The sequence below is a fragment of the Rhineura floridana genome, chromosome 7, assembly GCF_030035675.1.
Source record: "Rhineura floridana isolate rRhiFlo1 chromosome 7, rRhiFlo1.hap2, whole genome shotgun sequence".
Lineage (NCBI taxonomy): Eukaryota > Metazoa > Chordata > Lepidosauria > Squamata > Rhineuridae > Rhineura > Rhineura floridana.
Genome location: NC_084486.1, coordinates 65,543,863 through 65,832,220, shown reverse-complemented (window position 1 = coordinate 65,832,220; position 288,358 = coordinate 65,543,863). Strand labels below are relative to the sequence as shown.

The 288,358-nt window shown below is 40.4% G+C and overlaps 1 protein-coding gene across 10 annotated transcripts; it reads right to left on the bottom strand.

Annotated features, from left to right (window-relative positions):
- Positions 1 to 75,966: 75,966 nt before the first annotated feature.
- Positions 75,967 to 274,669, bottom strand: FGFR2 (fibroblast growth factor receptor 2). Of its 10 annotated transcripts, none has more exons than XM_061635811.1 (18): positions 274,586 to 274,669; positions 222,954 to 223,214; positions 195,967 to 196,233; positions 194,266 to 194,340; positions 182,916 to 183,085; positions 158,855 to 158,978; positions 124,040 to 124,230; positions 120,081 to 120,225; positions 117,015 to 117,217; positions 103,810 to 103,961; positions 98,271 to 98,392; positions 96,364 to 96,474; positions 94,488 to 94,678; positions 86,180 to 86,302; positions 84,779 to 84,849; positions 83,246 to 83,383; positions 80,483 to 80,588; positions 75,967 to 77,901 (listed from the first exon to the last, which is right to left on the bottom strand). In XM_061635811.1, exons 2-18 carry the CDS (start codon positions 223,126 to 223,128, stop codon positions 77,737 to 77,739), a joined length of 2,529 nt encoding a protein of 842 aa, XP_061491795.1. In that variant the 5' UTR covers positions 223,129 to 223,214; positions 274,586 to 274,669; the 3' UTR covers positions 75,967 to 77,736. The 10 variants fall into 10 exon arrangements, with proteins under 10 accessions (XP_061491795.1, XP_061491792.1, XP_061491797.1 ...); XM_061635808.1 differs by lacking the exons at positions 120,081 to 120,225; positions 274,586 to 274,669 and adding exons at positions 122,943 to 123,087; positions 230,979 to 231,571; XM_061635813.1 differs by lacking the exons at positions 120,081 to 120,225; positions 274,586 to 274,669 and adding exons at positions 122,943 to 123,087; positions 230,979 to 231,571 and having other exon boundaries at positions 117,021 to 117,217.
- Between the last annotated feature and the right edge of the window lie 13,689 nt (positions 274,670 to 288,358).

Here is a 288,358-nt window from a genome sequence, read left to right as displayed (position 1 = left end):
CATGTTCAGGGCGGGGATGTTTCAGCTCCATTATACTCTGGGGCTAGGCATGCTGCTTCAGAAAATAGCCAAATCAGTCTGAATCCATTTGTTTGAGGTCTCATATTCAAAGATGCCCACAAGGCAAGCCGTGGCCATTTTGCATGCTCTTCACGAAGCCAAGATGACCACTTACAAGCTAGCTAAAAGCTCAGCAGCCTTCTATTAGTTTGTCTTTGGTTTGAAATTGAAAGCAAACCGAAGTCAACTCACTGCTGAGTGAAGGCCAAGGCCAGCCAAGACATTTTGCTGCCTAATGCAGAGGACAAGGTGACATATCACCCACTCCAAGCCTGTCAGATTGAAATTTCAAACTTACTTCAGTACTGGCAACAGGACCTGAAGGGGCAGCAGGCTCACTGAAAGGATGGAGATTGGGTTGCCTGGCAACTGTTCTCCAGCAGCGGGAATGGTTGTGGGGCTGAGAAGGGAAGCCTCAAGAGAAATGGTAAAGGGGCTGCTTATAATATAAACACAGACACAACATAAGCTGCCTGCCTGAGAGTTGCCTCACTCTGCATAGGGTCCTGGTGAAGGCTCATGCTGGTCGAAGGAAGTAATTGAATTAGTTACTCTGTATATGGCCCAGGCCACTGCATTTGTCAGTCAGTGAATTTACCCTGTCTTCCTATGGAATTATTATTTGTGGATACAGCAGGGATGGGGAACGACTTTCGGTCAGTGGGCTGGTTTCAAACCTGGCCAAACTTTAGGGAGCTGCATTGCAATGGTGGGCAGGCGACAGGCAAAAAGGGGCAGGCAAAAGTGGGTGGGGTTAAAGGCTACCAAAGCAAAAAACACACAATACAGCTAAGCAAATAAACTAAGCTAAGCTAAGCAGAAAAAAGAAGAGGATTTTTATTTATTTATTTATTTATTTAATTTAAAAATTTCTATCCCGCTCTCTCTCCAAAGGATTCAGAGCGGCATTTACAAAACAGTCATAAAACAATTACTATTAAACAACAAAATAAAACAGTATCTCACAATTTAAAAGCAGAACAAAACAAAAAGGTTTTCAGCTGCCGACGAAAAATTAAAAGGGAAGAAGAAAGGCGTATTTCTTGAGGTAAATTATTCCATAAAGTAGGGGCAATCACAGAAAACGTCTTATTTCTAACATTGGACAGATGAATTCGGGAAAAAGGAGGAATGGTGAGGTTCGAGTCTAGGGCCGATCTCAAGAGCCGAGGGGGTTCATAAGAAGAGATCCGGTTAGCTAAATAAGAGGGCCCCAAACCATGTAGCGCTTTAAAAGTTAAAGTTAATATTTTAAATTGTATCCAGTAAGAAACAGGCAGCCAATGAAGTTGTTGAAGGAGCAGTGTAATGTGGGCTTGCCAGTTAGCTCCTGTTGTCATTAAAACTGATGCTCTTTGCACAATTCTAAGTTGTTGCAGTATTCTTTGGGGGAGCCCAATATAAAGAGAATTGCAATAATCTAGACGAGAAGTGATCAATGCATGGGTCACTTTAGCTAGATCAGCAGTCTCCAGAAATGGGTGAAGTTGACGAACTAATTTTAATTGGATAAAGGCACTTCTAGAGACTGCCGAGACCTGTGCCTCCAAAGTCAAGGCAGAGTCCAGGGGGACGCCCAAGCTCCGGACTTGTGACTTTAGTGGCAAAGTAATTCCATCCAGTATTGGGTGGTTTTCAATTGCTAAATCCAAACTACGACTGACCAAAAGTACTTCAATTTTAGTTGGATTTAATTTCAATTTATTAAGACACATCCAAGACATCACTGCGGACAAACATAGATTTAAAGGTTGGATAGCCTCTTTGGCATTGGGGGGAAAAGAAAAATAAAGTTGTGTATCGTCCGCATATTGATGAAAGCGAACTCCAAACTTACGTATAATCTCTCCAAGCGGTTTCATGTATATATTGAATAAAAGAGGTGATAGTACTGAACCCTGAGGGACTCCATATTGCAAAGGCAAGGGGTCGGAATAAAAGTTTCCGAGGCGAACTCTCTGAGATCTGCCTTCCAGGAAGGAGCGCAGCCATTGCAACGCAGTGCCTCGTATTCCCATCCCTGAGAGGCGGTCAAGGAGAATAGTATGGTCAATAGTGTCGAAGGCCGCCGATAAATCGAGAAGAATCAGTAGAGAAACATTCCCTTTATCTAATTCTATTCTGAGGTCATCGACTAATGCAACTAGGACTGTTTCAGTCCCATATCCCGGTCTAAAACCGGATTGTAGAGGGTCAAAAAGGTTGTTATCATTTACGAAACATTGAAGTTGATTAAAAATAGCTCGTTCAATTATTTTGCTTAAGAACAGTAAGTTGGAGACTGGACGGAAATTATCAAAATTGGAAGGGTTTAAAAGAGGAACAACCGTGGCTTCTTTTAGACAGTTGGGGAGAGAACCTTGTTTTATGGAGGCATTAATTATCAAACAGATCCAATTGGCCAGGTCCTTCCTAGATTGTTTTATAAGTCAGGAAGGGCAAGGGTCAAGAGGGCAGGACGTAGGTCTCATCCCACTCAGTAGTTTGTCAATATCATCTGGAGAAGTAAATCAGAAAGAATCCAACATAATGGGGTCAGTGGTATCAGGACGAACAGTCTGCAGATCTGCAACAGGATTAGTGCCCAATGAGGAACGAATCTGTGCGACCTTATTATGGAAAAAGGTAGCAAACTCTTGACATCGAATCTGGGAATGATCAACAGTGTTCTCGCGGCGCTTCGGGTTTAAAAGAGACTTAACAATCCGATAAAGTTCTTTAGGTTGATTGTCAGCGGAAGTAATAGCAGCAGAATAAAAAGTTCTTTGAGCTGATCGTCTCGCTGCTATATAAGTCTTTAAGTAATTTTTCGCACAAATCTGGTCAGTTAAAGCCCGGGATTTTCGCCATCGGCATTCCAATCCCCTAAAAGTGTGTTTCATTGTTAACAATTCTTTAGTGAACCAGGGAGATGATTTAGCTCGAGAGCACATAAAAGGGCGAAGGGGAGCGATAGCATCAATTGTTTGGGTCATTGAATCATTCCAAGAGTTAACTAAGGTTTCAATTGAGTCCTCACTTTTCGGGACAGGAAACTCTTTAAGTTTAGCTACAAAAGTAGTTGGTTCTAAGAGCCTTTTTGGGCGAATCAGTTTGGTGATTTTCTCATTAACAGATAGAGAACAGGAGATTACTAGATTAAATTTAAGCAAATAGTCATCGGTCCAGAATAAAGGGGTAGTTGCAAGTTTATTAATTCCCGAACTTTTAGTATTATCAGCATAAAAAATAAGATCTAAGGTGTGACCTGCCACATGGGTAGGGGTTGAAATCCATTGGTGTAGGCCCAGAGTAGTCATGCTCGTTAAAAAATTCTGAGCTGCTCCAGAAGAAGGCAATTCAGCATGAATATTGAAGTCACCTAGTACTAAAAGTCGAGGTGACTCCAGTATCATTTCTGAAATCAGATTGGATAACTCAGGTAAGGAAATTGAAATAGAATGGGGGGCACAATAAATTAAAAGAATGGTTACATTTTTCTTAGGTCCCACTTTTAAACAGATGGATTCAAAACCTATGGATTGCTGGAGGGGGTGTCTAAATAAAGGAATATTTTCTCAATAAACTATAGCCACTCCTCCTCCTCGGTTATTAAGCCTGGCTTGATGGAGTGAAGCAAATCCGGGGGGGCTAAGGTTGGTAAGATTTGTCCCCCCATGTTCGTCTAGCCACATCTCAGTAATGCAAGCAAGGTCAACTTTTTTGTCTAATATGAGATCCTGGATGATAGCCGACTTGTTATTAACTGATCTAGCATTCAGGAGTAAAATCAAAAAGTCAGAAGAAATATTATTTAAATAGATTTGGTCATTCTGTACAGGAAAACAAGTAGGGGTAAGCAGGTATCGGTTTGCCATAGATTTCTTAGGATAAAGGGAAAAACGATTTTTGTAGTGTCTTGCCCTGCTTACAATAACTGGGATTGGACAATTTAAAGTAATTCCAAGTAAATTATCATTTGGAGAAACTACATTCAGGGGTAGAGTGGGGGGTGTTAACTCAGATTTAGATAAAGGTCAGATAGAAAAATCACCCTTAGACTGTTCAGGGAAGGAAGCAGAGGAAGAGCAAAGATTATTACTAGGGTTTCGAACAATCTCTGTATTTGGTGGATAAGAAGATTTCGCATTCAGTAAGGTCTTGAGAAGGGTATGTAAGTCCCCGATAATATCTTGTTGAGTGTCTTTAGAGAAATTAGGGAAATTAGTCACTAATTCATGAACCTTACCCCCAGAACGTGGAGATAACAAGGTTTGTAATTCTTCTGAATTGGAAATTTTTAATGATGATTGAGTTGTTATCAATGCAGTAACAGACGATTGTGACAAATCAAAATTAGTAAGCGCAGTATTAGGGGGACTAGATAAATCTTTTGACATTTTTAAATCCGCTAATTGAGGGGAAGATAGAGGTAGAGAAAGATGCTCTTGGGTAGACCCACTTGAGGTTGGCCTTAAAGCATCATCTCTAAGGCAAGGAAGAGAACATTTGGGGACTAGGGGGAGTGGGTTTGTCATATTACGAAAGTATCTATGTATCGAGACACTTTTTTCAATTAAAAAAGCCCTCTTAGATAGCAAAAGATTCACTAATTCACAGGATTTGAATGTTATCAACAGTGACAGATTTAAAGAAGTTTTAGACAAAATTTCAAAATTAATTATGTCCCATGGTTTAATAAAGTGTATGTTCCAAGATTGTAAGAGTTTCACAATATATATCTTCAAATTCGAAGGGGATCTGTTTGAGGGGCATGAATTAGAATTGGGAAAAAGTGGGACATGCGATAGAACAATTGCGTTCTGGTTAAGTTGTAAACTCCAACGCATGGGAGTTTCACTATTATTTGCATTTTGAGTTTGATGGATAGGTTGACTATTAGAGAATGGCAATAGATCAGTATCATGGTTGGTCTTTAGTGAGGACAATGAAGAGTTAACAGACGGAGCTTTAGTAGTCTCTGATGCTAACTGTTCAGATTGAAAGTTTCTCTTGATCTGTTCGATGGAAAGAAAATCTTCTAATAATTTTATGTGACATTATGTATTTTATATACATTTATGTATATGTATATTTAACATATTTTGTGTTAAATGTCCCCTTAGTCTTAGGGGCAATTGTACATAAAATTTTGAATTATTATTATTATTATTATTATTACTCTTTATTTTTACCCCGCCCTTTTCCCAAAACTGGAACTCAGGGCGGCTTACAAATAAAAACTACACATAGGTAAAAAACATACAAAAATATACAATTAAAATAGAATTAAACTATTCGTAACATTAAAACCATGAAACATATACTTAAAATACTAAGACAATTTAAAACATTAAGAATAGGACCATAGAAGACTTCCCGGAAGTGAGTGCTCAGCTGGTGACTGTCTCTGAGAGATCTCTGCCTCAGAGGAAGCTTTTTTCAGTTTAAAAGCCAGCCAAGAGGAAACTTTGACTGGCTTAAATGTTCTCCAAGGTATAGGAGAACCGATCAGATTTTCCACAGGACTTCGTTGAGCTGTCGGCTGCTGGAATTGATCAGGAAATCCCTGAGATAAGAAGGCATGCCGATCGGCTGAAGATGGAGTCAGGACTTCCAGCAAGCTGTACTGGAAAAAAGCGAAGCGTTTTTTTTTCTTCTTAAAAAAACGTCCTTAACCAGCGAGCCTACTTCTGTCTAAATCTTATCATTTGGCTTAAATTACTACAATAAAAGGGATTTGTTTACGAATCAGCAACTGAGAAATCTGGGTGAGTCATACTTTTTCTCTTTTAAATATAATTAAGGAAGAAAGAACATGTAAACAACTTATATTTTTTTTGTACGACAAAAAGCTGGCCTGAATTTGGAGTTTTAAAGTTTAAAAACGGATGAGAGGTAATTATTATTTGATGGAAATATATTTTGGACTATTTTTCTCCTTGGACTATTTCTTTTTGGACGAATCTGCTGTTCGTATATGTTACTAATCGCTTGGTGTTGTGAACCAGAATTGTTTTGCATTCCTGGACGTAGATAAGAACTGTGCTGTGCTGGCTGGACTATAATAACAGACCTGGAATATTAACTCTTTTGTTGGTGGAGGAAAAAAAAAAGAAATAGATTGCCTCTAGGTTTTGGAACAGTGGTTAATATCAGAAATTAAAGGCTTCTTTCGAGAATGACAACTAAAAAAGCAACTAAGGCCCAGGAGCGAAGAGGTTCAATTGACCCACAGGAAGGGGCTATACCCCCAGATATGTTTCAAAAAATAATGGAAGGGATTAATGATATAAAACAGGAAATGAAAACTGAATTGATAGATATAAAAGACTATATTAAAACACAAGTGGATGAGATTAAAGGGACAATTGGGCAAATAAAGGAGGATGCAAAAAATACTAAAGAAAAGGTACAAATCTTGGAGAATAGAACAGATATATTAAATCTGGAATTAGAAAAAAACTTGGACTATATGGCTATGAGAGAAATGAGAAATAAAGAACATTGTTTGAGATTCCGTGCAATCCCTGAGGAAACAGGTGAAGATATCAGAGATAAAATTGTTAATGCTTTAGTAAAATTTCTGGATTTGAATGAAGATCGGATGAAATTTGAAATAGACAAAGTTTATAGAATTAATTCCAGATATGCAACAATGAAAAAAATTCCAAGAGATGTGCTTGTTCACTTTATAAAGAAGACGACCAGAGATATGGTATTACAGCAACACTTTAAAAATACCTTTAAAATTGATGGTAAGGAAATACTGGTGCTGAAAGAAATTCCTATTAGACTTTTACGTAAGAGAAAAGAATATGCTTTCTTTACAGAAAAACTTAAGCAATGCAAAATTCAATTTAGATGGAATGTTCCAGAAGGAGTGATCTTTACATTCAGACAACAGAAGTATAGATTGAATACTGTTCAAAAAGCAAGGGACTTCTTGAGAAAAGCTTCAAAAGACATGGAAGAAGATAAACTCAAAGATATGGATATAATTCCTGGGAAACAAAGTCAACAAGAACATGCAGAGGAGGGGAAGGAAGATGATGGATTAAAAGGAGCATCAGGCACATTTTAAAATACACGCTTAAAGATGGATTACAAATATCTAACTTGGAATATAAATGGAGCCAACACGGCGCAGAAGAGAAAGAAAGTGTTTCATTATTTGAAAAAATTAAAATTGGATATAATTTGTTTACAAGAAACTCATATTAAGAAGAAAGATTCCAAATATTTGATTTGTAAAAATTTGGGTGAAGAATTTATTTCGGCTGGACCAAAAAAAAAAAATGGAGTTGTTCTTTACATTAACCCACAATTGCTTCCTAAATTGGTATTACTGGATGATAGTGGTAGATTTGTGGGGGTTGAAATTACTTTACAGGGTACAAACATTTTGATAGTGGGTATTTATGCCCCCAATGAAGATAAAACAAGGTTTTACACGGGACTTATGGAAAAATTGTCAGAGTTTTCATATGATCATTGGTGCGTCATGGGTGATTGGAATGGGGTAATCTCACCACAAATTGATAGACTTTCTGAAAAAAAATTAAAGAGACACAGGGTAAATTACCGAAGATTTGCTTTGAACTGATGGAACATTTAGAATTGGTGGATACCTGGAGATATATAAATGATAACGCAAAGGAATTTACTTATTTTTCAGAAAGACACAAAACATTCTCGAGGATTGATATGATTTGGATGTCTAAAATTCTAGCGAAGGATATTTTTAAAATGGATATATTACCAAAAACTTTTTCGGACCACAATCCTGTGATATTAACTTTAAAAAAAAAAAATCTTGGATTTAGATGGAGACTAAATGAATCTTTATTACAGAATGACAAAGTAGTACAAGAATGTAAGAAGAAATTAAAAGAGTTTTTTGAACATAATTTACATAAAGGAACAAATGAAAATATCGTTTGGGATACAAGTAAGGCATTTATGAGGGGATATTTTATTAAATGTAACTCTGAATTAAAAAAAAGAAACAACAGAAAATGCAATTAATTTTGGAAGAAATAAAACAAAAAGAGGAAGAATTGAAAAAGAATCCAACTAAAGTTTCTATTGTAAATCAAATTAAAATGTTACAGAAGCAAGTATCAATGCTGACAGTTAGAGAAATTGAAAGGAAACTAAATTTTGCTAAACAAAGGACTTTTGAATTTGCAAATAAACCAGGGAAATGGTTAGCATATAAATTAAGAAAAGAACGTCAAAAAATATTATTTTAAAGATACAAGAAGGAGATGAGACGCTGACAGATAATGTAAAAATCAAAAAGATTTTTCATCAATATTATTCAACATTGTACAAGTGTCAGGAAATTCCATCTGAAAAAATAGAAGAGTATATATCTAAACAGAATTTGCCTAAAATTACAGACTTTCAGAGACAAGCTATTAATGGCCCTATTACGTCAAGAGAGATATCTGAAGCTATAAACAAAATTAAATTAGGAAAGGCGCCAGGACCAGATGGGTTATCTGCAATGTATTATAAATGTTTGGAGGAAGAACTCTTGCTACCTTTACAGTCTACAATGAATTTTATTCTGCAAGAGGGAAAGATACCGGATAGTTGGAAAAATGCTAATATAACATTAATACCTAAAGAGGAGCAAGATTTAACTAAAACAAAAAATTATCGACCAATATCTCTATTGAATAATGACTATAAAATTTTTACAATGATCTTGGCAGAAAGATTGAAAATAATATTGCAACAATTTATCCAGGAAGATCAATCAGGGTTTTTACCTAAAAGACAATTACGTGACAACGTCAGGAATGTCTTGAATGTCTTGGAATATTTAGAACAACGAAATGATAAACAAGCAGCTTTGATTTTTTTAGATGCTGAAAAAGCATTTGATAATTTGAATTGGAAATTTATGTTTCAGGTTTTGGAGCAAATGGATTTTGGAGACAATTTTATAAAATGGATTAGATCGATTTATACATCTCAGAAGGCTCAGATAATTGTTAACGGAGATTTAACGGATTCATGTGAAATACAAAAGGGTACAAGACAGGGATGCCCATTATCTCCCCTTTTATTTATTCTGGTCTTAGAAGTGCTGCTTAGAGATATAAGGCAAGATAAAAGGATTTCGGGATTAAAGATAAAAAAAGAAGAATATAAATTGAGAGCATTTGCTGATGATTTGATAATTGTACTAGAAAACCCTTTGGAAGGAATTAATGTATTGATGGATAAATTAAAAGAATTTGGACCGTTAGCAGGATTTAAGATCAACAATCAAAAAACAAAGATGTTGGTGAAAAATTTAACTTTAAGGGAACAGAAAGAGTTAATGGACAAGACAGATTTTACAATAGAGAAAAAGTTGAAATATTTAGGTATCATTCTGACAAATAAAAATTCAAAGTTGTTTCATAATAATTATGAAAAATTATGGACAGAGATTAAGAAAGATTTGCTAAAATGGGATAAACTACAATTGTCATTAATGGGTAGAATATCTGTGATAAAAATGAATGTATTACCGAGAATGATGTTTTTGTTTCAAACAATACCTGTAATATCCTCTGATTTACCTTTTAAACAATGGCAAAAAGATATCTCTAAATTTGTATGGCAAGGAAAAAAACCAAGAGTTAAATTTAAACTACTACAAGATGCCAAAGAAAGAGGAGGACTGGGATTACCAAATCTGAGACTTTATTTTGCTGCCTGCTGTCTAGTCTGGATAAAGGAATGGATCTTATTGAGGAATAAAAGACTATTGGATTTGGAGGGCCATAATTTGAAGTGGGGATGGCATGGATATCTATGGTATGACAAAGTAAAAGTAAATGTAGACTTTAACAATCATTTTATAAGACGTCCTCTGTTGAAAATATGGAATAGATATAAACCAAGGTTGACGATTAACTAAGACAGCCTATGGAGAAAAGTGATCCTGTATGTATACATTAAGGGACAGGTTTGATGTATATTATATACTTATAGCTGATCTGCGACAAATCGGAAGTCAACTATTTTATTTTTATTTATTTTTGTTGTATTGTTATGTTTTTTGACTTTGTTTTGTTTGTCTTTTGAAAAATTTGAATAAAAATTATTAAAAAAAAAAAAAAAGAATAGGACCATAGAACAATACAACAGACCTTATGAGGTCCTATCTTAAACAGCTTCTAGTCCAAAAGCCTGTCGGAATAAAAAAGTCTTTGCCTGCTGACGGAAGGATAGCAAGGAAGGGGCCATTCGTGCTTCCCTAGGAAGAGAGTTCCAGAACCTGGGGGCAGCCACCGAGAAGGCCCTATCTCGCGTCCCCACCAATCACGCTTGCGAAGGTGTTGGGACTGAGAGAAGGTCCTCTCCTGAGGATCTCAACACCTGGGCAGGCTCATATGGGGAGATACGGTCTGACAAATAGCCTGGACCTAGGCCGTATAGAGCTTTATAGGTCAAAACCAGCACTTTGAATTGTGACCGGAAACAAACTGGCAGCCAGTGGAGAAAGAGACAGAAAGAGGCAGGGCAGATACAAATGACTGACAGGTTGTGTCAAATGATGTCACATGATTGGCAGGTGGGCAGAGTGTGCTAGCCTGGTGAGCTGAATTAAGCCCATCAATCAGAGGTTCCCCGCCACTGGGATAGAGGGAGCTTGAAACTATGAAAAGCAAGCCACAGAAGAGGAGAAGAATTGGGGCAATTGGGAGTGCCACTTTTTTTTTCTTGCTGTGCTGCTCTGTTTTATCAAGAGCTTGAGACACAAATTTAGCAAGTGAAACTTCCCAACCATTCATCTCCATGTCAAGAAAGGTTTCATCTGTCTGTCAGGCATCTGATAAGGGTAGAGTGCTATAAAAGGGGTTTTGGGGGGAGGGGATTGCAAAAACAACAGTTACTTGGTCAATACATAATTTTACCTTTAGTGTAGACTTTTAATGTTTCTGAGCTGTTCTAATAAACAACTTTGGTTCACAACCAGTCCAAACCAGCCAAACTGAAACACAAATTAGGAAAACAGGAAATTATACCACCAGACTACTGTTGCATCTTGCTCCATAACAACACTGACTGGAATTGGCTCTCCAGGGTTTCAGACAAAGATCTTTCCCAGACTTACCCAGACTTGCCAGGGATTGAACCTGGGACCTTCTGCACGCAAAGCATGTGCTCTATCACTGAGTCATTAAAAATTAACAGTAACTGCACAGCCATAACACCTGAAACCCAAATGACATAATATTGCCCTAAGCCTTTGACTGTCAGATATTATTATTATTATTTATTGGATTTCTTAGTCGCCCACCTGGCTGGCTAACCAGTCACTCTGGGCGATGTACAAAATAAGCAAAATAGCACAAAATGACACATCAATACAATAACATTAAAATCTAAAAGCAATGATGTTAAAATCTAGCCCACCCCAAAGGTCTGCCTGAAGAGCCAGGTCTTCATGGTCCAGGCGAAACTCATTGTAGAGGGGGCCTGGCGAAGATCATTTGGAAGGTAGTTCCATAGGGTGGGGGCCACAATTGAAAAAGCCCTTTCTCTAGTCCTCACCAGTCTAGCTGTTTTGACTGGTGGGACAGAGAGAAGGTCTTTTGAGGCCGGTCTTGTTAGGTGGCATAGCTGATGATGCTGGAGGCGCTCCTTTAGATAGGCTGGGCCGAAACCGTGTAGGGATTTAAAGGTCAAAACCAACACCTTGAATTGGGGCTGGCAAGCAACTGGTAGCCAGTGCAACTCTTTCAGCACTGGAGCTACGTGATCTCACCGGCAGCTGCCTTTAATCAGGCACAGCTTCTGTACCAGTTGCAGCTTCCGGACTGTTTTCAAGGGTAGCCCTACATAGAGCGCATTACAGTAGTCAAGGCGAGAGGAGACCAGGCTATGTACCACCGATGGGAGCAGATGATTGGGAAGGTAGGGGCGTAGCCTCCGTATCAGATGGAGTTGATACAGTGCTGGCAGGCATAGTATTATGGAGATGTCTAAATGATGATCAAGCATTCAGCTGTGTGTCAGGAGAACCTTGTAACCAGAACTTGACTATCAATGGAAGTTAGGGCCAATGATAGGAAATAAATTGAGGTGGAATTAACAAGTGCTTCCTGAATAAAGCTAAAATGTAATTGATGAACCCTTGAAGCCTGCATAATACTACTGTGTAATAAACCTAATACACAGGAGCATTATTTATACCTGCTGTCTCTGATTTAATTGTCAACTTATACAGTCAGAGCCAAGATAGCAGACTCCACAGATAATTGGTCAGGTAGGCCCTAAGTAACACTTTTCATATTCTAGACTAGTGGCAAGAATTCTCCTGAATCTGCAAATTAGTCCTTATTTTTATAAGGGATATAAAATGAATGCCATCCAAATAAAATGTTTTTTGTGGGGAGAGGATTCCAATTCATTCCCACAGGCCAATTTGTAGAATTTCTTATTAAAATAATGTGTGTTAGGATAAAATACACAGCTAGGCAGCAAAATGTAGAGACAATATTTCAGGCCAGAGCAAGAACCTATGGCCCTTCAGATGCTGTTCAACTCCAACTTCCATCAGCCATGACCATTGGCCATACTGGTGAGGGCTGATGGGAGCTATAGTTCAGCAACATCTGAAGGGCCACAGGTTAGCCATTCCTGGGCTAGAGGGAAGATGGTTACTGCAGAAAGAAAACTGAAGTAAATATCTGGTTAAAATGAATTCAGAATAATTCAGTGTATTGGTGTGGGGGGGGGACACAACTATTTTTCTTCTGCTGCTCAGAACAGTAGGAGCTAAAAGCCTTTCATAAGGAAAAGTATACAGAATGACAACAGCAGAGGCCAGCTCTCAAGCCTATGTATAAACATAATTGCTTGATTTGGGGTTTTGGAATGTTTGGTCCTCCATACTTTCTTCTCTTTTATTTTCAAATAGCATGCCCCCTGCCAAGAAGTTACATTTTTTCCTCTCTTTAAAGTAAGCACCAAGGGTAGCGGCATGATGAACAAATTTCATTTCTTCTGTTCCATTTTTTCCCCATCTTTAATACAGCCTCCAGCAGGCCAAATGGCACCAGTGCAATTGCTAGTAAGTCAATACATCTGGCTACATTCCTGAAATGACAAATCTGACGGATAGAACTCTAGTGCCCACAAAGCCTCTTTTCAGAATGCTCTCCTTGGTGCTTGTTGGCTTGAAACAAAACCTAATGTGTGAAAACAAAATAAAAATCAAGCTCTTTCACTACCCTGTGCTAGTGTTTCATTTTTAGTGGGTGGTATTATTATTGTTGTTGTTGCTGTTGTTGTTAGCACAGCTCTCTCATGCCACCCAGTTTCTGCACCTCAGTCTGGTTATGATGACAGGTTTCAATTTGGCACCAAAGAGACAGGTGTTGTTCTGAGGGCTCCGTGCTTGCTACAAAAGCATGACACAGAGAGCTGCTAAGCATCCAAAACTGGCCATTATTAGAAGAGCTTCTGCTCTCCTCACTCAAAACAGGGTGATTTTGTAGGAAACTGCCTGTGTAAACCGCAGCTATGAGGAATGTAAGCTTGCAGGGAGGCATCTTTAGGGTTGCCAGACCAGAAGCATCCCAAACCCTGAGATTTCAGGGGCAGGTCCTAGTGATGTCAGGAGGGTTGACCCTAGTGGGGTGGGCTGAGTGATGTCACAAGGGCGGGCCCAAGTGATGTCACAGGGGCAGGTCCGAACAATATCATTAAGCATGATACATTAAGCATCAACCACAGTTGCTTGGAACATACCACTCAAACAAAACATTTCTCTGATTAGAAATTAAGGTAGAAATCTTAGCTAAAAGATGGAGCCTGGGTAGGGAACATTAATCTAGCCTACTTGTTTCTGGCAAGAAGGGTTTAAGTGCCCTCAGGCCAGGCCAGTCACCAGAAGGCCATTGTAGAAAGGAGCCTAGTGTTGTGGAGATGTTAAATGGGAGCACTCAGGAGTAAAGATGGATGCCCCTGAAGGCTGCAATTCTAAACACACTTACTAAGAGACTAAGTCCATAGAACTCAATAGAACTTACTTCTGAGTAGATATAGTTTGGATTGTGCTGTTGGTAAAGTTTGACTAGGGATCCTCTGCAAAGTTATCCATATCCAAGCAGGGTAGACAACCCCGTGCCTGCAATGCCTTGCCCCTACCTTTTAACATGGCTGCTCCAAACGTCTTTACAGATTTGACCCTTAAATACTGAACTAGCGGTGACCGACCAGGAGAGAGACCTCGGAGTTGTAGTGGACAGCACGATGAAAATGTCAACCCAGTGTGTGGCAGCTGTGAAAAAGGCAAATTCCATGCTAGGGATAATTAGGAAAGGTATTGAAAATAAAACAGCCAATATCATAATGCCGTTGTATAAATCTATAGTGCGGCCACATTTGGAATACTGTGTACAGTTCTGGACACCTCATCTCAAAAAGGATATTATAGAGTTGGAAAAGGTTCAGAAGAGGGCAACCAGAATGATCAAGGGGATGGAGCGACTCCCTTACGAGGAAAGGTTGCAGCATTTGGGGCTTTTTAGTTTAGAGAAAAGGCGGGTCAGAGGAGACATGATAGAAGTGTATAAAATTATGCATGGCATTGAGAAAGTGAATAGAGAAAAGTTTTTCTCCCTCTCTCATAATACTAGAACTCATGGACATTCAAAAAAGCTGAATGTCGGAAGATTCAGGACAGACAAAAGGAAGTACTTCTTTGCTCAGTGCATAGTTAAACTATGGCATTTGCTCCCACAGGATGCAGTAATGGCCACCAGCTTGGATGGCTTTAAAAGAAGATTAGACAAATTCATGGAGGACAGGGCTATCAATGGCTACTAGCCATGATGGCTGTGCTCTGCCACCCTAGTCAGAGGCAGCATGCTTCTGAAAACCAGTTGCTGGAAGCCTCAGGAGGGGAGAGTGTTCTTGCACTCGGGTCCTGCTTGCGGGCTTCCCCCAGGCACCTGGTTGGCCACTGTGAGAACAGGATGCTGGACTAGATGGGCCACTGGCCTGATCCAGCAGGCTCTTCTTATGTTCTTATGTTCAGAAAGAGGTCTAAGAAATGAGTACGAGTAAGAAGATTCTCTACCCTTTTCTGTCTACCTTCTGGGCTGCTGTAAACTCACTTTGACAGCCAACCCAATTCCAGTGAGTAATAATTGACAAGAGAGAAAACACAGATGGTTTGGTCTACCTTCACAGGCAGCAGCTTGGGAACAACAACAATTGCAGCCACAATTCCCAGTATGTGAATTCTCTTATCACTATTGAGCAAGAAACTAACCATCATGCAGCCAACAAGGTGCATCATCAGTGGATTTAAGGGGGTTGAGCTGACCACATGGAACCACTGTTGTTGCTTCTATGGATGAAAGGGAGTGAGGTTAAAGGTAAATGAAATGCAAATAGAAAAAGAAAAAGAAAAGGCAGTGATGATTTCCTAAATGCAATACCATACCAACCACAACAATATTCCTATGAGTAGGGTGAAAAACTCAGCATCCCACAACCAATCAGGATTCCTAACCCAAGACAAACAAAAAAAGTCCTAGCAGCCAGTCAGCCAAGGTTACAGAAGTCCCCATGCAGCACAACCTGACCTGGGGGCTGCAGTTAGTGCAGAATGCTGTGGCACAATTGCTGACATAAGTGGGACCCTATCAGCACTTAATACCTCTGCTCTGAAATCTGCACTGGTTGCTGATTTGCTACCAGGTCAGGTCAGAGGTTGAATCTGAAAGGTTCAAAAATTACCAGATGTCTACAAAGCCTGGGTCTCTCTATAGGAAACATTCTCTCAATACAAACTGAGACTGATTATGACTTAATTTGTAGTTCTTGTGCATGCAGTTTTAGCATGATTAAGCAAAAATCATGGCCATCTTTGTGCATGCTCAGATGTTGAATGCCATAACCTGTGACCCCTTACTTGCTGAAGGAACTGTGAACCTCCTGTTTGCAATGCACATGTGCATGGCATGGTTTTCCTTTAAGCTTTTATTTGAGTGACAAGTCATTAAGTTTTATAATTTGGAAATCCTGTGCATGCTTACTCAGAAGTAAGCCACATTGACTTAAGTGAAACTTACTTCTAGGTGACTGTATAGGAAGGATTGTTCTATTACAACACTTACTGCACAACAAATTTCTTCTACTGTGCTGGCCCTCACCTCCATCACCAATAGATTCAGCCACTCCCTTCGGCTCTATCCCATGGTTTATTGTTGTTGTTTTAAAAAGGTTGCACCAGGATGTGAGCATAGGTACAAGTGAAATAAGAATGGAATGTAGTGATGCATGACAATTGCACCATGAGACAGAATACACACAACATGTTTTTAATGTGCATGCAAAAAAAAAATCAAATATATTTATGGGACCTTGGAAAAATAGATACTGTGGATTTTGGAAAATACAAGGACAATTACAGTTTCTAACAGGACACATTCTCCCATGCCCCATTATAGTTTCTTTTCAGTAAGACAAATGAGATTTATGGTGTCCTTATTTTGCTTTATTAAATAAATATACAAGTAGGGGCACCATCCTATGGTCCCTGGGAGCCATAAAGCCATGGGTGCAGCAAGTAGTCTGCCTTTGGAGACCTCTTCATTGAGGCTGTGGATAGCCACCCCTTCCACCACCACCAGTGCTTTGAGGGTGCAAGAGAAGAAAAAGGAGTGTGATGGTGGTGGATTCAGGAAGAAGTTTTATCTTCAGGATCCTCAAGATTCTGCATGTCAGCAGAATGGCAAACAGAACAAAGCTAGAAGCTAGAGTAGCAAATTTTGTTCCCATATGAAATAGGAAAGAAATTGAAGAAGAAAATGTGAAGAAATTCATGGGAGCACCAGAATTATCCGGTTAGTAGCTGCCGCCACCACACACATCTTCTGCCCTTGCCAGCTTGAGCCTAGCAGGGCTTGGATATAGTGTTTCCTCCACTTTCAATCCTCCCTCCCTCCCTCAGCCCCGTTGGATTGCTCTGTAAAAGCATATTGGAAACAAAAAGGCATTCCTTCATTAGGCAGTGAATCCAGTAATACTACATTAGATCCTCTCTACAAAGAGCAACTTATGCAGCTCATGAACCTCAAGACTGTATTACACTCTCTGTTAACTCCACCAGAAACTTTTCAGTCTGTGTACTTTCAAACTACAAAGTGGCTTTTTGTTGTTGCCCTGCCCCTATCATCAGATGAAGAGATGCCACCTTCTCCAGGGTCTGGTAGATAGCACATTCCAAGAGCTGGAGAAAGATTCCTGACTTTCACAAGACCATATCCTGCCATTTGTTCCTAATGGTGAAACATCAGGTGATTATTCTTTTATTAGTATATGTCATCAACCACAACCCCATAGTTACGTATGGTGGTTGGTTATAGGAGAAGAAAAAAGGAGGGGTGAGAGAGAGAGAGAGAGAGAGAGAGAGAGAGAGAGAAATACTTAAGAGGCATTTTGGATGCTCCTTCTGCAACTCCGGTCCATTAGAGCAGAAAAAGGTCTGATGCTTGTTAAATGATGCATCCTTCTAGCATTTTTCTACTATTATTTTAAACTGTTTAGTGGAGAAGAATAGGCTTCCCAAGGCATGTTTCTGAACTGTTTAAGGATAAAAAAATCATTCTTATCCAAATATTAGTGTTTTGCATTTTTTTCTTGTTTTCACCAGCTGCTCCTATGGAATAAATAATGTCTCCATTTTTCATGACGTACAAATTGCTAGGTTTTACTGAGTGTGTATCAAATTCTAGGCTTATCTGCTAACTGTACTAATTGGGCTGACCAGTATCACTTCCATAACCAAGTTAAAAGTGCTGAATATTTTAAACCAGATCTGTACAACTTAAGATCCACCAAGCCAAACCTAACCATGTAATTTGGTCTGTTTATATATGTAGGTATGTATGTATATATTTAAATATATAAATTTAAAATATAAATTTAACAAAGAAGAAAAAAGGGGGAAAGGAGAGGAAAGGAAGAAAAAGGGGGAAAGTGAAGAAAAAGGGGAGGGGAACCTTGTCAGCTCACATTAAAAAAGACATTTTATTTGTAGATATATTTGTACACTGCTATTTCATTTTAAAAAAAATTAAGTGGTTTCCAACAAATAAAAAGATATGCAGTAAAAACCACTAAAATACAGTAAAAAAAATACTATTACAGAAAGACATCTTAACTGCATGCAGAAACCTGGTGGAACAGAAAGGTTTTCAGCAGGCATTTAAAGGTTAAAACAAAAGGCGCCTGCTGAATCTCTGTTGGCAGAGCATTCCAGAGAACTAGGCTGATAACACAGAAGGCTCAATTTCGTGTCAATGTTGAATGAGCCTTGGCAACTCGACGGGCAATAACCATCAATACATCCATTTTATTTTAAACAGATAAGTCAATATAAGTTATCCAAATGTCCAGACAGTTATCTACTCAAGGCTGATGTTTGTGCAAAATATGTTCAAATGTAGCAAGTGCGGTGAGGTCTGTCAGGTGTTTGACAATCCTGACTACAGGCCATGCTGGTTGGGACTACCTGCAAACAGACTTCAAAGGATCTCACTGTAACCAGACAGTGGTACAGAGAGCCCCTTTTAACATCGACAGCTGGGCATCCTCACTCAGCTGTCAAAGGTGGCCTGCAGGAAATAGGTGAATTAAAGATCCAGCCACCAGCCAGATCCAGTTGCCTACCTCTGCTATGGGCATTGCTTTTTGAGATAAAACAAATGAAAGAAAGTAAAGCTTGAATTCAGAATTGCCCATTTGAATGCCACAAATTAAGATGTTAATTTTAAAAAATAGCATTCTCAAAATTTGATATTTCAATATGAAATATTAGAAATTAGAAAAGCTAGATAGCCAAGCAAAATGTACAGCTTATAATTTTTAGAGCTATTTCACTGGATTCTTCTCAAATGTGGATAAGTTTTTGTTTTGTTTTTTTAAAAAACAGTTTGTTCCTTGATCCCCATTCATCCAGGAAATCCCTTACAAATGGTGTAGCTTCTTCCACCAAGACACCATTTCGTTGTATTTCTTGGCCCCATAGAGTAGGGAGATGCTGGGAGACTATAAAAAAGCAGAACCACTATACTATTTCTGTATCATTAACATTGTCCCATGATACACAGATTTTACCTGTCCATTATACATAGTAAATACTGAAAACAGTGGCAAGAAATAACAAGCATGGTTCTGTACAGACAGGAGCATTAAAAAGACTAACATTAGATCCTTTCACTCATGGTCAAGTTAAATGTGATAGCAGCAGATCTGTGTGTTTAAGCCCAAATCTGTTGCAGAAGGTCAGCGGCATCGCTAGCAGGAGTGCGGGGGGGTGCAGACCTCCGGCGTGCATCCTCCCAGGGGCATGGTCAGGGGTGGCTGGTCTCTCTCGCGTGCGCTGCAGGCTAACAGTGGAAGGCCCGTCCAGGCTTCACCACCAGCGAGCGGGCGCCTGCTTTCAGCGTGCACCGGACCGGGTGCCAGGGGGCCCTTGGCGAGCCCCCAAATCTTGTGCTGAGCATACACATGCGCGCAAGGCCAGCCACCCCCGTCCATGCCCCTGGGAGAGCATGCACCAGAGGGACACCCAGCAGGAGAAGCAGGCCTGGGAATGCCAGCGTGCCTCCCTCGCCCTCCCGATGCTGCTCCCGGTCTTGCCTGCCCTCCTGTGTGCCTCCAAGAAGGACCCGGAGCGCTTCTCGGCTGCCGGGCAACAGCGCCTGGCCGGGCGGCTCTGGGTGTCACCCCCTCATGGTGTCACCCGGGTGCGATCTGCACCCCCCAAACCCCAGTAGTGACACCCATGCAGAAGGTATAGTGAGGTGGGAGGGAGGGCCTTTGCCTAAAGAATCAAAGGGGGCACTTGTCTGAAGGAGCTTCTGGTACAAGAAGTGAGCCAAAAAGTGAAAAACCAATAAGATAAGGAACAAAACCACTGGGGAAGTAAGCAGCAGGTGTAAGGAATTTTTTGTCTCCTTTGCCCATGCACTCTTTTCCTCTTAAAATCTCTCTCACACACACCTACCTTTCTTCATGACTGCAACTGAACTGTGACTATTATGTCTAGTTTGGCCCTGAGGCCTTTATCATGAGTTTCTCATTCTAGATGACCCAGATATCAGCCATAATGAACCTCCATTTTAGATAAGGGGGTAAATGTACATCAAGGTATCTAGGTTGACAAAGAACCACACAGAACCTGTCAATTGTTCTGCCATGGCATATATCAGGGAACCACTGGAGAGCTATACCCCATTGTTCCACAACCAGACAGGTGTTCACAGGATTGTTCATACAATACACTGAACGCAAGGACAAGCTGTCTCTACCCATGCACAAATATTTGTGTGAAATTGCATACACTTGTTGATTCATACAGCTCACCTGTTAGGTACACAGACTGTACACTTGTTGAATATTACTTGTGAATGAGTGTACAAGTGGACAGCTCAACTGTTTGTATACACAGGTACAACCAGAGCTTGGAAAAGTTACTTTTTTGAACTACAACTCCCATCAGCCCAATCCAGTGGCCATGCTGGCTGGGGCTGATGGGAGTTGTAGTTTTAAAAAAGTAACTTTTCCAAGCTCTGGGTACAACTGATTCTATTCATAGAATGTAATGTGTGAACACCACTCACATGTTACATTCAACAAATATACAGTCTGTGTACACAATAGCTGAGCTGTAGAAATCAAAAAGTGTACACTCTTTCCTTATGCATGTGTAGGAACAGCTTATACCTGTGTGAACAAGTCTTTCAAGAGGAAAAATGCATACAACTCCATTCACAGAAGAATGTTGTGTGTTTGGGGGGGCGGGAGGTGTAGCTTGTATGTAGTGCAGCTCCTAAATTTGCACCCTATCATGATGACTATCAAGACAAAATAGAAAACTGGAGGTTGTTATCTAGACAACAGCAAACTGTGGCTGCAATAAAGATGCTTTTCAAGGTTCATTAAGTCCTAATCAATGCCTAGATTAAGAATAAGGAACAAGAAGTCTCAGGCTACTTGAAAGGGTGTGTTTCATGCTGTTAAGAAATTCAAGACCCAGACAAGGCAGTCCCACAGTCTACTTAATTTAACAGATAGTCATCTATTATACATTTCTTAGACGACTGAGAGCATACTGTATGTCTTTCTCAAAACTTTAGTGCACACTGCGCACACAGTAAAAAGAGTAAGAAAGAAAACAATCTGAGTGAAAGAAACACAATTTTGGAAAAGGACCAGTTTTCTTCTGTTTCCCCCCCCCTCCACCACCACCAGCAATTAAAGAGACATTTCTACAGAACTGTACTGTAGTTTGGATCCAGTCAAGCACTTCACAGACTGATGGAAAGAACTGTTCATACCACATACATTTAACAGTTAATTGACCTCATCCATGAACACAGACTTTTGCCAACAACAACAAAATAAAGACAGTATTCTTATTTATTTCATATGCTTGTTTGGTGTTTGCTCAGTGAGATATGCATCAGATTTGCATTCCAGTGCCGGAAGGAATCTGAGCAAGATTGGTCAATATATATGTTATGTAGCTCCTTTGTTTCTATTCCATAATAGGAAAACTCTATGGCAGCCATTATTATTATTTCCATCCTGACGGTAACTAGTACTAGCCAGGATCCAGGGCTAGCAGTGTAATACCTGTTGCTAAGATGTGTGGAAGAGAGAAATACCTGTCCCTAAATTTTGGTTTCTCTCCATTTCTCATTTTTGCAGTCTTAAGTTCAGTTTTCCGCATTTCTACATCACTTTGTAATTATTTTTTTTAAAGTCAGCATGAAAATTCATCAGCATTTTAGTGCAAATTTCTACTCATATACACATTTTTGCAAGCAATTTTCCCTTATACAATGCATTTTTGTATGTTATGTGTATATATGCATTTTATGCACACTTTCCCTTAATACACACATTTTGTGCACATTATTTAGTTGCAGAACTGCATCATAAAAGTTTGAGTAGCAAACACAGGATAGCAGTGTTTCAGTCCATATAATGCTTCTGAAACATTAAAATTCAAACCAAACCGAATTTCTGCCTATTCCTGTCTGCCACTATGTAATAGAAAGGTTACTACTCTCTGTGGTTGTAGTGGGGGTTGCCTATTCATTTTGAACCTTCTGGCATAACTTCTCTAAAACATAAGGCCTCTACTGGAACTCTTTTCAGATTTGTGTGTTCACTTAATTTTATAGTTGCAAACTATGTCCTGAATATTTTGTCAGGTATCATTTTCCACCTAGCCTAGCAGCAGTTATGTTTCTTACTAGCCACCCTCCCCTGCTCCCCCAGTGAGAAATTTGTGAAGCAATTTATAGTGCTTGGTTATAACAACATTATATAAATGCAACTTTAAAAAAACACTCAATAAAACTTTAAAGTGTGTGCACGCACACATGTGTGTTGAGTAACAATATACTCAGTGTTTTACACCAGTCATCTCAAGTTTATCTTCCTGTGGAAGCTAACCCTCTTCTCCTCCCCCAGCCCTGCAACACAGCACCGCTATGTCTGATAGCGTAATCCTATGCATGTTTACTCAAAAAAGTAAGTCTCGTTGTGTTCAATGGGACTTGCTACCTGATCAGTATATTTAGAATTGGACCCTAACAGTGCAAACCTATACATATCTCCTCAGAGGTAAGCCCCACTGAGTTGAATGGGGCTTACTCCCAGGTAACTGGGTACAGGATCATATGGATAAGGCACTGCTTGAATGTGCTTGGAAGCTCCCTTCAGACTTTTCTGCTCAACATGGAATGTCAGGGTGGTACATGCAGGGGGCAGTGCACACAAGGATATGGGATGTGAAGGCAGTGTGCCCCCCTGCACCCCATAGTCATGTATACAAGCCCCATTCAGGCATAATGCCTGTACAGGGCTAAGCCATGCAAAAATAGTGAAGAGAGAGCTTTGTGATGTGTGGGAGGAGGGGGAGCTTTGGTGACCGTAGGCAGGGTTGGCAAGAGAAGCGAGCAGGGGTGGCAGTCCCTAGTACATGAACAGAATTTATTTAATACAGGGCCAGTTTATATAATCTACTTCTGCCCTGCCCTTCGTTTTGAATTAAGTGCACCTCTGCACATTTTCTGGACGCTTCAGTTAGGGACTTTACAGAGGACAGTCCTCTATTTGAAATGCTATCTTAGTTTAAAGATAAAGAACCTAAGAAGAGAAAGAACATCTGGGAGAAGATGAGTGGCCCATCAACAATTAGCACGTGGGCAGCAGGATGAGGAGACACACAGGTCACAGTTTCCCTTGCTATGGTGGGATGTACTGTATTGTATTTCTGTTTAAACTATAGTAATCATTTCTAAATTTTCATCCAAAAAATGTAAAACAACTATGCATATTTTATGCAGATCTGTGTCTTCTTTAATCTTCTTTTTGGTGATGTCTTGCCTCTTTTTCTTTTTTTTTCTTTTTTCTTTTTTGCAATTCATATGTGGCTAGCTTAACGTAAGAAAATCAGGATTGCCTGCAGTAGGCCTTAAAAGATGAGTCTCATAAAGGAGGAATATTGAGCAGGGCAAGGGAAATAAGGAGAATGAGTTTCTTGTGAGGCCGGAATGGGGATGTGGGCTGCGATGCCACCAATGACGCACAGTTTTCTATTTCCTTTTCATCTAATCCAGGTGAAGCAGTGGTGTTTTGTATCAATTCTTGGGTTTTGTAATAGAATGGATGAAGGCCAATAAGTTCAGACTCAATCCAGAGAAGATGGAAGTACTGTTGGATGGGGTTATATCTGTCCAGTTGGGTAGTATTCAACCTGCTTTGAATGGGGGGACAGTTATCCATGTTCTGGCAACTTTCTGGTTTGATTGCTTCAATGTGGGGCTGCCTTTGAAAACAGTCTGGAAACTATATTTGGTCCAAAATAGGCAGCAGGGTTATTGATGGGGACTGGTAAATGTGACCATATTGCCTCATTGCTCCATCATCTGCATGGGCTTCTATTCCATTACTTGGCCCATTCAAATAGCTGCTTTTGAACTGGAGCCAGGTTATTTGAAAAACCACTTTCTTCCATGCATACATGCCTGGACCTTAAGAGCTTCCTCAGAGGACCTTCTCCAGGTTCCCTTGCATAGTGAAGTGACTCTACTAGGGAAAGGTCCTCTTCAGTGGTGGTGCCCCACTTATGAAATGCCCTTCCAGAAGAGGCTTGTCTGGCACCAACAATGCTATAGCCTTCTTTCAGTTCTCCCAGGCTTTTTCATTACAATCTGGTGGGTGCTTCAGTTTTTGCACCGCACTCCCACTTGCTGTGTTTTATGCTGGTTTTAGCAGTTGTTTTTGCTGGGCTTTCTATTTTAGGACTTTTTGTTGTAGTTTTACAGGTTTTGTTCTGAACAGTATTTTATATTTTATTTTTATGTCCTTTATTTATTTGACACATTTATATACTGCTCACCCAACCAAGTTTTCTGGACATAAAAATAAAATATAAAATACTGTTTGTTGTAAACATAAAATCATGCTAACAAAGAAGTTACCATCAAATAAGCATCTTACACACATTCAAGGGACTTATCAATATCTAATGGGTTTTTGTAGTCTTCCTCCTGACAGTTCTCCTTTTCCCTGTCCAACCCCCCCCCATTCTCAGAACAAGTGAGTTTTTAATCTTCCCCAAGTTTAAAAAGTGATGTTTTTATTGCTCTTTTGGGGAAAAAAAGACAAAGCTGCTCGTGTCTATTAGCCCAGTGTATTTTTTTTCTGATTCTGGGCCACCAGAGTCCCTCATTCACAGCTACAGAGATATATTTACAGCATTTACTTGCTGGTGATATTTTAAATGGCTCCATTTATTTGTAATAAGGTGTGCCCACCCTTAGAAAGACATCCATCAAATAAAGACAACACATAACTTTCCCATTACCTAGGTGCGGCCCAAGACTGCCACTATACAATTCGGAATAACAAAAAAGCTATAACTCAGCTTGCAATCTGGCTCCCATGCCCATTAAAGCTCAGTCTAAATATAATTTTGACTGCCACCCCCAGCATTCATAATATACTGTTCAGTTTTACACATAAACTCGTAAATGCTCTGTAGCTCACTGTACTGGTGGCTACCCAGAAAAACCTGAAAAGGGTAGGCGTGTTGCCTTAAGATAGTATTGTGTTTCAAGATAAGCCAAGCAGCAAACAAAGCACACTTTATAACCAGCTGGCATAGCTGCTGTCTGAGATTTTGAGCATTTGAATGAGAAAACAGCTCTGGTTATTTATGACAAATGTCTTCTTTCCTGATTTATATTAGTACCATGCTGAGCTCGAGCCGATTTTGGTCAGAGAATGGAGCTAATAGACTAGCAATTCTTTGCAACTAATTAAATGTGAATTGCACTGGACAGAGAAAGCCTGACTGAGAAGAAAGTCAGTGATGTTCAAAGACCAAGTAAGGATGTTGGTAAGGGAAAGCAAGAGAAGAATCTAAAGTTAAAGCACTTTCAAAAATCAAGAGTGACCACTAGGATGGAGCACCTGACTATGAGCCAAAAAATCTTTTCACATTTTCCAGTCCTAGAATCAGATGTTTAGCTTCCATACCTCAGAGTCATAATGTGTCAATGCATTGCATGTGAGTTCTCTATAAAATTCAGTTTGTAGGACTATAGGAAAAAAAGAAATGAGCAATACAAAATCATGGGTTACAGTTCCTTAAGTACGTAAGACATCTTGAACCAATCACTTTAGGATCAAGCCTGGCATAGATTTTGTCCTGCAAAGCTGGACATATGGCCATCAAAAGTCTATGAGCTAGCCCAAAGTTGAGGTTTACAGGGTTCTTCCTCTCCCACACCTCCCATTGTATCATCTCAAGAGTACTGTGTGATAGGATTATGTTTCCTTCTGCAATTAAGCATGCTGTTGCTTCTCCCATTCTCCAAAATCCTGCACTTGATTCTTTTCCTATCTCTAATTACCGCCCTGTTTCTTTGTTGTCTTTTGTTTCAAAAGTCCTGGAATGTGATGTTTATTCACGTTGCCTTGACTTTCTTTCTCAAACCTCTGCTCTAGATCCCTTTCAATCCAGATTTCATCCCTTGCATGCCACTGAGAAGGCTCTTCTAAAGATCACAGATGACCTCCTTACTGCCAAGTCTAAAGGTCTCTATTCCGTATTTTACTCTTTCTGCAGTCTTTGACACAGTTGATCATGATCTCTTGTGGGACTCTCTTCATGATCTGGGGTATTGCGATTCTGTTCTTAGTTGGTTTGTTTCTTATTTATTGGGCCGTTCCTTTAATATGTTGGCTAGAGGTTTATTTTATTTATTTATTTATTTATTATGTATTTATTAAATTTATATCCCACCCTTCCTCTGAGTAGGCACCCATTATCCTCTTTTCACCTCTCAGTTGGGGTACCACAGGGCTCAGTTTTAGGACCCTTGTTGTTTTCCCTTTATGTGCTCCCCTAGGCAAACGTATTCAATATCATGGCCTGCAGTATCATTTGCATGCTGATGACACACAGTTATCTTTTTCAACCCCAGAACTCTCTTCGGATGTCCAACATCATATCATGGCATGCCTTTTGAACACTTCAGCCTGGATGCTTTATTGGCACCTGAAATTTAACATGGTGAAGACAGAATTGCTCATCTTTCCTCCTAAGTGCCTTTGCAATAGGAATTTTCCATCACTATTAACAATGTCACTCTCTATCCTGTGGAGAAAGCATGTAGTCTTGGTTTTATTTTGACTCTTTTCTTTCTTTTGTTTCCCACATTAAGGCTGTAGCTAAGTCCTGTCATTTTTTTCTCCTTATAACATTGCTAGAATCAAACCTTTTTTGTCTGTCTCTTCTGCAAAGATGTTAGTTCATGCTTTAGTTATTTCTCACCTTGACTATTGCAATCTGCTTTTGACTGGTTTTCCACAAACTCATATCAATCGTTGGTTTCTCTTCTCTACACTCCACTGCCAAGGTAATTTGGCTCATTGTTTAGGCCATGTTATTCCTCTTTTGAAGTCCCTTCATTGGTTCCCAATTTATTTCAAGATTCAGTATAAGCGTCTTGTTTTAACTTTAAAAGCTTTATGCAGTCTGGCTCCTCCTTATCTCTCATTTCTCATTTCTCATCATAGCTCTGCTTGGGATAGCTGCTCCTCAAATTCTGTGCTTCTTATCCATCCCAGGTAATAACAGATGATAAGAAGAAAAACACAGTGACTGGCCCAAGGTCATCCAGCTTAATGGATGAATGGGAATTTGCACCTGGGTCTCCTATGCTAGTCCAACACTTTATATATTTGTTTCTCTATGTTTATATCCAATCTGCCTTCTATCACAGAACCTAAGGAAGCATACATGTGGTTTACAGGTGATCGCCCATCCAAGCACTGACCAGACCAAGACCTGCTTAGTCAGCAAGGTGATGGCCTTATGTACATTCAGAACTATTAATTACTACATCTTATTGCTTTTCAGGCATGGCAGCAAGTAAACTCCTCCAGTTCCAATATACTGAGTTTTTCCAACAGGGCCATTCTATACTATCTAACTGATTTTGTGTAAGCTATTGGGCCCGTAATATTTCTCTCCTCTGTGTCTAATAGCAGCTTCAAAAGGAGGAAAAACTGGATCAGAGCTCTGGTACTAGGGAAGGAGGATAACCTTTTCTTTCCATGCCATATTTCCAGTAGAAAGCACACCCTCACATTTGGATGTATTATCCAAGGAGAGGAAGAAAAACAGGGACAATAGCTTATCTTAAACCAATTAGGCAGCATAGAATGCCATTTGGCCATGTTGGATACTAAGTTTTAGGTTCTCCCTCTCCCCCAGCAAATGCAGATCTATTTTTTAAAGTAATAGACAAACATGATCATGCATCAAAGGACTTGATGGTCATTCAGTGTAACCACCGGAACTGGAGCAGCACCTTCTATATTTAAAGACATAAATCACATCAGGTCAGCCCATATCTAGAGAAGAAGCAGTCAACTTATAGCCAGCAAGAGTTGCCCACCAACTGCAGCTCACATGAAAGGGGGAGGTACTAGATCAAATTGTAAATTGATGTGATATGTCCTGAAGACCATAAATCTCCAATTCCTGATCCTCTAGATTTCAGTTCATCACAAGGAAATAGCAACAGCAAACCAAGTATATCAATCTGAACAAGAAGCACAAATCATAAAGCAAAATGACTTCTTAATGTATTTTTAAAATCTTGGCTTGCTAGCATTCTTCTTTCGAGGATCTGAAAGGTAGTAAGTTCCTCCATGCAAGAAACAGTACCAATTCTACAGTAAAAGTGTAAAATTAAGCTCTTGAAGAATGTGGCCACAAGTATCCATGAAGTTACAAACCCAGATAATTGCTTTAGAGCAAGGGTGGCTAATCTCACCTGGGCCAATGGCCACATTGCCCCATGGTCAACCCTCCAGGGGCTGAATAGCAAAGTAAATGTGACTGAAGTGTAAAAGTGGGGGTGGCAAGAACTATTTAACAATTAAAGTCATAAGCAGACGTCCAGCAGTTTGGTCTTCACAAGCATTCCAGTGAACATTTGGAAAGAATTTAGAGGTAGCTCTAATGCAGACTTCCATTTAGGAACAAGGTCCTCCTGTACAGAGAAGAGATACCTGGAGAATGAGAAAGAAATCCATTTCAAACGTGATGAAAGGATATGCTGGAAAAGAAAGACAGTTAGATTTCCATTAGTTGTAGGATAAATGTATTTGGGACTATTTTAAGGGATGAAATGAGAGAGCCTACTTTATTTATTTATTATTATTTATTATTTCAATTTATATACCGCCCTTAGCAGAATAGCTCTCAGGGCGGTGAACAAACAAGGTAAAATACAATATATCATGGTAAAAAATCACAAAAACATGTACAAACAAACAACAGAAAGCACAACAAAAACAAATACAACACAAATTAAGAAGGATACATATTAAAAATAGAAAGATTAAGAAAATTAAAAGATTAAAATGCCTGGGAGCTTGATTAGAAGCTTGATTAGAGAAACCCAGAAGGATTAATTAAAAGGGAAGTGTCAGGTTCACTAGGCTACTGGAATTTGTCAAAGATTTCCAGCAGCTATGGCAAAGGGCACGGATATCATACACCAGCTATAGTTTTTGGCCATATCAGACAGCATTTCTCCACATTTAACTTTCATAAGCATATGGAAAGGATGAGTAGATGACCCAAGAACAACTTCACAAACCATCTGAAATGAAATGCTCTTGAGTCTTTTGGCTTCAACCTTAATAACGAGGTCAGGATTGTCCAAATGCAACCCTGACTCACAGGGCTAATTACATCTGTAACTATCATCATTCAGATGGTGACAGAGGATCCTGAGTCAATGAAAAGGCATTTCCATGAATTCAGCATTGGAAGCAGGTGGCAAAGGGTCCAGTAAAGACCCTATTTCCATTGAGGTGTTTTTTCTCCGTGCAACTGAAATCCACTCACCCCGCCCCTATCACACCCCATGCGCGTCCCTCTCCAGTGTTATACATGAGCTGGAAAAAGGTCTGCAAACGAGAAGCCTGTCCCTGGGAGCAGGGCTCCAGCTCATGGGGATAGCCTATGTGTCTTCTGCAGGTCCTCTCCCTTACTTCAGACCTTGCGTCAGTGCATCTATTAGGGTGATAACAGCAACTGATAAAGATGTCATAGAGAAGGTCAGAGGGACTAAGGAAAGAAATGGACAGGGGATTATATTCAATTCATAGTAAAGAAAATATGTCAAGAAAGGGGGTGTTGGCTCCCAGTGTTTATAATCCCATCCTACAATATTTATTTTCCCTAATTATATCTCACATGTCATTTTGAAAGAAAAGCCCAATAAGAAGTATAAACTACAAATTGACTTAGCAGGCCCATAGGCTTCTTCTCCTTGCTGCAACCTAGCTTGCACTAGAATCCATGCTAACACTCAAAATACATCTGCTCAAATACAGCCATGGCCAGAATGGTTGAGAGACTGATACTACCAAACTGCTTGCAACAAGGAGACAATCATTTTTGCATGGCAACGTGGCCATGCTGAAGAAATGTTAGCTATGCCAAACAGGCAGCCACACTGGATTCCAAAGGGCAAGATGGCTTGTTGTTGAGATGTCCACAAATACAAACAAGGGCACACGCATAGGTGGCTACTCATGCAATGGAATCTTATGCATTGCTCGGGGAAGTTAGTTCCATCAAGTTTAGCTGGGCTTACTTCCCAGCAGGGATGGAAAGACCTGTCGATTTCAGTTCTTTCAGTTTCTCATTTTTCCAATCTTAAATTCAGTTCTGTAGCAATTTGCATTTTTTTTAAAAAAAATCTCATGAAAATCCTTCAGCATTTCTGTGCAAATGTCGCCTACTAAACACATTTTTGTATGAAGTTTTGATCATTTCTCCCAATAAAATCTATTTTGTATGTTATTTGCATTACTACATTCATTTTATGCACATTTTTGCTTTATATGTGTATTTTTGTAAACATTGGTTGGTTGGAGAACTGCACTGCAAAATTCAGACAGATGTGAGTGATGAAGGATGGCTATGTTTTGGTTCTCATATTGCTTTGGAAAGTGCAGTTTTGATCAATTCAGCTTTAAATGCAAACCAAAACTAATTTCTCCAAGTAAGTATGTACAGAATTGCAGAAACATTTTACTAACCATAGAAACTTTCTCCTTACCCATCATAATGAACGCATCTGAGGCCCCAAATAATAGTTCAGCTTAAATATTGACACAGTAGACATTTTGCCAGGTCCTGTTTTGTTCACAATTAAGTGTTAAATAACAGAACGCACATACCCAGCTGGATACAGAAAGCCAGAATTACTGAACAATGTCCCAGCTTCAGGAGTAGGCATGGAGTCAAAATGACCTCTCTCTTGCCAGTGCTAACAAATTTAGATTAAATATACAGATACAGAATTCCTTGCCTGATTTATTGCCTATACAATGTTAATATTTGCGCCCACAGGATCTGACATTTTTTGGGTACTGAATGAAATAACATGTCAACCATTTGACAGTGCTGGGCTGAAAAGAGAATGGGAATTTGCCTCCAGAATGACCTGTAAAATAATGTAACAATTGGAAAGGTTTATATTTTAGGGTTGAAAATCAGGAAGGCCCAGGAAATAAAGTTTTGAAAGAAGAGTTTAAAAAATGTATCAAAGCATAGGCCAAGGATGAAACAGTGATCCATCAGATATTGCTGGACTGTGATTCTCACTATCCCTGACCATTGGACATGCTGGCTAAAGCTCTTGGGATTTGGGATCAAATAATATCTGGCCCAACCCAGGTGCAGATCTTTCACATACTTAAGATGCTACCCCAACCCATTTTCTTGTGGGACTATAGGAAATTACTGCAAACTAACTGTGTTAAGGATCAGGCTGACAGCTCAATTCTAAACTGAGGGTTTTGTATCTTGATTTCTTTTTGTCATATAAAAATTGGTGTTTTTTTAAAAAAAGTGACATTAAATTTGTATATTTGTTTTATTTGTATATAATTGTTGTAAACCGCCCAGAGAGCTTCGGCTATGAGGCGGTATACAAATGTAATTAATAATAATAATAATAATAATATAACCTTAGGCAGTGGGCTGTACACAAGACACCTTCCCTGTGTTGAATGTACACAAAGAGGGGCTGTGGCGTCATGCAGGCAGTGGTGTAGTTGACCAGGGTCCTGGGGGTGTCTTAGACCCCTCACTTTTTTGGGATCCAGATCCCAGCAGGGTCCCTATGTCTCCAGCATCCTGCATGCCAATCACCATAAAAGGGGAGTGTGTTAGCCACTGAGAAGAGTCAAAAAGAGTCCCAATGAGTGTCAATTGCAAGCAAGCCTTTACTACAGCCTTTCCCAACCAGTGTGCCTCCAGATGTTGTTGGACCACAACTCCCATCAGCCTCAGCCAGCATTGCCAATGGTCAGGAAAGATGGGGATTGTGGTCCAACAACATCTGGAGGCACACTGGTTGGGAAAGGCTGCTTTACTAGTTCTTACTTCAAAAAGCCAAGAAACGTTGTGCAGAAGAAGAGACAGTTAATCCTAACGACATCATATCTACACCATCAAGCAGTTTGGTAGCAGCAGGAGAGACATGTGTAGACACTGAATTCAGTAACTAAAGCAATATGTCTGACAGAGAGAAAGGGCAGTCAAATGGTGACTGTGATACAGAAAGCAGTATTCAAGTCTGGCCAGATCATTCAATAATCTTAGGAGGTTGTATAATCTCAGAAGGGGTGGGGCTGTGACTATCCTAAAGGGACCTTGCATTTCTGAATTTGCCGCTACACTGCTGCATGTAGGTTATTCCTGCACACTGCCACCACACTCCTCAACAAACATTTATTTGATGTCCATCAGAAAGAATTATCCCCAGATACAGAGGTATGTACAGAGGGGCTGTGTTAGTTCTCTCCATGTATATCTGTATATGGGAATAATTCTTTCCCACAAACAAATGGCTGTTGTTGGGGGAGCATGGTGACAGAAGGCAGTAAAGACAATGTGTGGGGCTAGCTCATGTGTGCCCACAACCCCCTGCATGCATATCTTCAATACATGGTGGGTTCTGGGTATAACCTCTTCTAGAAATGAACCATAACACTATTTGTCCCAGAGGCAGGGAATGATGCAGAGTAACTACTATGCTATGGTCATTAAGATCAGTCCTGGAGTACCTTTAAAGGCATAAGAATATAAAAAGAGCCCTGCTACATCAGAGCAAAAGCCTATTTTATTCAGCTTTTTGTTCTCAAAGTGACCATATGGGAAGCCCACGAACAGATCACTAGTTTAGTGGCACTCTCCCACTCGTGAACTCCACCAATAGGTATTCAAAGGCATATTCCCCCCTTATACTAAAGGTAATAGGCAAAAAAACTTTGGACTTTAAGTAGGTACCTATAGCCAACAGATATTTCTATCAAACTTTAAAAAGCAGGGAAATTGGGCAGCTCTAATGAATGCACCAGGGGAGCAGAATATCTGACCCCCTCTCTGAGATATTGGACTGCCCTACAAATTTGTAAAACTGCAAACACAATTTGTGTTGGTCTTTCACAGTCCAATCCACTTCCCGTGTAGCTTGGAAGGATTTGGTAACATGTGCCTCTGGGCATACGGTAAGTGGTGGCAATTGGTGAATTTCTCTGCTTTTTAATCTGGGAGGTAAGAAATGTGATCCTGTGTAAGTTTGCTGAGAATGACCACAGCAGAGGGGGAGGGGAGGAGAAGGACAGGTTTGATCATTTGCAAGCTTATTGAGTACAGTTGGATTTATTCCCATGCAATCGTGCTTAGGATAGGTAAAGCTGACCATGGGAGGAAAAGAAGAGGGAGGGGGCTGGAGTGGGTAGGAAGAAGAAGGAAGAGAGGAGGGGAGAGAGAAGAGGAAGGAGGTGGAGGAGAGGGGATGGAGAAAAGGAAGGACAGGAGAGAGGGGAAAGGCAGGTCTGATAATTTGCATGCTTACTGAGTTTAATGGGATTTACTCCCATGCAGTCGTTATTAGGATAGGTCAGTGACCATTTTGGGGGAGAAGGGGGGAGGAGAGAGGAGAGGGAAGGAGGAAGGGAGAGGAGGTGGAAGGGAAGGAAAGGGGAGGGGATTGGAAGGGGAGAAGGGTGGGACAGGCAAAGAAAGGTGGAGGGAAGGAGCAAGTGGGAGGGGATTGGAGGGAGGAGAAGGGGAAGGACCTTTGATCATTTTCATGTTTGTTGAGTTCAGTGGGATTTACTCCTGTACAATCATTCTTAGGATAGGTGAAACTGACTTGGGGGAGGGGCAGGGAGGGGGAGAAGGGAGAAAGGAGGAGGAGATTGGGTGGGCAGGCACTGGGCAAAGCCCCTTTCCTTTCTCAAAGGAAAGCATTGTGAACAATATCATTGTTTTTCAGGGTTTCCTCAACTTTTTTTTTCTACAGAGGCACATGTAGTCTCCCACCCAAATTTAAACCAAAGCTGTGCCTGGCCACATCCAGTCCCCAGAAGAGGGGATGACTGTTAAACCACTCTGGCCACTGGAGCTCTGTCAGGGGAATAGGAGTCTCCTAACAATTCTCAGCACCCTTCACAAACTACACTTCCCAGGATTCTTTTGGGGAAGCCATGCCTGTCTAAAGTGAAATTAAGGTCTGGTGTGGGTGTGGCCCCTGATTAGCCAAGCCAAACAACTGTGCATCTGGCTTTTAGAACACTGACAGCTGGTTGTTACTGAGCATGCCTGTATTTATCATTGACTTCAATGTTAAATTTCTTAAATTAAGTAAAAATCAGCCAGGCATTTTTTAACTTTTAAACTGCAGAAGATGAAGGTCAGAGTATAGGGCAAGGTCAGTAATAGGATTACAGGTACTCTGTGAACATGGGTGATTTTTAATTAATTTCACTACATTATTAGACCACTGACAGAAAAAAGTCCAGCAGTGGTCTGGATTTTTTTCTCTTGTTTTACACTTTGAATTCTCTATTGTCTCTGTTTTGTGATTGCCATGAAAGAGGGTTGTTAAGCAAGTGATTCTGAGTTCAGGACTATAATTTTGTAAAGTTTTGTTTTGAAATGTGCTTTTGGGTAGCATCAGAATGGCATGGGTGGTATTTTCAATTTAACATTGTAGAATGCAAAAAATCCATGCTGGCTATAGTATATGGCCACTCTTGTGGCTGTATAAATCACCCAACTATACAGAGACACATACCCACACAAACACAGAGAGACAGTATAGATCCTACTCCAATTTTCTTTTCTACCCATTGCTGTCACTCATTGCTGTTAACAATAAGGGCAAGGGTGAAGTGAGGGAGCAACGGAGGGGCAGATTATGCATGAGTGACCAATGTAGTGCCCACAGGAGCTTGTCTGTTCACAGAGACTTTTCCTGGTGCCTGGAGGATCCTGCTGCCCTTCTCCCCTGAAATTACATTGAAAGAAGACTTCTTTAATAAATAGAAGGCTTTTTTTCAAGCCTAAATGCGGTGTGGGGGGTGACTGGAGGGTTTATAACTGGTGAGGGGAGAGTTGTGTTGATAGTATGGTGCCCATGACAGTTTTTCCATTTTGCAAATGTGCCCACAGTCCCAAAACAGTTGATGACCACTGAGGTAATGGAACAGGGCATATGAGCAGAAGCTCAGTTGGTAAGGGGTTAGCCAGTTTAGGACAGGGGGCAGCTCCAGGGCCATCCTGCTGCTTTTGTGGGACAATTGGATAGAATCCTGCTTGTGAGTCTTACATGTCTTATACATCTCTTGTATGTCCCCACAGGGCTTTTAGAACACCAACAGTTGGTTCTTCCTGAGCATGACCGACACTATAATAGACTTCAATGTTAAATTTCCTAAATTAATTAAATATCAGTGACACATTTTTAAAATTTTTAAACTGCAGAATATAAAGGTTAGAGTATGTGGCAAGATCAGTAATTAAATTACAGGTACTCTGTGAATATGGCTGATTTTTAATTAATTTCAGCAAATCATGAGACCACTGACAGAAGAAAGTCCAACAGGGGACTGGATTGTTTTTCTCTTGTTTTACATTTTGAACTCTCGATTCTCTCTGAGTGTTTTATGTATTACCATGAAAACTTAGAGGGTTGTTAAGCAAGAGTTTCTGAGTTCAGCACTATAGGATTTGTAAGGTTTTGAAATGAGGTTATGGGAAGCATCAGAATGGCATGGGGTATTTTCAATTTAACATTGAGGAATGTGAAAAATCCATACTGGCTATAGTACACAGCCACTCTCATGGCTGTATAATACAGCCAACATGACTAGTAACTATTGATGTCTTCTCCTGCATAAATCCATCTAATCCTGCTGCCCAAATTGGTGGCCATCACTGCATTTTATTTCACATATGACTAGAATAAAGCAACAAAGTCTTAACTAGCCCTTGAAAAAGGTTTCTCCATTCCACCATTGTAACACATATTTAACCATAGGTATTTAGAGATAACCATTGTTAGGAGATACAATTAGAAAGTAGCTATTCCATAATTAGTAAGTCATATTTCCATATATTTGCCTTACAAAATGCAGAGTGCATATGAATCTGTAACATATCCTTCCAGATGACTCAAGCCAACAAGCCAAACCACAGCTTTCCCCGGTCTAGTGCTCTCCAGATGTTTGGAACTACAACTTCCATCAGCCTGAGCCAGCATGGTAACTCGTCAGGGATTATGGGAGTTGTAGTCCAAAACATCAAGAGTGAAACATGCTGGGGAAAGCTGCTATAGGAGAAGGGAGAAAAACAAACAAAGCACATGGTATGTAGCATAGTGTGTGAGTGTTGGTACAGATAACTCCTTCCCAGCCCCAAACAATCTGATCCTGAGCAAGAAAACAAACCATTTAGTATGACACCCCACAAACCCAATTTGTTTATAGATGTTGCTGGCAGCCTGGGGAGTTGTTGCAAAACCTCGCAGAGACTGTTCAGGTACCACTAGTGCACTGGTATCCGAAAGTGCGGCAATTAGCCCTTTTAAAGAAACATACCCAGAAACTATGGCTGGCACAGGGCCAAAAGAAAAAAAAAGAAACCTTTGCATCAAGGTATGAGTTTATTAATTTTGTCAGCAAAGCAGAGCATGGCTGTTTCCCTCCAATAGCATATGCTCATCTTTGGGCATCATAATTAGACTTGCCTTTTGATATCCTGATGTTCCTCTCCTTTCTGCTGACCATGATCTTTGAGGAGTTGTGTCTGCAAGTAAACTGAGTGTTTTTCAGAGCTTTTCTATTTGGATGCAATGTACTTTTCTGTTTTGTTGTACATGTCCCACCGGTTTCTGTAGATTTGGGGGTGAAAAGGAGGGTCTTGTTGTTTTTTCTCTTTCTACTGTTTGGGAAATTTTATATGTGTTCCTTGTGTTTTTTTTAATCCAATAAAAAGTAGATACAAAAAAAATCACAACACCTTCCAGCTGAATTTCTGGTTTTTAAAAGAAAAAGAGAAAAAAAACCTGCCACGAAACTGCACAGGCTTCTGGATTTCTTCTACTTTGGCCCAAAATTTGGAAGTAGAATTTCAAAAAACTGTTCAAAGACTTCTGGATTTCTTCTACTTTGGCCCACAGTTAGGAAGTAGATTTTCAAAGAACTCTGGTTTGATTCACTAGCACTAGGTCAGCTTCACACACTAAACATTTATGGCATAGAATATTTATGATCAGGGCCGGCTCCAGGCATCCAGGGGCCCTTGGGCATCAGCTTGCCCTGGCCCCCCAGTGTGTGTGTGTGTGTGTGTGCAAGCACTCATATGCATGCGAGGGGCCCCTCCCACCCCCCACGGCCCCCCTACCTGTCTAGTCTTTACCATTGCCCTTAATGAAGATGGCGGCCGCAGTTTCCCTAAGGGGAATGAAGCCTCCGCTGCCATCTTTGTTGATGGCACACATGCGTGCTACGTGCGCACATCTCTGCCATCAACTAAGATGGCGACAGCTTCTTCAGTACCTTAGGGAAGCTGTGGCCGCCATCTTCATTAAGGGCAATGCTAAAAAGCCAGCTGACAGGTAAGTGGGGGGCATGGGGGGCGGATTGTGGAAGGGGAGCAGAGGGCCCCTCAGGGGTCCCTCAGGCCAGTGCCCAACCTGGCTGCCCTTTAGAACCAGCCCTGTTTATGCTCAAAGATCATCAGCCCAGCAATAGTTGAAAGTATAGCACATATTATTTTTAAACGAAGGGGATTTTTTTCACACAGTCTTCTGGTCTAGTCAAAATAAAATATATTTTGAAGGTTCAAAAAGATTCATTCACTCTGTTTTTTGCAGGATATCAATCGCCATCTCAAACACAGTGCATTTACTCTATATGACCACTGTTTCTGCACAGAATAATTTCTTTTAAGATCCTCTGAATGCATATTTGTATGAAAGAAATCATTGATAGATACCATTTATGCAATGCAGCTGTGAAGTCAACAATTTAGTCTTCTTTTTCATTGCAGTCTGAATTGTATACTATATTACGGAAAGATCTACACAAACAGAGTGGACATGCCTTGGAATTAACAACTGCTCCTTCTAGGAGGAAGGGTGGGATATAAATATAAATAATAAGTAAATAAATAAATAATGCTGAGCACTATGGTGGAAAAGTGACACATAACACTTCAAAACAATCCACCTCCAAAACCATCTTACATATAAATAAAAACAACTATGCAACAGAAGATTTATGTAACTTTAAAGTTGACGAGGACATTGAACTTGTCAAGGATTATCAATACCTCGGCACAGTTATTAAGCAAAATGGAGACAATAGTCAAGAAATCGGAAAAAGGCTAGGACTGGGGAAAGCAGCTGTGAGAGAACTAGAAAAGATCCTCAAATGCAAAGATGTATCACTGAACACTAAAGTCAGGATCATTCAGACCATGGTATTCCCAATCTCTGTGTATGGATGTGAAAGTTGAACAGTGGAAAACGGATAAGGGAAAAATCAATTCATTTGAAATGTGCTTTGCGCATACCATGGCCTGCAAAAAAGACAAATAATTTGGTGTTAGAACAAATTAAACCAAAACTATCACTAGAACCTAAAATGATGAAACTGAGGTTATCATACTTTGGACACATAATGAGAAGACATGATTCACTAGAAAAGACAAATAATGCTGGGAAAAACAGAAGGGAGTGGAAAAAGAGGAAGACCAAACAAGAGATGGATTGATTCCATAAAGGAAGCCACAGACCTGAACTTACAAGATCTGAGCAGGGTGGTTCATGACAAGATGCTGTTGGAGGTTGCTGATTCATGAGGTTGCCGTAAGTCGTGATCGACTTGAAGGCACATAACAACAACAAATGCTATAATCAGCATAGCGACACATTTACAGCATAAACCTAATAACAACATTTAAATTTAAAAGCTATTCAGATTATTTACACATACGCTTGACTTAATCATGTGAACATTCAACGCCATGGAGAAATATTGGGTTGACCATTTTAAGCCATCTTGAAAAGTAAGAACCTTCTACTGCGTAGTCATGGCACACTAAACCCACTATCCATCAAACACTGCTTTGGTATAAACTCAATTAATCTGGGTTTAGTTCCAGTGGAATTGCATTCCAATAGAATGCTTCTTAAGCTTATTGAAGCAGGCCCAGGTCTACCACGAGATTTCCTGAGTCTCCCCTGGGCCATTCTTCTTTATTAGATCAAAAGCCCATCTAATCCAGCATTCCCACAGAAGCCTGCAAGCAGCATTTGAGCATAACATGAACCCTCTTGTTCATCAGCATCTGGTTTTTAGAAGCATACTGTCTCTGATACTGGGGGTAGTGCACTGTCTTTATGACTGGTAGTCATTGATAGATTCATCCTCATACCATGCTGGAGGACAGAGCTATGTGTGCTACATGGCCTGCCCTGTGTTCCCTAAGTTAGCTTGCTGCCCTCAGGTATGGTGGGGTGCCAGAGCCAACCACAGCAAAGTCACCCCCTGGCCTGGTTGAAAGAAGGCAGGTAGGCAGGTGGAGACTGGCTGAGGGCAGACTGAGGTTGGTGGAGCAAATGCCCCATGAGCCCTTAGGGACCAGCCTCCATTGGCTATTATCATATTCAAATTTAGTTAGGAATAAATACCTCTTCACTCAGTAGGTCTTCTTAGTAAACATGTATAGCATCAGACTGTTAGGTGAATACTACATTGTACATTTTCTTTGTAGATCTGCTTACACTAAAACTTACCAGATGAGTGCAGAAAATTAAGCCAGAACTAGTGCTTCGACTGGGCATTTTTTAAATGGGGTAAGCACCAGGTTACTTTTGTTCTGGGAGTAAAATTTAAACCAGCTCTAGGCATGCAGAATGAAAAGGTGAGTGATAACTTGCATCTGGATCTGCTCTTATTGTCCTGTTCTTGGACCTGTAAATTTAATCAACACAGAGCTCATTAACTCCTTCTACCTCCTATTCCATATCCACCCAGGCACCACTCACCATATGCTCAGAGGCACATGTTACCAAATTCTTCCAAGCTACACACTTGGAGGAAACGGATTATTTAGATCCATACCAATCGGGTTTTAGGACTGGTCATGGTACGGAAACAGCCTTGGTCGCTCTGGTAGATGATATGCGGAGGGCATTGGATAGGGGTGAATACACCTTCCTTGTCCTCCTGGACCTCTCAGCGGCTTTCGATACCGTTGACCACGGTATCCTTTTAAACCGCCTAGAGGGATTAGGAATAGGAGGCACTGTCTTGCAGTGGCTCCGTTCCTATCTCTCGGATAGGCAGCAACGGGTGGCATTGAGAGATGAGGTTTCAGACCCTTGGCCTCTTCATTGTGGAGTGCCACAGGGTTCTATCCTCTCTCCCATGCTATTCAACATCTATGTGAAACCGCTGGGAGCAATCATCAGGAGTTTTGGGTTGCAGTGCCATCAGTATGCAGATGACACTCAGCTCTATCTCTCCTTTAAGTCCTCACCGGAGTTGGCTGTGAATACCATGTCCAAGTGCCTAGAATCCGTAAGTGGATGGATGGGAGAGAATAGGCTGAAGCTGAACCCCGACAAGACTGAGGTATTACTTGTGGGAGATAAAAGGAGGTTAGGAATTACTGACCTGATGCTTGATGGGGTAAGTTTACCCCTGAAGGACCAGGTCCGCAGTCTTGGGGTCATACTTGACTCCCAGCTGTCCATGGAGGCTCAGATTACAGCAGTGAGCCGGGCAGCTTGGTATCAATTACATCTGATACGGAGATTGCGTCCCTATCTTCCTGTTCACCTGCTCCCTCAGGTGATACATGCCCTGGTCTCCTCTCGCTTAGACTACTGCAATGCGGTCTACGTGGGGTTACCCTTGAAAATGGTCCGGAAATTACAGCTGGTACAGAATGCGGCGGCACGCTTGATTACGCATAGCCGTCGCTGGGATCATATCACCCCAGTGTTATTAGATCTTCACTGGCTACCAGTTGTCTACCGGGCCCAATTCAAGGTGTTGGTGTTGACCTTTAAAACCCTATACAGTTTCTGCCCAGTATATCTGAAGGAACGCCTCCAGAATCACCGATTGTGCCGCCTGACGAGATCAGCCTCGCAAGACCTTCTCTCGGTCCCACCGGTGAGAACAGCTAGGCTGGTACGGACCAGAGAGAGGGCATTCTCTGTTGTGGCCCCCACCCTCTGGAACTCTCTCCCTTTCGATCTCAGACATGCTTCCTCCCTGTCCAGCTATCGCCGAGCCTTGAAGACCTGGCTGTTCAGGATTGTTCAAGATTGGGACAGATTAATTTATGTTCTGAATTAATGAATGGTTTTTTAGCTTAAAATTTGATTATGTTGATCTATATGTATTGTTTTTATTCTTGTTGTTCGTCGCCTAGAGTGTCCCTAACCTGGACAGATAGGCGGCTGAAAAATAAAATTTATTATTATTATTATTATTACACAGGAAATGGATTGGACTGTGAAAGACCAACCCAAATTGTGTTTGCATTTTGACAAATTTGTAGGGCAGTACAATATCTCAGAGAGGAGGTCAGGTGTCCTGCTCCCCTGGTGCACTATAGCTGCCCAATTTCCCTGCTTTTTAAAGTATGATAGAAATATCTGTTGGCTATATGTTCATTCTTAAACCTCAAGGTTTTTTGCCTATTAGTGAATATATTTAAGTGGCAGAGAGAGGAAGAAATGTTGCATTTTGTGTGTTGCTTCTCAGCTGTATACTATAAAAGCTTGCAGAAAACTAGTCTTTAACAATAATTTTGAGCTGATTTATGCCTTTGGATTTCTTAAACTCAGAAAATAGAAAAGTAGTCCCCCCCCCTTACTCTCACACACACCATGAGTAGGACACAGTTTCAGGTATAAACTTATAAAAACTTCAAGCCCTAATGAAAAAAAGGTGAAATTTGCAGGCAGCAAGGCAATTTGTTCAAGGGAATTCTAGAGAGGAGTAGATTGGTGCTTGCTTAATATTTAATAGTTTTTTTAAAAAAATAATTAAATGCATATTTGAAAACTTTAGGATTTATTGCCTTACTCTGAAAAACAAATGGGACATATAAACTTTTCTAAAATTTTAGCCGATGCCAGGCACTGGAAGGAATCTTAGTCATATTAGGCTGCAACACTGAAAATATGTTTGCTTGCAGCACTTATATTGCTTAGTTTAAAAATCTATAGACACCACAGCTAGGGACTGCTGCTGGTTTCCAGATTTGTAACACAAACTAAAAACACTTGAAGGGGCATTGGAAAAGGGCAAACCAATCCGAACTGAACATAAATATTTTTTGCCAAGTCACAAGCATGAGTAAGTTATTACTCAGCTTTGTGTCTACATTGATGTATTGAACAGAGAAAAGGTACAACTCTGAGCAAAATTGCTGAATAAGACAGTAGCATTTATCTTAAATTCAGTTTTCAGAAATGCTGACATCTTGGTCTTAATCATGTTTGCTCATATACGTAAGCACATTATGGCTCATGCCTGAAGCAAATAAACATAAAGCACATAAGTAAGAGCCACTGACTTGAATTAGATTTACTTCCAGGTGAGTGTGCTTAGGGTCATAGCCTTAGGCTACAGTGCCTACTTACTTGAAAAAAATTCCCATATAGTTTAGTGACATTTATATCTGATAGACGTGCATAATATCAGGTTGCTCACCCAAAACCTTAAGCAAACTATGAATCAATGCAAATGTTCCAAAACCATCTTGTTTTCTACACCCAGGCCCTCACCAACAGAATTGAATGTCTGTTACTACCTGAAGCACTATCTGTGTTTGTGTGTGTAACATTCTCTGCTGTTTGAGTCATTGCTAACTTTTGTTCAGTGTACTAAAGACTTGTTAAGACACTGTCCACCCAAGGTGACTGAAATATGTGAACCGCAAATGAACTTGGCATAAATGGTAAAATAAACTGCTGTTACTCCATTTTAATTTTAAATTGTCATTTTGGCTTGATGCAATGCATTATGGAACTCAAAATGAGAATTCCATTTCACTACCAGGAGTACTAGAACATATTGATCATTTCCTGATATCAACAACAGTACCAAATCTATCAGATGTCTAAAAATTGTCTAGATCAGCCTTTCCCAACCAGTGTGCCTCCAGATGTTGTTGGACCACAACTCCCATCAGCCTCAGCCAGCATTGCCAATGGTCAGGAAAGATGGGAATTGTGGTCCAACAACATCTGGAGGCACACTGGTTGGGAAAGGCTGGTCTAGATAATATATCAATTTATTTAAATATCTGATTAAAGAAAGAACATACTGAGTAATAAAATTGTCTTGTAAATAGGATTGCCATGTCAGAAGAATCCCAATCCCTGAGCTTGCAGGGGTGGGCCCTAGTGCTACCACAGGGGTGGGCCCTAGTGATATCATTAAGCATGATACATTAAGCAGCGCTTGGAAGTAACTAGTTACAAGTAACAAATTACTTGTAATTCATTACTTTTTTGTAACGAGTGGGTAATTCCTTTACATTTTGATTGTAATAGAACTAGGAGTAATTTTACTACTTTTGTGGAGTAATTGTAACGTTTCCAGAATTACTTTTGGGCATTACTGGGGGGGAGCAGGGGAAGTCTTCTGCTCCTCTGATTTGTGGATGAAAATCATGTGCCTCAAACTGGGCTTCTGTGCAGCGTTGCTCTTTCCTCATGCTCTGTGGATGGGCAGGAGGTGACGAGGGAGGAGGCAGAGAGTGAGACGGGGTGGAGTGGAGAAAACAATTATTTTTAAAAATGGATAGTGGTGGTGAAGAATGGAGTGGAGGGGAAAAGGATCTGGAGGTCAAGAACATGGATAAAGGAGGAGAAGGAGGCAGCAGCAGAATGGAGATAAAGAACTGTGGAGGTGAAAGATGATGTGTGTGTGTGTGTGTGTGTGAGAGAGAGAGAGAGAGAGAGAGAGAGAGAGAGAGAGAGAGAGAGAGAGAGAGAGGGAGGGAGGGAGGGAGGGAGAGAGGGAGGGAGAGAGAGAGGGAGGGAGGGAGAGAATACTGTGTTTGCGCTTGGCACACAAAGTGGCCTCCACTACCCTTTCTGGCTACTGTGCTGCATTTGCAGTATTTTAATTTTTTTGCATCTCAGGGGGAAATGTTCGCTTGAGTGAGTGGCAGGGCAGGGTCTGGGAGGTGGTTAAGTGAGAGAAATTATGCTGGCTGGCTGAGTGGGGGGGTTGCACTTGGTTTGACGTGCAAAGATCTGAGTAGTGGCCTCAGCCTCCCTCCCCACCACCCTTACCAGCGGAGAGACCACCATTGCTATCTTATGAATAAAAATAATTATTCTACTACCTCTGTATGTGTTTGTTTATTTTTAATGTTGTTTTAGGCTACTTAGATGTGCAGCAGCCAAGGCCAGCACCTTGTAGGCTTTTTTAAAAAAGTAACTGAAATGTAATTGTAGTGATTACTTTGGAGGAAAAGTAAAGTAATCAGTTACTTTCAGAGCAATTGTAATTGTAACAGTAATTACTACTTGTTTGGGCCATGTAACTGTAACTGTAATTTATTACTTTTTAAAAGTAATCTTCCAAGCTCTGACATTAAGTATCAACCACAGTTGCTTGGAGCATACCACTCTTTGCTACAAAAGCATGACACAGAGAGCTGCTAAGCATCCAAAAGTGGCCATTATCAGAAGAGGGTCTGCTCTCCTTACTCAAAACAGGGTGATTGTGTAGGAAACTGCCTGTGTAAACCGCAGCTATGAGGAATGCAAGCTTGCAAGGAGACGCCTTTAGGGTTGCCAGGTCAGAACCATCCCAAACCCTGAGATTTCAGGTGATGTCTGGTGGGTGGTCTGAATGATGTCACAAGGGCGGGCCGCAGTAATGCCATTAAGCATGATACATCTATTTATTTATTATTTGATTTATATCCCACTCTTCCTCCCAGCAGAAGCCCAGGGCAAAAGCACTAAAAACACTTTAAAACATCATAAAAACAGACTGTAAAATACATTTAAAAATATTTTAAAACTTTTGTAAAAAAGCTTTCAAGACATCTTTTTTAAAAAGGTTAAGAATATATTGGTGTTGTTTGTGTGTGTGATTTAAAGGAAGGCTTAAAAACATATTAAAAAGTAATTCCAACACAGAAGCAGACGAGGATAAGGTCTCAACTTAAAAGGCTTGTTGAAAGAAGAAGGTCTTCAATAGGCACCCAAAAGATAACAGAGATGGTGCCTGTCCAATATGTAAGGGGAGGGAATTCCACAGGGAAGGTGCCGCCACACTAAGGTCTGTTTCCTATGTTGTGCAGAATGGACCTCCTGATAAGATGGTATCTGCAGGAGGCCCTCACCTGCAGAGCACAGTGATCGACTGGGTATATAAGGGATAAGATGGTCTTTCAGGTATCCTGGTCCCAAACTGTATAGGGCTTTGTACACCAAAACTAGAACCTTGAACTTGGTGCAGTAGCAAATGGGCAGCCAGTGCAATTCTTTCAGCAGCGGGGTGACATATTGGCGATACCCTGCCCCAGTGAGCAGTATCTCAGTGACATTTTGCACCAGCTGCAGCTTCCAGACCAACCTCAAGGGCAGCCCCACATAGAAAGCATTACAGTAATCCAGCCTGGAGGTTACCAGTGCATGGACAACAGTGGTCAGGCTATCCCAGTCTAGAAATGGTTACAGCTGTCTTACCAGCCAAAGCTGGTAAAAGGCACTCCTCCTAGCCATGGAGGTCACCTGGATCCAGGAGCACCCCCAGACTACGGACCTGCTCTTTCAGAGGGAGTACAACCCCATCCAAAGCAAGCAACTGACATCTGAACTTGGGAACCACCAACCCACAGTGCCTCCATCTTGCTAGGATTAAAACTTAGTTTATTGGCCCTCATCCAACCCACCATCGAGTCCAGGCAGTGGTCCAGGACTTGCATGTCCTCTCCTGATTCAGATGTTACAGAGAAATAGAGCTGGGCATCATCAGCGTACTGCTGGCACGTTGCCCCAAAACTCCTGACGACAGCCCCTAAGGGCTTCATATAGATGTTAAACAGCATGGGGGACAAGATGGTACCCTGTGGCACCCCACAGCACAACTGCCAGGGGGGCAAAAGACAATCACCCAATGCTATTCTCTGAAAACAACATTGGAGATAGGATCGGAACCACTGTAAAACAGTGCCTCCAATAGCCATTTTACCATGTTGGCCCAGAAGGATTCCATGGTCAATGGGATCAAAAGCCACCACCAAGAGATCAAGTAAGAATAACAAAGTCACACTCCCCCTGTCCTTCTCCCAATAAAGGTCATCCATCAGGGTGATCAAGGCCAATTGAGTCCCATAACGGGGCCTGAACCCAGACTGGAATGGGTCAAGATAATCTGTTTCATCCAGGAGTACTTGCAATTGCTGCACCAGAACCATCTCAATCACCTTCCCTAAAAAGTGAACATCAACCACAGTTGATCCAGAAACCTTTCTCTGATTGAAAATTAAGATAGTTAGAGCAGCCAGCTCTGAGATCATTAGCAAAAGTTGCAAGGGGTGGCTGACATTCTGGTGTATGTCTCTTGAACCAGACCACCTAGAAACTTTAAAAAAAAATGAAAGATGAGAGTCCAGAGATTGAGGTGACTCACCTGGAGACCCGGAGAAGACCCCAAAAATCTGGAGTCTCCCAGCAAAAAACAGACATCCAGCAACCCTACTTGTAAGCCATTTCAATAATCAAGATTAGTGATGTGTGTTTATTCACATTTGTTTTTAATGTACTGCTTGGGTTGTATCCAACTAAGTCACTGCATGAGTGGAATGACTTCTTCATGTACAACAGACCTTCTCCTCCTTCCCCTGCACACCATATGCACAGAGTTGGGGTGGTGCAGATTTTGGAGCACTGCAGCTTATGCACAGGGGGAGAAGAAGAAATCCACCACTAATGCAATATTATCGTCAAGAGTATGTTGCAGAATATAGCCGCAATAAAACACCACTCTGGAGGGACCCACAGTCAAAAAGTTTCATGCACACTAACAATCCTAAACCATTTTCAACATGAGTACAAATAGATCCAGCAGGGAAATCCAAATAATATGTGTCAATTAATTCTTGCTGCTTTTGGATGGCAGACTAGGTCATTCTTTATTTGTGCTACCTGTGATGTTCCCTGATCAGGATTGGGACCATGGTACAGGAGGGGGGAACTTAATCCTTTCCTTTATGTCCTGTTCTCAATGCAAACCACCCCCTATGTGCCATAGAAGGCAAGCTGTCATTAGCGTGGAGTATGTAGAAGCCACTGTCTTCTTTTTGGGTGGCTCCATTTTTCTTCCAAATTTATGAACATCTGATCATACAAGTTCTCTTTTCACAGAATGGTGATAATCTTCTTCATCAAATGGAAAGTTCTAGAATCAGATGCAGTGCTTTAAAAAAGAGAATATCAGGATGGAACCATATTTAGGGACAGAGAAAAGGGAAGCCTTGTTGCCTAAAATTGCATAAAATGAATCATGAAAAAATATATAGATTATTATGCCTGGCTATGTAACCACATTTTTTTTTTTAAAAAATGGAAATGGACTGCCTTCAAGTCAATCCCAACTTATGGCGACCCTATGAATAGGGTTTTCATGGTAAGTGGTATTCAGAGGGGGTTACCATTGCCTCCCTCTGAGGCTAGTCCTCCCCAGCTGGCTAGGGCCTGCTCAGCTTGCCACAGCTGCACAAGCCAGCCCCTTCCTTGTCCGCAACTGCCAGCTGGGGGGCAATTGGGCTCCTTGGGACTATGCAGCTTGCCCATGGCTGCACAGGTGGCAGGGCACGTAACCCCTGAGCCACTCACTGTGGGGGTGATCTTTAGCTGGCCCTTTATACCCAGGAGACACGAGCAGGGATTTGAACACACAGACTCTGGACTCCCAGCCAGGTTCTCCTCCCCGCTGTGCTATATCCATATTATAAGTATACCAAATGAGTATGGCTTACATCCACTTCAAGCCTTGGAATCATGTTATAATAATAAATAAATTTTATTTAGTTAGTCGCCTATCTGTCCGAGTTAACGGACACTCTAGGCGACTTACAACAACCAGGATAAAATACAATATACAATCAAAAAGTACAAAAATAATCCAAACATCAATTAATACATTATAAAAGCTCCTCCACCCCACGGATTCTGTAAGCCTGCCTGAATAGCCAGGTTTTTAAGGCTCGGCGAAAACCCATCAGGGAGGAGGCATGTTGGAGACCGAAAGGGAGAGAGTTCCAGAGAGTGGGGGCCACAACCGAGAATGCCCTGTCTCTGGTCCTCACCAGCCTAGCTGTTCTGACTGGTGGGACCGAGAGAAGGTCCTGTGTGGCTGATCTTGTTAGGCGGCATAGTTGATGATGCTGGAGGCGTTCCTTCAGATAAACTGGGCCGGAACCGTATAGGGTTTTAAAGGTCAAAACCAACACCTTGAATTGGGCCCGGTAAACAACTGTTAAAGCTCATGACTCCATTCACCTAGGAAATATGCCTATTCTTGATCATTGATAGTTGTGAGGAATTCAGGCCACCAATTTGACATTAACTGGCATGAAGCTGCTACACTGACTGAAGTGGCTGTCCAGGCTCCGGGGAAGTCCACTGCAGGGTAAGGCAGAGAGCATACGGCAATTGGCAGTAACAGCAGAGTGCCCTGGCTGCTCGGACTAGTGAACAAGGCTCACCCATAAGCCACTGTTACATCACCTAACATATTTTAGCCTGTTGCCAAAGTTAGAAGGATTACTTGCAGGTAAGATGAATCTCCATGCAATTGACTCATCCCTATGGGTCATAGTTCACAGGCTGAATCCTCACCTGATATCTGTCACATTACCAGCTCAAGACCCACTCATACCTGAGTCTAACAACAGAGGTGTGTGTGTGTGTGTGTTTGTGCATTCAGTAAGCATGATCATTTGAAATGGATGCATAACGAACGAGATTCCTGGGTCCAAGCCAGGATTCGAAAACTTTTACAACACATGAAGATAGAGATTTCACCATGCATTTGTGGTATGTCTAAAGACAGCCACCCCCAACTTGGGGCCTTCCAGATGTTTTGGACTACAACTTCCATCATCCCTGACCATTGACCATGCTGGCTGGGACTGATGGGAGTTGCAGTCCAACAGGTAGTAACCTCTCCTACTTTACAATGTCATTTATCTCTGGTAATCTGAAATCACCCACAACAAACAGGCCTTACAAACAAGGTAGATTTTTTCATTTACAAACTAGAATAAAGTATTCACTAATAGGAAAAAAACTTTGTGGTTTAAGAAGGCACCTATAGTCAACAGATATTTCTATCAAACTTTAAAAAGCAGGGAAATTGGGCAGCTATAGTGAATGAATGCACCAGGGGAGCAGAATATCTGACCCCCTCTCTGAGATATTGGACTGCCCTACAAATTTGTCAAAATGAAAACACAATTTGGGTTGGTCTTTCACAGTCCAATCCACTTCCTGTGTAGCTTGGAAGAATTTGGTAACATGTGCCTCTGAGCATACAGTGAGTGGTGGCAACACCTGCAATCAGGACTATATCTCCAAAGGTGAATTACATTTTTTGTATTTTGTTGGTGTTCTACTTTCCTTCTTTTCTGTGTTACTACTGTTTCTACAGAGAATCTAACCTAGAAAATTATATTTCTCTCATTATTCATCCTAGAAATCTGTGACAAATTTATTTTTATTAATTTCAAAGCCTTTTTATTGGTCAATGCCATATGATGGTGAAGACACCCTTTTGTGTTTCCAACTGAAGGTTATGCTCTATTTCTATTTTGGGCACATTAACAGTTGAATCTGAAAGTGCAGTCTGATGTAAAATCAGACTGATTACAATATGTTGCTACTTAAGCAATGACTCTAGCTGTTGGAAAAAACAAACTTGGCCTTCCCAAGATGCATGTTTTCAGCCTGCTGTGCTTAAACCACTCCACTTAAGGAAAGGTGGGCATCATCAATTAAAAATATAGAGCACACCTAGAATTTTGCTAGAATATATTTCACCTCCCACTGTTTTACCTTGGGCAACTGAGACACTCCTCATGTCCATTGCAAATTATTCTGCAGAACAGTCAGGGCATTATTCCACAATTGTTTTTGGAGCTTTTCTTTAGTGTTGTAAAGTGTTGCTGTACTTCACATGTTCACAGAAACAGAAGCAAAAGAAAATGATTTACTATAGGAAACTTCACTAAAATTGCAAAGTAAATCAAACATACTTAAAGTGACTATCTGAACTATATCAACTGTTTTAATATTGTTGCTTCCTCCCTGCTAAAACAAGATCAGCACAGCACATGTCTTGTTTCTGTTCTTTGGGCTGATTGCAGGTGTTGCCACCACTCACCATATGCTCAGAGGCACAAGTTACCAAATTCTTCCAAGCTACACAGCAAGTGGATTGGACTGTGAAAGACCAACCCAAATTGTGTTTACATTTTGACAAATTTCTAGGGCAGTCCAATATCTCAGAGAGGAGGTCAAGTCTCCTGCTCCCCTGGTGCATTCATTCACTATAGCTGCCCAATTTCCCTGCTTTTTAAAGTTTGATAGAAATATCTATTGGCTATAGGTATGTTCTTTAACAGCAAGGTTTTTTGCCTATTAGTGAATTTCTCTGCTTTTTAATCCAGGAGGTAAAAAATGGGATCCTGTGCAAGTATGCTGAGAATGGATTTATTAAATTCAGTGGGATTTACTCGCTCAAGGTCGTATTTGAGAATGCCCTTAGATTACCACAGATTGGTCCACCTCAGAGCTTACATTAGACTGGATGGATAAGGAGGGTTCTAGAAGGAAGTATAAGAATATCATAGCTGTAGGCAGGGGACCTCTGCATCTATTAAACCTATTCTGTATCCCAATCCCTATTTCTAAGAGTTCCATGCCCTCTGACTACAATACCCATCAGCCCCAACTCATCATTAAATAGGTTGGTGGCTAGGAAAGAACTAGCTCACCTTCCTTCTGTCCCTTTCACCTAGAGATGCCACAGAAGTTTCTATCAACGTTTTCGGCTTGATCCACATCTGGGTTAGAAGTCACTGCTTCCCTTTATCCTGCCCCACATTGCTGCCAGCCCCCAAAGCACCTTATCCATGAGGAATTGAATTCTTCCAATGGACTATAACCAGACTTAAGAAGACTTAAGTTCCCAACACCACTTCTCTTTCAGTTTTGATTCTTCCAATTTTTAAAAAATCCGTATGAAAATTCTTTTGCTTTTATGTGTGAATTTCTCCTAATAAATACATTTTTGCAAAACAATTTCCCCTAATGTAGTGTCTTTGTATGTTATTTTCATGAATATATTAATTTTTAGGCATGCTTTCCTCTAATATATGCATTTTTGCAAACAATACTTGGTTGGAGAACTGCATTGCAAAATTTGGGTAAGAGCGAATTTCAAAGAATGGTTGTGTTTCAGTTCCCATATTGTTTCGAAAAGTGTGGATGTGTTCAGTTTGGCTTTAAATGCAAACTGAATTGGATTTCTCCCCCATTCATACTTCTAATGCACTGTGGAGAACATCAGGACTATGGAGAATCTTCCTTCACCCCACTCTCTAGGACGTGCCAGGTAAGGGGAACGCGGTCCAGACTTGTTGTGGCTGTGCCTTGTTCCGGTCCTTCCCACACCCGCAAGGTCGTTGGTAGTCCTATCAGCCAACTCTCAGATCTCCAGTTGCTGTTATTAAATGCCAGATCGGTATATAATAAAACGTCCCTCGTCCACGATTTGATTGTGGATGAGACAGCCGATCTGGCATGTATAACCGAGACCTGGGTGGGTGAGCAGGGAGGAGTTGGTCTCTCTCAGCTCTGCCCACCGGGGTACTTGGTTCAGCATCATGGTAGATCTGAGGGTCGGGGAGGTGGGGTTGCTGTCGTCTATAAGAGTTCCATCTCACTCACCAAGCACCATGTTCATTCAGTTACTGGCCTGGAGTGTTTGCACCTTGTGTTGGGCCAGAGGGACAGGCTGGGAATCCTTTTGGTGTACCGCCCACCTTGCTGCCCAATGGCTTCCCTAACTGAGCTGGCGGAAGTGGTCTCGGATATATTGTTGAGGTCCCCCAGACTAATAGTACTGGGGGATTTCAACATTCATGCCGAGACCACTTTGTCTGGCGCGGCTCAGGACTTCATGGCTTCCATGACAGCCATGGGGCTATCTCAATATGTTAGTGGTCCAACACATGTATCGGGGCACACTCTAGACCTTGTTTTTGCTACTGAGCATGGGGAAAGTGATCTGGATGTGGGGAGTTTTACAACACTCCCTTTGTCATGGACAGACCACTGCTTGCTGAAGTTTAGACTTTCAGTAACCTCTTCCCTCTGCAAGGGTGGGGGACCTATTAAAATGGTCCACCCCCGGAGACTAATGGATCCTGAAGGTTTTCAAAGGGCTCTGGGGGATTTTCCAGCTGATAGGACTGGCGCTCCTGCTGAAGCCCTGGTCACTCTGTGGAATACGGAGATGACCCGGGCTGTAAACACAATCGCTCCTGCACGCCCTCTCCTGTGTAGAGCTCATACAGCTCCATGGTATACTCCGGAGCTGAGAGCGATGAAGCAAGATAGGAGGCGGCTTGAGCGGAAATGGAGACGAACTCCCGACGGATACAATTATGCGCTGGTTAGTGCTTCGACTAAGCTCTATGTAGGAGCAGTGAAGGCAGCTAAAAAACATCATTTTGCTGCCACTATTAAATCATCTCTTTGCCGCCCAGCGGAGCTCTTTCGAGTTGTCCGGGGGCTTCTCCATTCAAACCCTCCGGACACGGTGGAATCATTGGAGGCCCGCTGTAATCAGTTTGCCGATCACTTCCAGAATAAGATCTCATGTATCCGCCAGGACCTAGACTCTCAAGTTATAGCAGTAGATCCTAGTGAGATGTCCGGAGCACAGTCTTGTCCTGTTTCGTTGGATGAGCTTCAGTTGGTTCAACTCGAGGCCGTGGACAAGGTGCTTGGACAGGTACGTGCAACCACTTCGGTACTGGATCCTTGCCCCTCCTGGCTGATAAAAACTAGCAGGAATGGAACAGGTAGCTGGGCCAAGGAAGTGATAAATGCCTCTTTACGAGAGGGAGTGGTCCCGGACTGTCTGAAAGAGGCAGTGGTGAGACCACTCCTGAAAAAGCCTTCCTTGGACCCAGACAATTTTAACAGCTACAGGCCAGTGGCGAATGTTCCATTCCTGGGCAAGGTCTTGGAACGGGTGGTTGCTGGCCAGCTCCAGGCGCTATTGGATGAAACTGATTATCTAGATCCATTTCAATCGGGTTTTAGGCCCGGTTTTGGCACTGAGACAGCCTTGGTCGCCCTGTACGATGACCTATGTCGGGAAAGAGACAGAGGGAGTGTAACTCTGTTGATTCTCCTTGATCTCTCAGCGGCTTTTGATACCATCGACCATGGTATCCTTCTGGAGAGGCTCGCGGAGTTGGGAGTTGGAGGTACTGCTTGGCAGTGGTTCCGCTCCTACTTGGCGGGTCGTCTCCAGAAGGTAGTGCTTGGGGAACATTGCTCGACACCGCAGGCTCTCCAATATGGGGTCCTGCAGGGGTCAGTTTTGTCCCCCCTGCTTTTTAATATCTATATGGAGCCGTTGGGAGAGGTCATCAGGAGTTTTGGAGTGCGTTGTCATCAGTATGCTGATGACACGCAGCTCCACTTCTCCTTTTCATCTTCTTCAGGTGAGGCTGTCGATTTGCTGAACCGTTGCCTGGCCGCGACAATGGACTGGATGAGAGTTAACAAACTGAAGCTCAATCCAGACAAGACTGAGATGCTGTTGGTGGACGGGTTCTCTGATCGGATGGTGGATATATACCCTGTCCTGGACGGGGTTACACTCCCCCTAAAGGACCGGGTTCGTAGTCTGGGAGTCTTTTTAGACTCTTCCCTCTCACTTGAGGCTCAAGTAGCCTCGGTGGTTAGGAATGCATTTTACCAACTTCGGTTGGTAGCCCAGCTACATCCCTATTTGAGTAAAGAGGACCTTACATCAGTGGTACACGCTCTGGTAACCTCACGTTTGGATTACTGTAATGCGCTTTACGTAGGGCTACCTTTGAAGACAGTTCGGAAGCTACAACTAGTGGAAAATGCGGCGGCCAGATTGCTGACAAGGACCAAGCAGTCCGAGCATATAACACCTGTTCTGGCCAGCTTGCACTGGTTGCCAATATGTTTCCGGGCTAGATTCAAAGTGTTGGTATTAACCTATAAAGCCTTATACGGTGCGGGACCACGATACCTTGCGGAACGCCTCTTCCGATATGAACCGGCCCGTGCACTACGTTCTGCTACGAAGGCCCTCCTCTGGGTTCCAACTCACAGGGAGGCCTGGAGGGTGATGACAAGATCTAGGGCCTTCTCAGTGGTGGCCCCCGAACTATGGAACAGTCTCCCCGAGGAAGTACACCTGGCGCCGACTCTGCTCTCCTTCCGGCGCCAGGTCAAAACCTTCCTATTCTCTGAAGCATTTTAAGTTACACTGATTTACTTTTTAAAATGTTTATTGTATTGGATTGATGATTGTATTTTAGTATTATTTTGTTTTTCATTGTATTTTTATGCTATTTTATGTTCACCGCCCAGAGAGCTATTGCTAGTCGGGCGGTATATAAATTTAATAAATAAATTAAATAAATAAATAATGCTTCTGGCATCACCTTCTGCTTGCTCGTAAGTAAATGGAAAGATGGATAAATTGCTTGGGGGACTGGAAGGCTGTTGGGGGGTCATTTCCTGAGCCCCTCAGAGTGGCTCAGGAAAGGCACTAAGTTGTTTCTGATTTTGGTGGGGGAGAGGGAACAAATTGGTTCATTGCCAAGTCACTGAGAAAAGCCAGCAGCAGTTTCCCCAACCCTGCTCAGCAAGATGGCACCACAACCACCAGACTCTGAAACCTTAATGCAAGATACACTTTGAGACTGTCCCATGAAAGTTTTCCAGGTCCTGCAGTTGTGACTTTCCTAGCTCAACACTTAGTGAAGCGGTCCTGAAAATTAATGTAAAATGTAATATGAGCAGTGGGGTACTACAATTGCCCATACTGATCTCTAGAGCAAAAAAATCACTGACCAAGATCCAAGTATGACAACCAGGCCCAGAATGAAAACCGGGCAGTAAGCAGCTAGCACTTTAGAACTGAAACTGCAGTGGCCACCATCTAATCAACAACCCTGCCCAAAGGATATGTTGGAGATAAGGCAGTAACTAAAAGCTAAACATGTGTGGCGGTTTCTTGAGAGATGACCAAAGGGGTGCAATTTTTAGGTCACACAACACTCTGGCAAAAACAGATCTGCTTAGGCAGCACTTACATACAGTAGCAGTGGAAATTAAATGTTTCTTCAGTGGTATTTCCACTGTAGCAGAGCAAAAAGTTGACTTGCATTGCAAGTCCCAAGGAGTCCCTTCCATTGACATTTTTATAGTGTCATTAGCCTACTTCTCTGCAATTGATTTGGTTCTTTATTGGATTATAAACCCATTAATTGGGTAGGCACCATGGTTTATATTCTGTGTTGTGTCTGCTTAAATGTTTGAAAATAAAAAACCAAGAAAAAGAATTTGATCTCCAGCAGTTTATCATTCCATATTTGCCTCAGTTAATATAGCAAACAGTGCTATGATATAACAAATCTGATCCATTTTAATGATGCAAAAACTGTAGCTTAGAAAACGTTTCGCTTTATCTCATCTGAACACGCACCAGTATGACAGATAAAAAGTGCATGGAACTACCACTTCCATCTGCTTAAACCAGACCAATTCAATCATGTGACAAATGAGTCCCGTTTGAGAGAAATGATTAACATGGAAAGTTATACATAACCAATTAAACTTGTAAGCTAAACTTAAAGCCCCATGATTCCCAAGGGACATAAGTGCAAATGACGTGACTGCAGGATCCCGGCTGCATGTAAACAGTGAAGAAAGTGAACTTAAAATACTGCATGTGGGGTCTCAGCTTTCCCCCGTCTCACAACAGCTACTTTGTCTCCAAAATAACATTTTATCTGTAAGTTTATATGCTTGCTTTAGGAATGATAAAAAGTCTTGATTGGTTAAAAGTGAAAACAATTCCATCAGCGGTGTATGTAGTCAAATATACTCGATTTCCAACTCCTGGGACAAATAGTAATAGTATGCAATCTCCCTTGATGTCCTTTGTGTTTGTAATAATTCTATACACTTTTGAGAATCACAAATTCTGCTGTCTGATTACAAAGAAAAGGTTGTGAGGTGTTTGCCCAGAGTATAGATTTGGTTGTTATGAATAAGAGTAATGGTCGTGATAGTAATAGATAGGTTTTGCATGTTACTTCTTGAGTATGCAAAGTATTTCATGTCCTCTGTCTCGGTAATCCTTACAACAGTCCTTTAAGGTGGGTCTATTGCAGATAGTGGAGGCTGAAGGCAAGAAAATATATGGCTTGCTAAAGCCACATAGGATTAAGGGCTAGTGGTTGAACTGCTGACCATCTGGCTCACTCTCTGAAGGAGCACTCTAATGCTTCCTGGGAGGGTGGCTGAGGTGCCATAGGATGCTGAGGACCTCCCTTACTTACTGCTGATGGAGAGGGATGTCCACTGCCAGAGAAGGGTGTCTGCAGCTGGAAGCCTCCACGGTGTGGTAGCAGAGAGTTCTGGCGGCGGTGCTATGATGGCAGAGGGACCAGGAACAGGAGGTATGGCAAGGGAGGCCATGGAGGCTAGCCAAAAGCATCATATAAAACACACTCTGTTCTTAATTGAAAAGAGAGTGGTGAGTGATGGAAACAAAATTAGGCAAAATATGTGCTTCTTTTCCCAGAGTCTTTGGCAATAACAACCCTGGAACTAGAGTCAAAATGCTTGAGCCCAGAGGACGTATTATATGATCTGTGATGTTGTACTCTGTTAAGTGGATGAACTTAATGCATATACAAATTGGCATAGAAAACATCTTCACAATACCAGATTATTTGGACATGATTGCAACCACTGAAAAGACAGCCACTAATAAAGACTGTATATACAGGGTGGTCTAAGTCACATGCTGTGGGGGCAAATTACAATAAGTGTTCATACTGTTGGCCATCAACTTGGAAACAATTCTCAGTTTGTGGTACATGTTATTTGTGAACATTTTAAAAACAAACAGATTCTGATCTTGTATCTTATTTCTGGAATGTTCAACGTGCACAAACATTTTATGATGTTTCCACATAAATATGTCAAGAGCTGCAAAGCCTTGCTATTCCATAGGACACTTACAACTAAGCCACTTGATGGAAATGACAGATGTTAAAAGTCATGAACTGGGACCACAAATTTTACAGTGAACCAGTCTACCAAAACTAGAGATCTGCCCTTTTGTCAATGAATGTAATCTAGAATAGGCATTAGGAATATCTACAGCATACACAGATATGTTTCATCAGTTACATTGCCACAGGATAAATTAAAGTAACCTCATAGCCCCAACTACTATAAACACAGCCATTCATTTTGCACTTGAATAATCTCAATCCACTGTGGGGGAGGGGAGATTTCGGTATGATAACATGCATTGTGACTGTTGACATTGCATCTAAAAAAACTATGAAACATGACATTTGGATTATCCATACCATTCTTCAGCTGAATGCTTTGCCACTTCAAGAAAGGGTAATGAATTAATATGAAATCATCTCCCTTGTATAAAACATTGGTTCTGCCTCTTTCTTTCATCTTTCTTTTTTTTTTTTTTTTTTCAATAATTTTTATTCAGATTTTCATAAAACATACAAGACGAAATCATAAAACATTCAAAGACAAAAAACAAAATCAAAAATAGTTAAACAAAAAGAAAAAAAGAAAAAAAAACAAAAATAAAAAATAAAGAGTAAAATATTGACTTCCCATTTGTCAAAGATCAAATCAGTTATAAGTCTATAATATATAACAATCCTGTCTCTTAAGTCATATTATAAAATCACTTTCCTCCAGTAGTTATCTTACTTAATCATCAAATCTCATAAACATTACTTTATTCTTTCCACAAAAAGTCAAAGAGAGGTTTCAATTCTTTAAGAAATATATCTATCAATTTTTTTTCCAGATAAGCATATCGATTAATCCATCTCATTACTAATTATGATAATCTTATTGTCATAACCATAGTCAAAATAAACATTTCAATTAATCCATCACATCAGAATCTGTTAGGTTCAGTAATTTCAGTAGCCATTGTTCTATTATCCCTATTAGTTCCATTTTCCATCTTCCATCTTCAGTAGTCTTGTTAAGTCCAGTAATTTCAGTATCCAATCTTCCATTATCAGTATTCCATAATAATCTTGCTGTCAAAGCCATAGTCATATAGTAAGAGTCTGATGGGAATTACCTCTATCCCAAATATTTTCTTGCCATCCATTCTGAATAGGTTGCTGAAATACTGCTGTAAAATCATATCTCTGTTCTTTTTTTCAAAATACACTGGGTCATCTCTTGAAAGTTTTTCCATTGTCACATGGCTGCAGTTAATTCCATAGATTTTCTCTATATTGGGCTCCATCACATCATTCCAGTCCAGAAGATTATCCATGCCATTGATAACTTTATCTCTAGAATCTTCATTAATTTCTTCAGAGATAACATTGAGTTCCAAACAATTGATTTTATTTCTAAAGTCCATAGACTCCAAATCTTGTTCCTGTTCCACGTTTGTTCCAATCTCCGGGATCTCCTCTCTCACAGGGACCCCTGTTCCAGTCTCCAGGGTCTCCTCTCTCACAGGGACCCCTGTTCCAGTCTCCAGGGTCTCCTCTCTCACAAGGACCCCTATGTCTTTAATCTCCTGTGTCTCCAAACAATAGATTTTGTTTCTAAAGTCCATAGACTCCAAATCTTTTTCCTGTTCCACGTTTGTTCCAATCTCCGGGGTCTCCTCTCTCACAGGGACCCCTTCCAGGGTCACCTCTCTCACAGGGACCCCTATATCTTTAATCTCCTGCTTCATTTTACTCAATTCAATTTTCAGCTCCTTACAACCCTGTCGCAGGTTTTGTTTCGTTATCTCAATCTCATCCATTATTTTCTGAAACATAGTTATTTCCAGATTCTCAGCCACTTTCTTAATTGCCATTTTAAAAGAAAAATATAGGAAAACCACTTCTTATTTCAGCAACAATTGGGTTAATACTCCAAACTTGGTGACATCACAGTATAAACAGAGCAGACAGCCTTATCTCTCCATGCTTAAGTAAACAAAATGCAGTTCCCAGGATCGAAACAATTAATGGCGGTCGTCAGGAAACAGATTCGTCAAAATAAAATAGACCAAAAAGAGAGTAGTCTCAGACAATATAATATTCTTCAAAATAAAAATCTGGAATAGAAATCCCTCTTCTGTGTATATCTTTAGAATGCAAATCCAGGACAGCTTTTTGCAACAAAAACAGAGATAAGCTATTAATTAGTGAGTAGCAGAGAGAAGTTATGGCTCCCCAGTGAGATGTCAAAAACCGATCAATCTGGCAAATCTCTTTTAAACAGCAACAATTTAAGTCAAGTAAAAGAAAAATATAGAAAGAAGGGTGCTTGCCTGTTAGTGCGTTCTCTCTTAGAAGATAAGATGAACGTTCGCTTTATCAGATAGAGCTTGTTGTTGAAAATCCGTCCCACCTTCGTCGGCTGGACCTCGTCCCATAAATTAATGAGATCTGGTCGTCCCAACAAAAATAGGCTTTGAGGTTAATCTCTTCGTTTCTCCCTACCCGGGAGAAGTTTAATCAGTCAAAAAAAAAAAAAATCTGACTGATATATCTGAATAAGCTTCTTTTGAGGCAGGAGCCCGTCTCAAAAGCAGGCACAGGCTAAGTCACCCTTCCCGGAAGTCCTCTTTCATCTTTCTTTTAAGAGAAATAATTAATGGCTTCAAACACTGCATTTAAAATGAAAACCATTTAGATTAAAATCATATCCACAAAAATTAAGTTTGTGTTTTCATGGTTATGTGAAGTTACTAATTTCTGCACATACATTTGCAGGATTTCAATGCTTTGTTCCATCCACAGTGTTTGGAGAGAAAGGAATGTAGAAATTTGGAAGTGTTTTTGAATGTAGCAGCATTTTGAATGTAGCTCACAGCAGCGGTGAGGCTTTTAGAACACTGACGGTTGGTTTTTACTGAGCATCCCCGATGTTATCATAGGGTTCCAGTCAAAATTTGTTAAATTGATTAAAAATCAGCCAGGCATTTTTTTAACTTTTAAACTGCAGTAGATGAAGGTCAGAGTATGGGGCAAGGTCAGTAACAGGATTACAGGTACTCTGTGAACATGGCTGATGTTTAATGAATTTCAACAGATTATGAGAACTCACAGAAAAAAGTCCAAAAGGGCTCTGGGTTTTTCTCTTTCTTTTTAGACATTGAACTCTCGATTCTCTCTGACTGTTTTGTGTATCGCCATGAAAATTGACAGAATTGTTAAGCAAGCGTTTCTGAGTTGAGGACTATAAGTTTTGTAAGGTTTTTTTTGAAATGAGCTTATGGGAAGCATCAGAATGGCATGGGGAGATATTTTCCATTTAACACTGCGGAATGTGAAAAATCCACGCTGGCTATAGTATACAGCCACAAGAGTGGCTGTATAATAAATTAGAGCAGATCACACAGTACATAATAATAATGAGACAGTATAGAAGACTGCTTCGTTATAGACCTTAACAGATTTTACCAAGTAAGTTAAATAGATGTCTTGGCAAAGAGCAGTAGCGATGTTTACTGACTGGTAAAGCGAAATAATTAGGCCCAAGAAAACAGCTGGTTCATGGCAGAGTTGGCAAGATCAAAGTTGGCATGGTGAGGAGCTCAACTGGAGCAGAAAGAGGATCCAGAGCAATGCATGATGTGCAAACAAAAGTGATGCAACAGAGAGAGAGAGATTTATAGTCTGAGCCTCGTCAAAAACAAATGACGAATTGGAGAGGCAAAGCAGCAAGCAAAGCTGGAGTTTAGTTCACAGAATCAAAATCAGAAAATCAGTCTTCTAGACTGATGGGTAATGGGCTGCATGTTCAGAAGTGAAACCAGAAAGCAGCTGATATGTGGAGCTTATTTATTTATTAAATTTGAACAACCACCCATAACAAGTTCTCTGGGTGGCTTACAAATGAAATACCATTATTAAAATGCAGTATCAGTCTATAAAAACTATTTAAAAACTATTCAAAACTAAATTAAAACACAGGTAAGAGGTAAGGCTGGAGCTGGAAGTAATGGTTAGATGCATTTTGGGGACAACAGGGCAGATCCAGGATTGGCACAGCTATTGGAGTAGATTTCATCTCATAGCTAGCTGGAATGACCAAGTAAATGTTTAAAAGGCATGTTTTTCTTTTTAAAAAGTATCACTACTTTTTGAATTCCCTTTATTTTATTTTTTATTATTTCAGAACTTGTGTTTCCAAATATAATGAAGGTTGAAATCTTCCTAGAAAGAAAGAAAGAAAGAAAGAAAGAAAGAAAGAAAGAAAGAAAGAAAGAAAGAAAGAAAGAAAGAAAGAAAGAAAGAAAGAAAGAAAGAAAGAAAGAAAGAAAGAATAAGCAAACTGTAAATTTCTTGTAATTATTAGCAGGAGTCCCTCAGCCAATTTCAGTTCCTTCTGCAGCCAGATGTTGCATATCGCTGTGTTTCTTCAGATGTCAGTTATCTATTCCTTTTGCCTAACACAGACAAACACATATATAAACACATACATTTCCATGGAGGGAATGGGGGAAATGCTCCTGCAATCAAAATAACAAAAGATGTGCTTTTCTAAATATAATAAATAAATAAATAATAGAGAGTGCACAAAATTGTTTACTTGTATAGCCATGTGGCTTTGCCGAGTTTGCAAAATATTTTCTTGGAATGAATTAACAAAAATCTGTCTTCTCCCACAACAGAATATTGTATTAATTGCTGCTTCATTCAAATTGAAAAGACAGCATCAAATCCACTCATATTGCTGCAGAGCTGGAGAAATTGCTCTGCATCATTTCGTACTTCTTGATACCCATGGAAACAAAACTATAGATGAAAAAGCTCCATAGGGATTATCCTCATTATCTTGAAACAATCTTTGCTTTCCATCTGGAATAACTGAAAGTTAAAGCCCTCTGCAAAGCCATCTCCTGTAGACCCAACTTTGTTCAAACCACCCTGAAATGGATCCAAGAGGATCTGGAAACTATAGTCAAGCCAACTGATGGCACTTAATTGCATTATGTGTCTCATAAATGCTATACCATAAAGCTACTGATCGTGGCACAGAACAGGGTGATTAATAGGAGCCATGGCTGTGTGCAATCAGTTACCAAAAAATCTTGAAGATATGGAAGTCTTTGAGGACACATATTTTCAAACAACCGATGCTTTCAAATGACTTGCTGTGCTGGGGCAAGCAGGTTTGGGAGGAGGAAGAGCTTTGAGAGGAAATACAATACAACTGAAAGACATTATTCCTTTCTCTCCATGTACTGCAGAAAGTCATTAAGAGTATTCAGTGGCCTGGTTTATACATAACACTAACCAATGGTTCTTAACCATAGTTTATGCACGTGAATGGAAAGATCAGCAATGTATTAATGTTAACAGTTTGTTTTCTATGTGGATGGTTCTTAACCCTTTCCTAAATCACTGTGATTGGAGTGCCCTGAAACACAGTTCACTGTGATTAAAAGCTAGATCTGTCCATCATAATGAAAGTTTATCTCCCCATCCCAAAGTCTCCACCTCCTCCCCTCCCAAGCTCAGGGCATTGTCCTATGTGATGTTCCTGTATTAGTGTAAATAGGGTAAGTGCTGTTTGTATAGGAGATACATGGTAAGTAGAATGAAAGAGGAAGGGGGAGTGAATGGGCAGTAGAATGCTGGATGATTGGCTGAGTGTTTTAAAATGGCTGAGAGTATAAAAGGAAGTATGACAGGTAAATCTGGGTGGATGTGAAGTGGATGGGTGGTGAACGTTGGAGTGGATGTTGATAGGTTGTTTTGGTGGGTTTGAGAGAGTTGTTTGTAAGGAGAGCGTGGAGAAGGAGGGGGGTAGAGTTCGGATTAGTATTAGATAAAACCATATGCTTATGTGCCTTATGAAGTAATCTTGTTATCTTTGTTATCTGTGTTATTTAATAAATACTTAATTTGGTTTACCAAAGGCCTGATCCTTGGCTGGGGTTTCACAGACCAGAAGGGAGGGTGAGGTAAATAACCAAGGCTGAAGGGAAACTATAACAAATGGTGGCAGCGGGGAAGGGAAGAATAACACCACAAGTATTCAGAGCAAACCAGAATTATAAGCAGTCTGAGTAAATCAAAGGGATTGCGACAGCTTAAGCATGCAGTCACAGAGGTAACCTAATTGAGGGAGACTCAGGCAGAGTCTCTGGGACTACTGGTTATAGGACGTGACTGGTGGTGCTGCCTAGCAGGGGGATCTGTTGAGATCTGTGCTAGAGCGGGGAGAGAAACCATAAGAGAGGACAGTCCGGACTGGTGGAGTCCCTGGTGGTGCCTAGTGACAGGCAGTAACCACGAGCAGGTAGGAACCTGACAGGGAGAGCCAGGGAAGGACGCCTCACATCCTAGCCAGCTTGACTTCATTTCTTGTGGTGAAAGGAAGTACAGCTGTGCTTTGTTGTTGTTGTTGACAGCTGAGGCCACAGATCCACTCAGAGTTTAGGGAGTCCACCTTGTCATGCCTTGTTAATGGCTGAATTCAAGTTGGAAAGGTGAGAATCTTCCTCGAATTACTCAGTTTTGGATGTAATCCAGGGTACACAGAGCTCACCCCTAGGATATACTAGGGCAGAAGAACCTAACCTGTGGCCTTCAAGATGTTGCCAGATTACAACTTGCACCATCTCTAATCATTGACCATGCTGGCTGTGGTTGATGGAATTGGACTCCAGAAACATCACGGTGTGATGTTACCTGTGTACTAAGGCTTTAGGATATGAAGCCAGAAAAAGACACGTCTTGAGTTCAGGCTTCCATGTTTTAAGCTCATTGTAAAGCCTATCCTGTGGCACTGATGGCAGCAAACATTTCACCCATTGCATCCATTTTGTGTTAGCCAGTGGAACTTTTTTGTGGCTAAAGAGTTGTTGCATCCACCTGCACCAGAGGGGAAATTTCCCTCTGAAACCTGCTGTGACCAGTTCATGGGACATTTTGCACAGTACAGGCTTTCTCAAGATGTCACCATCCCAGTGCTCTTCAACTCTAGATACAGTGGCTGTGAGAAATCATCCAAATTTGGAGTGTGATGCTGTTAGTATGCCAACAACACTCAGTTCTGTTTTTCATTTTCATCATGTCCAAGAGCAGAGTCCAATGTCTGAATAGATACTTGAACACTGTTATAGACAGGATGTTGGATAATACGTAAAACTGAGAGTCTGCCTAAGACTGGAGAGCTTTTAGTTTTCTCTGTCTGGATGAACATATTGTAGCCTGAGGGTTCTCTTAAACCATGCATTGCTGCTGGATTCTCAGGTGATGGCAATAGCTAAGAATGCCTTTCACCATATGTGATTTGTGAGTTAGCTACACCTGCTGTTCTCAAAGGACTTGGCTTCCATTAACCAAAAATTGATAACCTCTCTTACTGACTACTGTATGAGACAGCCTTTGAAGATAGGTTGAATTGAATTGAATTGAATTGAAACTTTATTTTTACCCCTCCCTTTTTCCAAACTGGAACTCAAGGCGGCTTACAAATAGAACTACATGTAGTTAAAAACATACAATTAAAATACAATTAAACTATGCACAACCTTAAAACCATGAAAGGCACTTAAAAATCTAAAAACAATTTAAAATAATACAAATAATAATATAAAACAATAAAACAAGCCTTGTAAAGGTTCAAAAGCTTAAGCTAGTGAAGAACCCCATAGCTTGCTTCCTGACAGCAGTGCACCACACATAAAGTATGTTCTTCCAATTCTGACGTTGGATTATTTACTTTTGGACCAATCCAAAATGCTGGTGGTTACCAGAAAAGGTATAAATAGTCTGGGTGGGGCCTTGTGCTTTACTTATGGAGCTACCTCCCTGTCCCCCTAAGAAGCAGCAGAGCAGTGTTTAAACTGATTGCTGGGGAAAAGCTGACAGGAGCTAAAGAGGGTTCAGTCTGGGATAAATCTTCCCTAATGGATGAGGGTGAAAATGTTTATAGTTGTCCAGATGGAAGAAGAGGTAGAACTAGGCATTGAAAGTGCAGAGGCACATGATAGCAAGCAATTAAAAGAGGTCAGATCACCATAGGGTAAAACATGCCAGGAGAGAGACACTGTGTATTAGTATTTATAGGCTAATGCTAGAGGCGTCCGAGCTAAAATAGATGATTTTATTGTATCTCTTGTGTTCACCACCCAGAGAGCTATTGCTAGTCGGGCGGTATAAAAGTCTAATAAATAAATAAATAAAATTGAAGTGCTTGGCTTTAAAAGAGAGCATAGAGATAGTTAGGAGAACCAGTGGGACATAGTTCTGGATACAAACTCTATACAAACTCTATAAAAAAGACTGGGAAGGGCGTGCTGGAAGTGGTGTTGCTCTGTACTTCAAAGATTACATAAAGTCCAACAAGCTAGAAACCCCCCAAATGATCAGATTCACTGGAATACTAGACCCCAAAAGTAACTTTGTATGGGGATGTATTATTGCCTCACAACCAAAATGACCAGGCATGATGATCTTGAAATGGAGAATAAAACCAAGGAGGCAGCCAAAGAAGAAAGTGCTGACTTCAGGTGGGTGACTTCAAATGCCCTCACATAGATTGAGTACATGTATGTTCTAGTCACAACAAAAAGGTAACATTCTAGTTACCCTAAACGACTGTATCCTAGAGCAGTTGATCATGAAAACAACCAGAAGGGAGGCAATCCTGGACTGAATAAAATATGGAGCCCCCAGACTAGGTATGAGATGTAAGTATTCCGTATATGTGCAAGTGAATAATTGCCATGAAAGTCCAACACATTTAAATTTGACTTCATAAGAGGAACTTGCCAAAAATGATTGGTAAAAAGGAAGTTGAAAGGGAAAATCAAAAAGGTCAAATCTCTCCAGAATGCTGGGGTGGTGGTAATTAAAACCACACTAAAGCCAGAAGGAACATGACAGATATGTATAAAATTATGCATGGTGTGGAGAAAGTGGATAGAGAAGATTATCTCCCTTTCTCATAATACTGGAATCTGGGGCCATCCAATGAAGCTGAATATTGGAAGATTCAGGACAGACAAAAGGAAGTAATTCTTTACACAGCACATAGTTAAACTATGGAATTCGCTCCCACAAGGTGCAGTGATGGTGCTGGTTGAAAGCAATTGTTTCTAGTTCTTTTATACTGTTGGAATTCTCATGAAGATCTTTGTAGCTAATCTGTTAATATAAACTGATGAATTAGGCTTTGTATTCAGTTGGTTCTGAACTGGTTTTATTTTGATTTATAATTCCTTATTAATATTGTACCCCATAGTTGGCAGAAAACTGCAATATGTAGACTGGAAGCAAACAAAATATGAATGTGGGGTATAAAAATTTGTTAAAAACCTATAGAAAAGTATTATTTAAAGATGTTATAAACTATGTTAGACTTAGGACCATATGTACGTAGCTCAATTTTGCCCACTACAAGCATAAAAATTACCTCCCCCCCAAAAAACACTTTTTTAAAAGTGAGCCCTGGGCTCCTACTGGGAGAATGGCAGGATATACTGTAAATCAAATAAATAAATAGTGTATCACAAATTTTAAGTGGAAGTTTACTCCAGGATCAACTCTACCATTATGAAGGACAATGTGGCATGCCTTAGGTACAGATTTTGGGATACCATTAAAGAGCTGTAAATTGTCAATAATGTATTATATTTTTACCAACATGGTAAAAATATAATGGTGGGAGGGATACTGTTTAGATTTTCTGTCATAAGGATTGCAGTATCTTAGACCATTGTTGGAACAGGTCTATGCTGAAAGACGGAACTAGAGGAAAACTCCCAATCTCCTTGTTTCAAAATTATTTCTTAGAGGAAATATCTCTTACCTATAGTATCCCCGCTCCTTCCTTCATCTTGCATCATAACAAGGGATTGGGGAGAAATTCAGTTCAGTTCACATTTATCAAATTAGCACTTTCTAAAACAATATGAAAACTGAAACACAGCCATCCTTCAAGATTCACATTTATCTAAATTTAGCAATGCAGTTCTCCAGCCAAACAACAAAAATGCATATATTAGGGGAAGTTTATATCAAAGTGAATATATTAGTTAAAATAATATAAAAGGATGCTTTATGTACTGGTGAAGGGTGGGCAATAAATAAGTAAATAAATAAATAATAGAAATTGCTTGTAAAATGTGACATTTGTCAAAACTGCAGACAAAAATGTGTTTAAAAGGAAAAATTAGCTCTAAATTGAAGAATTCTCAAGACTTTTTTTTAAAAACCCTAAACTTGCTGCAGAGTGAATTTAAGATTGGAAAAAATGAGAAACTGAGAGAACGAAAATGGACAGATTGTTCCATCCACAGGCATAGATGCTATAACAGCAATAAACCACTATCACACTGAAAATTCTTTCCCTTTACATAGCTCACAAAGTAGCTATGAAACCAAGTAAAATGGCATTTTCTGACTTCCCTTTCAGTTGTAACTGAGTCATACCATATTTTCCCCTGGATTTTTAAATAGGTTATTGAAATGGCTTCGAATCTTGAACCCATAAGCCTCCCTCTGTAATGCCTTGGCACCATTCAGTGAAGGGCAGGCGATAAATAAATAATACTTTCCCAATATGGTAAAATATATAATGATGCTAAACCAAATGTCTTTAGTCCAGGTGAATTTTTTTGGCTAATTTCAGAGTGATTTGGCCTGAAATTTGTTTGGTGCATTGCTTTTTAAATAAACTCTTCCAAGACACACAGTAGATTTCATTAGGTTCACAAGAAGCTACTCTTCTGCATCATTATGTAGGGCTATTTTAATCAGGCAAGTGTTGGAAAGCTTCATATCTGGGATATAATGTATTGTGTGTGAGCATGTGTGGGTGAGAACTAAGTTTATTGACTTTTAAGGAGGCATTGGAATGTATGATGTCACCATCCCTTGGTGTGGCTGTGAATGATATGCAAAGAGGTTATCGCAGAGAACACTCAAAATGAAACTGACTACTGTGACTTTTAAACGCTACAATCCTATTCCCGCTTATGTAGGAGTTAGTCCCACAGAACTCAGTGAAACTTATTTCTGAGTAAACATTCATAGCATGACTTGTCAGAAGTAGATTTGGACTTGGCTACAAAGACAACTTTCTGATCTTTCTGCCAAAGCCCAAATAAACAATGTATTCCAGGATGCTGGCAGGACAAAACAAAACTCTGACAAATATTGTGTCTGTGTGTGTGTTTTTAAGTCTAATTTCCAAATAAAACCACTCCACTTTGGATTTTCTCCTTTTGCAACCATTAGTGCCGTTAATATATAGCTGTTAATGCTGAATAAATTTTACTATTCAGGTGTCAAATTACATTAAGTAATTTGTAGAATAATTTGTAGAGTGCACTGTATTTAAATTTTTATATTGCTTACTCCAGTAGGTTCAGTGTTGCATACATGGCACTCTATAATATTATAAAAAGCTGCCTTACACAGAGTCAAACTACTTGTTCATCTAGCTCAATATTGTCTATGTCTACTCTGACCGGCAGCAGCTCTCTAGCATTTCAGGCTGGAGTCCATACCAGTCCCACCTGGAAATGTTGGGCATTGAACCTGGAACCTAGCTTCACTCTTATCTTCACTACAACTCTGTGACATATGTCAGACTGATAGTGAGTAACCCAGTTACCCAGCAAATTTGATAGCTGAGTATAGATATTTGAATCTAGGTCAGTTAATTGGATACCTTGGGCAGTGATAGTATCTTCATGTAAGACAACAGCAACACTTTGAAAGCTTTAACTCTCTCTCTCTCTCTAGTGTGTGTATGTATGTATCGTGTGTGTGTGTGTGTGTGTGTGTGTGTGTGTGTGTGTGTGTGTGTGTGTGTGTGTGTGTGTGTGAGAGAGAGAGAGAGAGAGAGAGAGAGAGAGAGAGAGAACATTTTCATGTTATTTTATAGATCCCAGTGGCAGACCTTTTGTGTGAATTAATCATATTTGTTTAAAAAGCGACATGCCAGATTCATTCCCAACATGATGCTATTCTGATCACTTCAAGTTTCTTTGAGCACCCTGATTCTGGGGCCAGTGTGACAGTCTAATGGATGGCAAAACAATAGCATCAATGCCACATTCCCAAGTGTCTACAATGCAATATTTAGTTTCCAGTTTCTAAATTTCTGTGGCAACAATCTGGGGGAAAAGAGATACTATATTCTGCTGAATCTAGACCTAAAAAAAAGAGAAAAGATTTAACTGTGCCAGAGCGAAATGTCTAGACCAGTGTTTCCCAACTAGTGGACCACCAGATGTTGTTGGACCACAACTCCCATCAGCCTCAGCCAGCATTGCCAATGGTCAGGAAAGATGGGAATTGTGGTCCAACAACATCTGGTGGCCCACTAGTTGGGAAAGGCTGGTCTAGACGAAATATTGTACCTTGGCCACCACTTTCTCTGAAACTGAAGTGTGGTTAACTCTCCAAAATGGAGGCATAGGCATGTAAACGTTGTGCTGCTCTTGGGCACTCTTCTAGCCACTTCATGACCCTATCAAGACAAAGACCCCATCCTTTTCTGCTAAAGCATTCCAGTGTGAAATATTCCATCACAGAGTCCTTGGTACTATGTGGCATTATCTCCTTTTTGTATGGGACAAATTTTGTCCTATCCTTTTGCTTACTACTAACTTTTTTTTTTACACCATACTGCCCTTTTCCATCACTAGGTAATTCTATTCCTATACAAAAGTCACCATAAAATGCATCTCATTGACCACAATCTGTATATTGCGGCATGCTTATACATTTTCCTAAAGTTCAAAACATTAGGTAAAATTGTCCAGCACAGACCACTGCTGAGTCAGATGGAAAAAGCCAGTATCTTTCAAGGAGATGATAAAATACGCTTTCTCCATAAGCACATTTTCTTAACATACATACTGTTTCTAGATCATTCATTGGCGATCACTTGTGGCTGAGTAAGATTGTCTTCCAGGGTAAGGTCTTTAACAGTGGGTCCGTAAGTGACTGTGGAGGCCAATTCTGGATCCACACAGCCTCCCACAGTGAGAACATAGGTTTCCAGATGGAAGATGGTCACGATGAGGATTAGCTCGTTTGTCCCTTTCACCCTGTACTCGTGCTTCTTCAAAGTCCCTAGCACCTTTGATAATGCCTGACCTCCAACTGGGACGCTCATGGGCCAAGTCTTCCCAGTTCTCGATGCTCATGTTACATTTTTTTAGATTAGCTTTGAGAACATCTTTAAACCTCTTTTGCTGTCCACCGATATTCCGTTTTCCATCCTTAAGTTGGGAGTAAAGTAGCTGTGTTGGAAGACGGTGATCAGGCATTCAAATAACATGGCCGGTCCAGCGAAGTCGTTGTTGGAGGATCATTGTTTCAACACTGGTGGTCTTTGCTTCTTTAGTCCGCCTGTCTTCCCAAGTAATTTGCAGAATTTTCCGGAGGCAGCGTTGGTGGAGTCTTTCAAGAAGTTGGGAGTGGCATTTATAGATGGTCCATGTTTCACAGTCATACAGTAAGGTTGGTAGTACAATGGCTTTGTAAATAAGCATTTTGGTCTCCCTGCGAATATCCCAATCCTCGAACACTCTACGCTTCATTTGGGAGAATGCGGCAATCGCAGAGCTCAGACGATGCTGAATTTCAGCATCGATGTCAGTTTTTACAGAGAGATGGCTGCCAAGATAAGAAAAGTGATCGACATTCTCCAGCGTTGCACTATTAAGCTGGATTGATGGTGCTACAGAGGGATTGGTTCGCACTTGCTGATGAAGCACTTTGGGTTTTTTTGATGTTAAGCGAGAGGCCAAGCTTTTCATATGCTTCTGCAAAGACATTTAGGATAGTTTGAAGATCTTCCTCTGAATGTGCGGAGACTACATTATCTTCGGCATATTGAAGTTCTACGACAGAGGTTGTAATTACCTTACTTTTTGCTTTCAGCCTACCGAGATTAAAAAGCTTTCCATCTGTTCGATATGTGATTTCCACACCAGTGGGATGCTTCCCCTCAACAAGGTTTAGAATCATGGCGATGAAAGTAGCAAATAAGCTTGGAGCAATGACACATCCCTGTTTGATGCCTGATCCCACTTTGAATGGATCACTTTGAGAGCCATTGTTATCCAAAATTGTTGCTGTCATGTTGTCATGGAGGAGTCGCAAAATATTCACAAATTTATCAGGGCATCCAATTTTCAGAAGGATGGTCCAGAGAGCAGTTCGATTTACAGTATGAAAGGCCTTAGTCAGATCAATAAACGCCATATACAGAGGTCGGTTTTGCTCCCTGCATTTTTCTTGAAGCTGTCATGCAGTGAAGATCATCTCCACTGTCCCCCTGGATGGGTGGAAACCATTTTGGGATTCAGGGAGGATGTCTTCGGAGATAGGTAGGAGGCGATTTGCAAGGATCCTTGTAAGGATTTTACCTGCGGTAGCTAGAAGAAAGATGCCTCGGTAGTTCCCACAATCTGTTCTATCACCCTTCTTGAAAAGAGTGATAATTATGGCATCCCTAAAGTCTTCCGGGATCTCCTCCCTCATCCAGATTTTTTCAATGAGCTTATGAAGTTGTTGTGTAAATTCAGGCCCACCTTCTTTAAAGACCTCAGCAGGAATGCCATCAGGTCCACTAGCTTTGTTATTCTTCATTTGATTAATGGCTTTACTGACTTCATCCAAATTAGGGGATACTGCAAGCTCATCTCTAATTTGTTGTTGCGGGATTTGCAAGAAGACCTCATCAGCCACAATAGAGTTACAATTGTCATGGTAATGCTCTTTCCAACGCAGTGCAATAGACTCGTTGTCCTTTAGAAGTTTGGTACCATCTATTGAACGTAAGGGATTTGTACCATAATTTGTTGGTCCATAGATGGCCTTTGTGGCATTAAAAAAGCCCCATGCATCATGAGCATCTGCAAAATGCTGGATTTCTTGAGCTTTCTTTATCTACCAGGAGTTCTTAAGTTCTCTAGTTCTTCTTTGGACCTCAGCCTTAGCACTGGCATAGATTTTTTTCTTAATAGCACAGTTAATGTCTTTTTGCCATATCTGGAAGGCTTTCCTTTTCTTGTCAATGATATGTTCAATCTCACTATCATTCTCATCAAACCAATCCTGATGTTTCTTAGTTTAGTATCCAATAGTTTGTTCACATGCTGCAATAATGGAAGTCTTCAGTTTAATCCAGTGTTCCTCAATGTTTTCATTGATGTTTCTTGAGAGTTGTTTGAAAGCAAGCTCGCTTAATAGGATCTTGAAGGGCATGGATGTTCATTTTACACCTTGGTTTTCTTCCTTGGGGCCTAAGTTGAGGCACAATATTAATGGCCATAGTGGATCAAATTAATCAATGATCTGTCCAGCAGTCATCGGCACTCGTCATGGCCATGGTGAGGAGTACATCACGATGATCTCTAGCACGGACAATTACGTAATCCAGGAGATGCCAGTGCTTCGACTGCAGGTGCTTCCATGATGTTTTAAATTTATCTTTCTGGTGAAAGAGTGTGTTTGTAATAACAAGATTATGCTCTGTACATTTAGTCAGAAGTAGAATGCCATTCAGGTTGCTATTGCCAACTCCTTCTTTCCCAATGGTTTCTGGCCATAAATCAAAATCATGCCCAACTCTTGCATTGAAATCGCCCAGGAGGATAATTTTATCTTCCTTAGGTATCTCTGATAAGATGGTGTCAAGCTGGGTATAAAAATTTTCCTTGATGTCTTCATCAGCATCTAATGTTGGTGCATAAGCACTTAGAATAGTTGCCTGCTGGTTTTTGGCGAGTTTTAATCAGAGAGTTGAGAGTCGTTCATTAATGCCAGTAGGAACTTCTGACAAGAGCTTCACAAGATCATTTTTAATAGCAAAGCCTACTCCATGTATTTGTCGTTCTTGTTCAGGCAGTCCTTTCCAGAAGAAGGTGTAACCTCCTTTTTCTTCCTTCAATTGTCCCTCTCCTGCTCTTTGAGTTTCTTGGAGTGCTGCTATGTCAATATTAAAATGTCTCAACTCCCTCACGATGATGGCAGTACTGTGTTTAGGACGTTCACTATCTGTATTGTCCAGCAATGTCCGTATATTCCACATTCCAAAGTTCATTTGTCTTTTGCGACCGCTAAGTGGTGACCCTACTGGACGCGGTGATCCAGTTAGGGAGAGAGATGGGGCAGACTATGTTTAGGGCACCTTTTCTAGCCCCCTCCCCATATGGGTTGAGCAGAGTGGATCCTGAATAGGACTGCTCAGTCATGAATACAGCTGCCGAACTACTCAACTGCCTCGGTCTTTGAGCCAGGACGACTGAGTCTGTATCCACGGCCCATGTGCCGGTCCATGACTAGGGGCTTCCGGATTTCACAGTCCTGCCCCCGTTGCCATTCGCTGATCGCCATGGGACTTTTGGTTTGGTTTGGTTGGAAGATGCCTCTGAGTGAATTTGTTTTATGTGGGGAGATTGGTGCACGACGATCAACACAATCTTGACAGAAAAGGGCTTTGATCCAATGGCATGGATACCATGACGATTGGAAGTCTTTTATCTGCTGCAGCCTTCATCCGCCTTCACAGCCCTTGCTGGATCATCACCTTGCAGTGGTGCGTGGGCTCGCGTGTTCCAATGAACCCTGTGAGCAATGCCATCGGGAGTCATGTACTCCCAGCAGGGTCACCCATGCCGGTAAGATCAAGGGAGAGGAACCAGACAAAGAACGATCCAAGAAAGTCCTCAATGGCAGAACAGGCGGAGGATAACAATGTTTCTAGATACACCCTTTGTAACACATTCCCAAGTAGCTATCCTTAAGACAGGTAACAAAATTTCATAGTACATTAAACTATATCTTCATTATTTTACAAGAGCAGATGTATTTCAGAAAGGACAATATTCTTCACTGTAAACTCAAATACACTGGGGCTGCGTAAACACCACACATTTAAAGCAAGTGACTTTTCCCAAAGAATCCTGGGAATTGTAGTTTGTTAAGGATGCTGGGAATTATAGCTCTGTGAGGAGTAAACCACAGTTCACAGGATTCTTTGGGGGAAGCAATGTACTTTAAATGTATGTGTGTACACTGCTTGGTGTCATCACCAAAAAGGTGTACACAGAATGAGGTTTTTTTTAAAAGTCTCTTCGAACAACAGTCAATCCTCTTACATACAGAACTTTCAAGAAGGATCATGTTGAAAAGTTACTTTGGGCAAAGAAACCTGTTGTTGTTTATTGGGTTTTGATGGTTTTATGTGTATCATGAACTGCTTTGAGATTTATAAATTCATAAAAGAAAAGCAGTATGCAGCATAAGTTCTTTTAAAAACAATGAACTAATAAATAAGAAATCTATGCTCTGAGGTTGGACACTAAGCTTGTAAAAAAAAAGAATGCCGAAGAGTGAATAGCACTGTGGTTTGTAAACTTGCACAAAAAAGGGTTACAAATATTAAAGGAGTCTAGTTTTACAGTGTCATCCATAGAATAACTGTGGCAGCAAGTATCTCCTTGTCCTAAAAGTGAAAAAATTAAAGGGTATAGTGCGGCTTTGCTAAGTTATTAGTCTACCAGTGCACCACTCCACATGCATCTAACACATATATAAGAGATCTACATCTGTGTTGGAATTGCTTTTTTAATATGTTTTTAAATCTTTTTTTAAAAAAGATGTTTTTAAATATGTTTTGTTTTAATATGTTTTTAAGGATGTTTTGTTTTAATATATTTTTAAGTCTGTTTTTATATTTTAAAGTGGTTTTAGTGCTTTTGTTTGCCACACTGGGCTCCTACTGGGATGGGCGGGATATCAATCAATCAATCAAATAAATAAATAAATAGAGATGCAGAAATGCTACCTTTCTTGTAATTTATCAAAGCTTCCCTCCCTGGCAGAGATTCTTACTTGCCACAAGCAACCAGGCAAGCAGTTCTTTAAAATAGCTGGTATTGTGACAGGATGTGATGAAAAGAAAGAAATCTTTAAGGCTACCATTCCCAGTGAGTTTCAGAGAAAACAGAGCTGTGGATGTGGGAAGGAACATCCCTTCAGAATCAAAGAACAGGAGAAACAAAATTCCAGGAGTGGATTGCAAACTGTGTTACAATTACTGATCTATAGAAGAATGAGAAATTGCAGACAGAGAATGACAAAAAATTAGGAAAACAAAAGGACATGCAGGACAGCTAAGCATTGTTAATCTCATAGATGCGTTTTACACATTTGAGTAAAATCATAGTAATACAATGACCCGATAAGAGACACCCACATGGAGCAGTAGGCTGCCTTTGTGCTGCTGCACATGGGTAGCTGGGCGTTCCTAGTCACTTAACATATGACTGGTACTGTACCTTTCATATGCATGGTTCTAGTGCTGGGAGCTGACCTTCCAGCCTTGCTGTATAAATATAGCATTGAGTGCAACACATACTCCCTATTTTGTGTGCAACGTTCTCTATCCAGCACAGGAGCTTTCAAGCACTAGGTGAATAAAAGCAGCCCCTCAATTGCTCCTCTCACTCAGACCACCACTGAAATAAATTGGAATTGCATAGAAAGAGTATTTAATGGATTTTGCTGAATATAAACAACTGTAAATTATTTCTGCCTCTATTACGTAGAAGTCCTGAAACCATTCCGTAAGACACAAATGATTTAAAAAAATAAGATGCATGACATTTATTTTGTAATGTTAACATTAATATCTGTAGAAAGATTTTATTGTCAGTACAAAAATTAACAGATTTTAATACTTTTTATCCCCTCCCCCCTTTTTGTGAAAATATGTAAAGTTAGTATGAATTGCATTCATGTTGCATGGCTACACCAGCATGAAAGGTGCTTTGAATGTGAAAAAATGCTTTCAATGCTGAAAGGCAAGTTATAGAAGTGCAGTAATATTTTTGGCCAGACACCGGTGTTTATGCCTGGCATAGTGGGATGGTTTAGAAAGCTGTAATGGAGCAAGAATTAAATAACCCCTCAGAAAGATGGCCAGGTTCCAACATGAATTTTTATATTGCTGCTATGATAACCTTGGTTCTCTCATTAATAGTGTAGCCATACAAGAAGGGTCTCGAAAGCTAGTATTTGACCAAAAGATCAAAAAAGCATTATTGGAAGTTTAGCAAACACAGTTGCTAATCTGATGCATGTACAGAAAACTAATAATTGGTGTTTAGAGAATTTAAAAATTATAGCACAATTTAGGCAAATTAGAATATTTCCATATTTCAGGAGACTATGAAATATTTTCTGTTGTCTTAGAATTTCATCCAACTGAGCAAGTTAATCAAGATGAACAGGAATAGCCCAGGAAGAATCCTTTCTGGATTGTTATATTACTGTTTTACCCTTGAGGAATTTAAGGTGTGACAACCAAAACTGCTATACAACCGGTGATACAGACAGGAAAATACTTTCTCATTAAAGGACACATTTTTTTGAACAAATATTCTGGGAGTTTTGGTTTGTTAGAGCAATAACCTCTCATTTAACTTTAGGCTGCAATCCTATAACCACTTACCTCAAAGTAAGTCCCACTGAACTCAAAGGGACTTACTTCTGGTAGACATGTACAGCATGTCACTGTTAACATCAGCCCTAAATTAATTAAAATCTTAATTCCCAAAATTAGTTATATACCGTAAATATTTCTCTCTTTAAAAAAAATCTGACAACTAGTAAAGTTTGAGAAATATATCTACTAGTTCTCTGTGCTGTCTGCATAGAAATGCCATTTAAATTACAAAATAACACAACCCTATAAAAGATTAATTGTTTTGTACATTACCAATTAATTAATAAATTAATGAGATACCATTTTCCCTGAAAGCAAAGTATTTTTCACCTTTAGATGGTGAATTTTTTAAAAAGAAAAGTTTTATGTATGAACAGCAATTACAAGTAGCTGTTTCTTTTTTAAAAAAGGAGGCTAATTTGCTTGGTGAAATGAAACATCCATTTTTAAATCAATACAAAAAATAATTCATTGTAAATATATAATATATATTTATACATATTTGATTATATTTACATACATCCAGCACCTATATACTGCATTTGTGCTCTGTAAGTGTGTGTCAACATATATTTTCTCCAAATATTACAAAATAAACAAGGAAGGCCGACCCAGTGTTTGCCTCAAGTCCAACTGTACCACTGAATGTAGAAAGCTTCTGGGCCCAAGAACTGACCTGGCAACTTGCATCCAAATGTGGCCCATACAATTCTTCTTCTGAAAACTGTTTGGCATTCCAAAGTACATTTTGTTCAGAACACATTTTGCCAATTTTTGCTTTTGTTTTGGTCCTTACATTGCATATGTACAAACAAAATCCCGTTGTGTCTGACAAAAGGCTCCCTTTTCACATAGTAGGTAGACATTCTTGTTTTATTCCTTTGTGGAATAAAATAGGTTTTTTTCATGTTTTCACACTGCCATTTATGTGTTGGTACTTTGGGAGGCAAGGTTCATAAGGCATTGGATCAGGAGAAAAGACAGAGTCATCACCCGAAGAACAGGAGCTCCTTGTGTCTTGATAGCTTGGTGAATACTGCTCCAGTGGTCCACTGAGGTCTAGATATTCCTGCAAGACAAGCCAAAAAGAACCAGTTGCACAAATATTTCCTTTAGGATTTTACACACTTACATACATGATATATGTTGCATATATATTTAGGTCATAAATATACAATAGATATACACGCACAAATAGGTTGAAGCCATTCTGTGTTAAGAAAGATGAGTTGCTTCCACTACTGCCTGTTTTTTACATTGATTCAGTTCACACATTGCAGTAAACAATAGTTAATAGTTTACTCTAAACATGCATAAGAGGGCTTTTTGCTTCTCCCTGCTCAGATTGGTGATATGTCCCAAGGCTTGTTCTTGGCTTACAACAAATTGTGATTTGTTGGGAGCGAAACAAACCATGATACCTTGTTCAGATGTAATTTGAACCCAGTGACTGTGATCTGTTGCCTCTGTGTGCAAGCATAAAAGACCCCTCTGAAGAGCAATAATGGGGCAAACTCTGGTTTATCTGTGATGTCCAAACAGGGCCAGAATCAGACCTAAGACTGTAGAAAATCCAGTTCAAATCTCTACACAGCCATGATGTTTTCTCAACAACTTTGGGCCAGTCACTATCTCTCAGCTTAATTTACCTTATAAGATTGGTGTGAGGATAACATTGGAAGAAAAGAAGACCTTGTGCATTACTTAAGCTCTTTAAAGAAAGAGGACAAATAAAAAGTAGTATCTACTCATAACACTAGAAGTCATCAGAGGAGCGTAAAAAGAAAAAAGAAACCAACAACAGCAAAAAAGGACTTTTGAGGCAGATGTGTTAGCTCCAACAACATCAACTTTAACCACACCAGTTGAGACATATACTTTAGCCACATCAAAAGCAAACATTTTGCTTACGAAGATAAAAATGAAATTTCACCCTACACAGAACTATTTTTGTCCAGCACATGGAAACGATTTGCAAAGAGAAAGATCCTTTCTTTCCAATATCCATTTGGTTAGGCTGACTATTTTATAATATTGTATTTTAGTTTTCATGTGGACAAGCAACTTTTTCAACTGAGCATCTCAAATTTTACCTAAATCATTGTACTACACTATATTTTTCTGCCCACTGTAGCTACTACTACCAATATTTATGAAACACAATCAACTTAGTAGCATTTTTAAGCAACCCACACTGAAATCAATGGGAGCATGACAGAGTTGAGAGCTTACATTCATTTCAATGGGTCTAACTCAGAAAAAAAACCTTCCTGGTAACTTATGCAATTACACTTTCATGGAACTATGAAAAAAGAGCTATAGTATCAACAGAATCCAAAGCCAGGGCTAAAGAAGTTCTAGAAACCATTTTGGCAGGAGAATAAAGTTATTCTTCTCCTTGAAATGCTTCTTCTCTTTCAACTTCTGCAGAGCAGCTGTATTCATTTAAACACAATCTCTTCATTTGCTAAACCATGTTATGATTCTAAGAAGTGAAAAATCATTTTTTAAAAGCTAGGTTGTTTTTTTAAACAAATTTATTCACTACCTTTTTATAAAATTAACATGGTGAATGTTTTCCTATGAAGACAGTGATGATGAATTCAATGTAAAACAAACAGGAGCTCAACACACACAAAAATAGTTCATAGTCCACTTTTGATCTAACATTACTTCCATATCTCATAAGTACTCTTTCATGTCTGGTCTCTGTGATCTCTGCGTCAATCCAGAGACAATATGAATCTATCTGTAAAATACGGTAAAATTGTGGCACCTCCACCATCAATGGCAAATCTCCCATTCACTTCAAAAGAAGTTATCATTTCCTCAATATAAATTAGCATGACAACTTTTAGAAACAACATGGAGCAGGAAATTTCTTATACAAATGGAAGGACGAAGCTATTACAACACCCAGAGAAAAAAACCTATTCATGTGATTCACACAGATTCAACAGATCCACATATTCAAGAAAGGGTCATTCAGATCCCCAGTTAGGTGATCCTTATTTCGTTGTCTCCTAAAAGATAAAGCTACAGTTTGACTGCTAGATTGGGAGAGCCATTACCAGGGGTCACATAGCTATTTCCTGTCACATTCCGCTGTGTTTTTCCCTTATTGGGTACAATATATCATGGAAAGACAATCCATGTAAGCTAGTAAACACCAGTCAGAGACCATTTGGAAGAAATCCCATTTCAAATTAAAATGCAAGTATTAGAAATTTGATAATTTATAGATCCAACAGATTCCTAAATAGCTTTTCCTGTCTACAGTACTTAACGAATCTTGTTGCTGTGTCTGAAAGCTTATGAACCTACATATATCAAAATCAGTATCAAATTGCAATGCACTTTAGCATGACCAAGAAAAAGAGCCCAGGACAGAATGAGGTATATTTGATTCTCAGTGGTTGGGATTACTAGGGAACAGGTCACTGAGTGCACCCTTTTAGTTTATCCACAGAAGTGAATGGCTGCTATTTATATATATACTTACGGACTCAGTTCTAGTGTGGGCAAAACCTGCCCTCAATGCTTTACACACTGTGGCTTGGCCCTTATGAACAGGGATCGTGCCATTCATTATATTTTCCCCATGAGCCATTCAACCTAATCCCTGTTTAAAGAGCAAGTGCTTTACTCACCTCGTTAGTTGTGAGAGTGAGGATTCGATCCAAGTCCTCCACAAGCTGCTTAAAAGTAGGTCTCTGTGAAGGCACTGCATGCCAACAATCTCTCATCATCATGTAGCTGTGGAAGCCAGCATTTCACTGTGTTAATTAACTTAGTGTGTCTATGTTATACAACTTCCATATTCACAGTACTCCAGTGCTGTTTAGCTAAAAGTCAGGGCATGTTCACATGTTACAGTCTGGAGTACAGTGCTCTTTATTTAAGGAAACATGCAAGATAAACAATGGTAACTCCTGTCTTCTACTTTCATTTGTATTCAATACATGTTGTTGTTATTATTATTTAATGAACAGTCTATCTTTTGAAATGAAGGCTCAAAGCAACTTGGAGGGGAGAATGTACACAACAATTAGGTGAAGCACAAATTAGTAGGAACATATACCTTACACTAGACAAACACAACAATGTTCCTTACAGAAAGTCCTTCGCTATTTGTAAAGACACAAGTTATTTGTTTGACTATGTCAGTGCTCTCAGCTGTTTTACTGTTTTCTTAATCAATTTATTGTATGATTTTATTGCATTTTTTTGGTATTGAACCTCATGTTTAGAATTAATTGAGAATGAAAAGAAGGTGTGTATGTATGCATAAATATATAAACAAATCATTTGCCTAAAAATAAATGTTTTGTTTTGGTATCTACAAACCTGCAAGTTTGGCCAAGGTGTGTCTTACTGAGTGTCATTAAGCGACACAACTCCTTCCTACCCCCACAACATACCTACACACTTTTGTTAATTTGTATTTTAACCAGGGCTGTGGAGTTGGTACGCCAAACCTTCGACTCCGACCCCGACTCCTCTATTTTTCTACTGTCCAACTCCTCCACCCAAAATTGCTTCCAACTCCACAGCCCTGGAAAGGGCTGTAAATGTCTTTTTAAATTGGAAGCTCTCATAGGAGCATTTTTATCGCTGCCTGAATATGCGCTGATCTTGGCATCACAGCATTTGTCTTCATCTGGGTCCTGTGTCATACACTGACACACAAAATATTTTCCATCTTGAGTTATGGTGAAATGCTCAACTACAGCTGACTTCATGGGAAGCTTCTTTGACATTTTGAATTTATATTTTAAAAAAATTGTCAATCAAAATATATTTTGAAGCCGGAGTCGGTACCTTTCTACCGACTCCGACTCCACCCGAAATTGCTTCCGACTCCGACTCCATGACTCTGACTCCGACTCCACAGCCCTGATTTTAACCACAGTGCTGGAGGATTCATATAGGACTACATTTTTTAAAAAGCAGCAAGGCTACCCCATACTTTTCTCTCTTACAGTTTGTGTACTCTAGCACTGAGCAAAGCCACTGGAACTTGTGTGTGTGCATGCGTGTGTGTGAGAGAGAGAGGGAGGGAGGAAGGGAGAGAAGGAACTCAACTGCCCCCATCAAATCTGAAAATTCCAGGATCGCTATCTACACCCTTTCAAATATATTATATGGGGAAGAGAGATCACATTACTGGCATTAAATTAGGGCTATTACAAATACAGCACTAAAGATAAGACACATTCTTTTAATTGTCTGGATGCCTCACATATTATTTTATCATTTGTTTATTTGATTTATATCCCACCCTTTCTCCCAGTAGGAGCCCAGGGCAGCAAACAAAAGCACTAAAAACACTTTAAAACATCATAAAAATAGACTTTAAAACACAACCATTAAAAACATATTAAAACAAAACATCTTTAAAAACATTTTTTAAAGCTTTAAAAACATTAAAAAACATTTTAAAAAAATAGGTCACATATTGTGACATAGATGTACTATAGATGTGAGCATAAGCCCTGAGTTCCACTGCTGGTTACATAGTGAATCTGTGAAACATATGCTGTGCTTTAAGGAGGTGGTCAAAGAAAGCAACTCTTGGGTGTATGCCACAGGAGTTATGTAAATACTTTGGGCAGGGAAAGCCCTGTAAGATTTTCAGGCACTGGGACTATTCTTTTAACAAGATATACTCTTGCATGATTCAAGGCAGATAAGGAATAAAGGCCTGCTGTTGATGGTTCTCTGGCTAGAAGTGGGTGAAAAGGATCACCAGGTGAGGAGTTCCAACTTTGGAAAGCACAAACATGTACTTAACTGTAAAGTGCTACAGAAATGTGATGGAATACATTTTTCATGAATGAGGTTGGGCAAAATATCAATTGAAGACTCCATGTGCCTGTGCATAGGGCAATGTCGAAGCTAAGCCCAGGGCCAGCAGTCAACCAGCCACGCACTGGCCAAGCAACTTAGAAGGGCCTCTCACTGGTCCAACCAATCCATAGATATATAGCCAAGGGCATTACAATTTGGGTAAATTGAGAAGGCAGATGGCTGCTGTGAATTGGAGCCACGTTTGGCTCCCATTCAAAAGCAGCACTGCCCTCTACCCACTGCTGAAAAGCTGGCTGGGAGCCCAGCAAGAAGGGCAGCAAAAGAAAAAATGTGTGGCTGCATTGGGGGTGTGGAATATGTATGCTGTGGGAGCAGCACTGTGCCTAGGGCCCCCTTAAGTCTACTGTTGGATCTTATCTAAGTGCAACGAAAACCAAATAAAACTTAACTGAGGCTTACTTTCAGCAGATCCACAAATCACAGCACAATTAGAACTTTTCCAATCATACACACATTATAATGCTTCCACCATATCATATAAATATTACCATTTGTATTAATACATCCATCTCTAGCCCATGGCCCCAAAAGGGAGTTCTTACAGTTCATTGGTGCAGTTAGCAGGTTTGTCCATTCTGTGGCCTTCTTTAAGCAGCTTAAAGAGCTCTTCCACTGGAATTCCCGGATACGGTGATCCTCCTAAAGTGAAGATCTCCCACATTAACACACCAAATGACCATCTAAAAAAGAAAGGTGATAAAAAATGGACTCATGAAGTACCACATGATGAAAAAAAAACTACAGGGAAAGGTTTGGGTGACTCAGTTCTAATGCTGAAAATTAAGCAGATCTGCCCTTGTAAACTGCCTGGATAGGAGACTTGCTGAGAATCATACATAAACTGCTCTAGGTTCCTTGGATGAAGAGTACAGCAAGAGTAGACAAAATGGTGCCTTCCAGATGTTGTTGAACTACAATTCCCATCAGCCCCAACCAATATGACCAATGGTCAGGAACAATAGGAGTAGGATTCCAACATTTGCTGGGCACCATGTAGACTACCCCTGCAGTAGGGTGCAGCAGTAATAAAAAAATACATGACACAACCAGAACTGTGGGAACAGATAAAAGTAAGGGCTGGCAGAATTTAATCCAAATATAAACAAGGTGTTCAAATGTTACAATCCTGATTATAGTTGCTTGCAGATAAGTTTTTCTAGTCCAGTCAACTATCCATAAAGGCAGGACTGTATAAGGCTCTCAGAGGCCTCAGAAGCTGATGTGGGACAATTATATAAGTCTGATCGGCCCAGAGATAAATGAACATGAAGATGGCAAATATGTGTACTAGACATTTTCATGGGATACTAGAAGGGAGAGAGGATGCCATGTAACAGACTATTATGACTATTGTTTTGTCTTCTCCAAAGATACTTGCAATCCTGATGACAATCCTGACAGTCACAAATTTCCAAACAAATAACAGCCTTTTAGGCCTCACAACTCAAGCCTTGGAGACACCAGTACTCTTTGGTTCAGAAAATGCTCCAACCAAACCATTTAAAATAATGCTTTGGAACCGCACATCTGTAAAGAAGGTTCAGGGGAAGAAAACTTCCACATGGACAAGAGGAAGCTAGTGTTTTCTACCTTTCATGTGCTTTGAAGCTAGCCAGATTAGTAACAGAGCACTGGTTTGCAGTCTTCCAGAAAATCCTCAATTTCTAAGGCAATCTCTTATTGGAAAGTAAAACAGCAACCACAAGTTTCAGAAAGGAAAGGAGGGGAAAAATAAGATAAAATCTACTAAAGTGAGGACAATATTGCTGAAAAAAATGAGTGCATGAGGAAGAAATGGAGTTGAAGCTACCCTTTGTTTTCTTTGGTTCTCAGGGTAAAAATGTTTTAAAAAATCTTTTCTCTTTTTTTTAAAGGGTGACAAATAAAACACAAGAAAACTTTTCCCCAGCTTTGAACAGCCAGAATAAAGGTGTACTCAATTAACCTTGGTGGATCAAAGGTTGAAATACATATTTTAATCTGGTGTGTGTGTGTGACATGTAATTCAGTTACCCTGGAAGAAGTTATAAATTAATAAAAAGATAAAAAGTAAAGTTCTAAGTAAAGTTACTTACACATCACTTTGATGTGTATAAACTCTGTCAAATAGAGCTTCTGGTGCCATCCACTTTACAGGCAGCCGACCCTGGATATAAAATAGAAACACAGTAACTGGTTATCTACTGATCATTAGTCAATTTCAACAATGGCTCTGGCAAAGATCAATTCAAGCTATAATTGCAAAAGTATGATGTTAAAGCAAATTAACAGTTCTATGTAAAATGAGAATATAAAATCTCTTTCCCTAGTCTCTTGGCTTATTAATACAGTTGTGATTCTCATTAACCTCTACAGAATGAGAATTTAATAACCTAGTATTCAGGACTGAAAGGATCAGAAGGTCAAGCTCAACCGCTTCCACCCAAGGCACCATTTCCCAATCATCAGTCCTCCACAGAATACAGAACGTGCTTTATTTTGGTATACTCAAGTATACTCAGGGGTAAGAAGATCAAAATGTGGAAAGTGGTTCTCTGTGATAATGCAAGGAAGAAATGCTTTTGTATAGCAATTCCCTTCCCCAACCACAGTCAAAAAATCCACATCAGTATCAAATACCCACAGACTAAAACATGGCCTTTACATATATTCTCCTTGCTGAAGCTAAACAGGTCTGGGTGTGGTCTGGGTCTGGATGAGAGACCACTGGGGGATGTGATGTACAGCACACGTGATGGGGGTGGATGGGTGGGACAGGGGAGTGGGATATAAATGTACTAAATAAAAAAATGGATGTTTTCAGCTCAGCAAAAGGTAGCACACACAAAAATATGATTTTTGTGAATGACTACCTAGGGACTTCTAGAATGATGTATTAGAGAAGCCCCCTTTCTTAGGCCTTATGAATATAGATTTAATCACTACTTTGTATGCTAAAAAGATACTGTTTTTTTGACCAGTATAAGCAGCTGTCTGTAGTGAGGACATGCAATATAAATGGGGAGTGCTTGTTCTTTGCCAAGTGGATTGCCAAGTGTTTCACCAAGCTTCTACTGAAATGTGGGAAATAAAAGACCTCTGCAAAACTAAAACCAAATGTTAGCAATTTCATAATGGATACATTCCACAAAATCATTCATTGATTACAAAAAGGCAAATTTATATTCGTATTCAGTATCTAGGTAACCGTCAAAGAATGTGCTGCAAGTTTCATGGAGACCATAAATAGCAAAGGCTAAATCTTATCCTTTAGAAAGCATCATGTAACAAGTACTCTCCCAGGCTGTGTAAGCAGATAACCTTCCTTTCCTAGTAAAAAGGGGTTAGGAATCCTTACACACTTGCCTATTATTTTCATTTCTTTGATTAAAAGTTAGGCTGCTGTACAAGAAGTCCATTAGGAATACATTTGCAATACTTAAACGCACCACTGAAAAAAGATACCGGATCAAGAGATAAGACTGCCATCCACTTACATTAGTAGTCTTCTTATAATAATCTATATTGTTGATGTCTCTGGCCAACCCAAAGTCAGCTATTTTCATGACGTTATTTTCAGTTACCAAAACATTCCTCGCTGCTAAATCTCGATGGATGCACTGGAAAAGAAAATTTAAAATATGAATTCACATAACTGAGTGCACACAATCCATCTGTAATCTGATTCCTAGTTTATTAAATCTCCTAGACATCAAAATTCACATTTCTTCACTCAGGTGCACACTTGCCAGTGTAACTCAATGTAAAAAAACCCAAAACACTTATGTTTGCATATTTAAAATGTCCTCTGGACAATCAAAATATGGGAGGTTTGCCAAGATGAAAGGGTTTAAGGACCCCCATTATGTGCAAGCACAAAAGTTTGCTTGCTGAGGAAGAACAGCTCAGGAAGTCCTAGAGATCTAGACCAAAGCCATCATCTATACATCAGGCTGAACAGACACAACTACTGAGCATGCTATAGCTAAAAGAAAACCAGCTAAATATTGTATTTTTGCCTATTCCAGCTCAAGGTCAGCTGGTTGTATGAACTAGAAGTGGGCCAAATTGCCCTCGCATTTTGATAGCATTATTACTCCCCTCATGAAAACAGGGAGGAAATTACTACTGCTTTCAGCCTGGTGATTTCCCCCAAAGTTTTTTGAATGACTTAGTTAATTTTCATGCAACAACCACTGCACATTCACAGTATCTCTTAGCTTCCTGCTGGGTTTCCTAAAATAAAAAAATCCACATGTGGTTGCCCCACGACTTTTTGTGTAGCCTTCCCCTTGTTTCTTTCCAGGACCAGCTGGGAGAGCGCAGAAAAGGATGAAGGGTGAGTACGCAAGGCTTAAAATGCAGGGAAAAAGAGGATGGACTATCAAAGCCATGACAGTCTTACTCTCCGGCCTGGTTTTCATTTCATGGTAAGCCGTGCTTCTGTTTAAGGAGGAGACAATTTAAATATGATCCCAAGTTCAGACAACACGCTAAACCAAACCTTGGTTTACGATGAGTTAAAATGACTGGGGAGGAGCAAAGCAGATGCACTCTTGTCTCTGGGATCCTGTATGTTCACGCTAAGTCATGGTTTAGCTTAGTGTTATATGCAAACACAGCCAGTCTCTCTCTCTCTTGTGCCTCCCTGTATTTCCTTCTGGGGTGCAGAGACTACAGAGAGAGCAACTGACCATGCAATGCTTTGATTTCCCTCTATTTTCTTACACCTTAAACCTCATGTGCCTCCTCACATTTATCTTTGCAGCCTCTCAGCTGTGTTTCTGCTTCTGGAAAGAAATGTAACTAGAAGGCTTCAGAGAAGGACATAAGGTGATCACAAAACTTTCTTTTCATAGATGTTGTATTTCTTACAAACAAAAACAAAGTAGTCAATCCCCTTGGCCACCTTGTCACCTGAAAATTAGCTAAGCCATCCCAAAAACTTCAGAAGAAATTGCCACTTTGCTAGTCTAAACCCAATTTTCTCAGGGTTCCAGATTGCCCTCCTTCTAACAAATAGCCAAAAACCTGGGCTAATAGGTTTGCCCAGCATTAGTAAATCATGTGCTACACTTAGTTTTCCACACACATCACCAAATAAAGTAATGTTTCTATAATGCACCAAAAGCTAAATTCTGCAACGATAACAGATGCATTCACCTAGCTGTGGTGAGAACTGGTGTGGTGTAGTGCTTAGACTATTGCACTAGGGCCTGGGAGAGAAGGGTTCAAACCTCCATTCAGCCATGAAGTTTCCTAAGTGACTGTAGCTCATTCACCATCTCTCAGCCAACGTATTTCACGCTACTTTGAGCTCATTTGAGGAAAAATTGATATAAATGTAATAAATGAATGAATGAATGAATGAATGAATGAATGAATGAATAAATAAATAAATAAATAAAGCTGGCCAGAGGCTGGGAGCCAACATGCACAGAATTTCCAAGCATCTGCAACAGGGCTAACCTGTAGCCCTCCAGATGTTGCTACAATGTGTCAATGGAATGTGAACTGGCCCACAGTCATGAACAATATATGACAAGATTATCTCTCATGTCAATAAAGAGGTAGTTGGCATTCAAGTGTAGTTACAGAAACATGCAGTTACAGAAATATACATTGGGAAGGGAAGGGATCACAATGATTATCTGGTCTAACCCTTAGAGCAGCTTTTCCCAACCTTTGGGCCCCCAGATGTTGTTGGACTACAACTTCCATCAGCCCCAGCCAGCATAGCCAATGGTCAGGAATGATAGGAACTGGACTGCAGCAACTTCTGGGGACCCAAAGGTTGGGAAAGGCTGCCTTAGAGCCTAAGGCACAACTATCTACATTTAAACTATATTCACCAGAAGACAATTCAGTCATGTTAAGGCTTTCTAGGAAGATCGTTTCAATATACCCTAAAAGTAGTCAATCAATATGAAATTCTATCATTTCTCCTAAGAACCAATGTAGAAAGAAAAAGAAAATGTAATGCCTTCAAGTCGATTCCGACTTATGGTGAACCTAGGGTTTTCATGGTAAGCGGTATTCAGAGGTGGTTTACCATTGCCTTCCTCTGAGGCTAAGAGGCAGTGACTGGCCCAAAGTCACCCAGTGAGCTTCATGGCTGTGTGGGGATTTGAACCCTGGTCTCCCAGGTCGTAATCCAACACTCTAATCACTACACCACATTGGCTCTGTAGATCAGCCTTTCCCAACCAGTGTGCCTACAGATGTTGTTGGACCACAACTCCCATCTTCCTGACCATTGGCAATGCCGGCTGAGGCTGATGGGAGTTGTGGTCCAACAACATCTGGAGGCACACTGGTTGGGGAAGGCTGCTGCAGATGTTTAAAAAATCATAAGATAACTATCAAATCTTTCCCCTAGCAACTACCAGAAAAATCTCTTGAACAATGCAACCATTTTATGCTGCAAAAGGAGACCATCCTTTAACTGAATCAAATGTTCAAAACTGTGCATTAAATTGCATCAAAGACTGCTTCTGAAATAGGTTCTCAATTTTTTCAGGGTTTTATGTACTTAATGACTTTTAAGTTACACTAACTAACAAGATTTCAAGCTAACATGATGACTCAAGGTGACACTTTTTCATAGAAATAAGCAAAAGTAAAAACAGCTGTATTTTCTACAGTTAAAACAATATTTTTAAAAGGCTGGAATGTAGCATATCTATGCCCCTCTTAGACATCTACCATGCTTGTTTACTGGTATTTTGAATCAATGTTTTGTTTATGTATGTGTGTGTGGGGGGGATTTCTTGCTTTTGGATAATGTTTTTAATGAAATTTCAAAGTCGTCTCCTACCCATAACCTTCTTTTCCCCTTCACCTCAGCACCTTTTTGAAAATGTGCAATTGACCTTTCTGCACTCAGAAAGGAAGTCCCAACTGCTGATGGAAACCATAGCTTGGTTAAAGCAATTCTGTCATTAGTAATAAAAGGCAGCAGGAGAAACATGGTGTCCAATGCACAAGGCTCAGATCTGGCTTTAATCCATTTTTAAAACAAACCATAGAATAAAACATGTAATAAAATCTCAGCAAGAACAAAATTGATAGGTTGTGAATGAGAATCAGAAAGTAGTGGAAGAGTAGATAAACTAGATTTGAAGTGTGTTTGTTAAGGATGAACACCCTGGCTTCAAGGAGGACAAGGTCTTGTTTTTTTAAGTGAAACCTCCTGAGAACAAATGGCCAATTCAAAGCCATGTTCACATATGCAATGAATAAATTTCAGAGTTTTCTAAAAGCATTTCAAAATAGCCTGCTTCTAAGAGTCAGCTTAAATGCCATGGCTTCCATGTGAAGATCACTGAAGAGTGATTACTTATGATGGTTCTTCATATGAAATAAAAGGTTCTTACCCTATCTGCCATTCTGATCCCACACATGCATAGAGCATGCACATCAATGTTGTATAGGGCAGATTTTCATCACACAAGCTTGCAGGTTCAGCATGTTACATGGCTTGACTCTCAGAAGGGATAAGGCTCTTTTAAAACAACAGTGTAATGAAGTCACCTACCACCAGAATTGTCAAGTCAAGGAAGCATTTTTTCCAGTGATTTCCAAGTAAGAGTTATGAAGTTTAAATTGGCCCTCTATCCCCAGTAACCAAGCCAAGGGGGCATTATCACCACTGGCACAAAGCCAAGAAAGATGCATACCCCCCTGCCCCCAAAAGGCTGCATAGCGATATCTCATCTAATACAGAGGAATAAACAATATTTTATTACAAAGCTTAACTGTCTGGTAAAATCTGTTATATTTACTTTTTTCATTATATTTTATTTCATGTTATTTGTTATAAAGAAAACAACTAGGCACACTGGACTTCTTGTTATATTTCTGTTCCTGGATGGTAAGAACACCCTGAAAATGTCAACTCTCTTGTTATTTTTGCCCTGAGGGGCAAAAAAAGAACATCTAGTGAAATATCAATATTGAGCTATTTGAAGAACCAGACTGCACAGTCCTACTACTACAACCCTTTTTTGTTTAGCTTTTCAGTTGTGACTACCATCTGCCTTGTGTAATGCCATGCCTTCTCTCAAACCTTCCATCCTACTGGTTCAGTTCTTTGGGGGACTCGCATTCATTGAAGGATGCAGTTATTCCTTCTTGAGATGAGAATATGTGTACATTGTTAGCAACTGCATTTTTATATTTAAGTAGTTGAAGATGGCATGCATGCCAAAAAGCAATGGTTGAGTTCCCACTTAATCCTAAACCATAGTTTAGCACTATGTGCACAAGCAGAAAGAAGCCACTGTTAGTCTCAGGCTTGCACATTCCCTCTTTCTCTCTCTATCACTATTTTCACTATCCCTAAATGTTGCATTGTTGTGTCACCACCTTAGACTAACTCTGGTCAGCCTACAACAAGACATCTTCAAAGCATGGTTTCTGAAGCTAGTTTCTTAAATTAACTGGAGTTTCCTTTAAACCAGAATCCCTGCTTCAGGCAACACAACAGGATGATGTTCACAGAAAGTGAAATTAAACTTTGACAGAGTCCTTCTCTTGGCCATCTGGGAGGAGGAGAGAGGAGAGCACACAAGCCTGAGTGCTCCTTCCTGCTCTTGAATGTGACACTAAACTATGGTTCAGTGGTATGTGCAAACAAAGTCAGTATAATCCAGACGTTTGCTGTGCTTTCTCAAGGCAGATTTCCTTAATTTCACTGCAAACCAAATGCTATCATTCGCAATTCTCATTAACCTGGAAAATGGTTGTCTAATTCTACATACACTGGCCTGGTTTGCATGTCCTGCTAAGACAAGCCATTACTTAGTCCAAACGTGGAGCCTCCCAGAGAGGCGTTTGCAGTTGCTTTGCTCCTCCCCAGTCCTTTTTGCTACCATGCTACGCTGACCTAAGCCAACATTTCACTTAGCTTGTCATCCAAACTGGGCTCATGGTTAAGCTCTCTTCAGACTAATCATGAGCTGTAAGCAAGATTTCATTTGAGCATATGGGTGCAGACAACCCATCAGTTGCCTGCACCATCAGTTGCCATCAGCACTAGCTGCCCCCTACATCCGGTACAGTCCAAGCAATGGCAGCCAATAAAGATGCAGGCTTTCTCTCTCTTTTGGTCAATTTAAGTGTGTACAACCTTCAGCCCCTCAGCCGACATATATACTGCTACTGGTGGATGCATACTCATCTATCATGGTCCTGGCTGAGTAGATCTAGGTGGCCTCTGCAGATCCAGAGATTACATTCTCAGGATATGAACACCCACAGCAACCTTGAACACCCATTCCAAGAACACCCAAGGTTTCTTCAACCTTGAAAAAACTTATTTGGTTGCACCCATTACCCCTCGCTAGATTGGTACAGAACCATTTCAGAGCCTCTGAAAATCCCAAAACTTTGGGTTGATGCTCATTATTTTAGGATTCTAATTTAAAAAGCAAAGCATCCAAAATTGGCAAGTCTTTTTTTTTGTCTGCCTGCAAATTCAAATAGAGTCCATAATACTGAGAAATCATTGCTTCTAATGTAATGAACATGTACATTGGAATGCTGACTACAATCAGAGCCTGGAAAAGTTACTTTTTTGAACTACAACTCCCATCAGCCCCAGCCAGCACGGCCACTGGATTGGGCTGATGGGAGTTGTAGTTCAAAAAAGTAACTTTTCCAAGCTCTGACTACAATATACCATGTGATTTGTGATTATGAGCTACTTGGTAGCAGATTTACTCCTCTACTGTCTCGTTTCTTTTCTTACAGTACGGTAGTCAACTGCAAAGTCAATTATGTTGGGCCTGACTCAGTGCGAGGAAAGCTGGCCTTGCACATCCACCATCACCCTTATTCAATCTATTAAGCAAAAGGCTGAGCTATGTTTACAGGCCTGGTTACAGAGGAAACTAAGGTTTACTTAATTATAACTTAAGACAATCTGTAGCTATGTAGGAATCTGGCAAATACGGGTCTCCAAGGAGTGAATATCAAAAATCATGTTGTTACAGTTAGTTTTCTCAGCGGGAAAGTATTTTAAGCGAAGACAAATGACTAATTTGCTCACAGGATTTTTCTGCTTCTTCTTTTCACCAATTATCCAATATTGGCAGATGCAATTCCCTTGAAACCTCTTGGGAAATGAACGGCTCTCTCTTTCATATTCAGTAAGTTAGCAAAGTGTTTTGGCTTTAGTTTAATAAGGCAAATCTCAAGGTTATTTTTGTTGCCTGCCTGGCTAAGCAGCTCAGTTTGTCCACATCAATATTGGAATTCATGAATCCCTAAGTTCATTTTGTGATATTATTTGCTGGAGTATGGTTTCTTCATTCCATCTTTAAAAGATGCTTGATTACTTATGCATATATTTGGTTCCATATTAAATGCAGTGCTTTGATGGACCTGTTTTAAACAATTCTACTAGTAAAAATACTTAATTATATAAAAGTAGCTAACACTGCCAATTGGATGGAATAAGCTGGAAAACTTCAAAGCAGGGGTGGACAAGTTATTTAGCAGTAAGGGCCACTTGCATTTATTTATTTTTGTAGCCCTGATTTTCTTAATTTACAAAATATTCTATGATTGTTGCCAGCCGCATCTGGAAATGCTCTGGATTCTATGTGAGCAAAGAAAGATTGATTCTGGCCCTTGCTTAGTGTTTTTAAATGTGTGAAAGTATCCTTCTCCCCTGCTAAGACTTTCTAACAAATTAGGCTGATCAATAGTCCTCTTATTACCATTCTCAAAATGTTCCGATACCATGACACAAGCACTTAAAAACAAGAGGCAGGAAGATCGGAAACCCTAACACATTTTTCATATACCCTGTCGCCCGACAGTCAAGTAATAAAATGTTACCCTGCAACTATGAAGACCACCCATTTACTTTATTATTACCATTATCATTCAGAATGTTTGTGTTACTGGGCTGATATACATACTGGCCTGGGGATTCCAATCCAGAGAGGCTTTTGCTTGTGGAAGGATGGGAAGACAATTTGCATTTATTCCCCTGCAGTCCCCAGTGCTACCTCAGCCTCTAATCCTCTGGAGCAGGATTTTTCCTGGATTTTCAGGGAGGCATGGAGGAAATTGCTAAAATTTCCTCGCCTTCCACTGGTGGGAATATCCAGGAGCAAAATTTCACTCCTGGGAACTTAGGATCCAAGACAATGTAGAGTAGGAGAATGTGATATGCCTATTTACCCAAATAGCTAAGAACACCATTGCTACCTCTGGGTGAGACAAATGCCCATAATGTAGGCTGATGTGCATAAAACTCAATGTGTGTAGGCCCAATCTGCACATTATTTAACCTTTATTTTTGTGTAAAAACTTACTTACATTACATACTATGAAAGTATCCCATATTGGACCAATAAAAAGCATAAACATAAGGCAGGTCCAGAGGTAGGATGAGGAGGATCCCACTCTCTCATTGCATGTAAGCTCTATATTGGCCAACTTTTCAGTGAAAAATGCACTTCAGTTCTTCATTCCAATTCAATTCAGTTCAACTGCAGTAGTTTTCATGTGTAGCAATGGCTCCTCCATTCACCTCAAGGCAGAGAGTATTCCTTTGCATGCTTCCAGTGAAGTAAATAAGGCAGCCTACATATGCAAGAGCTACTGATACACACTACATAGCAGAGATAGCTTTGTATCGGGATGCCAATCTCATTCTTCAAATTTAAAAAAATGCAATTCTTAGATGCAAAAGGAGCCCCATGGCAACAGCAAACAGCTTTGGCCATCTTTTATGGCTCAAGTTATACCTTGCATTAAAAAGCAAAAAAAGTTTTAATAGCATTGGCTTACTTTTTGTGATGCTAAATATTCCATGCCTCTTGCCAACTGGTATGTACATGAGACTAAATCTTTGAATGTCATCTGTTCCTCTGGCACCCGGTTAATATCAAATGAATATTCCATTCCTGGTGGCCGCCGTGCTCGCAGGTACTCTCGCAAATTCCCTTTCGAAGCATATTCAACAAGCACATATAGTGGCCCTTCAAAGTGAGCAGACAGTATTTGAATGAAAAGGACCAAAAAAAATGATTCCTGCCATTGACCCATATAAGTAACTCATATTTTCCAATTTCACTACAGATTTTTTTTAAAAAAATGTTACTATCATGTATTTATTCAGGGTACAGTATAAGCTCACTCCTTCTGTAGTACAAGTAGCACAGTTCTTTATTTATGTATTTATTTATTTATTTGATTTCTTACCCGTCCTTCACTATACGATCTCAGGGCAGGTTACAACAATTTAACATACAATTATAAAAACAGGGGGAAATTACAATTATAAAAGAATTAGAACCATTCCAAATGGAATACAGCATAAATTCAACAAAACAAATAAAACAGTATAGAAATCTCTCAGCCCTTTAACATGCTCACATCCAATCAGCTGTCTTCATACATACATACATATTTTTCTTTTCTCCCTAAATCTCTAAACCTAACAAATCACCTACTCAGGAACAAAAAGCAAATATGAGTCTCTTGTCACATTTTAGCTTCATCATCAGAATTCCCTTCCAAACTTACCAAAAAGAGGAGGGGGAGGGGGAGTAGTAGTATATCCATATCCACAGAGTAGCCCTATTCAGATGCTGCCCCTTCCCCCACGAAAGGGAGAAAGAGAACTGAACCCTTGGCCTTAGGGTTGGCCTTACCCTCTCCAGTATATCCCCATCAGCGTTCCTACAGCACCACATGTACCAGGGGCTGAACTTCTGCAGCAGGGAGCTTTTTCTGCTCAAGCAGGCTCCATGCTTGATCAAGAAATCTTGAAGATAGGGTTTCTATATCATGCAGGGAGTACAGCAGGCTTCCCACTGCAGATGTTCAGCCCCCAAAATGTGGGGTCTGCAGCAATGTTGACAGAAATGGGGCAAAGACGTTCATCTTCCTCTATCCCTGATATGATGATAATCACTTTTTGGGGGTGGGGGAGAAGACGAACACATGAACTGGGCTAGTGAGCGTGGCATTAGGTGTTAAGATAATACAAAAGAGGCAGGAAGAAAAAGAGCCTTTTGCTTTCTATTTCTCTCTATTTCTGCTCGCATTAAATTCATCTTCTGCATCTCACACATCAAGGAAATGTGCAAGCTCCACTGAAGAAGTAACTTATGCTTATGTCCAATCCAGAGCTTCACTGAAGGTTCAGACTAACAGTTCACTAGCCTCCTCCTTTTCAAATGATTCCCCTCCACTTTCTCTGTTTTCAGCAGTACTGTGCCGAACCCTTCCTTTTTCCGGAAAACATCTGAGAAAAAGAGATACTCTATTTTTCTGCCTCTTCCATGGGGCCAAAGAAAACTTTGCGCAACCCCACCCCTCTTCATACTGTGGGTGCGTGGACTGCATTCACCTTATCACATTAATGAGGTGGCGGAAGGATGTGGTAGGTCTTTCTTTCTACTTAAATGCTTTAAAGAAAGACCCATGCTCACTCACAGTGATTCAGGGTACTTTCCAGACAGTCTTTCAACCGGGAACCTCTTCTTACTATGATTATATGATCATGTGATATCATTTGCTCAAAATTGTGTGATATTGCATGGTCCCCTTGGCTACAAGATAAATGGAATTCCCCTGCTCTCAACTTTATTTTATCACGAAGTTCTGTCCACCCACTCCCTCTCTCCTGTTTAATCTACTAGAACAAAATGACACTCACCATCCTGAGTGCAAGCCCCAAGAAGATTGATGATATTTTTGTGCTTCCCAATCATTTTCATCATCTCCATCTCTGACACCAGGTCCGAGAGATCTTTTTCTGTAGCATCATCTGCGCAAAACAAAACAGTTTTAACTAGTGTACTAATGTACCAGCTCAAATAATTTTTTTCAGCATCATTAACTGCTACAATTTTTCCTTATAGATTATCCAACTGGTCTGATGTAGTTTAAAAACTGTTCCATTACAGAAATAAATACAGCTTTTTGGTCCTAGTGGCACTTGGTTCCCAAGGCCAGTTCCAGACTAAAACACTGATATTTTGTCATTTAAGTTCTGTACCCTGCTTCTCTTTGAGTTAAGCTCCCTGAAAAGAAAAGACAATCCAACAAAAAATTAAGTAAAACATATATACTGTATGAAGGGAAACTATATCACACAAATAATTTATAAAAATTAATATATAGTCAAAAAGGTTCTCCTGCAAGATGTAGGACACAGTTCCAGTTCCAATGTGATGCCTATCAATCTCTTGTCTTGGAAGCTTAATTCAAGTAACTTCAAGATCCATACAATATGTAGAACAATGTGTAAAACAGCCCAACCCTAGAAAACTTTAATTTCCTATTGTGGTTTTGGAGTTTCCTGGTTTTGATTCCTGACCAGACTTATCCTTTCAAGCCCTGATCCAGCTATACTGTTTATATTTTGGTAAACCCATGACACACCTCCAACTCCATAAAACTCAAACAGTTTCTATAAGGAGACAGAAACTGCTTGTATCAAGTCAGACTATTAAAACACAGTGACTCTTAAGACATTTAATTTCTTCAGTGTTATTCCCCATCTCTGTGCCTTTAATGTAAACGTTCCAGATGAGAACAATGTATCAGAGAACAATTAGCATGACATCCTCTTCAATCATCTTTAGTTTTGTCATTATTCAATGATTTGTTAAAGATACTTACATTATTATAAACACAATTTGTATGAATTATATAGTTTTTCTGATATCACTCTATATAACAGGCTAGCTAACATCTAATGGTACGCGTGTGTGTCTGGATAGATAGATAGATAGATAGATAGATAGATAGATAGATAGATAGATAGATAGATAGATAGATAGATAGATAGATAGATAGATAGATAGATAGATAGATAGATAGATAGATAGATAAGACAGTTTTGAAAGCAACAAACAGAACTTCACTCATATATATATATATATATAAACGTAATTGTGATTAACCAGAGGTTTTTATTATATTAACAAAATGTTTCAGCTTCCGCCTTCATCAGCTGCTAACATACAAATGCTGTTGATATATATATATCACTCAGAAGTCATTTTCTTTATTTATAAACATTCCCTATCATGATGGAGGCCTTTGTCTGGGCAAAAGCGAATGGAAGAATGATCTTTTTTTGTTTATAATGGCTCCATTATTCAGCTAAAATTGTAAGTATGTCTTTTTAAAATTAAGGTCCCAGGATTAATCTCATCTCATATTTTTATATATTGTCTTTTGTAAATGTTTGGTCTCTCTCTTTCTCGCTTTTAAAATGTGGTAGAAGAGACTGGGTCAGGTCCCATCATTTATTTCCTGCTACAAATGCCTTTCAGTCACTTTTAACTAACCAAAAGAGAGCATGTAGACTCCCCTGTGAATCAAATCAAGAGATGAGGAATAAACAATCGTACCAAGACTTTGACTTGCTTGTAAATACCTGCTGCTAAAGATAAATATGCTGTCAAAGGCACTGATTTATACTGAAAACTGCTGGAGCCTGAGGTGAACAAAATGAACTTTGGCCTTCTACAGTTAGAGAGTTTGGGCGCCACAAAAGAAACATTCTTCACAGAACCTGCCACATCACTCAGTCCTCCCTTTTCCCCATATTACCTTTCAACATTTTCACTGCAACAGTAACGGCTTCTTTTGGCCTGTCTTTGTCAATTCCCACTGCTTCTGCCATGACAACTTGACCAAAGCATCCTTCCCCAAGGGGCTTCCCTAGCGTCAACCTAGGGATGTAAACAGAGGATTAGCACACAGCTTCTGATGAGGAGAAGAAGTTGGTGAAACTCAAGACCAAAAAATAAAAGAATCCTTCAGCAAACAATTCTTAGTGAGGGCATTTGTCATAAAGGTCTAACAAGGGTATTAGTAGATTTCAGGGTTTGTGCATACTCCTCCAGTCAGTCTTCTGAAGAACGAATTCTGTGTGCAGTTAATATACTTCATATACTTGCAGGAGCAGGAACTGGATTTTATGCCTAGCTGGGTAAGATACAGAGTCCTCTCCAAATGCAATGTGTAGTTCTAACAAATGAAACATGTACCTTAAAGGTACCTTGAACTTGTAATACCTTGCTCTGACACTTGTTTAATCTTACCCCTTCCTTTTCCAGCTAGGCCACAAAGTGACCACAAAGCTTCCTTATAGTGCCTTGCAAAAGTAATCAGTCCCCTGACCAATGCTCTCATATTACAGCATTACAAATGGTACATTGTAATTTCATTCGGTATGATCTTTTCTTTTGAAACACTGCAACTCAAAATCAATTATTATAAGGTGATATTGGTTTTATGTTGGGAAATATTTGTAAGAAACATAAAAAACTGAAACAGGTTGCTTGCGTAAGTATTCAACCCCCACACATTAATATTTGGTAGAGCCACCTTTTGCTCCAATAAGAGCTTTAAGTCTTTTGGGATAGGTATGTACTAGCTTTGCATACAGTGTCAGAGGGATTTTGGCCCATTCGCTCCAGGTCATTCAGGTTGGTTGGATGTCACTTGTGGACTGCAATTTTCAAAGAGCGCAACAGATTCTCAATGGGATTGAGATCAGGACTTTGACTGGGCCACTGTAGGACATTCACCTTTTTGTTCTTGAGCCACCCCAATGATGCTTTGGCCTTGTGCTTGAGATCATTGTCCTGCTGAAAGGTGAATTTCCTCCCAAGCTTCAGTTTTTTAGTGGACTGAAGCAGCTTCTCTTACAGTATTTCCCTGTAGTTTGCTCCATCCGTTCTTCCTTCAATTTTAACAAGATGCCCAGTCCCTGCTGATGAGAAGCACCCCCACAGCATGATGCTGCCACCACCATACTTCATTGGAGGGATGGTGTGTCTTGAGGCATGGGCAGTGTGAGGTTTGCATCACACATAGTGCTTTCAAGTTTGGGCCCAAAACCTCTATCATGATCTATTTTTTTTCACATCGCAGCTGGGGCACTCTCATGCTTTCTGGCAAACTCCAGAAATGCTTTCAGATGGTACTTTTTGAGTAACTGTTTCTTTCTTGCCACCCTCCCATACAGCCCAGTGTTATGCAGAGCTCTTTATATGATTGACTGGTGCACCATTACTCCACTCCCAGCCACTGAACTCTGTAGCTCCTTCAAAGTGATTGTTGACATCTCTGTGGCTTCTCTCACAAGTCTCCTTCTTGTTCAAATGCTGTGTTCTGAAGGACGGCCTTTTCTTGGCAGTGCCTGGGTGGTGTGATGCGGCTTCCACTTCCTGATTATTGATCCAACTGTGCTCACTGGGATATTCTAACACTTGGATATTATTTTGTACCCTTTTCCTAATCTATGCATTTGTATTACATTATCTCTCACTCTTTGGTCTTCATTTTCCTTCAGATCCACAGCCTGACCAATAGCCCTTCAACAGTGGGGTTTGTATCCTGACAACGTGAGGTTAATGATCCTTCAATAGTGGGGGTTTTACCCTAACAATGTGACAGCAACTTTAATGGTTCACAGGTGGAGGCCAATGGTAAGGAAATTGTGTCTTTGATAGGGCAGTTTCTTTCATCTGTGTAAACTGGGAGCTTCCACCGCACAGGGGCTGAATGCTTATGCAAGCAACATATTTCAGTTTTTTATGTTTCTTACAAGCATTTCCCAACATAAAACCAATGTCACCTTATAATAATTGATTTTGAGTTTCAGTGTTTCAAAATAAAATATAAAGAACAAAATTACAATGTACCATTTGTAATTCAGTAATATGAGAACATTGGTCAGGGGTCTGATTACTTTTGCAAGGCACTGTATTTGTATATGTTTGGCTTTAATTCTTTTTTTAGGAAGTTAGCTTTAAAGGGTGACAGCAATGCTCAAAGGATTGTTTAAGTATCTGCAGGCCATGGAGAATACACATAACCTATAGGATATAAGAAGGTATGACAGGAGTTATTGTTACCCACTCTGGTATCATGAAAATAATGGAAGGGCAGAATATACATTTAAATAATAAAATAATAAATAAAAACAGACAGAATTGTTAAAAGGGTTTCAACAAGAAGGTTGGGTCCAATTGTTTCAGAAAAGACCACAGGGATAGTATTGTTGATGGCTAAATCGATCTACAGAATAATATGGCAGAATATATTCAGCATCAAATTAGCATGTAATTTTGTTTGCCTATCATTTTTTGACTTGTTAACCTTTTAAAATAATTATACAAATACTAAGGATATCTAGACCCAAAATGCTAGATGAGAGAAATGAACAGACAGAGCTTCACATGTAAACACACTTCTTTTTTCCTATCACTTTTGGGGAACGTTCCATGTGAGATCAATACAGAGCATGTGAAGAGTATCTTCTTCTTCACTGCTAAGTAACTGCAACCACTCCTGTATTTGCATCTGCAATCAAATAGGAGGGCTTCCACAGCTGTGTTAAAAAAATACAGCACATTCATTATTCCCAACACTTTCCAAATGTATTGTAAAACTGTCTTTACAATAAAGGTACTAGGATCTGCTTTCACGTTAATGATATTGATAGCCTTAAACTCCGTTTATCAATGTCTCTGGCACCAAGGCAGGAAACCTTTTCTGATACAGTGAACTATCGTTTTTGAAGAGGGTTTGTGATATACATTTTACTACTCTGACTTTATTTCAGAAGGGATGTCTTTGGCCATCAGTATTGCAAAGGTGATCTAACTGCCTTATTTAATTGTGAAAGGCACCCTCCTTGGAGCAAGAATTTATCTCAAAATGAATCAAAATGTTTTTCATATGCAGTTTTGTTGGTCTTGTCCTTGTTTATTTGTTTTTCATATTTTACTATTGTTGTTTCAATCTTCCACAGCAGACACACAGGCATTATTGTTAGTAAAAAACTCAAATTAGAAATTAAGCACAGACCATATGCTGAACAAAGCCTACTGCCTATATTATCCAATAGCTCTATTAAAGTGCATGATGAGTGCACTGTATTCTTTTCTGGAGAAAATTAAGTGGAATTGGCAACATGCCATGATTAAAAATCCAATGGGATGAGTTTAAATAGAGTCTTTTAATTGAAAAAGCTTTCAGTTTAATCATGCTAATGTGAAAGTATACATTGGGTTATATCTGTTATGAAAATCGCATGCTACTTTGATAACCATAAAGACTAAAGGGTCATATGTTTTGTGCTGAGATCATTTATTTATTTATATTTATTAATTATGTTTCTATACCGCCCAATAGCCGAAGCTCTCTGGGCGGTTTACAGCATAAAAACACCCAGTATACAATTAAAAACATATATCAAACACATTGAAACAATATAACAAAATAACTAAACATAGTTAAACTTGAAGGCACATTACAACAACAAAGCATGTCCATAACTTTAAGCAGTTTCAAGCCCTCAAGATAATGAAACATGCCCTAAGATGCAACTGCTTTCTTAGGTCTTATCACTGTATTTACTTATTTAGACATTGTATAAATAGCTCAATAAAAAAGTTCTCTGCAAGGACCTTGTTAAGTTACTTTTTTGTTCCTTTGTTGCAATTCAATACACTAGTGTTTATCCACAGTTTTGTTTTTATATCATCCAAATTGTAGGCATCACATTCCCTTTCTTTGCTTAGGGAACACTGTGCTACACTGACTTTTATGGAAGTCTTCATAAAACACTTATTCAGGTGAATCGAAGAAGGCTATCAAGAAAATTGGCAGTCTGGAAGAGGTTATAGACTGAAATTAGTCTCTTCTCTATGTAAACTGCATACAGTCCTAATATCCTGGCTCTATCCAACACTGTATATATGTACCTATTTCACTTTAAAAACAAAAAAGAAAAGTTTCATATCATGCTGCATTTTCTCTGAAACTAAAACTGAATTTAGGATCTTGGCAGAAAGCAAACATTTGCATTGGAAAATTGTCCATTTATGTGTTCTTCTGCATCTAGTATGAGCATAACAATCCTGTCATTGTGTGCCTGCAGCCCCCAATCTAATAAACTACTCTTAAAGAGCCTTCTTTCATTACAAACCCTCTCCACCCTCATTTATACCGAATGTTGTTTTTAAATATTTAATGCTCTAAGATTTTCTGCATTAATGATACCCCTAAGGGAACGGGCTGACTGAATTAACTATACAGACCGCCACTGTTGACTAGAATCCTGCAGGTGGCAAATGAAATGTATGGCATCATCTTTCATTCACATAATTAAGAATAATTCCATATATACACATAAAAAGCTTTTTTTGTATTTTTTTTTAACCCACAGGTAAAATTTCAAAAAAAGTGGTTTGAAGGTTTCAAAAAGCAGAGCAGTTTCTAAAATATGTATTTTTCCTGTAAATTCAATACTGATTAATATTAACTCTGGTTTTAATGTGTGCCCTGTTTTATTGAAGGAATATTACAAGGTTAACACATACCATGCATTCAAGATCACGAGTTGCATCCAACAGTTTCGCTTAGTTGATGGTAAGGCTCTTGTTCATAGAATGGAGAGAGAATCAGTTTTCAGCTATTCCCTCTCTCCCCTGCGTCCTCCTCCACATCTGCTCTGGAGGCTTCCCAACCCCTGCCCTGTGCAGCAAATTTAGAGGGAGCTGCAAGGGGAAGGAGGAATTTCTGAAAATGGCTTCCCACCCCATTCAACTGACAGTAGCTTTACTGTCAGCTGAGCGACACCTTTGGATACAACTTCATATTAGCACAGTGGAAAAAGCCTTGCTTGGGTTGTCTGAATGCTCCTTCAGGACATTGTAAGTTACTCCTATTGATGCACCACCATAGGCTCTTTGTAGCTTTTGTAGTGGCATTCCAGAAGATAAACGTAGCACGTGGTACATAGGATAATCAACAAAATATCAATTGTTATTATTAAACTGAAAGAGTCTCTCATGGCTGCTGAAAATAACAGTCTAGAAAACTGTGAAGTCAATATGATAAACTGAAAATTGTGTTGATTAATTTCTGGAAATGCAATTTAATCTTTCTTCATCCTGCTTTTCAAATGAACAAAGATTGTTCTTCTTTTAAAACTGATGTCTTTTGTTGAACAATAAATAAAGAAGATATAATACAAACTAGAAGGAAAACATATACTGGAAAGGATAAGCCAAGGTTTGTTCCATAGTTAAGAGAGCTATTAAAATGCCATTAATGGCAAGATCTCACTTACTTATCTCTTGGGAACTCCCATTTTGGATCTTCTGGTAGTTCATATTCTGAGACTCCTGCCAACATTGGAGCATCAGCATTGGAGGAGAGACGGGTAGTTATTCTCACCAAAGGTGTGTTGGAGTTCATGGAGGAGCTAGAGTCCGCAGACACCTGTTATTAGAATGCAAAATGCAAAAAGAAGATGTAATCTTGGCCCATTTACTGTAAACTGATAATAGATAGCAACCAAGCCAGCTCATAAATGGTACTCAGCTACTGAAAACTCACTACTGTACTGTATGTGGACATGAATGCAAGGTTCTGATAAGTTTCCGTTTACTTCTGTTAATTAACTACATATTAAGATTAATTATGCCTACAGATTCCAGCTTCTAATATTCAGATCTAATAGGGTAACTATTACTATGTAACAACCTCACTCGAGTGATAATTTTTTAAAGAGAACTCTCTCGCTCTCTCTGGTTACTTTCCTTTTTTTAAAAAAATTAAACACAACACAACTAGAATTTGTTTTCCATCAATCCATATGTGTTTTAGAATCTCAGTAAAACTCATTACGCTCATTGGTAGGACATTTCTCAAGACTTTGCTTACAGCACCAAGAGGTTCAACCACAACGGTGTTGTTACTGTGTCACTATGAAGCACTTGCATCATCACAAGTGTCCAAAAATTGTCTTCCTATTCTATAGCAAACAAAATATCTGTTCAGATCTTGATGTACCTGCCAGTAAGATTTTAATCCAGAAGGTCAGGAAAACTTATAACACCTCTCTAATACTGTATGTATAATAAAGTCTGCCAACGTCTAACAAAATTAAAATCTCCACTATGCTACTTATCAAAATGACAACAGGTCAAAACAAACAGGACATTCTTATAGAACTTTTGGAAGTTCCTTAGGAATTGGTGGATTCTCTAAGGATGGTAACTGACAAGTATGAAGCACAAACCAAGATTTCTTTTTACTGAGTGAATACTGAGAGTGTTTTAAATCAATCTTAGAGATGCTTGCATTTGTAGTTAGTAAACAATGGCCAGTTTTGGATGATTACAGCTCAGTATAAAGAGCAAAGATGTTCCTGAGCTTCATGCACTCACGCTTTATGCTCCCCACTTTGTATGAGCAAACAAGCAAGCCAAGAAGCAGCAGTTAATCTTACTTCCTTTTACACCCAAACTGGGAACTATGGTTAATAGAATTTAAACAAGCCAGGAAGTCAACTTCAAATCATGGTTTCATATTAGCTCAGGCTTCCTGCCTTGTTTCATCGCTTGTGTGATGAGTGCAGTGAAGCAAGAACAAAGTGGCTGTGTACAAGTGCATGAAGCTCATGCATATCTCAGTTAGTTTATTAAGCTGAGATGTAATCATCAGAATATGGTCATTGTTTAACAAGTATGAGAACAGAAGGAAAATTTCTCTAGTAACTAGCATCTAAGCAGTTTAGAGCTTTATAAATAAATAAATAATAAAACCTCCATTATGAATTGTGATTAGAAGGCTACAAGAAGATGTTATATTGCTAAAGACTTCTCAAGCCCAATTCAAACACTGCAGCAGCAAGGTGTTTGCAGGAAAAAAACTCCATGGGGTCAAGTTTTCAGGATGCTGTTGTAACAGTCTTTCTCCAAGGATTAGCAGGATTGCTCAGTAAGTGTCCAACCTCAGCCCTAGATGTGGAGGCAGATGAGGAGGGGACTTCCCATGCAATTCCATCAACACTCATAGGGTGTTGATAGCCTTGTGGCACATCGACTATTTGAAAGCCTTTGGAGCAACAACCACTCAATCATATAACATTTGGATTTAGCCACAATGATCCATACCAGAAAGATGTACGCCATTATGTTCTGTACCAGTAGTAGCCTAAAAAAGTGTTCAAGAACAGGGCACATGTACACTGTAAGAGGCAGAAACAACAGTCACCGTGCCTGAACCCATAAGGTCACCATAACCTTCTCATTACATAGAAAAAGATGAAACATTTTCCTCTTCATTGTTGCAGCATGAAATTCTCTATGCAATGCATTCAGGAACACCTCAGGTCTGAAACCAGAAAGGACCCAAAGAGCCTGAACTCCTGTTACGATGGTGTCTCTATTGCCCACATACATACATTTGCTGATCACTGGTTCAGTTTTGTTTGGATGCAGCTTCAGCTGGGTCACCCACTCCTACTGTGGCCATATTAATAAAACAACCTAAAATGTGCAATACATCTCAGAAACGGAACTTGCTTAGTAATACTTACCACTCAACAAAACTGGACAAAGGAACTTTGTTTTCATAAACAGTGTTGGAATAAGACTATGCAATGGTGCCACTTAATACATGGAAGTGCCATTCTATGTAACTCAGTCTTGTGATGGATAATTCTGAAATGAATAGCCCCCCATCTACTTTTTTCTTCCAGATGTATGCTGAAATGTTTTGCAACCCATAACCTAATAACTTGCTAAAAGGATAGATGGAGTTCTCATGGCACCCTGGGTTTCTACTGGGAGGAAGGGCAGGATAGAAATCTAATAAATAAATAAGAAAGAAAATAAATGCCAAATATTTCCTTTATCACTTGACAAGAAGTACTTGAAGAGGAGATGCTTATAATATTCCAACCCACAAGCTAGAAATTGCACTTCTTTTAACATAAGCACCTAACATTAATCATGATGATATAACATTATTTGGGACTTTGTATGCAAGCTATTTTCCCATTCTGTATTTGTTTTAAAAGCATCTTGAATGGTTTCAAGCTTGCTCTGATCTCTGTAATAATAGATGAAGATATTTTCAATAAAACTCTGATACAACCCCAAAAGGAAAATATTGCCCTATAGATACTTTTGAAATCCTCTATTAATTGTGACCTGGTACAGCATAGTTTTCTAAGAGGACGCAATGACATATCAAAAACCAATCTAGCCTGAATTCAAACATTTGTTTATTTATTACATTTATACCCCACCTTTCTTTAATCATAGAAAACCAATAAAGAATGCATGTGGTTCCCAGGCAGTGACCAGACCAAGACCTTAATTTCAGCAAGGTGGTGGCTTTGCGTACCTTCAGACCATAGGCTGGAACCAACAGCTTAAGAAAACTACAATGGATATCATGACAGCATCTGAAAACATTTGCTCCTTGGTAACCACAGTGTGACTAATACATGATTAGCTCCAAGCAGTAACTCTACATTTTTCATTAAAAAAAAAAAATTTAAATTTTAATAAATTTCTTGCTGTTTTAAACTGTGCTGAATAATTCACCATGAAATAGCAGATTGAAAGAAATAGATTATGATGGAAATTGTTGGTAAGATACGAAAGAAGCATAGCCTCAAGAACCCTTGTGAGTAAGGAGAGCACTGAACATGATGGAAAGGCCTGGTTTGCATGCCATGTTAAACCATGCTTTAAAACAAATTACCATTTAATGTGAACAAGCCACAAGCAGTAACCAAGGTTTGTTCTTGGCTTACTGCATGTGATTTGTTTGCAGGAAATAAGCCATGAACCCAGGTTTGGACAATACAACAAGCCACACAATTGAATGTTTTGTCTGCAGTGTGGTGGCAGCAGGAGTGGAGATCCACAGGAACTTTTGAGCAGAATAAGAAGGGCACTGTTGGATCTGGCCAAAGGCCAATCTAGTCCAATATCCTATTTTCACAGTGGCTGACAAGATACCTATGGGAGACCATAAGAGTACAACAGCACTCTTCTCACTCATGCTCCCTAGCAACTGATATTCAGAGGCATACTGCCTCCAACAGTGAAGGTAGAACATGGACATCATGGCTAGTAGCCATTGATATCCTTACCCTCCATAATCCTCTTTTAAAGCCATCCAAGTTGGTGGCCCTCACTTCCATAATTTAGCTATTCACATATAACTATTATCAGCACACTACTCGTTCATATTAAACCAGAGTTTGTTTTATACTTTGTGGCATGCAAACTTGGCTAATCGGTAGTTTGTTGTCATTCCTACGACACAACTCTAAAAAATTCAGTAGTGCTCTACCTCAGGCAAAATCAGTACAACCCAGGACTACTACAGAATGATATTACACAGCCTGCCCAAAGCCAGATATGGTTTTTAAGAGTACTGAACTATGACCGTTTCAAAGTAAAGATAGACTCAATAATAGGCAAAAGAAAAACACTTTGCGGTTTAAGAATGTACCTATAATCAACAGATATTTCTATCAAACTTTAAAAAGCAGGGAAATTGAGCAGCTATAGTGAATGCACCAGGGGAGTAGGAGACCTGACCTCCTCTCTGAGATATTGTTCTGCCCTATAAATTTGTCAAAATGCAAACACAATTTTGGGTTGGTCTTTCACAGTCAAATCCACTTGCTGTGTAGCTTGGAAGAATTTGGTAACATGTGCCTCGGAGCAAATGGTGAGTGGTGGCAATACCTGCCATATCCAAAGATGGAGAATTACATTTTTATATGTTTGTTGGTGTTCTTCTTATTTTGCTTCTTTCCTGTGTTACTAACTGTTTCTACAGAGATCTAACCTAGAAAATTGTATTTCTCTCATTACCCATCCTAGAAATCTGTGTCAAATTTATTTTTATTAATTTCAAAGCCTTTTTATTGGTCAATGTCATATGATGGTGAAGACGGCCTTTTGTGTTTGAAATGGGAGGTTATGCTCTATTTCTATTTTGGGTGCATTAACAGTTGAATCTGAAACTGCAGTTTGATGTAAAATCAGACTGATTTACATTATGTTGCTACTTGAGCGATGACTCTAGCTGTTGGAAAAAAAGAAACTTGGCCTGCCCAAGATGCATGTTTTCAGCCTGCAATCCTTAAACTACAGCACTTCAGGAAAGGTGGGCGTGGTCAGTTAAAAATGTAGAGCACACCTAGAATTTTGCTAGAATATACAATGCCTTGTAAAAGTAATCACACCCCTGACCAATGTTCTCATATTATTGAATAACAAATGGTACATTGTAATTTCGTTCTGTATGATATTTTCCTTTGAAACACTGAAACTCAAAATCAATTATTGTAAGGTGACATTGGTTTTATGTTGGGAAATATTTGTAAGCAACATAAAAAATGAAACATGTTGCTTGCATAGGCATTCAGCCCCTGTGTGGTGGAAGCTCCCAGTTTACACAGATGAAAGAAACTGCCCTATTAAAGACACAATTTCCTTACCATTGGCCTCCACCTGTGAATCATTAAAGTTGCTGTCACATTGTTAGGGTAAAACCCCCACTAATGAAGGATCATTAACCTCATGTTGTCAGGATACAAACCCCACTGTTGAAGGGCTATTGGTCAGGCTGTGGATCTGAAGGAAAATGAAAACCAAAGAGCATTCTATAGAAGTGAGAGATAATGCAATACAAATGCATTTCAGTTTTTTATGTTATGGTTCTTACAAATATTTTCCAACACTAAACCAATGTCATCTTATAATAATTGAGTTTCAGTGTTTCAAAATAAAATACCATACAGAATGAAATTACAATGTATCATTTGTAGCTCAGTAATATGAGAGCATTGGTCAGAGGCCTGATTACTATTGCAAGGCAATGTATTTCACCTCCCACTGTTTTATCTTGTGCAAACTGAGACACTCCTCAGTGTCACTGGAAACTATTCTGCAGAATAGTCAGTGCCATTGTTCCACAATTATTTCTGGAGTTTTTTTAGTGTTGCAAAGTGTTGCTGTACTTCACATATTTACAGAAACAGAAGCAAAAGAAAATGATTTATTATAGGAAACTTCACTAAAATTGCAAAGTAAATCAAACATCTAAAATGACTATCTGAACTATATCAACTGTCTTAATATTGTTGCTTCCTCCTTGCTAAAAAAAGGTCAGCACAGCACATGTCTTGTTTCTGTTATTTGGGCTGATGGCAGGTGTTGCCACCACTCACCATATGTTCAGAGGCACATGTTACCAAATTCTTCCAAGCTACACAGCAAGTGGATTGGACTGTGAAAGACCAACCCAAATGGTGTTTGCATTTTGACCAATTTGTAGGGCAGTACAATATCTCAGAGAGGAGGTCAGGTGTCCTGCTCCCCTGGTGCATTCACTATAGCTGCCCAATTTCCCTGCTTTTTAAAGTTTGACAGAAATATCTGTTAGCTATAGGTACGTTCTTAAACTGCAACTTTTTTGCCTATTAGTGAATTTCTCTGCTTTTTAATCTGGGAGGTAAGAAATGGGATCCTGTGCAAGATTGCTGAGAATGGTTTGATCATTTGCATGCTTATTGAGTTCAGTGGGATTTACTCCTGTGCAATCATGTTTAGGATAAGTGAAACTGACCACAGGGGATGGGGAAGGGAGGAGGAGGAAGGGTAAGGGAGGAGAAGGGAGGAAGGGCAGAGGGGAGGATGAGATGGAAGCAGGCAGGAGGGGGAGGGCAGATTTGATCATTTGCATGGTTATTGAGTTCAGTGGGATTTACTCCCGTGCAATCATGCTTAGGATAGGTAAAACTGACCATGGGGGGAGGATAAGAAGAGGGACAGAGGGCTGGAGTGGGCAAGGGAGGAGGAAGAAGGAAGAGGAGAGAGGGAGGGGAAAGGAAGGTCTGATCATTTGCATGCTTATTTAATTCTATGGGATTTACTCCCACACAATCATGGTTAGGATATGTAATACTTACCATGGGGGAGGAGGAGGAGGAGGAGGGGAGAGGGAAGGAGGAAGGGAGGGGAGGGGAAAGAGGGAATTGGGAGAGGGAGGGACAAAGGAATGGGGAGAAAGGGACAAATGGGAAGTAATGGAAGGGAGGAGGAGGGGAGGGCAGGTTTGATCATTTGCATGCTTATGTGTTCAGTGGGATTTACTCCCATACAATCATGCTTAAGATGGGTAAAACTGATCATGGGGGAGGAGGAGGGGAAGAGGGTAGGGGAAGGAGGAGGAGGGGCAAAGGAAGGGGGAGTGAAGAGGTAAGAGGGAGGGGATAGGAGGGAGGAGGGAGGGAGGGCAAGTTTTATCATTTACATGCTTATTGAGTTCAATGGGATTTATTACTGTGCATGCTTAGGGATCATGCTTAGGATAGGTGAAACTGACCTGGGGCAGGGGCAGGGAGGGGGTGGGGAAAGGGGCAGGGGGGACAAAGGGAGGAAGGGTAGGGGTAGGGAGGAAGGTGGAGGTGAGAGGGAGGGGAGGAGATTGGGTGGGCACTGGGCAGAGGGAAAGCCCCTTTCTTTTCCAAAAGGAAAGCATGGTGAACAGTATCATTGTTTTTCAAGGTTTCCCCCACCTTTTTATTCTACAGCAGGCACATGTATTCTCTCACACAAATTTAAACCAAAGCTGTCCCTGGCCACATCTACACCAGACCTTTATTTCACTTTAGACTGTCATGGTTTCTCCCAAAGTGTCCTAGGAAGTGTAGTTAGTGAAGGGTGCTGCGCATTGCTAGGAGATGCCCTGTTCCCCTCACAAAGCTTCAATCAGAGTGGCTGACTGTTAAACCACTCTGGCCACTGGAGCTCTGTCAGGGGAATAGGAGTCTCCTCTCAGCACCCTTCACAAACTACACTTCCCAGGATTCTTTGGGGGAAGCCATGACTGTCTCAAGTGAAATAAAGGTCTGGCGTAGGTGTGGCCCCCAGATTAGCCAAGCCAAGCAGCTGTGAGTCTGTCTTTTAGAACACTGACAGCTGGTTGTTATTGAGCATGCCCAGGCTTATCATTGACTTCAATGCTAAATTTCTTAAATTAATATTTAAATTAAATTAAATTAATATTGGCCAGGCATTTTTTTTAACTTTTCAACTGCAGAAGGTCAGAGTATGGGGCCAGGTCAATAATAGGATTACTGGTACTCTGTGAACATGGCTGATTTTTAATTAATTTCAACAAATTATGAGAACACTGACAGAAAAAAGACCAACAAGGGTCTGGATTTTTCTCTCTCTTTTTACACTTTGAACTCTCGATTCTCTCTGACTGTTTTGTGTATCGCCATGAAAATTGAGAGGATTGTTAAGCAAGCGTTTATGAGTTCAGGACTATAGGTTTTGTAAGGTTTTGTTTTGATATGATCTTATGGGAAGCAACAGAATGTCATGGGATGTTATTTTCAATTTAACAATGCGGGAAGCGAAAAATCCATGCTGGCTATAGTATACAGCCACTCTTGTGGCTGTGTAATTCCTTATGTCATACTTCATACATATAACGCCCTGCTTGCCACGTAGCTGGCAGGCTGGGCACAATTGCAGGTTGGGATGAAGCTGCTGCCTCCATCTTGAATGAAGGCAAAGTCGCACGTCACGTCTATGACGCAAGCGCGACGCAGCAGACCTTGGGGCGGAGCTGCTGGGCTTATTTAAGCCCAGCTGCCCCTCCTACCTTCCTCTTGCAGCTGCAACGCCCACCCTGCCCTCCCTCTTTTATGGTGTGCCTAGGGGTCGCTTCGGGGCTGAGTAGGAATTTTTATACTGCCCACCCTTGTTGGCAGGCAGGTTTTTTGCCTGCTCCACACTATGGGAGGAGGAAGGAATCAGGTTATGGGGCGTTGTTATTAATAGGTGGTTTTGGCTAATTGGCTACTTGACATTAAGATAATGCCCTCTCAGGGCAGTTCGTTATAGCACTGGTAGCGGAAAGGTGCGGGAAGGGAATAGTTAAGGACAGCTAGGTGGCCCCCTTAGGCATCTTTGGAGGTGAATGGTGGTTCCGGAGGCCTGTCTGTCATGGCTTTACAGCTCTAGGACAGGATATGGGCTGCCTTTGGGGCCAACTCATCTCATCTACCCAGGGGTTATTCGGCCCCGGGTGGGGATGACGTGGGAAGGCCCCCCTACTCACCTACAAGATGTGGTCAGGGTAAGGGGTAAGCAGATGGGCTTGCCCTTACCCCAACAGGGGCTGGTCACCCGAGAGCTGTTTGGCAAGCTACTTGCTCATAGACAGTTCCCGCACCTAGGCTTCCCTCTGCAGGTCACTTTAAATTGGGTTTTTTCTTGCTGTAATTTAATAAAGTGTCACTTGTTCAACCCAAGCTGATGTCTCTGTGTTTTATTTTGTCCCTTAACTGCAAATTAGAAAATGATCTGAAAGTTGTTCATTTCATCACTCAGATACCAATTTACCAACATTTATCTCAAAAGTCCTATCATTTCTTTTCCCTGACAGAGAAGGCTGTTTTGCAGTTTTGTTGGGGAAAGCCTGTTTAAACTTAAAATCTATAACTGCACTATGTTACATGCAATAACGTTATAGGGAAAGTTGAAAGAAACACTTTGCCTATTATTTTTATGTGTGCTGGGGAAGCAAACACACTAGTAACTATATCATCAACCAAGTCCTTAGTGTAAATAACAAGATTATATACAAAAGATGTACTCATTCTAGAGGAAGTATCCAGCATTAACTCTGTGTGTATGTGTTTGTGTGTGTCTCTGTGTGTGTACACACACACATATATATGTGGCAAGTCTCAAAGGTAATGCATTCTTGATTGATTCACTGGAGCAGAGCACAGTATTATGGAAGTGGAAGGACTATAAAAAGCTCTCCATCAGAAAAAAGATGGAATAGCAGTACAAGTTGGCCCAGAGTCCAGGGAGGCCTTCCGAGGCCAGTCCACACTTTTAAAAAGTCTTTTTCGTCCACTGAGAAATAGAAAAGAAAAATAATTCAGAACATCTTTGATATTTTTATTTTCTACAGGTTATTTCATTTCACATAGGTTGCTTCTTATTTTCTAAGAGTACTTCGCCTACCAACAAAAATTAGGGTCACACTCCCTTCAAGCCAACCTTCTGGGGGCCTCATGCCAGTAGGGTGGGTGGAGCCAGAGTGAAAAGTGGGCACAGCAATGGTTGCTTTCTTTGCACGGAAAGGCTGCATACACAAGCAACAAGTAAGAGGCATGATCACATTTGAAGATTCCAGCCAGGTAAAAGGACTCAAAGAAAGCATGGAATAAGGTTGCGGAAGGATATGGCCTAGGAAGAAGGGTCATGGACTGGGGACTGGGGAGGGTCCTGAGAGCCTGACAGAGAGGCCACAGACTCCATACTCCTGTCCCGCATTAAAATAATTAGTGATGACAATATATATAAAAAGAAGGGGGAGAAGTCAGGAGACATAATTAATTCATAGGCCAGCAGCTTACATCTGCTGAATCAAGACCAAACTGGTCTCCAGAAACAGCCAACAGCAGAGATCTGGAGAATTTCTGTCGGAAGGGAATTCCACGAGCTGCGGCTTACCAGAGAAAAGGTAACTGTGGTAGAACCTGTAGTAGGATCTACAAACCGGATCTCAATTTCAGTGTGTTTTGGGGTGGGTGGGTGGGTGTCATATGGTTGAAGATGTTCCCTCAAATAATTTTAGACCTCTGACTTAAAATAATAATGTTTAAAGGATAAAATACATGTCCAGAGCACCAAACTGAATATCAATTTTTTATATCAGAATTCAGTATGGGATTTTCCTTCCAGATTCCTCCATTATTTCACTCTCTCCGCACTAGAGTGCATAGCAACAGGGATGTTGGAGGAAGGGGTGTGTGAAAATAAAGATTAAGTGAAAATACAGGGTAAAACATACAGGGTATATGTCCAACCTTGTACACTCAAAGCCTGCTAGAACATATTCAGAACATTAGCCATTCAAATTAAAGTAACAATCCTTGGAGTTCTTAAAATGAACCACCATGCTTTGGAGATTTTAACCTCAGATTTTTAGGAGTTTTCCCAACAAATGCCATTTTGTGAACTTGGGGGTGTTGGTTTTATGTTGCAATTACACAAAATTTTCAGGTAAAATTGCTTATGTTTATAATTCTAAAGAAGTCTCAGAAACACAACTAAGCGGGGGGGAGGGGGGCTTAGTGTATCTCAACAAAAAAAGGCCTATTCAGCTAATCCAGAAACACATGCCAGTTAAACAAAACACCCTCTGTTTTTCTAACTCCTTCAGATTTACAGCAGAAGTATGAAACTCTAACCCTTAATGTACAGAAACTAAACAGTTACTTTTAAGAGCGGGGTGGACTCAAAATGTAAGTAATCTTTGCCTATGGAAACCATGGTTTGTTTGACTGCTGCTGTTGGCAGGAAATGTTACTTGAGCACAAAAAAACTATGAAAATAGGAACACATTTCCTTATAATGCTCTCAGCAGATATTTTCACAAATATTTAGCAGTGGCAACACCTGAAAACATGGAACGGAATAAACATAAAACAACATGCAGAAGCATTTCAAAGTCTATCAGATGATACCAGAAAATTATTCTGTTGGGTAGTATATTAATAAAAAGGTAAGAAAACTGAAATGCCAGCTGCTTAGCAAATCCAGAACATGAACAACTGTGCATCAACTTTAACATAAGCTTGCAGAACACACTGTTTAAAGCCTTCTTTAAAACACTGTCTATAGAGGAGTTCAACTATGCAACTATATGACAAATGATGAAAGTGAACCCTGCTATTGGCAAAGGAAGAGACAATTTATGAAAGAGTATTTAACAAACCAACAGAATGTGATAACTGCCCTTTGGAAAATGTTGAGGTTATGATGATCCATGGTCTGACTACTGACAGATGTATTATATATCAATGGTATTTTCTCTGTCATCATCACATGATCAGGTCATCTTGATGCTTTCATTCCAGTCACAGCCCAATAATCTCCTTTTATTCAAGTACTGATACAAATCGCCTTTTCTAGGTGGGCTTAGACTTAATGCTCTCTTTAGTATAGAACAACATAACTTTCAAATTTTCCTGATGTATATGTGCACATGCAAATGCATGCACATGTTTATTACACATACACGTTTTAGTACTCCATATGTGGAACACTAAATAAATAAATAAAATTTGTCAGTGATAAGGGCCTCTCATACAATTGCTTCAAACATCTTAATACTATCAGGTATCATGCAAGACAGTCACTCTGTGTGTGGCAACTTGCAAAACACCCTCCTTTCCAGAATGCCACTTTGATTAAAAACAACTCCATTCTACTTGTTTTCCATTCTCTCCCTCCCTCTCTGACACTATTCAATATATAACATATAAACAAAGGCACATCCTTTGCCTATCATTATGGAAGTGATAGGAAAGGTGAGTTCATATAAATATAAATATAATAAAATAAAATATATTCTTCAACCAAATGTTTAGCTCAGTTGCACTGATGTCCAAATTTACAACACTGCAGAATCAGAATACTTGTGACCCATCTACTGTTTTTGAAAATTATGATTCATCTCTAGAAACAAACATGTATTATAAAAATATATTGTCCCAAATGTCTCCAAATTATCCATACAATAATACCTGAATGGCAGGAAAGGAGAAAATTCTGACGGGGAAAAACTCAGCTCTCTCCTTGTGGTATGTATTGCTGTGTTTAGATCCTTTAGCTAAACAGATTTTTTCCTATTAAGGTGAAGAATATATGCGTCTTCCTCCACTCCTATACATGTGGCACCAGCTAATCTTTAAGTATGTAACTGAAATGGAAGGCACCTGTACATATACTATTTTATTTCTTCTCTTTCTTAAGTGTTCACATTTACTACATCCTCAAAACGTCTTTCATTTCACACTGGAAATTTAATCACTCTACCTCAACCCTGCTCCTGCATTAAATAATTTACAGCAGCCCTGAAGCTAGCGCTTTCTTTGACCTGAGGGTTCACTGGTGTCAGAACCCAGTCAGAGCCTCAGGAATATACACCAGGTTCTGGAACAACACAACCCAAATCCCCTTTGTTCAACATTAAATGCTCTCTCTCTCTCCAGCTGCACACTGGTGGAAGAGCAGGGTGCCTCTGAGCTTATGCAGACAGCCCTTCCATTTCCACTAAAGCACTACAGGATTCTTCTTCTTGGTGATTCTTCTTCACCAAACCTACATGGACCATCTAATTCTTCTAGAATTCTTCTAGAAGATACTTTTAGATTCTTCTAGAATCTTCTAGAATCTAAAGATTCTCAATTCTTCTTCTAGAATCTAGAGAATCTTCTAGATTCTTCTGTGCCTTTGTTCTAGGCACAAAGTTCAAGATTTCTGAGAATGGAGTTATGGATTTAAAGCAAACTTGAGTTCTATAGCCTCTCTTCTTAGCACTCAAACGCCACTTCAATCCATGTGTTTTATGCAAAAAAAATCTGCTGGCTTGTTTTTGTTTAGGGTAATAGGTTTTTTAAACTCTTTATCTACTTTCTGTTACCTGTCTGCGCAGAGGTATGCGCTTAGTCAACTTGTGCACGGCAGGTTGGCTACTGAAGTCCGGCTTCTTGGTGGTGGATCTCATGTGGCATAGGATGACTGTCACCACCATGCAGACAATTAGGAAGACCCCTACGCAGTATATGGCTATCTCCAGGTAGTCTGGGGATGTCGGATATGGTTTGTCTTCTATAGGTGCTACAGAGCAAGTTTGAAGGAGGAAAGAGTCATGAGGAAGAATTAACACGTGGCAAAAAAAACACACAACCCAACAACAAATCAGTAGCACAATATCAAAAAGTGGTCCCGCATCATGTTTGAAACAAACTACACAAGATACAGAATGCTGACAATTTCAACTGTCAATAGTTGCCTTAAGAAGCATTTTCAAGCCATCTCAATGCAACCATTTTTCAAAGTGCTGGCTAAAGCTGACTGTTACCTCACCAAGTGAGGCTTTTGAGATACTTCTGCACAAAATCACTGTGGTGTGAATAGCTGATCCTAATTAACTTCAAAATTAAAGACTACATGTTTAAATTATGCCTGTGATCACCTTTTCTTCTCATTCTATTTTCTTTTTGGCCAAGCAGCTTGAGACAGGAAAATGGGCACATAATTCACTCCAGATGAATCAATATTTATCCCAATCTCCCAATCTTTGGCCTGAAGCAAATGACAGGTTTAGTAAAATAATTTTTCAAGAGCATTGTATTTAACTCTGTGGGCCACCTGAACACACAATGAAAGGCAAACAAGCATTGAATTAGCTAGCTGAAAAGCAAGGCTTATGGGATACCAAAGCATAACAAAGCTGAGGCATGAATTAGCCTGGTTTAGGCATCCAAATACTTCTACTGAAAATCAGGCTGAAAGACTCGGCAAGTATTCGCCTTCATTGAGAACAGGATTCACAAAGCGTGTTAAAATGTATTGGGTGCCAAACTTTTATCAACAGCTCCTCTGTATGCAAACTTACTTAGGAGTAAGCCCACTGAAGATGGTGGAATTTACTTCTGAATAAATAGACATAGGATTTGGGCTGTAAAAATCAGTAGGAATTGAGTGCCTAATTAACCTTCAGATCCTTTGAAAATAACAGACTGATGGTAGATCCCCGTGTTCACTTTCACCCTGCCTCATACTGATGTTTGCAACTGCATTTTGGTGACTCTTAACAGGGTATGCTGTAGTCTTCAGGCTACTAAAGAATGGCAAGGTTGCTTTTTTGTTTACAGAGTCCATGTGCATCATTGCCCAGGGGCAGGGAAACAGAATTGGATCTAGAGAGGTGAGCAAATCTCTCTCCCCTCCTTGAAAAATGTTGCCACTCTCAACTCCTACAGCTTTCTTTAAAATTGTTCAAGGTGGATTTGGATGTTCCAGCACCAATCTGAACCTCACTCTGGGCAGAAACTCACTCTGGGCAGAAATATGAAGAACATGTCTGAGGAACTACTTTAATTTTGTTTAATATTCCTCTGCTTTTGCCCAAGCAAAATATTTTGCTTTAGGCACAATTTACTGGCAGGCCTAGTTGACTTTTTTCAGAAAACTAAATTGCACAAGAATCACATCTAAACTGCAAAGTAACTGTACAGTAAGATTGTGTCTGTGAATCCACCCTCATATTCACATATATGGGTAAAGAGGCACATAGATGTCTACTCATGGAATACCATGTTCATATCAGATCTTGAACAGCACCTAGTCCATAAATGACACCAAATAATGGCAATGCTATTTTATAATTATTTTCTTCCAATGTTAATTATTCATAATTGCACAAATTTGTTATTTTCCACTTAAGATTTAAATAATTTTTAAAAAGCCACTGACAAAACATTACTTTTTATATACTACAATAACGACACTTTAATCTATACTGTGGGTTTTGATATCAAGTAAGTTACAATTGTAACATTTAAGATCATATGTTAATGTAAACTGTCCCAAACTCTTTTACCTCACTATTCCAAATTATCATCGTAATCAGCATTCTGCAGCAACATCTGCTCATTATGCAAGCAATGCAAATTGCAATTTGTTCTTACATCTCATCTTGTGTTAATATAAGCTTTCATTCAAACAAATTGATTAAGAAGTGGTGCTTAAGCACTTGCAAATATGGAAAGAACACTGCAAGCAGAAGCAACTGCAACATTAAACACTGGCTACCTGTTTAGTGATAAATGCACTTTGGAAGCCTCAAAAGTGAATAGTTAAGATAGTAATGTGAGTTATGTCTTACATAGAGAGAAGAAATAATCTAGAAATCTTGAGAACAATTTATATAGCAGCATAATACTTATTGAACACATGCAGGTACCAAACCTTTATTTTAAAAAAATTATGGCTTAATATATACTGACCATCAAATTACAAATTGTGCAAATAATAATTAGGCAGTTGCTCTGTACTGAACAGTTATAAAGCAAGAAAGTTTCATTAGTGCATACATCTAAAACTATATTTTCTGACGGACAACCAATTTCAAGCAATGAAGCACATTAATGTGTGTTTCTGCTAAAAACAGAAATATCATCAATCCAAGCATGAGAAGACATGCTTTGCAGAAAAAGCAAATTAGCTCATTTGCTTAGAACATGCAATATTTAAAGATACATCAAGTTGATCCCAAAGATATATAAAACACTGCTTCTGTATTCACAGTTCAGCACAGCCAATTCTCATAGAAACATGTGTAAACCCAGGCAATTTGACTGAGTTAAGGTATTTCATAAAATGCTACTTTAAAATCCCCCTTAATAAACTTTCCCGAGGGATTGCGAATTTGTCTCATGGAGAAGCTTATGATTGTTGACTTTAAGTTATTTCATGAAGCATCACAGAAAGCCTTTTGTTTCAAATTTATAACAAATATTAAGACATTGAAAAAATCAGTTCATCTTTGTAAGCTGAAGTGCAGCATTTTGCTGAAAAAAGTTTTTTAAAGTAAATTTAAAGCCATTTCTGAGACAGAAGCTGTGCTAATTTGGCAGCAATCAACAATGAAGTGGGGCAGGGCGGGGAGAACCACTGAAAGATAGCAGTAATATACCTGGCAGAACTGTCAACCATGCAGAGTGAAAGGATATCCCAATAGAATTACCCGCCAAGCATGTATACTCCCCCGCATCCTCAAAAGTTACATTCCGTAAATAGAGAACCTCAATCTCTTTGTCCGTGGTGTTAACACCGGCAGCCTAGAAAAAAAAGGGAAGCAAGAGAAAAGCTAGACATTTTAGGAATTCTTGTGGATGGGAAGTGGAACCACGGGGAGCTTGGCACTTCAGAAGAAACAACGCTGCACAGCCGTGGGGAGATCCCATCCACAAAGCCCTCAACCAAAAAGCAATTACCAACAGATCCCAGCTCACCTTAGAGAGGAATGAATCATCAACACCCTTCACCAAACCTACACACACCACCTAAATATGCATGCAATCAAAGAACATGGAAAAAATTGTCCACAAAAATGTTTGGGGGGGAAAACACAAAGAAAGATGAAATAGAGAGAACAACATGAAAGAGGCAGATTGTAACGTGACTTAAGATGTCCTTCAAATTAAGAAAGAGGAATTTTAGAAACATACAGAGAAAAGATGAAAACTAAGAAACAACACCTTCATAAAGGAAGTATGTTAATTACATCCTGGACTAAATACAGCCCCAAGAGTCTACTGCCATATTATTTAATGACTGAGGATGAGAACACAGTCTGCCAGTGCCTCAAATAGTCCCATAAATCAAAGTTGAGGTTTAAATATAAAGTAGCAGCTAATACATCCATCATGGAACTAAATGCAGGTTTGTTGTAGCTAGACACACCCAGACAATCAGTTGGCCCAAAAAGTAAACAGGCTACCAGTGCTTTAAGTGATCGTGGAAATAAAAGCTCAGGATAACCGATTGTCTAGGTGTGCTTACTTGTGATATAGTTACACTTGGGTCCACTATGACAACCAAAAGTGTGGAAACTTTGCTGAGTGATGAGAAGTTGGTCCGAACCAGAGTTTGGAAGTAATTCGTTACTTCTAATTCATTACTTTTTTGGGGAACGAGTGGATAATTCCTTTACATTTTGATTGCAATAGAACTAGGAGTAATTTTATTACTTTTGTGGAGTAATTGTAATGTTTCCAGCATTACTTTTGGGCATTACTTGCAGGGAGGAAGCAGGGGAAGTCTTCTGCTCCTCTGATCTGTGGATGAAAATCATGTGCCTCAAACTGGGCTTCTGTGCAGTGTCACTCTTCCCTCATGCTCTGTGGGTGGGTAGGAGGTGACGAAGGAGGAGCTGGAGAGTGAGATGGAGTGGAATGGAGAAAACAATTATTTAAAAAAATGGATGGTAGTTGTGAAGAATGGAGTAGAGGGGGAAAGGAGCCAGAGGGCAAGGAGGAGAAGGGAGCAGCAGCAGAATGGAGATAAAAAACGGTGGAGGTGAAAGATGAGAGAGAGAGAGAGAGAGAGAGAGAGAGAGAGAGAGAGAGAGAGAGAGAGAGAGAGAGAGTTTGCTTGCACTTGGTACACAAAGTGGCTTCCACCACCCTCTCTGGCTACTATGTTACATTTGCAGTATTTTAACTTTTTTGCATCTCAGGGGAAAATGTTTCCTTGGAGCAGTGTCCCTTAGTTGGTGGCAGGGCAGGGTTCAGGAGGTGGTTAAGTGAGAGAGATTATGCTTGATGGCTGAGTGGTGGGGGGTTGCACTTGGTTTGACATGAAAAGATCTGAGTAGTGGCCTCTGCCTCCCTCCCCACCTCCTTACCAGCAGAAATACCACCATTGCTATCTTAGGGATAAACAGAATTATTCTACTACCTCTGTATGTGTGTGTTTATTTTTAATGTTATTTTAAGCTACTTAGATATGCAGCAGCCAAGGCCTTGTAGGCATTTTTTTTTAAAAAAAGTAACAAATGTAATTGTAGTGATTACTTTTGAGAAAAAGGAAAGTGATCAGTTACTTTCAGAGCAATTGTAACGGTAATTACTACTTTTTTTGGCCATACAATTGTAACTGTAATTTATTGCTTTTTAAAAGTAATCTTCCAAGGTCTGGTCTGAACATTTAACTTTGTCCAGAAAAAGTAAGGCATATAATAAGTATTTAAAGCCCAAGTAAAGGAATGCAAGTCCCTGCTTAGAATACAGTAGCTTTCATGCTGCATTGTGACTTGAGGTAAACGAAAGGAATCAAGATCTATAGAGGATGAATGCCTAATGACCATGAGAAAGATGGGGACATAGTTCTGTTTCAAATACTAAGATTTTACATGTTTTGGTTTGAATTTTATAAGATCATTTACTATTAATTGTTTTCACAAAGCTACAGTGTCTTCCACATTATGAATAAGGTCCTTGTGGGACCCACAGTATGAACATACAGTGCTTGTGTAAAGATGAGAATGATGATATTTAATGCTGTATCCTCAAGTGGATGGGTCTCCATGAATTCATATTCATTCTGCTTACCAGAATGGAGGATATGAGAATCTGATATATGTTACTCTTCACTACTTGATCCAACCTCAATTAGTAGCTGTGGCTTCCAGAGAGCGATCAACACATTGTACACATAGATAAAGAATGATATGTCAACAGTGCAAAACTAAGGTAGACTCAGAGTGGTCAGATCAGAATCCTTTAAATTATGCTGAGAACAAATATATATGAAGACAAATGATAAGTCAAAGTAAAACATAGAATACAAGAGGTTTTAGAAAAGATTGTTAAGAATACACACACAGTATTTGTGGTAATTTTTCCATGGCTACTGGAGTAATACCAGTTGCATCTCCAAAAGAGGATTATAAATACACCAAGGTCATGGAGTTATCCTACAAGCTGCCTGCAGAGTCCCAAAGCACCAATTTTTCCAGCTTCTACATCCAGCTTTCTTTAACAGACGCTGTTACCTTTATCTTGCAGAACAGTAAGCCAGGCAGACTGGTTGGCCTCCCCTATATAATTGGAGACCTTACAAATATATTCTCCAGCATCCGCCTCTGTCACATTGTACAGTTTCAGCACTTCAGCATTGGAACTATTTATCCCCGAATGCTGGAACAGACCAACAACACAGGAGAACAATGTAACTGATGCCCCAAATGTAGACACCACCACGGATCCACCACCAAAACACTAAAAAATGTCTTCTAGTCACCATAAACACTAATACTGAAATATTGTACTTACTTTATTTTAAAAGAACAAAGATTTCTTACAAAGTAGTGACAGGGAAGCTTCTGAACTGTTAAAAACTAACAACTGTTTATTCAGTATGCCAATTCATTTGATGTTTGGCTCCACTGCTAAGCTTCATAGGAAAACGCTACTATAAAATGAGCTGTTGCTTGACAACAAAATCAGGCAAAAAGGACATATTCTTAAAATGGCTGCTACCCCTAAAACCATTGCCCTGTGGACATTTCACAATATTGTAATGAAAAACTGACATCTTGACATCTTTAACATACAGAAAATTAGCACCACAATTATTTGGCAGCAAATATAGGCATCACAGAAGGACCTTAATGTTCTCCCAGGCTATTAGTATCAAGGACAGAGGATATTTCCTTTGGTTTATTTTGAATATTTTTGCCAGTGAATAAATCTCAAGTGATATCAAAATAGTGGCATTGCAGTTCTTTTTAATAATGGCTATGATGTCTGAAAAGCAAGCAACAATCACGCTTATGGATACACACACTTGATCTTAGCCAAAAGGCCTAGAAGCGATTATGTATTTATACAATTGTATATTCTTTAATGGTTGGTTGACCGCAATAAAAATGTTGTTGCTGTTGCTTATGAATAAAAGACCTTCTGGAAAGTAAAACATGGAACAAACTTTTGCCTTTGTTTAGACCAACAACTCTATATTCCAGCATACTTATGTGTTGGCAAGGATAAAAGTTAATTAAAACAAAATCTATCCCTTGATCTTGTTCAACAATCTTTATAACATTGTGAAAATAATTATTTATTGTCTCAAAAAAATAAAAAGGCTCACCTTTAAAACTTTCAGATATGGCAAGCCATCTGGCCCATATTTACTTCCATTCTTTTCTGTGTGTTTTATCCACTGGATGTGCGGCTGAGCATCACTGTAGACTTTGCAGACAAACTCTGCATCACCCCCAACAATTGCAGAAGTGTTTGCTGGTAGGCCAGCTTGTAGGATAGGCCTGTGAGGCGATCGTTCTGTCAGGAAGCAGAGATTGGGGTGGGGGAGAGGGAGGGAGAGAGAGAGAGAGAGAAGTCTATAAAGATGCAAAACTAAGCAGCACTGCCAAAAAAAACTGTTAGTGAACATGAGTCAAAAAGCCCTGTAAGCCTGTTGGCTGACTCCACTGAAATAACGCTATAACCAAAACGTAGAACAAAAACGGCACTTCAAAGGAGGTGCTTGAATATTCCAGTTGGAGTGTTGTCTAAAGAATATTCTTTAAGAAGAAAAAGAAAAATATGATACAGAGCACAAGATCATATGAAGGAAAAAAAATAAGTGGAAATTCACTAAGCATACTTTTTTTTTAATAACATAATCTTTACCTTCTGTGACACTAAACGTGACAGCACCATTCAATGGGTTTGTTACTTACGAAATGGGGGAATCCAGCATTTTTACCATTCAGTTGTACTGTAATTTATTATAACTAATGCCAAACCAGGAAACAAAACTACAACAATTCGCCAAGTTTATATATATTTAAAAAAGCATGTTCTATTTTGAGGTGAAATTGCTAATGCCATCTATTGTCAAATCCTTTGGGTAAGGATGAGATATACAGATGAGTTATTAATGCATACATATGGAAATTGTATAATTAGACAACAATATAAAAGAAAAGTAAAAGCAAAGACAAAAGAATGAACAAGAATGCCATCAAAAACAAATATTTTAAAATAAACAAAAAACCCATAAGAATCAAAGGCTAAAATCAGCATCGATTATTAATATATATAATAAATAGAGTCTGATAGTCACCATTGCTCTTAAGAACAGGATAGAAAAATATGGCATCTTCACATATACACATTGGCTAAATAATAACAGTCTAGGAACCATTATAGACTTTCCCAATTAGGCCTATTGAGTCTGATCCAAAAAGCGCCATAATTGCATAAAAACATTACTGTACATGAACCAGAGTCCCTCTGATTGTCTGCCAACAACCACTCCTGCCTCAGATCCTCACTCTAGTTTGTAAGTAGTTCTTGAAATTCCCAAATGTAGGGAGCTGCTTTCAGAAGAGAAGCTGCAGAAACCACACTGCATGTGGCCTTCTGGGTCATGCCCATAATTGGCAACTACTATTCCAAGAAACAGCTCCTATTATTTTTTATAATATCAAGCCAAAACATAGGGCTTTTCAAAGCTTAAAACTCATGAGACCATTCTGTGGTTTGGGCCTTTAAAAGACCTGGTACCAAAAATAAAAAGATCAGATTATTCAATTCCATTGTCCATCATCATAAAATGATGCATGCTGGTCTTCTTCCAAGATGTGAAGAAAATAATCCTTGACCAAAAACCAAATAAAGTCAAGGTCTAATCAGACATGATATGATTCTAAAAAATATATAGAAATGAATAGTAGAAAATATAGTCTTGGCTGATAGCTAACAGAATACACAATAATGCCCAGTTTCAAATGTGCATGCACTTTACTACACAGAGTGTGATGTGAGTAGTTAGCTCTATAGACAAAATATACATACACTCCCAATGACAATGTGGCAATAAAATGCAGAGGTGTACAAATACAGAAATATAAAATGCAAAGATAAAATGAACAACAAATCTAAAATAATATGCCAAATATGCCAAATGCATTTCGACTTAAATCAAGTCTTCATCAGCGGCATCTGTTTGGAGAGCTTCTCTTTGTGCGTGGATTCAGATTATACAATGCTAAAAATATATATAAAACAAAGATATATGAAATTGCTTTTTATTAACCTAAAAATACCAATTCATATTAAAAATATATACTAAAAGTTAAAAATCAGGCTTACCATATGAACTATGTTGCTGCTACTAATATCATTTAGAAAACTTACTTTGCAATTCTTGTGTAAAGCAGCATGACATAAGCCTGTGTGAACATAACCACTAAGGATTATATTCCAATTCGGGAAAGAATTTAACTCAATAATCCATGAAAAATAAACTCACCCAATTGTAATAACTTCTTATTCTTATATTCACTCTTATACAGCCTGCATATACTTCCTGTGCAAAGTCCACGCTCAAAAATAAGCTGGTTAATATATATTTTATATAATGATGCAGCATCCAGTATAGGGATGATGCAATGTTGAGTTTTCCAGAGCTGATGCAATACTAACACATCTGTAAATGGGCTGCATTCTGTCAGTACTTAACATGTTTAGTACAATGAACTGAATTTGCAGAACTTGGCATGTAATGCAATATATAAAAAATCATGATTCATTTAAGCAGAGCCAAAAACTCTCACAGACAATAGCTAGGAATAACCAATAAATGAATCTATGAACAGAAACATATAATTCTACACAATAGGCATCCAATCTAGTTCTTAATTTAAACCATTTGGCATTAAAGTGTCCAACTTGTATATCCAAAATATTTCCCTCCTTAACTGTTTACACAATTCTTTACCTGAAGTTTAATTTTTTCTACACACCAAAATAGATGAGATTTCTCATCATGTTTAAATTCCAAAAAGTGTTTTACTAACATTTTACTAATGTTCACAAATGCATATTTTGATTTTCCTTGTGGTCATACCCACATACAAAAGTGGGCATGGACACTACACAATATATATAATTCCTTTAGTATTGCACGTAAATAAGTCTTTGATATGAAATAACCTCTGATCTCTAGGATTGGTAAATGATTTTATTTTATTACAGTTGGTACACACACTACAATTGCCACATGGGAACTGATCTACAATATTGGTATTGTCTATAGTCCTATTGAGCAACTTTTGTGCTTTCAGTCTCGAATGTATTGACAAATCCCTTAGATTAGGTGCATGTTTATATGCAAACATCGGATAGTTCTTACAACGTGAAATATCCTCTCCAGGAGGTGCCAGTGTCTCCTTTATGGATGCTGCATATGTGTCATATGTGACTGGTATAGTCATCCTATGCCCAGGAGTATGCCTATTCTTGGATGCAAGTAAGGTTGTACGGCTTTATATAATGCCTGTTTTAGGATCCTACGGGAATGCCCTTCATGTTGTAGTTGTCTCATCAACACATTAGCTTGGGTAAGAAAATCCTTCATATGACTACAATTCCTCCTTAGTCTCAACATCTGAGAATATGGGAGATTACGTCTGAGGTACATGGGATGGTAGCTGCCATACTGAAGATATTAATTAACATCCGTAGGTTTCCTACAAATATTAGTAACTAAATCCCATTATTGTTTTTGATCTCCACATCTGAAAAATGGATACACTTGGCATCATAAATAGTTTCAAACTTAATAGTGGGGTGCACAGTATTAACGAATTTGTCAAAATCCTTAAGTCTACCTTCAGTACCTGTCCAAATCATAAAAATGTCATCTAAGTATCTCTTGTACACCAATATATCATTTCTATAAGGATTCCTGTCATGTAAAATATACCTTTTTCAAATTTATTCATAAAGATATTTGCCAATCCTGGAGCAAAGCATCACTCCATAGCTGTACCAGAAATTAGCTTCTTGGTGAAATCTGTAAGTTCTTATTCATCAGCTTGTTTCTTTCATAACAATCTTGAAGTATTAAGACTCATAGTAGCTTTTAGCCATTGAAAATAGACAAGCATTAAGGGATTAGAAGCTAATGATTTTCCTTGTCAATGCTGAGAACTAAGGAGGATCTCACATATTAAGAACTGTAATATTTTTGTTCTTGTTCTGTCTCATTACATGTTTATTTATTTATTTATTTGAGGTTAATTTACCCTCCCTCTGGAGATTTCAGGGCAAGCTACAATAATTAAAACAGGAAAATAAATCTAAAATAAAAAAACTAAAAATATATTCTGTGCTTTTTTGTGTAAAATTACACAAATCATACACAATCTTTTTGGATTGTTCACTTCTTTTGGGGAACCCCACTGGGGAGTCCTGGGGTGGATAGCCTGTGATGCTCCAGATGTTGTGGACTACATCTTCTAACAATGCCAGCCAGTACAGACAATGGCTGGAGTTGTAGCCCAGAAACATTTGGAGGGAGGGTCACAAGGTTTTCACCACTGGGACTTTCCCTCAAAAGGATAAGAGAAGGTATTTATATGAGGAACACTTCCTCACCAATCAACACATTATTCTGAGAAGAACAAGCTGGCAACTGATCCTGTATGGGAGATATCTATAACTGAAAAAAGATATCCCATAAAGATTCAATTAAGAACCGTAGTTCATTTCATACTAGCTGCTACCCAGTTATAAGATGCCAAGTGTGTAATTTAATATTGACCTAGGTCCTGATAATTGATTGTTAAAGAGCCCTGCCTAGCTGCTGTAAATATTTTATTGATAAAAAAAAGGTTCCATGCATGGAGACCTAAACCTTAATTATTAAAATTAAATTATAGTGACTTAAGGAAAACTTTTAAACCATCCATTTTCCAAATGACATACTGTACAGTTTGTCATGCAGTGCAGTCCTATATATGCTCAGACGTAAGGCTCACCGAGTACAATGGGATTTACTTCCAGGTAAATTTGTACAGGATTGCAGCCTTAGCTTGTTAGTTTCAGTCTGAAACACTGAGTTGTAATAGCAAATGATAGCAAATAGCAGCAAATAATGCTGCTCACAACAACAGAATCTTTCATAAAGTATAGCATATTTAGCATGCTACAAATGCCTACGAATAATTTATTCACTGAGGCAACACTGGCAACATATTAAAAAGCAGCAACCTTATTTAAGTTGTAGCTCTTGCAGTGCTGTTTTAAAATTATCTCATGGCTATTTGCTGGACTGTGTGAATGCCTTAAATTAATCCAACATAAACTATCTCATACAGTTGAGGCCAGGAAAAATGAAAAAGGTCTTTACCTGGTGACAAAAATACATCAATTTAGGCACCAGGCAAGCTTCCTTGGAAGATAATTTCATAAACAGGGTGCCACGATGGAGAAGGCCTCCTTCTCACCTCACTCATGATGCCAGGGGCACCAACAGGATGTATGGGCAGGTCAATACGGTAGGAAATGGAACTTCAGGTTCCAAGCCATACAGAGCTTTAGAAAGGTAAGCACCAACTTTGATTTGTGTTCAGATATAGGCCAGAGGCCAGTGCAGCTATTTTAGCACTGGCAAATTGTGTTTCCAATGACCAGTCTCAGTTAGTATTCTAGCAGCAGCATTTTGGACTAACTGCAGTTTCAGAGCAATCTTCAATGGCAGCTCCACATACAGTACACTCACTACAGTAGCCTAACCAGGAATCAGTGAAGAGAATATGTGAGGCAGTTTCACCTTCTGTATCAATGTGTGAAGTTTGAAAAATCTAAAGGTCACAGTATTGCCAATTTGCCTAAATACTTCTTGTATCTGTCTGTTTGCTTAAAAGCTTAAAGCTCGCATTTTGAAATAAGCATGGTCAGTGGACTGTGACCCACTGATTAACATATGCTTGCAAAAGTAAGGATTAACCATTTGACCTTAGGAAAGAGTAACTATACTATTGATTAAGCAGAGCATAATAAACGATGGGTGTAAAATTAACCAGCTTGTTTCGTAAAGGGTATAAAAATCCCTGTTTTGGGGGCTCGGGGCTCTCTCTCATGCCTCACCCTTTGTGTGAAGTGTATGGTTTGCCTTTACTGCAGTAAATAAATAAGGAGTCTTAAACTCTATTTTACCCGCGCGTGTGTTATTATTCTCCATCTGGGAGAACTTGTAGCATTTTTCCTACAACAGTTTATGGTGCCCAACGCGGGACTCCCAGGTCGTACTGGGGAGCCTTTTTCTCCGCCTCTTGCCCTGTGATCACGAGCTCACCTCCCAGTTTTGGTGGGATCCTGGACCGAGCGGGGACTGGTGGCTCCCCGGGCGATAAAGGAGCCTGTAGAAGAAACGGGTAAGTTGACTTCAACACCAAACGCCAGTGCTGGTGAATATGTCCTGGGACTGAGAGATAGAGAAAAGCGCTTGGGAAGAAGGTAGGGATAGGTTGGGATGTGTCTGGGAAACGGAACCTGTGTGTTTGGTTGGTGAATTTGTGTATGTGGCTGGAAGATGACTCTCGTGCCTGGCGAGTGGGAAACCACGTTATAACCCTCGCATGGTGAAGCACACCCGGCTTGATTGAACCCATCCTTTGCAAATGTGGGTAGCATAGCCCCTCAACGGCAAACTGCTCCCAGAACTGTGGGACATGGAAGTGTGAGAAGTGTGGTTGGCTGTTGGTAAAGGTTCCACATAGAGGATAGCGCTCCCTGATAAGTCCTTGCACAGCAAGGCAGGTATAGGCTTGCGCACCCACACACAACGAAATACCACCTAGGTAGAACATGGGAAGTACATTTAGTAAAGTAAAAGCAAACACTCCCCTGGCTCGAGTTCTGGAAAATTGGTTGAAGCCAGGAGGAGGTGTCGGCTTATCAAAAACAATAGTTGTAAAATTATGCCAGTACGTCTGGCCAAATTATACCACCCTATGGTCCCCAGAGGATCAATGGCCAAAAGATGGTACCTTTGAGGACCAAAGATTAAAAGCTCTTAGGCTTTTTCTAGAGTATCAACATCCTGGGCAAATGGTGTATTTGTACTTGTTTTATGAGTTTGTGGAAAAAAGGACTCCCCTATTGGCTGCAGCCATTCCCCCACCGTATTCCGAGGTTGAGGAGACGGATACCTTGGATGATCCCTCTCTCCAATCGGTAGGACAGTATCCCCAATTGCTTCCTGTTTTAGTGCCTCAACATGTTGAACGGAAAATCCCTAAACTGACTATCAGACATAAACCTGCACCTAACTGGACTCCATCTGAGATTCCAAAGTGATATGATTTAAGAAGTACTGCTGGAATAACGCCATCAGAACCTAACAAGAAATCCCAATGGGAAGTCTTGAGCTGCCCCTTGCCAAAACCGACAGTGGCAGAGTTGGTTCCACCAGTAAACCCCTCAGCACCAACACCATTGGAGCAAGATCCCAATGGAATGTTTCCACTCCGAGTTGTTCCAGTACAAGGGCCAAATCAAATAGAAACCCGAGTGATTTATGTCCCATTTTCTACATCAGACTTGATGAATTGGAAAAGCCAGACTCCTAGGTTCAGAGATGATTCAGAAGGAGCATGTAGGACATTTGAAACTATCTTTATGACCCATAAACCTTCATGGGAAGATATTCACGCTTTAGTGAAAGCTCTTTTAACCGATGCTGAAGCAGAAGAAATTGTGAGTAAAGCAGGACCTATACTAGCACGAATTCAGGTCAGAAATCAAGGAGACCCAAGCCTGGCAGACGTCCCAGAACTGAACGCCAGACATTCGTACGAAATCCTAATTGAGAAACTAATGACAGGAATCACAAATGGGCCCTTGACAAGTACAGACAAGCCTTTTTAGAAGGAGTGAAAGAAGCGGGCAAAAGACAAATCAGTTGGCAAAAAGTAGGAGAAATAAAGCAAAAACCCAATGAACATCCAGGAGATTATTATCAGAGACTAAAAGAGGCAGTATGGGTGTGGGGTGGCATGGATCCTGAAGATCCTATAAATTTAGCCTTAATGAGGGGCCTTTTCAAGGTGGGCATCACGGACCCTCACATTAGAAGAATGTTAAATAGCAAGGATAGTTATGACCATTCTGAGATGTCTCAGATCCTTACATGGGCCACTATAGCCCATAATAATAAAGAGTGCCAGAGTAAGCAAGAAAAGAAAAAGGAAGAGAAGGCCATTCACATGTTCGCAGTGGCTTTGAGCCAGATAAACGAAAAGCCCAATAGAGGAAGAGGGATCCAGATGACAGATAGGATACATACATGCTTTTCCTGCGGGGAAAAAGGACATTTTCGGAGAGATTGTCCCACAGAGAAGGCCAGAGGAGGTCTTAGAGGGAGAGCAAGAGGAAGAGGACAGGGAAGAGGAAGATCCCCAGGACATGGAGGAGCTCAGTTTGTTTCAGATACAGTGGAACAAGCCTTGATTGATTTTGCATCCAATGATGTTTTAGAAGATTGACTACTATTTGGAGAGGGTCCCTGTTTTTCAGCAGCCTCCTGGCTACTGCCACAAAAGAAACCAGTAATAGACATGAATTGGAAATCATCAATACCAATGTCTCATAGACACAGGGGCAACCCTCTCGTCTATACCCACTAAAGCAGCTCCCAGAAGTGAAGTAAAAAGGACTATTGTAGGCCTCATGTTTCATTTATCCTCATCAGAGTTTGATTTCCTTTGCAACCTTACTTCTTGCCCTTAAATAAGCAAAAAAAAAAAGACAGTCCCCAATACCACAGGAAAAAAATCACTACTAGCATTAACACACAATGTGTTTTGGTTATTTCACTGAAAACTATTTAACTTTTAGCCACATATGCTAACTTGCCTGAAATATACCTCTAGTCTCAATTACTGTAATGTGCTCTATGTTGGGCTGCCCCTGAGGTTGGTCCGGAAGCTGCAGCTGGTGCAAAATGCAGCAGTGAGACTGCTCACTGGGGCAGAATATTGCCAACATGTCACCCCGCTGCTGAAATAATTGCACTGGCTGCCCATTTGCTACTGGGCCAAGTTCAAGGTTCTAGTCTTGGTCTACAAAGCCCTATACAGCTTGGAACCAGGATACCTGAAAGACCGTCTTATCCCTTATATACCCAGTCGATCACTGCGCTCTGCAGGTGAGGGCTTCCTGCAGATACCATCTTATCAGGAGATCCGTTCTGCACAACATAGGAAACGGACCTTTAGTGTGACGGCATCTACCCTGTGGAATTCCCTCCCCTTAAATATTAGACAGGTGCCATCTTTTTGGCACCTATTGAAGACCTTCCTCTTTCAACAAGCCTTTTAAGTTGAGACCTTATCCCAGTCTGTGTCTGTGTTAGAATTGCTGTTTAGTATGTTTAAACCTTTTTCTAAAACAATATGTTTTTAATTTTTTTAAAGTTGTCTTGAAATCTTTTAAACAATGTTTTTAAAGATGTTTTATTTTAATGTATTTTAAAGTCTGTTTTTATGATGTTTTAAAGTGTTTTAGTGCTTTTAGTTTGCTGCCCTGGGCTCCTGCTGGGAGGAAGGGTGGGATATAAATAAATAAATAAATAAATAAATATGCAGCCATCTGATATTGGATTCTTAGGTTTTAACGTTTTAAAGGGAGTATGTAAAGTGTTTGAATGTCTATGTTCATGTAAGGTAATGGTTGTAGATGATTACAAGTTGAAAATGTTACTAAAATGTTAGGTGTTTTAGAAAATAACTTCATAGAAGCAACTGTCTTTTTCAGGTAGTTCATCTAACAATAAGTGACTTTCATTGGCTGTAACATTAAATCTTGAACTAGGCTGCTGCCCATTGCAGTCCACCTGTTGTTGTTATGTGCCTCCAAGTCGACTATGACTTATGGCGACCCTATGAATCAGTGACCTCCAAGAGCAGCTGTCATGAGCAGTCCACCTAAGATACAGCAAATACCACCAAAAGAATCAGGTATTTGCATACAGCTGCCATATATAGGGTGGTATTCAATGCTAGTCCTATTCACAGTAGATCCACTAAAATTAATACACATGAGGCTAACTTAGCTTCATTAATTTCAAAGTATCCCAATTTCACAGATGACAACAGCTGCACATGACAAAGCATAAAGCCAATCTACAGTCATCATCTGTGCTTGCAACAGCATACAAGAATATAAGAGGAGCCTGCTGAATCAGGCCAATGGTCCATCTAGTCCAACATCCTGTTCTCTCAGTGGCCAACCAGATGCATATGGAAAGTCCGCCAGCAGGACCTGTGCAACAGCACTATCCCCTCCTGTGGTTTCCAGCAACTGGAATTCAGAATGTCTGGGATGTCTCATCTATCATTCTGCTGTTAACATACAGAGGACCTCATCTCACCATTCTTCCAGTGTGTGGAGAGTTCCACAACACTACCATATATTGTTGGCAAAAGGATTGTCTTAGAGCTATGCTATTGCCAATAAGCTACACTATATGCTAACACTACTGGCATAGTGAAGGATGCTGTTTCACGTTAACAAACTGAACATGTAGCCTAGCCTGAGTTACAGTATGTACAATTCAGGAAGAGATGAGGAAAAAAATGGGAAAGCTCCAGGCACCTACAGTAGTTGCCACAGAAACTGATGAAATTTCAGTGCTTATGATTTTTTTTAATTCTTTCAGGTATTTGCAAGCCTAGTGGCCTCAGATTGTGATCCTGCCCCCAGTAATATGAAATATTTGATAGTCAGGCATGGGAAATGTTTTAAATGACAAGAAGGTTGTGTTCGACACTACTAATCTTACCTAAATTTGTATCAGATTTACTTTCTCTCATGCAATCTCACCATTGATGCAGGAGCATTTACCTAGTGCAGCCTTAACTAAACTGGTGTTTCCAGCTGTTTTGGACTAGAACTCCCATCATCCTTGACCACTGGTCATGCTGGCTGGGGGTGATGGGAGTTGTAGGCCAAAAAATCTGAAGGGCACCAAGTTGGGAAAGACTGAAGTGGTGCTTTTTATTATTATTGTTGTTGTTGTTGTTATATGCAAAGTAGACAAAGTTATAGCAACAAGCAAAACAAGGATAGGAGAAAAATGGGGAAATATTCCCATATTGTTTTCTTTTAATTTGTTAGGACTGATTTTGAGTACCACCTTTTTGCAACTTCTGCATGAAGCAGTGTATTTAAACTAAGACTGCTGTAGCTCATGGATCTTCAAGTATCCAGATTGTGCCTGTGCATTCTGACTAAATATGGTCATTTAAAACATTACATTGTTAGGCAGTTATTGATATATGGGCAGGCAGCAGCAGTTACAATAAGAGACTGTTACACATTCCTGAACAAGAATAAAGGCTGGATTTGAAAAAATATCTCAAAGACAAAGGCTAGCTCTAAAATATGAAGTACTGTTAATGTGTGCTAAATAAATATATTGGCCTTTTGGAGACCAATTATATTTTGTTCTACATGTGAAAACAGTTGAAGTGAAACATTATTAATTTTTCATTCCAAACAATAAATGTTATTTTTTTTAAAGAAAAATCATCTTCAAAGACTTTGCTTTCCCAGTGCTATAAATTCATCAGTTTTTAATATATTTATTCTCTTATTTACTCCTGCACAATAAGGTCAAACTGGCACAGGGGAAATAAATCTTTGCTAATTGAAACTTTATAACTTTTCATTTTTAGCATTTATGTGCCCACATCTTCCCCTGTAATATTTCTTTTACTGGGCACTTCAGTCTATAAAACAATAGTGTCACTGATCATCTTTGAAAGAATAAAAATGCATTCATCCATATTAATACTCTAGGGAATTCAGTCACCTGTTGAATCCAGTTCAGGGTTCAATGAGAAGAACTACAATTTAGTAGGGAGAATAAGTGGAGAGAAAATGGGGAGGGATCACTCCACCTGTGCAACAGCTATATCAGTGTCTGTTAAAACAAGTCAATGAATGTTTCTGATTTGGTTGCAACCTTTATATAAAATTGACATCTGATCTACCATCTCTCACTGCCCATACCTCATTCCAAGATCAGGCACAGTTTCCATTCCTGTGTTTTTAGCTGGGATACACAGTTTTTAGCTGGGAGTTGTGAATATTCTCTAACAATGTTCTGAGTCTGTCTGCTTCCTCACACCAATTTAGCACTGAGAAACTAAGGGTGCAATCCAACTCACCTTTCCGCTGGGCTGGGGGAAGTTGGATGCCACAGACATCCAGCTGCGCTGGCAGGCTCCCAGCACCACGGGCCTCCACTGGTAGCAGCACTCCACCATGCTGCCTCCAGGAGCCTGCCAGCACAACCAGGGGTCCACAAGCAACAGCCAGCCCAGCAGACAAGAGGGCTGGCAGAAGCTCCCAAAAGTGGGCAGTCTGGGGGTGTGGCAGGGAAGAGCCACGAGTGGAGGACACATGTGAGATCCTCCTCATGTTTGGAGCCCTCCCCCAGGTCCTGATCTGCCCGGAATCTCTGCCAGCCAAAAGGCCAGCACAGTAAAAACATGTCCATGGTGGTCTATGGGAAGTGCTTACTGCCCAGGAGGCCTGTTCATGTCAGCCAGCACTTCCCAGACAGCTTGTGTGTGCAGCTCCTAACTGAGCCAGCATTCTGCTGGGCTGGCGGCTCCGAAGTGGGAGGAGGATCCCGCGAGGCTGGAGGTTTTGTGAGAAAGGGCAGGTTCTATGAACTTGACCCCAAATTATTTACAGCACATATGGCCATATTTGACTAAATTATTAGTAAACAGGTATTATCACTAGTCAAGCTCATTTATAGATTAGCAATCATGTGAACTGAGTAGAAACAGTGAAACAATATTATTAGGGAAACAATATATTGTTGAAACACTGCAGAATGAGATTACTAGATAATAGCCAGTTTTAGAATCATGAAGAAACATTGGCATATTTAACTTCACAATGAACAGATGAGCCAAAGAGGTCAGACGCAATTGCAATATTGTGTGTACACAATAAAGCATTTACAGTTTCTATTCCTTCACCTATCTAAAACCTGATTCCTCACAATCAAAGTATCCTTATCTAGGACAGTCAGAAAAAAAGAAAAGCATTGTTTAATCTTTAAAGAAATTTGCTTGCCAAGTTCAACTCATAGCTCTTTCTCAGTTTTCATCACAGATTTAATCCTTAGCAGTGTTCAGGAATCTGTATCTTTGCAAAACTCTCAGGTATGTTGACTATAGCCGTATTCCAGAGGACCATGTATGATCCTTATGCCTATTAGAATGTTTTTAATTTCTTTTCTCAGCACAGAACCCCTACAAACCTTCTCTCGGTCCCACCGGTGAGAACAGCTAGGCTGGTAAGGACCAGAGAGAGGGCATTCTCTGTTGTGGCCCCCACCCTCTGGAACTCCCTCCCTTTTGATCTCAGACATGCTCCCTCCCTGTCCAGCTATCGCCGAGCCTTGAAGACCTGGCTGTTCAGGCAGGCCTACAAGATTGGGACAGATTAATTTATGTTATAATTGAATTAACGGATGGTTTCTTTAGCTTAAAATTTGATTATGTTGATGTATATGTATTGCTTTATTCTGTTGTTCGTCGCCTAGAGTGTCCCTAACCCGGACAGATAGGCGGCTGAAAAATAAAATTTATTATTATTATTATTACAAACTGATTTTTAAACTCCTGAGTTCAACTGTGCACGCATCCATGCTGCTCAAGCTATGGCAGTTGTAGTTCCTGAAACTTCAGATGCAGGAAACATACCATAGATTAGGAATTGCCACTCTTGCAGCCCACTCTGTTCTCCAGATATCTTCATGGATGGTCAAACACCATAGCAAAGTTAGCATCACTCGGCATGTGCCCTCAGCTGGTATGAGGGAAGCCAGAGCAACAAATCCCCAACTTTTCAGAATGTTCACGAGATAGTACCACAATTAAATTTACAAGACATGGACACTCAATGCTTCTTTTCCTTACAAGTGAAACTGAACAAAGTTTTCAACTACACATAATTCAAATTTGGTAAAGCAACTGAGGGTCAGGTAAAGTTGCTTCATTTGGCCATCCTAACCCAAGATCATGGGAGGGGGATATTTTCTTTGTTCTTTGTTAATTATTTTAAAACACCTACTGGAGTTCTGTTAATTGAACTGGTCCACAAATTGAGTGGATTAACCTGGATGTAACACCTTTTTTGCAACACCTGGAAGATCTTATGTAGCCATCTTGTCTAAGACCTCCCCACAGTGGCTGCTTAACATGAACACCCTTAACTATAAGGTCTGATCAGCTTTGACAATCACAGTTCTAGGTATACCTGCAGGGATCTTCTCCTGCTCTAGCATTTAATGAGTGGCACAGGAGAAATTTTTTAAATAGACAGCGTGGCATCAAAGAATTCATGCAAACATCACACATTGGTCATACAGACAGGAAGTTTTTGCTATCAGTACCATCTGTTATGCAGACAAGTTGGGAGAGGTGGGGTTCACTGCTTCTGATCATAGAGTGCCCAAAGCTACCAGGGATCAGATGAGCTGAGTGAGCCCTTGGCAGATGCACTCTCAATGGATTAGCTACCACTTTATATTTTGGTGGTATAGATCTAGTGTGTGACCAAGTCTCACGGCCACCCAAAATGTGAACGAAATGAGAATAATGGCACTGACAGGCATTAAATAAATTGATTTTTAAAAAAACAGGATTCCTCTAAACCAAACTATGTGAACAGAAAGAATCTATTCCACCAAAGCCATTTCCATTCATTTCAATAGGAGTTGCATTGGTGTTTAACAGCAAAGGTCAGGCTCCCCAATAAATTCTTCACCCAGTTTCATCACACTAGCATCAAAATATGGTCTTTAAAAATGTATTAATTATAGAGGTTGAAAAGACCCAGTGAAACACCAGCGTGTCAGAAACTGCAGTACCTAACATGAATGTCCTTGTTTTAAAACATTCAGTTGTCATCACTGGCTAATGGTCGTAATACCATTCTGCCCTTTGTGCAGAAAAATCTATTGTTAGGCTGCCACAGTGTACATTTCATCAGCTTCCCCAGAGCAAAATGTGTCTCTGCTGAAAAGAGGCTGTAATGTCTACCCTGTTAATCTTGAAGTTAACCAATGTAATCCCTAATATGGCAGAGGCAAAAGCCTTTCAAACATCTGATCAAACAATAAAAGCTTTGCTTGGGCGAGGGAGAATATGGGAAACATAACAATGAATAGTGTGACTGAAGGGTTTTTTATTTTTATTTTAAAAAAAACAAGCACTTTTGGATTGAAAAAGAATAAAAAAGAACTACCACTGAAATGTTAAATGTAAGACCCAATTTTTTCCAGACAAGGATGAAATGTGGAAGTGAGGGGGGGCAGGGGCATTTCTAAATTATTCTGGCAATATATCACCATATTTTTTGAAGATACACAGCAGCTAGGAATGTTAGGAGATGAAAATCATTTGTGTCAAACCCATCAGAATACAGTCTTGAAATGGTACTGCTGCTTGCCAATTGAAGTTGGAGATACAATACTGAAATGCCAAATCTGATAGATTAAAAGAGAAGACAGATGGATTGTGCTATCATCATGGCAGGAAAAAGGGAAAGGCAAATCCCCATTCAGCCTGTCCCCATTCCATCCAGGTTGCAATACATTTCTGGTTTTCTGTAACATGCACAACAGGTTTGATTTATAGTCATTGTTATGACACATCCTGACCACTGTAATGCAAGTACAACTAAAAGAAGTACTGAGAGAGTGTGGTAATGAACTTCACACTATTGTGTGAACTGTGGAATGCAGAAATAACCCGGGCGGTTGACATGATTGCTCCTGAGCGTCCTCTCCTGTGTAGAGCTCGTACAGCTCCATGGTATACCCCAGTGCTGAGAACGATGAAACAATATAGGAGACGGCTTGAGTGCAGATGGAGATGAACTCCTAGTGGATGCAATTATATATTATATATAGTGAGACCACTGGTAAGTGCCTATGGTAAGCTGTATTTAGGGGCAGTGAGGGCAGCAAAAAAACCCACAATATTTTTTTTTGCTGCCACTATCAAATCATCAATCTGCCACCCAGCGGAGCTCTTCAGAATCAGAATTGTCTGGGGGCGATTACACTCTGGCGCCAGAGACATGGTAGAACCATCTGAGGCCCACTGTAATGAATTTGCTAGGCACTTCCAGGACAAAATCTTTAGCATTCGCCAGGACTTAGACTCCAGTGTTATAGCAGGTGAATCAAGCGAGGTATCCAGAGCACAACCTTGTCCCGATTTCTTGGATGAGTTTCAGTTGGTGCAGCTTGAGGACGTTGACAAGGTGCTTGGACAGGTTCGTGCAACCACTGCTGGGCTGGATCCTTGCCCTTGTTGGCTAATAAAAGCTAGCAGGGATGGAACAGCCAGCTGGGCCAGGGAAGTGATTAATGCCTCTCTGCGAGAGGGGGTGGTCCCTGGCTGCCTGAAAGAGGCAGTAGTGAGACCACTCCTGAACAGGCCCTCCCTGGACCCAGAAAATCTTAATAACTATAGGCCGGTGGCTCATGTTCCATTCCTGGGCAAGGTCCTTGAATGAGTGGTTGCGGGCCAGCTCCAGACACTCTTGGATGAGACCGATTATCTGGATCCATTTCAGTCAGGTTTCAGGCCTGGTTTTGGCACGGAAACAGCCTTGGTCGCCCTGTATGATTCCATTTATACAATAAGTTCTTCCTTTCATCTTTAAATAAATCATTCTGTACTGATTTCTTTAAAAGAAAAATGACTTCACTTAAAAAAAAACACCTGACAGGGGCACAGTCACTATGGCTTATTGCACTTGTAAGAAAGCCCAGCCAAGGATGACATGGGTTTTTTAAAATAAAGAGCAGGTACCTCAGAAGGCTGCAGAATACAGACCTTAGGAGAGATGTTTGTAGAATGAAAAAGACACTCACAAAACCATTTGACCACCATGAAAAGAAAACAAATGCAATAAGAACCCTGCACCCCACCAGTGAGAATTATGCTAAAAAACTGTCTTCCCTCTGATAATTTTTGGATGCAGTTTTTTTTTTTCCTCATTCACTGATGGAGAATGCTTGGAGAAAAATGTTCGGCACAGCACTCAAACTGACAGAGCAAACAGAGAACAAACAAGCATGTAATGGCAGCGGAGAAAGGGGAGGGGGAGGGCTATGTGAGCCAAAAAGTCTAAGGCGAAGATGGCAGATCAGTATTCATCCAACAAGTAATAGCACCTGGATATTTTTTAAAGCCTTTGATAAGCTACGACATTTGCTAACAGCAAAGTACACTGCCTCTAGCTCTAAATAATTTGTGTAGGGGTTTTTCTCTCTCCCCCTCTCTCTGAGCTAGTTGCACGTGTGTTGCCAAAAGCCCATGCCAGGTGTAAAGTCCACAGTCAGGCCTTTCTCTTGCTTTGAAAGAAAGTTTCTTCCTTCTCAGTTTATCCAAATACCTTGAGGCAAGCACCAGTGTGGATTCCTGCCTGCCTTTGCCCCTGTCTCAGCATGTCCCAGCCCTCAAGTGCTCAGGTAAGTATGTCAGGCTTATCCTTGCTCCTGTAATGAGTTAGTCAACAATTGCAAATCTCACTGCCAGAGAGCAAGTTTTGACTTGGCTAGAATATATACATTTAACTCCTGCTGGAAATTAACTGCAGCAGTACTTCAAATGTTGTATTAAGCATGGGTTTCTCTAAGTTGCTGCTATGGTAGAATACAACTCATTTAAGGAAAACTATTTGGTTTCCTTTCCCAGGTTGAAGATTAATTAAATTAACATATTTGCAGTACACTATAGCTCAGTTCTGACAACAAGCCAAAACATGGTTTGCACTCGTCAGACAACATATCAAATGAATAGTTTGGAAACTCACTTCAAACCTTATTTTCTGGTCCTGGTTTGCCATATATTGTATGAGTCATAAACTGCTTTGGAAGGCATTTCTGCCTCAAAATTGGTCTAAAAGTCTATAAAATAAAGTAAGTTTGTCCGTTTAGACGACACACTAAACCAGGGCTAGATGAAGTGGTATCCTCCAGATGTTGTTGGACTACAATTCCCATGATTTTGACCATGTGGATTGGGGTTGATGGGAGTTATAACTCAACATCATCTGCAGGTCACCATGTTGCACTAAACCTTAGCTACGTTTTGTTAACCATGGCTTGCAATGGTGTCAAAAAAGAACTAGTGCCTCCTTTTTAAGGTGTGATGCCTGAATTAACTTTAGCATGATCCTGTTGCCCATTCCAAGCATTCATAGCCATGGATAGGATGGTGTGAACAACTGGTTTTCCTTTAGGAGTAATTACTTTTCTTCAAATATAATGTTTCCACCTAGGCTGAAAATACAAATATAATCAGTTTACTGCACAAATGATAAATGAATGAGTATTTGTTTCTCAGTGTGTCACACACAATCTTCCTTCAAGACTGATCTTCTGGAAATATTAAATGTTTCCATCTTTCAAATGGAAATATTTTGTACCTGTGAAAATATAGATTCATATGCATTGCTATTTTGATTGCTGAGTGGAATTGTTTGCATAATGGAAGGGATGTAACTCAGTGGTAGAATGCATGTTTTGAATGCAAAAGAGCCCAGCTTAAATCCTGAGCATCTCCAGGTAAGCTTGGAAAGACTACTGTCTAAAATCCTGGAAAGCTGACTTGGTATAATGCAGGTTCCCATGTTTCTATGAATGTGCTGTAAACATTAATTCATGTGATTCTATAGACATTGTGACAAACCACAAACGTTCACCTAGCACCCATAACTGCATCCTTAGTTAAACATATTTTCCCCCTCTAATTATCTATTTAATTATTTGGAAGGTAGAGTGCACAACTAGCCAAGATTTTACAAATCCTTGTAACAACCAGGCTCTTCCTCCACCCTCTATTACATGCAGAAAGGATACTGCACTATCATCACTAAAAAGAGTTATGGAATATTGTACAAAAATCAATATAACTTGAAGTAATCAATCTGAACAGACAATTCCTGGAAACAAAGGATATGTTTTATTATTAGAGATATTGTACTGGTGCTTTGGAGAATGAGGTCTGCTTATACATGCAAGTAAGCACATGACAATTACTCTCACACACCCTTTATATATTCCAGGTGTTTGAACTCTAACAATACAATCCACCCAACACTAACCCTACATAAGCCCACTGACATCATTCATTTATTTACAGGGGCATAATACAGTCATATATAGACTCAAATGAATTAGAACGTTCAAGTTCACAGTGCTTCTTCTGGAGTGACCTATGCCCACCATTGTAGACTTGAAACTTACCCATCTTCTGCTTGCTGTTTCAGACAGTAATTTTCACTGTTGTAACTATCACGTGTGTACTGTGTTGCTTGTTTGTAACAGCTTCATGTCTTTAATTATGGTTATCACCAACCATACTTTTTGTCAAAAACCAAGTAAGTGTTCCACTTCCAATAATAATTCAGTCCTCTCACAAATGTATGGTTAGTAGGACATGGAGGAGAGATCAGCATATGCAAGAATGGGGAGGGAACCTTCAGCATGTTCACAACAGCCAAACTATAGTTTGGCCATGACATCTAATTCAAGACACAGACTGCATAATCTAAATTAATACATGATTGTAGACCAGACTTCCTGAATGTAGTGCCCTCCAGATGTTGTTGGACTACAACTCTCATCATCCCTGACGACTTGCCATGATGAAGGGAGTTGTAGTCCAAAACATCTAGAGGGCACCAGGTTGGTGAAGGTTGTCTAAGACACTTCACACATTATCAGTTTCCTACACATACGTCACACCATTTAGGAAATTCGATGCTCCTGATGCATGCAATGCCACATGTAACAAACATGCACAGCTAGTAGCATGTAATGGCCGGAGACACAGTAAAAGAAATGCATCTGTTCACTTCACTCGATGGTATGCACGGTATCCAACACAGAACTGATATCATCTAAAAGTTCATGTTGAGTCAAATGGTACATAACTGTTTTGTAAGATACAAATTATAGTAAATGTAATAAAGCTTCCCCCTCCCTATTCTTACAAGTTGTGATCAACAAGTTTAGTTTAGGTGGCACAATTTGTATGGGATAAGGATTCTTTCCACAAGCTAAGACTATTATTTTTATTGTCATAATCATAAAATACAAGCACAAATTATTTGGCACACAAAGGCAGTACCAGCTCTTTTAGATTCCCACCTACATTAGAGCCATTAAGGCACTGTTTTAAAGATATATGCACTAAGACGATAAACCTATACCTGAATCTGATCATACAATGAAATTCCTGAAAATTCTAAAGAAAAGAGTTGGAGAGGCTCACATGAATGAAACAAGGACATTACTGGCCAAGTTGCTAATTTATATGGAGGATGAAAATGTACTCAAAGTAAAACTGAAGTAGCAAAAAGTACTATAGATGTTTTAAAAATCTATCAGCTTCTCTACTTCAATACAGACTATGCAAGCCGAAATGTAAACATTGGCATGTCCTAGCTACTAAGCTAAAGGCCCATCTTGAAAGCAAAATGATGCCAAGGGCATTTGCTGAACAACAGATACAAAAAACATGTAATGAACTGGCAAAAGTAAACACGGAACAGTTGTTTGTCCTCATGGCACCAGAACTGCAGTTATCTGATATATTAAGATATATTAAACAGAACAATCTTCCCCCCAGCATTATACTGTTCAACTGGAAAAGGTAATGATAGGCAAAAAAATAACTGAGTTCAGAGAGTCAGCCATATTCAATTGAGCTTCAACATCTACTGCTAAAATAGCCAGAGTTATATCATAAAAAGCCAGAACTCAAAATGAAAAAAACTTTATTGGTACCTTGTGTAATTGCTAATTTCCTCAAGCAACCAGGGCTATGTACCATTGAAGCCAAGATGCTGAGCTAGATAAATATCATGTTTCTATCCTCTAGAAACCGGAATAAATTTTATTGCCTAGATAGATAAAAATTGCTCTGCCTTTTCCTGGAATCTGCAGCCCCACAAAACAGTACTGCTGCCTTACCGATTAGTACCCAAATTTATTCCATTTTCTCTGCTATCAACATACCTAGAGTTTGCAGCAGTTACCTCTTTGTATGATCATAGTAACCATGTGACAAGAGCAAGGTAAGAGAGAGTAATCAGAATGCCAAAGAAAGAGTGGGCTTATTTCTAATTTGGTTAGCTCCAGTTTTATCTGGCTCCTCAAGAAGGAAGCAACAGCCAGTGTGGTGTAGTGGTTAAGGTGCTGGACTACGACCTGGGAGACCAGGGTTTGAATCCCCACACAGCCATGAAGCTCACTGGGTGACCTTGGGCCAGTCACTGCCTCTCAGCCTCAGAAGGAGGCAATGGTAAACCCCCTCTGAATACTGCTTACCATGAAAACCCTATTCATAGGGTCGCCATAAGTCGGGATCAACTTGAAGGCAGTCCATTTCCATTTTTTTTCAAAATGGAAGCCAGACACATAGATACACAAAGACAGACATACACCATTTTGCTGAAAACAATAAGTTCAGTACAATGAACAGGAAAGTGGAGAACATTCAGAATTATCAAAATGTCCCTCTAAGACAGTGCCTGTTTTAGGTGGACCCTGGCAAGTTCCCAGGCAAGTTCTATTGTGCAGCCAAAAGCTAAGCACACTGAGTACTAAGAAATTTCTGCTTTCAGCTGAGTACACACGGTGAAAGATTAAGGCTTTTGAAAGTTGTTACAGACAAGTTAATAATGGTTATTCCCAGCTTAGCATTGTGTCACTATTTGGCAAGAGGCTTGATGAGAAAACTCCAAAATCTGTGACGTAATAAGTGGTTTCACTACAGCATGTCATATAGACACATCAGTTTAACAAACTGCCATATTTTAACTCTGTGATTAATATCAAACAAGTCTGTTCTGAAACCAGCTACACCAAGTTGAGGAGGACTTGCCAGGTAAGGGGAACGCGGCCCAGGCAGTTAATGACTGTGTCTTGTTCCGGTCCTCCCCACACCCGCAGGTTTGTTGGTTGCCCTATCAGCCAGCTCTCAGACCTCCGGATGCTGCTCCTAAACACCAGATCGGTACATAATAAGATCTCCCTCATTCATGATTTAATTGTGGATGAGGCAGCCAATCTGGCATGTATAACCAAGACCTGGATGGGTGAGCAGGGAGGAGTCAGTCTCTCCCAGTTATGTCCGCCAGGGTACCTGGTTCAGCATCAGGGTAGACCTGAGGGTTGGGGAGGGGGAGTTGCTGTTGTCTATACAGAAATCTCCATCTCCCTCTGCAAGCACCCTGTCCATGTGACTACAGGTCTGGAGTGTTTGCACCTTGTGTTGGGTCAGCGGGACAGACTGGGGATTCTGTTGGTGTACCGCCCACCCTGCTGCCCAAAAGACTCCTTAGCTGAGCTGATGGAGGTGGTCTCGGGTGTACTGTTCAGATCCCCCAGACTGTTGGTTCTGGGGGATGTCAACATCCATGCTGAGGTCACTTATCCGGGGCGGCTCAGGATTTCATGGTCTCCATGACAACCATGGGACTGTCCCAATATGCCATTGGCTCAACACATGTAGCAGGGCATACTCTTGACTTGGTTTTTGCAACTGGACATGGAATTGGTGATCTGAATGTGGGGGGCCTTACATCAGTCCCTCTGTCATGGACAGATCACTGCTTGCTGAAATTTAGACTTACAGCAGCCTTTCCCCTCTGCAAGGGTGTGGGACTGTGATGTTCCTATATTAATGTATATATGGTAAGTGTTGTTGTTTTAGAAGATACATGGTAAGTGGAGTGAAAGAGGAGGGGGAGTGAATGGGCAGTAGAATGCGAGATGATTGGCTGAGTGTTTAAAATGGCTGAATGTATAAAAGGAAGAGTGAGAGTGGAATCGGGGGGGAGAAGAGAACTGAGTGGGTTGGTTGGTGGGGTTTAGAGAGTTGTTTGCCAGGAGGGAGGTGGAGTTCGGATTAGTATTGAGTAAAACCATATGCTTATGTGCCTTAAGAAGAAATCTTGTTAATCTTGTTAGCTTTGTTATCTGTAATAAATATTTAATTTGGTTTACCAAAGGCCTGATCCTTGGCTGGGGTTTCACAGACCAGAAGGGAGGGTAAGGTAATGACCAAGGCTGAAGGGGAACTGTAACAAATGGTGGCAGCGGTGAAGAGAATAACAATACCAGTATTCAGAGTCTCTGGGAATACTAGTATTGGGACGTTACTGGTGGTTGCCTAGCAGGGGGATCTGTTGAGATCTGTGCTAGAGCGGGGAGAGAAACCATAAGAGAGAGCGGTCCGGACTGGTGGAGTCCCTGGTGGTGCCTAGAGACAGGCAGTAACCACGAGCAGGTAGGAACCTGACAGGGAGAGCCAGGGAAGGACGCATCACACGTGGTGTCAGTAGCGGTGGGATACGAACAACAGAGAATCCAGATACAGTGGTGTGGCAAACAGAAATAACAAAACAAGATTTCTTGTGAGAGTGACTGGCAAAGAGTGTGTGGCAAAGAGTGAGTGAACTCAAACACCATGGCTGAATATATAAAAATGAAAAGAGAGGAGCTGGTGGAGAAGTGCATAACATTCAATTTACCTCACGAGGGTAAAGGGGTAGATGAATTGAGGGTAGCACTTATAGGATTTGCAACTGCCCAGCAAAAACAACCTGTCAGAGAAGAGACCCCAGAAGGATATTTAAGCAATCCCGCTTATATAGAGTACTTGAGAGAGAAGTTAAGATGGGAGGCTGAGGAAAAAGACAAGCAGAGGGAGTTGGAAGCTGAGAGATTGAGGAGGGAGGCTGATGAGAAAGAAAAGCAGCGGGTCTTTGAGGCTGAGGAAAAAGATAAACAGCGAGAGTTGGAAGCTGAGAGATTGAGGATGGAAGCTGAGAAGTTGAAGATGGAAACTGAGAGAATGAGAATGGGGTTTGAGGAGAGGGAGAAGCAACGAGCAGTGGATGCCGAATTACAAGTAGAAAAGTTAAAATTTGAAAGAGAGAAGTTTCATTCTGATGAATTCATTCTGAGTTCAAAGAAGCAGTGTTTAAAAGATTCAGACTGGGGCCTGATTATTTTAGAAAGCTTTTCAGAAATTGCCAGATACAGACAGGGAGGTCTTTTGTGGAACTGGGAGCAAAGTTGATGGATATATTTGGAAAGTGGATGAGTAGTGCCAAAGCTCAGTCAGTGGAAGAGGTGAAAAGCCTCATGATACTGGATCAATTATACCATCAGTTACCACCAGAAATAAGGCTCCTGGTCAAAGACCGTTCCCCTACATCGGTGCAGGAGGCCGCAGAGATGGCGGATCACTTCGCCTCCAATAGAACTGGCTGGGTGGGGAAAACATCAAGAGAGTTTAAACCCAGACCATATAGTGCTGGCAGAAGGGATGTGGTACCACAGCGAGTGAGTCCTCCATTAAAATCTGAAGGGCACAGGACACCCCAGAATGGATCTGTGTACCCTAAAAGTGAGGAGAAATTATGCTACAAATGTGGTAGACCGGGGCACCTACGTTTTCAATGTGAGGTTGCCAACCCCATTAGTAATCCTGCTCAGACAAGGGCAGTGAAAACAGAGCCCAAGGCTTTAGAAACAGCGAAAAAGGTTCAGTTCTGCCAGATAAACTGGACAGAAGTAACAGACCTTGATTCAAGTCTGAGAGAGGAAATGAGTGTACAAGGGGCAAATTATTGGGCATTGCTTGATACTGGTGCCGCTCAGACATTACTGAGGCCAGATTTAATAAAATCTGAGGTAATATTACCTCAGGAAACTGTGACTATCCAAGGAGTGAGAGGTCAACCAGAAAGTTTGCCTGTGGCCCTGGTGGATATGACTTGGAGAGGCCGAGAGGGCCGATATAAAGTAGGCATTAATGCCCAGCAACAAGAACCAGTAATACTGGGAAGGGATGTAATGGGCGCCCAAGGAAAGATCTATGTAGTGACCAGACAGCAACTTGGCAGAGAAAAAGAAGCCATATTAAGGGGGGCTGAAACAAACAGGGTGGAATCTGTGAACCAGCCTCAGGTCACCATAGCAACCACTAGCAGGCCTGCTGAGGGAGACAAACTGTATCAGCTGGTCTCTGAGAAAGAAGCAGAGCAATTCAGGGAAGAGCTGCATAAAGATATAAGTTTGAAGCAGATAAAGGAACAAGCTCTGACCCAACAGATTCCTTTCACTGACAAACTGAGGAATCACGTTGTGTGTGAGAATGGGATTTTATATAGACTGTGGATGCACGCTGAGAGAAAGGGTGAATGTGAACCAGTGAAGCAATTGATAGTACCTAGCAAATACAGAACCAGATTGCTAGAGGTAGCCCACGATGCCCCATGTGCAGGACATCTGGGAATAAAAAAGACCAAGAGGAGATTGGCTGCACATTATTATTGGCCAAATATCTCCAAGGATGTAAAACAACATTGTCTATCTTGTGGAATATGCCAAAAGGTGGGAAAGAGTGGAGTAAAGACCAAGGCACCCTTAAAGCCCCTTCCTATAATTGGACAACCCTTTTATAGAGTGGGAATAGATTTGGTGGGCCCTTTTTCCAAACCCACAAGGTATGGCAAGAAATATCTAGTGGTGGTGGTGGATTTTGCCACCAGGTACCCAGACGCAGAAGCACTGAGATCTGTAGAAGCCCCTGTAGTGGCAGAGGCTTTATTAAAAATCTTTATGAGGCTGGGTTTCCCTCATGAAGTGCTGACAGATCAAGGCAGTGTATTCGTGGGAGAAGTGATGCAATGTATGTGGAAATGTTGTGGTCTAAAACATCTAAAGACCACTACTTACCATCCCGCCACTAATGGGCTAACTGAGAGATTCAATGGAGTTTTGAAGGGCATGATAAGAAGCTATGTTCAAGATCACCCACAAGACTGGGATGAACGTTTGGGATGCTTCTTATTTGCATACAGAGAAGTCCCTCAGGAGTCAACAGGCTTCTCACCCTTTGAACTAATGTTTACTAGAAAAGTGAGGGGACCTTTGGAACTGCTAAAAAATTCATGGGAAGGAACTCTGGGAGAGTACAAAACTTCTGTAGTAGATTTTGTATTGGAATTCCGCAATAAATTAACATCAATGATGGAAGTAGTGAAAGAGAATTTGAGTCATGGACAGGAGAAGCAAAGTTACTGGTATGACAGAACAGCCAGAGAACGTGTGTATGATGTGGGAGATATGGTTATGGCGTTCATACCCAGGAAACATGACAAATTACAGGCTAACTGGGAAGGACCATATACCATCAGAGAAAGGCTTGACACAGTGACATATGTAATCACCACAGACCAATTAAACAAAAGCAAAGTGGTTCATGTAAATATGTTAAAGCCTTACCATACCAGGGATGCACAGGTGTTGCAAGTTACCTTATTCCCTGAGGGAAGTGGGCCTGAACTTCCAGATTTGGTACAGGAAAGCAAAGACAAAGGAGGGGTAGATCAAGTGGAATGGTCAGAGGAGGTAGAGGAGGAAGTAAAAGAAAAGATTCTGAGAGTTTTGAAAACCTATAGGAATCTCTTTAGCAACAAACCTGGCCGAACCAGTATAGTTATACATTCCATTGATACTGGAGATCATGCCCCAATCAGATCTGTTCCGTACTGTGTGAATGGGAAAGTTTTGAATGAGATCAAAAAGGAGGTGGAAGATATGCTGGAATTAGGAGTGATCAGGGAATCCAACAGTCCCTGGGCCTCAAGTATTGTCCTGGTTCCGAAAAAAGATGGAACGACAAGGTTTTGCATTGATTATCGGCTAATCAATAAAATTACTGTCCCAGATGCGTATCCTATGCCTAGGGTAGACGCAATGTTAGAGTTATTGGGGGCAGCAACCATTATCTCTACACTAGATCTCTGTAAAGGATTTTGGCAAATGGAACTAGACGAGCAATCCAGAGCCAAAACTGCCTTCAGTACACCAGATGGGTTATATGAGTTTGTGACCTTACCCATGGGACTAAGGAACTCACCAAGTTCATTTCAGAGGCTAATCAATACTGTGTTGCGAGGCATGTCAGATTTTGCAGTGGCCTATATCGATGACGTGGCCATTTTTAGCAAGTCGGTGCCTGAGCATGTCCAACACCTGACAACAGTATTGGAGGCCTTAAGAAAAGCAGGCCTCACAATAAAAGCTAAGAAATGCCAGTTTGGACTAAAGGAAGTAATCTATTTAGGACATAAGGTGGGGAGTGGGAAAATCACCCCCTTATGGAGCAAGGTGGAGGCAATACAAGCGTGGCCGATCCCCTTAACCAAAAAACAAGTAAGGGCATTTCTGGGTGTGGCTGGATTTTATAGGAAGTTTGTGAGAAATTTTGGGGAAATAGCAACCCCCTTGCATGAATTAACAAAGAAGAAGTGTTCTGAGCGTGTGGTATGGACGGATGGATGTCAGAAGGCTTTTGATCTACTGAAGCAAGCCTTGTGCCAAGGACCCATATTAATAGCACCAGACTATGAGAAACCATTCATCGTGGCTACAGATGCGTCGGACCAGGCGCTGGGAGTCGTCTTGCTACAGGAGAGAGAAGGCACCAGACATTCAGTGGCGTACCTGAGTCGCAAGCTGACGCCGAGGGAGAAAAACTATTCGTCGGTCCAGAAGGAGTGCCTAGCGGTCGTGTGGGGACTGAACAAGTTGCGCCCATACGTGTGGGGATGAAGATTCACAGTGACTACGGATCACCGGGCCTTGTTATGGTTGCAGACTATGAAAAACCATAACACTATGCTGCAGAGGTGGTCCTGGGCCCTACAGGACTATCAAATGGACTTCCAGTTCATCAAAGGCAAGGACAATGTACTGGCCGATGGACTTTCCAGGCAAGTGGCTGGGACTGCAGTGACGTGACCAGACAGAGGAACAAAGAAAGACATTTTCCCCATAGAGACTTTTATTTGTTAACGCGACGTATAAATCCTGGAACAGGAATAATACTCTGCTGTTGTTTAAGGGGGGGGGGAAATGTGATGTTCCTATATTAATGTATATATGGTAAGTGTTGTTGTTTTAGAAGATACATGGTAAGTGGAGTGAAAGAGGAGGGGGAGTGAATGGGCAGTAGAATGCGAGATGATTGGCTGAGTGTTTAAAATGGCTGAATGTATAAAAGGAAGAGTGAGAGTGGAATCGGGGGGGAGAAGAGAACTGAGTGGGTTGGTTGGTGGGGTTTAGAGAGTTGTTTGCCAGGAGGGAGGTGGAGTTCGGATTAGTATTGAGTAAAACCATATGCTTATGTGCCTTAAGAAGAAATCTTGTTAATCTTGTTAGCTTTGTTATCTGTAATAAATATTTAATTTGGTTTACCAAAGGCCTGATCCTTGGCTGGGGTTTCACAGACCAGAAGGGAGGGTAAGGTAATGACCAAGGCTGAAGGGGAACTGTAACAAATGGTGGCAGCGGTGAAGAGAATAACAATACCAGTATTCAGAGTCTCTGGGAATACTAGTATTGGGACGTTACTGGTGGTTGCCTAGCAGGGGGATCTGTTGAGATCTGTGCTAGAGCGGGGAGAGAAACCATAAGAGAGAGCGGTCCGGACTGGTGGAGTCCCTGGTGGTGCCTAGAGACAGGCAGTAACCACGAGCAGGTAGGAACCTGACAGGGAGAGCCAGGGAAGGACGCATCACAGGGACCTATTAAGTTGTAATTGCTGTTTTTTAATAATGTTATTTGTTATTTAATTTCTGTAAATTGTATTGTTTTATTGATGTATTTTATATTTGTGTCTTACTTGTGAGCCGCCTTAAGGGCCTTTTGGCCATAAGGTGGTGTATAAATGAACTATAATATAACTACAAGAAGAAGAAGAAGAAGAAGAAGAAGAAGAAGAAGAAGAAGAAGGAGAAAAAGGAGAAAAAGGAGAAAAAGGAGAAGAAGGAGAAGAAGTTGGTCCGCCCCCAGAGACTAATGGATCCGGATGGTTTCCAAAGGACTCTGGGGAGTTTTCCGGCTGATAGGGCTGCCGCTCCTGTCGAAACCCTAGTTAAACTGTGGAATACAGAAATGACCCGGGCAGTTGGCATGATTGCTCCTGAGTACCCTGTCCTGTGTAGAGCTCATACGGCTCCATGGTATACCCCAGAGCTGAGAGCAATGAAACAATATAGGAGGCGGCTTGAGTGCAGATGGAAACGAACTCCTGGTGGATGCCATTACACACTGGTAAGTACCTATGGTAAGCTGTATTTAGGGGCTGTGAGGACAGCAAAAAAGCAATATTTTGCTGCCACTATCAAGTCATCAATCTGCCACCCAATGGAGCTCTTCAGAATTGTTCAGGGGCTATTACATGCTGGCCCCAAGGGCATGGTAGAACCGTCTGAGGCCCGCTGTAATGAACTTGCTAGGCACTTCCAGGATAAAATCTTTAGCATTCGCCAGGACTTAAGACTCCAGTGTTATAGCAGGGAATCAAGTGGAATATCAGGGGAACACAGCCTTGTCCTGACAATGGACTGGATGTGTTGCCTGGCTGCGACAATGGACTGGATGGGGGCTAATAAACTGAGGCTCAGTCCAGACAAGACTGAGATGCTGCTAGTGGGTGGTTCTTCTGACCGGATGGTAGATGTCCAACCTGTCCTAGATGGGGTTGCACTCCCGCTGAAGGAGCAGGTTCGTAGCTTGGGGGTTCTCCTAGAACCATCTCTGTCACTTGAGGCTCAGGTAGCCTCGGTGGCACGGAGTGCCTTCTACCAACTTTGGTTGGTGGCCCAGCTACGCCCCTATCTGGACAGGGATAACTTTGCTTCAGTTGTCCATGCTCTGGTAACCTCCAAGTTAGATTACTGCAATGTGCTCTATGTGGGGCTGCCTTTGAAGATGGTTCAGAAGCTGCAGCTTGTGCAAAATGCAGCAGCCAGATTGATAACAAGGACCAGACGGTTCGAACATATAAAACCGATTCTGGCCCACTTGCATTGGCTGCCTGTATGTTTCCGAGCTCGATTCAAAGTGCTGGTTTTAACCTATAAAGCCTTACATGGATTAGGACCACAATACCTGATGGGAGACCTCTCCTGACATGAACCCACCCATACACTATGCTCAACATCCAAGGCCCTCCTCCAGGTGCCTATTCGGAGGGAAGCTGTGAGGATGGCAACAAGGGAGAGGGCCTTCTCAGTGGTGGCCCCCAAATTATGGAATGATCTTCCTGACGAGGTACACCTGACGCCTACACTGTTATCTTTTTGGCGCCAGGTCAAAACTTTCCTCTTCTCCCAGGCATTTTAGCATGTGTTTTTAAATTGTTTATAAAAAAATTTAAATTCTGTTTTTAAATTGTTTTTTTGTCTTTTAAAATTTGTATATTTGTTTTTAATGTTTTTAACTGCTATAAACCGCCCAGAGAGCTTTGGTTATGGGGTGGTATATAAATGTAATAAATAAATAAATAATAAACAAATGTTTGAATTCAGGCTAGATTGGTTTTTGACATGTCATTGCATCCACTTAGATGTTACATCATCATGATTAATGTTAGGTGCCTATGTTAAAAGAAGTGCAATTTCTAGCTTGTGGGTTGGAATATTATAAGCATCTCCTCTTCAAGTACTTCTTGTCAAGTGATAAAGGAAATATTTGGCATTTATTTTCTTTTTTTATTATTTATTTATTAGATTTCTATCCCGCCCTTCCTCCCAGTAGAAACCCAGGGTGGCATGAGAACTCCATCTATCCTTTTAGCAAGTTAGTAGGTTATGGGTTGCAAAACATTTCAGCATACATCTGGAAGAAAAAAGTAGATGGGGGGGGCTATTCATTTCAGAATTATCCATCACAAGACTAAGTTACATAGAATGGCACTTCCATGTATTCATAGTCTTATTCCAACACTGTTTATGAAAACAAAGTTCCTTTGTCCAGTTTTGTTGAGTGGTAAGTATTACTAAGCAAGTTCCGTTTCTGAGATGTATTGCACATTTTAGGTTGTTTTATTAATATGGCCACAGTAGGAGTGGGTGACCCAGCTGAAGCTGCATCCAAACAAAACTGAACCAGTGATCAGCAAATGTATGTATGTGGGCAATAGAGACACCATCGTAACAGGAGTTCAGGCTCTTTGGGTCCTTTCTGGTTTCAGACCTGAGGTGTTCCTGAATGCATTGCATAGAGAATTTCATGCTGCAACAATGAAGAGGAAAATGTTTCATCTTTTTCTATGTAATGAGAAGGTTATGGTGACCTTATGGGTTCAGGCACGGTGACTGTTGTTTCTGCCTCTTACAGTGTACATGTGCCCTGTTCTTGAACACTTTTTTTAGAAGCTGGGAGGATGGCAACAAGGGAGAGCGCCTTCTCAGTGGTGGCCCCCCAATTATGGATTGATGTACTTGACGAGGTGCACCTGGCGCCAACACTGTTATCTTTTTGGTGCCAGGTCAAGACTTTCCTCTTCTCCCAGGCATTTTAGCATGTGTTTTTAAATTGCTTTTAAAAAAATGTGTTTTTAAATTTGTATATTTGTTTTTAATGCTTTTAATTGTTGTAAACCACCCAGAGAGCTTTGGCTATGGGGTGATATACAAATGCAATAAATAAATAAATAACTGAAAAAAGAGAAAAAACTTTTTAGCTGACAAGGCGTTGAATATTTTGAACGAATAGCTTAGACAAAAAGACAAGCTACAAAAAATGTTTGAGAGGATCCCTTCCCTCTACAAATCTATGCATGTGTATTACTTGAACCTCAACTATGAATACTACTCCTCTTCCCCTTCCTCCATAAAAAGGACAAGTAGAAGAAGGAAGATGAAACAGTAAGCAGGAAGGGGGTAGGAGTTTCGTTAATACATCAAACTTTTATTATAAACTCAAACTCTGTAACTGGATTATTCATGTTCTTTTTTGTTTTGTTTTACACATTTAATTACCTTTCTTGATTATTTCAAAACCAAAGGGTTCTGAAGAATTTGAAAGGGTTGTTAACTACTTCTTTTTCCATCACTCTCTCTATATTTTTCCTGTTTGGCATCACCCTCACAAGGGGTGGATTTCAAAGTGGAGCAGATAAGAGGCATGTTCAGTAATCTGTCTACATTTCTCTCTTTTTCCCTCCCGCCCCATCCGATGACCAAATTATAACTGGGTAAACTACTCTCTCACCCTAGAAAAGAAAATATGATAATCTGTATTATCCTGCTGAGTAGCAAAGAAGATTCTACTACATATCGTGTGCAGATCTATGGTAAGATGAGCGGGAAAATGATCATCAGTACAAGCTTTACATCAAACTAGAGTCCTGACTCTATGTCTATTGATCTTTCTTCAGTGAGGAAAATGAAACAGTACATTTCCACAGATGAATTTATGCAGCAGGGCATACATCTAAAAGAATCAAACATCAATTCATTTTTATTGCCCAGTTTAAATCTGGCAGTTTCTGTTCCATTCTGCTTCTACAGGGACTTTTACAAAGCTAAGACTGGTCCCTAGAACATTTAAACTTAACTGAGGGCCAGTTTTGAGCAGTATGGGTTCACTACACAGCAACCAATTGTGGTTAGTTGTGTATTAAACATGAAGAAATGTGTAGTCTGCAAAACTCTACACACCTTTTCCTTTATCTGTCATCTAACCACCATGTAAGTATCTTGGTTTTGCTCTTGCTCTTGGTTTGGTTAATTAATGTAGCACCAAACCAGTTCCATTTGGAGCCAATCTGGGCTGAGTTTGGCCATTAGAAGTATGATAAATAAACTGTTGGGATAACAGTAGGAAACCTTTTATTATTATTTGCCTGGACAAATAGGTGTTTATCTTGGAAAGGAAGAGACCCAGACGCTAGGAAATTCCAGGGAAATAGCTATTGCAGCTTATTAAATTATATTCTGACTATATCGCTCAGCTCAACTGTATACTAATGTAATCACCTAACTAAAGGGGCCACAACCTTCTCAGTGTACCTTTCCAGCTTTTATAGACAAATGGCATATGAACAATGACAGAAGAATTCCCTCTGTAGGAGAAACTGAAACAACCTGTTGAGTAGAACACTCCTTCTCAGATTCTAACACAGCTCCTTCTAGTATACCAAAATAAAACAACTCTTTGCATAAAGATAAGTAGCAAGTCAAAGATAAGGCTATGTTAGAAGCCATCTTCTTGACACGCTAACTTTCTATGAACTATGCATTTTTGGCATGAGAAAATATACAACCCTCCAAATACATTGTGAACTGCTTAAAGTTCAGAAAAAAATCTGTACTTCACAGGAAACTGCCTTAAAACAAATCAGTCCATCTAACTCAGTAGTGCCACACTGAGTTTCAGAATTTCATACAGGAGTCCCTCCAGTCCTGTCTAAGATTTAACATGGGAGCCATGCAAAGCAGAGGCTCTAGGTTTGAGGGGGCCCTGGGTAAAGTGCCGTTTGTGGGCCACCTCCTCTACTGGTGGGATGGTGGCCTTGCCCTTCTTCCACCAAGCCTGGCAGCAGTGGAGACAGTAGCAATGCTCTGAGGTGTGTTCCAAGTAGCGCTAGGCAATTAAGTCAGGAGCACTGTGGGAAATAAAAATGGCAGCTAGACCAGCTAGCCAGTACTGCTAAGAGCATCCAACTGGAAAAAATAATTTAAAGGACAACCAAGGGGCCCAGGCACCTGCCCAAGGATACTAGGAGCTGATGCCAGGCCTTAATAGATCAGTCCTGAATGTGTAGTTGAGCTCAGAAATGTCCTCCCACCTTTGCAGGTTAAAACTTGAAGGCTAGATAATACTCAGTTCTGTTCCCACCATTACCATTGAGCATCTTCTCAAACCAATTTCTTATTCCCTCTGACTTAAGAAAGTGAGATGCATGCTTTTGGGAAAATATATATATATTTCTGGACCCTCAGAAGAAGAAAAACCAGGCCCCATGATGGCAGCTTAGTACACTCAGAAACCACTAATCATGATGGAAAATCTTGGCCTTACTGTTTACTTTTATGATTCTCTCTATGAAAGTAGCAGACATAGCAATAAATGACATAACTCTCATTACCATTCCATTCATTCATGCAAGTCACTAATATTTTCTGCCAGGAAAAATAAACTGTGCAGAATATTCTTGAATGTAAGGCATTGAAAAAGTTCACAAGGAAGAAGAAGCTAGGGGCTTCAGGTAAATATTTGCCCAGCTTACACAAAATGGGTGAAAAAACTTCAAAAAGTAAAACTGCACCCACTGTTGGAGGTTTCAAGACATGTCTTTTTTAGACAACTTCAATCCTGGCATTTTAAAAGCAGTTTCTTTTCACACATTCAATCTCCCATTTCTCCCCTTCTGAATTACAATCCTCTGAAGCCCTGCACAGTAAAGGGGAAAATATTCTTAGGATAAAATATATTCCCTCGGCTTCCTCCTTTCGTAGATATTGTGGACACACCTACTCCCTGGCGAGTGAACATAATTCAATTGCACCCTTTCAGCAGCTGGTCTGTACAGGATGGAGTCATGTGGAACGCAATTTACTACAATTCCTGGCAGCCGTTGGAGCTGCACCTTCAATAAACATTGTTTAAACAAGTGTTCAAACAAAAATGGTTTAGTCTCCAGGTTAGTTCACCTCAGCCGAATAGAGGGTTTGAGGGGAGGGGGGTGTATCTATAGCTCTACAAACCCTGAGCTTCTATGGTTCTTAAAGCATCAGCCTGTCCCACAAATTAAACCTACCTAAAAATAAAATCTGAATTCTGTCAAGGAGATAGCTTTTTTAAAAAAACCCTTCTATTTATTTCTATGCATTTATAAACCACTTAATAATTAAAAATCTCTAAGCAATGTACAACATAAAACCAATAAACAATATCATGAAAATAATACATAACACAAAACCAGTAAAACAGTAGTATAAAAGCATATAAAAACAGGAATTCATGAAATTCAAACAAACAGAAAAACAGGGTCCCATTTTATGGGTTAGGGAAATCCTGAGTGAAAAATATGTGCCTTTACAAGATGTGTGAAGCAACTGATGGTTGCTGCTTTGTGTATGGTCCATTCTAAGTCCATTTTAAGTTTTACATTTACTTGACAATTAAGAAAATATATATAAGCCATTGCTTAAACAAAAATCATGTAGTCACTGGGAATTTACTCACCGACGACATCAAGGTGGTATGTGTGATTGATGGATCCATGAATATTCTCTACTATACAGGTATAATTTCCTTTGTCTGACGGCACTACACTTTCCATTATAAGACTCCAATGCTGATTTCGTACCTAAGAGAATTTCAGAAAAAGCTTTTTGAATAGTTGACACCAAACCTCATCATGTGCTCACAAAGATGCTGCATTTTAACCCTTCATGTAATTCATTGTTTTTCTACTCTAATTTACATCCCCCCAAAATACTCAGCTATCCAGAAGTCCACATAGTGGAGTAACTTATATCACTGTATTAGCAAGGCAGATGTACCACTGTGGTGGTAGTGTCACAAAACTCAAGCAATTAAAAAGACCAAATAAATGATACAGAATTAGCAATTCTGCATGAATGCATCTAGTAAAATTTATTCTGAGAACAATATCTGTAATTTTCTGAAGTGACAGAACATAATATGGAACATTTGTTTATTTTATTTTTCTGTATTAGAATATCAATATCCCATTTTCCCTCCAAGGACCAAAAGATGGCATACATGATTCTCCCTCTCCACATTTTATCCTCACAACAACTCTGTGAGATAAGTTAAGTTGAGAAACAAGGACTGGCTCCAAGTCCCCCAGTGAGTTCCATGGCAAAGTAGGGGTTTGAACAGCCATCTGTCAGGAATGCTTTGATTTGGATTCCTGCATTGCGCAGGGGGGTGGACTTGATGGCCTTATAGACCCCTTCCTATTCTATGATTCTATGAACCCTGATCTCCTAGTTCCCAGTCCAACACTCTAACCACTATACAGCACCAGCTCACAACAGTTATAAGAGTCACATGAGTTATGGCAAGAGATGGAGAGCAGTGCTAACACAGAAAACATACTTTAAAATGACTGAACAGCCCTACCTATGGCTCCCATTGGTTATTGAGTTTTCAAAAGATATGGCTGCAATCCAAAGCTCTGCAGAGTTTGAACATGAACATGGAGTCCTGTATAAACATGAGCTACTTCATATTCTTTAGTGCTGAGGAATGCTGTTGCTGGCATTCACAAACTGAATGCACATGAGAGCTTTTACATGGAGATGTGGTGTAAGGCAGAAATGTTTTCATTCTTCTAATGAAAGTTCTAAAACGGCAAATGTTTAAACCCTGAACAGCTTTGTGTTATATGCACTGGTGGTTACTTTTAAAGCCCTGAAAAGTCATAGTAAAGGATTGCCTACACCTGTATGAACCTGACCAGACATTAAGATCAGCCTTCAAGGCTCTGCTTGTGAGACCACCTTCAAGAAATATTAGATTGGTAGGAACTAGAAACAGGACCTTTTTGGTAGTAAATTCCATGTTAATGAACTTTCTTCCTAGAAAGTTATGTATATATGGCGACTATGCTGTTGGTTTTTTAAAAGGCCTTGATTTTTGTGTTCCAGGCTGGTTTTAATTAACATTTTAGTGCTTCATATTTAACTGTTGCTGTTTTTAGCCTTTTTTTTTTTTTTGGCTGTCTAAATTTATATTTATGCTGTTTTATACTGCTAATGATGGGGATTTTTTTATATACAAACAATAAGCAAAATATATCCTTTTATAATGCTATAAAGGTTTATAATATTTTAATATTTTAGTAGCCAGCCAGAACCTTTTTCTTTTCAGAGCTGTCTTCCCTGACTGTGCTGAGATGTATGGTACAGCTTGAACTCTATAAGATAACACTGAACATACACTAAACATCCCTGTACTCTCCAAGACGTAGAAAGGATTGCATTAACTAATATGCTTAGCTCATAGCGAAAATGTACTGGTATGTGAAGTGCTGAACATTACCAAATTGGCTAAGAACACAATGTAGACAGTGTAATGCTCATGCAATGCCTATGTAATGCTAATGTGTAACCTCCTGGTTTGTTAATGCTAAAGTCATTGTCCTGGAATGTATAAAAACCCAGGCAAGCAGTGCCATGTTGCAGCTCTCCACCAACATCATGGGAAACTGACTGTGCACACGTAACCAATAAAGGCCTAACTTTGCTGCAAGCCTGTGTCTTCAATTTCATCTAGGACCCCTGGTCCAACGAATCCCAAAATTCCCCATCATTAATACTGTTTCAACTGCTACTGGTATATTTTTAATATGCTTTAGTTTGATATGTTTTATAGCTTGGGGTTCTATGGATGCAGTTAGGTTATAATGAATTGTTTTTAATATGCTATGAACCACCTTAAGTTGGCTAGCCCTGAAAGAAGGCATATAAAGGGTGGGGCTCAGATGACTAAATGCTCCTCCATACAAAATATATATAACAACTCTGCAAATTGAAAGCTAGCATCCCAATGAAAGGCCTAGATTAGAGCCGTTATCCCCAACATTAGATTGTGCACGTACAGGATTTCAGGGGATTGTTTTTGTTTTGACAGAGGAACACTTGATCATGTGAGCTTCAAACCACAGTTGGACATGGTACAGTCTAGAAACAGGTGCACCTCCTCACTTGCTGTTCACAGGGTTGTCTTCAGTGGTGACCCTGTCCTAGGGGTAAGCTCTCCTGCTTGCATAAATTGGGGCACATGATTTTTGCCAATCCCTATCTCCTGGAACCTTCTACACCATATACCATTCCGATATTCAGGGTCACCCAATCATTCAGACATTCAGGGGTGACTGCAGGGCTTTAAGATGAAGGGAGCGATTCACAAGGGACACAATTATCTCATGCCACACACAGGTAATGCACTCTTGTGGCCTTATTTGGATATTGGACATAGTTGTTAACATGCCACCCTCTTGATTTCCTAAGAGTCTTACTACACAGGAAGACACCTGTACTGCTGGAACTGGGCTGTAATGTTTTGCATGCAGGCTTTGAACATTAAAGCCTATGAAAGAAGATTTTGTGTGTGGTTCCCCCACCCTTTTCAACTCTTGCTTTTTCACATTTATGAGCATTATAATGACCTCCAGGTCAGGCATTTGATGTAAGATAATCATCAATTCCATAACAAAATCTTTGGTTTGCTTTGTATATTTAACTCACTGTTAGGCACCAAAGTTTCTCTAAGGAACCAAAGTTTCAATCTTAACAAGCACTGCTCTAGCAAACTCCCATTTTTCTCCACTGTGGCTCAAGCAGGACTAGGTGGGCAGAGGGTTATGAAATGCAGTTAGGTAAGAGAAATTGAAAGGATAAAAATGTTTGCTAATGTATACTTGGAACACTCAATGTATACACTTTGGTTCTAGTTGAAACCAAAGCAGTCTCCACATCCTACAGATCTATTGTTCAGATAAATTCTCATTATAAATTAGTGGGTTGTAGATGCATGCAGCATTCAGCACAGAATGAAGAGGTTATCTGATGAATTTGATAAGCATGCAGCATCCATATATTATGCTACTACTCAACTCACTTTCAGACTTTTTGTGTAGTGCATGAAGGTTGAGCTGCAATTGGAGCACCTTCTGAAACAGTCATGACTGCTCTGCAAAGATCCTTTCAACCAAAAATTCCCATCACATCAATTTCATCATGGGAATTAGCTGACAGAGAAAATTAATTCAGTTCTCTAGCATACAGGGAGCATGATTTGCTCATCCCTTACACTGACCCCTTACATTACCATTACCATTTCGGGATTTGAAACTGTGTGGGATGGACCAATACCGTGGCATTAGCCTGTCCAACGGTGAGTTTGCAATTCCTTTCTCTTTCTTACATTCTCTTTCTTACTCCCTTACATTGACCCCTTACATTGCCATTCAATGCCATTCATTGAATTTGGATGTCATCTGCTAAAAGCTTACCACTACCCCTCTTTCCATAGCTCTATATAATTTATCTGCCATTTTGCCTGTCAATGTCTACTATCCTAAAGCTATGGGCTGATCTCAGACTTGCACTGGGCACTCATACAGTGTAGACTATCTACTTGCTCCATGAAAAATTCCTTAAACCTATATGGCCTCTTCATTCTTAACTCCACTGCAGATCTCCTTAGCCTGTATGTAGAGTGTGTGCTGCCCTATGGAAATTAATAGGTATGTCCAACAGTTTTATCAGAACTGCTTTCCTACTAGTACTGATTTATTGTATGACCATGAACTGGTCTACAATATTTCGTGTGTGTGTGTACATACATGCACACACAATGCAATTCTATGTCAGTTTCACAGTTCAAACAGCTTTCATAATATCTGCTACTCAAGATTTTATTAAAAATCATGTAGTTACAGTAACTAATAGTATCATTAGTATGATTTAATTAGCATTTATATAGCACTTGTAATATGCAATGTATTTAAAGGCTTTATGTCGTGTGCTCACAATCGCTCTAATGTAGCCTCCCTATTATTTTCAATTTACTAATGAGCAACTAAAGATGAGGGTTCTTTCACATATTTCTGAAAGTGGGGAAAGACAAAGATTATCATGTTATCTATGGGAGATGTAAGGGTTGATCCACATCTGGACCCCGTGCATCTCTCTCACAGCATGATTATATGATGTTATCCTTCACATTTCACAGCTGATGTGCAAGAAGACTGACTTATAGTGTAATCCTATGTATGTATACTCAGAAGAAAGTTCCACCGAGTTCAATTTACTAGCCTGTCATGAAAGAATCCTAAGAAACACTGGGCAAATTCAGATAATTTATCTCAGCTTAACTAACAAACATATGAATGACCCTTTTGATCATGCATGCTGCCCCAATGGTCCTTCCTTCATATGAACTAACAAACCAGGAAATTTTCCATTAATTATAGTTTTCTGTTTCATCCAAACTGAGAAATGATAGATATGCTTTCAAACAAATATCAATGATACCAAACCAACTTGAAATCGTGGCTTAATAGCCAGGCTTGTTCTGAACCCATTAACCATAGTTTCCTGGTTCAGATGATACAGGAGACTAGTTAATGGAAGACTTACTGGTTTGTTTGTTCATTTGGGTGAAGTAAATTTATTTACTTATTCAATTCATTTCATGAAGCAAGTGAACAATAAAAAATACACAAAAACAATTTCAAATCTAATAAAAATCTCCACTTAAAAGGCTTGTTAAAAAGGAAGGTCTTCAATAGGCTTTCAAAATACAATAAAGATAGCATATGTAACAGGAAGGGTAAATGGCCCTCCCCCACTAAAGGCCTGCTTCCAACATGATCTGGAACAGACCTCCTGGCAAGATGGTATCTCTAGGAGATCCTCTCCTGCAGAATGCAGTGATTGATTGGTTATATAAGGGGTGAGACAATATTTTACATCTCCTGCATGCTGAGCTAAAAAGCTCATTCATATCTCAGCTTTTTAAACAGATATATGATAGTACAAATGCAGTCAATTATTTTCTTTAACTTTGCCAAAGACTCTCCCTAGACTTTCCCAAGCAGAAGCTTGAACCCAGTTCCAAATATGTCTTAGCAATGACCCTAGCTGTTCCCCATTTTACACACCTAGTTCCTTTTCCTCATTTTACAACAAAAGAAAAAGCCTTCATACATTTTTTGTAAGGTATTTTGTATGTGACATTTTTTGACAGTTAGCCAAGATAAACCCTGTCTCTTTACCCTATCTGGTCTGAAAATAAGAAGGGCAGACTGCTTGCTGTCTGAGAGCACAGCCATTCCAATGACTAATTTGGGAAGATAAGACCATCAGTTTACATTGCACATAACATGGACATGTAGAGGTGGCCAGGGTTTTTTGGGTGGGCGGGGGACCCGCTACACTGACAATTTTCATCTAACATTCTATGAGATTGATATTGTATCTACATTTTAGCCCACAACTTAAGCCTACTTACGTCATGCCAAATAATCACTTTAGTTGCACAAAGTGTTTATGACACTATGTCAAGAAACTACATTTATAATGGCTCAAGTTATTCATCTTGTTGACAAGGCAAAAAAACTAACAAAATCTATCTTCTTCACTGACAGAACGTTAGCTGCTGCAAGATCACTGAATCAAGATGTTAATCAGCTAATAATCCTCAAATCTAGCAAGCTCATCAGTTTACCAAATCTGTGCAGATTGTTAGTGCGGACAGTGTGTATATGTGTGTGTGTTTAAAAAGTCCCTTTCTCATCTTTATTAAACTACTTCTGAGTAGTACAGTTTCATAAGTCTTCTGCACTACTCAAGGAAGCTTTCAGTGTAAGCTAAATAGCATAACACACATATGCAAAATATAAGCCTCATTAGCTGAATCTGGTAGATGCGTTCTAGAGAAAGAAATACACCATCAGATAATGATGTGGGCAACCTGTTCTGTACATCAGACAAACCATTTGGGAATCAACACATTTGAAAAAGTGAAGGACAATGTTCTCAAACTCAAATGCAATTGCTATAATCCAGTATGCTCGGGCACAGCAGTTCCTGCAGGGCTCAGTGTAATCTTGTCCTCTTCTGCCATGCTGCCTTCATATTTGGTCACTGCTGTTCTTCACTGTCCTTCACAGCCATTGGGGAAAAGCAGGCATCACACACTTAAGAATAAAGTGGGCAGAAGGCCTTTGTCACATGAAGTCTGGCCAAGCCACAGCACACCTAGAACATCAACAGTGCATTAGGTGCAGAAGTGGTGCTGTGGTGGTTGGAGAAACAAGCTTATACCGAAGCCCCACACAAATTTCTTCATGCTTTGTTCTTCGTGTATGCAGGATTAAGGATTAAAACCAACCCCAACTATCTGCACTCTGCATGAATTTACCAAGCATTATTCCAAAATACCTCTAAGCTCCCCCCATACGTTCTATCATGGATGCTCTATCCTCACTGAGATTTTTGTAACATCCAAAAATATATCTATTATAAACTGAAAATCTACATCCTTTCACAGGATCAGTTACCCCACATATGTGATGACAGAGCTGCAGATGTAGACACACCCAAAGAGGATGGAAGTGATACTTTTAGCACCCACTACAGTTCAGTTATATTTACTATGCAAAGCCACTAACAAGAAGATCCCAATACGGACCTTTGAAGTATCCCATAAACAATCCAACTAGTGGCTTTATAGGCATCTTGTTTTGGAGTTAGGCATCCTACCTTAGCCAAAACAGTCTAACAGAATTTCAGAGGATGCCATATCAAAAACGCGCAATTATGCCTGGCAGACATTCAAGCTACTTCAGGGTGGGGGGGAGAGAGCAATTCTGCTTGGGGAACCTTGAGAATCCATTCACTGGAATACAGTAAGAATAGTTTCCAGAAAGCGGTGTGTAAGAGCAAAACGAAGTACCAGGAAAGAACAGCTACAGGGCGCTAAAGAAATAAGAAGAATATCTTAAGTTTCAGGCTGGGTGATAAGCCTGAATGGACAGGAAGAGGTCCGTGAACAGTGACAGCACAATTAACTTATTTACAAAGCCAACTTTCATATATTGTTCTGCAGCATGACATTTGCCCTATGCCTGCCAGATTAAAATACAGACAAATGTTGTTTTAATTAAAAGGCAAGCAAGGGTGGAAAAAAATACCCTGGCTCTCTAAGCATGTTTTGACAAGCTCTGAACACAATCCATCTCAGAGCTAAAAATAACAATTCACTGAGCAAGATCTTTTTATAAAAACTAGAAACCTCAGCTAATGGATTTTTCTCCAACTTGCAGATAGTATTTGTATTACCAAATGTCATGACAAGCTTGCAATATGCAACAGATTCTTTAGGTATTACAATAGGAGGTAATACCTTCCTTTTCTTTATCTCTAGGACATTTCATGACCTAACTACAGGACAGTATCAGCCGATCACGATGCATCCAGAATGGTGCATAGCATGACATTCAGCTGCTTTTTTTTTTTTTAAGGAAAATATACACAAGGACTTTGCTCTCAAGGTCCACGAAGAGCTTTTTTGTAAGGCATCCAGAGTTATGAATTTTGCTGAATATAATTTGCTTCAGCCCTAATTTAAATAGTTCGAACTTTCTGTAGTTAATATTTCCTGCTAAACAAATCAAACATAACATCTGTCTTTCAAATTATCATAGAAAGAGTGTGAGAACCCAGCCTAGACTCCAATAAGACTTATCAGATCCTAGGCTACATTCTCACACTCTTTCTATAATAAGAACAGATCAATACCCATAATAATGTGCAGATCATTTCTAAATACTCATTGTACATCACAAATCAGAATCTTAGTTCTACACAAAAATGCTTAAATTTTGAATTCATCCTCTCAGTGATTACACCGATCATCATTAGTTAAATAAATTCAAAATCTAAGCATTGATCTGCAGATTCAAGCTCTTGAAACTCCACACATCCAGTGTGCATATGAAGATACAGGAGCCTCATACCCTTCATACTTGTATGATGTAATGTCTTCTACACCAATAAGGCACATAAGCTGGGTAAATTGTAAACCTATCTCCTAAACTCTTTACCATGGTAAAAAGACGAGTGTAATATTACACTGACACCAATGCGACTTACTTTAAACTATGGTTGTAAATCAGCTTCAATCCCTTTTTTTGAACTCTGACTTAAACCATACTTAGATCACCATTAGGCCATTCAGGGTAGTCATTAAGGGCTGATTAGGGTAGTCAAGAAGGAAGCAAAGACAATATGCACCATAATGACTAGCTCTCTCTGCATTTTGTGAGCGTATACAAAGGAAAGAAGAATATCACATACGTTTGAGAGATATAAAGCCTTAAGGGTAAGATTCTTCATGCACTGAAATGGTTAGGGCAGGCTGTCAAAACCAAGCTGGCACCTTTTATTTATCTTGCTGGTGCAATATCTGCTCTGTTTTTAAGTATGGATCAGTTGCTCTGAATGTCTGCAGTCAATCATACCCACACACATTAGTGGGAGTCAATTTGTGATGTCAGTAGGAGGATATCCAATGGTAGTTCCTTTTCCAGTTTGGTACTGAAGGGTGAAAGTCCCCATAATCATAGTGAAATCCCCGGGAGTTTGACTCCACATGCTGTGCAAAATACTGTTGGATGAAACAGATTATCTTGACCCATTCCAATCTGGGTTCAGGCCTGGTTATGGGACTGAATCAGCCTTGCTCGCCTGATGGATGACCTTTATCAGGAGAAGGACAGAGGGAGTGCAATCCTGTTTTTCTTACTTGATCTCTCAGCAGCTTTTAATATCATGGACCATGGTATCCTTCTGAACCAACTTGGTGAGATGGGTATCAGAGGCACTGTTTTACAGTGGTTCTGATGCTAACTCCAGGATCTTTTACAGATAATTGCATTGCTGTTTAACATATATATGAAGCCATTGGGAGCAGTCATCAGGAGATTTGGGGTGAGTCAGCAGTACGCTTATGACACCCAGCTCTATTTTTCTATAACATCTGAATCAGGAGAGGCCATGCAAGTGCCTAGACTTGGTGGTAAGCTGGATGACGGCCAATAAACTGAGGAGGCACTGTGGGCTGGTGGTTCCCGAGTTTGGATAATTGGTCAATTGCCTGCTTTGGATGGCATTGTACTCCCTCTGAAAGAGCAGGTTCATAGTTTGGAGGTGCTTCCAGATCCATCTTTCTTGCTAGAGGCCCAGGTGACCACAATGGCTAGGAGTGCTTTTTTCCAGCTTCAGCTGGTAAGACAGCTGCAGCTGTTTCTCGACCGGGATAGCCACAGTTGTCCATGCACTGGAAACCTCCAGGCTGGATTATTGTAATGCACTCTATGTGGGACTGCCCTTGAGGTTGGTCCAGAAGCTGCAGCTGGTGCAAAAAGCGGTGACGCTACTGCTCACTGGGGCAGGGTATTGCCAACATGTTGCCCCACTGCTGAAAGAATTGTACTGGCTGCCCATTAGCTACTGGGCCAAGCTGAATGTGCTGGTTATGGTGTACAATCCCCTATGCAGCTTGGGACCAGGATACCTAAAAGATCGTCTTACCCCTTATATACCCAGTTGATCACTGCGCTCTGCAGGTGAGGGCCTCCTGAAGATACCATCTTATCAAGAGGTCCATTCAGCAGAACATAGGAAGTAGACCTTTAGTGTTGTTGCACCAACACTTTGGAATTCCCCCCCTTAAATATTAGACGGGCACCATCTCCGTTATCCTTTCAGCGCCTACTGAAGAACCTCTTTCAACAAACCTTATCCCAGATTGCATCTGCTTTTTAAGATGTTTTTAAAGTTATTTTTTAAAGATGTTTTAAAGAAGTTTTGTATTAATATGTTTTAAAGACAATTGTTTTTAAGATGTTTTAAAGTGCTTTTAGTATTTTTGTTTGCTGCCCTGGACTCCTTCTGGGTGGAACAGTGGGATATAAATTTAATAATAAAATAAAATAAATAAATAAAATAGAGTCACTAACCTCTACGTGACTGGAAAGTAGTCACTGCACTCTGTGCTGTGGGACTTTTTAAAATGAAAATAGAACAGAAACAGGACAGGACAGACACACCCACTCTCTACAAAGAGATGATTTCAGCCATGCTATAACAAGGCACATAATGGTGTTAAATATTTACAGCCTGATCCTATCCACACCTACTAACAATGTATCCTGCTGAGTTCAATGGGACATTGAACGCAAGATAATTTTACTCCTGTATTACATTTATTCTGTATTTCTGAACTTACATTTTCATAACAACAAAATGTGCATAGGACGGCAAACTTAGTCACACATTTTGCATAAATGATTAATTTAACCCTTCATGTTCCTCTTATTCCTTGAACCATAATGAATTTCTGTCCTAGAAATGAACATGTCAAATTATCAGAAACTGAAATAATGAATCGAGCAGCACAGAAAGAAACAAAATGAAGCACTTTGCAAACTGGCTCCTTGCAGATATTAATTTCCACAAAACAAAATGAATGGGTACGTGGCTCCTATATTTTTGCATCTATAGATTGAAAACTATTATATATTTACCCAAGCTAAACTTCAGTGTGTAAAAAGTGCTGTGGTAAATGTAGCTTATCAAAACACAGCTGTGAAAACAAACACCCTTTTTAATACTTAAAACAGTAAAAACTGATAGGACTTGATTTACTTTCTGGGAGGCGACAAAGAAAGGAAAGCGTCTACTTCGCTCTTAGTGGCATGCATTATCTTGCTAAGGTCCACACTGGCTCCCAGCTTTGGTGGTGAGGGGGGAATTACAGGAATTATTCAAGACACCCACAATCATGTGTGTGAGGAGAGTGGTGGTGGGAGGAACCATAGCCAGCTTGGAAAAGGCAGAACAAGGCAACATCTCTTTGAAATATGACCCCTGGTGTATCTTTGAAAACCTAAGAGTTTCTAAATGTTTTTTTAAAAACACAGTCACTCTCTACAGAAGAACCAACTTCTCGGTTATACTTCCCTATATCACAGGTATCATCAAACAAAAGGAATAACTCCTAAATTAAAAACTATGCTGTTTGGGTTTTTTTAAAGGGTATCACACTTTCAAGAGGGGAAAACTGAACTAAGTTGAACCAAGAAGCAATAAGGAATGTCAGATTTTCCTTCTTCTAGCAGGCTCGCTATGTCAGAACAAGAAGCTGAATTTCCCCAAAAAGCAAAAGAAAGAGTACTCGAGATCAACTGCAGTTGCAGATAACAATATTCCACTGTAACTCTAGATCTAGTAGTGGGCATCTGTTAGAAATATTATACCTATAAAATCAGGGATGTTTCCTAAAATCTGATTTACATAATCTACTCCTTTGGCATCTTTTGCTGAATATGGCTCAACGGATGACTTTTTTCTGCCTTCTATTCTTAGTTACACAAAGATGTAACATTAGCCAATACAAAGGGGTATTTTTCCTTAATCATAATTCTAGTAAAGCAAAACCATTATTTCCCAGTGATTCTCCAAAATGTCTAGTTTTGATCAATACAGCCCATTAGGACTCTATTTAATAAACATTAGACCTGTCATATTTTGTTTCTGTTTTTCTGCTGCAGCAATCCATTTAGGTCAGAACAGCTTAAGAGTGAGGAATGATCACAAAAGAACAGGAATATCAACAAACATTGCAGAAAAGAAGAACTCAATGAACTTTAACATCATGAGGGGCTCTATAGTTCAGGTTTCCCAACACTACTGCCCTCCACATGTTGTCAAATTACAACTCCTATAAACCCTGAGCAGTGGCCATGCTGGCTAGGACTGATGGGAGTCCAGCAACATCTGGAAGGCACCAGGTTGGGGAATGCTGGTCTGTGTATACACCTGTGAGGGCTCACAAAAAAGGATCATTTAATATTTTAAGAAACCTGTTGCAAACAGGTAACCCTTTTGCTACACCTAATGGAAATCTCTGGCCTGTACCCATAACTTTGGTATACAAACAATCAAATGGACCTTTCCACACTTTTTCCTCCTTGCATAAAACAAAACAAAAAGCCCTGCATTTGTTTCTCATTTGTTGCAGATCATTCACATATTGTCCATCAAGGGTGTGCTTCTGAGAAGGAAGGTATCACATTTTCTCAATGCTAACCACAATATTTTGTTACTGAAAGATATTATCTTTATTGCAGGTATTACACCAGTTCCATCGAGACTATAGTATGGAAAGTGGTTGCATGAGCATCACATACCCCTCCTGGTCACTGTATGCATGTCGTACCTAATTTTGGAGGGATTACGCTCTCTCCCTCTCCCATTACTATGTATGTCATTATTTTTATTTTCATAATTTCTGAAGGTGTGTTCTCTCGATCAAACTGAGCAATTTTCAAAGTTAATTCTGGAAGCACCACTTCGTGTTCATCTTGATGAAAAAAGCAGCACAGTACCTTCTCCAAAAACATTTACCTTCAGACTTCAGAGGCAGGCTGCTTCTGCCAAGACGAATTGGCAAAGTCTGAAGAAGCCCCTTGTCAGTTTTTACACCTGCAGCCAACCTAGTTAAAGACTCAAGGTAAAGTCTGGAGGGTTTTTATTATTATTACTTTAGCTCTTTAGTGATTGTTTGTGCTGCGCCATCATAAGAGTGCTTTTCTGGCAGCAGAAAAACTCTTTTGGAGGTCAGTTGCCTTACTAGCAAAATCTTAAACCTGATTATGCTGTATAATGGTGTCCCAAGCACAAGAATTCCATAAGCCTGTAAGTTTCTGCTGATCAACAGCCATTCTAAAGAGCACTACTAAAGGTGCACTCAAACTCTTCTGAGTTGCCGAGAGATGGCATTGGGCCCAGGACAAGATGCATGATCGGGAGCCCCTCCTTAAATCTTCCAACAAATGAAATGTTACTACTTTCTTTATTAAGCAAGCTTTTAAGTGACTTAGATTTAACTTAGGGCAAGTCTTCATGCTCTTACCCATTAAACTGTTATGCCTAAAAACCTTTTGAAAAATGCATAATTTTTTGCATTGCATTTTTTTTAATATAGTCAACATTAATTTGAGACAAGTACTTTATATCAGTTCAGGATAATGTTCATGCTGTTTCCAATAGCATCAATATTTTAAATATTTTTTTACTTAGTCCTACAAAGGAGGTTCAGAGAATTCATGGTGGTCCTAAATTTTCTACAAGTACTGCACACTAGTAGTTTATACTAATATTAAGTTGATGTTTGAAGAACAAGTGCTTCATGTTTGGGTAAGAATATGCATATTTCTTCTGGTGTGCTAAGTGTACAGGCAAATTAATTCACAATGAAGTATTCAATAATGAGATTTGAGATCAATCTATCCCTACCCTGAGTAGTGCTAGTGTTTCTACTTCAGCAGAATCCTCATTAGCTTCTTCTTCTAATAATAATACTTGAACATCCAAATGACAGGCTTTCACTATCTCCCTCATCACTACATGATGATTTTGAAACAAAGCCCAGGCAAAATAAATCTGTCTAGGTTCCCCCCCCCACTTTTCTCTCCTGTGTTCCAGACTTGTCTTTTTACTGCATAATATTAATTTAATAGTAAAACAATGCCAAAATACATGTAGACTTGTTCCAATGTGTTCTAATCACAGACCAAATAAGAAGAAGAGGTGACATGCATTCCCATGTATTAGCTTCCTTTCTGTCTGCCACCGTGGGATAATGTTCCTTTAAGAGAATTGTAGGAAATGCTTATTGAGCAAATGTGAAATCACCCAATTAGTTCTGTGAACAGGGGTCTACCACTGGAGCCTAGTAGTTATGTGAACTGTGCAATGGGGCTTACAACAGAGGCTAGTAATTCTGGTCTCAACTTGAGACTCTCAAGGTGTATGTTGCACTTTGCCATGTCTGAATCATACTTATTATACAGCCAGAAGAGTGGCTGTATACTATAGCCAGCGGGGATTTTTCACATTCCGCAATGTTAAATGGAAAATACCCCCACATTCCATTCTGATGCTTCCCATAAGCTCATGTCAAAACAAAACCTTACAAAATGTATAGTCCTGAACTCAGAAACGCTTGCTTAACAACCCTCTCAATTTTCATGGCGATGCACAAAACAGTCAGAGAGAATCAAGAGTTCAAAATCTAAAAAGAGAGGAAAAAACTCAGAGCCCTTTTTTCTGTCCGAGTTCTCATAATCTGTTGAAATTCATTAAAAATCAGCCATGTTCACAGAGTACCTGTAATCCTAATACTGACCTTGCCCCATACTCTGACCTTCATCTTCTACAGTTCAAAAGTTAAAAAAATGCCTGGTTGATTTTTAATTAATTTAAGAAATTTTGGCTGGAAGCCTATTATAATGTGGGGCATGCTCAGTGACGACCAACTGTCAGTGTTCTAAAAGCCAGACTCACAGCTGCTGGGCTTGCCTAATCAGGGGGCCACACCCACACCAGACTTGATTTCACTTGAGACAGTCATGGCTTCCCTCAAAGAATCCTGGGAAGTGTTGTTTGTGAAAGATGCAGAGAGGAGACTTCTATTCCCCTAAGAGAATGGTTTAACAGTCAGTCACTCTGATTGAAGGTCTGTGAGAGGAACAGGGCGTCTCCTAGCAACTCTCAGCACCCTTCACTAACTACACTTCCCAGGATTCTTTGAGAGAAGCCATGATTGGCTTTGAGCCATGGCTTTGAGAGAAGCCATGATAAATTCTTTTAAATTGTTTTTAAAAGATGTGTTTTTAAACTTGTATATTTGTTTTTAATGTTTTTAGTTATTGTAAACCGCCCAGAGAGCTTCGGCTATGGGGCGGTATATAAATACACTAAATAAATAGATAAATAAATAATGATTGTCCAAAGTGTAATAGAGGCCTGGTGTGGATGTGGCCAGGAACAGCTTTGTTTTAAATTTGGGTGGGAGGTAGGGTTGCCAAGTTCAGGGCCTGAGACTGATCCTGTATCTTTAGTAGAAGAGAAAGTCAGCCAAGTGCAGGTGTTCTTGCAACACTGTAATGGGAAAAACCACAAGGTAGAATTGTCCCTTCCCCCTGCCCAACTTTGAAAGATACAGAAGATGTCATGGTTGCCAGGCCCAGCCTGGTCAGTTTTACCTATCCTAATCAGGATTGCATAGGAGTAAATCCAATTCAACTCAATAATCATACAAATGATCAGACCTGCCTTTTCCCTCCTTTCCCTTTCCTCTCCCTTTCTCCTCCCCTCCCCTCTTCCTTCTTCCACCTCCCCTGCCCACTCCAGCCCTCTGTCCCTCCCCCCCGGTCAGTTTTACCTATCCTAAGCATGATTGCATGGGAGTAAATCCTGCTGAACTCAATAAACATGCAAATGACCACATCTGTCCTTCTTCTCCCCTCCCCCTCCTGCCTGCTCCCATCCCAGTCCTCCCCTCTGCCTTTCCATCCCCCTCCTCCCTTCCCCATCCCCTGTGGTCAGTTTCACCTATCCTAAGCATGATTGCTGTGTGTGTGTGTAAATCCCACTTATGATCAATCCATTCTCAGCAAACTTGCACAGGATCCCATTTCTTACCTCCCAGATTAAAAAGCAGGGAAATTCACTAATAGGCAATTGCCACCACTCACCATATGCTCAGAGGCACATGTTACCAAATTCTTCCAAGCTACACAGCAAGTGGATTGGACTGTGAAAGACCAACCCAAATTGTGTTTGCATTTTGACAACTTTGTAGGGCAGTACAATATCTCAGAGAGGAGTTCAGGTCTCCTGCTCCCCTGGTGCATTCACTATAGCTGCCCAATTTCCCTGCTTTTTAAAGTTTGATAGAAATATCTGTGGGCTTTAGGTACATTCTTAAACCGCAAGGTTTTTTGCCTGTTAGTGATAGAACACTTGGATATGCTGAGATTTAGCAACAGACATAACAGTCATTCTCTGGTCTGTTGAGATACCTGGAAGCAGGAACACAGTATGGGGGGTACTCCTGGATCTAACGCTGTCACTGGAGGTTCAGGTGGCCTCAGTGGCTATGAGTGCCTTTTTCCAGCTTTGGCCCCTTTTGGACAGACATGACTTGGCAATAGTACTCCATGCTCTGGTAACTTCCAGATTGGATTATTGCAATAGGGCCACGCTTGAAAGCAACTCAGAAACTTCAACAGGTCCAAAATGCAGCAGTCAGATTGCTGGCGGGGGTTCCCTTTAGAACTCATATATCTGTTTTAAAACTGCTGTAATGGTTGCCAGTTGGTTTTGGGGCTCCATTCAATATGCTCACATTAGTGTTTAAAGCCCTAAACAACTTAGGCCCCAAATATCTGAGACCACCTCCTACCCTATGGACCCTCTGGATGTTGAGATTAGCAGAGGGGGTCCTTTTGGTAGTTTTGCCACCTTCAGAAGCACAGGGGGTGGCCTGGGAGAGGGCATTCTCCGGGACAGCCCCTAAGTTATGGAACTCCCTTCCCCACAGAGATGTGTCTAGCAACTTCACTGTACAGTTTCTGGTGAATGCTGAAGATGCACTTCTTTACCCTGGCCTTAGACACCTCAGATGTATATTTTTAGGACCAACTCTATTTTTGTGATGTTGTAATAGGCTGTACAAACTGGTAAAAAACCTGCAACCCAAGATTTTAATGTAGCAGGAAACCCATGATGCAATATTAACAGATGGTCTTTTAAACAAAATATGGAAGCATTAATTCTTAGTGAAAGGATCAAATAAGGCAAGAGGAGTAGCACTATTAATTAGGAATGATTTAGCATTTGAACCCACAAGAAGCTTTATAGATAAACAAGGAAGATTCCTTTTTGTAGAAGGAAAACTGGCCAGACTAGGACTAATTACATCGGTTTTTAAAAGTTTTTAATGATGTATTTTTAAACTGTTGTAACCCACCCTGGGACCACTGGGTGAAGGGTGAGTAATAAATTTAAATAATAACAATAACAATAACAATAATAATGTACTGTTATTTTTTCATGGTCCAGTCCCCCAAAGGCCCGGGCCCTCTAGAGGTTTGGCCCTGGGGATTTTATTTATTTATTTATTTATTATTTATTATTTGATTTATATCCTGCCCTTCTGCCCGGCAGGAGCCCTCCCACCCCGCTTTCCTCAGGCCTGCTCTTCTTGGGCATGTCTAATGGGGTTTTTCCCCTTGCAGTATTGGTAGGGAAGGGATTTTTGTTGCTCAGATTGGTTTTTGCAAGTCCCCTCCATTTTAGAAGTAGCCCAAATGTTTCTAGTCAATAAACTTCAATATACATTTTAATGTATTTCTTATTCTCTGAGACAAACATCTGCACAACTTTCTTCTCTAAAAGACAACACTTGTTAGGAGTGAACAAAACTTCTCTTATGTTCCAAGACGAGATTGACTTTCTTAATTTTCCGGGCTCAATTCAAGGTGTTGGTACTAACCTTTAAATCCCTACACGGTTTCTGACCAGTTTACCTGATGGAGCGCCTCCAGCGTCACCAATTATGCCACCCGACAAGATCAGCCACTCAGGGCCTTCTCTCAGTCCCACCAACTAAAACAGCTAGGTTGGTGGGGACTAGAGAGAGGGCATTTTCAGTGGCGGCCCCCACTCTCTGGAACTCCCTCCAGTACCATCTTCGGCTTGCCCCTTCCCTGAATGTATTCCGCAAAGCCTTGAAGACCTGGCTTTTCAGACAGGCCTTTGGGACATTCGGGGAGGGTTAATTTTCAGGACTAACTGCCTATTACTCTGAACTGTTATCATTCCTATTTATAGTTTCCTTGTTATATTGTATTTTATGTGTATTTTATTGTGCTGCATTTACTGCAACTGATTTGTACGTCGCCTAGAGTGGCCATTGGCCAGATAGGCGACACATAAATTAAATTATTATTATTATTATTATTATTATTATTATTATTATTATTATTATTATTATTATTATTAATTTGTTTCATCTATCATCTGCAAGGCAAGTGTGTAATACTGAATGGTAGCCAGTTACATTTTGCTATTACGAAAAGCAGGGAGGTGTTGCCAGGTGCACCCTCATATTTTATGAGATAAGCCAATGTAGTTAGAAATGTCTATTTCACTAATTAATGTTCATCTGGAACATCTGCATGCCTCTTTCTCTGGAAGAATTGACACTTTTGATAAACAATCTGGCTAGAGAGGAAGAAAATATTTTTAAAACCTGTCTTCTTTAGCATTTGCAGCAGGCATATTTTCAGAGAGTATCCACGCATGGTGGTAAGACCTATAACAAATCCTAGAAAGAAAACCACAGAGGGCAGTAAACAGCTGGAGCAAATTGGCCATTGTAGATTTACAAACTGAAATTACATATTTGTGCACTTGAATAAATATATGAATTCATATTTGCAGAATTCATATAATAAATAACAACTTAACTGAAGGCTGTAGAAAGTCCTTACAGGCAGTTCACAGGTATCAATGTTATAGCCCTCGCCAACCATCCTTGAGGGCAGCTGGTTTCCCTAGGGATCCATTTAGTTGCCATGGCTAAGTCCTGATCTGTGCCATTACAATTTTGATTCAGGGCACACCTGGCTACTTCTGATTAGCCCAGAAAGGTATGGCTGGTCAGTTTGTTTATTTTTCCAGATCACTTTCTGCTCTTTTGCTTATACAAATGACATCCATAATTGTTAGAGGTTGAGTTTCTTGGCTCCAGTTGAAGCTCCCTACCCCTCCAAGCCCATGAAGCTGCTTTGTTGTTGGGGTATTTGTATGTATATTAGCAAGATTACCCACTTGCAGGTTGTGGAGAAATGTTATATAAATGTTTGTGTTTCAAGAAATTTTATATGACCTCTGTGACTGCCATGAGGCCTTGTTTTGGTAGCTTGTTGCAAGCTTGCTTAGCAGTGGTTGCTTGGTGGCAGGTTCTGAGAGGAGAGAGACACAATCGCTGTTAAGATTTTATTAGATGGGGCCTGCAGCAAATAAATTCATTCTGATTGGCTGGAGGTTCTAGGCAGTTTGGAGTCAACTGTCAGCTGGGAGTTGGAAAGGGCAGTTGGGGCTGGCTGGAGAGGAGAGTTGAAGTGAGGAGTCAGCGGCGTCACTAGCGGGAGTGCGGGGGGGTGCGGACCTCTGGTGCGTGCCCTCCCAGGGGCATGGATGAGGTGGCTGAGCTTGCACGCGCATGCGCGCACACACTCAGGCCCAGCCACCCTGTCCATGCCCCTGGGAGGGTGCGCGCCGGAGGGGCACCCAGCCGGAGAAGGCCTGGGAATGCCGGCGCACCTCCCTCGCCCCACTGATGCTGCTCCCGCACTCACCCGCCAGCCAGCCCACCCGCCTCCGAGGAGTTGGAGCAGCCTTGCCGGGCAATGGCGTGGGGCGGGGTGGCTCTGGGTGTCACCCCCTCATGGTGACACCCAGGTGCGGGCCGCACCCCAATAGTGACGCCCCTGTGAGGAGTTGGTTGATGAGAGTAGGTGAGGGAAGAATTGAAGACAACATAGAGATAGATACCCAGGGTGTCATTAATAGCTGTCTGGTGAAGTGACTGAGTCTGGGAGCTGCCCTGAAGAAAAGTCTTGCCAGATATGTAACTGTGTATATATTTCTGATAATAAATTACATATAGATATATTATTAGTAATACTTTTTGTTATACATACATATAAGCTGTAAGAAAAGTATCTTTGTAAAAAGTTTTTTCCTTAGTTTTTCTTTGTTTTCCCTTTCCTCTATGTTATTTTTTGATATTTCTTGGTAATTTTTTCTTTAATAACAATTATTCTAAAAAAAAAAAAGTCTTGCCAGAGGGAAGTGACACAAGTGGGGCTAGAACACTGGCTAAACTGTCGAAGAAGCCATGAGTGAAACCAGAGGAGTTTTGGGGCACAGAGGCAGATTGGCCCCAGTAGCTGGACTTAGTTGTAGGAGTAATTGGCTTGGAAAGAGGGCCACTTCAAGGCTGGTGACAGCAACAGTGTCTCTGGAGTCTTTAGAACCTGCCAGCAAGCACCTTTAAAGACCCAAAAGAAGTAACAGTATTCCCTTTTGTAAATAATAGCCCTTTAATAAACATACAAACATAGTTTATGATTTATATTGTCTCTCAGTGTGGTGTCATCTCATGCCTAAAGCCTTCCATACATGCTACTAGAAGAGTTTAAGGAGATATTCTGTGGGAATTGGTGGCAGCAAAAGGGTTAAGAAAGCCTGTTTTACGAGAAGTGAGGCTCAGGGACCAGGGGAATCCCTGACACAGATGCACCTGCAAGGGTGACACACTGTAAAAATTATGCACTTTGCTGCCAGATTAAATAAGATCTATCCAAGAGTCAGTAACCAATCCTTCGGGAGGAAGGGCAGGATATAAATTCAATAAATAATAATACTGGTGTTAAATTAACCAGCTCAGGTCTATTAAGTAAACTATTGATTAATTTCAACAGGTCTTACTCTGAGTATAACTTACTCTGAGTATAACTATGTCACTATATTATTTTGAACTACAAATTTTAAATGTTATATATACTGGGTATTTAGGTGTTGATATACTCATTTTCTTTATCTATCAAAACATAAATATATCTTCCAGTGTTGTTATTTTGGTGTATATATTTATAATAGTAATGTTAAAAATGCCCTTTACTGAGGATACAGGTATGTGAAAATCCACTGTAAACCTGATCTACACTCACATATTCAAAAAGCACCATGATTTCCTTTCAATATGTCCTTTCCATGCAGAGCTATGAGATGGATAGCCTTTATAGAATTTTATCTGACAGTATGCAAAGGCAGGATCCACTCCTATATACAGTAACTCAGACAGTGACCAATCAAACACAGAAGCAAAAAGCCCGAAGGGAAAAGCGGTGAGCATCACTGGGGACTTAACCAGAAGAAATGAAGAAATAAATCCTTAAGGGCAATTGGGCAGGCTGGAAGAGCAAAGCAGGAAAATTATGACTTAAGACTGGGGTGTTGAAGGAATGACTGAGTCAACAATAGAGCACAGCTGGGGAGTTTAACAGGATGTACAGCTAGAGAAACATGCTCAGAACAGAAAGCTGATATTATGTCATGGGAAGCAAAGATGAGGCTGGAATTAGATCACAATGGCCCAGTTTACATGTAATGCTAAGCCAAGTCATAGCTGATCACAAATGAGTAGGTTCCCAGAGCAAAGATTGCAGCCACTGCACTCCTCCCCCAGTTGTGCTGCTGCTGTGCTACCCAGGGTTAAGCCATGTTTGGGGCATCTTAATCTGGGCTCATGGTTTGTATCCCCTAGACAAACCATGAATAGTAACCCAAGAACAAATCTTGGTTATAGTTCATGGTTTGTCTGGAGCAAAACAAGCCATGAGCCCAGGTTCACATGTAACATTGGCTAAACCATGACTTATCCTCAGGTCATATGTCAGCAGCAGGACTTGTGGAGTGTGCCGTGGTTGTGATCTTCACTCCAGGAACCTGCACATTTGCTCTTTCATGGTAACCCATTGTTTAGCTTGGCTTTATGCATGAACCAGGTCAACAAATAGTGGTACAGTACAAATATTGCCCTTGTTTTGAATGAATTTAAATGGACAGGCTTCAGACTTATCTGTGAGTAGATCAGCAGAATATGAAAGGGAAACATCATAATATAGGCTAATAGCACATGCAATTATTTTAATGTTAGTCCTTATGTAGACAAAATGGCATCACTCACAATCAAGAGGAAGGTATCAGCATGCTTAGGGAACCCCCGAGGTTTACAGAAGCCCAAAACAATATTTTGGGAAAAGACATAAGGTGGCAGGCCCCAAAACAGCCCAATAAAGACTGAGGCATACTAAGTGGCCATGGAAAAAACAAACAGAACATCAGGTCGGGACTGAACACAGAATGGAGGCATTTGAAACTTACAGGAGTATTCCACAGAGCAACATTTTTGTTGCATGTCCCACTTACTCCCTTTTTCCAGTGTTCAAACTTTGAGTTCTACTGGTTATATAGCCAAAACAGCAACACAAGAGGGAGGTATCAGCAGGCAGGGGGAAAACCCCAAGTTTTGTAGAAGTCTAAAAAGAGTTGGAAATAAGAATCCCTCCGAATGCTCAGTGGGCTAACTGCTAACTGATTGTTGTGGCTGTGGAATGGAAAACTGGGGCGGCGGGGAGAAATAGAGGATTAGAGTGGATGGAAGTCTAAACAGAAGCACTCCACACTGCAACATTTTGTATGTCCCACTCCCATCACTAATTATCCATATTTTGTAAAATACGAAGGGCAGGAACTTTTAAGCTCTTTGTATCCTTCCCACCCATCATGGTGCTCTGTATACAAGGAGTTTCCTATGTCACTTACTCTCTTCCCATTGGCAACCCTGCCATGAGCAGGGAACTGTGCTTGCCAGACAATTCAGCATACCTAATGGTGTACATAAAAGTCCAACTTGATTAGGCCCTTAATTTTGTGTATATTTTATTCTCAGCAAAGATTTCTTTAGTGCCGACTCCTTTAATGCGAGTTGTTTTGCTTTGCTTTGCTTTGCTTTGCTTTCTGGAGCTAAGGGGTTTTTGTGGGAAATTTTTATTTGTCTTTATCTGCATAAAGATCATCCATGTATCAGTTTAAATATCCAAAGAAAAGCAAAATGATCAAATTTCCCCCCTGACTGCAGTAGGTACCAAAAGGTTTAACATTAACTCTATCTTGGTAACCTCTCTAGATGTTCTTTCTAATCATGCTACTTGAAATTTAAGTAAACAATTTTAAGTAATTACAATTATTTTCCCTCAAAACACTTTCTGCATCTATTTCACAGTTGATAAAATCCATAAAAATTGTCTTCCTGCTTTTTACTTAGGTGTGCTGCAATCACCAAGACACAATATTTTTGTTTTGCTTTGTTATACTATATGTCTACAAGTTGTATTTCTAGAAGTTGAAATATTGTAGGCAGTCATAGCACAAAAGCACAGACTTAAGGACACTTCTATAAACAATGTTTTCTGAACATGATTTTTTTCCTTGTTGTTTTAACACAAACCATTTAAACACAGCAAGAGCTCTTTTCACTAAATCTTACCTTTTAATAAACTGACCTTACAAAGTCAGCAAACAGAAAACAAGGGGGGAAAGCTGTAGAGAAGGCAAAGAGAAACAAAATCTTTTTTTTCCCCAGGTACTATATCCGCTTCTACCATTTACTCAGAACTCCACAGAAACTGACTATAGCTAAGGCCAGCATTGTCAAGCAGAGAGGGACTTCTGGGTATTGGGGCTTCAAATCTGAGGTTAATTACAGACACAGTTAATAGGAACAGTCTCGTACACAATGCCAGACTGTTGGTTCGTCTACCAATGTATTGTTCATACTGACTGGCAGCACTACAAGATTTCAGATTGGTTTTTTTTTTTTAAAGCAGCCCTATCCACATGTTATTTACATATAGGGCACAGAGTGGACAACATAAACCAGTGACACTAACTAGCTCACATGATATGGAACCATGGATTTCCTATAAAACAGCAACATCCTGTGATACCTCTACAACAGTAGTGGGGAATCTGTAGCCCTCCAGATGTTGATGGACTACAACTGCCACCATTCCCAACCATTGGCCATGCTGCCTGGGACTGATGGGAGTTGGAGTCCAACAACATCTGGAAAGCCACAGGTTCTCACCACAGCTATACAGCTTGCTGTAAAACATTCTGCATCTATAAAATGTCATCGAAATATATTTAGCGTTCCCATAATACAGCAACCCCACTTGGCATCCACTAAACCACAACATGGTGAAGATGTGTCTTACCTTGTATCCACCAATACGATGCTCTTGCTTAAATTCTTTGCCATTTTTTAGCCATCTCATGGTTGGTAGGGGGTTTCCTGTGGCTGGACAACGGAACTTTACAGTGTTAGCTGCTGGGACTGCATGTAACCTCTTCTCCATTTTTTCAGTTTGTGTCCACTTAGGTCCTTCTGTTTCCAAAAATGAACACAAGAGGGGGGAAATGGTGATGAACTCAGATTCCAACCTAATCACTTGTCATCTCCATGAATTTCCAGTGTAACACAACATACTTTAGGGGGTAGCATTGAAGTTCTACACTGTTGATTTATGTTGCCTTTGGCAAATCATACAACACACTTTAATACCTCAAAATTTCATTGTGTACCTAGAGACAAAAATCTGGCCTGCTTCAGCTGGAATTAATGCTTGCAGTTCATGCCCTAAGGCAATTAAGGAAAAGTTAATTCAAGAAAGAAAGAGGGTTTTTTTTTTAAAAAAAAACATCATCTTGTCTTAGCCCTTAGGCTTCGGGTAACAATCTTTTTAAAACACAGAAATTAAAATACACTAAAATACAGAATGTTTGAGACTTTGAAATTTTGTGTGAGGATGGTGAGAATCAAGAGATTTTATTTGAAACATTGGTCTTTGGTTCAGACAAAAATTAATAATTGCTTTCCGATAACCAGAGAATATGTGGTGTTTTTAGCACTGCCATTTAAAAAGGAGGGAGCAAGAACCTTCCATGTCCACACAGTGCTGAAGAAAATAACTGAAATTGTTTCATGCAAGGATTTGCCATTTTCCCAACTCAACTCACATCAAAGCTTGGTACAGAACCATATTCTCTCCAGTGCTGATGTCTCCACCTGCTGTACTTCATGTTCAGAATACGTTCTATGCCAGAATTTGTGAGTTGGAGAGGAGCAAACAAATCTCCCGCCATATTGCTTGTGAAAACACAGGTTTAATTCTAGGAAAATCACACGCTCTAAGAAGTCACTCTAAGAAGCTACTGAGAGGCCATACCATACCAGTGGAATATTTCTGGTGCTTCCTCCCTCAAAATACCAAACAGTGCACTAATAGAACAGTGACACTATTTCTATCTTCTCATGTTCCAAAGATTCTGTGAAAATTATACACAAATTTGGTAAAGATGGAGAAAGATGGCAGGAATGTGGCATGAAGGTGGATCTGCCTGCTCCAAATTATTGTACTGGATGCTCAACTACCTTCATACTAGGTGATCAATTTTGTGCCACTTACTGGTTTTACATACCAGAAGATCAGTGTAGATATCATGTCATTAGAACAAATAAGGAACATTCTTATAATGGGTGGTTTTTGTAGTTAAGAACCTACAAAACTTTTGCTACTACAAAAGCCATCCCAAACATTAGCAGTGTTTGACTTTCATTCTGAAATCTGACTTTCAAAGTGCAGAATTTTTCAAAGATACCCCCCAAAAAACAGCTTTTTCTTTTCATAGCTCCTTCAACCTCCATAGTTTGGCAATGATGTCCATAAATAAGACTATATGGGTCTACACAGCTAATCCAATACTATACAGAAAACATATGTCACACAATAATATGTGTTTTATTTACAATGTTTATAATATGATGCCCAATAGTATAAGTTCTCTGAGTAGCTATCAATAAAAAAAATAAAATGAATACATGCAAAACAAGATCTTATAAAGGGCTAGAGAACCTGTTACCCTATAGATATTGTTGGACTACAACTCCCATAATCCCTGACCACTGTCCATGCTAGCTGAAGCTGATAGGAATCAAAGCCCAATGACACTGGGAGAGTCACAAATTCCCCAACCTTGTCTTAAAACCAAAAAATCAAATACAACGGAAAGCAAATAATAGAATATAAAAAGCTCACAATGCCATAAAGAGATCATAAACAAAACTCCAAGAATAACCCAAAGTTCAAAACACTCACTGAAAGATTTTATGATAAAAAGTTGGGGGGGGTGTGATGTTCCTATATATTAGTGTATATATGGTAAATGCTGGTTGTTTAGAGTATACATGGTAAGTAGTGAAAGAGGAGGGGGAGTGAATGGGCAATAGAATGCTTGATGATTGGCTGAATGTTTAAAATGGCTGACAGTATAAATGAAAGGAGGACAGGTAAATCTGTGGGAATGTGAGGTGGTGAATTGTGGAATCTGGGGGGAGAAGAGAAAGAGTGGATTGCTTGGTGGGGTTGGAGAGAGTTGTTTGCCAGGAGAGCGTGAAGAAGGAGGGAGGTGGAGTTCGGATTAGTATTGAGTAAAACCATATGCTTATGTGCCTTAAGAAGAAATCTTGTTAATCTTGTTAGCTTTGTTATCTGTAATAAATACTTAATTTGGTTTACCAAAGGTCTGATCCTTGGCTGGGGTTTCACAGACCAGAAGGGAGGGTAAGGTAATGACCAAGGCTGAAGGGGAACTGTAACAAATGGTGGCAGCGGTGAAGAGAATAACAATACCAGTATTCGGAGTCTCTGGGAATACTAGTATTGGGACGTTACTGGTGGTTGCCTAGCAGGGGGATCTGTTGAGATCTGTGCTAGAGCGGATAGGTAGACCATAAGAGAGTGCGGTCCGGACTGGTGGAGTCCCTGGTGGTGCCTAGAGACAGGCAGTAACCACGAGCAGGTAGGAACCTGACAGGGAGAGCCAGGGAAGGACGCATCACAGGGGGGACTCTTCACTTGGCACCAAAAAGATCACAATGTGGAAACCAGGCAACCCTCTCTAGGAAGGGCATTCTACAACTGGGGCACCACCACTGAAAAGGTCCTCTCTTTCTCACAACCACTAGCCTTATTCCATTTAGCGGATCCACAATACAATGCATGAACACCATGGCACCTCTGTATTTCAGGAACATTTTGGCCAATAACTTCGAAAGTCTACAACTGCAAAGGTAAATAAATATTTTTAAAGGGGTATCATAACTAATTCCACTTTTCCAAAAAAAACACGACCACTACTAATAAAATTGAAAGCACAACTGAAAGCATAAGAGCTGTATTGGCTCAATTGAAATTACCACAAGAGGTCTTCAGAATCTTTCCAAGACTGCTGCTACTGTACTAATCTAAGCCGTTTCCTGCAGATAATTGAAATTTGATTAACTGCACAGTTATATCATGACCATGTTTAATTCAGTTCTTTCATTTACCTGCTTAAACATTAAGGGCAAAAATCTATTTAACGGTAGGGTCATTTAATTATTTTATAACAGATCCTTCCTGGAATAAATCAATGTACTACGGACATTTTTAGGACCAGAGGGGTCCAGAAACATAACTGTTCTACTCTCTGCCCAGATTCATTTCTTTTATTACTAGCCCACTGTTCCATAACAAAAAAAACCTCTTCTGTTTGTCAAACATTTATGGCAGGTCTTGAAATGAATACACACTTCCTCCACTTCACTTCCCCCCCCAAAAAAAATACCTCAGCAGAAGAATACAGCAACAGAATATTTAACAAGCCTCCTCATCCAAAGAAAGCATTCAAATTTAAGCATTCAAATTATTCTAAAACTGATACGTGACTACTGTGTTTCAGCCTGAAACCTTACAAACTAATTATACAGCCGCAAGAGTGGCTGTATACTATAGCCAGTGTGGATTTTTCACATTCCACAATATTAAATTGAAAATAACGCCCCATGCCACTCTGATGCTTCCCATAAACTCATTTCAAAACAAAACCTTACAAAACGTATAGTCCTGAACTCAGAAACGCTTGCTTAACATCACTCTCAATTTTCATGGCGATACACAAAACAGTCAGAGAGAATCAAGAGGTCAAAGTCTAAAAAGAAAAAGAAAAAAAGCCAGATCCCTTTTGGACTTTTTTCTGTCCGAGTTCTCATAATCTGTTGAAATTAATTATAATCAGCCATGTTCACAGAGTACCTGTAATCTTATTACTGACCTTGCCCCATACTCTGACCTTCATCTTCTGCAGTTTAAAAGTTAAAAAAATGCCTGGCTGATTTTTAATTAATTTAAGAAATTTTGGCTTGAACTCACTGATAGTATCAGGCATGCTCAGTAAGAACCAACTGTCAGTGTTCTAAAAGCCAGACTCACAGCTGCTGGGCTTGCCTAATCAGGGGGCCACACCCACACCATACTTTGATTTCACTTGAGACAGTCACAGCTTCCCTCAATGAATCCTGGGAAGTGTGGTTTGTGAACGGTGCTGAGAGAAGACTCCTATTCCACTGACAGCACCAGTGGCCAGACTGGTTTAACAGTCAGGCACTTTGATTGAAGCTCTGTGAGGGGAGCAGGCCGTCTCCTAGCAAGTCTCAGCACCCTTCACTAATTACACTTCCCAGGATTCTTTGAGAGAAGCCATGACTGTCCAAAGTGAAATAAAGGCCTGGTGTGGGTGTGGCCAGTAACAGCTTTAGTTTAAATTTGGGTGGGAGGCTACATGTGCCTGCTGTAGAATAAAAAGGTGGGGGTAAAGCTGAAAAGCAATGATACTGTTCACAATGTTTTCCTTTTGGAAAGGAAAGGGGCTTCCCCTTTGCCCAGTGCCCACCCACCCAATCCCCTCCCCCTCCTCCTCTTCCCCATGTCAGTGTTGGACTACAACCTGGGAGACCAAGGTTTGAATCCCCACACAGCCATGATGCTCATTGGGTGACTTTGGGCCAGTCACTGCCTCTCAGCATCAGAGGAAGGCAATGGTAAAACCACATCTGAATGCCGTTTACCATGAAAACCCTATTCATAGGGTTGATGTAAGTCGGGATCGACTTGAAGGCAGTCCACTTCCATTTTCAATGATTGCACAGAAATAAATCCCACTGAACTCAAGAAGTATTGAAATGATCAAACCCACCCACCCACCCTTCTCCTCCCTCCTATCCCCTCCCTCTTGCCCCTTACCTTGCCCCTCCCTCCCCATCCCCATCCCCTTCCAATCCCCTCCTTCCCCTTCCTCCTCCCCCCTCTCCCTCCCCTTCCTCCTTCCCATGGTCAGTTTTACCTAAAGCATGATTGCATGGGAGTAAATACCATTGAACTCTATAAGCATGCAAATGATCGAACCTGCCATCCCCTTCCCCTTACTTTCCCCCCCTCCAATCCGCTCCTTCCCCTTCCCCCTCCCTCTCCTCCTCCCCCATGGTCAGTTTTACCTATCCTAACCATGATTACATAGGAGCAAATCCCATTGAAATCAATAAGCATGCAAATGATCAGACCTCCTTCCTGTCCTCTCCCTTCCTCCTCCCCTCCCCTCTTCCTTCTTCCTCCTCCCCTCCCCATCCCCTGTGGTCAGTTTCACCTATCCTAAGCATGACTGTAATCCACAGGAAGAAGATTGGACTGTGAAAGACCAACCCAAATTGTGTTTGCATTCTGACGAATTTGTAGGGCAGTACAATATCTTAGAGAGGAAGTCAGGCTCCTGCTCCCCTGGTGCATTCACTATAGCTGCCCAATTTCCCTGCTTTTTAAAGTTGGATAGAAATATTTGTGGGCTACAGGTAAGTTTTTAAACTGCAAGTTTTTTGCCTATTAGTGAATTAAATAGAAAATCAATGGATAATTGAACATGCAGTTGCAAGCATTATAAGAGGAAAGTTATAAATATTTAAAATTAAATGGCACAAGCAGCAAAATTTTAATTATTACAAAAGGTACATAGGAGAAAGCATCATTAAAATGATTTGTTATGTACAAAATTGCAACAATGCTACAGAGGAATCTGGAAATAAAGCAGTTAACTTGATGATCACAACAAAAAAGGGGTTCATCTAACAAGAATGTTATTCAGTACCAATACATAATGAGTACATTTTTTACTCTAGCACTAGCATGTTCCTCAAAGCAGTTTCTTTTGATCAAACAAATAACCCTGCTGAAACAAATCCCAAATTCCTGATAAAGTTAATCCAAGTTGTACATGAACAAGATTGGTGTTAAGTGAACAGGAGTCTGCCTGTGCTGCTATAATCACAAGAACCCAGCAGTTGTGATGATTCTTTCAGTGTTGTGAACTATACATCAACTGTAAATATTTTGGCAAGAGTAATATATGGTTCTTGCTATCCAATTCCTAGGTACTGGGCCTTTCCACTATTCTGCCACCTTGATTTCTAGACATTTCCCACCACTGTAAAAATTAGGTGGCCTCAGGCAAAATCACTGTCTCTTAGATAGAGCCCCCCTCATCTATAATATGACCACCTGCTGATACAATCTTAACACTGTATATGTTGTTTAGAGGCTGTGTTGTTTTTATATGTTATCATAGTTTTATTGGTATTGGGCTGCAAATTAATAAAGTTAAACCAATCTTGGCTCTATTTATTTATTTATTATTCTCTATATGCTATCAGCAATGAAGGGCCATGCAGTCTTACATCTTCTGAGATCTATTCCACTGGCAGAGACGACCTCCTTCTAAATGATTGTCTGAGCGATCCCAACCCCTGGTCTGTCATACTGGAGAGGGTTAGGATGTGGAAGAAATTTTTGTCCACTGGGCTCTGTTGGTGGCAGGCCTCTGCCAGAGAAGTCCCCTTTGACTTCCCCATTGCAGCCGCCAATAGTGCAGGTGGACAGAAGCTATCATCAGATATAGGTATTGGAACCCACCGCTCCCAAAAAAAACAGGGTGTTTCACAGGAAAAATGAGTGGAGCTGGTCAGGCCATGAATCCACTAGATGCTAAGGCAATCTAGTTATTATCAAGAGGCTTAAATCTGGGTCTCTCTGCTGCACTAGCCTGAAGCTGTCATAGCTTTCCCATCCAGTCGTCTAGTTGATGTCAACAACAGCCTTCAGATCCCAGTGGTGGCTCTGCCATTCTGTTCAGCCCTGCTGCTCTTTGCCAAGTTTACAGCCTATGAAGATTTACCTCTTCTGGCAAGCATTTGGTATAGCCTGATGCACATTTTCTAAATGGTATTGTTTTTATAGCATTTTGAGGTAGTTTTATTTGGATTTGATTTAGTTTTATAAATTTGCAACTTACTTTGGGTCTGTGTTTTAGAGAAAGATGGGAAAATGTAAATTAAAAAATAAAATAATTAGGAAGAAAAAATAATACTACAGCCAGAAGGAGAAAGTCCTAATTGTGTGCTTCCTAGTGCATCAGATCATGAACTTTGACCAGTCACCCCAATTTTTGTTGAACCTTTTCAAAAACATTTAAGTCAATCCTTTTGAACTATTCTGAAAATATTTAAATGGTTTAATCGCTTTCATTTCCCCCTAAGCAAAGACAGACCACAATCAATACAGCACAAAATGAAGGAAAAAATGGCTATAGCCATTTTAGCAGATGGTATTTATATAATTTGCACCAAAAGCAGGAAAAGCCTCCATGGATAAAGCAGAGTTATGAGCTCTTCAATGCCCACCTTTACAGCTGGAGTTGGGAACAAGCATCTGTAATCCAGCGGAGAGACTGAGGATGGCCAAGAGTTGGCTTCTGGCTCATAGCCAAAGCATTTAACATACGGATGTTGGCCTTCAAAATCAAATTTGAGGGAAATACAAAGGACAAAGACGGGTTCCCACTGAATCCACTTTTATGGCCAGAGATCTTTATTTCGTGCTGCTGTTACATTTGCACCTCATAGTTAAAATAAGCACTTCAACAATAGATGGAAGTAATAAAAAGCACATTCAGGATACTGCTTGGATTAATCTAACCTATTGTTTTCTCATAGTTTGAATGTCTGCCCACATATGAGATAACAACTTGTTTATGCAATAAACATGTTAACGTTTTTTATATATTAATATGTGTATGTATCCATCACATAACGCTGCAGTAGAAATAAACATTTTGTAAAATGATGCATGAAAATGACCTACACACATACATGTAAAATATAAACATTTATCCAGCAAAGTCTTATATAGATTCCTCTGGCATGTGCACATTCACACACATACACAGAGTCTCTTCAAAGCAACAAGGTGCAAAGCCTTTCCTTTTCAAATTATAATTGTAACATTCCTGAATCACTAATCATTACAAGAATTGTCACCTAAACATATAAAAAAGCTCACACATGTAACTGGGCATGCTCCTAAAGCTATAAACAACCCTACTCCCATTAATAAACACGACTCGAATTTGCAAGTAAAATAAGTTTACCTAAAAATCACAAAAGTCCAGACTAGCACTACCAGGAATTATTCTTACTCCTCCCAGAAAACTGATTATAATTCAGCATAGACATGAAAGTTTCTAAATCAGGGATGGAGAACTTGTGGCCTTACAGATGTTGCTGAACTCCAACTCCCATTGTCACCAGACAGCGTTGCAAATGGTCAGGGATACCCGGAGATGTAATCCAACAACATCTGGAGGGTCGCAGGTAAGCAACTGCTGTTCTAAATGTTCACAGGGTACCTTGTATAATTGAACACTACAGCTTATTGGAAATAAATTGTCTCCAAATTAAGGCTTCTTCAGTCTCTTGCAATAACTAAGGTTCTTTACACACACTTCTCTTTCCACGCAACATTTTCAACACTCTTCAACACTCTTCTCTAGTAGTCATCTTTCTCAATGGGACTCTGATATCTTAAAGAGAACCTTTAAAAGGATCAACCTAGACAGATGTTTCATACCCTACCCATTCAGGGCAAGCCCTACCACTAGGCAGAGTGAGGCAAGTACTTCAACTAGCAGATGTTGGGAAAGAAAGAAATGGTAAGGTGTTGGAGGAGAGGGCTGTATGTGTCACACGCAACCTGCTCTGCACCTCGTAAGATAACCTACTGCCGTCAAATGCAGTGGAGAATGCCAGGGTTGAAATAAGATTCAACTGTCAGCCCGGCTGTATCTGGTACATGGAATTAATGGATGAATGTGTTTGTAGGGGGAAGTGGATTGATTGATTGATTGATTGATTGATTGATTGATTGATTGATTGATTGATTGATTGATTGATTGATTGTACTTATATACCGCCCCATAGCCGAAGCTCTCTGGGCGGTATACAGTAACTAACAACATCAAAACAAATATACAAATTTAAAAACACATCTTTTAAAAACAATTTAAAACACAATTTAAAAATTTAAAACAATTTAAAACACATGCTAAAATGCCTGGGAGAAGAGGAAAGTCCTGACCTGGTGCCAAAAAGATAACAGTGTTGCTGCCAGGAGCACCTCGTCAGGGATATCATTCCATAATTTGGGGGCCACCACTGAGAAGGCCCTCTCCTTTGTTGCCAGCCTCACAGCTTCCCTCGCAGTAGGCACCTGGAGGAGAGCCCTAGATGTTGCGTGTAGTGTACGGGTGGGTTCGTATCGGGAGAGGTGTTCCATCAGGTATTGTGGTCCCAAGCTGTGTAAGGCTTTATAGGTTAAAACCAGCACCTTGAATCGAGCCTGGAAGCATACAGGCAGCCAATGCAAGTGGGCCAGAATTGGTTTTATACGTTCGGACCGTCTGGTCCCTGTTACCAATCTGGCTGCTGCATTTTGCACAAGCTGCAGTTTCCGAACAGTCTTCAAAGGCAGCCCCACGTAGAGTGCATTGCAATAATCTAATTTGGAGGTTATCAGAGCATGGACAACTGAAGCAAGGTTATCCCTGTCCAGATAGGGATGTAGTTGGGCCACCAACCGAATTGGTAGAAGGCACTCTGTGCCACCGAGGCTACCTGAGCCTCAAGTGACAGAGATGGTTGTAGGAGAACCCCCAAGCTACGAACCTGCTCCTTCAGGGGCAGTGCAACCCCATCCAGGACCACCCACTAGCAGCATCTCAGTCTTGTCTGGATTGAGCCTCAGTTTATTAGCCCTCATCCAGTCCCTTGTCGCAGCCAGGCACCGGTTCAACACATTGACAGCCTCACCTGAAGAAGATGAAAAGGAGAAATAGAGCTGCGTGTCATCAGCATACTGATGGCAATGCACTCCAAAGCTCCAGATGACCGCACCCAACGGTTTCATGTAGATGTTGAACAGCATGGGGGACAGAACTGACCCCTGTGGACCCCATACTGGAGAGTCCAGGGTGCCGAGTAATGTTCCCCAAGCACCACCTTCTGGAGGCAAGCTGCCAAGTAGGAGCGGAACCACCCCAATGCAGTACTTCCCACTCCCAACTCAGCCAGTCTCCCCAGGAGGATACCATGGTCGGCATCGAAAGCCACTAAGAGATCAAGGAGAATCAACAGACTCACACTCCCCCTGTCTCTCTCCTGACAAAGGTCATCATACAGGGCGACCAAGGCTGTTTCCATGCCAAAACCAGGCCTGAAACCCGACTGAAATGGATCCAGATAATCAGTCTCATCCAAGAGTGTCTGGAGCTGGCCCGCAGCCACTCATTCAAGGACCTTGCCCAGGAATGGAACATTTGCTACCGGCCTATAGTTATTCATCCTTTTCATCATGCAGCAAAATATCTTGGTTCAGAGATTTGATACAGAATCCCCTGGAGGTTGCTGAGGATTTGAACTGGACTTCTGAACATTAATCTTCAAATCAGAGTATTTTATACCATAGTGGGCAAAACAAGTTGCAGCAACATCTAAATCAGTACTATTGATACTGACTAGCAGCAGTTCTCCCGAGGTTCAGGCAGAAGATGCTGGGGATTGAACCGAGAACATTGTACATGTACATTCAAAGCATGTGCTCCACCACTTAGTTGCAGCCCTTTCTTTACGGATATTCTCACGTCATTGTGCTGTCTGTAGACTTGGCCTCACAGGACCAGTTTCAGATGTTTGGTAGGCCTAATATAAACTGCATATTGAGGTATAGGACTCTAGAGGAAATATTTGGTTTCAAATTCTTCTGACTTGGGTGCATGTAAACAGCATGTGAGTGTCTGCCAAGACAGCTAGCCAGGCAAAGTATATTCTTTGGGACTAGACCATACAATCATTAGGAAAACTGATGTGGCAAAAGGTCACTACATTCTCATTCATAGATTTTTGTTTCTAAACAATTAATTAAATTTAACCCAATTTTATAACAATCACTTACAAATTGCCATTACAGGAAATTACAAATCCAATCCAGAAATGAAGAAAGAGAAGATGTCAATGCACAGCAAATTGAGTTAAACTTTGAATTAAAAAAGGAGAACTGCTAAAAAGTTAACGTTCAACTAAGACAGAAAGAATAAGCAGGCAATAATAAATAGTTTATTTCTGCGTTTTAAAAGCTAGAAACACACAAAAACAGAGAGGAAACAAGCCAGTGGAAATCTGCTGCTAATGGATAATGCTCATGCATTTAACAGCCAAGAAATAAAGTACTTGAAGAGAGAGGAAAAGATTAGGTGGAGAAAATCTCTCCACACAGATTCTGCCAGGCACCGTCAGCAGTCAGAGTTACTTACTGATTTGGTTGTTGTCGTTCACAAAATCCTCAGAGCCATCGTTGTCATCTTCATCATCTCCAGATGAAAGAACATCTGAAGTTCAAAAATTTGAAATTGTTCACCTGCTACACATTTGTAAGCAAACACCTAATTTCTGTGCTCAGGATTTTTTTAAAGGTACATCTGGAACACATTTTGAAGCAGCATCACAGACTGTATGGTGGAATGTTCTCCTAGTATGTATATGTATATATAAAAAATAGGCCATGATCCAACAAAACTATATGTTTGTGTAGAAAAAAACTGAGTACACAGCTGGAGACATCTTTGAAGTTTCTGCTGCTAAGGAGTCTCCAGCTGTGTGCAGTGTTCTTCCTTGCATGTACATATAGCTTTGTTGGATTGGCCCATAGTCCAAAGTTTCTCATTTGAAAAATCCACTGGTATTTTTTTCTCTCTCAAAACAAAACAAAGAACAACAAGATTATTCACTTGTTTCTGAAAAAGCACACATGGTTTAGGGGGTATGTGTCTCTGAAGATTTAAATATATAAAAATGGAGCTTTGGTATAACTGATCAAGCAGAAGACTGAGAGAACAATGTCAATTGATGGGTGATCTATCTATCAATCTATCTATATACACACACACAACTATACTGCAGAACCCAGTATTATCTCAGCATCAATTACCAAAGTCTCTTAATTATCGATACTCTGTCCCAGTCCCAAGCATATATCTAAGTATGTCCATAAGCATTATTGTTTTCATATGAACCAAATTAATTATTTTACATATCTTAAACTATGTAAATAATTCAGATTTTGTACTACATCAGTGGTGGGGAACCTCAGGTCCAGGTGCTGAATGTGGCCCTCCAGGCCTCTCTGTCTGGCCCTCAGAACTCTCCCCAGGCCACATCCCATATTGGTTCTGCTTCACTCTCCCATGTGTTTTTGCCTGGATGAAATGTTTTCTTCAGCTTTGATAATGCCTCTCTAACTTGTCTGGATGGAGGATAGAGAGGGGTGTATAAGTGTATGTAGAAACTAGCCTCCTGTTTAAAAGTAAAATTCACATGTGCTGCTCTGCCTACTGCTGCCTCTAGCCCTGCCCACCATTGGCATGTGGTCCTCAGAAAGTTCCCAGAAGAAAATTTGGCCCACAAGCTGAAAAGGTTCCCCAGCCCTGCTATATATGGTTTGTGGATGTATGCACAAGGATAGAAGAGTAACAATATATAGTATCAGTAAAGACTTCTTAAATTGACATTAGGATTCAGTCCAAAGAGATATATATTCATTTAAAACATTTTTGACCACCCTTCATCAAAACTGACTCCAAGATGGTTTAATTAATGTTAAAAACTACAAATACAACTGAGTAGTCAACTGTATTTAAAAGTGTATTAAAAAGTACTCTATAAAATCCTAAAGGAATTAAAAAGCTTTTTAGCCTGGCACCTAAGAGGAAGCAACATTGGAGCCAGATAAGCCTCCTGAGAAGGGGTATTCCGCAGTCAGGGTACCACAGTTGAAAATGCCCTCTCTTTAGCTGCATATCCAACAAGGGAAAGGATCTAAGAGCATGAGCAGGCTGGTAAATTAAAGCATATTTAAGCTTTAAACCAGAATGTCTCTTTTATGCTTGAACAGTACATGGCTTTACATACATATATAATTTAGGCTACAGCTGCACACGTTAAAAAAGCAAACTCACCTGTAATATTTATAATGAAGTAGAGGGTATCACTGTCTACAGCCCTAACAGCAGTGCAAGCATAAAGGCCTGAATCTCTAGGTGAAGTATCTTTAATCCGCAAGTATTCCCCAGTCATGATTGTTCGATTGTTGGGTACCAGATGGACCCCATCTTTAGTCCAACTGATCTTGATGGCATCTTTCAGTTGACAGGGCAACATCAGAGAGTCTCCCGGAAGTACAGAGTATACATCAGGCTGAGAGATTTGATATTTGGTTGGCGGCTCTGCAAAAGTGGAAGATAAGTGTACACAGAAGAGGGGAAGGGACAAAGGGTGGGAGGAGAAAATTTCCAACAATTGTCAGTGAAGGCCCTCTTCAAAAACAGTGTGATTTTTTTCCCCATAACACTGAAAAAGACAAGCAACACTGGTGAAGCAGATTCTATCCAGGATGTGTTGCTGCTCTTGCCAGCTTATAGGGCAGCGGGGGGGGAGCAAATGAGACAGGAAACTGAATACATGGGGTAGCTGTAGTAAGGAAACCACAACTACGGAGAAGAGAAAGGGTGCTCAGAAAAGGAAGGGTGTAGCTTGACTATATGCTACACATAAGAACCCTAGTAACTTGATAAGTGCATCTGATGAAGTAAACTCAGGGTTTACGTAAGCTCAACTCGCAATAAATTAGTTTTTAAACACTCTGCTAAAAAGTAGCATCTCATGCTGCTGAGTACATGCAAGGAGAAGGCCATAAGAACAGTCAAGTTACCAGTTCTAGTTTTACAAGAGAGACAGGGGAACCTGTGGTCCTTCAGATGTTGTTGGACTCTAATTCCGATCAGTCCCAGACAGCATGGCCAATGGGCAGGAATGATAGGACTTGGACTGGATGGAGGACCACAGGTTCCCATCTCTGTCCTAGACAGAAGGCCAGATAAATAACAAGTATGAATACATTTAATTAAGAGACATTCATTTCTTAAATCAGTGTTCATAATTTATAACCATTTAGAGAAGTAAGTATATGCAATTTACAAGCCCACATGAGGACATTGACTAATCCTTCCATAAATTAGCACTACAGAACCACTGCTTATTTTTCCACAGTACAACTGTTCCTCTCATAACCTTTTCTCCAAGTTGCACTATCAAGAAAAAGCAGTTCTTCATTTTCACATAATAAGATTGTGTGACTGCTATCCTAAGTACTCCAACTGAAGTCTAAACAATATTTATATACAAATATTAACATTCTCCATGTTTGGATTTTACAACTGGACCTCAGAACTTTCAACAGATCAAATTTCTTTGGCAACAAAGTCTTCAATGAACTCTAAAACAATTTTACACTTTTTTTTTTACAAACTTGCTGGGGTAATTATGGATTCCATCAATCCATTATACAGATGTTATATTTTGCACTCACAGAGGGGTTTTGGAGGAGAAGAAAGGATTCTCCAGATGGAGAATAGGCTGTTTTCTGCATATGTATTTTATATTTTAAAGGTTAAATCCAAGAAATGTATCAAAAGTGTCATAGAGTCAGTGACTGATTTTGGCTTTGCTGACACTTCAGAATAAGTAAGACTAGTTTACTTTATAAAATGGTTGGCGCTGTTCTGCATAACCACTGCAACTCATTCTATCTGATGTAGTAAATTTGTTTTACTGAGTTTAGTTGGGGCCGGCATTTTACAGGAGTCTTTAAAACTGATTTTATTTTTTCAAAAGGCCAAATGTACATAGATCACTTTATTAAGATACCTATTTTGTGGGGTGTCTAAACAACCCACTGAGGGGCTTTACCATCTAAATGTAGGAATACAAATAATGCACCCACAACACAGCAGGATTTTAAAAATTATTATTACATTTATATACCACCTTTCTTCCAAAGAGATCAAAGTGGTATTCATGGTTCTCTCCTCTCCATTTATCCTGACAACAACCCTGTGAGGTAGGTTAGGCTGAGAGATAGTGACTGGCCCATGGTCACCCAGTGTGCTTCATGGCTGTGCCAGCATTCGAACACTGGTCTTCCAGGTCATACACTCGAACCATCACAGCATACTGGTTCTCAGATTGATGAAACATTCCAGTTTAATAAACCATAATTTATTAAGCCAGGAGCAAGCACAGGATCTGCACACTTCTCCCTTTCCTGTGCACCCTGGCTTTCATACTGAGATCCTGGACCCTTTAAAGCAGCCTTCATCAACCTGATGCTCTCCAGATGTTTTGGACTACAACTCCCATATACCCTATGCAGCATGGCCATACTGGCTAGTGCTGTTGGGAGATGCAGTCCAAAACATATGGAGAGCGCCAAGTGGGAAAAGGCTACTTTAAAGCATAGCCCCCTGTTACAACTGAAACAGAAAAGTATGGTTTAATGTCACTTTACTAAGCTAGAAAAAGAGATTTTTAATTTCTTGACTTTGCCTCAAACTCTCCTAATCAAAGAGGAAATTATTCAGGCATCCAATGATAATAGCCCTCTTGTGCAGTTCCGTGAACTTATGACAATGTTACAATTAACTATTAGCAAAAATTCACAACACTATCCTAAACACCGATATCCTAAATCCAAATCATGGTTTGATAAAGAACGTTACAAATTTAAAAAGCAACTAAATAATACTTATCGGAGCTATAGGGCACTAGGGACTAAAGAATCTCTTCACGTGTACTGTAACACAAAAAAAGGATATAAAAAACTAATTAAAAGAAAGAAAGTCCATGAAAACTCATTTATATGGCAACAAATAATAAATGCAGTTAAACTAAATAACTCAACCATCTTTTGGCGCCTTATTGCCCAACACTGGCCAAAATCTTATACTCAAATTAATTCTGTTATTGCCCCTTGTGTCTGGGAAAAGTATTTTTATGATCTTTTTTTAGATCAAACTGATCTAAATTTTCACCAATACTTACTTACCTCTCAAACACAAGATTGGCCCCCAGTAACAACCGAAGAGGTTACTTTACTCATTACCGAGCTCAAACCTAATAAGGCCCCAGGTCCAGACAATGTCCCTCTGGAGGTTTTTAAAGCCAATAAGCAATGGTGGGCACCGGTATTAGCCTCCCTTTTTACCTACATCGATTCTTCAACTAGAATTCCTGAAGATTGGGGTACAACTACGATTGTCCCAATTTATAAAAAAGGACCGTCTAATGACCCGGCTAATTATAGACCAATTAGTCTCATCAATATAATAAGTAAACTCTATGCAGCGCATCTCCGCTCTAAACTAATTACCTGGATAGAGCAAAACGACATCCTAGCAATCGAACAGGCGGGTTTTCTACCAAAAAGATCGACAATTGACCATTCCCTCGTATTACATCATTTAATAGCCAAATATGCTGGAAAAAAAGGAGGGGCCTTTTACACGGCATTTGTTGATCTAAAGGCCGCTTTCGATTCTATATCACGACCTCGCTTATGGGGTAAACTTAATAGTATGGGAATTGATAGACGATTACTTATATTGATTCAAGGTCTTTATAAAAACACCTCTCTTCAGATCAGATGTAGTACTAAGGAGCATCTTTCTAATACTGTTCCAACAACAAGAGGGGTCAAGCAAGGTTGTGTCCTAGCTCCAATGCTTTTTAATCTGTACATAAATGATATAGTTTCAAATTTAGCCCCAGTTTCTTCCCACCCCTCAATGTTAGCCAACAAACCAAGAAACACTCTACTATATGCAGATGACGTGGCACTATTATCTAGGTCACCAATAGATTTAAAACGGCTCTTAGCGAATCTAGTAAAATATTGCTCCGCTGAATACCTTACAATCAATTACCAAAAAACTAAAATCATAGCTTTTACTAAGAAAAAATCAAAGCATAGATGGCAAATTGAAGGTCAGCCGATTGAGCAAGTTCAATCATACAAATATCTTGGCCTAGTATTTCAATCCTCTGGCTCGCATCACCTACATAGCAAATCAATGACTCTCAATGCCCGTCGAACTATGAAAGCGCTTCTAACATTCTACTATACTAAAGGAGGGCAAGCTTTTATCCCAGCCCTCAAAATCTTTAATACTAAGATCATCCCTCAAATGACATATGGCGCTCAAGCAAGTGTAAACATAAAATTTAATGACTTTGAGGTAGTCCAAAATATATTTTTAAGAACAATAATGGCCCTACCTAAATGCATACCTAACTGCATACTTCGACTTGAGGCAGGAGTTCAAACTATTGAATCTAAGATTTGGTTTTATAGAATTAATACATGGCTAAAATTATTTTTCAATCCAATAGGTTTATCCCCTGATATTTTAATAGATAACTTTCATTCGCCATGGGCGCAATTAATATCTGATAAACTTTCAAAATTAGGCTTTTCATTCCATACTGTTCAACAACTTGGTTTCGAAAATGCCTCAAGAAATATACGCCAATGTTTGAAAGATATCGATTTTCAACATCAATTATTATTAGTTAAAAATCAAAGATATAACCCCAGATGTTTTGTTCCAATGCCATATCTGTCCAATCTAAATATTCCCAAATACCGTAAGGCATTTACCATGATAAGATTAAATGTTCTTCCCTCGGCTCTCCTGGAAGGGCGCTATGCGAAGGTCCCTTACATAGATCGTCACTGTCCATGTGGAGAGGGAGTGGTTGAAAATAATATCCATGTCTTGCTTTACTGTTCGTTCTATAACGTTATTCGACAACAATTCATTTTACCCTTAATCACAAATATAGAACATAAACCATGGATAGCTTTGAATCAATACCTTCTGGAAGATCACTCTCCAAAAATATCACTCTCAATAGCAAAATTCTCTGCAGCAGCTATACTTCTTAGATCTAATATTATGAAAAACTCACAAAATATACCCAGACTTGATAATAATACTTCTAAATAAATTTTAGAATAGTGTATATTCCGATACTGAACCCAATCTAGAATTTGAAGAACTAACAAGTTATTCTTGACCAATGTATTTTCTTAATATGATTTTAATGTTTGTACTGCTTTTATCTATGCTTGGCCAATGGGCTGTAACAATAAATTACTTACTTACTTTACTAAGCAGGATCAAACCACAGTTTAAGTTTCTGGTCAGTAAACCAACATTATACCAGAGCTCCTCAGTTTGGACAAAATGGGAAATTAGTTTAAAGAGAACAGGATTACAGCTCAAAGACAGTGTGTGAAGGGAGGAGTGATAGAGAAATACGTAGGCCCAACATTCCTTCCCAGCTTCCTAAACCATGTTTAAAGAAACTGGGAACTTTTAATCGAAAAGGCATGAATGTCTCTACCTATTATTCTGGCAGTACTTGAGTGCCAAAAACCCCCTCTTTTTTATTTGTTTTTGATTTGTTAATAAGTGTCCACGGAATCCTTTCAAGACAAATCAAAAGTCAAATCTGCCCATTGTTAGGAAATAAATTGCTAATGGATCAGAAAAAGAAATGGAAAAATCCTTACAATTTGCACTGTTCATCCTATTCCACAACAAAATGAATGAGGGACCTGCAACAAAAAGTTGTGCTCTGGAGTGCTCCCATTCACTGTTCCAGTCAGTCAGCAATACCTTCTCCCAGGATACTCTATACCATTTCTCCTCTCACCACAATTTCCATTTTTTCACTCCAACACTCAGTGAGTATTCTGTAGCAACTGAGCATGCTCAGTACTCATTGGGCTGTTTTGGAGGTCCCTGTCCTTATTCTTCCCTAAAGATTTTTTTTTTGTACTTCTGCTATCATTGGGGTTCCTCACTGACTGATATCTCCATCTTGGGTGGGGGTGGTACATTAAGACTACATAAAAACCAGCACTCCTGCTTAAACATCAGAAATGGAAGGAATCTCCCACCCCCACCCCCATGACTGAGAATCTCATGACGATGATAAAATGTCAACAATTCTCATGACGTAAATAAAGTTTGGAAATCAAGAGCTATTTCAGGTAAGACTTTTGTTTTGCCAGATTCAAATCTAGCAGCACTTAAATACTGTCACTTTTTATAATGTTTGCCTACAAACTCTCCCAGCACAATTTTTGACGGTGTGCCCAAAAGCAAACAGAGAACAGGTGGGATACTACAGCATTCCCCTGTCCAATTCTTTCATGTGAAACGTCCTACAAGTTTAAGCACTTAGAGTTCTAGCCAACATGGAAACTACATTCCTCTGCAGAATTAACCCATCTTCCATTGTGCTCTCAGCCAAGCTAATAAATACTAACTACACTTACATGGGGTTTAGCACAAAACCTATGAAAGATAAGGTCCTGCACTGACTTACAACTGCATTTTGATTGATTGCCTCATGCTTCCTGGTAGGTGCAGGAAGGGAGGTGCAGTGCGCCACCCCAGCAAAGCCAGGTAGGGTATTCCAGCCTATCAGACCACATGACTGGCTGCAACTATTGAAGTCTGTACAGTTCTCCCTCTCCTACGAGAAAGAGGCCCTGTTATCTGATGGACACTTCCCATGTTCCAAGTTTAACACTAGAGCAAGTGAGATGTCTTCTTAAGCAGCAAAGCAAAGGTTGTCTTTCCAGTCAAACTTGCATCTAATTATTCAGAGCTGATTGAAATATTACAAAGAAGCGGGGGGGGACTGGAACAAACCACTTGGTTCCTATTCATTTTTCATATGTACTGCATAACACTTTGGTAAGCTTGCCAAGTGCTGTGAGAAGTAAATATTGGCCATACCCCTGGCTCTCCATATTTCTGATCAGATGTTGATATTTGGTGAAGCTTCTCTCAGCAAGACATCAGAAGTCCTACTCAGATGTTCAAGGCTCATCTCTCTGGCTCCACCCTCTCTCTCGCATTCCTAACAGCCCATTCCCAGTGATGTGGGTTTTCCAGAAAATTTTGAACTGGAAAAATTAGGATGGTTTGCATGCAGTAATTTTCTAAGGCCCTAAAGAGTGATATAATTTAGCATGTTTATATTACTTGTATTTAGTATACAAAGCCAATATCTTGAAGCTGCCCAGGTTGCCTAAAATTTCATTTGCATTCAGCATCCATTTACTAATAATGATCTTATGAAATGGGAAATTTTGCACAGCAAAATAAGGCACTGGAATTTTTCCCATAAACTTTTCTGCCCCACATCACTGCCTGTCCCTGCATCCCGTCCATGTCTTGGGGCTGAACATTGGTGTGATCAGAGCCGCCCCTAGGCACCAGGAAGTGGGAGAGTTGCCCTGGGCCCCGCACTTTTGGGAGGCCCTGCGCTTGGCAATCTGCATATAAAAGCAGCAGCTGCGTCCTCCTCACGGCCGCAGTAGTGAGTTGAGGGGAGCATAGAAACGAGCCGGAAGGAAGAGGTGCAGCGGTGGTCTTCTGATGGCCATGGTAGCGAGCCAGGAAGGAGAAAACCTAGCAGCAAGAAACGCTAAGCAAGTCTACAACAAAGGCTGCAATAAAGGGAGCCGCAGCCAAAAAATACAAAGCTGCCTCCAATGAAGGCTGCAAAAAAGGGAGCTGCAGCCACAAGCTCCTAGCAGCCGAAATACAAAGCTTCCGCCGCTGCAGGGAGGAATGGATATTTAGAGAGAGAAAGAATGTGGGGGGGGGACCCAACTATGCTTTTGGCCCGGGCCCCGCACATGCTAGGGAGGGTCTGGGTGTGATGTTCCAAAATTGTAGGTTAAAACATTGTATGCATTTGTATAATGTTATATATGATGAGTTTGTATATTAGAATGATTAAGGTAAGTAGTGGATGCTGGGAGGGGGAATGAGTGAGATAGAATGTTGGTGTAGGCTGGTTTGTGATTGGCAGAGTAAATGGGGGTTGAGAGTTTTGTATTTGAGTATTTAGCAGTTAAAGCAGATATGGCTTGATTTTTGAAGAGAGAGGGTGGGAAGAGTGGTTGTACTATGGGTAGTTAGGCAGGTCATTATTACTGGTGTTAACTGAGCAGTTTAACAAGTGCACTTCATTAAGAAGTAAAGAATGTTTATTTGTAACCACATGCTGAAGAACCTGAACACAAAGTATTCTTGTTCATATCCAAATCTGTTGTTTAAAAAAATCACTGTGGTTCAAAACACACCTGCTTATTTGACCAGCTACTGTAATACATATAAGGATTGGTAAAAATAAACAAGATGTTATGAAACAGTATCAAACAGTGGCAGTGAAATTCCCTCACAGTTACAGTAACAGCTTAGGGAAGCAAGCTCATAGTTGTGATCTTAAGGAAGGATGCAAAGAGGCACGGGGTGCAAGGCTTGCCTATAAACCTGGTGAATATAGCAAGGGCTGAGAAAATAAAGCAGCATTGCTATATAAAAAGTGTTTTTAAGGAAAAATAAATAATGTGCCCCTAATCTACTACAGACAAGCTGGTGATGGGTGAGATGGGAGGCACAACAGTCTGCAGCGGCGAACTTGCAGTACTTGAGTAGGCTCTCCTAATGAGTTAGAATCCTACATAATCAGAGTTCTAGATCGCCTGGAGAACCTACACTAGTACAGTAGGCTCCCCTCAGCAGACATTCATGCTGCAATGTGTGAAGGGCTGTGGAGCTAGGCCCAAAGCAGGTAATGCTAACAAGCATGTCTCCACATCCCCCGCATGATGAAGAACCATGAGTTTAAATGTCTGATCAAGGCTAGACACATGCAGCTTATTACAAAGAACTGTCTAAGCTTAATATGTGAACTGTCCCTCAGTAGAAGAAGCTCACAAGAAGCAAAGTCCTTCCCCCAGAAATATAACTGCCTGCATGCTTCTCTTTCTGCTGTGGAAGTAAAGCCACACAGCAATTGGAAAGTGGTCCAGCTGCCAAAGATAGAGATTTTATCTCTTTATCCCTTTCAAAGCAGAGTGACACATGCTTGGTTTCTTGATCAAAATATTGTGTTCTTTTTCAAAGGCAGTTCTTTAAGAAACAAATAAATTTATATTTCAGTTGTTATAGCCAAGACCTATACTGCTCTAGGCTCCTTTGGTAGAAAGGGTGGGATATAAATTGAAATAAAAAATAAAAAATACATGTTTGTTGTAAGAAATGGGTACTGAAGGTCAAGGAAATATTCAGCAGGATGTTGCAGAACTTGCTTTTATCTTTTAATGAAGTCTCAAAAATTAACTGAAGTAAAAAATCAGGGCCATTTTATTGCAAAATTCTCATGGACCAGTCTAAGAATGTGCCACAACTCAAACAACAGCTATTACCTACACTCTTTGAAATGCTGCAACTGATGCTGTTTTAGACTGGTTGTTTAATGAGGCACAGACTGAAAAGTTTTTGTCATACTAAAAATACTACAGAAATTATTTTTTAAAGGGACGCTACTGCAACATGCCTTCAAAGACCATTACATTGGAGTGCTTTAGATTAAAGAAAATGGCTTCCATTGAAATCCCATTCTCAGGAATAATCTGCCACTGGCAACCTATTTTTTAAAAATGCCACCAGACCCTCAGGTCTCTGCTCACAGCTGCTTCTTTATCATCCATCCATGGAATTTAGCAAAACACATTTTGTAAACACAGGCTGCAAGTATTAGACAAACATTTTTTTAAAAAAGCATAGTTCTTATATGGTAAATGCTTCCCCATTTCACTGGTGTATTCCTTTTCATCCTTGTGCAAAGTGGACTGCAAGGCTCCAAATTAATCTCTCTCCATCTTGGATCAACTAATGGCCAATTCCTGTGTATTTTTTCAGGCATAGCTGGACCCTACTCTGTACTGATACCACGGGAAATGAGAAGGCTGCACAGGATGAGTGGGTGATGTAGTTTGCATCCATAATAGCAGCATACCTTTCTGAAGGCTAATGGCATTGACATGAGAAATAATTTATGTGGCCCTCCCAACATGGGCATCCGCATGAATTTTTCTAAGGAGTGGGGCAAAGTAAAACAATGGAAGAGGGGAGCAGGCTAGTTTCTCACCAAAGAAATGAGAAGAATAGTACTTGTACATTTGCCTCATATCTTACAAACTTACTCTTTTTTAAAAGAAAATGAAAACTGGGAATCTGGAAATTAGGGTTCATTGAGGGAGAGGAGACTACCCCATGCTGTGGACTCCCATGCCTACCAAACCATATAGCCTCCCCATTTCAAACATTTATTGGTCTGGCATGGGGCTTGAGCAGGCAGCCAATAACTAACAATAATACTAGGCAACTTCTCAACCTTCAAATATTATCATAGCAGGACTAATGAGGCACGACACTAAAGTATTATGCTTTTTATAATGACCATAACTCAGAGCTTCAGACAAAAAGCATCCCATATTTCAGTGGTCTACTCAGGAGGGATCACCAATTTTGCTACTATGCTCCTTTAGGGCTGAATGACCGACTGATTTTTTTTTTAAATGGACTTGGAATGTTCTTTTTAATTGCTTATTTTTCTTAAGGCTGTGGAATATTGTTCATTTTTATTATTTTATTATTATTTATTGGCCCATAAGGAGTCTCCAAGCAACTTACAAAAATTTAAAAGTATGAAGCATGATGTGACATCAGAAAATAGATTGTGATATTTTATTGTATCACTATTGTCATTTGTATTTTTGCATTACTTTGTAAGCCACCTTGAGTGAGCATGACTCCTAAAGGCAGCCTATAAAAGTTTTTAAACAAATAAACATAATGAGTTTTTTAACACTCCACTGTAGTTTAATACCAACAGATTTTCTCAGGTAGGTGGACTGGGACCAAGTCACTGCACTGAATATGATGGGCAGGCAGGAAAGGAAATTCTTTTATTAAGAAATGAGATGCACGTAGTAACTATACCAATATTTTGTTTTATATACACATTTTCAATAAAATTAAAAAATTAAAAAAGAAATGAGATGCATCATATTCTCATAAAGGTCTACTGTTAGTAATTTGAGCACCAACAAGAAAAAGAACACAATTCTTTACATGAATATCAGGGCTGGCCAAAATATTTTGCTATCTGAAGTGCTATGTGAGGTTCCCCCTGCCCAGCACTCAGGCAAGATGCATAGTTCCCAAGGCCTACAAAGTAATTTTAGCACCTGAGATAGAAAATCCCATGCCTCTCCCACCACCCCTCCCCAAGAGTAAAAACAAAGCAATAAGAAATTAAAGTAACTATTTGCTGATCTTTCTTAACACCCCAAATCAGCCTGAGGTAGCCAGCTCATTCCACCTAATGGTAGGACTTCCACAAATGGACATCTTGGCCAAACCACTGCATTACGTGCCACAAATCATTAGAATTGCCTAGTTGTTTACTTGTGACATTTTCTTCTACCTGTGGGTATTTTCCCCTTTACTTGGGGCTAAAACTCATGTTACTCAGGGAAAGATGCCCTGTGGTCAGCATTCTAGACCTGAGTTAGACCTTCAGAGTCATAGAATCTTTGTCATTGTGCATACACTTACTTTTCCTTGTGGTATCTTTGAGAAACAAAGGATTCCCTAGAAAAGGGAAGGGCAGGAACTAGGGGTGAACGAGCCGGTGTTTTCCCCATGCAAGAACATATATTGATAGTTTAAAATATTGATAGTTTAAAATAAAACTATCAGCATTTTATTGTTATTTATTAAATGCATAAATTGCTTTCCATGAAAATATCTCAAAACGATTACCAATAAAAACCAACATCAGCAATAACAAACAACATCAAATCCAAAATCAAAATCAAAAGCAGACATGGACAAATGCTCTGTTAAATGTCTGTGCACAACTCATACTGGTTTTAGTGTTAAAAAGCTTCAAAACCACATGGTCCATATGTGGGATTTTCTGTGCTACTATCAACTTTTCCAGCTGTGCTGATGAATATTCAGCAAGCCCATCATAAACATCCTCTTGGACGATAAGAGTCCTCCACTGCCAAGGACAGCCCTACAAAAAGGCAATGAGTTTTTTCCCCCTTCTAAATACAAAAAAGACTTCAGTAGCAGAACAATGCAAAGGAAAGGAATTTGGCTGTTTTTGAACTCTTTGACAAACTACCAAAACCATACGCTGGGAACTTTAATTATAATATACAAGCAGGAAAGTGTGATAAATATGAGATTGTTGTTTGTGCAGAGGGAGAAAAAGAGCCTGGGAATAAAGCTGTTTCACTACTTGTACTCTGAAGCAGATATATCTAAAACCAAGAGCAAATTTTCCAACACTGTATGAAGAGCTCCTAAATCTGGAAATGCATCAATGAAAATAAGAAGTCTACTATTCTGTTACTTGTGATATTTAAAATAAATAGATTCATTACAGTCACACAGACTTTCTAGACTCAGTGATGGTTGAAAAGTTTTCAGAAGAAAAAGATAATGTGCAGCAGCAAACATATAAAACTAGTTGAAGTATAACTCAAAATAGTGTAACTCAAAACCAGAACTCACTACTCATGACCGGAAAGAAGAAATTGGTCCCTTTGGAGTCACTGGGCATGAACTCCACCACCAGACATTCTGCTCTGATTTGGGAGATGGCTCCTAAGTTTCAGGACCCAATCATATAACTAGCAAGATAACAGTTCAGTGCAGCATGAATAGTGCTAGAATCTGAGAGGGGATAAGCTACGTATAAGCCCTGGACACAACATGGGGCCACAGCACTAGCCTCACTGGCATGGTTTCCTATTTAAATGGGCAGGGCTACAACTAAAATATGCCCTGACCGCAGCCCATATGTCTTGGCAAGGAAGAAGAAAAACTATAATACTATGCACGGTGTAGAGAAAATGAAGAGAGGAAATTGTTTTTTCTTTCTCTTTCATGATACTAGAATGCAGGATCAACCAATTAAACTGGCACTTTTGAATATTCAAGGTGATGTATGCAAGTAGCAGGGTAGCGTTTTGTGTTCCTGTCTCTTTTTCTGCCATTTTAAATTTGCCAGCCATTTGTTGTGCAGTGCCATATCTGCATGGCAGCTATTTTGAAGCTGGTGCCCATGGCACTGTCTCAGAATTCCAAATGTTCTCACTGGGCCCAAAAGGTTGACAACACCTCCTCTAAATGCTACACTGCTACTCACATACATCACCTTGAACATTCAAAAGTGCCATACAGACACTAGGTATGATTATACTAACACCATCTGCCCTGTGGGAAAGAAGAAGAGGGTGTGGGAGGTGGGCAAAACATCAGGGCCTACTCCAGTTAGTCTGTCCCCTCACACTACAGGGCCAATGGACACCACCTGTCCTGTGGGGAGGAACATCTGATGCCAGCTCTCACTTCTGTGAGGCTGGTTATTTTATTTTGTGAGCATGTGGTTCTTGGTGTATTAGTTGAGTTTTATAAATGTTAGCCTCTTGGGAACTCTAGTCAAAAAGCAGCATCTACTAAATGAATAAATAATACCGTATATGGTAGCTGTCTTTTTCCTAGAGGTCAGAAATCAACCAACACCCATCTAAGTATTCCAAAGAACAAAAAGGAACAAAAGAGTGTACCCAGTTCTAAAATACAGTGAAGTAGGGGGTGAATCCACAGGACTATATCACAATGGTCTTGACCCCAACATGCACAAATCTACAAGCCTTGTTATTAACTTCACTGCAGGGCCAAATTGGATGTGGCAGCTGCAGACCTATGTTACAGGATCAGGTTGCTGTCAAATTCTAGTTACAAAATAGATCCTTGCTAATGGAAGGTAAGAACCTCCACTCCGTGAACATGTTTGTAAAATACAGTATTTTACTCAGAAAAGTGAATTTCACAATAGTTTGTACATGCAGTTCCAATAAAAACAAAGTAAAACTGTACAATGCTGCTCTTAACTCAAGACAATCAAATCAGGGTACTTTCACATAGTGAAAAGCAACCCACATTCAATCTAGGTAATGCCTTGCAAAGGCTTCTTCTATGTTGCCATATGGAAAGAAGATTGCACTTAGGTGGCAGGTGGTGGCCAGGTAGCGCAACTGCTCCCCTAAACTCAGAAACAATTAAACTCTTACTAGCTATTACTTTACACATGTTCACTCAGTGAAACTGAATATCATCATGAAACTAGATGACAGACATGACTATAGTCTTCTGCCTGTTTATTTAAATATAATTAGCTGACAATGAAATGCATCATTATTAGTATTTTTAAACTCAAAGGATATGTTAATATCACCTCTGCCTCAGCCCGCTTAGCCAAGTCACTAGTTTCTAATCACAATAGACCTGAAAATATGTTCATACAACAAAAAATCATAGCTTAGGTACATAGTGGGACTGACACAAACTCTAAGACCTTTATTGGCTTTTCATTATTGTTTAATATTCTATGCCAAGAACCAAACTAGCCATGGCAGAATAGGCTTTTGTTTTAGGATCAGTTGCTGCAGAGTTCCTACAATGAACAGAGTGAAAAGGAATTAAACATGAACTATAGGTTGGGGTAGGGAAACTGATCTAAAATCTTCCCATGTCCATGCTTCCACCCATCCCCAAACCATTTTTAAAGGCATTTTTCTTTTAAAAGTTTTAAAACAGTGTAGACTTGGTTGAATGTATGTCAGATTTAGCCTATTAATGGTGTGTGTGACTACTAGTTAGTAAACTAAGCCTGCAATCCACAAACCACTTAGTAACTTCAATGATGGAACAAGTAGTCTGGGCGTCATAGCCGAAATGTCATAAAGAGAAGCTATGCCCACCCTTCCTTTTCAAGGAGACTTACTACCTCACATTTGAAGAAAATGTATGTATACAAAACTTGAACTCGAACAGTACAATCCTATGCAGGGCCAGTTCTAAAGGGCGGCCAGATGGGGCACTGGCTCGAGGGCCCCTGGAGCTACAGGGCCCCTCCGCTTGCCAGACAGGAGCTTCCGAACTGCCCGCCATCTCCCCAGTTCACCTACCTTTCTCTCCGCTATTTTTTGCGGTTTGCCATCAATCAAGATGGTGGCTGAGGTTTCCTTAAGGGGCTGAAGCCTCTGCTGCCATCCTGGTTGATGGCACGCACGCGTGCTACACACGCACATTGCTGCCATCAACCAAGATGGCGGCAGAGGCTTCAGCCCCTTAGGGAAACTTCAGCCGCCATCTTGACTGATGGCAAACCTGTGCGCGCAGTGCGTGCAGCTGCAAAAAACAGCGGAGAGAAAAGTAGGTGAAGTGGGGGATGGCAGGCGTCTCGGAAGCTCCTGTCCAGCGGGCCGTGGTTGCTTCCACAGATCACGAAGGGGGAGTGCAGGGGCCCAGGGCAGGCTGGTGTCCAAGGGCCCCAGCATGCCTGGGGCCAGCCCTGATCCTATGTGTCCTTACTCAGAAGTTCAATGAGGCTTACTCTCAAGTCATCATATAATGATAGAATAGTAGAATTGGAAGGGGCCTATAAGGCCATAGAGTCCAACCCCCTGCTCAATGCAGGAATCCAAATCAAAGCATTCCTGACAAGTGGCTGTCCAGCTGCCTCTTGAATGCCTCCAGTGTCGGAGAGACCACTACCTCTCTAGGTGATTGGTTCCATTGTCGTATGGCTCTAACAGTTAGGAAGTTTTCCTGATGTCCAGTCGAAATCTCGCTTCCTGCAACTTGAGCCCATTATTCCGTGTCCTGCACTATGGGACAATCAAGAAGAGATCCCAGCCCTCCTCTATGTGACAATCTTTCATGTACTTGAAGAGTGCTATCATATCTCCCCTCAGTCTTCTCTTCTCAAGGCTAAACATGCCCAGTTCTTTCAGTCTCTCCTCATAGGGCTTTGTTTCCAGTCCCCTGATCATCCTTGTTGCCCTCCTCTGAACCCATTCCAGTTTGTCTGCATCCTTCTTGAAGTGCGGAGACCAGAACTGGACGCAGTATTCAAGATGAGGCCTAACCAGTGGGCATAGGATTCTTCACTCATTTATAGTATCCCGAAACAATGAATTGCTTATTTCAATTAATTGGCCTTGTGATAATTTGGAAAAATTTCTATGGCTACACAGCCAGAGTCCCAACATTATTTCAAAATTAGAAAGCAAGAAACCTTTCCTATGGTCCTTAATATTTTCAAAACAACAATTTCCAGATATTTTGCTATACTAAAGGTAAAGGTGTCCCCGCACTTGTAGTGCGAGTCGTTTCCGACTCTTAGGGTGATGTCTTGTGATGTTTACTAGGCAGACCATATATATGGGGTGGGATTGCCAGTTCCTTCTCCGGCCTTTCTTTACCCCCCAGCATATGCCGGGTACTCATTTTACCGACCACGGATGGATGGAAGGCTGAGTGGACCTCGACCCCTTCTACCGGAGATTCGACTTCCTCCTTCCGTTGGAATCGAACTCCGGCCGTGAGCAGAGCTTTCGGCTGCATTACCGCTGCTTACCACTCTGCGCCACGGCTAACTATACTTAAATTATTTATTTTATTATATTATTATTTTAAGCAAGTATTACATCTTTGAAGTTAAATGAGGTACTAAAAGTAAGGAGATGAAAATGTGTCTAGTGAAGTTGAAAAACTGGGTCTAAAAAATATTAAGTGCCACGCTGTACTTATTACAACAGCGGTTTAACCATATAACCATGACTTCTCTTAGAGCTGTGGTCCTATCAGAATTTTCATGATAAACTACTTTCCAAAGTTTGTATTTGAAACTTGTTTATTTAATTATTTATTAAATTTATACCCCACGTTCCTCCTAGAAGGAGCCCAGGGAGCAAACAAAACACTAAAAACACTCTAAAACATTTTAAAAACAAAAGTCTTTAAAGCATATTAAAACAACACCTATTTTAAAAGATTTTTTTTAAAAAGAAAAACTTTAAAGACATCAGAAAAAGTAATTCCAACACTGACGCAGACTGGGATAAGATCTCTACTTAAAAGGCTTGTTGAAAGAGGAAGGTCTTAAGTAGGTGCTGAAAAGATAACAGAGATGGTACCTGTCTAATATATTTAAGGGGAGAGAATTCCAAAGGGTTGGTGTAAAATGTAATTACAAATACTTGGACCACAAGAAACTATTTTAAAATTAGAGGGGAGAAGTGCCCATTTTAATCACTTTGTTATCATGTGCCTTCAAGTCGATTACGACTTATGGCGACCCTATGAATCAGTGACCTCCAATAGCATCTGTCATGAACCACCCTGTTCAGATCTTGTAAGCATTTTAATTACTAGTCCACAGGAAATAACTAAGAGTGAAAGGTTCCAAGTGGGCTGTGTACAGGATGAGAGATGAGGAGCCATATGAAGTAAAGCAGCCTTCCCCAGTCTGGTGCCCTCCAATGCTGTTGGACTACAACTCCTATTAACTCTAACCATTGGCCATGCTAGCTGGGGCTGATGGAGTTCAGCAACAATTGGAGGGTACCAGATTGGAGAAGGCGGCAATAGTGACTGCTGGACCAGTTTGCTATCTCTGCCCAACAGCTTTTGAGCTATCTAAGTATCTAAATCCTATGTAGAAATGTTTGCATCCAAAGTGTGATCATTTTTGCTTTAGTTTTTATCCATAGTGTGGAAGGAGACATCAGTGGATATTAGTAAGCATAGACAGTACGTATCTCTATTAGTTACTTCCTCATTATGGGTATGTTTCCCCAAACAGAAGAAGCTGCCTTACATGGAGTCAAACCATTGGTCAATCTACCTCTGCATTGTCTCTACACTGATTCAGAATAACACTCTGGGGTTTCAGACAGGGATGTTTCCCATTCCTATCTAAAAATGCCAGGGATAGAACCTAAGACCTTCTGCATGTAAGACATGTTCTCTATTTACTGATCCACAAAGTTGGAGCTGAAGCAAACTTTATCCAGAATTAAGAAGTGTAACTAACTTCCTGAATTCAAGATAAGATACTAAATAAAAGACATAGCTGCTCAATTTGAAACCCAAAGGCTGATGTAATAATCTAGGCTCAGATCCCTATGTTGTTTTGAAAGATGCTCACCTCACTCTACAAAATCCTGAAATTCAGTTCAAAAGTGTCAACCACTGCGGGAAATGTCCAGTTCAAGATTTTGGCATTTCAAACCTAACTGTGAATTTTGAAATATAATGCTGCTAATTGGTTTCAACTCCATGGCACTCATACTTACAATCAATGTCTTAGAGGCAGATTTTCTTTTCTTTTTAAAGTCAGTTTTCAAAAATAGCCACAGAAATTCACAACATTAGAATCCAATTCTGAGCTTAAAGTAAATTAATGGAAAATTTGGTACCAAATCCAAATTGGGCAGAATTCTTACACATCCCTACTTCTATAGCATCCCCTAGTAACACCATGACAGGAGGCTCACAGGATCTTAATCAGTGAACATTTAAATGCTTCAGTTCACAATATTTCTTTGAAAATAGGCTATTCTCAATCAAAATTGAAGTTTTAAAACAACCATGACAAGAACGTAAGCCTGGAGTACGCAATGAGACACCTATGGGCACACAGCATGTTCAGACATCCCCTTTGGCACCTGCTCCTCCCAATTTTTATTTGACAAAAGCTGAGCTTTTACCCAGAGTGGCACTGAGTGGCTGGAATGCAAGGCACACGCATCCAAAAAACCTCCCTTTCTGCCCCCAAAGCCCAAGGGCCCCATAATGGGTGTGTTTTACCTGCTTGTTTGTTGTGTTCTGTTTTTCCTTGCTTGCTTGCTGGGGGGAGTTGAATGATTTTTTAAAAAAACTTGGCTGTCTGTTGGGAGATGGATGTTTTGCCTGCTTTCTTTCTTTTTGTTTGACAGGGGTGCTCTACTTGTTTTGGGGGGGCTGCCTGCTCTTTCTTTCTGTGCTTTATTTGTTTGAGGGTTTGTGTACCTGTTTTGCCTATTTGGAGGTGGAATTCCAAGCATTGACAGTTTTCTTCCATGAAATGGGTATTCTGTGGCATCCATAATAGTTTCTTGAATTTTAAATGTGGCCCTGAGCCAAAAAGCGTATCTTGGAAAGATTTTAAATATTATTTTTAAAAGAGAGAGAGAGAATTTTAAAATATCAGTTGTTACTTAAAAACCAATGGACAGTTTGGCTGAACATCAGCTGAAAGGGGAGTTAAATGCCAAGGAGAGACCAAATTAACTAGCCCAGCAGGTTTCTCAACAGACAACATGAGTGAGAGAAGATCAAGAGTAAGCTTGCTATTTATCAAATATATGTCTAAAGTAATTATTCACTTCAACTAACTTGTCTTTCAGCCTGCATGCACAGTCAAACATTTCAGCCTTAAGGGTTAACTTTATTAGGATTTACTTCTTAGGCAAGAATGTTGATCAGGGTTAAAAGCCTTTATTGAGACACAAGGCATCCCACTTACACTATGAAGAATTACTACAGATTTGCAGCTTCTTTTCTTTTTTTAAAAAATGACAGAAGGCAAACTGAAGCTTAAACCTCATTTTTTATACGGAAGAGTCACTACAAGGTGATTTTCCCTATGATAAGTATGTTGACAATTTCTTAGAATATAGCCTCATGTGGACTAATCAATATTTACTGCATCTCAGAAGATAACATTTTCCAGATGTTTGAAAATATATGTTCAGAAGAAATATTTCAGACATGAAAGGGACAAAGAAATGTAACCTCTTGGCTTCTATTCCATGTCCAAAAAGAAAAATAGAGGGGCGGAATAGAATGGTAACATTTGGCTAAGTCTACTGTCTACACTGTCCAACTTTCTATTGACAAAATGTGTGCATGAATGTGTACAATATAAGAAAAGCACATATCATGACAACATTATCAGTACTCTGTATTTAATATTTGGCTATACTACAAGTATGGGGCTTGGGAAAACCCTGCATGCCCAAATTCCTGATTGCATCTAGGAATCTGAAATCATGATTGCATCTAGGATTTTTTATTAAAAGCCTTTAACCTTGCCATATCTAATTCAAGCACCATTTCCTTCCCCAGCAAAAATGCTGTTTATTCAGTTATATACATTTGACCACACGGGTAATGATTTTAGCAGTTATGGAAACTCAGGTTTCAATAAGGAAAAGCTACAGAAATTATGTTTTAAATCAGAAGCTAAAATAAAAAGAACTCATTACATTATATCCAATGGTGTTACCCAGCAAACAGTTAAGAATTCTGGCAAGGTAAAAGAAGCTGTTTTTGGTGATTTCCATTTTCCCAGATAGCCCTCCACAAACTCCTAAACATGCTCCATCGGGTTCATGGACTTTCACAGCAGATGTAAGGAGGATGCAAGGGAGGAAGAGGGAAATTGCCAGAAATGTATTCCCTTCCCATTCTACTACGTCAGCTAAGCAACACCTCTGGATACAACCAAATGTTAGTTCTTTGTAGTCTCATCATTGGAGAAACAGCCAATACTGGATTTTGAAGGTAATGGCCATGACAAGAGCTTATGAAAATCCAGCTGCCAAATTCCCATCTCCTGGCAGACCTTCAAGGTTCAACTCTGGGCTGGTTGTACAGTACCAAAGACCACAGTAGCATAAGTATGAAATGGTAGCCCAGATGTTGTTTTATCAATTTGCATAAAAGTGTTGCCAGTCTACAGAAAAGGAACCTTTAAGACTTTTCCAGTAATGGCATTTGTGGAATCTCCAGGTAGAAATTGCACAATGTTCCATGCATTGTCACTGGCAGGAAATTCTAGCACAGATTACTACCTTTAAATAAATAAACAAATACTAGATGAGATGAGATTCTTGGGTTTCTAATAACAGCATCCCAAAATTGGGAGCTACATCATGGAGTTTGTTAATTACATGTAACCTAGCTCTTCACAACAGAATGCAGTTGCATACCAATTTGTGTTGATAATGTTGGGGCTGAAGTGACTGCTTGGCAACAAATGTAATAATACAAGATGCAATGGCATGCTTACAGCAAACATATGCCAGTGTAAAAACATGGATTATTATTTGCATCATAGCAGTGCCTGAAGACTACTCTCAGAACTGGGTCTCATCAATTACTATGCAAACAGAGATTAAGACAATTTTAGGAAGAACTAGCAAGAAAATAACTGATCATCAACACATGTAAAGGTACTTAGCCAATTTGAAACTACTCCCTTCAAAATAATGTCCATCAAAATATAGTGGGTTTAGTATTATCTACTAATCAAACTAACTGAATTGTTAGTATTTATAATTCTTGAATGAAAGTACATATTCAATTAGATATTTGTCAAGAAATATGGAAAACTAAACAATGGCCCACAGACTGGAAGCGTTCAATATATATCCCAATTCCAAAGAAAGGGGATCCCAGAGAATGCAGTAATTATCGAACTATTGCCTTAATATCCCATGCAAGGAAAGTAATGCTCAAGATTCTACAACAAAGGCTCTTACCATATATGGAGCGAGAAATGCCAGACATCCAAGCTGGATTTAGAAAGGGAAGAGGCACCAGAGATCATATCGTAAACATACGTTGGATAATGGAACAGAGCAAGGAATTTCAGAAGAAAATCACCCTGTGCTTTATAGACTACAGCAAAGCCTGTGACTGTGTAGATCATGAAAAACTATGGAATGCTTTAAAAGAAATGGGGGTGCCACAGCATCTGATTGTCCTGATGCGCAACCTACACTCTGCACAAGAGGCTACTGTAAGGACAGAATATGGAGAAACCAATTGGTTCCCCATCGGAAAGGGTGTGAGACAGGTGTGTATTTTATCACCCTATTTGTTTAATATGTACACAGAACATATCATACGGAAAGCGGGATTGGACCAAGATGAAGGAGGTGTGAAAATTGGAGGAAGAAACATCAATAATTTAAGATATGCAGACGATACCATACTCTTAGCAGAAACCAGTAATGATCTGAAACAAATGCTAATGAAAGTTAAAGAGGAAAGCACAAAAGCAGGACTACAGCCGAATGTCAAAGAGACTAAAGTAATGACAACAGAAGATTTATGTAACTTTACAGTTGACAATGAGGACATCGAACTTGTCAAGGATCAATACCTCGGCACAGTCATTAACAAAAATGGAGGCAATAGTCCAGAAATCAGAAGAAGGCTAGGACTGGGGAGGGCAGCTATGACAGAACTAAAAAGGTCCTCAGATGCAAAGATGTATCACTGAACACCAAAGTCAAGATCATTCAGACCATGGTATTCCCAATCTCTATGTATGGATGTGAAAATTGGACAGTGAAAAAGACAGATAAGAGAAAAATCAACTCATTTGAAATGTGGTGCTGGAGGAGAGCTTGCGCATACAATGGACTGCGAAAAAGACAAATAATTGGATGTTAGAACAAATTAAACCAGAACTGTCACTAGAAGCTAAAATGATGAAACTGAGGTTATCATACTTTGGACACATAATGAGAAGACATAATTCACTAGAAAAGACAATAATGCTGGGAAAAACAGCAGGGAGTGGAAAAAGAGGAAGGCCAAACAAGAGATGGATTGATTCCATAAAGGAAGCCACAGACCTGAACTTACAAGATCTGAACAGGGTGGTTCATGACAGATGCTCTTGGAGGTCACTGATTGATAGGGTCGCCATAAGTCATAATTGACTTGAAGGCACATAACAACAACAACAAATGCTAAACGTTCTGAGGTCCTTGAAGATGTGTCAAAATAGAAGTCCTAAAGGGGCTCCTGCAATTCTCTGAGACTGCAAGATTTATGCATTCATAAATGGTGCTGCTTCAGTTTTAAAAAAATGTTCTGTCCTTGAATTTAGTACAAACATCTATTAAGAAGGTAATCTTCTTCTTCATTAAGAAGGGATGAAGCCTACAACTCAAAGATGCTCTTGGCCATTCTCTGCAGTGGTAGACCTGGAAGAGCAAACACCAGTGCTCCACTGAAATGAATTAATGTTCAATTTTTGTAATATGTTTTGGACTTCGTAAATGTTCTGTAAATGAGGTGCATTATGTGGGGGAGGGGTAGAGACACTATCCAAATAATTTTACCTCCTAAGGCTGCTGTTACCCATTTCCCTGGGAATAAGCCTCACTGAATTCAATGGGTCTTACTTTTGAGTAGATATGCAGAGAATTGCACTGTAAATTACTAGCAATTGTTTAGCCCATTAATCAATAAAATAAGGGCATTAATAGAGATGCTGTTTTAAGAGATGCTGTTAAGTATTAAGATGCTGAAATAGCTACATGATGTTTTGAGAAGTCAAGGAACATAACTCTTCCTTTAAATAAAACAATACGTACAATTTATTTGCAGCGTAAAAATCATCTTAGAAGAATTTCAACATGTTTTTATGAGGTCCGTCCAAATTAAACCTGATTTTAATTTCACATTTTTGGCCATAATCCTGGGAGTTGGCCAAGTAACCATGCACGGGATTCTGATGTTAATGCAATTAATGAATTAATTGCTTTACAGTCACATTAAGTCTAAAATTCTTTTCTTGGCCCAGGTAGTAAGGCTTAGGAGGATACTAAAGGGTCTCTCAACCTCTCCAGAGGGGGAGCATGTTTTTCTGCACTATATACCGCTGAAAAATGACAACTGTGTAAAAAGATAGTATTTGCAAAAGCAGCTTAGCAAATAAAGGAGGCTGAATTCAATTATCATCCCACACTTCTCCATCTCTTCTGCCACGTGAAAGCTCTTATTATGCCATGAGATTTGGAAATCTGTTTTCTCTCTGCTAGTATTCTCAGTGTTCTCACATCTGAAATTGTTTGATATATGTTAATGACATTTGTGCCGCAGGAAAAAAAATGGTTTTTTTTCAATAATGCCACAGGCTGATAAGATTCAGATTCTGTACAGTGAACATCCAGTCCAGAAGCAAGATGCTTTGAAAATGCACACTCTCTTCAAAGACCTAACCAGGAGATAATGCCCCCTTCCCAAAAAAAAGAATACTACCCTGACGTCCCAAAAGACTGGCTTCTTCCTTTACTACAACATTCTGTACTGCACAATACAAACATCCCTGCCATTTTAAGACAATGACCAGGGAGCCACTTTTTTAAAACCATGAACTTTATTTCAAAAAGAAATATAGCAGGCTGCTAGCCCTCATGGTTGCAGAGAAAATCTTGAATGCATGTTGGTGATTTCTGCTAAACTAAATGGAGGATGGCTAATTTTTTCATCCTGTTTCATAATCTGCTCTCTCATCACCCTATCCCAAAAGGACCTCAGAATATCACTAGACACCTTTTCCCTCCACACTAACGTAATTTGAGTTCCACCTCTTCCCCCTGTCTTTTTAATTTACACCCATGACTGGTGCTGGTAGGGAAAATATTTAGCACAGTATCATCAGGATACAGAATTAATTGTTCTATGTGTTATAGTAAAGCATGGGCGGGAAACCTGTGGCCCTCCAGATGTTGTTGGACGGCAACTCCCATCATCCCTGACCACCCCAGACCATTGGCTATTCTGACTGGGGGTGATGGGAGTTGGGAGTCCAACAACATCTGGAAATCACAGGTTCCTCATCTCTGTGATAGGGGATGGAGGAGCAATGAAATATTCAGCTGCCTTGAAAACAGCAGGACTCTAGAGCTGGACATATTCCCAAGGCAGCAAGGAAGCTGCAGGTGAATGCCTCAAAAGTGTAATGAGTTCTGCCTCTTTTAATCTAATCCAACCAAAAAAGCCCTCTGTTGTGGGCTCAGCTGAAGACAGACTGCACTATCACTACACTTCATTAACCTTTTTTTTTTCTAGAAATGTGTAATTCAACCTGAACATGAATGTAAATAAACTCTGAGAATTGATTCTCATCCTCTGGGAATTTCTGGGAAGGGCTAATTTCATATACAAGTGAATAAGCAAAAAAGGGGGGGAATCCATTATGCATTCCAATAAACTGAGGAGAGGAGGTGGGGGACAAAGCCATATTATCATATGGTATACAGAGGCCATTTCCCCTCTGCAAAGCATCTGGGAGAGGGTACGTTTCATGAACATTACACTGACAAGATTGTTTTGACAGTTCAGTTAATATAAATGTGTTAACTCATTGTATTACACGATAACAGCAACTATATTATGAATGCACCAACCCCCTTACTGTGAAGCACAGAAGGTGGGAGGATAGTGCAGGGAGGCCTGTATTCTACACAGCATAATATAAACATTCTTACATCCAATAAATACACTGTAATCAAAAACATCATCTTAAAATTCCATAAATACCGCAGTTTGAGGAACTTAGGAGTTGGGATGTCCCTGAACAGATGTCAGCTCAAAAAGAAAGCTACAAATGATTATGGCTATAAAAACCCTCATTTGTACAAAACACAAGAGCAATATACAGTGTTGTCATTTTTCTATATTTTATTTGGCATGCACAGGCATGCAGATTTTGTTTGGATTTCAGCACACCCCTGTAGCGTATGCACCGCAGGATTTTTCTGTGGCTTAGAAACAATAAGGGAAACTTACTAGAAAACTAGCAGGAACCAAATACCCCCACAAAAAAGAAAATAAAGTTCATTTTCCATTAACAGCTGAACACAACGTATGACTCATGGATTAAATGTGGCCCCACATGTCTGGTTTTGTGGGCCACCAAGAAGTTCCTTCACTTCCATCTTGTACTGTACACCAACTATGCGGTGTCCAAGAGAGCCTACTGCATCTTCACAAATTCTGAGGTGCAACTTTGGGCAGCACCAGCAAACTTCTGCTGCCCTATCTTTATAAGAATATGGTACTGCATCTATTTGGGGATGGCTTCCATAGACTTCACACCCCATCCCCTAGGCACCAAAAGCTGCCAACACTGCACCTTTGTGTGCTCATATAAGTGGAATAAGGGGTTTAAGAGGAAGGGAAAGGCCAAAAAAAATCCTTAGAGGGTGTGTAGATACAATGCTCAGGATCGGAAGAAATGGTAAGGAGAATCTAGTTATGTAGACATCTACGAGTCCAATAAAATGGCATTGTTTTGTCAAGTAAATTAAGATATATAAACATTAAATGTGCTACATGAGGCTCAAGAGACAGCTAAAGGTCACTCCATATTAACTGTTAGTGGTAATAAAATGGCCTATTTGGCCATTTTGAGCCGGCACCCTTCTGCAATAAACTAGCTGCAGACAAAATTACTACAAACAAATGACTAAAAGTAAACAGGATTTTTTTCAAACAAAAGAAACAATTTTTAAGTAACATTTTAATTTTATTGCTATGAAAGTGTAGCATGTTAAGCATATTTATGAAATTCTGGAGTCTGGACCCATAGACGGCTGTTAAATACTATGGTTTAGAAGTCTTTATTCCTCTTGGGAAATAACAAAAACCTTCTTTAAGGATGGATAGCCTAGCATGGGCCCCATATAGCCTTTATTCACGTTACTAATCTTATGGTTTAAAGCTGAGCACATGCAGAAGAAGACTTTCCAGAAATCAAAGCTTAAATCATATAAAATTCATGAAGTTACATCTAGGCTGAAGTTGTTGTTGCTATTAAAATGTATTATTAAAATATCCCACAGATTGTCATAATATAAAATTCAGTATTTTAAAAAGTTTAAAACAAATTACATTCACAGTTAGTCCTTAAATACATATATCTCAAGTGCCAAAGGCCAGGGTGAAGAGGTGCATCTTTTGTCACTATTGTCAAACACTGAATTAAGCTCCCCATTTTGCAAAGACGTACACATCTCCTTAACCAACCAAGAGACAGTGCAAACCTATAAATGTTTCAGTGGCTTTACTCCCCGTTAAATGTGTACAGGATTGCAATCTAAACTTTCTTAAATGGTAATAGCCTACTTGCTGGTTTGAGGCAGGGGATACTTTGAAAATACTACTCACGTCCATAAACAACATTTTCTTAGTAGTTACTTATCTGTTACTGTTACATCCTCCTATATTTTGTCCAGCCACATTTGCTACGATAGCACTGAAGCTATAATAGCTGCACCTGGATTTATTCACAGCTATCTTCCTTCTGTTAGGTCTGATGGAGCAGCATCAATGGTAACAACATAAATGACAGCAAAAATATGTTCCTGTTTGGCTGTTTCCACAAGTGACAAAATAACAATGATGAGATCACCTTGGTGTTTATGGGACATTGTTATTTATACAGGACCTGAATTTCCTCTGAAATGCTTGACCCCATTCAAAAACACAAAACTGAACAAACAATGGTGACTCACCTTCAGGTTCCAGAGTGGTGTCTTCACCAACTAAATTGTATGATGGTCGAGCCAATGAAAATCCAGCCATGGTGATCATCACCAGGCAGATAAGGCAACATGAATCCCAATTGACCATCTTCTCAGTGCCAGTTCCTGGTCTTCTTCCATACCTCCATGTGGACTTTACTCCCATCTGAGCCCCTCTATGCAAGCATGGACTGAAAGGAGCACCTTAAGCCTTGATAAGTACCTTCTTACTCCCAGTTGCTGATGACTTTCCTAAGGAAAGATGAGAAAGACACTTTGTGAGCTCAGGTAACCATTCGGAATGCCAGCATTAAATTGTTCGCAAAGATCCCAATCATGCCTCCATTTTCATGGCAAATCCAGTCCTATGTCAATTTTTGTTATGAGTCCAAGATAGGAGGTTCCCCGGGATGCTGACCTGCACTGGAGGCATAAGTATCATGAGCAACAAGTTGGCTGGGAACTCGGATGCAACCCTGTGTGAACCAGAAAGGCTGCAGAAGCAAAGCTAGGATTATGAGGAAGCTCTGACCAAGATTGCTTTGCTGTTTACTGAGCTATTTTATCTTCTGTTAGAAATGCTTCACTCCATTAGAGACTGCAGCAAATTACACATAATTAAGCTTTAGCTTCATTTTCAAATGGTGATCATCTAAAGCTGAAGAAATATAGTTAGAGCAGTCAAATACAAAGTCCATTCTTTGGGAAGGTCTACATAAGCATCAGAAGGATTTGGAACATTTGCATTCAAGTCCTAATTCTATTGACTCACTGAGCCAACTTAAAGCTTTTTAAAAAAGTATACTGCACAGACAATTTTTTCTCTATCTTTCTCAGGCTCAGTTTTCAATCTGTGAAATGGAAATAGTGACCTCTCTCTTGGGTTGTTGTGTATGGATAACAAAATAATGTACTTTTAACTTGCAATATAAGCAAAAAGGAATATACAATATAAAACTACCTATCTAACTTTTAAATACTGCAAATATTTTTCACTTAGTATACTTTTTTCTTGCTGAAATTATACAAGATATTCCAATTTTCATTCTGAAAGCTAGTAAGTTAAATATTAAGTAAGGATGCTTTCACACTGCACTTTATTCAGTTGTTCTGATGATTTCTTATCTGGTAATTTGCGTATTATATTTGATCTTTCACACAACATACCGTGTAGCTCTGGAATTCTGGTGGAATGTAGTGCAAGTGTAGCGCTAATTTCTGCGATAAATTATACCAGAAATAATCCTTTAATAAGGCTGGGAACCTGGACGATCGTGGGAGTTTTTCGCTAGCTTCAGCCACTCATGTGACAGGCATCCCAGCATGCAGTGAGTTCCCGCCCTTTAGTCACGCAGGGGGTTTTTGTTTGTTTGTGTTTGGCCTGACGAAAATGTGCCGGTATTCCAGCATTGGCACAGATAACAGCAGCATTTCCCCTGTGTTGATCCAACGATTATGTCAGATGCTAAAGGAAAGATGGGTCGCATGACGATGGGACAAAATATAAGACCTCCTAAACCTATGGGGTGAAGAAAAAATCCAGCTCCAACTAAAGAGTAGTCACAGAAATACTTTTGAGGACATTTCAAAAGAAATGAAGAAATGCAGAATTAAAAAAAAATGAAGGAACCACACTGTGCATGTGCTGCTACTTGCGGAACTGCAGTATGCACATGTATAAAAGGAGAGGGATGAAAATGAGGCTCTGTTTATTGCAGCCGTGTGAAAGATAGTTGTGCAAAATGCTGGTATATCGGCTGAAAAAGTACTGTTCCTTAGCGCAACAGGTACTGCAGTGTGAAAGGGATTTTAGAAATTGGGACAGAAGTGCTACCTTTTTAATCCATTACACTAGCGCAATCAGCCCCATGTGTGAAAGCAACCTAAGTCCATCAACAATGCAGAGTTCTAATCCTGAAGGCTTAATCAAGCATGAAGAAATGCAGATTACCCAAATAACCCAAATATGCCCAAATAACCATGCAATATTGCCACAGAATACCAATTTTAAACCAGGAGCCCAATTTAAAGTAGAAGCTCAGATACATTCTCAGTTTTGAAGAGATATCTGACATTTGAAAATATTCGTTCTATATACGCAAAGCAATCTGCATATTTACTAGGAAGTAAGTTGCCCTATGTTCAATGGTTCTTACTCCTCAGTGTTTAGGATTGTTGCTTTATTGAACTAGCAAGCAAGAAGGTAACTACACAATACTTTCTATGAAAATCTGCATAGTTCCATGTTTTTATTTTTTTCCCTGCCCGCCCCCAATTTAAAATAAAAAAGAATCATCCTATTCTAAACAGTATAAATACAGAAATACTGCCATTCTGTCTTTGGGGACGGGCAGCGGTAGAGCATCTACTTCTCATGCTGAAGATCCCAGGTTCAATTCCCAGCATCTCTAGCTTGGGCTGGAAATGCTCCCTGCCTGAAACACTGCTACCAGTCAGTTGTATTTCTATTTATTTATTTATATTTATTTATTGCATTTGTTTACCGCCCCAAAGCTCTCTGGGCGGGTTACAACAATAATGTTTTGGCAATAATGAGTTAGATGGTCCAGTGGTTTGATTCGCCCTAAGGCAGCTTCCTGTGTTCCTAAGAAGAGTTAGGAAAAAGCTGCTGCATTGTTGGCCCTCTTGCCTGGGAGATAGAATCAACAGCAGTGAAGACTGGGAGAAAGTTTGCTAGTTTGGAGCGGAGTGGGAGCAGTATTAATGGTATCCATGGCTCCATGGCACATGAAAATTCTGTGTGCTTTTAGCCTTAAGAACTTTTGGATGCCTGATCACTGCTTAAGGGAGCTATTTTAATCAAAAATGTCTATGAAGTTTGTTTTAAGCAAATAACATAATTTTATACATGTTCAGGCCCATCGTGTTTCATTTTTACAAAATTACCACATTCTATTTTTGCACTATACAAATCCTTCCATGAATTTGCATAGTGGCTAAAGGCCAAGAATCAATTAGAGCAGACTTTATCAAGGTACATGCAGTCAAACAATGAAAGATAAAGATAGAGCAAGCCAATGCTCAGCTCAGGGACAGTGAGCCTTACATGGTTTGGAAGTGTATAATAAAGTGGCCTTTCATGCAATTAAGTCTGAAATCTTTCAAACATTTGACTCTGGAGCATTCTGTTCTGGAGCAAGTGATTACAAGACTGAACATTCTGGAGTATGTGATTTGTGGGCTGCAATGCACATTTGTATATACAAGCAGTTGTCCTGAAATCGGGAACTCTAGATTAGTCTCACTGATGTCTGTAACTATTATTGCTCAACATTCATATGGCACAAACAATACAAGGGATAGTGTCCCTGACCAGAAAGCTTACAATTTAAACTAGGCAAGAGGAAGTCAAGATGAAGTGGTGGAGTGCCATGCATAGTGGAAATAGAGCAAAGGAGAGCCAGGTGACAGAGGAGAAGCAGTTAAGATGAGTTAATTTTACTCACAATGACTTTTCACAACTATGGAAGCACCTGCAGCATCTCACCTATGAAAATCAGTGCTTGATCTCAGGCATGCCACTATTCTCTTATCCCCACTCCCCTACCTGTGATATGGGCATAAGAACACTGGCTTAATTTACAGGACACTTGTAAGGATTACTGGAGATAATATATGTGAAGTGCTTTGAAATTTCCAGAGAGGGAATTTTACACAATCATGTTTAATGTGTGAGAGACAGAGAAAGAAAGTAGCTGTAATCTGGTAAAACTGAGGGCCAAAGAGATATATAAATTCTGCAATTCAGCCAAGGCAACGGCTCCCATGAAAACTCTGTTGGTCTGGATGTGAACAGTATTCACCTGCACGAAGCACCTTAGTAACTGGACTAAACAAAAACCTCTTTTGTTCACACAAGTACAAAAAGTGCCCAGACTTGAAGAGACAAATAAATCAAGTAGCCATGACAATTCTGCTCATCTACATGATATGATCAGTAATGGATTTCCAGAAGTATCTATCAGCTGTGAAAGAATGTAAGATTCAGCCATTCTCCTTCAGCCTTTTCTGCTCTCATTCCTGCTCTGCCTTCTTACTTTTTAATCACAGCAATAATTCAAGAAACTTTCTCCATTATATGGACCACTGAATGCGGGAGACCCAAGTTCCAGTTCCTACTCACTTCGCTGTCTCTCTCTCAACCTAATCTAAACTACTTCACAAGTATGGGGAGGATATACATATAAGGCATTCTGCTCACAAAAGAATGCTCTAGAAGTGATACATCATCATGCAACCCACACCAGTTCTCAAAATATCAGGGAAAGGTAGTTGTAGGTATAATCCTTCAAATTCAAGATCTGACATAAACCTACAAAAACTGCATAGCTACTAGTTTAGTTTTCACGTTATGCCGTCAAGGAGAGAAAATGCAATCTAGATTTTCTGACACATTACTTAATTTTGGATGCTACATACAGAACTTGATGGATTAGAAACATCACATACACAAGGAAAACTTTTACTTAAAACTTTTACCAGTAAGATGTTTCTGCAGTGCACTTTTTTTTCTTGTATAGTTATTAATTCAGTACTTAATATTGGGAAATGAGACCGAGTCAACCTCACATGGCATATTAAAGAAGCTGATGAAATATATTACCAGAAAAGGACATGAGAGGTTTAAAAGCATGCCATAGTTTTAAATCAATGTAACTTCTATAATGTATAATGCTTCATAGGCTTCATCGTCTCTTAAAAGAGTATACAAGCTACCCATAACCCTACCTTAATGGAAATATAGTATGTCAGAAATTTTTTAAAGGAATATTACAAGTGGTTTTTCTTGGGTGGGGGGAAAGGAAGAGGAAACAAAAGAGTTTCATCTATGGGAATTAACAAAGGTGGGACAAACATCATTCAACACACTTAACCTCAACAAAACCACCAGGCAAGCGGCTTGCAAGCCCAACTTTGGTCTTAGTTGTTGTTTTTAGAGAAATAGTCACTCTTTGCCTATAAGGCATTGGAAGCAATATATCCCTTACACGTCAACAGCAAAATCAACCAGCCTCTGAATTACATAACCCTCACTACATCATTTCCAAAAGGAACATTAGTCCCCACATTTATTGATTCCCACTCTCATCTCTCAAAACAGATGGGCCTCTCTAGAAGGGAGGGGGAATGAACCCAGACTCAAATTCTTTCCCCATCTTACTTGCCAGAGTTGCTGCTAGATGATCTTATATAGGGAGACCTCCTACCCTGGGGTAATTATGTACCTATCTCAATGTTTGGAACACAGTCCCAGCATGCTTCTTGGCCTTCACAATTCTGGCTTCCTGACTACAATAGCATAATCCCTCCTGGAGTCTCAGGCTCAGTGAAAGCCACACGTAGTATTTATTTTTCCCCTTGAAAGGGAACTCTTTCTCTCTTCTCAACCTATACTGGGAAGGACTGTCAGCCTTTCATGATTGATGGCTCGCCTTGCCACCCGCTCATCAAGCCAATTTTCACCTCCTCACATACCTGCCCAAATGTCTTTGCCAAAGTGACAAGCATGGGAAAAACAGCCTGGGTTGGGAGCCATACCACATTCCTTCAAGCTGTAGCTCCACATTTATTTATTTTTATACACACACAAACAAGTTGTACTTGTTCTAGAGCAGCAATAATTAAATTCAAGCCTAAGTGTTCATTTTAATCTAGCTCCATTGTTATGTTTGCAGCGTTTATCACTCCCCAGGGAGGTTGTAATTTGCAGAGAGTATGTAATCCAAATCAGTACTCTGACCTGCGTACCCTCCCTAGGCATTTAGAGTACAGCAAAATCTGTGCACATTTGGATCAGTGTCCTCTACCAGCTTATAGAAAATTAGTTGTATAGCAATAAAGTGACAGTAACTAGGTATGATTGCAGGAGGAAGGCAAAGCCCCTCACCCCCTTCACACTGCAATCTTCAAAAGGATTGGCTATTAAACATTGATTCTGGAAGGTTATTCGGGAAAACAGCCTGGCAGCATCAATAGTTTTGCATTGTATGAACTTTTCATTCACTTTTCTCTGGGACAAGCCTGTTTTTCTCCAAGTCTTCTGCGGATCAGAGAGAGAGGGAGAAAGAAATCTGCATTTTAATTGACATTCCAGAGAGGTACAGAGACTGCTTATTGCAGTCTATTCAAACCAAACAGGCTTTTCAGATGAAAATGAGTAAAGGCAAGTAGAAGATTTACAGGGATTTGGTACAAAGGAGACAATGAGGTTTGAAATGTTGATGGCGCTTCACACCAACCACATAATAGGCCACTGTTCGAAAGGGAAGTTTTAAACAGGGATATATACATATATATTGGGATCTCTCTTTTTTGAGGACGTTATGAATCACATCACTAACACACACACACATATATAAAGCCTCCCCACATGAACTTCTTGTACTTTTGGTTTGCGTTACTTGTACATCACGTTTCCACTAAGTTCCATGTAAATCATTTCTCTCCGTACACACAGATTGTTGCAACATTCACTAAAGGATTCCATGTGTTGTTTTTTCCCTAACTAGGTTCTTCTGTAGCACTATAGGTGAAAGAATTTGCACAGACACAGGTTTTGCTGTGTTCAGTGTTGATGAAGCCTGGTTCCCACTCTCCATATAACTGAATAAACTAGAACCCCTTTTCCACCTCAAATTCCCTCCTCTTCAAACAAAAGCCCTTTAATGCCACACCAATTAAATCATAGCTCTACAATTTGGGCCCTGTTACAATCATAAAAATCGACAATGATTTCTTTTTCTTTTCTTTTTTTTACATTGTGTATATCATCTTATCTAGAAACATAAGCAGGGATAAGGTTTCAGTCAGGGTTTAGCATCTAAAATATAAGCTGCCAGAGATTAAACACCAAGGTAAGGCCCTCTGACCTAGGAACAATTATCCCTTCAGGCAGCTCAGTGATCAAAAGAAGGCACTCTGCACATGCTCAAAGATATACCTTGTTATCCTTCAAATGTTTCACTGCTAAACCAAAGGGCTGGGAACAATTCTTAGTAGAGCACACCTTTGCTCAAATTAATTAAGCCGCGGTCACAGGAGTTGCAAGAGGCTTCCCTAACATGACAGAAGAGGGTGAAATATACACAACATAACACTATATAAACCTTTTTAATATGTAGATTTTTTCAGTTTCAAGAACTGCTGAAGTCAACGTGGAAAGAAACTGTTCAGAACTTTGTCTCCTCCTTGAAAACAAAACCAGTGCTCAACTTTCGATTTTTTTTATTTTTATTTTTTTGGTAACACACGTTGCCATCCTAACTAAGCCCTTTCACCTGGACTTAAATCCCGCAGAAACCAATGGAATTTACTCACTTCCAACTCAATGTGCTAAAGATCGGGTGTTAAGTCTTTGGCACCCTCGCATGCCATGCAATATAAACCACATCATAATGAAATACCTCGTAACGAAAAGCGCTGTTCTTGCAGGGATAAAACCAGGGTTGCTTGGAGAGGAGAACAAAACTGTCAACGACAAGAGGACCGGGAGGAATTCTTTCGGACACCCCTACTAAAGGAACTCCTGGACTCCATCACGTCAGATTGATCAAAACCGCGGGCGCCAGCTAAATCCACATGAGGCCCCACGTACCAATGACACCTGGTTTCACAAATTTGACCCGTGCAAATATGGAGGTTGTGGGCTTACTATGCATTGGAAATACTATGCAATTGCCACATGTAACTGAAGTAACAAAAACAGCCAAATACCTGACTACAGAACGTCACCGCTCCGGAGAACAGAGCCCCACAGTAGAAAAAGCAGAGGTCCAGAGCTATTGTAATTTTGGACCATGCACGAGGTACGCTTTGCTTCAAAAAGCATAAAGCAATTGATCGGGCGGGGAAAAACCTAAACTGCGATGGCCCAGGGAGCCTCGCTCTTTTAAATCCTAGAGCTTTTTTAAAGCTAGGGATTAATCGCTCTTCCCCGGTCGCCCCCCTTTCCTCCCCCCGCCCGCCTCAACTGCAAGCCAAGCCTGGTCCAATTACCTTGCATGAAAAGGCTCCGAGTAAACGATCTGCTATTCCCTTCCAGCAGGCGTGTGTACGGGATGAAGCAAAGCGACGAAGGCAGGCTCCCCGGAGGGGACGGGGGGGGGGGCGGAAAGAGAGAGAGAGAAGAGAACCTTTGCAAAAGCACAGCAATCGTCTCCTGCTTTATTCCTTACTCAGCCGCTCAGATACGTCGGTCCGAAGCCACAAACCCGGGAGGGGAAAGTCGGCGACCGTCACCCCCATCACCGCCGTCTCACAACACTTTCTTCCCAAAAGGCTCCACGGAGAAGCCAACAGACCGGGGGTGAGTTTGTTCGAATGGGTTCGTGTTTTAATTTTAAAAAGAATTAAAAGGAAAATTAAAGGATTGTTTAAAAAAAAAAAGAATGAAAGAGACGGAAATCAATGTGTCACAAAGTTTTGCTCCGCAGTTCTCTAAAGGTCCAGGTTTGGAAAAATAGAGAGAATTTCCAAAGATATGTTTTTTTAAAAAAGCAGAGCACAAAACAGCTGCCTTTACGTCCAGATTCAGTCCATTCAGAATCCCTGTTGCAACCAAACTCCAAAGCTTTATCAACCCTACAACCCCTTTCTCTCTCTCTTTCTCGCTCTCTTTCCCCCCTCCTTTCTCTGGTCACTCCCCCGAAGTTGAAACCTGAGCCATTTCCTGGACAGTTCCTCTGCCAATCACAGCAGTTCAGCAATAGTTGAACTCCGTAGGTTCTTCCCCTTGCACTAGAGATGCATTAAGGAGAACAGGGCTCTCTTTTTCTCTCTCTCTTCCCCGCAACCTCGTAGTAGCACTCAGGGGGAAAACGCCTCCAAGCGGCTCCACAAAACGAGCAAGCAAAAAATAAAATAAAAATTATCTACACACGCACGCCTAGAAATGTATTGCTGATATTCACAGCCTTAACTGGAGTTTGGGAATAATGTTAAAACCAACATTCTATACTGGTTCTGTGGCTGCAAAAAGTATTTTAGCTTCTGATAATTAAGTGGTCACTGTTCTCCCACTGTTATTTCTGCCAACTGACAGCTCCATGATCTAGTAGGGACTGGACAAGATCACCCATTGAAAGACACACTGGGACACTTGTTTCTACATACACACCAAGATCTAATAGATCTTGCTTTCACATAGCTGTGGAAATCATTCTGCCCAGTCTGTAAGGGACATAACTATATTTTACATTTGGGGAAGATGAAAAATCAGTAATGCATCTCTTGTAACAAATGGCACTGCTGGACATAAATGGACATAGAAGGGATGCTGAAGTGGCACGGGACCCAATATCCAGGTAGCAACACATAGCCTCCTATAATCTCACAGATGCCAATACCTGAAGAGATTAATCAGAGAAGCCATAATCCAGTGGGAAATTCTCATGTGTGCAAATCTGTTGAAATTAGTGAGTGTCTGTTAATTTCAATGCAGCTTCCAGAAAAAAAGGTCCTGGTGGATTGTGCCCAGAAGTTAGAAAGGCTTTAGCCTTCACCAACCTGGTGCCCTCCAGATGTTTTGGACTACAACTCCCATCCATCCTAGCCAGCATGATCAATGGTCAGGGCTGGTAGGAGTTATTGTCTAAAACAGGAGTTCCCAAACTGTGGTCCATAAACTATCAGTGGTCTGTGAGCTTCATTCAGATAGACTACAGCACGTTCATAAACATATAATTAAAAACAATAACATCTAATACAGCACATTACAATTGCTACAGCAGGCAGAAAACTCATTAAATGGTCCACCAGGACTCAGCAATTTTCAAGTGATCCATGGAGAAAAAAAGTTTGGGGTCTAAAACATCTGGATGACACCAAGTTGAGAAAGGCTAGCTTAGATTTTGTGTTGCCTACGTGAGGCTCAACTCTGACACCATGTAATATTCTCACATGGATTCCTTGGGCATCTACTCATGCGGTTCCACCCCTTCCTGTTAACCATACACCATGCACCACACCAAGAGAACAGCAGAGCAGTTGTATTATTAACCAGATTACAAACTAGACTAGCACTGAGGCTTACATAGAACTGAATTGATACAGGGCAGAAACACATGCAACATAAATCCCACCCACTGAGTCATAGGAGGAGCAATGGTTGCAGGTCAATCTCCTTTTAACCCTTTACACACTATATATCACAATGACCATATCACATTCATTCATTTTCACTACCTATGAAATTAAAGTATCCATAACTTTGTGTTGGATTTTGGCCAAGTTCCTGCAAACAGCAAGTGCATCGTGGGACTAGTCCTGAGTGAGCCAATAACTTGAGGGTTACACCCTGAGAACTTGTGGAATCAATCAACTTTCTTTATATGTATTATGATGGCATTAATCACCTTGCAATTATACCGAAAACTCTCAGTCTCCATTTCTTCCAACATCAACCTTGATGGCTCAGTGCCAACCACTAGTGCAATGAAAGAGGACCACCCAGGGACAAAGTAGGAATTTCTGCATACTCAAGGGACTTGTGAAGTATGAAGAACAGGATTTACTTTGTAAAAAAAAAAAGAAAGGTAAGAGAGGAGGACCCAAAGAACCTTCCCAACAAGGGTTGTATATTGCAAGCCCCTCCCATAGGAACAGAAAGTTAGAAACAGTAAAAATCCCTGAAGTGATGAAAGCAAGAGAGTGGAAGGCTACTGATAATTGGGATATAAAGCAATTACAGCAGAAAAGGCCAGCTAGTCTGAAAATTACAGCTAACAGTGTGAAACTGTTGTAGAAGAGGGGGTATGAGGGTTACAAACTGAACCACAGACCAGTTTCTGAGACTAAGGGGTAAAGATATAAGCAGCAAATTAATATGAGATAGGCAGTAATCCCTATGGAAGAAAGAAAAATCATTTAAGAAGAGGAGAGAGCAAAATTACAGAAAGGAAACAAGAATAGGAAGAAGGAACATTTCTAATTAAACTGAAACAGTTGTCACACAAAGTAGATTTTATTAATATAACCATAGCTTAACACAAACACACAAGTGTGTGAATTCGTGGAGAGAAAGTTGTGGCTTTGCTCCTTCTCTGGTTCTGCTGATGCTTCACTTGTGTGAGCTAAGCCTTGGTTTGTTTTAATGCACTGTTTGAATGCAGGCTTGCTCCAGATAAACCATGAGCCATAAACCTAGAACAAACTTTGGCTACAGCTTATGGTTTGTCTGGAGCAAGACAAACTATGAACCTGGGTTTGGTGACACTCTGAGCCAAACCACAGCATACCTCACACCAGCAGAGCCATAGCAGGACTGGAGGAGGAGCAAATCATTTGTAGTCTCTTCTCCAAGAACCATTACGCTTAGCATTACATGCAAATCAAATCATAGAAACTTTGTACAATAAACTGAGGCAAAAAGTTAGGGTATTTATATCCAGAAAATAGCAATGTTTTAAAAGGCAAAAAAAAATATTAAAAAATTAAAAAGAAGAGAGGATATTGAAGGTGTTTATGTGTACATACACTAAACAGAGTAAAATGGGGGGAGATTGTAAAAGGAATCAGATTTATTATGAAAGTGAGAATAAAAAAGAAAAAACTGGAGCAAATGCATTTTTCAAAAGGAGAGATAAGACAGAATGTTAACACATTAGTATGATAGTTTATTGAAAGTGTTGCTGGGACACATAATATGCCTCTACATGTTGGTGTCTTTTTCTAAACAGAGCTCTCTAGAGTGCCAAGCCCATAATCAGTTTTGATATAGGCAATTTGACACACATGTGCCCATATTGCTCGGTGGTACATTTTAAATGTGAGTAAAGGGGTGATTGTTACCTGACATAGCTATGCAGACAACGCAGAGTGGGCCTCTGATTTTCCCTATTGTGGGGGTCACATGCAGTCCCCCATCAACATCAACACAATGGCCACCCTCTTTAGCCCCCAGCTAAAGCCGGTCCTGCTGTCTGATCACAACCTGCCCCCCGGAGAGATGCTCTGCCTTCAGAACAATGGACACACAGGCCCACCAAGGCTTGAGTCTTGGAGCCTCACAGCCAGCCGGTGCTCCCACTGATCCACCCCCCCCCCGGAGGAAGGAGAGGCAAAAGAAATGGCAGCAAGCCACACCAGGGGAGCAATAACCTTTTACCTGCTTGTTGCTCTCCTCCATGGTCAACATAATTTCAGTTTTCTGACACTTTCATAGAGCGAGGAGGGCAGCTTACGGGCTTCCCTTAGTGAATTCTGTGTTTATGTATATGTTTATGTATATGGATATTGTTTATGTATTTTGCTTTGTAAATTAATTTGATATTTTTATTGTACCTTTGTATTCTATTGTAAACTGCTTTGAGATCTTTTAGATAGTAAGCAGTCTATAAATGGAAATAATAATAACATACTGTTACAATGGAAAGGTCACTGTCACTTTTGTAGAATGTCCAAGATTTTTACAAAACCTCTTCACTGGTGAGCAGTTCACAGCATTTCCTAGAGTATACTAGTCAATAAAACAATACATTGGGTACTATTCACTAGTGCAAAGGGACTTCCCCCACTCTTCTTCCCCCACCCGTGCCCTGCACCCTCCCAAAATCAGCTCCAGAGTAATGGGGAAACCCCTAGCAGGGGGGAGGAGAAGGAAGGAAGTTCTGTAGCACAAGCAGAAATCCTTGCACTGATGGAAGGACTTACTTAGCAGTTCTTTGAATACAACCCAATTTCTTTTGTATCTGTGGAAGCCAATTTAAACATTCTACCTGGATAGAGAGTACACTGTTTTCAAATACAGGGAATAAGAATAATGTAACAAGCTTCTGTCCTAGAGTACAGTCTAATCCAGCCTAATCAATGTTTAAAATAAAAACAATCCTGTTTAATTGATATTAATAAATGGATGAATGAGTGGGGTGTAACAAAAAAAAGGGTAGGTACAAAATGCCTACCAGTCCCTCACTTGTTTTTCTCATTTAGCAACACAAAAGCAATTGTGGGTGTGAGAAGAATCTTAAAATAAATGCTGTTCATTTTGTGCCATTTGAGGATAATTTTTCATTTTTAATTATTTTCAATATTTTGTTTTAATCAGTATTTTATAAAAAGAACTATTTAACACATTTTCTTTACTTACTCTTCCACTATTAATACTTTTCTTTTGAAACCAGAGAATAAGCATTTTAGAAAACTGTTGGCAAAACACATTTTCATGGAGGAAAAATAAAAACTAACCATTCTGAGACAAATCAAAACCAAATTTTATCATATTTTTAATTCTTTTCTTCTATGTATGACCTATTTTGAAAATGTTTTTGACTAAATGTACTGTCATTGAATTTATTTCCATACTTATTACCTTCACTCAGAAAATACACAAAAGTTGAAAAAAGGTGTGCATTAATGAGTTAATAGAACAAATAATTAATTTTTTTATTAATATTGTGAACATATCAGAATTGTTATGTTTAAATCTAATCATCATTTCAGCACCAAAACTGAGAAATTTATCACAAGGTCAATTTACTCAGTTGCAATCCTATACACATTTATGTGAAAGTAAGGCCCATTTAACTAAACAGAATTTTCTTCTGAATAAATAGATTCAATTTATACATTGTTATGAATTCTAATTCAACCAGAATAGTTGAATATCAGAGTCAAGTTTGAACATTTAAGATGGCCCACTCTGAGACAATTCAAGGTAATTTTCACTGACATATTCACACTCTCTCAGTGCCGTACTGAAGTAGTTGAAAGAGGCACTATTTGTTTTGTTCCAGTAACAGCAATCCATGAATTTACCAGACAAGGAAGGCACTAAACTGCTTCATAGGGGAAAAGCACATACCCAGCATTGATGTAACATATGCATTACTTTTTTCCAAATCCCTGCACAGCAGTGCTGCTTTGGATTGTCATAAGTCCAAAAGCAACATCCTCCACTAAGACAACACATATTTCTAATTGTGATTTGATATTTCTGCTTACAACATTAATAAAATGTAGACATATTTTGTTCTTTTTATTTTATAAAGCGTCACAGATCCACATGCCAAACTATTTGAGCTAAAATGCTTTTCAAGTACAGACTCCATTCTGCAATCATTTAACAGAATAAATAAGAGCAACCTAACTTGCTTAGCTTCCATCACTTTCGCATATATTTATATCCAGATAGGGAAATTACAGCAGGTTAAACACAAACAGGAGTACTGTTGTTATAAGTCTATGTTACCTCTTTCATATTAAATGCAGGGGCTTTCCAATACCACAGTCTATCCCCTAAACCTTAGGAAAATTATCCAGGTACATCCTAAGCAGCAGACTGAGGCCTAGATGGGCACAAGGCAAAGCTGATAATACCTCAGGACAAAACAGGTTGCCTTAAACTTAAAGCAGAGATGGGGAACCTGTTGGCCTCCAGATGTTATTGGACTCCAACTTCCATCAGTCCCAGTCAGCATGGTCTCTGGCCAGGGATAACGGCAACTGTAGTTCTACAACATCTTGAGGCCCAAAAGTTCCCCAGCCCTGCCTTAAAAGGTGAATATTTGCTCAGGGGAAACAAAATAAGATATGAGCTCAGGCATATAGAAATAATCACAAAACAGCAAACCAATTTAGCTAAGATGGAATATGCAGTGCCAAGGCAAGATGTTAAGTTACAATAAGTTTTAGCCACCAGTGCCCCTGCCTACTCCTTGTCCAACTCCTACCTCCTCCTGTCTTTCCATTTCCTGTCCCCATGGATCTTCTTTCTCATTTCTGTGGCAATCTGACATGCCTTCTTTTTTCCCCACTCCTGTTCCTTTTCCCCCCACCTCCCACTCAGTCCCTCTGTCATTCTCTCTCCATCTCTGGCTCAGCCATTTCTCTCTCACTCTCCTTGCTTACCAACTGATCAACATTTTGAAGTTCACCAGGGTACTGTGTCCAGGCCCTCTCCTCACTGACTCCCAAGTTCCCTGCCAGTGATCAGGGTGGTTCTGCAGTATCCCAACATCCAACATCATCAGGAGTGGACATGGAGATAGCGCCCAGGAGGAGGAAGGAATTTCTCAGTTGACCCCAATACTTCCTCACATGCGTCACTGCCTAATGGCAATGAGCAAGCCATGGATCAGTGGAGAGCTCTCCGTCACGGATCCTCAGCAACTGCTCAACAGCACTGACCCATTGTTAATCAGCACAACTATGGCCTTTGTATTGGGCCTAGCTGTACCTGCAGAAACAAAAGGGCAATTGAGCTCATTTGGGTGACGTATTAGAGAAGAGTTGGAAAAGGCTGAGGTGAGGGGCAAACTAGCAGGATGAAGATGCATGGTGGGATTTCTGTTTCATACTGGAGATACACACTGGCCATATAAGTACATTAGTGTTTTGTTTTTCTGTGGTAAACCAACAAGAAGGAACCAACTATGGAACGCCTTCCCTGATGAGATACGCCTGGCGCCTTCTTTGTTATCTTTTCGGCGCCAGGTAAAGACCTACCTCTTCGTCCAGGCATTTTAAAAATTTTAAAATTTGAATTTAAAATTGAAAATTTTTAATTATGTTTTATTGTGTATTGTATCCACTTGTATTTTAACCTGTTTTATTATGCTGTACACCGCCCTGGGAGCTTATTGCTATAGGGCGGTCTAAAAATGTAATAAAATAAAATAAAAATAAATAAATAAGAAGATCTCTGCTGGAGCTAACTAAGGTGTAATAGCAGCTGAGGCATCTTCAAAATGTGAGCCTTCCCCAACTTCATACACAGCAGGGCTGGAACCCAGTTTTAAGATACATAAATGGGTGGCAATGAAGCCTCCTCTTGCCTGTGTCTTTGCTGTCTGCAGCCTGGCCCCATGAGCAGGGAGGAGTTTTTCTCCATCTCTCAGAACATTAGAACTCAGGACCTTCCAATGAAGCTGGATGTTGGAAGATTCAGGATAGGCAAGGGGAAGCACTTCACACAGTGCAGAGTTAAACTATGGCACTCACTCCCACAAGATTTAGGAATGGACATCAACTTGGATGACTTTAAAAGAGGTTTTGACAAATTCATGGATGATGAAGGCTATCACTTACTAGCCATGGTGGCTATGTTCTACCTCCACTATTAGAGTCAGTATGCCTCTGAATAATATTTGCTGGGAATCACAAGAATGCTCCTGCACTCAGGTCCTGCTTGTGGGCTTTCCATAGACATCTGACTGAGCACTGTGAGAACAGGATGTCTGATGGGATGGTCCTTTGACCTGATCCAGAAGGGCTTTTCTTGTCCTTATGACCCCTAACTCTGGTTCTCTGTCTCTAGCAGGTCTACTTTGGTCAAAAGATATACAAAAATGAATATACATGACAGTATATGTTATCATTTTGTCAGCAATATAAATTCTAAACTTTGTAGAAGAGATCCTTTAACAAAGTTATTTATGATGCTAGAAACAAATTGCATATCTTATTCAGCCATAACAGACGTCTGTCTAAAAAGAAATTCGACATCAGGAATAATCTTAATATGCAATCCAAATTTTAAACTGCCACTTGAAAAAAATGTGAAGGTGGAAGTAAAGAGCATAGGTGAATCAATTAAATTAAAGTGAACTAGCATTTAAACCACAAGGGTTTCAATTTATTCTGCGGCTATTTAATACAACTGCACATTTTCTATCATGTCTTCAGTGGTGACAATGTAACTTTTAAGGACAGCAAATCTGCAACAAAATTGGTTCTCTCAACTGTAATAAAGTCAATGCAAATTTCTACTAAATTTAGTAAATCAAGATCCTCCAACTCTCTATATTCACATTCTTCCACATATTATAAATCTATTTAAAAGTTTACATAATTCCACTTAGTTTTATCTCCTGCAACTTTATGCTCCTGTTCATGCAAATTGTGGAAAAACATTTATTAAATTCCTTTACTTTTTTAAAAAAACCTGCACCTATTGGTATAAGTTTTGAATTTTCAAATTCAGAAATTAACATGTCACAAGTAAAGTACAGATTTCACAGCTTCAAGCATGTCTCTGGCCTATTGAGAACATTGTTAACACATTCTCACATAAATTATCAGGAAGCACAGGAAGCAGCAATATCTTTACTCCATTCATCAATAAGTTGGCTTCCTCTGAAAAGAAAATGTCCCACTAAAGATAACAAAATATAGACACTTAATTCTTATGTCTGGAAGCAGTTTTCAGAATTTATTCTTTTGGGTGATGAAAAGACAACAATTTATCAATAGCACCCTCTTCATTTAAATGAGCCAATTTCCAAGCTTGGCCACAACAACCCTCTCACTTGAAGAAAAGCAGAAACATGTTTGGCATTTAAAAAACAAAATCAATGCTGTCATCATATTTAGGCTTCAAGTGATCTCAGGAAGCCCAGGAAGCTTTTCACACTAGTTAGGATACTGAATGAAAGAATAATCTCTTTACGGGTTTTTTTTATTAGTATTATCATCATCATCAGTCCTCTCTTCTTCCCCTCAAAGTGGCTAGAATCCTTTTTGTCAATTCTGCTGCACGTGAATGGTGTGGCTAATAAGCCTATTAATGAGGTTCCACAGTGGAGTGTGAATAGGTAAATAAGCCCCAATCTGTCGAGGTTCAGCAGCAAGGGCAGTAAAGCCATCAAGAGCTAAAGGTGACAGTTTGAACTGAAATAGGAACAACAGCTCCAGGTTTCAAGCAAAAGACAAGGCAGACAAGGCATGCATTCAGAAACTTTCTACCCCCAGCTGAGCTCTATTATCTTTCTGTTTCTTCCCCCTTTATAAAATGTCTTGAGTAGTGGCTGTTTTTTTTTTAAAAAAAGCTCTTGAGACGTCCTTTTTCATTCTGGTAATGATACATCAATAGAGAATAAGGAAAATTAGGACCCCACTACCCCTCTCTGCACCACAACTTTCAAAAGAAAGAATAGCGCTGCCTCTCAGCATATGGACTAAGTGAGAAAGGGGCAGAGCCTGGAAGAAAAGAAAAGTGACCCCCCCCCAGCATTCTAGATCCATGGATTTGCTTTGTCAGTGCTCAGTCTGCCAATCTGCCTTTTTTGCCACTTCAAAATGTATTTATTTATAAATGTATTTATTTATTTTATATTTTAAAAATATTTCTGTATGACAATTTCATAATTGTTGGTGTACAACAACAAAATAAAAAAAAATAAAAACCACAAAAAACATATAAAAACAACCAGAATCACAGATCACCCCCTAAATATGAAAAAGAGAGGGTTTCTTTAATTGTCTGCATAAACCTAGCAGAACAGAAAAGTGTTCAGCAAATGTCTAAAAATTAATACTGAGGGTGCTTGCTAAATCTCTGTCGGAAGAGCATTCCACAAGACTGGACTGATGACAGTGAAGGGACAATTTCGTGTTGACATCAGACAAGCCTCATCAGCTCAGAGGACAACCAAAGATGCTCCTGCAGGTGATCTCAGTGATCGAACTGGGATATAAGGGTTCAGGTGGTCCCTAAGATACCTTGGACCCAACTTTGTAAAGTAATACAAGAACCTTGAAGCTGTCTTGGTAGCAGATGAGCAGCCAGTGCAAATATTTTAACAATGGTGTCACATGTTGCTGGCTATCTTCTACCATCAGCAGTCTAATTGCCACTTTCTGCAAAAGCTGGAGCTTCTAGTGCAGGCCCAAGGGCAGTTCCACACAGAGTGTGCTGCAGTAATCCAATGTCAGATTCACCAACATATGAACTGCTGTGGTCAAGCTATCCCTGTCTCAGAATGGCTGTAGCTAGTGAACAAGACAAAGTTGGTAGAAGGCGACCCTAGCCACAGGGGACACTTGAGGCTCTAGTGACAAAGATGTATCCAGGCATATTCCCCAAGCAACTTACCTGCTCCTTCAGAGGAAGTGCAATCCCACCTATAACAGGCAACCTGCCTATCTACCAAACACAGGAACAGCCTACCAAAAGAGCCTCTATCTTCCCAGGATACAAACACAATTTATTGGCCCTCATCCAGTCCATCACTATGTCCAGACACTAGTCCAGAGCTTGCACAGCCACTCCTGATTCAGAAGGTATAGAGAAATAGAGCTGTTGCCCTGCCCAAACTCAAAGAACTCAGACTCAGACACAGCTGTACTTTTTTCTTTTATTGAAGAGAAAGTTTCCGTTCCGCTTCATGAATCTACCTACAGCTTACTCAGAACAGCATCCCTCTCTAACTAGGTTCAACTTGGCATCACTAAGACGTTGACTCAGCAACTATCCCTCCCCCCTCACCCAGCTTAAGTAGGGCTGGGCAGGCCCCCTGCTAGTGTGTGCCTCAAGTCACTGTTGGGTGTGTGTGCATAAGTGCAGACTCCTCCTCACCTGGGATTGTTGAACCTCCTGCCGCATATGCTTCCTGGTCCAAGGTGAAGGCAGGGCCTCAGACAGTGTCCTGTTCTCTTCCTCCGCAGGGGGAGGGCTGTCAGGTGCTGGCATCAGCACCGGGACAGGAGCCTCATCAGGCTGAGGAATGACCAGCAGGTCTGGTGGTCTCTCCAGGGGCATATCTGGAACTGCTAGAGGTGAACCGTCAACGTCCAGCATGGGGGCCACTTCAGTGTCCTACCCCTCGCTTGGTCCTTCCCCAGCTGGAACGTCCCACACCAAGTCCTCCTCACCCGCCTCATCCTCATCTGTCCACCCCCTGCTAGCATGGCTCATAACAGCTGTGCCTCATCAGTGTACTGGTGACACTTTGCTCCACAACTAATATCCACTCCCAGTGGCTTCATATAGGTGTTAAATAGCATTAGAAGGAGGATGGTATCCTGTGAAATTTCATAGCACCAGTGGGGTGAGGAATGCACTCCAAGTGCCATTCTCTGAACACAACCCTGAAGGTAGGAGTAGAACCACTGTAATACAGTGACTCTGATACCCATCTCACAGAATTGATCCAGGAGGACACCATGGTCAGTGGTACTGAAAGCCGCCGAGAGATTGAGCAGAGTTAAGAGGGTTGTAGTTCCCCATCTCATAATCTATCAAGGCAACTGTGACGCCCTTCCCTGGCTCTCCCTGTCAGGTTCCTACCTGCTTGTGGCTACTACCTTTCACTAGGCACCACCAGGGACTCCACCAGTCCGGACTGTCCTTTTTATGGTTTCTCTCTCCGCTCTAGCACAGATCTCACTAAATCCCTCTGCTAGGCAGCACCACCAGTCACGTCCTATAACCAATGTTCCCAGAGACTTTGCCTGAGCCTCTCTCTATCTGGTTACTTTTGTGACTCCGTGCTTATGCTGTTCCCAACCCCTTTGTATCTATATAGATAACTCATATACTCTGGGTTGCGCTGGATACTTGTAATGTTATTATTCTTCTCTTCACCGCTGCCACCATTCGTTACTGTTTCCCTTCAGCCTTGGTAATTACCTTGCCCTCCCTTCTGGTCTGTGAAAACCCCAGCCAAGGATCAGGCCTTCGGTAAACCAAAATAGTATTTATTAAATATCAGAAATAACAAGATTACTTTTCTAAAGTTACATAAGCATATGGTTTCATCTATTCCTGTGATACTTGTCTTATTATTAACTAGAACTCCCACTCCCTCTTTCTCCACACTCTTCTGACATCCACCAACTAACATCCACCTCCAAACACCACCAAAACAACCCACCCAGATTCAACTGTCATTCTTCCATTTATACTCTCAGCCATTCAAACGCTCAGCCAATCATCCAGCATTCTACTGCTCATCTACTCCCCCCTCCTCTTTCACTCCACTTACCATATATCTTCTATACAAACAACACTTACCATATTTACATTAATACAGGAACATCACAGCAACCACAGCTGACTCAGGTCCGAAACTGCATCTGAACCCAGATTGTAGTGACTCTAGACAAGCAGTCTCATCCAGGAATACCTGCAGTTGCTCCACTCCCATTCTCTCCATCAGCTTTGTCAAGAAAGGGCTATTAATGACTGGTCTATAGTTATTACACTTCATTGGGTCAAGAGCAGTGGATGCTCCAATGCCTCTTTAGGTACAGTGGCCACCAATTTATCATGTAATGATGCATTTAAAACACCCTAGACCCATCAAGTCTCTCCACTCTGGCTAGTTTTAATGAGCCAAATGGGCAAGGATCTAACAAGCATGTAGTTGGACCAATCAGTGCCATCTTGGGCTCCTACTGGGAGGAAGGGCGGGATATAAATTTAATAAATAAATAAATCACTGTCTGCATCATGAGGCCATTAACTCAAATTGATCCCGTACAACTGGGTCTGATGTGCATTGTACACCAGATCAGGATCAAGAATTTACTTTAAAATGCATATTATGTATTCATGTAGTATGTGATGCCCAGATCAGGTTGCTTTCTGATTGTGCCGGCTTTTTGGTCAAAGTTGTTATTTGCACATACTGAAAGCTGAATATATAAGAACAAGAATTCTGACTGGGTGATGATCACACAATAGTTATTTGAACATGCACACAATTAATAAATAAAAGATTAAGGCTGACCAAAACGCTTGAGAAATTCTCAAAAAGGCAGAAATATTTACGTTTGCTGGCTGACCTTTGTGAGTAATACTAATCTGGAGAAAGCCGTAGAATTAGCAACAATTGGGCAACCCATTTAATAAAAATTCAGTTTTTATCATCTAAAATATACTCTTAGGAGAAGATAGGTCAGATTGTAATATATTGATACAAAACCAAATTGTTAATATTGTGCCAAGAGTGAATCATATATCTATATTGACCATTAAAGAAGACCCTCATAGGGTAGAAATATGTTTGGTCTATAATATAACTGTTATTTGGTTTGTCACACTAGAGCTGGCTATGTCAGTTGGTATTTGGATATAATTATATATATGTTTATAATGATGAGATTTTAGATATTTTATTCATTTTGGTTTTTGCATCTTTTTACATATACACTATTTGTCTGAAGAAATTAAAGTTGGAAAATTTTGCTCTATTAATTAATTTAGGTATTATATTTCATAGACTTACACTTCCATAGACATACAAACCCTATTTTGTATTGTTGTTGATCTTAGGAGGTTGGGTTTATATTTCCTTGTTCTTTTATCTAGAAATATTTATATGACCGTTTGTATATGGGGGGGATGGTAACCAATGACGTTTTATAAATGCATCTCATTGCAGCGAAACAACTGACAGTCAAGGGAATGGAAGACATGATCCTACCGACAGGACAGAAAGTTTGTTTTTTCAGAAAAAAAAATGACGAGAGGGAAGGAGAGTAATGTAGAAGCTACTAGAAGTCGCAGACAGAAATATTGGAGTTGATGTTGCCATGAGATAAGTGGAAATATAGTCTTTCCAATAGTGGCAGAGAAATATGAAACTGGAAAAACCTGGGTAGAAAGACTGATTGCAGGGTTCAATTTAATACATCCATGAGATATTCAAGAGTAAATGTCAGGAAGGGAAGGGAGCTCAAGTGGAGGACAGAGGTTCAAGGCATATTGAAAATCACACCTGATCCTATCAATGAAGGATCTTTGGCAATGACAGAACAGAGAAATGAAGGGCTTTAGAAGTATGGCCATTTGGTTAGCCTTGATCTTTTATTTGTGAATTATGTGCATGGAATCAAATGTGCAAATAACTAAGGCCAAAAGCACAATTACATAAGAAAAGTCACAGTTAACATATTTCAATCCAGTCCTGGACAAAATAAGTCAAATTTATTTATTTGTTTATTATTTTATTTATTTATTGCACTTGTATACCGCCCCATAGCCGAAGCTCTCTGGGAGGTTTACAGCAATCAAAAACATTAAAACAAATATACAGTTTAAAACACATATTTTAAAAACAATTTAAAACACAATTTTAAAATTTAAAACAATATAAAAACAATTTAAAACACATGCTAAAATGCCTGGGAGAAGAGGAAAGTCTTGACCTGGCGCCGAGAAGATAACAGTGTTGGCGCCAGGCGCACCTTGTCACAACAGACATTCCATAATTTGGGGGCCACCACTGAGAAGGCCCTCTCCCTGTTGCCACCCTCCGAGCTTCCCTAGGAGTAGGCACCCGGAGGGCCTTTGATCTTGAACATAGTGTACGGGTGGCTTCGTATCAGGAGAGGCGTTCCATCAGGTATTGTGTTCCCAAGCTGTGTAAGGCTTTATAGGTTAAAACCAGCACCTTGAATTGAGCTCGGAAACATACAGGCAGCCAATGCAAATAGGCCAGAATCGGTTTTATATGTTCGGACCGTCTGGTATCTGTTACCAATCTGGGTGCTGCATTTTGCACAAGCTGCAGTTTCCGAGCCGTCTTCAAAGGCAGCCCCACATAGAGTGCATTGCAGTAATCTAATTTGGAGGTTACCAGAGCATGGACAACTGAAGCCAGGTTATCCCTGTCCAGACAGGGATGTAGCTGGGCCACCAACCGAAGTTGGTAGAAGGCACTCTGTGCCACCGAGGCTACCTGAGCCTCAAGTGACAGAGATGGTTCTCAAATGAGTCTTGCACTTGCATCTTCAATCTTTAATTCATTTTGGTCATGAAGCCATTTGTCATAATTTGGTTATAAAGTGATTACTTCTCCACAGTGATTGGTACAGCTGCAAATTTGTGTTCCAAACTGATATATGGTGGGAATAAAGAGAAAGGAAAAATTTTATTACTAGAGTTGGTTTTATTATTAGAGTTGATACTATGATGATTTGGAGAAAGCTATACAAAGGAATTCCAACATATAAAAATGTTAATCTAGCATGACTAAACTCAGGAGAAAAAAATGGTGCAAAGGACAGCTTGTGCCAGTATCCTAAAGCTGTCACATGATATAACAGACCTGTAGTATAGAGCTAATGTTGAAAGTCCTATTTGTCTAGGAATGGCGAATCTGTGGCCATCCAGAAGTTACTGGCTACAACTCCCATAATCCCTGACAATTGGCCATGCTATCTGGGGTTTATGGGAGTTAGACTTCAATAACATCATGGGACGGGGCACAAGTTTCCAATTTCTGCATCTGTCAAATAATACATTCAAATTAGGGGATTGTTCTCCATTAGGCATTTCCTCGAGATAATGCATATGCAAAATAAATTATAAGGGGTTCCGCAAAGAAATTTTTATTTAAAACATTTATAGCCTGCTTTACCAGTGCTGAAAGAAATTTCTATTTGAAATATATTTTAAAGCAATAATATAAACCAAACATTAAAAGCTATTATTAAATTATTAAAAATTATTAAAACATTGCAATCAAAGACTTTTAAGATCAGTGATCAACTGCCTTCTGAAACAGGCAGGTTTTATACTCCTTATATCATGGCTGGTTAACCTTTTTTGTCCAGATGGCCACACTGAGGGTTGGCCAATCCCCCAAGAAATGGATGTACCCTCACTCACACATGCACATCACAGAATCGCCACACATTCAGACAGGTGGACACATACACACATCTTCAGCTAGCCCCACCCCACCCCTATTCTTCTGCCAATCAGCAGAGGAGCTGGGGTGCTGTTCCTTTTCTCCTAGCCTGGCATTGCAATGGGGAAGAAAGCCTTGCACTTACCCAGAGCTTGGAAGTAATTCATTTCAAGTAACGAATTACTTGTAATTCATTACTTTTTTGAGGAATGAGTGGGTAATTCCTTTACATTTTGATTGTAACAGAACTAGAAGTCATTTTATTATTTTGTGGAGTAATTGTAATGATTCCAGCATTACTTGGTGTGGAGAGCAGAGGAAGATTTTCCTCCTCTGATTTGTGGATGAAAGTCATGTGCCTCAAACTGGGCTTCTGTGCAACGTCACTCTTCCCTCATGCTCTGTGGGTGGGTAGGAGGCAATGAGGGAGGAGGTGGAGAGTGAGACGGGGTGGAGTGGAGAAAACAATTGTTTTAAAAAATGGATGGTAGTGGTGAAGAATGGAGGGGAGGGGAAAAGGAGCCGGAGGGTAAGAACATGGATAAAGGAGGAGAAGGGAGCAGCAGCAGAATGGAGATAAAGAACTGTGGAGGTGAAAGATGAAAGAGAGAGAGAGAGAGAGAGAGAGAGAGAGAATCCTGTGTTTGCACTTGGCACACAAAGTGGCCTCCACCACCCTCTCTGGTTACTGTGCTGCATTTGCAGTATTTTAACTTTTTTGCATCTCAGGGGAAAATGTTTGCTTGGGTGAGTGTCCCTTAGTTGGTGGCAGGGCAGGGCAGGGCGGTGGTTAAGTGAGAGAGATTATGCTTGATGGCTGAGTGGTGGGGGGTTGCACTTGGTTTGACATGCAAAGATCTGAGTAGTGGCCTCTGTCTCCCTCCCCACCTCTTTAACAGCGGAGAGACCACCATTGCTATTTTAGGGTTAAAAAAAAATATTCTACTACCTCTGTATATGTGTGTTTATTTTTAATGTTTTCTAGGCTACTTAGATGTGCAGCAGCCAAGGCCAGCACCTTGTAGGCGTTTTTTTTAAAAAGTAACTGAAATGTGATTGTAGTGATTACTTTTGAGAAAAAGTAAAGTAATCTGTTACTTTCAGAGCAACTGTAACTGTAACAGTAATTACTACTTTTTGGCCATGTAATTGTAACTGTAATTTATTACTTTTTAAAAGTAATCTTTCAAGATCTGCATTTACCTTGGAAAAGTGCCTCTTCTCTCTCTGATGCAGCTCCATATGAAAAAAAGTCTTGGAGCTCAGGAAATAGTGCTCCTTCCTGTTTCCCAGGGCTTCTAAGACAGCGGTGGGGAACCTTAAGCCCTCCAGATGTTGTTGTACTACAACTCTCATTATCCCTTGCTATTGGCCATGCTTGCTGGGGCTGATGGGAGTTGTAGTTCAGCAACATATGGAGGGCCAAAGGCTCCCCATCCCTGCTCTAGCACCAGAGGGAAAAGAGATGCCCAATTATGGCTGAGGGGTGGTGGGCCACTCACAATCTGTGAGTTCACCACTCTTGCAAATGGTGGGAAGATGGAAAGGGAAAGGCTGCTGCAAGCTTCAGGGCTGGCATTTCAGAGCCTCAGAGCATTCACAGTACAGGGCCACCTACTCCTTGCAACTGATGCTTTCACTTTGCACAGCACAAAGTACTTGGACAGGGTCTTGTCTGTGCTGAATGTAAATGGCATGAAGGCTCACATAGGGACAAGGTGTTTCTAATAGATGTTGGTCCCAGACTGGGCAGACTTTAAAGTTAACCGCCAGAATCTAGAACTGGGCTTAGAACTGGCACCCAAACTGGCTGAACGAGTTCATGTCTCTCACTACCCATTCGTTAGTAAGAGTATTTAACATTGCCCTCTAGTGGAAGGGATGTGTCAGATTTGCTATCTGTGCAGGCATCTCATTTATCAATCTATTTATTGATAAATAATGACTCCACTTTCTGTAGCTTCTAGGCAAGACTACATCAAGGGACTGCACAGCTTCTTAGAGTAAAAGTCATAAGGTAACCACAGTAAGAGAGTTACACACATTTATAATAATAATCTCCAAAAAAACAACAACAACAGGAGGAAGCCTTTGTATTGTAAATTTTGGAAATGAATGCAATCTCAGTAGGGGTTTTTTCAGGGTCTCTGACAACTCTAAGGAATTTCTAGCGGTAACCTATATAATGTCCTGCCAAGTCCTAACAAAGAGACAAGCACTGATTGTACAACAGATTTGTGGGTCATACAAAATGTTTACATCAATTTACATGAATTATTCTCATTCCTGCTGGTTGCTTGTGGCAAAATGCCCAGCACTGAATCCAGCAACAGTAGTCAACAGATAAAATCAATGTAATCAAAATGACAAAATTGTTTATTTGGATCTTCGCCACTGGCCAGTATTAAAAGAGTATTAAAAGGTTTTCATACTTGGCATCTTTAACTACATCAGGAGATTGTGGGCAAGAGTATTGTATATTAGATAAAGAGATTATTTGTACAACAGTGGCAAATCTATATAAAGAGGATGCATGTTATAATAATAATAAAATCACTACAGGGGGGGATGGGGAACTTGTGGCCCTCCAAGATGGTGTTGGACTCCAACTCCCATCAGCCCCTGCCAGCACAGACAACTAGGGATGATGGGAGTTGTAGTTCAGTGGCATCTGGAAAGCCACAGATTCCCCATCCCTACACTAGAGGCCAATTAACACAACAATGAGATTACAATGAGCCAATTTTTTACCTACCCAAGTTGCAAATCGCTAATGGTGGATATCATCCTATTGATTAATTAATTAATATCCCACCCTTCCTCCCAAAGGAGCACAGGTTGTACCATGCAATTGGGATTTCATGTACAACTACTAAAGTTCCAAAATGGGATTAGCATGACATGTTGTGGTTCGAGTATGCCTTGCAGTGGAGTCCACATCTTGATTACAAGCTATTTACAATCCAAATTTTAAAATATCAGAACCCTGGCTTATCACAACATCAATAATCAAGAGTATATTATTTGTTGTATTTAGTTTCAGTTCTGCATGGACATTCACACACACACAAAAAACCTCTGGCAGGCTTCATAGGTTTTTCTTGGAGTATGTTGGTTGGTTGGTTGGTTGGTTGGTTGGTTGGTTGGTTGGTTGGTTGGTTGGTTGGTTGGTTGGTTGGTTGGTTGGTTGGTTGGTTGGCTGGCTGGTTGGTTGGTTGGTTGGTTGGTTGGCTGGCTGGCTGGCTGGTTGGTTGGTTGGTTGGTTGGTTGGTTGGTTGGCTGGCTGGCTGGTTGGTTGGCTGGCTGGCTGGCTGGTTGGTTGGTTGGTTGGTTGGTTGGTTGGTTGGTTGGTTGGTTGGTTGGTTGGTTGGTTGGTTGGTTGGTTGGTTGGTTGGTTGGTTGGTTGGTTGGTTGGTTGGTTGGTTGGTTGGTTGGTTGGTTGGTTGGTTGGTTGGTTGGTTGGTTGGTTGAGAATGGACATAAGAGAACATTTCATTGCCCTAGATCCAAAAAAACTAGTTTCACATGCCTATGGAAACTCTCACTGGCTACTCTCACTGTCTGAAAAAGACCTTTGTGTTGCCAGACATCCTCCATGTGAATAACAATCCTTTATTTTTGCAGATTATCAAAAAGAGTTTCAAAAACTAGCATTTAGTTAGGCAGGGGCAGCCACAGAGTATACACATGTGTGACAATAGCATACATGTGATTTTTATTAACTTTCCTAACATGTAGCAATATATGTATGTTTCCGAACTCGATTCAAGGTGCTGGTTTTAACCTATAAAGCCTTACACGGCTTGGGACCACAATACCTGATAGAACACCTCTCCTGACACGAACCCACCCGTACAGTACACTCAACATCTAAGGCCCTCCTCCGGGTGCCGACTTGGAGGGAAGCTCGGAGGGTGGCAACAAGGGAGAGGGCCTTCTCAGTGGTGGCCCCCAAATTATGGAATGATCTGTTTGACGAGGTGCGCCTGGCACCCACACTGTTATCTTTTCGGCTCCAGGTCAAGACTTTCCTCTACTCCCAGGCATTTTAGCATGTGTTTTAAATTGTTTTAAATTATGTTTTAAATTGTTTTGAAGAGATGTGTTTTTAAATTTGTATATTTGTTTTTAATGTTTTTAGTTATTGTAAACCACCCAGAGAGCTTCGGCTATGGGGCGGTATCTAAATACAATAAATAAATAAATAAATAAATAAATGCATGATTGCCATAAGTTAGCACGTTTTTGGGGTGGAGGGAGTTTCTGAGTAGATGGTACTCACGATAATGATTTCAAGCAGCATGCTAGTTCTCAAAATACTCTGCTCTGATACACAATAAAGAAGGAACCTCTTGGACAAGAAGCAAATATTAAATCTACTAGAAAGCGATGACAGAATTTCTAAATAGTTTGCTGTTTCTAAATACCATGCAACATTTCTAGATTTCTAAATACTTTCACAAGAAATTAAAACCCAGATCTCCAGTAAAAATGCCACAAGGATCCAAAATAATTACTATGCCTTTCTTACATTCCAAGAAAGGAGAAAAGATATTCATAAGTAAAAATTTAATTTAAATAATAATAATAATAATAATAATAATAAACTTTATTTCTACCCCACCCTTTTTCCAACAGGACTCAGAGCGGCTTACAACTAAAAACAACACACCATTAAAACATACAAAGTATACAATTAAAAATAGAATTAAACTTTGAGAAAAATTAAAACCATAAAACATACGTTAAAAACAGCAGACAATTTAAAATAATAAGACCATATAATGTAGTCACCAATCCTAGGACACTTAATCCTAGTCGTTCTCTATCCCAAATGCCCATTGAAATAAAACAGTCTTCACTTGTCACCGGAAAGACGGCAAGGAGGGAGCTAATCACACCTCACTCGGAAGGGAATTCCATAGCCTAGGGGCGGCCACCAAAAAGGCTGTATCTCGTGTCCCCATCATATGTACTTGCAAAGATGTGGGGAGCACAAGAAGGGCCTCACCTGAAGATCTTAAATCCTGGGCAGGTTCATGTAGGGAGAGACCTGAGTCGTATAGGGCTTTGTAGGTCAAAACCAGCACTTTGAATTGTGACCGGAAACAAATTGGCAGCCAGTGGAGCTGTTGTAACAGGGGGGCTGTATGATCCCTGTAACCAGCCCCGGTTAGCACTCTGGCTGCAGCTCTTTGTACCAATTTAAGTTTCTGAACAGTCTTCAAAGGCAGCCCCACGTAGAGCGCGTTACAGTAGTCTAAGCGGGATGTAACCAAGGCATGCATCACCCTAGTCAGATCAGGCAGATCCAGGAAAGAATGCAACAAAAATGATAAACAGTAATCTGGTACACTATCATCATCGTCATCATCATCATTGTTATTCACCAATAGCTCTTCAGAAAATAGAATAAGATGAAGGTTCACACTAACCATTTATTCTACTTAAGAAGCTGCAGCAAAGAAAAGGACAATTTCTCACTTGTGAATTATATTCCCTGAAGCCTTACATTCAGCAGTCCATTTTCCCTCCTACTCAGCATGTAGAAACAAGCTGCCAATTACATTCTGGAAAATAGAGAAGCTGACACATCTTAAACAGAAATGGTTTCATTCTCCAAGGGAGTGGGGAGGAAAGGGGATGACAAATTCCTTAATTTGGCAATTGAAAAATGAAAAATAAAAGAGGAAATTCAAGAGAAAAGCAGAATGGTGAAGAATTAAAGATTAGAGTTAGCCAAACACAAGATTATTTACAGGCTTTAAAATTTACACTCTTCTCTTTATATTTCGAATTTAATGATGAAAAAGAAAGCAGAACCCAAAACAAAGCAATCCACACGGACTTTTCTAATGCATTTATGGAATATGTACAAATGTGACTCCCAGAAGGCAAAATGGATAGAGTTGCATAGTGAAGGTCAGAATTAAATTATTTTGGCAATAGTGAGAGGAAGTCGTTTGTAGCTGGTTGTGTGATATCTATTGTGATAACAAACGTAAAACTTTCTAATCTCATCCCATCCCACAAATGTTAAAACTGGATGAAGTTGGCAAAGAGGAATGGGACACAACTAACACAAAGGTCCCATGAAACATTTGTCCAGATGAAACTCTTGCCCAAACAAAAGTGTAATTAACATTAGGAATATCAGGATAATCAGCAAAAGATTACTTATTTGATTTTTTATTTCATTTAATGCTGCAGCCCCTCCCCGCAAACAGAGCACAAATCTAGACAGGATCATGAAATCATAGAACTGTAGAGTTGGAAGGGGCCTATAAGGCCATCAAATCCAACCCCCTGCTCAATGCAGGAATCCAAATCAAAGCATATCCGACAGGTGGCTGTCCAGCTGCCTCTTAAATGCCTCCAGTGTCGGAAAGCCCACCACCTCCATAGGGAATTGGTTCCATTATTGTACCGCTCCAGCACTTAGGAAGTTTTTCCTGATGTTCAGTCGAAATCTCGCTTCCTGCAACTTGAGCCCATTATTCCGTGTCCTGAACTCTGGAATGATTAAGAAGAGACCCTGGCCCTCCTCTGTGTGGTAACCTTTCATGTACTTGAAGAGTCCTATCATATCTCCTCTCAGTCTTCTCTTCTCAAGGCTTAACCTACCCAGTTCTTTCAGTCTCTCCTCATAGGGCTTTGTTTCTAGTCTCTTGATCATCCTTGTTGCCTTCCTCTGAATCTCTTCCAGTTTGTCTGCATCCTTCTTAAAGTGTGGTGTCCAGAACTGGATGCAGTACTCAAGATGAGGCCTAACCAGTGCCGAATAGAGGGGAACCAATACTTCATGAGATTTGGAAACTACACTTCTGCTAATGCAACCTAAAATAGCATTTGCTTTTTTTGCAGCTACGTTCAGTTCCATTGCGCAAGCAGAAGTAATTCTATTTGTGCTAGATCACCTGATACAACCCATGAAATGTTTAAAAATTGTTCCCTGGCAATTATCTGCAGGATCATATAGCAAGATTCCATTACAATCAAACTTCTAGTCCCTCCTCCTTTAATATGGTATTGCTTTTTAATTTTTTTGATACAAAAAGCCATTTAAATTTTAAATAATCCCCAGAAATTGCAACTGCAATATAGTTTAGTCATTTCAGCATAGCAATGTGACTCTCTATTCTTTCAGCTTTTCTATGTAGGTCTCTTTCTATATAGAATAGCAGTAGGCTATTTGGGTAGCTGAAGTAGCATTGTTTATAAAATGCAGAAATAATTTTCTTTTAAAAAACCCAATGCACATTTTGATTATCTCCAAAGGATGTGGGAGAGGTTTCTGTGGTGAACCTGTGGTTGATCTGTTTATTTGTTTGCTCTAAATTATTGGTTCTCACCCTGTGATCTGTAGACCGCAGGTGGTTTGCCAAAAAACTTCCTGATGGTGTTGACTATCCCTCCCTCCCTTCTGCCCCACTTCCAGTGGATGAATGGTGTTTTTAGAAGCTTTTGAAAACTTTCCCAGGATCTTTCTCTCCTGCCCATTTGATGGCTTGAGCTTCCACTGCTATGGTGCAAAAAACTCAGTGTAGCAAAAATCCACATGGCAGACATGCCAGAAATTCAAGGACGAGTAACACTGCTGTTTTTCATGGAGCTGCGAGCTTTTTTATGTTATGGCCCAGATTTGCACCATCTAAATTGTTTGTCACAAACATGACTACTGCAAACTTGCCAGGATGCATCATGAATTAGCATCTTAAAATTGAATATATAAAATATTTAATCTAACACATAAAATCATATATTAGTGCTTACAACAAAAGTTTTAGATGACTCATTCAGCAATGGTCAGCGATGATGGGAGTTGTAGTCTATCATCTACAGGGCACCAGGTTGGGTAAAGCTACAATGGGCGGAGGATTGGCAATAGGTGAATTAGTCATCCGAACTTAACCATCTGTAACTATAGGACAAAACTTGGCTACAGATTGTGGTTAAGTAGGAGAAACCTTAACCATGATCCCAGGTTCAGACGACACACTAAGCTGAATCTTAACTGTACTGGTACAACCTCCTCTCTGGGAGCTAGCATGTTCCATGCAGTCCTGGTATGCCATAATTTGGTTTACCGTGACATCCAAACAAAGGCAATGTCTGGTAGCAGATTACCTCAAGGTTCTATGGGACTCTACTCTGTCAGTGGCAGCACCCATTCTTTGGAGGTCTGCCAGGCTCCTTTCCTTTGAGCATTCAGGGACGTAAGCTAAACATATTTCTGGATAGGTTTTTTTTAATACTGACATTCTTGAACACGTAGATCAGCTTTCAATGAAGTGAGATGACATATACATTGGGTAACCATTCCTTTTCTGTTCTGATGAGTGCTGTCAGTTGCCTAAGGAGTCATTTTTAAAAAAATAAATACCTGTCTTTTATTTGTCTGACTTCATTTACTACATTTAACAAGTTAACAGCAAAGATATTCTTTGGAGAAACAAGCAGCTTAAATGTGAAGTAATAGAGAATCACTCTGGAAACAAACAACACACACACACACACATTTAAACACCCACACACATATACACACCCCATTCTAATGTTGCACAGGGAGAATGAAGCCGGTGCATTTGTGTGACCTGCATATTTGTCAGCCTTTCAACATCCTTTCAAACAAAGCCCTATGAGAAGAGACTGAAAGAACTGGGCATGGTTTGCCTTGAGAAAGGAAGAGTAAGGGGAGATATAGTAGCACTCTTCAAGTACTTGAAAGGCTGACACACATAGAGGAGAGCCAGGATCTCTTCTCAATCATCCCAGAGTGCAGGACATGGAATAATGGGGTCAAATTACAGGAAGCCAAATTTTGGCTGAACATCAGAAAAAAATTCTTAGAGCAGTATGATAATGGAACCAATTCCCTAGGGAGGTGGTGGGCTTTTCAACACTGGAGGCGTTCAGGAGGCAGCTGCACAGCCTTCTGTTGGGTATGCTTTAAGTTGGATTCCTGCATTGATCAGGAGGTTGGACTCAATGGTCTTATAGAGCCCTTCCAACTCTACTATTCTTAACGTTTTTGCTTTTGGCCTACTTGACCAGTTAAGATGGTGGATGTCCAACCTGTCCTGGATGGGGTTGCACTCCCCCTGAAGGAGCAGGTTCGTAGCTTAGGAGTTCTCCTAGAACCATCTCTGTCACTTGAGGCTCAGGTAGCCTCTGTGGCACAGAGTGCCTTCTACCAACTTCGGTTGGTGGCCCAGCTATGCCCCTATCTGGACAGGAATAACCTGGCTTCAGTTGTCCATGCTCTGGTAACCTCCAAGTTAGATTACTGCAATGCACTCTATGTGGGGCTGCCTTCGAAGACGGTTCGGAAACTGCAGCTTGTGCAAAATTCAGTGGCCAGATTGGTAACAGGGACCAGACGGTTCGAACATATAAAACCGATTCTGGCCCACTTGCATTGGCTGCCTGTATGTTTCTGAGCTCAATTCAAAGTTCTGGTTTTAACCTATAAATCCTTACACGGCTTGGGACCACAATACCTGATGGAACGCCTCTCCTGACACGAAGCCACCCATACACTATGCTCAACATCAAAGGCCCTCCTCTGGGTGCCTACTCCGAGGGAAACTCGGAGGATGGCAACAAGGGAGAGGGCTTCCTCAGTGGTGGCCCCCAAATTATGGAATGATCTTTCTGACGAGGTGCACCTGGGACCAACACTGTTATCTTTTTGGTGCCAGACCAAGACTTTCCTCTTCTCCCAGGCATTTTAGCATGTGTTTTTAAATTGTTTTTTTTAATGTTTTTATATTTGTATATTTGTTTTTAATGTTTTTAATTGTTGTAAACCACCCAGAGAGCTTCAGCTATGAGGCAGTATACAAATGTAAATCATCATCATCATCATCATCATCATCCACACAAACTAAATAATAGATTAAAACTCTATGGATTAAATCTAACTGATTTGTAGTGCCAGTCCAAATGTCTGGTTCAGATGTAACAATAAACAATGGTTTGTTATTGACAAGTGCCATGCTTTGTGCATATAAACTCCCCTCCCATCACTTCCTCCAGCACAGCCACAAAGAGTAGGAGACTGGAAGCATTCACGTCCGATTCCAATCAACTACATACTTAGCAATATGTCCAAATCCTAAACTACAGTTAATGTTAATGATTGTTTGTTGAAGCAAGCCAGCTTCACTTGTTTCAAGTAACCACAGTTAAGACTAATCACAGTTTGGGTTCAGATGTCACAACAACCTGTGATTAGTCTAAAATGAAGCCAAAGCGTCTAAACTCCTCCCTTTGGCTGTGCTGTAGAAAGAGAGGGGAGGGAAAAGTGTGTGAGTCTGGGGGATGTGTTGGTCAGTTTGTTCTCATAACAAAGCCATGGTTTACTGTTATATTAAAAGGAGGCAAGCAGCAGAAGTTGCTTGGCAGTACAGTCCTATAATTACATACTAGCAGCTGTAATACAGAGGTTTGCAACTATAAAAGGAAGGTGCAAGTGCCAGGCATGCATAAGCATAGAAGTTTTGGGAAAAGTCAGGAGTGCATTTCTTGATTCATTTCAAAATGATGCAGCTCAGTTCACATACGTGGAGATTGTCAGTGGCAGTCCATACCATAAAAGGGCATCATATTAGTATCAGCATAGCTTGTAGAGTTTGTGTAACTGGCTTCTGATTAAGCACTAAACTGGTTAAGTACACATAATGTAAAGCTACCCCACAGAGATGCTGTTACTGTCCAAAGCATTGGTTTAATTGCTCCAGAGCCAGCTAAATAATATAATTTGCTTTATTGCATATGGGACCTGGCTGCAGACATATTCACCATAATCTAGTCATGAAAATTTTCCTGTACATCACAGCAGAAACACAGAGTGGGTAAAGAAGTGACGTATATCATTAGAGCAGGTATGGTAAGCCTGTGACCCTCCCAATGTGGTTGGACTACAGATCCCATCATCCCTAATCATTGGCTATGCTAGCTGAAGCTGATGGAAGTTGGAGTCCAACAGCATCTGGATGGCCACTGCTTTGCTATTTCTGCATTAGAGCAATGCTGATGCTTGGCTCAGTACAAGAGGACTAGATATGCCCTTGCGCCAATTATGAATTCTTCTATGAAATCCCATGATTATTTGCCCTCACTACAAATAATAGAGTTGCACTGTAAGCGTAACTGAGCCATCAAATGCTTCTCTCCATCCAGATAGCTTACAGATGGAAGAGGCAATGCTCAGCATGACTACATGAAAGACGATAAGAAGGCTGAGATGATAAACTCTAGTGCACAATTTATGTTTACGAAGAAGTCTGATACTGCAATCCTATGCGTGTTTAGTCTGCAACAAGTCCCACTGTCTTCAGTGGGGCTTGCTCTCTAGTACATGTGTTTGGAATTGCAGCCTGAAAATTCTTGTTTTAATGGTGCCATAGATATGAGTGAAGGCAGCCTTTTGTCTTAAAACATCTGTAATTACAGTTTAGATACTTATCCAATGATCATATCTGTTGGCATTCAGACCAAACATGGAGGCAGTCGTGGCCTCTGGGAGAAATTCCTGTATAACTCACTCTGTTATCACATGCACCTTCACAGGGACACACCCTGCTTATGTTTGCTGGAGAGAACACAGATAACCTCCTCTGAGGCTTCAAAGGGATTGCTAAATCATACTGAAACAAACGTACACAAAGTTTGTGGGGGAGGATCTGATGGTGATGGTTCAGATAGCGATTAGATTAACGTCCTTGCCTTTTTGGAGCCCAAGGCTGCACAAGTTAGGAATGTGCAATTAAACATTTTGACAAGTGTGATATTTGACCCCATCTCAATCACTGAGGAAAGGGACCATTTGGGTGGTAAATGATATCACTTTTCCCAATATCAGGCCGCAGACAGCTACAAGAAAAATATATTGGCCTCCTAGTGCAGCAAATCAGCAATCTACACAGAAGCCCTGGAAAGAGTTTGAATATGCAGGAGATGTACAGTCCAAGGTGCACATGGTGTGCTGGTTCCCTCCTTGTTCCCTCTACCCCATGTATCATATTCTGCAGTCTGTTTCCCTCCTCCACATATTGTGAACTACAACTTCCACCAGCACCACGCAGCATAGTTGATGGTCAGGGATGATGGGAGTTTATTTATTTATTTATTTTCCACCCCATAGCCAAAGCTCTCTGGGAGTTGTAGTCCAAAACATCTGGAGGGTACATCTGGCTACTGAGCACCTGCAACTGGTGCATTCACTGATTTTTTAACCTTTTTTAAAGTCTTTAAAAAATGTCCTTTTAGAAAAAATATAACAATGAGCAGCTGTCAGGTAGCCACGCTACTTTCCTGCATTTACAGAAAAACTTGAACTGGGATATCATGGGGTTTTCAGGAAGGGTGAGCACCCGGAAAGGTCCCAGAGTGAAAACCAATGGAGAGACTATTTGTAGAATGAATGAAAAGATGCTCACAAATACCTCTTGGCCATCGCAGAGGTAAGGTAAGGCACATGCAACAAAAATCCAGTGCCCCACCCATGAAAATTGCACTGAAATTGTTGTCCCCTTTGATAATTTTCAAATGCAAATTCTTTCCTTACTTGAGAAAAAAATGGAGGAGAAAAAAATGCAGAATCCTATATCCCAGCACTATACTGAGAGTGCTGCACTGGAAGAAAGGAGTTAACATTTTCCTCCATCTCATATTCCCACTCTAAATTGTCTGCTGTTTGTCTCATTGGAGAAAACAAACAGGTACTACATAGATATCTGTGTATTTTTTCCTCAATGTGATAAACAGCAGATTTTGAGGCAGCAGGGAGTACTCCAATAAGATCAGGAAAGCAGCATGGAGAAATGAGTTTGAAAAACCCCTCTCCCTCACCACTGTGGCTGCTTTTTTAAAAGTTTTATGTTTTTTAAAATTCACAGGTAGGGGTGGGGGAGAAAATTGATTCAGTTTGCATTTAAATTTATCAAATTTGCAACTTCCAAAACACTATGAGAACCAAAATTAGAACAGCCATCCTTTGAAATTCACACTTCTCTGAACTTTGCTCTGTAGTTGTCCAACTAAGCTATGCTTACAAAAATGCATATATTAGAATAAGGTTTGGATAAAAACACATATATTTGTGAAAATAACATACAAAATTGCACAATATTAGGAGAAATTGCTTGTAAAAATGTGTACATCAGTCAAAATTTCATGCAAAACTGTTTCTCAGGAGAAATTTGCACTAAAATGCTGAAAACGTTTCATGAGGATTTTTTAAAAATAAAATCACAGATTGCTGCAGAAATGTGGAGAACCAAATTTAAGATTGGAAAAAATGAGAAACTGAGAGAATCGAAATGGACAGATTCTTCCATCCCTACTCAAAGCAGATCCTTATCATAGATGCCTGATCTAGTTGAGCCATCTATCTCAAAGGCATATATCACATTACAATATGTTTGACTTATTGTAAAATAATATGTAGACACCTTAGAAAATTTGTGCACAGGTTGAGCAAGTGTTTGAACTTCAAACAGAAAATTATATCATGACCATACATGCCACATCTTACTGAGATTCCTCAATCTTCATGTGATGTTGCATTGTAATGTTTTGCATTATTGCTCACTCCCCTGAAAATGTCTGAAAAGACTGGACTGGGATTCATGCTAGAAATGCAGAAAGTTGTTTTATAAAGGTAAATTTATTTATTTATTTTATTTATTATCTTTATTTTTACCCCGCCCTATTTTCCAAACTGGAACTCAAGGTAGCTTCCAGAAAAAATACATATAATTAAGAGCATACAATAATCTAAAATAAATAGAATTAAACTATTTACAATATTAAAACTGTTCAAACATACACTTAATAAATCACCTCAGTTTAAAATAGTACAATTAAACAATAACAATGCAGCACCCTCTTCAAGTCATGACCTTAGCAACCTTCATCTCCAAAGGCCTGTTGGAATAAAAAAGTCTTTACCTGCCGACAGAAGAATTGCAAAGAGAGGGCCATTCTTGCCTCCCTAGGAAGGGAATTCCAGAGGCTAGGGGCAGCCACTGAAAAGGCCCTATCTCGCGTCCCCACTAAATGTACTTGTGTAGATGTGGGGATTGAGAGAAGGGCCTCTCCTGAGAATCTCAGGGCCCGGGCAGGCTCATATAGGGAGATACGGTCTGACAAATACCCTGGACCTAAGCCGTATAGGGGGCTTTGTAGGTGATAACCAGCACTTTGAATTGTGTCCAGAAACAAATTGGCAGCCAGTGGAGCTGCTGTAACAGGGGAGTTGTATGATCCCTGTATCCAGCCCCAGTTAGCATTCTGGCCGCAGCTCATTGCACCAGCTGAAGTTTCTGAACAGTCTTCAGAGGCAGCCCCATGTAGAGCACATTACAGTAATCTAAACAGGATGTAACCAAGGCATGTATCACTGTGGCCAGATCAGACGGCTCAAGGAACAGGCTCAGTTGGCGCACTAATCTTAACTGTGCAAAAGCACTCCTGGCTACCGTAGAAACCTGGGCCTCCAAGTTTAAAGCTGAGTCCAGGAGCACACCCAAATTGCGAACCTGCGTCTTCAGGTGGAGTGTAACCCCATCTAGCACAGGCTGAATCTCTATTCCCTGATTCGCCTTTTGATTTGTATTTTCTTCATCACCTTTAAAATGGGTGGAGGTAGTAAACTAAAGAATTGATGGCATAGTGGCATATCAGCCATCTTTTGTCATATGATAGGCATGTGAGGGTCAAGCTGCTGTTCTTATATGAAACACAGAACTGAGCCATGAACATGTGTGCTAAATTTCATTCCAATATGTTAATATTCAAGGTCACAAAGCAAAGAAACTGTCAAAAAATAACCACTAACTTGCAAATAGAATGCTGAATGAGACATTGTAACCAATCGCCTCTCTCTGTTCACACAACTAAACCAGGAAGGCTCTGGTCTTAAAAACAAAAAAAGTCAGCAAAATCCATTGTAATAAGTGTTACCAGAAGATTAAAAAAAAAGTGATTGGTCACTATTCAATCTCACACTAAAGCTAGTTCAAGTTTGTTGCTGGAAGAAGGGGACAAGGAAGAATAAAAATTGATTGCATATTGTGTTGAAGTTTATTTGAAATTTGCCTTAGAAAATGAGCTATAGTTGCTGTAACAGCTAATATCCTCTCCTGTCAAAAATGACTTGACACGATTTTTCAAAAGGGGAAAAAATGACACATTCCCAAATCCTTCTGCACAGATACTTTGGTGTCTGCAGTGTTGGTGCTCCTTCCTGCATGTCATGCAAGTGTAGCCAAGTCACTACAGTCCATACTAAGCCTCAGAAAAGGGGAGAAGTGAAGAGATAACATAGTACTGGTACTGTATTCAAATCTATTTTTGATGCCATAGCAAGTAACCAATTTGGAAGAATCTGATTTCCTAGAAGCTGGTCAGTTTAGCAGTCTTTCCCTAACACTGTGGGAACACTGCTATATGTCCCTGCCATGCTGGGTAGCCAATATCTAGCTGAATGGAAGGGAAGCCCAAGGAGAAGCTGTATGTTAGGTGTAGTCTATTTCATTCATTGGTATATTATGTGCATGTATTTGGTTCCAGAATTCTTTTCCCATGGACAAAGCAGCAATGGATGACTTGAAAATGATTCAGAAATGGATTGGGGAGGAGGGCTAATAAACACTTTTCTCGCTGGCTGTTCATCTAACTCAAAATGGCACCCCTTCCCAAGTAATACATGGAGATGAAGATATCCTGAACCACAACGACAGTTAAATTATACACAAACAGTAAAACCAGGTATTGACTGCAGGGCAGGGATGGTAGCAGGAAAAAATACTTCTTGCACTGGAACATCCCCTCTATTTATATATAATTGTTTTATTTATTTGGTACATTTATATTCCACGGTTCTTTCGTCATAGATCTCAAGGCAGCTTACATGGGGTTTCCCAAGCAGTCATTCTTCAAGGTACTGACCAGACCCAGATCTGCTTGGCTGTAACAAGGTGGCTGCATCACTTAACATGCCAGACCCTGCCTGTGGGGCATATGGAGATGGCACAGATATGTACAACTACCATAGGCCAGATAGCCAGATGTCTAAAATGGGAAATATACCCTAAGTTAGCAGAATCCTCATGGTTGCGATTTGAGGGGCTTAAATCTTAATAATAAAAAAGAAAGTGAGGACTATGCCACTGAATACAACAAACTGCAGAGTTTATAATGGGTGCCATTATAATGTAATCTAACAATATAATCCCCCCCACAAAAAAAACTTTTATCATGGAGTTCTACAGGCATGAACGCTCAAACTGTTGCAGCATGTTTTAGGGTTACTTATGCTCTTTTATGATGTCCTCAAAGGTCAATTGCAATTCTGCCCAGCTTGTGTGAATGGTACCTTAGAACTACTTAAATTCCCAATGATTTAAATCAATTTAAAGGGTTAGAAACTCAAGTTGCAATCCTAAATAGTTAGGCACATATTTGTCTCATTGAGTTTAATGGGACTTCAACTGTACTCATAGAGTACAAGATTGTATCTGCAATTGAAAATCAGTTAGAGATATCTTCAACCACCTTACTTTTAGATTGTGCTTAAAGCATGGTGCCTCCTGATGTCACTAAGCATATTTGGATACTCTTATTTCATAAGCAAATGATAATATTAACATACAGAATTCAGATGCACTAAAGCATTTTAAACAGTAGAATCTGAAACAGACTAATAAAACCCACAAAGACATCTTACTTGTCTTTGGAGTAAAGCCAGTGTTCCAATAGAATTAAGTGAGTTAATCTATCCCATGCATGTCATGGGTAAAATAAATAACCCCTTTGATATTCCTCTTGGTAGGAGAGCCAGAAGGGTCCACTCACCAGCACATTTCCAAAACAACTTTACTGATCCTCACTCTAATAAAAGCTAATCTGACATTTCCAAGAAACTGGCAGAGCCACACCACTTATTGTTTACTTGCTAAAACGTCCCTCTATACTGTATAAAACAGAGATGAGCTAAACATGAAAAACCTGGCAGTACAGCAATAGTACCAGAGTTTTGCAGTGCTGCAAATGAGACTTCCTTCTATCCATGGGTCTCCCTTGCTGTTGGCAGAGAGGGAAGCCCACAGCATCCAACAACTTCTTATCTACCTTCCTTGGCAATTTAGCATTGATCTCTCAATCAATGAATTGCAGTTTTCTGCTTTTAATAAATGCATAGTATTTTTATCAAATTTTATATTCCTGTTTATAGTGCCTTAAGAACATAAGCACATAAGGAAAGCCTACTTTCTCATACTGGCCAACCAGATGCCTATGGGAAGAAGCGCACAAGCAGGACCTGAGCACAAGGCCACTCTTCCCTCTGGAGGTTTCCAGCAACTGGAATTCAGAATAATTGCAAAATGCCCTGGACTCAAATGCCCTGGACTCTTATGAAGACTAGTATGTAAATGGATGTTTTTATTTTGTTGTACGGCTGTGCATTTTTATTTGTTAACTGCTCTGTGATTTTCTAAATTAGGAGAGATATACAAATGGATCTGATCAATAAGAAAATTCATAAATCTGATACATAAATAAACAAGTGAACATTAGAACATAGAATAAACTGTATTCCACCTTGAAGCTTTATTCTTTGTATGAACTGTGAGTCCTGAACATTTTTGGAGAGATTCAGAACCAAACTTTGGGCTGCCCAATTTGTGGTTAATTAAATTAGAATAGTTTGGAAAATGCCCGTTTGAGTTTATTTCTAATTTAGGAAATTAAGTTCATTTTAGATCTCTTGATATTTTCATTAATGAGAAGAATCTTACTTAGCCATCTTTTTTACTAAAAGTTTAAGTAGCTTGATAAAAATACTAGACCTCACATTTTTCCTACTTGTATTGCTGAAACTACACATATCCTTCCCTGAACTTCAGAAAGATCCAGAACTTCCTGAACACTGAATGTAATGGGCATTTCAAAACATCACCTTTAAAAGCAATTCAGATGCTTTGAGTAGCAACAATGGTGTTCAAAAGAACTTGTGTGCCCACATAACTAAAATGGCAAGTTAACAGGGCAAGCCCTTTCTGCTATGCAGGTATAAGAAAAAGCCATATTTGGTTTCATTTGAGGCCAAAACACTGTTACAATCTTCCCAATTCTTCATACAATAAGAAGTTTTGACAGCTCAGCACTTACCTGGGTTTAGTTTCATTTGGAATAAGGCTACTGAAGATTTATCAGCATTTTGTAATTTTTGTGTTTACCATATTTACAAATATACAGGTGGCACATGTGTGGAGGCACAGCTTAAACACTCCAATAGACAGCCAAAGTTCATAGCTCCCACATTAGAACTCCAGGGAGACAGCCAGCATCCTGTGATGGTGCCTACAGAGCCCAAACACCTTTTGGTGTCTCTCTGTGTCTGACTTCATTTTTCTTCACACAGAGACATGGAATCATAGAATAATAGAGTTGGAAGGGGCCTATAAGGCCATCAAGTCCAACCCCCTGCTCAATGCAGGAATCCAAATATGGATTACCTCATACCTGTCTGGGAGGGGGGAGAGTCTGCACCCTTCTCTCGTTGTTTTTTCTATTCAGAACACTCCCCCAGAGATCCTGTATCAAGAAGCAATTATCTAATACAATGTCTGCAGTTCACCTAACAAAAGAGTGTGCTGGCCAGACTTGGCCAGTGGTTTGACCAACTTTAAGCAGTCCTTCAGCCCATTAAGCCTGTCCTCTCCACCACCACCCCAATCTTACACAGCACTATTTTAGGAGTAGACAGCTCATACTTTGGATCTCCATTAAATAAATCATAAGACAAAATTTTAATGTTAATGCATATATACAAATTTACAGAGAAATGGATATAATGAACTTGTCAATTCATTTAAATGACATCGGTAATGAAGGTGAACTGGAGACATTCAGGGACAATTCTTTGGTTGGTTAACCTAACAAGCAGTGAAAAGAAAAACTGGTGTGCCACAAGTTACACAACAATGCAAAAAACAATTTATTTGCCAGCTAGGTTTAAGTCTCTCAACTAGGAGTCTCATAAACACATAGACCATTTAAATTTGACAATTTATGGCTCAGGTGGGCTTCCAGGCAGCACTGCCATTAATAAACCTGCAACCACAAACTTATTTTGTCAAAATTAACTGTCTCATTTTCATGGTCAGTCTCTGGTATAAATAAAAGTACTATAATATAGTTGTACAAAATAGAAGTGAGAACAAAATTTACACCATGCTTAAATAAAGGTAGTCATAAACAGTATAATGGTAGTATACACAGCAATCATCTTTGTCTCGGGGACAGAATCATCTGCCTTAGGGTTGAGTGCAAAAAACTCAGTCACAGCCAAGAACCAAGAAATCTCACAGTTGAGAACAACACAATCCAGTGCTTTCAGTCACCATTAAGAGGTTGCTTATCTGCTGGGGAAAGGTTTACTTGGGAGCAATCACCATGAGCTCAAACATCTGGACAGTGGAAAGCTTACATGTAATCGATCTCTCTCACACACACATGCCTTACTCTCTATCTATATATGTAGTAAATAATATTATTAACTCCTGGAGCGTTCATCAAATACTTAAACATATGGACAATTTTCAGTAGGAAAATATGTTCACAATAAAATAAATCCCTGCAAATTCCATTTTAAAGGAGCAAAAAGGGCTCAGGGAGCCTCAGAGGAAACAATGCATTACAAGTTTTCTCTAAAATTTGCCCCAGCCATCTGACTTTGCTGTTCTTTCCTCAGTGCTGTGAGTTCTCCAGTCATCAGTAAGCCAAGATGTCTTTTCTGCAAGTGAAATGCTTCAACAGAGGTTCTCCAAGCCCAAGTCCCTGTATAACTTGGTTCAAAGCAAACCTCCACAGCTCATGACCCACCAGCACACACACACACACAACCCAGCCATTCATGGTAGGTGGCCCTCCAAGAGCTCAGGAAGCCTCATGATTTTCCCGCCTACCTTAGACTGCCATTGTTGACCACCTTACAGGCCACCATATTTCTTTCAAGTTTTTTTTTTTATCCTGCCTCACTTCTCCAAAGTAAAGTCCAGGCAGTTAACATCAGCGATTTAACATAAAATCATACAATATATTGAATATACATAATCAGCCTTGGTCACCATGATGGATGACCTTTATTGTGAGAGAGACAGGGGAAGCGTGACCCTGTTACTTCTGCTCAATTTCTCAGCAGCATTTGTTATCATAGACCATGGTATCCTCCTGGACTGACTCAATGGGATGGGTAGCAGAGGTACCATATTACAGTGGTTCTGCTCTTATCTTCAGGGCCACATCCAGAGAGTAGCACTAGATGACTGTTCTTTGCCCCCCTGGCTCTTGTGCTATAGGGTTCTGCAGGGTATTATTCTCTCTCCAGTGCTATTAAATATCTATAAGAAGCTGTTGGGAGAGGTCATTAGGAGTTTTGGAGCAAGGTGACATCATTGTGCTGATGATATGCTGCTCTATTTCTACATAACATCTAAATCAAGAGAGGCTGTGAACACTCTGGATTGGTGTCTGAATGTTTAGTGGATTGGATGAGCACCAGTAAACTGTGCTTGAATCCTGGGAAGACAGAGGCTCCTTGGATAGGAAGTTCCAGGGGCTGGTAGATGGCAAATTGTCTGTTCTGGATAGGGTTGCACTCCCTCTGAAGGAGCAGACATGTAGCTTATGAGCACTCTGGGTTTCATCTTTGTCATTAGAGGTCCAAGTACCCTCTGTGTCTAGGATTACCTTTTCTGGTTTCTCTGTTATGCCTATTCCTGGACAGGGATAGCCTGACCACTGTAGTCCATGGGTTGGGAACCTTGAGGATGGATTACTACAATATGCTCTGTGTGGGCTCCCCTTGGTCCTGGTTTGTAAGCTTCGGCTGGTACAAAATGCAGTGGTAAGAGTGCTGATGGGGACACATGGCTGATAACATGTGACACCACTCTTAAATCATCTACGCTGACTGCCCATCCATTACCAAGCCAGGTTCAAGGTCATTGTATTAATTTATAAAGCCCTGAACAATTAGGTTGAGTTATCTTACGGACCACCTGAACCCTTATATCCCAGCTCAGTCACTGAGATCATTGGCAGGAGTGGCGAGACTCATTTAACATCGACTCAAAATCAAGCCTTCAGTGTCATTGGCCCAGTTCTCTGGAATGCTTTGCCAACCAAGATTCAGCAGGAGCCTTCTGTTTTAACTTATAAACGTCTGTTGAGAACCTTTCTGTTATGCCAGGTTTATGCAGGCAATCAAAAATGTGTCTTTTTACAATAGTTGATCTTTGTTTTTATTGTATTTTAATAGTTTTATTGCATGGTTTTTTCTTTGCTATACACTGCCTTCATGTTTTTTAAAAAAGGAAATAGCATTATGTCAATATATTTATAAATAAAATAAATAATACAACAATTAAAAAAACACAATTGAAGACAGAGCAGCAAATAAATAAAAGCTCTGTATTCCAGGAGGAGCCACCAAAAACTACAGAGATCAGGCCAAAGGCCTTTCAAAATGAAATGAATAAAGGCCTCCAGGCAGCAATGGAAAACCACTTAAGAGGAGGCTTCTTGGTCTGTGAGTGGAGTGATCCAAGTTAAAATCCCTCTTCACCCATGAAGCTCACTGGGTAAACTTTGGCCAATCACTAGCTTGGCTTAGTGCAGGGATGGGGAAACATTTTCAGCTCAAAGGCCACATTCCTTAATGGGCAATCTTCCAGAGGCCACATGCCAGTGGTAAGTGGGGGCAGAGGCAAAAGTGGGTGGAACAATGGATGTGACTCTTACTATAGGTTACATTCCAGTCACACAAAAACCAGAGGTTTCTACACACCACACATCTCATCATCCTCCATCCAGGCAAGCAAAAAATGATTGCAGTTCAATGGCTCATTCCAGACAGGCAAAAGCACTCAGTCATGGTGCAGAGCAAGGCAGGTGAGGGATATGGCCTGAGGAGAGAGAATGTAGCCTAGGGAGTGTCCTGAGGGCCGGATAGAGAGACCTGGAGGGTTGTGTTTGGCACCCAGGTCTAAGGTTCCCCTTCCATGGCTTAGCAGATCACAAGTTGTACAGACTTGGTTTATTGCAATATTTTGAGAAGCTAACATCACCTCTCTTAATTGAGCTGTTTTATCTATGGTCACTACTCTGAAAGCCGGACATGCATAAACTTCTTGTCCAAACAGAACATGGTCTATCTCATAAACAAAAGGCAGGATTCATGTCAAGCCACACCTCCAGTCAAATTTGATTATTCCCCCTTCAGCCACTTAACCTTTAATTAGATCTGGTTTATATATGTAGAATAAAAAGGCGGAAAAGGGTCCAGAAGTAGTAGAATTTTAGAATATAGACGTTTTTGAGTACTTTGTTGTATTTGTTTTTTAAAAAAACTTCCTGTGAGCAAAAAAACAGCATAGCAGGGCATAATCTAGAGGAGAACTTTTCTTTCTGATGTATTGGGTTATGGTTGCTGCTGCTGCTGATAACCTGTTGGATTCCCCCCCCCATGGGGCGCATTCAGAAATCCCCATGTGCAGCCTACATAGTATTATATACGATGTCAAAAAGGTACCATTTCATTCTGCTACATGTATAGACTGGGCCTCAATGAAGGGAAAGATTTGCAAAAGTCAGCCAGGAAGGAATATGTCTGAAAACTGAACAAACTAATCTACACTTGCAGTAGAATGGAAGGGCTTGGGAGTGGTGGCTGGTGCCTACTAGGCCTGGTAGGGCTGCTAAGACGTCATGAGGGCACAGCTAATGAAGTCACAGGGGTATGACCAAGGTATGGTTTTCTCCCCATCCTCCTCCCTTGCAGAGATATTGTGGACACTTAAGCATTGCAAATAGCACCTAACTAAACTGGAAAGTGTCTTACTTTGGTTCATTCATTCATTGGCAATCACTCGTGGCCAAGTAAGATTGTCTTCCAGGGTAAGGTCTTTAACAGTGGGTCCGTAAGTGACTGTGGAGGCCAATTCTGGATCCACACAGCCTCCCCCAGTGAGGACGTAGGTTTCCAGATGGAAGATGGTCACATCGACACTGAAATTCAGCATCGTCTGAGCTCTGTGAGTGCCGCATTCTCCCGAATGAAGCGTAGAGTGTTCGAGGATTGGGATATTCGCAGGAAGACCAAAATGCTTACTTACAAAGCCATTGTACTACCAACCTTATTGTACACCTGTGAAACATGGACCATCTATAAACGGCACTCCCAACTTCTTGAAAGATTCCACCAATGCTGCCTCCGGAAAATTCTGCAAATTACTTGGGAAGATAGGCGGACTAATGTTAGTGTATTGGAAGAAGCAAAGACTACCAGTGTTGAAACAATGATACTCCAACACCAACTTCACTGGACCGGCCATGTTGTTCGAATGCCTGATCACCGTCTTCCAAAGCAGCTACTTTACTCCCAACTTAAGGATGGAAAATGGAATATTGGTGGACAGCAAAAGAGGTTTAAAGATGTTCTTAAAGCTAATCTAAAAAAATGTAACATGAGCATCGAGAACTGGGAAGCTTTGGCCCATGAGTGTCCCAATTGGAGGTTGGCCATTATCAAAGGCGCTATGGACTTTGAAGAAGCACGAGTACAGGGCGAAAGGGACAAATAAGATAAGCGGAAGGCACGTCAAACAAATACTTTGGTTCAGAAGGGTTCTCTGCTGTCCAGACCTGTAGTGGGAGGGGATGAGGGTGCTGCCCCTCTACAGCGGTGCTCCCCCTCTAGGATTTTTTGGGGAAATTATCTTCTTTTTAATTTGTGGCATGACAGACAATTATAATCTCCATTTAAAGAAAGACAGCTTACTTTAAGAACAGGAGAAATTTAAGAATAGGACCCTCTGGAAAAAAATCCGTTAATAACGCAAGGCCAGTGCACAACAAAATATTAGACAGGCGCCATTTCTGTTATCTTTTCGGTGCCTACTGAAGAGCTTCCTCTTTCAACGAGCCTTTTAAGTTTATACCTTATCCCAGTCTGCGTCTGTGTTGGAATTGCTTTTTATGATGTTTTTAAACCTTTTCTATTTTTTTTTAAAAAAGATGTTTTTGAAGCTTTTTTAAAAAAAAAGTTTTTAAAGATATTTTGTTTTACTATATTTTAAAGTCTGCTTTTATGATGTTTTAATGTGTTTTTAGTGCTTTTGTTTGCCGCCCTGAGCTCCTACTGGGAGGAAGGCAGGATATAAATCAAATAATAAATAAACAAAAGCCTCATCTGGAAGAGCCCCCAAAAGTCTGCTTACTCAACATTTTCCCTGACTGAGGGTGGATTTTTCATGATCATAATCACCCTATAATTGCCTAAGTGATCCTGAAAAACACAGCTTGTATAGTAACATGACCCTTGTAGAGTTAAATATTAGAACTTTGTATTATGGGCTACAGTTAGACTCCATCCCTTGGACTTTCCTTTCCTCTGCTTTTCAGTTTCAGTTGTGCTGTCTACTCAGCAATAAAGAAGCATGTTTGTTTACCTGCATAACAAGTAAGAGTTTGTTTATTCTGCAGTCATTATAATGAAGAGAGCAAGAGTGGCACCCTTATTGCTAAAGGGTGAAATAAAGAGATAACTTAAAGTGATCTGAAAAAATGGCTACTCATTATACTAACAATTATAGTGGCTATTTTTCTTCTTTTTCTTGATTAAAAGTAAAGGTAAAGGTGTCGCCGCACTTATAGTGCGAGTCGTTTCCGACTCTTAGGGTGACGTCTTGTGACGTTTACTAGGCAGACCGTATATATGGGGTGGGATTGTCAGTTCCTTCCCCGGCCTTTCTTTACCCCCCAGCACATGCTGGGTACTCATTTTACCGACCACGGATGGATGGAAGGCTGGGTGGACCTTGACCCCTTTTACTGGAGATTCGACTTCCTCCTTCCGTTGGAATCGAACTCCAGCTGTGAGCAGAGCTTCGGCTGCATTACTGCCGCTTACCACTCTGCACCACGGAGGGTCATATTTTTCTTGATTACTTGATGGCAAAGGATAAAAACAGCCCTAGAGGAATAGAAATATTGCTGTGTACACTACAGTTAGAGGAACAGAAGTATTGCTGTGTACACTACAGTTAGCTTGCTGGCTGGACCCTTAGGCTGCAACTCAGGCCTCATTTCTGATTTTCCCAATATATGCAGCTCAGCATGAGGCCTTTTCAGGGTTCCTGGACAGAAAAATCAAACCAGCAACCAGTAAAAAAATCCCAATTACTTTCCACAATTAGTTTCCAATTGCTTATTTCATCCATTATATAGCAGCCAGTAGTTTTCCCTTGATTGTCCAACAGAAAGGAAAATCTAAAGGCCATGAGCAAGACTAGAAGGAGAGACTCTCAAGGAGGAGTTAACAAACACAGCCTATAGTATTTATTTTCTCTCTGCCCTTCCCTAAACTTGTAGTATGGACAAGTTTGTTTTTCAGATGAAATCTAAAACTGAGAAACCTAATGCAGCGTCAAAGCCAAGCTCAGGAGCCCACTGTTATAACCAAAGAAGTTCAATTCATGAAGAATCAGAACACAGGTGAAAGGGGACTGTAGCTATTGGCAAAGGCAAGCTTTTGAGTCTCTTTTCCTAGGGATCTCTCAAAAAGGGTAAGACAATTTAGCAGATTAAAGTTCATTCATGTAAGAACACTCTCTCTGGACAGAGAAGTGATGGGGAAGGTCACTGCCTTTTCCTTCCCCTGGCATGTCTCTCACATCTTCTTCACCAGGAAGGGGGGGGGGTAACTGGCTGGCACTATCAGCCTCTCCTCCCTTAATACCCCATCTAGAAATGTGGCTGCCCCACCTAGAAATGTAGTTGCCCCACCAAAAAAAGGAGGCTGGCTACAAGGCTGCAGCTGTCACAGTTACTTCTCAGATAGGAAAAAAGATGTGTGGCCTCCACTTGTTCTGGTCCTTTCCTTTGCAAAGAAACAGAGCTTTAGTCCTATGCTCACTCTCATGAGTGTGCACACAGTTAAGTCCCACCTCCTCAGTTGTGAGCAGAAACCTAGATCTCTGTTCATTCAGTAATGCTCTCCCAATCCTGTTTAAAACACACACAAACAACCACAGGTCAAGCTACTCTTCCACCTCCCCACTCAAAGTGAAATTGGGGCTGGAAGTAGACAGCAACCCCACACGTGCCCTGCTAATTGGATTACCAATTCCAGGATGTCTGTGCTATCAACTATAATCCTGCTCTCTTCCCCTCACACCACCATCATGAAAGACACAGTCCCTAGGCTCAGAAAGAAAATAAACATCTGGTCCTCTTCAAAGTACTACTAAGCTTTTTCTTTTAATTAATTATAATAAGTTCTTTCTCTTACCCCTAATGGGAGTTAACTGTCTTGCATAAGCCTACATCAATTTTTCAGATACTGTAAATAAATACAAATAAATTTAAAAGGGCCAGTTCACTCAGTCCTTTCTTGGGGCATTTTGCTGCCAAGAATCTCCTCTCCCTCTCTCTACTCTGACAATAAAAAGCCTCCATCCAGCCCATAAAAAACAAATTATCTCCCACCCCTTATGATGTCAGCCAAACATCTCCTCTCCCTCCCTGCCCCCTAACAATAAATAGGGACCAATCCAGCCACAGACCTGAACTTACAAGATCTGAACAGGGTGGTTCATGACAGATGCTCTTGGAGGTCACTGATTCATAGGGTCGCCATAAGTTGTAATCGACTTGGAGGCACATAACAACAACAATCCAGCCCATGAAGAATCTTCTCAGTGGCTTTCACTCAGATTGGCTCCAATCAGCAGGAAAGGACAAGGAAGCATGTTAAGAGACTCTTCTAAGTGGCTAACAGACTCCCCTTTCATACTGATTGGCTTGTAGGATGCTGGAGACATAGGGACCCTGCTGGGACCCTGCTCCCAAAAAAGTACCCTCTGAGACCCCAGATGACTACGCCCCTGCTGCCCAGCCAGCTCAGTAAGAAATCCACATGATCCTTGTCTGACCCACCCTTTAGTACACAAAATCAAGCACACATAAGTAGAAGCAATTTTACATCAAGAACAGAGTCAAAATAAAAAGGCATGCTGCAGCAGCAACTGTTTCCATTTTAATGCATGTATGATTCCCCACCTCCAAATGCCATGAAGAAAATGCATAGAAATGTGCAACAAAAGGGTTCTGCCCCATTATACACTGCAGCACAAAGCCCATTTAAGTACATTTTGAAAATAAACTCCACGCTACCTGATCTCTGTTTCTCCATGCAAGACGCAGAGGCTTCAGGAACACGAGGCACTACAAGGACAAAGTGGTGCTTGAATAGGTGTGTCTAAGTACCTTCTGCATGTTGCAGCTTGACAGCTCTCCCCTATCGTGTGGGTGGCATTCTTACAAAGAGGCAGAGACTTTGCAACTCAGAAAATATCACAATGCAAAGTTAACTCACTGAGTGCCTTAAGATACAGAGAGCAAATGTTGCATTTTTTGACCAGTCAACAAGCAATAGACTATCTTGTGGAAAACAGAGCTCTTTCTGAAACACTGTTATGTTTGCTGTGTGTTTGCACAAATGCCACTGGCATCTATTTAAAACTGCCTGGGATGCAAATAATGAAGACAGGCATGTCATTATCTATATTCTTTTTGGTTTGCTTTGGTGTTTTTTAAAAATGTGTTAGAAGTTGTGTATTCCCTTGCTGAGCTAAACTAGTGCAGGACCTCTGCTCCAGCCTTTATTAACCAACAGCAGCAAGTCCACTTCCTATCCACGTAGATAAACTTCTTACATTCATTCACCAGCTCTTCTCCATCCTAAGAAAATGATGAACTGGGTGTTAAGGGGGTATCAACTCTGCTCCCATCCTGTAAGAGCTCTGCCTCTCTGAGCAAATGTTGGCTGTGGTATTTCCAGGAGTGGTTGGAGCCGCCCTCCCAAAAACGTAGTCACTGCAACTTACCTGGCTGGAGGGTAGGAGGGTGGGCAAGGCTGCATGGACACACCAGCACTTCCAACAGTGTGCTCGTAGAGCCCTAACCTTGACCCTGCCCAGCCCCAGTAAGCTACAGTGACACTGGCATTGGGAAAGTGGCGCTGCGTCTCCACCCCACACACTGACCACTACTGCATATTTCCAACGACAGGAGTACATCTTTAATAGTTTTTATTAATGTATTATACATAAAATATGTCTATGGCAAAATCATCAATGATTTCAGTCATTTTCATCATGTTATGTATGTACTGCCTTCAAGTCGATTCCCACTTATGGCGACCCTATGAATAGGGTTTTCATGAGGATGAGAGGCAGTGACTGGCCCAAGGTCACCCAGTGAGCTTCATGGCTATGTGGGGATTCGAACCCTGGTCTTCCGGGTCATAGTCCAACACCTTAACCACTACACCACAATGTTAGTCATACTCAGAGTAGACCCAAGGAAATCAAAGTACCTTAACAAAATTCTGCCAGCTGACATAGGCCTGGAAGTAAGTCCCATTGAACCCAATGAAGCTTACTTCTGAGTAGACATGTATTGGATTGCAGCCTTACCCATTAACTCTTCTAATATTGAAAAATAATATATTCTCATGAAGGTTGCTCTTCCAATCTTTCCTTTCCTATCCTTTCATCTATCTATCTATCTATCTATCTATCTATCTATCTATCTATCTATCTATCTATCTATCTATCTATCTATCTATCTATCTATCTATCTATCTATCTATCTATCTATCTATCTATCTATCATCTGAATATTTATCTCTATATCTATCTATCTATCTGTATTTTGCATTGTATGCAAATCTATCTCTTTTTTCTTTTTTGCAGTGCATAAATAGCCACTCTACCGACTTTCTTTTCCCTCAAGGAGTTGTGTGGCAGGCTCTCTGTCTCCACAGAGACAGTGCCCATTAAAAACTTATTCAGATGTATTTAACAAAGAACAATGGACATATTTTAAAAGGAAACAAGATTACCAGGCGTGAAAATAACCACTGATGAATATATTATTGTCCCCATATCTAATAAATCCTTCCAGCAAAACTCATATTAGAGATCCTTCCTTCTGTTTCCAGTCCTGAGGGAGAGAATGCTGTAGCTTATTTAGCCTAAGCGGCAAGGCCCAAGCACAAGAGGAAGGTATCAGAGGGCTTGGGGAAATCCAGAATTTTGCAGAAATAACAACAACAACTTATAAGGAGAGAAACCCAATCCCTAAAGCCTCTTAGTGAGGACTGAGGATGTTTAATGGGCTCACAGTGCTGACTGACTGACTTTAGAAAAACTGGGAAATGGGAAGGCAAGGGAGAGATTGGGACTGAGTGGCTGGAATCCTGCACAGCAGCACTCTACACTGCAACATTTTGTTGCAGGTCCCACTCATAAAGGTCCTCTTTCTCATCATGCCTCCCCACCCCTTTTTAAACTGTTATTTCCATTTTAAGTGATTTGCCTGGTCTGAAAGGCAATTTTTTTAAAAAAAGCTGCCAGAAAACTAAATAACAATAGAATTCCACTGAATCCTCACATTTGTAACACTCAGTACATATATATATATATATATATATCTTCACATGAACTGAGTTTCATTTAACAAGGCAAGAGTTGGAATTCTCAGATGCTCCGTTATTTCTCTGTAGGTTCTACTGACTGAAGGTTAAGTCTTTCTCTCTACCCCATCCAAGCAAGGCAGCCAAGAAAAAGAAGGAACGACGGCTGTTTCTGCTGCTACTACTACTACCGAGCACAGAGGCGTCCTTTTCTCAATATGTGATTTATGGAATGAAGCTCTTGGCATGTCTGCCACAGGCTGTCACAACATGTGTCAGAACTCCAAGACTGAAATATTATCCCAATTGCTTTCCAACATGGATTGCGGCTTCAAGCAAGTTCTTTTAAACAACAAAAAAAATTTCAGGCAGTCCTTTTCTCAGGAGTCTCTGTTCTTTCTTCTTGCAGCCGCGTGAAAAAAATACTCATCTGACGTCTTTCTCTGACAGCAACATGGGATGCTCCTTATTGTTCTTTTTAAGTGTGCGTTCAAATGATTTCAGGGTAGGCGAAAACTGCTTCACTCTCTGCATGTGCTATCTCTGTAATTCAAAGCACTAATAAAACATGGTCAGTACTTATCCAGATTGGCTCCAAGACAGTGGCGCCTCATTACTCAACTGGAGCTCAGGGGCTGACCAGAGAAACTGAGAAATGCATATGGAAGAAGGGGCTGATGGGATGCATTCAGGAAGGCCGCTTCCAACATTACATGAATGCTTTGAAAAGGCACAAAGAAAAATGGCAATAAACATATACTGCTGTAAAGTGTCAGATGTGAAAACTGGTCAGATACAAGCAAGACTGGAGCCTAGCAGCAAACCTTCCAGGTTATTCATACATGTCATGGTCTTACCCAGGGCCAATTCCAAGGGGTGGCCAGGCGGGGCACTGGCCCGAGGGCCCCTCTGCTCCCCTTCTGCGATTCGCGGCAGGATTGCTGCCTCGGATCGCTCAGAGAGAGCTTCAGGACTCCGTGTGATGCCCCTGTATTTTGATAACTGTAAATATGGTAAGTGCAGGTTTATTAAAGTATACATGGTAAGTGGATTGAGTGAGAGGGGAGAGTACATGGGCTAGAATGCTGGAGAATGCTGTATGATGATTGGCTGAGCATTTGAGCGGCTGAAGGTATAAATGAGAGGATGACAGTTGAGAGAGGATCGGTTGGTTGTAGTGTTTTGGGAGTTGGAGTTGGTTGTGGGTTGGATTATATTTGGCTGGTATTAAGGCAGATTATATATGACTGGAAACATAAAGAGTGACACTATATGAAACCATATGCTTGTTAAATATACCTAAAGTAATCTTGTTATTTCTTGGTGTTTATAAACAAATATTATTCTTGGTTTACCAAAAGCCTGATCCTTGGCTAGGGCTTTCACAGACCAGAAGGGTGGGCAGGGTAATTACCAAGGTGCAGAAACAGTATCAATGGTGGCAGCGGTGAAGAGACAGTGTATCATCAAGTATCCAGGGCAACCCAGGGCTGTATGCTTTATTGGCACAAAGATACAGGGGGGGTTGTGGCCTGCAAGTACACCCAGACACTAAGTAACAATAAGCCAGAAGGAGACTAAGGCAAAGTCCCCAGGCAATATTGTGAAATAGGGAGTGGCTGGTGGTGCTGCCTAGCAGTGGGATCTTGCAAGATCTGTGCTAGAGCTGGTGATAGAACAAATAAAACCCAGGATCCTGACTGGAGGGACCTGACAGGTGGTGGTCTGAGGTGGGATCCTCACACTCTGCCATTCCCTTGCTTAACTTACCTTGTTCTGCGGTTGCGCACGCAGTGGTGCCCTTAAGAAAGATGGCAGCTGAGGTTTTCCTAAGGGGCTGAAGCCTCTGCCACCATCTTGGCTGATGGCACACATGCGTGCTGCGTGCTCACATCCCTGCCATGAACCAAGATGGTGGCACAGGCGTCAGCTCCTTAGGGAAACCTCAGCCAGCATCTTTCTTAAGGGCACTGCTGCGTGCGCAACCGCAGAACAAGGTAAGTTAAGCAAGGGAATGATGGAGCCTTGAAGCTCTCGCTGTGAGTGAATCGCAGAAGGGGAGCGCTGGGGCCTGGGGCAGGCTTTTGCCCAAGGGCTCCAGTGTGTCTGGGGCTGGCCCTGGGCACGCGCACACGTGTATGTGTGCATGCGCACATGCATGCCAGGGCCCAGTGCAAGCTGGTGCCCAAGGGCCCCGGCATGTCTGGGGCCGGCCCTGGCCTCATCACAGTTCCCACATTACAAAGACAAAAGGCTTCAGCCATTTTTGATCCACTCCAGACATCCTTTTTATTGTGTGTTCATGACAATATCTGCTGTGGGGGTGTGTAACGAAACCACTTGTGGGGAAATTTTATTAAATGTGCTTTAGGTTTGAAGGAGTTAACGGAATGCCTGGGAGTATGAGTGATGTAAGACTGCCAGGTGGGAGGGGGTTTGTGTGAGAGAGTTCTAAGGGGGGTTTTGAATAAAAGGCAGTTGGTTTGGATAGTCAGGAGGTCTTATTTTTGGGGTTTGGAGTGGAAGAGGGAGACTGTGTTGTGGGAGTGAGCTGGGTGGAAAAGGGCAGATTACATATTAGTTAGAAGGGGGAAGGACAGGTAGGGAAGATAGGGACTATACAACAATATGCTATTTAACATCTTGTATTTTAATAAAGTTATTTTGTTCATTTAAATTCCTGCATGACTGCCTGGTCACATGTGCTACCGCATCAAGGTCCTATGCAGTTCCTGTACCTACATCCCATTCTGCTAACGGCACACCAGTGGTCACCTTTTGGGTGGGACAAAGGGTGGAAGGGCTGAAGCTTGTGGTACAGAGAGCATATCTGACCCAGGCTGAGGCAAGTGTCCTGCTGGGTGGGGTGTCAGGAGGGATAATCCCTGGTGAAGGGTGGGGTCGGGACAAGGTGGTTATTCATGATCCCACTTTCAATTCTGTTTACACCTGCAAATGTTTCGGGGTGGGCATATAGCTTCATTTCCAATTGGTGCATGTCCCGTAACTTCCTGACCAAATCCTATGCCTTTTCATATCACACATGTTCCAGGGTTTTTTTTAATCCTTCTTCTGTTGTGTTATAGTGCAAGAGTGCTCCTCCACACAGCAATAATGCTGTAACATTGGGGAAGCACTGCACAACTAAGAAAACAGAATGGCGTGTGGACAGTCCAGTATAAATCCACCACTAATGCACTATTATTGTGTGAATGTGTTGCAGAATACAGACACAAAACACCCCACCAGTCTGGAGGAAGGGGCTGTATTTTCAAGTCTCACACAAAGTGAGACTTCAAATCTCTGAAAATGTCTGGGAGTCTTCACAGCTCCCAAATGTGTTTTTGAACTAAGCATCTCAAAACTGAGAACACACATGGAAGGTGGATTCCACTCGCCTATGCATTCTAAAAGTAAAACACTTGTTCGTTTGCTTAGCATTTCTCATCTTTGATGCATTGTAATGCTCTGCTTGCTGGGCCTCATTTATCTCATTGCCATCTTCTTTTTCTCTTATGAATGTCCAGGATCAGCCCAAGATGTTTTGCTGCCTGAGGCAAAACATACACACACAAGTCAAGGGGCAGAGTATAAAAGGCTGGTCAAGTTATTTTGGCACCTGGGACAGAAAATATCACAAGCACCTCTCCCTGCGAGTAAATATACAGTATTAATAAGTTAAATAGTTAACAAATTGCTTTCCTGCATGACACCCAAAATCAGCTGCCTGGGGTGGTGGTCTCTTTGTGCCTAATGGTAGAGCGAGCCCTCTGAATGCTGCTGCACACTTTATTTTCTGTTCTGACCACTTTCAAACATGGTACTCCTTTTGTTCATGAACTTCATTAGCTTCTGCTTATCTGCTCTATTTATTTATTTATTTAAATAAATAAATAAAGGCTCTATTAAATGGAAATCACAAACTTATCTTTCAGCTATATGTTTCTTTCTATTCATATTGTACTATTCACTTTTCCTTTTCCTACTACTCATCCTCTCTCTGTCACTGGCCCTTCTCTTTGGAATTCTCTTCCAAGGGCTGGCTTCTGGTTTAAAAGATGGGCATAATATCCTCTAGTTGGCCTTATCCTCTCTTGGCAGATCCCCTTGAGCTTACCTGGTTGGTAGCAGGTAGCGGTGATCTCAGCAAAGCTACAAGAAACTTCATGTGGTTGAATATGACTGCATTCTAATGCTCCACAATGTCCTGGAGTGATGTTACATCAGCGGCATTGTGGGAAATAAAAAAGGCAGCTAGACCCAGAAGCCCACATTTTTATCTTTTTTCTTTTAATGGGGGACTCAGAATAGATGTGATCAGTGAGTCCTAGCAGTTGTCCAAGGATAGCAGATGCTGATGCCAGTCCTGATTCTTACCTTTTGTTCTTCTGTTCCTTTTTTGTCTGTGTTCAAATGTTCATTTAAGACTTGTCTTTTTCTCAGAGCCTCAGACTGATTTTTTTTATTTGACCTCTTTTTGTTGACCTTTTTACCTCCCCTATCCCTCTCATTCTTTCCCTATGTGTTACACACCAGGCAAGGAAGATGTGAACAAATAAACTTTAATTTCTTACAGAACTATTCTTGCAGTTTAAAAGAGGCCTAAAACAGTCCTTAACAGTCCTAGAACTTCTCAGCTGCCCACACTTCCCTCTCTTTCTCCAAAAGTTCTACTTTTTTTTACTTTAAGGGGCAGGAACATATTAACCAACAATAAATACAAAGGTTAAGGCAGACCATATATTTACATATGGTTAAGGCAGGCTCAGATTACCTTCCATAATTAGGGTTGCCATGTCAGAAGCATCCCAAAACCTAAAATTTCAGGGGCGGGCCCGAGTGATGTCATGGGGTGAGCCCGAGTGATGTCACAGGGGTGGGCCTGAGTGATGTCACAGGGCGGGCCCAGGTGATGTCATTAAGCATGATACATTAAGCATCAATCACAGTTGCTTGGAGCATACAATTAAAATAAATTATCTGATTGGAAATTAAGACAGAAAAGATGGAGCCTGGGTAGGGAACATTTAATCTAGTTTACCTGCTTTCGGCAAGAAGGGTTTAAGTGCCTTCAGGCCAGGCCAGTCACCAGAAGGCCACTGTAGGAAGAAAGGAGCCTAGTGTTGTGGAGATGTTAGATGGGAGCATTTGGGCATAAAGATGGATGCCCCTGAAGGCTGCAATTCTAAACACACTTACTAAGGGACTAAGCCCCATAGAACTCAACAGGATTTACTTCTGAGTAGATATAGTTTGGATTGTGCTGTTGGTAAACCTTGACTAGGGATCCTCTGCAAAGATATCCATATCCAAGTAGGGTTGGCAACCCTCTGCGTGGAATGCCCTGCCCTTATCTTTTAATGTGGCTGCTCCGAACTTCTTTACAGATTTGACCCATTCAGAAAGAGTTCTGAGAAATGAGTAAGAGTAAGAAGATTTTCTACCCTTTCTGTCTACCCTGTGGGCTGCAATAAACTCACTTTGACAGCCAACCCAATTCCAGTGAGTAATAATTGACAGACAGACAACACACATGGTTTGGTTTACCTTTACAGGCAGCAACTTGGGAACAATTGCAGCCACACTTCCAAATATGTGAATTCTCTTTTACCACTATTGGGCAAGAAACAAACTGCCATGCAACCAACAAGGTGCATCATCAGTGGGTTTTAGGAGGTTGAGCTGTGCACATGGAACCACTGCTATTGCTTCTATGGATGTAAGTTAAAGGTAAATGAAATGCAAACAGAAAATGAAAAACAAAAGACAGTGATGCTTTCCTAAATGCAATACCATACCAACCACAACAAGATTTCAGAGCAGAGGTATCATGTGCTGACAGGATCTCACTCATGTCAGAAATCGTGCTGCAGCATTCTGCATTAATTGACAGGTTGCCAGGATTTTTTTAGTTTTGGTTTTCGGTTATGAATCCTGACTGGTTGTGGGATGCTGAGTTGTCTGCCTTACTCATAGGAATCTTGTGGTTGGCATGATATTGCATTGAAATCTGCATTGGTTGCTGATTTGCTACCAGGCCAAGTTCAAAGTGTGCTTTCCATGTTATGGGTGCCACATAGTACTTGTTCTGCTCTTGTAAGAAAGCAGTCCTGTAAAGTGGCAGCACCTACGCTTTGGAACTCCTTGCCTATTGACATTAGGCAGACACCTCTTTTCAACACCTTCAACACTCATTTTTGTTTAGGCAAGCCTATCCAGATATGTAGAAGCTATTGTGTTTTTAAATCTGTTTTTAACTCATTGTTGGTTTTATTATTTTGAATGGTTTGAATGTTAGTTTTATTAGCAGCCAGAATATTTGTTTTTTTCCCAAGGGCCCGAGGGCCAGGCACCAGTGGTAGGGTGGCTCCCTATGGCAGCCAGCCTCTGACGCTGGACTCAGGGTGGGATGGGGTGGGGAGGTGGGGAGTCACACTGGATGTGTTAAGCAAGGAGAATTGACTCTGGGCATGCACAGAGACCCTCCCTCCCCCACCCATGTCAGCTATTAAGCCACCAAATACATAGTTATTTCAACAAAGGAAAAGGAAGAAAATAAGGATGTCAACAGTAAATAAAAGCCTACAGAAATATGGAGACAATCAAGTTAAAATCAAACAGAAGGCTTTTGTGGAACCATATTTTAAAAGTGATGAAGGACACATCAGAATATGTTTGCAAAAATTATCTTTTATGCAATCAGGCTTCTACGCTATGAAAAAAAGACTCACTTTTTCTATTCAATTGGGAGACCATAGTTTGGAAAAAAAATCGAAAGATTTATAAAGAATGTAAATTGGGTGTAAAAATACAGAGCACGTGGATGGAATATTTTTAAGCTGTTTTTAAAGTTGTTTTTTAAAGCTGTTTTTAAGATATTTTGTTTTAACATGTTTTTAAAGACACTTTGCTTCAATATACTTAAAGTATTTTGTTTTTAAGATGTTTTAGAGGACTTCTAGTGTTTTTGTTTGCCACCCTGGGCTCCTTCTGGGAGGAAGGGAGGGACAGAAATTTAATAAATAAATAACGATTATATGTACCCTTTTAGCCCCAGAAGGGGTGGCAGGGCTCTGTGTGTGTCACACCTTCTTGTGACTTGCAACACCAGACTTTGACACTCCGTTTCCCCCAAATCTCACATCAGAAAGGTGCTTGGGAGCCACAAAGGCTCCAACCTGCCCAGTTCCTGGATGGCTGCAGCTGGGGGCAGCCTGTAGCAGGGGGGGGATCCCCCTTACCTCTCTCTCTCTCTCTCTCTCTCTCTCTCTCTCTCTCCATATTATTACATGATTTCCCCCCCTACTCTTTTTTGTGCCACCTCAGGGCTTTTAGGCTGGCTACAGGCCTGGTTGGGGTGAGTGGCACTCTGCAGCACATCCCCAAAGGCACCGTGTCCTGCAGCAGGAGAAAACCCAGGCTCAGGGGGACAGACTCCTGGCTTGCGCAGTCACTGATCCTGGCTCTTGAGTGCCCCTGAGCATACTCGAAGCACCTTGGGCTCCCCACAGCCGAGCCGGTCAACCCCTCCTCTCACTCACCTGACTGCTGGGCTGAGACGCTGCCGGTGACGTGCTGGAGCTCTAGGGCGCCATTGGGCTGGCCAGGCACAAAGATGGCCGTGTGAATCTCCATGGGCATGGTGGCACCCTCAAAGACTCCCCGGAGCAGGCCCTCGAGGCACAGGAGCGCCTCCTTCTCTTCCTTGGGCCGTGGCTGGACGATCAAGCTGACCAGGGCTGCGGGGACACCGCAGCTCTGGTCCCAATCCCAAACACCCTGCAGCACCTTCCGGAGCCGCTCAGCCCACTCCCACACTGATGCTGCCCGGCACAGGAAGAAAGTCAGCTGCCCTAATGGCGTGGCTGGCTCCTCAGAGGGAGGATGCGGTGGTGGCAGTGGTGGCTGTGATGTTCCTGTATTAATGTATATATGGTAAGGCTGTTTGTATAGGAGATACATGGTAAGTGGAATGAAAGAGGAGGGGGGAGTAAATGGGCAGTAGAATGCTGGATGATTGGCTGAGTGTTTAGAATGGCTGAGAGTATAAATGGAAGGATGACAGTTAAATCTGGGTGGACGTGAGTGGGTTCTTTTGGTGGGTTTTTGAGAGGAGATTGTGTGGAGAGTTGGTGGATGTGAGGAGAGTGTGGAGTTCGGATTAATACTAAGACAAGTACCAGAAATAGATGAAACCATATGCTTATGTGCCTTTGTAAAGTAATCTTGTTATCTCTGTTATTTAATAAAAACTATATTTGGTTTACCGAAGGCCTGATCCTTGGCTGGGGTTATACAGACCAGAAGGGAGGGCAAGGTGCTTACCAAGGCTGAAGGGAAACTGTAACAACTGGTGGCAGCGGTGAAGGGAAGAATATAACACCACAAGTATTCAGAGCAAACCAGGATCGTATGCTTTATATATAAAGATCAAAGGGATTGGGGACAGCTTAAGCACTCAGTCACAGAGGTAACCTGATAGAGAGACTCAGGCAGAGTCTCTGGGAATACTGGTTATAGGACATGACTGGTGGTGCTGCCTAGCAGGGGGATCTGTTGAGATCTGTGCTAGAGCGGGGAGAGAAACCATAAAAAAGGACAGTCTGGACTGGTGGAGTCCCTGGTGGTGCCTAGTGACAGGCAGTAACCACGAGCAGGTAGGAACCTGACAGGGAGAGCCAGGGAAGGGCGTCACATGTGGTGGCAGTAGCGGTGGGATATGAACAAAAGGAGAATACGTCACAGGTGTTGGCTGTAGCGGTGGTACGAATACTAGAGAATCCCTAACAGTGGTGTGGCAAACAGAAATAACAAAAAAAAGATTACTTGTGAGAGTGACTGGCAAAGAGTGTGTGGCAAAGAGTGTGTGAACTCCAACAAAATGGCTGAATACATAAAGATGAAAAGAGAGGAGCTGGTGGAGAAGTGCATAACATTCAATTTACCTCATGAGGGTAAAGGGGTAGATGAATTGAGGGTGGCACTAATAGGATTTGCAACTGTCCAGCACAAACAACCTGTCAGGGAAGAGACCCCAGAAGGATACTTAAGCAATCCCGCTTATATAGAGTATTTGAGAGAGAAGTTAAGATGGGAGGCTGAGGAAAAAGATAAACAGCGAGAGTTAGAAACTGAGAAGTTGAGGATGGAAACTGAGAGATTGAGGAGGGAGGCTGAGGAAAAAGATAAACAGCGAGAGTTAGAAACTGAGAAGTTGAGGATGGAAGGTGCAGAGAAGGAAAAGCAGCGGGAGTTGGAAATTGAGAGATTGAGGAGTGAGGCGGATGAGAAAGAAAAGCAGAGGGAGTTGGAATTTGAGAGAATGAGAGTGGATGCTGAATTACAGGTAGAAAAGTTAAAATTTGAAAGAGAGAAGTTTCATTCTGATGAAACAAGAAAGGACAGAAATGAAACAAAGATAAAGGTTACACCAAAAGACTTTGCAGTGTTTGAGCCTGGACAGGATCCACAAATTTACCTCAGTACTTTTGAAAAGGCAGCTCAATTGTGGGGGCTACCAGAGGATAAATATATGCAATATTTATCAAACCTGATCAAAGGGGAATTGGCTGAGGTATACCAATATTTTCCCTCAGACAAGCCTGTCACTTATGCTGAGTTTAAAGAGGCAGTATACAAAAGATTCAGACTGGGACCTGACTACTTTAGAAAATTATTCCAAAACTGTCAGATCCAAGCAGGGAGGTCTTTTGTTGAACTGGGAGCAAAGTTAATGGATATATTTGGAAAGTGGATGAGTAGTGCCAAAGCTCAGTCAGTGGAAGAGGTGAAAAGCCTCATGATACTGGATCAATTATTCCATCAGTTACCACCAGAAATAAGGCTCCTTGTCAAAGACCGTTCCCCTACATCGGTGCAGGAGGCCGCAGAGATGGCGGATCACTTTGCCTCCAATAGAACTGGCTGGGTGGGGAAAACATCAAGAGAGTTTAAACCCAGACCATATAATGGTGGCAGAAAGGATGTGGTACCACAGTGAGTGAGTCCTCCAGTAAAATCTGAAGGGCACAGGACACCCCAGAGTGGATCTGTGTACCCTAAAACAGAGGAGAAATTATGCTATAAATGTGGTAGACCGGGGCACCTACGTTTTCAATGTGAGGTTGCCAACCCCATTAGTAATCCTGCTCAGGCAAGGGCAGTAAAAACAGAACCAAAAGATCTAACAACGAAAAAGGTTCAGTTCTGCCAGATAAACTGGACAGAAGTAAAAGACTTGGATTCGAGTCTAAGAGAAGAAGTGTGTGTTCAAGGGGCAAATTATTGGGCATTGCTTGATACTGGTGCCGCTCAGACGTTACTGAGGCCAGATTTAATAAAATCTGAGGAAATATTACCTCAGGAAACTGTGACTATTCAAGGAGTGAGGGGTAGACCAGAAAGCTTGCCCATGGCCCTAGTGAAAATGCAGTGGAGAGGCCGAGAGGGGAAATATAAAGTAGTATTAATGCCAAACAACAAGAACCAGTGATACTGGGAAGAGATGTTATGGGGGCACAAGGGAAAATATATGTGGTGACCAGTCAGCAACTTGGCAAAGAAACAGAAGCCATGTTAACACAGGCTGAAGAAAACAGGGTGGAATCTGTTTTCGAGCCTAGGGTCACCATAGCAACCCCTAGCAAGCCTGCTGAAAGAGACAAATTGTATCAAGTGGTCTCTAGTGAAGAGACAGAGCAGTTCAGGGAAGAACTGAAGAAAGATACAAGTTTGAGGCAAATAAAGGAGCAAGCCCTGACCCAACAGATTCCTTTCACTGACAAACTGAGGAATCAAATTGTGTGTGAGAATGGGATTTTATATAGACTGTGGATGCCTGCTGAGAGAAAGGATGAATGTGAACCAGTGAAGCAATTGATAGTACCTAGCAAATACAGAACCAGATTGCTAGAGGTAGCCCACGATGCCCCATGTGCAGGACATCTGGGAATAAAAAAGACCAAGAGGAGATTGGCTGCACACTATTATTGGCCAAATATCTCCAAAGATGTAAAACAACATTGTCTATCTTGTGGTATATGCCAAAAGGTGGGGAAAAGTGGAGTAAAGACTAAGGCACCCTTAAAGCCCCTTCCTATAATTGGACAACCCTTTTATAGAGTGGGAGTAGATTTGGTGGGCCCTTTTTCCAAACCCACAAGGCATGGCAAGAAATATCTATTGGTGGTGGTGGATTTTGCCACCAGGTACCCAGACGTGGAAGCATTAAGATCCGTAGAAGCCCCTGTAGTGGCAGAGGCTTTGTTAAAAATCTTTATGAGGCTGGGTTTCCCTCATGAAGTGCTGACGGATCAAGGCAGTGTATTCATGGGAGACGTGATGCAATGTATGTGGAAATGTTGTGGTTTAAAACATCTAAAGACCACCACTTACCATCCAGCCACTAATGGATTGACTGAGAGATTTAATGGAGTTCTGAAGGGCATGATAAGAAGCTATGTTCAAGA

Excerpts from the sequence above, each read along its gene's own strand:
- FGFR2 (XM_061635811.1), bottom strand. The coding sequence starts at position 223,128 with ATGGGAGTAAAGTCCACATGGAGGTATGGAAGAAGACCAGGAACTGGC. Across the intron at positions 86,303-94,487 it reads AATATTTAGCATCACAAAAA|TGCATCCATCGAGATTTAGC; the intron begins GTAAGCCAATGC and ends TTTCTTTTCCAG. Across the intron at positions 84,850-86,179 it reads ATTATAAGAAGACTACTAAT|GGTCGGCTGCCTGTAAAGTG; the intron begins GTAAGTGGATGG and ends TTTTATATCCAG.